This window comes from Lynx canadensis, chromosome D3 (genome assembly GCF_007474595.2).
Source record: "Lynx canadensis isolate LIC74 chromosome D3, mLynCan4.pri.v2, whole genome shotgun sequence".
NCBI classification, from domain to species: Eukaryota; Metazoa; Chordata; class Mammalia; order Carnivora; family Felidae; genus Lynx; species Lynx canadensis.
The window spans coordinates 83,815,677-84,069,698 of record NC_044314.2 but is presented as its reverse complement, the minus strand read 5'-3'; the positions used below and the strand labels follow the sequence as shown (position 1 = coordinate 84,069,698).

The 254,022-nt window shown below is 44.2% G+C and overlaps 2 protein-coding genes and 1 long non-coding RNA gene across 13 annotated transcripts; 2 read left to right on the top strand and 1 right to left on the bottom strand.

Annotated features, from left to right (window-relative positions):
- Window positions 1–23,348: 23,348 nt before the first annotated feature.
- TRAFD1 (TRAF-type zinc finger domain containing 1) lies at window positions 23,349–48,722 on the top strand. Of its 2 annotated transcripts, none has more exons than XM_030336036.2 (12): window positions 23,349–23,455; window positions 25,835–25,900; window positions 32,367–32,502; window positions 32,612–32,665; window positions 33,299–33,704; window positions 34,646–34,852; window positions 42,116–42,192; window positions 43,664–43,894; window positions 45,188–45,308; window positions 46,194–46,533; window positions 46,790–46,862; window positions 47,086–48,722. In XM_030336036.2, exons 2-12 carry the CDS (start codon window positions 25,854–25,856, stop codon window positions 47,143–47,145), a joined length of 1,752 nt encoding a protein of 583 aa, XP_030191896.1. In that variant the 5' UTR covers window positions 23,349–23,455; window positions 25,835–25,853; the 3' UTR covers window positions 47,146–48,722. The 2 variants fall into 2 exon arrangements, with proteins under 2 accessions (XP_030191896.1, XP_030191897.1); XM_030336037.1 differs by lacking the exon at window positions 23,349–23,455 and adding an exon at window positions 23,799–23,968 and having other exon boundaries at window positions 47,086–48,012.
- An 11,143-nt stretch (window positions 48,723–59,865) lies between these two features.
- Window positions 59,866–252,955, bottom strand: HECTD4 (HECT domain E3 ubiquitin protein ligase 4). Of its 10 annotated transcripts, none has more exons than XM_030336783.1 (76): window positions 252,623–252,955; window positions 192,491–193,008; window positions 188,089–188,178; window positions 187,124–187,254; window positions 184,534–184,642; window positions 183,488–183,626; window positions 180,273–180,443; window positions 166,067–166,259; window positions 162,212–162,370; window positions 158,043–158,156; window positions 157,188–157,328; window positions 151,700–151,932; window positions 151,177–151,322; window positions 149,547–149,617; window positions 148,571–148,676; window positions 147,870–147,990; window positions 147,043–147,171; window positions 144,993–145,117; window positions 143,363–143,516; window positions 142,746–142,846; window positions 140,895–141,093; window positions 138,664–138,810; window positions 137,442–137,546; window positions 136,173–136,336; window positions 135,371–135,604; window positions 134,194–134,386; window positions 133,579–133,683; window positions 132,993–133,081; window positions 132,446–132,621; window positions 129,953–130,088; window positions 129,718–129,859; window positions 129,451–129,617; window positions 126,101–126,247; window positions 125,322–125,506; window positions 123,078–123,231; window positions 121,856–122,136; window positions 121,446–121,635; window positions 120,336–120,417; window positions 118,453–118,655; window positions 117,664–117,799; window positions 116,659–116,841; window positions 116,009–116,173; window positions 115,444–115,613; window positions 114,416–114,531; window positions 106,863–106,966; window positions 104,885–105,046; window positions 104,623–104,771; window positions 104,038–104,117; window positions 102,074–102,237; window positions 101,209–101,446; window positions 100,114–100,250; window positions 99,561–99,687; window positions 96,053–96,190; window positions 94,441–94,577; window positions 91,548–91,708; window positions 88,019–88,200; window positions 86,642–86,847; window positions 86,207–86,337; window positions 85,462–85,667; window positions 83,470–83,649; window positions 79,567–80,873; window positions 78,363–78,570; window positions 75,921–76,144; window positions 75,682–75,833; window positions 74,211–74,317; window positions 73,614–73,737; window positions 71,151–71,341; window positions 69,950–70,096; window positions 69,263–69,382; window positions 68,397–68,552; window positions 66,906–67,009; window positions 66,577–66,798; window positions 64,110–64,273; window positions 63,676–63,871; window positions 62,874–63,096; window positions 59,866–62,094 (listed from the first exon to the last, which is right to left on the bottom strand). In XM_030336783.1, the coding sequence occupies exons 1-76, from the start codon at window positions 252,797–252,799 to the stop codon at window positions 61,958–61,960; spliced, it is 13,281 nt and encodes a 4,426-aa protein (XP_030192643.1). In that variant the 5' UTR covers window positions 252,800–252,955; the 3' UTR covers window positions 59,866–61,957. The 10 variants fall into 10 exon arrangements, with proteins under 10 accessions (XP_030192643.1, XP_030192644.1, XP_030192645.1 ...); XM_030336784.1 differs by having other exon boundaries at window positions 74,211–74,314; XM_030336785.1 differs by having other exon boundaries at window positions 120,336–120,414.
- On the top strand, window positions 174,300–178,420 carry LOC115528576. Its single transcript, XR_003973304.1, has 2 exons — window positions 174,300–174,745; window positions 177,744–178,420. It is a non-coding gene; the product is annotated as an uncharacterized LOC115528576 (long non-coding RNA).
- Window positions 252,956–254,022: the final 1,067 nt, after the last annotated feature.

The window sequence follows — 254,022 nt, the reverse complement described above, 5'->3', positions numbered from 1 at the left end:
AATAAATATTTAAAAGCCTTGGAGTGGGGGGCACCTGGGTGGCTCAGTCTGTTAAGTGTCCAACTTCAGCTCAGGTCATGATCTCACCGTCAAGAGTTCCAGCCCCGCGTTGGGCTCTGTGCTGACAGTTCAGAGCCTGGAGCCTGCTTCGGATTCTGTGTCTCTCTCTCTGCCCTACCCCCACTTGTGCTCTCTCTCTCTCTCTCAAAAGTGAATAAACGTTAAAAAAAAATTTTTTTTTAAAGACTTGGAGTGGGTGGGGCGCCTGGGTGGCGCAGTCGGTTAAGCGTCCGACTTCAGCCAGGTCACGATCTCGCGGTCCGTGAGTTCGAGCCCCGCGTCAGGCTCTGGGCTGATGGCTCGGAGCCTGGAGCCTGTTTCCGATTCTGTGTCTCCCTCTCTCTCTGCCCCTCCCCTGTTCATGCTCTGTCTCTCTCTGTCCCAAAAATAAATAAACGTTGAAAAAAAAAATTTAAGGGGCGCCTGGGTGGCGCAGTCGGTTAAGCGTCCGACTTCAGCCAGGTCACCATCTCGCGGTCCGGGAGTTCGAGCCCCGCGTCAGGCTCTGGGCTGATGGCTCGGAGCCTGGAGCCTGTTTCCGATTCTGTGTCTCCCTCTCTCTCTGCCCCTCCCCTGTTCATGCTCTGTCTCTGTCTGTCCCAAAAATAAATAAACGTTGAAAAAAAAAAATTTAAAAAAAAAAAAAAAAAAAAAAAAAATTAAAAAAAAAAAAAAAAAAAAAAAAAAAAAAAAAAATTGGAGTGGGAGAGGGAGGGAGCCACTTAGGTGTGCCAAGCTCATTAGGGTCATAACCTAATGCCACACTAGTCACTATGATTCAAACTCAGGTCTTTCTGAGTAGAGTCAGCCCCTGCACTACAGCTGGGGTTGACCCCTTCTACTGGTGTTCCTTCCCTCTCCCTTTCTGGGCTTTTTAGTGTCCAAGAAAATGATTCTTCAACTTCAGTGCATATCAGAATCCCTTGGGGAACTTGATAAACATTTCCTGGATTCTACTCCCAGAGGTTCTAATTCAATCTGAGGACCACTCTTTGAAAAATACCAATTAAAGGATATAGAACAAAAGTCATTATTTACTTTTTTTTTTGAAAGATTTTATTTTTTTTTTTTAAATTTTTTTTTTGTCAATGTTTATTTATTTTTGGGACAGAGAGAGACAGAGCATGAACGGGGGAGGGGCAGAGAGAGAGGGAGACACAGCATCGGAAACAGGCTCCAGGCTCTGAGCCATCAGCCCAGAGCCCGATGCGGGGCTCGAACTCACAGACCGCGAGATCATGACCTGGCTGAAGTCGGACGCTTAACCGACTGCGCCACCCAGGCGCCCCTGAAAGATTTTATTTTTAAGTAAACTGTATACCCAGTGTGGGGCTCGAACTTAAAACCCTGAGATCCAGGGATGCCTGGGTGGCTCAGTCGGTTAAGCACCAGACTTTGGCTCCGGTCATGATCTCATGGTTCGTGGATTCGAGCCCTGTGTCGGGCTCTGGGCTGACAGCTCAGAGCCTGGAGCCTAATTCGGATTCTTTGTCTCCCTCTCTCTCTTTGCCCCTTCTTGGCTCACTCTGTCTCTCTCTCTCTCTCTCAAAAATAAATAAACACTAAAAATTTTTAAAAAATAAAATAAAATTCAATTAAAAAAAACCCTGAGATCAATAGCCACACACTTTACTGACAACCCACAGGTGCCCCTCAAAAGTCTCTAGAATCCACCATAACAGCAAGTTAACAATTGCTATTAAATTTATTTTTTTTTAATGTTTATTTCTTTTTGAGAGAGTGTAAGCTGGGGTGGGGGGGAGGGGGTGGTTAACAGAGCATCTGAAGCGAGCTCTGCACTGACAGCGACAAGCACCTTGTGGGGCTTGAACTCATGAACCTCGAGTCATGACCTGAGCCGAAGTTGGATGCTGAACCGAATAAACCACCCAGGCACCCCATGACGATTGCTATTAAAATTTAAATATACATGCCTAGAAAAAAAACCTAATGATAATAGTAACAATAATAATAGTGTGAATTTATTGAGCACTTATGTTGCAGAGACTGTGCTAAGCTCTTTCACATGTATCTTCTCATTTCAGTCTTAGAAACTGGTGGAATAGGTATCATTTTGATCTTCATTTTAAAATGAGGGGCGCCTGGGTGGCTCAGTCGGTTAAGCGGCCGACTTCGGCTCAGGTCATGATCTCGCGGTCCGTGAGTTCGAGCCCCGCATCGGGCTCTGTGCGGACAGCTCAGAGCCTGGAGTCTGTTTCAGATTCTGTGTCTCCCTCTCTCTGACCCTCCCCCATTCATGCTCTGTCTCTCTCTGTCTCAAAAAAAAAAAAAAAAAAAAAAAGAAACCTGGTAAAAACTACCTTAACTAAGTGATCAAAGTTAACATTACCAGTAATAATTCATGTTCATATCATATACCTTCAATATGAGATGATGAGAAAGGAACTTCACTTCTGTAGAATTTTTGCAGGAAACCCATAAACCCAGAGTAATCATGAGGAAAACATTAAACAAATCTAATTTGAGTGACATTCTACAAGATATCTGACCAGTACTCTTCAAAACTGTCAAGGTCATGAAAACTAAGGAAACAGAAAAACTCACAGGTCAGAGGAAACTAAGGAGACATGCCAACTAAAGTAATGTGAGATCCTGGGACAGAAAAAGGGCATTAGTGGAAAAACAGTTGAAATTCAAATAAAGTCTAGAGTTGAGTTAATAGTTTGTGCTAATGTCGGCCTCTTGTACACTGGTAATGTAAGATGTTAACATTAATGAAAACTGAAAAAAAAAACTGAGCAAGGAGTATATAAACTTTACCATCTTTTCAACTTTTCTGTAAATCTAAAATTACTACAAAATAAAAGATTTTTTTTAAGCAATCTCTATGCCCAATGTGAGGCTTGCACTCACAACCCTGAGATCAAGTGTCACATGCTCTCCTGACTGAGCCAGTCAGGCACCCCACAAAATATTTTAAATGCACCATTTTTTAATGTTTTATTTATTTGTGTGTGTGTAAGAGAGAGAGAGAGAGCAAGCAGGGAAGGGACAGAGAGCAAGGGGGACAGACGATCCAAAGCAGGCTCTGTGCTGACAGCAGTGAGCCTGATGCAGGGCTCGAACTCATTAACCGTGAGATTATGACTTGAGCCAAAGTCGATCGCTCAACCAGCTGAACCACCCAGGTGCCCCGTAAATGCATCATCTTTAATAATTGAGGAGAGCTATTTATTCAAAACCAAATGTATGAGAAACTCTCGGCCTAACTGTATCCCAAGGCTAGCTAAAAGAGAAGATTCCAGTAGCAAGTGCGTAGAGAAATTCTTACTGAGAATGGGAGGCTCTCAAACAAAGATATAGTCTGTGATCTGTGTGGAAAATCATTCCTAATGCTGAGGAGGCTTTAAAATACTCCAGATAGGGGTGCCTGGCCGGCTCAGTCAGTAGAGTGTGTGAGTCTTGATCTCTGGGTTGTAAGTTTGAACCCCATGTTGGGTGTAGAGATTATTTAAAAATAAAAATCTTTTTTTAATGTTTATTTGTTTTTGAGAGAGAGAGAGAGAGAGAGCAAGGGAGGGGCAGAAAGAGGGAGAGAGAATCCCAAGCAGGCTCCTCACTGTCAGTGCAGAGCCTGACGTGGGGCTCAAACTCACAAACTGCCAGATCATGACCTGAGCTGAATTGAGAGTTCAACGCTTAACCAACTGAGCCACTCAGGTGCCCCCAAAATAAAAATCTTTTAAAAAAATAAATAAATAAAATACTGCAGATAGGTTGGCATTATGGGTATGTGGTTTTTTCCTAGGTCATTGTGGTCCCCCATTAGCAGTATCAGCAGCACCTGGGAACTTGTTAGAAATGCGAATTCTGGGGCATCTGGGTGGCTCAGTCTGTTGAGCGTCCGACTTCAGCTCAGGTCATGATCTTGTGGTGTATGAATTCGAGCCCCATGTCAGGCTCTGAGCTGTCATCACAGTTCAGAGCCTGGAGCCTGCTTCAGATTCTGTGTCTCCCTCTCTGTCTGCCCCTCTCCTGCTCACGCTCTGTTTCTGTCTCTCTAAAAAAATAAATAAATAAACATTAAAAAAAAAAAGGGGGGGCACGTGGGTGGCTCAGTCAGTTGAGCATCTGACTTCGGCTCAGGTCATGATCTCATGGTTTGTGGGTTCGAGCCCCGCATCGGGCTCTGTGCTGACAGCTTGGAGCCTGGAGCCTGCTTCAGATCTGTGTCTCCCTCTTTGTCTGCCCTCCCTTACTCACCTTGTCTCTCTCTCTCTCAAAAATAAATAAACATTTTAAAAAAAGAGAAAGAAATATAAATTCTTAGGCACTGCCCCGGACCTACTGAATCAGAAACTCTATGAGTGGGGCCCAGCCATCTGTGTTGTTATAAATCCTCTAGTGATTCGGATCCAGACAAAAGTTGAATTCTTTGGCTTTAGATCAGAGGTAGGCAGACTATGACCAATAGGCCAAATCTAGCTTTCTACCAGTTTTTGTACAACCTGTAAGCTAAGAATGGTTTTAACTATTATTTTTTTTTAATTTGAGAGAGAGCATGAGCAAGGGGGAGAGGAGGAGGAGGAGGAGAGAGAGAGAGAGAGAGAGAGAGAGAGTCTCAAGCATGTTCCATGCTCTGCGTGGAGCCTGACACTGGGCTCGATCCCATGACTCTGGGATCATGACCTAAGCAGACATCGAGTCAGACACTCAACCGACTGGCCCACCCAGGTGCGTTGGTTTTTACATTTCTTAATGGCTGGGAATAATATCAACAGAAAAATAATACTTCATAATGTGAAAATTATATAAAATCCAAAGGTCAATGTCCATAAAGAAAATTCTGTAGAACACAGACACATCTATTTATGTATTGTCTATAGCTGCTTTGGTGCTACAAAAGCAGAGTTGAGTAGTTGCAACAGAGACCCAACAGTGACCCAACAAGGCTAAAACATTTTCTGTCTGGTCCTTTACAGAATAAGTTTGTTGAACCCTGATCTAGAGTAATGAAACAAATTTAAATACTCCCAGGATAGAATGTCAGGTAAAATAAAATGGAGTATTTGGGAGTATTAATACTAAAATTAGATTCATTGTTTGTCTGAAATTTATGTTTAACCAGATATCCTGTATTTTTATTTGCTAAATCTGGCAACCCTATCCCAAGGAGGAATCCATGCTCCCCAAATCATGCTAACCAGCAAGAGTGGAGGGTGAGAGCCTAGGTAAACTGACTGCAGGATTATTCTGAGATGATTTGGCCAGGTAGGACCAGGCTGAGGTTGGGCTTGGAAAGGAGAGAGGAGGGAGGAGGGCTGGGGTTCATCTTTGGTGTAAATGAAAGAGCTGGTGAGTCACCTGCATTTTAAGAATTTCCCAGAATGGAAAAATACAGCACCTTCAAGTAGGGGCACATAGGAGGCTTCTGGCCAGGACTGTGGTTACTCAGATACATTCTCAGATTACCTTTGTTGGCCTTGCCCCAGAAGAACACTGTCAGGCTCAGTACCCTGTTCCCTGCACTTGGCAAAGCCAGGGCGTTATGGACCTCTCAAACCGAGGCCTCTAGATCCTTGAGTCACTGTTCTGGGTGGAATGTATTTCCCTCCACCCCAAAAGCCTCTTTGGCATCCAAGTAGGATGAATTGGCCTTTCTTATTTCCCATTCCTACCCCATGTCCTCAGCACCTAAGGCTGAAGCAGTGACCTGGCTCTGGGCTTGTCCTTACCTGCTCCTGCCTGAGAGGCAGCCTCCACACCCTTTGACAGACCTAAATCATTTCAGGTAACAAAGGAGATGACCCCCACGGGAGCCAAAAGCCCATCTTTTGTGCTGTACAAGTTGGAACTCAAAATTTTTAGAGCCAACGTTACATTATGAGGAAATGCTTGGCATACAGCAGGTGCTCATTCAATGGTAGTTTCCATTTTCTTGACTTAGAAAAAGGGGGTACGCCCTTCATTCTTGTCATATTTGATGGCAGATTTGCTCTGGTGAGAAACTCTTGTTTAAGGGCATGAGACACATAAGTGCGTTGTGCCTGAAAGCTGGGTGACATGGCATTGGGGGACTGGTTGTACTGGTTGTGGGTGTCTCCACCCAATGACTTTTCTAATTTTTCTTTGTTTTTATTTTCCCATCTGGATGGATATGTTACTTTCCTTTTTTAGGTTTATTTATTTATTTTTTAGTAATCTCTGCACCCACCGTGGGGCTTGAACTCACAACCCAGAAATTAAGAGTCACATGCTGTTCCGACTAAGCCAGCCAGGTGCCCCTTGATGGATATGTTTCAATACCTAATCCTAATCCTTCATGGAATAAAAGTGCTATATTTCAGTTTTCACAGTTGATTCCCTGCACTTTGACAGTAGAATAAAACAGCAATTCTGGCTCTGAAATCAAACAGGCTTGGGTCCAAACACTTACTTAGCATAAAAAAGGCCAAAAGTACAAAGCAGGCACAGAATTAAAGGTAGAGTTCAAGACAAAGAAATACAGAACCTGGAGATAAGAGTTGGGAGAACCAGGGTCATGGTCTTGGTTAGGCCAGTAATTCGCAGTATAACCCTGGGCCTCACTCATTTTCCTCATCAGGAAAAGAAAGGATAGGTCTGAGGCCTCCTAGCTCTTTAATCCATCCCAGCACTTCCAATTCTGTCCACCAGGGGGCACACGAATGCCAAATTGCCCAGCCCAGTTTCCAAATTCGGAAAGAATGGATCTCATTTTGTTTTTTTACATTTATATATTTTTAAGATGGATTTCATTTTAATATTTTTTTAAGGTAAGCTCTATAACCAATTTGAGGCACGAATTCACAACTCTGAGATCAAGAGTCATATGCTCTACCAACTGAGCCAGCCAGGTGCTCATTTTAATTACTTTTTTAATAAAACAAAGCAAATATGAATATATGAATGTGAACTTTTTGTGAGCTATCTCTATCATTTTTATACCAATTTTATTGAAATATGACTTCCATACCATAAAATTCACCTGTTTTAAGTGCACAATTCAATGATTTTTAGTACATTTACAGAGTTGTGGAACCATTCCAATGATCAGATTTTAGAACATTTCCATCACCCTAATAATATCCTTCTATAAACTATATTTTTTAATTTAAAAAAATGTTCAAATGTTTCAAGATCTGTGAGAGTACCTGTGTATACATATTACACAGTTCTAACAAACATTAACATTTTGCAAGCATAGAGATTTGATATTGTACATACGATTCTTTATCTCTCCCCCTCCCTACTTCTCCAGAGATAACCACTATTATGCTATTGGCAGGTATTTTTCCTTCCATGTTTTAATATTTTTATTGCATATGTATATATGCATGAACAATATATGATAGTTTTGCTTTCTTTAAAAATTCCATGTTGGGGCGCCTGGGTGGCGCAGTCGGTTAAGCGTCCGACTTCAGCCAGGTCGCGATCTCGCGGTGCGTGAGTTCGAGCCCCGCGTCGGGCTCTGGGCTGATGGCTCAGAGCCTGGAGCCTGTTTCCGATTCTGTGTCTCCCTCTCTCTCTGCCCCTCCCCCGTTTATGCTCTGTCTCTCTCTGTCCCCAAAATAAATAAACGTTGAAAAAAAAATTAAAAAAAAAAAATTCCATGTTATCATACTATTCATCTGCTTCTGTAAGTTGTTCTTTTCACCTAACATTGGAATCAGTATTCCCTAATAGCACCTCGCAAAGGTTGTACCAGTTTAAATTCCCACAACCAGTATGTAGAAATGCCAATTTCCCTTGCCACACAGTGTGCTCTCAAACTTTTGTATCTTTGACAATCTCACAGTGAAAAATGGTATCTCAGTGTAATTCTAACTCATGTTTCTCAGGTTATGAATGATATTTAGCATATTTTCATCTGTTTAAGACCAATTGGTAATGCATTTTCTTTTATCAACCTGGTCATGTCCTGTTTCCATTTTTTTTCAGATTGTTAGTCTTTTGTTATTAATTTATAGTCACCCTTTATATATTAAGGAAATTAGCCTTATGCCATAAACAGGTGTTTCACATATTTTTTCCAGTGTATTGTTTGCTTTTTCATTTGGGGGACATGGGTTGTTTTATAGTGAAGAAATGTTTTATTTTTTGTAGCATTTCCCCACTCCACTATTATTTTAAAATTCCTTTGTTAGTTCTCCTGGTATTTTTATGGTTTTGTTTTTAAAATTTAAGTCCTTGGTCAATTTGTACTTTATTTCAGTATGAATAATGATGCAGGGTTTCAGTCTTTTTTTTTTTTTTTTTTTTTTTTTTTTTTTAAATTTTTTTTTTTCAACGTTTATTTATTTTGGGGACAGAGAGAGACAGAGCATGAACGGGGGAGGGGCAGAGAGAGAGGGAGACACAGAATCGGAAACAGGCTCCAGGCTCTGAGCCATCAGCCCAGAGCCCGACGCGGGGCTCGAACTCCCGGACCGCGAGATCGTGACCTGGCTGAAGTCGGACGCTTAACCGACTGCGCCACCCAGGCGCCCCTGTTTCAGTCTTATTTTATCTTTTCCAGTTGCTCCAAACCTCATTTATTGAATAATCCATCTTTTTCACAAAGCACACAATGCCATCTTTATCATGTATTGAATTTCCATATGCACTTCTGTCTAGTCATGGAACAGTTTACAGGCTCCCTTCAAGGGCAGGTCAAAGCTGGGGGCCACAAAGAAGGAATTTGCCAAGCTCACTGGATTCTGTGTTCTAAATCTGGACTTGCTCTATTCAGCCTCTGAGTTGCTGAACTCTGGGGAGAGCCTTGTTAGCTGCATTTGGCTGCTTGGATGCCAAAAAGTTGGCCCTTGATTTAAAATGAAGGAGCCTCTGGAAAAAAAAAAAAATTAAGGAGCCTCTAGGAAATAATGCAATTTCCTGCTGTGTGGTCAATTTTCTGGTAAGATAAAGCATAAGAGATAATAGAGTAAAACCAGTCAGGAAATTCACTGACTGATTCTAAATTTTTTTTAACGTTTATTTATTTTTGAGAGAGAAAGAGAGAGACAGTGCAAGCGGGGGAGGGGCAGAGAGAGAGGGAGACACACAGTCCAAAGCAGGCTCCAGGCTCTGAGCTGTCAGCACAGACCCTGATGTGGAGCTCGAACTCATAAACCATGAGATCATGACCTGAGCTGAAGTCGGGCACTTAACCCAATGAGCCACCCAGGCACCCCTAATTCTAAAATTTGTATGCAGATGCAAATGACCTAAAATAGCCAAGATAATCTTGAAAAAGAGGAACACAGGAGGAGGATTTAAAAAAAATTTTTTAATGTTTATTTTTGAGAGAGAGACAGAGACAGAGCAGGAGCAGAGGAAGGGCAGAGAGAGAGGGAGGGACACACAGACTTTGAAGCAGGCTGTAGGCTCTGAGCTGTCAGCACAGAGCCCGACACAGGACTCGAACTCATGAACCATGAGATCATGACCTGAGCTGAAGTTGGACGCTTGACCGACTGAGTCACCCAGGCGCCCCAGGAGGAGGATTTTATATTACCAGATTTCAAGACTTATGTTAAAGCTGTAATCATTAAGATAGTGTGATATTGGCTTAAGATAGACAAACAGATTAGTAGAACAAAGAGTCCAGAAATAGATTCCTACATGGATGGTCACTGGATTTATGACAAAGGCCCAAGTAAAATTTAATAGAAAAAAAATCTTCACCTCAAAACGAACAAAAAAACTCTTTACCCCTACCTCATGGCGTTCACAAATATTAATTCAAGATGGGTCGTAGACCTTATTGTAAAGGGTAAAACAATAGGGCTTCTAGAAGAAAACAGGAAAATACCTTTGTGGTGAGGTAGGCAAGGATTTCTTAAATTGGCATAAAAAGCATTAGTCATAATAGGTAATTCTTGCCTTTATTCAACATTTACTGAGTGCCTACTGTGTGCCCCACCCTATGCTAGGTGCCAGCTATGCCCATGAAAAAAAAACGTCTGCCCAGTCTTCCAGGAACTGGTTCAGTACTGTTACGGAACCAGGCTGGAACACTGGCAGAAAAAACGAGTGACACTCAGAGATCTTGGTGGATTGGAGATTTATTTAACACCGGTGGGCTCAGAGGAGACTGTTTCTCCAAAGATCTGAGCCCCGAATGCAAGTGGGAAGGGTAATTTATAGTTGTCAGCTTCCACATCCATGGTGGGTTTTCGCGCACGTGGCAAACAGGGCAGGAAGAACCCGGAAGAGGGGTCTCTAAGCTAGAGACCAGAGCTTGTTTTAGTCCCATCAGCCATCTTTGGTGCAGGACTTTATTCATTTCTCCAACAGTACAATGGGACAGACAGGTGCCTGCTTGGACAACAATACTGCAGCTTTCCAGGGGTTCTGGGATAATCACAGGAAGCAATAGGAACCAGAGGAGAGGCGCCTTACACAGAGTTCTGGAAAGATTTCTAGGAATATGTGACATTAAAAGTAAGCCTTGAAGGATGAGGGAAATCAGATGGGTTGTAGCAGAAAGAAACAGTATTTGAGAAGTCCTAGTGGGGCAAGGGTGGTAGGTAAAGCTGCAAGATACTCAGTTTGGTGGGAGCAGGTGGATGGGACTAGATATAGTTTCAAGAATATGTCTGTGTTATTGATTTTCCTTTAATTGATCACTTAAGCCAGAGGGTTCTCTAACTTCATTGAGCATAAGAATCACCCACAAACTTCTAAAATGAATATTCAGGGACCCCACCACAGAAATTTGTATCTAATAGGTGGGGAGTGGGCCTGGGCACCTGCATTTTTACAAGCATTTTCCCTGCCCCAAAGGATGCTAATCCTGCCAGCCCTCAAGCAACCCTCTGAAAAATACAATTTAAGCATTAATGTTTTTCCCTCTAGGAAATGAGAAGTACTTTCCTAGGCAGCATCAGGGTGAGAGAACTGAGAGGTTTTCTGGAAAAGCAGACCACGACGCAAGTGATCCTAAAATGTCTCCTCCTCTCAACGCTAGAAGGGCACTGTGCAAGCATCTAAGGGATGAGGACGCCATCAGGCAAAGGGAGCAGCAGCTTCTGGGAATTCTGCCTAGTAAACCAGGCACTCGAAAATTTCCCAGCATGCTCTGAGAACTCAGGTACAATCTCCATTCTTCTTATGAATATGTATGAGTACCCAGTTGTCAGCTGAGTTTCCTAGCCACGCCCTTCCCCCCACCCCACCCCCACTTCAGAATTGACAAAATGATGTAAACATTCTGGGGCCTGGCACCTTGATGAGGAAATTGGTTTTTAGCAGTGATTTCACAAGTATTCCTCTAGCAGTAGATGAATATACTTGTGACCATGTGCAAAGTAGCAAACAAAGTGGATGTTTAAAGCCCTCCCTGAAAGTCCTACCTCCATCAACAGGGTAAATATGTGTGATGAGTGCCCTTCCTGGGGCAGATACTGTGGGTTGCCTCCCTAATAGCTACGTTCCACCCCCTTGCCCACAAGTAGAGGCCCTATTTCCTCTTTCCAGCTTATCAGTTGTCTAAGCCCCTCTTGGTAACCATCAAGTGACAGGCTAATGACATCTCCTGGGGTCACTAAGAAATATAAGAAGATAGAATCCCAAGACTTGCAGGTGGAAAAAAAAATGAAACAAAGTGTAAATACTTGAAAATCAACTCTCAAGAACTGGAAATATTTATAGGCACATACGTGGCTGGAACTTTTTTTTTATGTTTATTTATTTTGAGAGAGAGAGAGAGAGAGAGAGAGACCACGCGAGAGAGTGTGCTGAAGCAGGGGAGGGGCAGAGAGAAACCCAAGAAGCCTCCAGGCTGTCAGCCCAGGCGCAGAGCTCAATGTGTGAGATCACGACCTGAGGCAAAATCAAGAGTTGGATGCTTAACCACCCAGGTGCCCCCAGTGACTGGAACTTTTTTTTTTTTTTAATGTTTGTTTACTTTTGAGAGAGAGAGAGAGAAAGGCAGAGGCAGAGCATGAGCAGGGGAGGGGCAGAGAGAGAGAGAGAGGGAGACAGAATCTGAAGCAGACTCCAGGCTCTGAGCTGTCAGCACAGAGCCAGGTGCAGGGCTCGAACTCATGAGCCGAAAGATCATGATCTGAGCCGAAGTCGGACACTTAACTGACTGAGTCACCCAGGCGTCCCTGGCTAGAACTTTTAATAAGCAAATCTAGGGGTGCCTGGCTGGTTCAGTCAGAGCATGTGACTCTCGATCTTGGGGTTGTGAGTTCGAGCTCCATGTTGGGTATAGAGATTACTTAAAAATAAGGGGTGCCTGGGTGGCTCAATTGGTTGTATGTCTGACTCTTGATTTCTGCTCAGGTCTTGATCTCAATCTTCTTGGATTCAAGCCCTTTGTCCAGCTCTGCACTGATAACACAGAGCCTACTTGAGATTCTCTATCTCCCTCTCTCTCTGCCCCTCCCCCCCCCTCTCAAAATAAACTTTAAAAATAAAAATAAAATAAAATCTTGGGGCACCCGGGTGGCTCAGTCAGTTGAGTGTCTGATTCTTGGTTTTGCCTCGAGTCATGATCTCACAGTTCGTTAGTCTAAGCCCCACATTAGGCTCTGTGCTGCTTCTGCAGAGCCTGCTTGGGATTTCCTTTCTCCCTTACTCTCTGCCCCTCCCTTGCTCTCTCTCAAAATAAATAAACATAAAAAAAAAAAAAACTAAAATAAATAAATAAATAAAATCTTTAATGAGAAAAAGCTAAATAAATGCATATTACACAACTCAGCCTAGCAATTCCATTCTTGGCTGTACACCTAATGGAAATAAGTGGTGAAGCACCTGGCTGGCTCAGTCGGTAGAGCATGCAACTCTTAATCTCAGAGTCGTGAGTTCAAGCCCCGCATCAGGCATGGAGCCTAGTTAAAATTGAAAAAAGAAATGAATGTCGTGTATTTTTTGTAATGTTTATTTATTTTTGAGAGAGAGAGAGAGAGAGAGAGAGAGCCTGAAGGAGAGGGGCAGACAGAGAGGGGGACAGAGGATCCCAAGCAGGCTCTGTTCTGACAGCAAAAAGCCTGGAGCCTGCTTTGATTTCTCTATATCCCTCTCTTTCTGCCCCTCCCCTGCTCATGTTCTGTGTCTCTCTCTCTCTCTCTCTCTCTCTCTCTCTCTCTCTCAAAAATAAACATTTAGGGGCACCTGGGTGGTTCAGTTGGTTGAGCATCCAACTTCAGCTCAGGTCATGATCTCACGGTTTGTGAGTTCGAGCCCCGCGTCGGGCTCTGTGCTGTCAGCTCGGAGCCTGGAACCTGCTTCAGATTCTGTGTCTCCTTCTCTCTCTGCCCCTCCCCCACTTGTGCTCTGTCTCTCTGTCTCTAAAAAATAAATAAATGTTAAAAAAAATAAATAAAAAACATCTAAAAAAAGAGTAGGGGTGCCTGGGTGGCCCAGTCGGTTAAGCGTCTGACTTGAGCTCAGGTCATGATTTTGCGGTTTGTGACTTCGAGCCCGGCGTTGGGCTCTGTGCTGACAGCTCGGAGCCTGGAGCCCGCTTCAGATTGTGTCTCCCTCTCTCTCTCTGCCCCTCCCCTGCTCACGCTCTGTTTCTCTCTCAAAAGTAAATAAACATTTAAAAAAAATTAAAAAGAGTAGAATGAGTTAATAGATTGTAATATATACTATAAATAATATACTATATACTGTCATATACTATAATTAATAAATTATGGAATGCTATACAGCAATGAAAATGAACACTCTAAGGCTACATGTAAGACCATGGGTGAATACAACAATCAAAATATTGCATGAAAGAAGTCAGGCAGAAAAGAGTGTATAGTGGTCATTCTATTTACATGATGTTCAGGAACAGGCAAAAACTATTCATAAATAGTAGAAGTCAGAAGACTGGTTACCCAGTGGATGTGAACAGATAGGCATGCAGTGTAAAGGAACTTTCTGGTGCTAGAAATCTTCTATTTCTTGATCTGGGTGGTAGTAGCATGGGCGTACACATATGTAAAAATCCACTGTGCAAACACCACTCCCAGGTGGAATTTCTCCTAGGAAAATGAAAATCTATGTCCACACAAAAATTTGTATGCAAATATTCACAGCAGCATTATGAATAAAAGACAAAAAGTAGAAACAACCCTTAATTAGTTTGCTAGAGCTACCATAACAAAGTACTACAGACCAGTCAGCCTAAACAACAGAAACTGATGTTCTCACAGTTCTGGAGGGGAAAGTCTGAGATCAAGGTCTCAGCCGAATTGGTATCCTCTGAGGCCTGTCTCATTGGCTTGTAGATGGCTGTCTTCTCCCTGTATCTTGACATGGTCTTCTTTCAGTGTGTCTGTGTCCTAATCTCCTCTTGTTCTGAAGACACATTGACAGCAGTCACATTGGATGACCCTACTGTCATCATTTTACTCAATTACCTCCTTGGAGATGCTATCTTCAAATACAATCTCATTCTGAGGTACTAGGGGATTAGGACTTAAACATAGGAACTTTTCAAGGACACACTGATGAACAGATAAATAAAATCTGGTCATATCCACTACAATGGAATATCATTCAGCTGTAAAAAGAAATGAAGGACTGATCCATGCTACAACATGGGTGAACCTTGAAAACATATCATGCTAAGTGAAAGAAGCCAGACACAAAAGTGTACATATTATATAATTCCATTCATGTGAAATGTCCAGGATAGGCAAATCTGGGAAGACACACAGGAGATTAGTGGTCACCAGGTCAGGAGCCAAGATAAGGGAAAAATAGGGGGTGACTATTCACAATCCCCAAGGGTTGTTTGGGGATGGCAAATATATTCTAGAATGAATGGGCACCTGGCTGGCTCAGTCAGTAGAGCATGAGATTCTTGGTGTCAGGGTTGTAAATTTGAGCCTCACAGTGGGTGTAGAAATTACTTAAAAATAAAATCTTATGAGAGTAGCTGCCTGGCTCAATTGGTAGAGTATGTGATTCTTGATCTCAGGGTTGTGAGTTTAAGCTCCGTGTTGGGCATGGAGCCTACTTTAAAATAAAATCTTTAAAAAAAAATTCTGGTGCGCCTGGGTGGCTGTCATTTGATTGTCCAACTCTTGATTTGAGCTCAAATCATGATCTCTTGATTCGTGAGTTTGAGCCTGTGCTGACAGTGCAGAGCCTGCTTGAGATTCTCTCTTTCTCTGCCCCCCCCCTCAAAAATAAATAAACATTTTTGAAAAAAAAAAACATATTCTAGAATTAGATTTTGGTCATGATTGTACAACTTCGTGAATATGCTAAAAACCACAAAACACTTTAAATGGGTGAATTGTATGATACATGAACTATATCTCAATAAAGCTGTTATAAATCATACATTTCATGGTACGCTTAAGATTTATGCACTTTATTGTGTTTGATGATACCCTAATACACATTAGAACAAGACAATAGTAGTCCCTTCCTCCAGAGGTATTTGAGAAGATGAGTGGAGAGGGAGAAGGTGTTGGGGATGGTGTTTGCTGAGATGCCAGGGAGCCAGGGACTCACTCCCTGCCAAGTTGCCCCTTGCTGCATCCATAACAGTGACAGGAAGATCCAGCAAGGAGGGGGGGTTGGCCAGTGACCTAAAAGACAGATGGAGCTGGAGGACAGCTGAGCAAGGTGCAAAGAAGGCTGGGATGCTCCAAAAGAGAGAAATAGAATTCAATTAAATGAAAACATATTTTGTTTTGGCCCAAACTAACTTTTAATGTTTATCATGAAGCAGCCCACAAAGAAAACCATCAGGACTCCAAACTAGAGATAACTATCAGAAACACCTTGATGTAATTCCACAAGTATGAATTAATTGCCTTCTATGTGTCAGAGACTGTGCTGGGCACCAGGCCAGGAATATGTGACTCCAGGCACTGCTGAGAAGTAAACATGGGAGGAAGGAAAGAGGTTGGCTACTGGAGACACAAGGAAAAGCTGCATTCGGTTAGGGAAAATCCCTAGACAGGGCAGGGGCTGTGGCTGAAGGAGCAGAGGACTGTGGGGAATTAAGGGGGCCCAGGACAGGGGCTGTGGGGAAATGTTGGGGATAGGGTCCCTTCAGGCTTCTCAGACTAGGTAGGTGACAGCTTTGGCCAGAAGAGAGGGATTCCCTGCCCCCATCCTGGCTGGGACCTGAGTTTGGCCGAGCTGGGAAGGATAAGGCAACACCTATCCCCAGGGCTCTATTAAAATTCCGCTACAGCTGGAGAAACAGCACTGAAGGGGAACTGCATCTAATCCTCTTTTCCCAATAGTCTCCTAGTAAAACAGGAGCCAGGTCTTCCTCAGATCTCGTCTAAATCCTTTCTACTGCCGCTGTAATCACCACAATCCTGCCTGCCTCTTTGGGTCAGAAATAAAATGTTGGTAAACTTTTTTTTTTTTTTTTTCCCTGCTGGATATAGGCAAGAAAAAATAAGACACCCCCAGGGAGTTAAGGCAAGTTTCAGCTTGTCATTCTTACTTTATCCTGTCCTGGGTGATGTTGTCTCCCACTGTAAAGCCTGAATTCAGAAGAATGTCTGGATTTCCTAAGCAAGGGAAGAAAGTTTTTCCCAGGAGACAGGACCACTATTCTTCTGTTTATTTATTGAAAATGTACTTATACCAAGTTGGCAAGTATGTGGAACGACTACAGTGCTCATACACTGCTGGTGGGAATGTTAAATGGTATAATCGCTTTGGAAAACAGTCGGGCAGTTTCTTGTAAAATTGAAACATAGACTTACCATGTGATCCAGCAGTTCCACTCCTAAGTATTTATCCAAAAGAAATAAAAACATGCCCTGCCAACAGACTTGTACAGAATGTTCATAGCAGCTTATCCATATTAGCCAAAAGCTGGAATCAACTCTACTGTCCATCAACACAAATTATGGTATATCCATGTGATAGAATGCTTCTAGGCAATAAAAGGAAATGAGTTACTGATGTGATCAACAGTGTGGATGAACCTCAAAAACAGGCTGAGTGAAAGAAACCTAGGGGCACCTGGGTGGCTTAGTTGGTTAGGTGTCTGCCTTTTGTTGATTTCTGCTCAGGACATGATCTCACAGTTTGTGAGATTGAGCCCCATATAGGGCCCCGTGCTGACAGCCTGGAGTCTGTTGGAATTCTCTCCCTCTTTCCTTCTCTTTCGGCCCCTCCCTTCCTTGTGCACGCTCTCTCTCTCTCTCTCTCTCTCTCTCTCTCTCAAAATAAATAAACTTAAAAAAAAAAAAGAGGGGCGCCTGGGTGGCTCAGTCGGTTAAGCGTCCGACTTCGGCTCAGGTCATGATCTCACGGTCTGTGAGTTCGAGCCCCGCGTGGGGATCTGTGCTGACAGCTCAGAGCCTGGAGCCTGTTTCAGATTCTGTGTCTCCCTCTCTCTCTGACCCTCCCCCATTCATGCTCTGTCTCTCTCTGACTCAAAAATAAATAAACGTTAAAAAAAAAAAATTAAAAAAAAAAAAAAGAAAGGGGTACTTGGGTGGCTCAGTCGGTTAAGCGTCCAACTTCGGCTCAGGTCATGATCTCACAGTTCATGAGTTCAAGCCTGGTGTCAGCCTCTGTGCTGACAACTTGGAGCCTGAAGCCTGCTTCAGATTCTGTGTCTCCTTCTCTCTCTGCCCCTCCCCTGCTTACACTCTGTCTCTCTTTCTCTCTCAAAAATAAATAAACATTAAAAAAGAAAAACATGCCATAGATCATTCAATAAGGCATACAAAGCAGTCATCAAGTCTGAAAATCTGGCTTATGTCTCTCCCATCAATACATTGTATGCAAGCCAGGAGCACAGAAAGAGATATGGATTCATTTTTTTCCCCGCTGCTTTCAAAAATAAACCACTTGCAAAATTATTTAATGGAAAGAGGTCAAAGTCCTTGTAAGCCCAACCTTTTAGAGTCCATCACTGGGAATGGATTATTCCTCCAATTTATTTCTAAGCCTATTCTAACATACTACTAGATAGTTTAATTTACTAATATTGTTAATATTGTATTTACAAGTATAGAATCCTACTAATTTGGTTTTCAACTTTCTTTTCATAAAAGAAAATATTTTGCACTATCTTTCCATACTTGATTCTTTTTACTTTTTGTATGGATGGTTCCATTGAAGTATAATTTATTTAATTGGTCTCCTTTTGAGGGACCATTTGTCACTATTTTTCATTCCTGAAAACATTAATAGGCATCCCTGTAATTACATAGCATGAGTATTTCTACATATAAGTTGGCTTCCTATAAGTTTCTTGGTTAAGTTGCTTGGTCAAAAGGATAATAGCGTTGTGTTTTTTTTTTTTAAGTTTATTTATTTATTTATTTTGAGAGAGAGAGAGAACACACACAAGTGGGGAAGGGGCAGAGAGAGAGAGGGAGAGAGGGAGAGAGAGAATCCCAAGCAGGGTCTGTCCCACCAGTGCAGAGCTTGATGTGGGGTTGGAACTCATGAACCTTGAGAAAAGGCCTAATACTTTTAAGGAGGGAAAAAATTACTCCCCTTCTTTTGCTGTGGCCACAGGATCTGTGGATGGGAGAAGGAAATATATTCGCAGAGATTCAGGTTTTTATAATGCTTTTAGACAAGATTATCAATTACAAGACACAAAACTCTGTGATTTATTGAAAATGTTAAATCCTGGGGCGCCTGGGTGGCGCAGTCGGTTAAGCGTCCGACTTCAGCCAGGTCACGATCTCGCGGTCCGGGAGTTCGAGCCCCGCGTCAGGCTCTGGGCTGATGGCTCGGAGCCTGGAGCCTGTTTCCGATTCTGTGTCTGCCTCTCTCTCTGCCCCTCCCCCGTTCATGCTCTGTCTCTCTCTGTCCCAAAAATAAATAAACGTTGAAAAAAAAAAAAATAAAAAAAAAAAAAAAAAAAAAAAAAAAGAAAAAGTTAAATCCTATGTCGTTTACAGGATTGCTGGAAAGTGTTGTTATAAATTTTTTCTAACATTTATTTTTGAAGGCGGGGGCAGAGAGAGAGGGAGACACAGAACCTGAAGGAGGCTCCTGGCTCTGAGCTGTCATCACAGAGCCTGACATAGGGCTTGAACTCATTTGGGGCTGGAACTCACGAACTGTGAGATCATGACCGGCACTGAAGTCAGATGCTTAATCAACTGAGCCACCCAGGCGCCCCTGGAGAGTGTTGTTATAAATTGAGTAACATTTTGTGGGGCAGTTTGAGATAGGAATCACTACTATAACACTCTTTCTATGGAAAAATCTGTTTCAAAGTTCAGAAGAAACCTATTTACAAATAACCTAAGTTCACTGCAGGCAGAGACTGCACCTAATTAGTTGCTGTGACTCAAAGACTCTCTGAACACCCACTGTAGGTTGGGTGGTCTTATACCTAACCGGGCTTCTCTCCTAAAGCATGTGTTCTGTTGTCAGTCTCAGCTGGGTGTACTTATTCAATTCTGATGCTAACCTTCTGGAGTTAGGACCCGGCTACACAGGTTTAAGGGCTCTGTTCCTGTGATATGGTGATATAATAAGAAATAAGTGTTTGGTCTTTGCCCTAGTTCCTGGCCCAAGAGCTTCTAAAAACTTTGAAATTCCCTGAGAAATTTGTCTTTTGTTGTTCAGTATAAGTAAGCTCCTTTCAACCATAGGAGAGTTTATGCTCATGAGGTGACTCTTGGTGAGCCCCTAGGCGATTTCAGGATGGAAGCTAGTTTCCAGGACAACTAACATTGTGAATAGAGAGTTGGAAATTTCAGCCCCACACCACTCCTCCACTCTTGCCTCTGGGGAAAGGAAAAGGGCTGGAGGTTGAGTTAATCACCAATGGCCAATGGTTTAATCCATCATGCCTATGTAATGGAACCTTCATAAAAACCCTAAACTATGGAGTTTGGAGAGCCTCTGGTTTGGTAAATGCATCCATCTGCCAGGAGGGTGGCACACCTTAACTCTACTAACACAGAAGCTCCTATGGTCAGGACCCATCCAGACCTTGCCCTGCTATTATCTATACCTTTTATAATATCCTTTACAACTAACTACTAAATGTAAGTATAGTGTTTCCCTGAGTTCTGTGGGCCATTATAGAACCTGAGGAGAGGGTTGTGGGAACCTCTGATTTATAACAAGTTGGTCAGAAGCACAGGTAACAACATGAACTTGGGACTGGCATCTGAAGTGAGTGTGTGTGTGGGGGGGGTGGGGGGGATCTTGTGGGTCTGAGCCCTTAACTTGTAAGATCTGATGCGAACTCCAGGTATTTAGGGTCAGAATTGAATTAAACTGTAGGATACCCAGCTGAAGTCTGGAGGGTTGAAGGATTGGTTGTTGATGTGAGAAAAAAATCTACACATTTGTTGCCAGAACTTAATTGCTGTGAGTGAAAAACAGATCTTAGTGGTCCCAACAAGACTGCCCTCATTGCAATCGCCAGCCACACTTTAGGGGTCCCGAGGCCAACTGAAGTTCTGACTAACTGGCTGTAAATTCAGGGTTTTTCATGACTCCCTTAGATTTGAAAATTCACTAGAATGACCCACAGAACTCAGAAAACCATTGGCCATTGGTGATTAACTCAACCTCCAGCCCTTTTCCTTTCCCCAGAGGCAAGAGTAGAGGAGTGGTGTGGGGCTGAAATTTTTCCAACTCTCTATTCACAATGTTAGTTGTCCTGGCAACTAGCTCCCATCCTGAAGTCACCTAGGGGCTCACCAAGAGTCACCTCATGAGCATAAACTCTCATATGGTTGAAAGGAGCTTATACTGAACAACAAAAGACAATTTTCTCATGGAATTTCAAAGTTTTAGAAGCTCTTGGGCCAGGATACAAATCAGAAACAGCCAAATGAAGAGACACATCAGGTTCATTCTAGGGGAACAATGCAAAGCTTCTGTGCCTTCTTCCTGTGGAGTAAGGATGTATCTCCTGGTACATCACTATGTTCACCAACCAGGAAGCTCCCTCGAGCCTAGGTGTCCAGAGCTTTTGTTGGGGTTTTATTACCATAGGCAGCATTGATTAAATCATTGGTCAGGTGATTAATTAAACTCAATATCCAGAGCCCTCCCCTCCTCAGAAGTGTAAAGGTCCGATCTTCTGATCAAGTGCCTGGGTCTTTCTGGTGACCAGCCCACCATTCTGAAGCTACATAGGGGCACACCTTGAGTCACTACTACCAAAACAAAGACACTCTTGTCACTCAGGAAATCCCATTCTTTTGAAGCTCTGGGCCAGGAGCCAGTGACAAAAACTACATCCATTCTTTTTAAAACTTAGGGGCATCTGGGTGGCTCAGTCAGTTAAGCATCTGACTTCGGCTCAGGTCATGATCTCGTGGTCCATGAGTTCAAGCCCTACATGGGGGCTCTGTGCTGACAGCTCAGAGCCTAGAGCCTACTTTGGATTCTGTGTCTCCCTCTCTCTCTGCCCCTCCCCACTTGTGCTCTCTCTCCCTCAAAAATAAACAAATATTAAAAAAATTAATTATTTATTCGAATTATTTGTACACACATATATATTGATTTACAAATATATACAATTTGTTGTTGGCAGATACATTCTTTCAGGTGCCGCAGTGTGTATCATACTCTTTGTCATTGCCACTGGGCCTGTCTCCAGGATAAGCTCTGGGAAGGCAGAAGCTCATCCTGTTGTTTGCCACTGAAGCTCTAGAATCTTATTTGGGGCCTGTCACATAGGGTACACTCTATACATTTGCTGAGCAAATCAATGAGGCTGGCACTGAGGTAGTTTTAGACTTCAGATATTGCTTATGCTGTATTAAAAAATGACATTTCACAGCCAAAATGTCTATCAGTAGAGAACTAGTTGAATATATCAGGGTTTGTTCATACAACGGAGTTACCATCAAAAAAGATTGAAGCTGCTCTAGGTAGATGTGCTAATAATGGATAGATCTCTAAGACATATTATGTAGTATTACAAACAAAATTTAAGGTGCAGAACAATATTGAGTGGTATGTTCTCTTTAACATATACTACAAAGTGTTTAAGTCTTAAGCATTCAGCTTAGTGGCTATTTTCCAATACATCTGTATTTACCACTTTGAAGATTGAGATCTAGAACATTTCCAGGACTTGGAAATCTTTCTCAGATTCCCCTGCAGTCCATACCCTTCAGATGGAACCATTATTCTGACTTCTCTCACTTTAGATTAATTTTGCCTGTTTTTGAACTTTATATCTTTGGAATCACACATAACATACTGCCTATTTAAACTAAATATTCTATCCTGTTACAAATAAATAATGCTTTGTAACTTGCTTTTCCTACATAACATGATATCACGAACATTTTGCAATTAAAATTTGCAATAAAGGGCAGCTTAGGTGGCTCAGTTGGTTAAGCATCTGACTTCAGCTCAGGTCATGAACTCGCGATTTGGTGGGTTCCAGCCCTGCATCGGGCTCTGTACTGATAGCTCAGAGCCTGGAGCCTGCTTTGGATTCTGTGTCCCCTTCTCCCTCTCTGTTCCTCCCCTGCTGACTCTCTCTCTCTCTCTCTCTCTCTCAAAAATAAATAAAAATTTAAAACATTTAAAAAATCTGCAATAAAAATCATGTTTTTTTTTTTTTTTAATTTTTTTTTTCCAACGTTTATTTATTTTTGGGACAGAGAGAGACAGAGCATGAACGGGGGAGGGGCAGAGAGAGAGGGAGACACAGAATCGGAAACAGGCTCCAGGCTCTGAGCCATCAGCCCAGAGCCTGACGCGGGGCTCGAACTCACGGACCGCGAGATCGTGACCTGGTTGAAGTCGGACGCCTAACCGACTGCGCCACCCAGGCGCCCCTAAAAATCATGGTTTTAAATTGCATTGTGGATAGTATATTCTTGGTTATATTTAAATATTTATTATTTTTCTTTTCTTTTCTTTTTTTTTTTTTTTATTCATGAGGGAAGAGGACTTCAGAGTATCCATACAGGCAGCAGGTGAGAAACTGGGGAGTCAAACCTGCGACTCAGATGCTCCCTCTTCCACTGCAAAATGCTAAGTGTTCAAATACGTATAGAGCCTTGCAGAGGTCTTGCACAGGGCATTATAATAGCAACAAGAATGACTAATAAGTATTAATGGCTCATGACAAGAGAACAAATGCTATTAATTACCCTAATATTTTAGGCGTATTGGTAATGTTTGTGCAGTATTATTCATGCAAATATTATTAGCCTGTGTCAGGGGCAGTCGTTGGGCCCACAGAACCAGGGTCACAGCCCAGAGCTCAGCTGCTCATCCCAGATGTGCAGGGGCTGGGACTTGCAGGGATTCACCCCGGTGGAGCTCTGAGGCGCCAATGGGCGCGTAGGAGGCGGAGCCCTGGGAGCGACAGCGGTGCCACCCAATGGGCCGACAGCTGGGGCCGTCTGTGGCCAATGGGCGCGCTCCTCCGCGAGGTCGGAAGTGGTGAGGCAGCTCCGGGGGCCGTTGTTCAGTGCGGGGGCCGAGTGAGGCGGCTCTGTGCATCCGTGACTAGCGGGTCCGCTGCAAGTCCTTGCTCTCGTCTCGGGTGAGTGTAGCGGTGGCCCGCGCCTTGGGAGCCCCGTGTGGCCTCCGGTTAGGGAAGAGGCCGGCATCCTGACGGCGGGGTGTGTGGGCGAGGGGACTGTGGGCCCCGGGGGTCGCGGCCGTAAGGAGAAAGACGGCCATGCCGCCGCGTCTCCTCAGGCCAGTGGGGGAGGCCGCGCGCTGTCCTCAGGGAACCGGAGCCTAGACAGCCCCCGGCGGCGCCGCCCCTCGGAGGCCTGGGCCCGGGCGTCTGGGAAGTGGGCGTCGTCCGGAGCGCCACTGTGGGCACCGCGCCCCGGGCGGAGCCGCGAGTGTGTGTGTAGGGCGGGGGGGCGGGGGGTCGCGTTAGCCTAGTTGCCGGCTCTAGTCCCCCCCTCCGACCAACCGTGCGGCGGCTGTCTCCCCTCACTTCTGCTTTCGCGGGCTCCGAAATGGGATAATGACTTTCACCTCCTGGGGCTGTGGTCTGAAAGAGAAGATAACGTGGAGAGCGTTTAGGATTATCAGAGGCACAGTAAATGTTAACCGCTGTTATTTGCGAAGCTGATGCCCTCTCCATGCCCCATCCCCGAACTCCCGGGCCTCCCCGGGTGAAGGGGCGGTTGGAAACCGCCTCCTGGGTCTGGACTCTGAGGGGACAGCTGCCCCCCCCCCCCAATGCCTAAGAAGGGGGCTCCTTCTAAGGTCGAAGACTTGCCGTAGCGGAGCACTTCGTGCATTCGCTCATCTACTCCGTACAACGACCCTTTGAAGTATTGTCAGTTGTCTGCCTGAGGAATTTGAGGCCCAGAAAGGTTAAGTCCCGTGTCTCCTGAAGGTCAGGACCGGAGCTCGACCCTCAGGGGGGCCCCCCCGCTCTGAGCCCTGCACGCCACCCCCATTCTCCTTGCCGACAGAGGGCACTTTCCGCATCCGAGGCTCTGGTCTTGGTTTAGTTTCTAGAGGGCACCTAGAAACAGTCAGACCGCCCTTAGAGAAGTATCTCGTCTTGACGCTTTGGGACCGTGATTTGTTTTCACAGATAGGTGCTTCCTATCCCTCCTTTACATTTCCTATCAGAGCGGTTAGCTTGACTCATGTAACTCCCTAATTTAAAACCCATCAGTGGTTTACCTTTGGGCTTGGAATATAATCCAGTACCCTTTCTGCTCTGTTTGATAAGGCCTTGAATCATTCCCCTTTTTCATTATGCTCTTCCAGATCTACCTTTACTTTCTCTTTCATTGCCTTTGAGGCCCTCTGCCTGATTGGGTTTTTCCCCCACGCCCGTCCTCTTACTTCCTTTTCACACTTCAGGTCTTAGTTTAAATGTCATCTTCTCAGAAAGTTCTCTCATCACCCTTATCTAAAGTAGACTCCCTTCATCTCCATTTGTCTGCTACCTACTTTTCCATAGAAATGCTCAATGTATATCCGTTTATTTTTCTCCATTACTAAGTTGATCTGTTAGATCAGACAGTATATATTTCTTGAATTTGTAAAGTGTTCTTAGTGCCTGGCCCAGTGTGTGGCACACGGTGTCTCAGTATGTTGAATGAGTATGTGCTTTGAAAAGTGAGTTCTTTTAGAACCGTCAGATCCATCAAAGAAAGAGCCCTTTCGGGGCAGTGTTTAAGACCATTTTTGTGTCACTGTAAATCTGAAGTAAATAGTGATAAAAAAAAAAAATTGCCAGCACTTTGCTCTCTGTGCTGACATCTTGTTTAAAAAGAAGGAAAAACTTTACAGTGCACAAACCCAGCAGACATTCTCAGCTAAGGATCGAAGTTAACATCATCTATAATAATAAGATTGTTGACATCATGTGCCTTCTGATATAATGCACTGACAATGAGCGCGACATCAGTTCTGTGGTATTCTTGCTAAAGATGTGTTAGCCATGAGAAAACATCAAACAAACTCAAACTGAAGGGAATTCTACAAAATACCTAGCCAGGACACTTAACAAGGTTCTGAAAGATGAAAAACTAAATATAGTAGATCAAAGGAGATTGAGAAATAACTATATGCCCTATGTGACCCTGGATTGGATCTTGAACAAGAAAAAGGGAATTAGTGGGATGATTCATGAATATGATCTATAGGTTTATTAATATTGTGTTAGTTTCCTGCACTTGATAATTTTACTGTGGTTGTTTAAAATGTATTGGGTGAAGGGTATACAGGAGTTTTTTTGGTGCTGTTTTTGCAAGTCAAATTATTTTACAATGAAAATTAAAAAATAAAAAGGTAAAATCCAAGGGTATGAGCTATTAAATAAAATGCTTTAATGTACTAGTTTTGGTAACATTTTTCTGGGTACTTGTGTTTTGCTTTTGTGTTTTGCATGTCATCCTAAAAGCAGAAACGAAATTGAAAGTTTACACTTCTTCCTTTATAGTTTTCAGGAAGAGCTAAAGATGGCTGAATTTCTAGATGACCAGGACACTCAACTGTGTGACAACTGGTAAGAGATTAAATCTAGGAAATGTTATTGGAATGAGAACAAACTTGCTTCTGTAAAGGGTTGGTTTATTTATTGGCAGGTTAAAATTGAGACCACATATGTTGTGGAAATATATGGGACTAAAGCCTTTTTAACAATTTTATATAACATTGTTTTATTAATTTGAGAAGATGGTGGGTTCAGATAGTGTAGAGAAATGACTATAGAGTGATGTGATGCGTCTGGGAGTCTGGAGCTCTGGTGCCTGCCTTTAGTTAATGACTTGGCACATGACCCCACTGACTGTTTTTGGAGCTTCACTTCTCTGATGTATAAATCAGCAAATTTATTTTTTGTCTTTCTGAAAAACATCAGACTTTTAAATTTTTATTTTTTTAAATTTATTTTTATTTTTTTAGGTAGGCACTGCCCTACTTAACTCACAACCTTTAGACCTGAGATCAAGAGTCCCATGCTCTACCGACTAAGCCAGCCAGGCGCCCCTCATACATTTTTAAAAAGATACTAAAAATATAATGCAATGTCTGGAGTAGATGAGTGTTTTTCAGATGTGTTGCAAAGATTTCCCTGTGTGGCTACAGTGGCTGTCTTGGGGATGATTGGGAAGAGGTTTAGTGAGCTTGACTCTACATCTAACAGTGAGAGCAGTTCAACCAGAGCCACTCAACTTTTTATAAAGGATTTTGCTGAAGGAATGCTCCCCCACTTAAAAAAAAAAAAAAAAAAAAAGTCTGGGTAAAGTCTTCGGCAGTCCAGCTTAATCATTATCACTTCGTGATTCCAGAACTGTTTGTGAAGACTGGGTGTAGTCTTGAATATTATACTTTCTGTTTTGGCGTGTGTAACCCACGTGAGTGACATGAAAGAGCAGCTTTTTCTTCCTGAAATGAAACTTAGAAGTGTAGCTAATAATTTCTTGAGAATTTGGTATTTTAGTGACATATAAGTGCTCTTATGGAATGCTAAAGAAAAAAGCTATGTTTAACTTAACGAAATTAAGGGAAGTGTAGAAGGGGAGAGATGTTGAATAAGTAAAATAGTTTGACTCAGACTGATGGAAGGTTCGAGCCACCTAACAACAATTTTATTTTTTTATTGCCTCTTTCAATTTTTGCTCAGGGCTTTCAGCAAAATTAGGATATAATCAGAGCAACTGCTGATTGCAGTATTCCTTCCCTGAACAGAATTAAGATTCATTTCTAAGAGAGCGCTTGCTTTATGGGGTATTTTTTTCCTACTATGCCATTATCACTTTCTGCCAATTTAAAAACTACTTGAGCTTTGTGTTTCACATATGCCATTACTGTTAATGAAATAATCAGTTATGCAAATAATCACAAGAAAATAATTGTGATTATGTAAGAAAACATACTGGCAGTGTCATCAGTTACGATACTCTTTATAAGTCCACTTCAATTTGAAGGAATCTCAAGGCCAGGACAATATATAAATAACCATGCTAAGGGAGTTTAAAAAAAAAAAGGGTAAGTTAATGGAAAGCTAATGAAAAGAGGGTTATTCAAAGCCAAAGCAATTTATTTAAAGAAAAAAGATTAGCATGGAAGGGTGACTAAACCAGCACAGGCCTCTCATCTAAGTAACCTTATTTGAATTCCAGGTTTAAAATTTTGTTTTTAGAGCCATATTTCTATAGTTCCCTAAGAAAAGTTAAGATAATCTTTAACGTGTGAGCTGCTGGAGTGCCTTGCCTGACTGGCTCAGTTGGTAGAGCATGCAACTCTTGATCTTGGGGCCCTGAGTTTGAGCCCCACATTGGACATAGAATATACTAAAAATAATAAAAAATTTAAAAAGTTAAAAATGTGAGCTGCCCTTAGATCCACTAGACCAGTAAAAAGAGTAGTTTGTTATTGAAGATGTTTTTGCACGTTATCTCCCTTCTCTGATTGTGGGGAGTAGTTCTAGGGAACAGGAACTTCAGTGTTAGAAGGTTTTGACTTTTAGGGGCACCTGGCTGGCTCAGTTGGAAGAGCATGCGACTCTTGATCTCAGGATCATGAGTTCAGGCCTCACATTGGGTGTAGAGATTACTAAAACCAATGAAAAAAAAGGGAGGGAGGCGCCTGGGTGACTCAGTCGGTTAAGCATCTGACCTTGGCTCAGGTCATGATCTCAGTTCGTGAGTTCTAGCCCCTCATCAGGTGAGCTTGAACCCCACTTCGGGTGAGGCCTGCTTTTCTCTCTCTCTCTCTCTCTCTCTCTCTCTCTCTCTCTCTCACTCACTCTCTCTCACTCTCTCTCTCTCTCTCTCTCTCAAAAAGCAAACAAAAAGGCTTAGACTTTTATTTTTGTATGTATTAAAGAATTGATTTCTAGCTTGTGTTTAGCATTTAGAAGGCTGATGGGAATTTTTCTGGAAGCCTTGGCTTGCCTTTCAGTCACTTCTATCTAAAATAAAATTTTAGGGGTGCCTGGGTAGCTCAGTTGGTTGAACATCCGACCTCGGCTCAGGTCATGATCTTGCGGTTCATGAGTTTAAGCCACCATGTTGGGCTTGCTGCTGTCAGTGCAGAGTCAGCTTCGGATCCTCTGACCCCTCTCTCTACCCCTCCCCCATTTGAACGCTCTCTCAAAAATAAACAAACATTTAAAATAAAATGAGGGGCACCTGGGTGGCTCAGTCAGTTAAGCGTCTGACTCTTAATTTCAGCTCAGATCATGATCTCAATTTGTGAGATTGAGCCCCGCGTTGGGCTCTGCGCTGACCACAAGGACCCTTGGGATTCTCTCTCCCTTTGTCTCCATCTCTCCCTCGATTGTTCTCTCTCTCAAAATAAATAAACTTTAAAAAATCAAATAAAATGAAATTTCATTTTTAACTTGCTAGTCCCTCCATCCTTAAGGCTTTTTAGGAGTTTTATTTAGATATGGAATTGTGTTCTCATTTTCTTACTTAAAACATCTTGTTTTTTATCTGTAGATAGGAAGCAACCATATTGGTATTTTGTCTGGTTGGAATGTTTGGTGTGACTATCTTGGCAGTTAAATTAATTTTTTATTTTATTTAAAAAAAATTTTTTTTTTATTATTTTTTTTTTAACATGTATTTATTTTTGAGAGACCGAGAGAGACAGAGTATGAGCAGGGGAGGGGCAGAGAGAGAAGGAAACACAGAATTCGAAGCAGGCTGCAGGCTCCGAGCTATCAGCACAGAGCCCGACATGGGGCTTGAACTCACAGACCACGAGATCATGACCTGAGCTGAAGTCGGACACTTAACTGACTGAGCCACCCAGGCATCCCCAAAAATGTTTATTTTTGAGAGAGAGAAAGAGCATGAGTGGGAGAGAGGCAGAGAGAGAAGGGGACAGAGGATCTGAAGTGGGCTCTGTGCCGATAGCAGTGAGCCTGACATGGGGTCTCAAACTCCAGCCATGAGATGATGACCTGCGTTGAAGTTGGAGGCTTAACTGACTGAGCCATCCAGGTGCCCCAAAAAGAAAATTATTTTAAAAATTATGAATTTCAGCAGTAATTATTAGCTTAATTTTTTGTGGCATTTGTACATGTATGATTTGCAATCATGATATAGCTCTACTTTCATTTTGTTGTACATATTTAACATAGTCATTAACTTACTTAGACATTTTTAGTGTTTTTTTAAAATCATTTTATCACACTAATGAAAATCTTCATAATCCCAAGAGTGAGATTACGTCGTTAAAGACTGTATTATGGTCCTAGAAACACATTTTCAGGCTATTTTTAAGCAGTTTACAGTATCACTGGTAATGTATTAGAATATTAGTTTCACAACATATTTAATGGTGGAATTTACTAGTTTTTAACTTTTGTTAATTTAATAGGTTTAGATGATAACTTTGATTTATAGCTCCTTCTATATATTTTAATATTCTCTAGTTGAAAAAAATAAAACTGAATTAATTAAAACTACTGGTTTCCTTAGAAAGCTAGGAATTTTAGAGAAATAGGGGAAATTAAATCTTTCAAGACATTGGTAGTTTCTTTATCCATTTGAGTTTCCTTCCCATCTCACAGTTGATTACCTTCCAGTTTCTCTATAAGAGCTGCCTTAATAATTCCACCATTCGGTAAAAATGAATTTGCATTTATTTGGTGTCTTGGTCTTTCAGACTACGAGTATGACTGTCGCTGGAGACACATCAGTCATCTTACTTTAAAATGTTTTTTACACTATGGTTGGAGATTAAAACTATGTAAAAGAGAATTAAGCTGTCTATATTTCAGTGTGGAAGAGAATTCCTGTAGTACTTAGCTTTGGAGGTGAAATAGGATATTAAAGATTTCTTGTATAGGGACGCCTGGGTGGCTCAGTTGGTTAAGCGTCCAACTTTGGCTCAGGTCCTGATTTCGCAGTTTGTGAGTTCAAGCCCCGCGGGTTCTATGCTGACAGCTGGAGCCTGCTTCAGATTCTGTCTCCTTTCTCTCTGCCCCTCCCCTGCTCACACTCTGTCTCTGTCTCTCTCAAAAATAAATAAACACTAAAAAAAAACTTCTAAAAAAGATTTATTGTATAATTGTCATTATTTATTGTGTTCAGTATTTTTCTGAAATTTTAATCTAGGTGACATTTTTTTTTCTTTTAAAGTTTGAGAGAGAGAATGCTCGCAAGCACATGCTCACAGAAAGGCAGACTCCCTGCTGTCAGTGCCCCTCGGAGCCCCACTCGGGGCTCAGTCCCACTAACTGTCAGATTATGACCTCAGCCGAAATCAAGATTCAGACTTCTAACTGACTGAGCCACCCAGGCACCCCCATAGACACATTTTCTAAATACAATTTTTAGCTAGACTAAAATTGGGAGTTTTCTGATGGTCACATCCAAATGACAAAGTAAAGACTGTATTTTTAAATATTTTTTTAAGGAAAAAAAATTTGAAGTTTATTTATTTTGAGAGAGAAAGCACAAGTTGGGGAGGAGCAGGGAGAGAGGGGGAGAGAGAGAATCCCAAGCAGGCTCTACACTGTTAGTGCAGAGCCTGATGAGGGGCTCTAACTCACAAACCATGAGATCATGACCTGAGCTGAAGTTGGACACTTAATTGCTTGAGCCACCTGGGCACCCCAAGACTTTTTAAAAATTTATTTCTTTTGAGAGAGAGGCATGGGCACGAGTTAGGGAGGGGCAGAGAGGGAGGGAGAGAGAGGGAATCCCAAGCAGGCCCTGCACTGTCAGTACAGAGCCCAACGCAGGCTCAAACTCATGAACCATGAGATCATGACCTAAGCCAAAATCAAGAGTCAGACGCTCAACTGACTGAGCCACCCAGGCACCCCTAGATAGGATATTTAATTGGATTCCTTAAACTAAAAGAGAATGGCAAAAAGTGAGTGAGGAGACAAGATTGGGGGAAGGGATTCAGGACTTCATTTTTGTACAGTTCTGCAGTGAACTTTATATCAACAAGGACAGAGAGCATGTTCCTGACTAGTATCTAGCCCACTTTGAAAGGCATCTGGGATATAAGGGAGGCAGTTTTTTCTTTCTTTCTTTCTTTCTTTCTTTCTTTCTTTCTTTCTTTCTTTCTTTCTTTCTTTCTTTCAGCTTATTTATTTTGAGAGAGAGAGTGCAAGTAGGGGTAGGGGCAGAGAAGAGAGAGAGTGAAAGAGAATCTCAAGCAGGCTCTGCACTGCCAGCATAGAGCCTGATGAGGGGTTCCAGTTTCTGAACCGTGAGATCACGACCTAAGCTGAACTCAGCTGCCCAACCAACTGAGCCACACAGGTGCCCCAGGGAGGCAGTTTTCTGTTCCCCACTGGCTATCCCAATGCTGGCATCTGCTCTTTTTGGTTTGACTTTTAGTGGAATAAAGTCTAATGAAATTAAACCTACCTCAGACTGAGAGTGAAAATAAATGGTAGGCTGTTTTGTTCTGGTTTTTTTTGTTTTTGTTTTTTTTTTTGAACAGTCCTGGAGTGTATCATTGTGCTTGGGATCATGGATGGTTTTAGAAAAGCCTAGCTTGGGGCACCTTGGTGGCAGTCAGTTGAGTGTCCGACTTTGACTCAGGTCATGATCTCATGGTTCGTGAGTTTGAGCCCCACATTGGACTCGCTGCTGTCCGCGCAGAGTCCACCCCAGATCTTCTGTCTCCCTCTCTCTGCTTCTCCCCTGCTTGTGCTCTCAAAAATAAATAAACATATAAAAAACAATAGAGAAGCGCAGCTCATTTCTTGGTGTCTGACTTCATGTTGCTGGCTTTGATTAGCTCTGGCATGTAGAAAGTGAGGCTGAGCTTGTAAAGGTAGTACATAGTACTGATAACTCATTGTTGTGCAGAAGACTCAAAACTTTCAGGACTTCTTGAAAAGCAGGGGTAGTAACAATCTTAAGAGCTTATAATAGACTAGATTTACTAAAGAGAAGTAATGGAGACTAAAGATCAGACAAGCCAGATTTCTATGTGATACCACTGTGCAGAAGTCAGTAATGCTTGTCTTTCACTTTGATCTGTTTCTGTAGCAAGAAAGAAATTCCTGTGTTTAATTTTACCATCCATGAGATCCACTGTCAAAGGAACATTGGTATGTGTCCTATCTGCAAGGAACCGTTTCCCAAATCTGACATGGAGAGTCACATGGATACAGAACATTGTCAGGTGAACCACCCAAGTACTCAAATGTTCATAAATGTATTATACTTGCTGTTTTGCAGTAGCAAGTGATTATGTTGTCACAAAGCCAATTTATTGTCACTTCTTATCATAGGTGACCTGCAAATGTAATAAGAAGTTGGAGAAGAGGCAATTAAAGAAGCATGAGGTTAGTTTTCCTGCACCATGAAGAGAGTGCGTTATCATAGGGCCAACATTACTGAGATTACTGACCTAAAAGCGTTTTATTTACAATTTCAAAATAAGTATGAAAGTTTTGTCCTTCGTCTGCTGAGTATGTATACTCTTGGGGTCATCTTCATTGGTAATTCCTGGTTTATTCAATCAATTTAAAGCCAGTGCTATATACAAATGTGCAGATTAGAGAAATCAGTGTCTTTCTGAAGAACAGCCTGTTTTCCTCATTACCAGGTATTTAAGAGATTGGAATGGTAAAGGGAAATTAGGCTGGTGTAACTTTGACAAACATATCTGAATTGCTATGCTTTTGCTATTTGCTCCTGGGCGCCTCTGATTTTAGGTTACTTTGTAATGTGTGCACAAAATGATGATAGGGTGGCTGAGTAGATTCCTTTTAAGAATTTCTTTCCCTCTGTAGAACCTGGTGACAGGGACCAAGAGGGAAGCTGTGACTCTTAAATGCATAGAAAAGCATGGCAGGCAAAGCTAGGGCTGGAAGAGAATATTGAAGTAAATATATATTTTTGGCTTTCCTTGCCCTGATTAAAACATAGGCTCTCTTAGATCTGCATATTAACTGCCTCATTACCCTGTGTTGCAGGAAACTGAGTGTCCTTTACGGCTTGCCCTTTGCCAGCACTGTGATTTGGAACTTTCTGTTCTCAAACTGAAGGACCATGAAGATTACTGTGGTGCCCGGACGGAGTTATGTGGCAATTGTGGGCGCAATGTCCTGGTGAAAGATCTGAAGACTCATCCTGAAGTTTGTGGGAGAGACGGAGAGGAAAAAAGAGATGAGGTTGCCATGCCTCCTAATGCATATGATGAGTCTTGGGGTCAAGATGGAATCTGGATTGCATCCCAGCTCCTCAGACAAATTGAGGCTCTGGACCCACCTATGAGGCTACCCCGAAGACCGCTGAGGGCCTTTGACTTGGACCTTTTCCATAGTAGGACTACCAACCAAAGGAACATGACAGCCCATTTTCCAATTCAGAATAATCTATGTGAGTTGTGTTTGGTTTAGAAAACTGGAATGGTGTCAGAATCTCAGGGCAAATGGGAAGAGTGCTTTGGGGGCAAATAGATCTTAATTATAGAAACCTGATTGGGTCGCCTGAATCGCTCAGTCAGTTGGGCATCCAACTCTTGATTTTGCCTCATGGTGATCTCACAGTTCGTGGGATTGAGCCCCATGTTGAGCTTTGCACTGGCAGTGTGGAGCCTGCTTGGGATGCTCTTTCTCTCCCTCTCTGTTTGCCCCTTCCCTGCTTGCGTGCATGCATGCTCTTTCTCCTTCAAAATAAACATTAAACTGCAATCAGGTTTCTATTTATTTAGGTAACATTAAGAAGAATAACTTTCCTATAGATGGGAAACAGTAGAAACTCTTTGCTGTTGGATTACAGCTAGGGTTGATGATAATGATAACAATGACAGTGACGGTGCTGTTAATAGCTAATATTTACTGAGTATACCTGATGTGCTTCAGGCATTTGTAAAGTGCTTTATATGTATTAACTGATTTAGTTGTCATAAGCAGTCTTTTGAGGGTAGGTAAGTGGCAGAGCTGGGACCTGAATTCAAGCAATCTGACGCCATGCTTCAAACCATTCTGCTATAGTGCGAGAATATATAAAATGTTAAGCATGGTGCTTGTTTCATAATTATAGTTCAATAATATTGGGTATTAATAAGAGTTTCATGCTCTACCAACTGAGCTAGCTGGACACCCATTGTATTGGGTATTAATAAAACAAAATAGTGGAGACTTTTATCACAGCAGACTTAATATTTGGAGTCCTATGAGAACAGGAAGGCTAGGCCTCTTTTGTTCCTGCATAGATGCCTGTAAACCTTGAATAGTTGCTCGGCATGGACTTGAGCTGAGGGGTAGCAACATCTCTAATGTATTTTGAGTACTGTTTTATTTTTTTCTCCCATCCAGTGGAAGAACAAGAAAGGCAGGAAAGGAATAGAACCCGGCAGCCCCCAAAAGAGGGTGGTGAAGATAGTGCAAACCTGGACTTCATGTTGGCCCTAAGTTTGCAAAATGAAGGGCAGGCCCACAGCATGGCTGAGCAGGACTTCTGGAGGGCTGTATGTGGTGCAGACCAGTCCCTTGAAGGTCCCAATGCTCTGAATGACATAAAGGGTAGGTTTGTTTATTCTGCACTAGTCTCTGTCTCTACAGGTTTTTTTTTGTCTAACACCATATAATTTATATAAAATTGTAAGTTTTCCATCAGATAAGATTTGCCTTTTTTGTTTTGCTTTCCCCAACTTTTTATTCGTAGAAATTGTCAGAATAGTACAGTTCCTATCTATATACCCCTTGTTTATATTTGCCAGTTTTAGTGTTTTCCATTTATTTTATATATTTTTATTTCTACCCCTGAATCATTTGAGAATAAGTTGCAGACATAACATTTTATCCCTAAATACTTCAGCATGTATCTTAAAAACAAGGGTATTCTATGTAAACACAATACAAATACCACTCTCAGGAAATTTAACAGAGGTTCCCGACTTACACATAATGTTCTTTGGAGCTTTTTTGTTTTCAAAATCCAGGATTATACGTTGTATTCTTTTTAGGTTAATTTAGTTTAGCCCCCTCCACCTGTCTTTTTTTTTTCTTTCTTTCTTTCAGTGCATTGGTACTTTTGAAGAGTCCAGGGCAGTTGTTTTGCAGAATATTTCTTTCCTAATTTAGATTTGTCTGATTGTTTTCCCATGTTTAGATTCAGGTTACACAGTTTTGGCAGAATTGCTATGTTGGTGATGCTGTCCTTCTCAAGATGTCAGTTTATCCTATTATTCATTAAAATGAAGTCTGTCAGGTACCTTCATTATATGGATAGCTTTTATCTTTATAATAGCTACATGCAGATTGTTATTTTGAGATTGTGGGGGAATGAGATATTTATACCATCTTTTATTTAGTAGTTTTTTCTATTCACTAAGGTTTCTTGCTTGAATCAGGTATAACTGACAATTGTGCAATAGTGATTTTGTTTTTATCCTTTGTTCTAAATAGTTATGATTCTATAAAGAACTTTGCTCCCCTCCCTGCCTGCATTTAAAAACAATTCTGGGGGCACTTGGGTGTCTCAGTTGGTTAAGTGCCTGACTCTTGATTTTGAATCAGGTCATGATCTCACAGTTCGTGGAGATCAAGCCCATGATGGGCTCCACACTGGGCACAGAGCCTGCTTAAGATTCTCTTTCACCCTCTCCCTCTCCCCTACTTGCTCGCATATGCTTGCTTACTCTCTCTCAAAACACAGAAACAAACAACTTTTAAAATAAAAATAAAAATTCTGGGACACCTGGCTGGTTCAGTCGGTAGAGCCTACGATTCTTGATCTCTGGGTTGTGAGTTCAAGCCCCATGTTGGATGTAGAGGTTCCTAAAAAAAATAAAACTAAACTTTTAAAAACAAAAGTTGGGGGGCACCTGGGTGGCTCAGTCCGTTGAGCATCTGACTTCGGCTCAGGTCACGATCTCACATTTCGTTAGTTTGAGCCCCACATCAGGTTCTCTGCTGTCAGCATGTAGCTGGCTTCCGATCCCCTCTCACCCTTTCTCTCTGCCCCACCCCCTCTTGCACTGTCTCTCAAAAATAAAAAATAAATAAACATTTAAATAAAAATAGGGGCGCCTGGGTGGCTTAGTTGGTTAAGCATCTGACCAGCTCAGGTCATGATCTCACAGTCCTTGAGTTCAAGCCCCACGTTGGGCTCTGTGCTGACAGCTCACAGCCTGGAGCCTGCTTTGGATTCTTTGTCTCCCTCTGTCTCTGCCCCTCCCCTGCTTGTATTCTGTATCTCTCTCTCTCTGTCTCTCTCTCTCTCTCTCTCTCTCAAGAAAATAAACATTATTTATTTAAACATTTTTTATCCCCCCCCAGATCTTTATTTTTTTAGAATTTTTTTTTAACATTTATTTATTGAGAGAGAGACACTGAGCATGGGCAAGGAAGGGGCAGAGAGAGGGGGAGACACAGAATGCAAAGCAGGCTTCAGGCTCTGAGCTGTCAGCACAGAGCCCGATACGGGGCTCGAACTCACAAACTGCAAGATCATGACCTGAGCTGAAGTCGGACGCTCAACCGACCGAGCCACCCAGGCGCCCACTCCCCCACCCCCAATTTTTTAAATAAAAATAAAAGTTGGATTGTGTTCAGTAAACCATCACTTTGGGTCTCTAGTTTGGAGAACAGTATATTTGAGGGATGCATGTCCTACATATTTAAAACGCTTGAGTTGTAAGAGATTTTGGGGACCTAAAATTACACAGCTGTCAGCCATGAGTTTTCTTCATACCACTGTATGAATAGTGACTCCAAGAATAGTAGGATAATTCTTAACATTTTGTTGATTTGGATAAAATAGGAATTGGTCCTGGTTAAAAGAGGTAAATGGTAGAGTGTCGTATGCCTTGCTTAAAGGAAGTAAATGGTAGTGTTAATAGAAACTTGGATAGGTGTTGATGTATTTTTCCTTTTAAAAAATTTTTGTAGTTTCTAATAAGTTAATTTAAAAAATAGGGGTGCCTGGGTGACTCAGTCGGTTGAGCCTCTGACTTCGGCTGAGGCCATGATATCATGGTTCGTGAGTTCGAGCCCCACGTTGGGCTCTGTGCGGACAGCTCAGAGCTTGGAGCCTGCTTTGGATTCTGTGTTTCCCTCTCCCTCCCTTTCTCTCTCTCTCTCTCTCTCTCTCTCTCTCTCTCTCTCTCTCTGCCTACCCCTCCCCTGCTCACACTTTTTCTCTCTCAAAAATAAGTAAGCATTAAAAAAATTCTTTTTAATAGTAAATATTTTATTTAATAGTAAAATATTTAATAGTAAAATATTTTGTTTTTATGATCTACTCTAGATAGTGACTGGTTAACATGTAAATTCATGTAAATTCAAAGATTGAATAAAGGGATGAGTCTGGCTCCTTAGGGGGTGATGTCCCCACAGATTGGAAAAACACTATTTTAGGCTGTATTTTCTTCCTTAAGAAAATGTTCTTTGTATTATAGAAGGTTTTTTCAATTGAAGTATAGTTGACATTAAGTTAGTTTCAGGTGTACAACCTAGTGATGCAACAATTATATACGTTATGAAATGTTTACTACAGTAAGTGTATTACAAGTTATTTACTATATTCCCTATGTTATACTTTCCATCCCCGTGAGTAGAGAATATTTTAAAACAATTTGCATATGTAATAAAAATGATTGTGTATAAATCAAATAAGTGAATTGCATTATATGTAAATTATATCCCAATCTGTTAAAGAAGAAAGGTAAAAATAATTAAAAAAAATTAACGTTGTAAAAGAGTGTAAGAGGGAGTTTAAGTTTTGTCTTTACCCACTGAAAACAGTCTCCTGGTTCTTCCCCGAGATTACCACTTTCAGCAGGTAATTAGGTGACCTTATAGTCCTTGTGTATAAAAGGATGTGAATGTGTAATATAATGAGATTGTTTAAAAGCTGGTTTCATTAGAGAGGCATCCTGCATTTTGGGGAGCAGTACAAGGCTTCCCATTGTAATGTTTAGCTTTGAATTCTTTTCATTTCAACAACCTTTTATGGTATGCTGATAACCTTTGATTTCTTTTTTTTTTCTTTTTTTTTTTTTACATTTTATTCATTTTCGAGAGAGAGAGAGAGAGAGAGAGAGAGAGAGAGAACAAGTGGGGGAGAGGCAGAGAGAGAGGGAGACACAGAATCCAAAGCAGGCTCCAGGCTCTGAGCTGTCAGCACAGAGCCTGACGCAGGGCTCAAACTCACAAACCATGAGATCATGACCTGAGCCTAAGTTGGATGCTTAACCGACTGAACCACCCAGGGCCCCACGTTTGATTTGTTTTTTACCTAATAGTTGCTGTTTCTTCCCTTAGGAAAATGCCCTAGCCCCAAAGAAAGCCTTTTCCAAACTCTGAGCAGTATCTTTTTTTTAAACTTTATTTATCTTGAGAGAGAGAAAGCGTGCACGTGTGCACACGTGAGCATTGTAGGGGCAGACAGAGAGAGAATCCCAAGCAGGGTCTGTGCTATCAGTGTGGAGCCTGACTTGGGGCTCCATCTCATGAACTGTGAGATCATGACCTGAGCCAAAACCAAGAGTCGCACACTTACCTGGATGCTTAACCAACTAAACCACCCAGGCACACCTAAGCAGCGTCTTTTAATGTGAGTCTCGTCAACTGTTCAGACTTGACTTTCATGGTATGGAAGAAAGTAAGATGCAGTAGCATAGTAGTCACAAGTGAAGACTGGGTTCAGTGTAGTTTCCTTTATTTTCTCCTTTCTTGGTTATTTATTAGATTGTTTTATTGACTTTTGTTTGCTTGTTTCATTCCATTTTTCCTCTCGTATGGAATTTATATTCTCTGTCGCTATTCTTGTCATGGTTGCCCTGGAAATTTCAACATGTTTATTTTAACAAAGACTGAATCTTAGTGATAAAGTTCTCCCAATTAATACAGTGCCCTCAGAATTAGGATTATCCATTTATGACTTAAAAATTACTGGGGTGCCTGGGTGGCTTAGGTTAGGCGTCTGACTTCGGCTCAGGTCATGATCTTACAGTGCATGTGTTTGAGCCCCGTGTCAGGCTCTGTGCTGACAGCTCAGAGCCTGGAGCCTGCTTCCGATTCTGTATCTGCCTCTCTGTCTGTCCTTCCTCCGCTTGCACTCTGTCTCTCTCTCTCTCAAAAATAAATAAATGTTAATTTTTTTTTTTTTTTTTTAAATTACTGATGTGGGGGCACCTGGGTGGCTCCATCAGTTAAGCGTCTGACTTTTGCTCAGGTAATGAGCTTGCAGTGTGTGTTCAAGCCCCATGTTGGGCTCTGTGTAGACAGCTCAGCCTGGAGCCTGCTTCAGATTCTGTATGCCCCTCCCCCAATAAACATTAAAAAAAAAACCAAAAACCGATGTGTTAGTGTTCTCTCTTATTTTCTTTTTGACACCATGATGTAGGCATTTCTTGTTTTATATACTCATTATATTTATTTGTACTTATTACGTGTTTACCTTTTTTTTTTTTTTTTTGCTCACCCATTCTTGCATGTTTCTCAGAACTTCCTTTTAGGATAAATTTCTTCCTAAGGTATATTCTTTGGAAATTCTATTGGAAGTGTCTGTTGAGTGTAAATTCTGTATTTTTGTTTGTCTGAAAATACCTTTATTTTTTTTATGTGATAGTTTCTCTGGTAATAACAATTCTAGCTTGCCAATTATTTTGTCTTCATTCTTGGAAGATATTCTATTTCTTGGCTTCTGTTGTTGGCTATAGAGAGGTCATCTATTAGTGTTATTTCTATAAGCTTTCCTTTTTTTTAATTTCAATAACTTTTTTTAAATTTCTGTAACTTTCTTTTCTGTCTGGCTGATTTTAAGATCTTTTTGGCTTTTAGGTTATGCAGTTTCTCTGGCTTTACATCTCTTGGGTTTTGCTAGCTTTCCTGATTTGTATTTTTCATCTATATGGAAAATTGTTATCTGTTACTTTGTTGATTATTGCTTGTCTTCCATTCCTTGTAGTCTCTTCATTTTCTTTTTTCTTTCTTTTTTATTTTATTTTATTTTTTATATATATATATATTTTTTTTTTTACATTTATTTATTTTTTGGGACAGAGAGAGACAGAGCATGAACAGGGCAGGGGCAGAAAGAGAGGGAGACACAGAATCGGAAACAGGCTCCAGGCTCTGAGCCATCAGCCCAGAGCCCGACGCGGGGCTCAAACTCACAGACCGCGAGATCGTGACCTGGCTGAAGTCGGACGCTTAACCGACTGCGCCACCCAGGCGCCCCTTTCTTTCTTTTTTAAAGTAAGCTTTATGCCCAGTGTGGGGCTTGTACTCATGACCCCAAAATCAAGAGTTGCATGCTCTACCAACTGAGCCAGCCGGGCACCCCGTTTGTAGTCTTCTCTTGAATTCTGTTTAGATGTGTTAGTTTTTGCTCTGTCCTCCCTGTTTCTTACATTTTCTGTTTCTTTGTCCTCTGAAGGGCATTCTGGGCAACTTCTTAACTGTCTGCTTTCTAATCTGTTGTTCAATATGTCCATTGAGGTTTTCACTTCAGTGCTTATATAGTTTTCATTTATTCTATTTGAGTTCCATTTGGTTCTTTTTTCTTCAGTGTGTCTTCTCGTATTTTAAATAATCTCTTATATCTGGGATAGTCCTAATTCCATTTTAAACATAGCTTTAAACATTTTTAAATATACTTATTTTTCTATAGTGTCTGAAAATATATCTGAAGTCTTTTTTTTTTTTTTTTTGCTATTTGTTGTTTCTGCTGTCATGGTGGCTTGCTGCCTCCTGCATGTGTGCACATGTGTTTTAACAGTTTTTCTGCCGTGTTCTCCTAAGAGTATTTATATGTGCTTCTGGCAGGTGCCTAGCGATACTACTGACTGAGATCATTTTAAATTGAATTTTAGGTTGGCTTGGGTTTTTAAGAATTATAAACATGAATTTATATAAAACCAGAAGTGTGGATTCTAGACTCAAACCCATGTAAAGGCCAAACTTAGTTACTGTTTCTTGGTGGAGACTTCTTTCTCCTACCCAGAGTGAAGACCTAGGTCATCCTCTCATTGTTCATCCTCCAGTTCAGCAGTTTTGCCGAAGCTGTTGTGTTTGGGGAATCCTGGGCTTAAACCTCTTATTTATTTGCCCTCTTAAGTTACTTTTATTGAGCATCTTTTTTTTTTTTGGTATTTTGTACTGGGAGAGTTTTGCTTGTTTGTTTTCATTTTATTCTTGAGAGAGAGAAAGAGAGCGTGTGCGCTTGAATGCATGAGAGTGGGGGAGGGGCAGAGAGAGAGGGAGACACAGAATCTGAAGTAGGTTCCAGACTTTGAGCTGTCTGTCAGCACAGAGCCCAAGTTGGGACTCAAACTCATGAATGATGAGATCATGACCTGAGCCGAAGTCCGATGCTTAACTGACTGAGCCACCCAGGTGCCCCTGGGAGAGTTTTTCAGGATATTTGTCTTTCAGTCATAAGCAGGCCTCAACTTACTGATCTGTAAAATGAGAGTAATGTCGGATCTCCGTAAGTTTTCTTGGGGGACAGAAATACTGCACAGAAGCCTTTAGATTAGTGCCTAGAGTTAGTACACATTTGAATTCTTCCTTAATTAGAGTAGTGGGTAAGTAATCACTTTATTCCTACTCAGGAAATGGTGACAAAGAAATCTCTTTTTTCATAGTGGAAGTTTTTTTTGCCTAGCGCCTGTCTCTTAGATGGTTTCCCTTTGAGGATTTATAGCCCCACAAATTGCTATATATAAGAAATGTCAAAGGAAGTTGGACTTTTATACAAAACTTCCCAAGGGAGATAAAAGGTTGAATTGAGTTTGTTTTTGTTCATTGAGTCTGACTGTATGGCCTGATACCTAGGTACGGCTGACCGGACCATGTTGCCTTGTGAATTCTGTGAGGAGCTCTACCCAGAGGAACTGCTGATTGACCATCAGGTGTGTTGTGAATTACTTGAGAAATATGTGCAGGCCATCGTTGGTGTTGTAGACCACATGAGATCTTGAGCAAACTATTTTAATGCACCTGTGGCAGAAGTGGCAACTATATTTCTTAACATGGCATGACTGACCTACAGATTTGAAAACTCTGCCTTGTTCCCTCTTGGAAAAAGTTATGTTCATTCCAGCAGGCCCGCTTGCTCCTCCCATTCTGTGGTCACTAGTGTACATCTCTACTGACCATCTTATAAGCTGGTCTCCTCTCATGCCACATTTTGATGTATTGGAGGCATACTGAAGTCCTTGCAGTTCCCTGGAAGGGTTAAGGGTCTTTTTTGCACTTGACTTTTTCTGCCTGCAAGGTGTGTGGCCATCCATCCTGTCTCCCCAACACACTCAACAGTGCAGACTCCTTGCTCATGGACTTAGTTCTCGCATGACTTTCAGGAAACTATCCTAAGTTCTGAAGGCTAGGTCAGAAGTCCCACTCTTTGAAAGTGCTGTGCCTGCTTCTCTTTTAGCCTGTCACCCTGTGGTATGGGCTCCTGATGCCCTGTTGGTCTGCACCACTAGGCTGAGTTTTTTGAGGAGGTTCTGTGTTTTCCTAGCTACTGAATCTCTCAATATCTGGTATATGAAAGGTGTCATATTCTTTTTGAATGGTTGAAAGTTCTTGAGCCATTTAGGAATGGTTAGAGAATAGCCTTTGTGTTTGAGGATTACCTGGTGGAGGGAACCATTTTTCTTCCCACAGTCTTGCTGTCTCTGATTTGGGATTTCCGTAACTATTAAGTAATCCCTGTGCTCTAGGTGGAACATATTTGCCCCCTCCATAAGTGGAATAGTAACAGTATTTGAATACATCCAGTTTTTGTCTTGGGAGCAGCATAAGAAAACCCGTTAATAGGGATAACAGCCTCTCTTATTCTGTGGTTGTGGGGAGAATCTCCAATCTTTTCAACTTAAAAAGAATAATCAAAAACAACCCGCCCCCCCAAAAATAAAAAATAATCACTGGGGTGCTTGGCTGGCTCAGTTGGTAGAGAGGTGACTGTTGATCTCAGGTTTATAAGTTCAAGCCCCATGTTGGGTGTAGAGATTACTTAAAAATAAAATCTTTTTTTTTTTTTTTGAAATGTATTTAATCTCTATACCCAACATAGGGCTTGAACTCATGACCCCAAGATCAAGAGTCAGATATTCTGACTGAGCCAGCCAGGAACCCCAAAAATGAAATATCTAAAGAAAAAATAACATGAACACAGTAAAAAAAAATACAAAACAGCAGAAATATTAAAAATAAAAGTAGAGTGTTTCATCTGCGTTTGCCCTAACTCACCCTTTTTAGTCTCTCTCCCCAGTATTAAGCATTATTAACATTTTGTGACTTTTAGATAATGATTTAGGAATGTAGTGTTTTCCTTAACTTCTGCTTTTTTTTTTTTTTAATCTATGTTTTTTGAGACAGACAAGCTGTAACCCTTCCTGTGCCTTACCTTCACTCAGTATGGGCAGCACTCCCCCCAAAGAGGTGGAGGACCCTGATGTCATCTTCCAAAAGTTTTTGCAGCAGGCTGCAAGTAACCAGTTAGACTCTTTGATGGGCCTGAGCAATTCACCCCCTGTAGAGGATAGCGTCATCATCCCGTGTGAATTCTGTGGGGTACAGCTGGAGGAGGAGGTGCTGTTCCATCACCAGGTAAGAGTCTCTAGAGGACCTGTCCACTTCATTCCATGCAGATCCTCTGAGTAAACCTGAGACTTTTAGAACTGAGAATGCTTCTTTAGCTTTTAAGTTGCATGTAAACCTGACCTGGCTATTGGCCATGCCCTGTTCTGTGAATTATCAAAGGGGTCTACTACCTCAGGCTTTCAGACATTCTCTACCTCTGTCAACTAAAACCATAATGTCATTAGCTGAGGACCTAGGAGCCAGGACTCCATTTAAGCAAGCATCCTGGACCTGCCAAAAAGATTTTGATGCGAGGTTCCCTGAGATCACTGACCAACATTTTATTTTTGACAAGGCAGTTTCTTCCTTTTGGTGGCATTTGAGTCTCTAATTCCAGGAGACCTGAAGGTCTGGTTCTGGCTTTACCTTTATGTTTGACCTTGGATAGGTTCTGTCCCTTCACTGGGGATGTCTGTAAATGAGGGAATTAGACTAGGCAGTCTAAAGTTCTTTTTCAGGAGCTCCTACGTGGCTTAGTTGGTTAAGCGTTCCACATCGGCTCAGGTCATGATCTTGCGGTTTGTGAGTTCGAGCCCCGCGACGGGCTCTGTGCTGACAGTTCAGAGCCTGGAACCTGTTTCAGATTCTGTGTCTCCCTCTCTCTCTGCCCCTTCCCCACTTGTGCTCTGTGTCTGTCTGTCTGTCTGTCTGTCTCTCTCTCTCTCTCTCTCTCTCAAAAATAAGTAAACATTTGAAAATAAATAAAGTGCTTTTTCAGCTTTGCAGTCTAGGATACCAACCTGTTGGTAAAAAATATATTCTCTGTCTAGTCTTGTTTGTTATGAGAAGCTACTCCTGGAGCTGTGTTCAGCGTCATTTATGTAGTTGATCTGATATAGCTGTTGCTAGAACATGACACGTTTCTATAAGAAAGCATCTGCTTTTGGATCAAGCAGTACATAAGTAACTGCTTGTTGTCTCCAAGGAGATATTATGAAAGAAGTAACCGTGTAGATCCTCTTTGATCAAAGTATTGATGTGCTTTTCTGGGTTCCTGAGATCAACCCTTCCCTTATCCTAGTAGAAATCAGAGTGCTTCTCTTAGTGCCTTAGGTGCTAATGGGAATGATTGAGCCATTCCAGATGTGTTTCCTCTTAGTCCTGGGCCCTTTTTCACGGTGGTTGTCGAAGTTGTATCTGTCTCCTCCCTCCCCCCATAAGGTGTGTTTGCCCAACCTGCCATTCCTTCCTTTCCTCCTGTTGTTCCCTCTCTTAGGGTTAACTCAATTCTGAAGTACAAATTCTGTTTTTTCTTGTCAGGACCAGTGTGACCAACGTCCAGCCACAGCAAACAACCATGTGACGGAGGGGATTCCTAGACAGGATTTCCAGCATCCAGAGACTTCACCAGAGCTGCCCAAGAGGCGTGTCAGACACCAGGGTATTAGCCAGGGCTGAGCCAAGGCCACAGGTCTGCTGCTGGCTCAGGCCTGCTTACCACTTGTCATCTGCTACTCTAACATGGGGGTTACCTGAATTCTGAATTCCCAAGCACAGTAGGATCTCACTGGGGTCTCTCTTGAGGCTAGTTGTGGTCCCATGTTAGACTGAGCTGTCTCAAGTGTATTATAGGGTAATGGCTTTGGGGACAGCCATGAGAAAGGCTCGTCAGTGCTTATTCAGCTGTAGGTCTTCTATCTGTGCAGTTGATAATTTGGAAATAATTTTCAGATCTTACTGTGTCTGCATTGGGTCCCTGTTTCTAGTTTAGGGTACTCAAGTTCATTAGTAATAATATTATTTAGGAACCTCATGTCTGGGGGTCCTTGGATGGCTGTCGGTTAAGTGTCCAACTTTGGCTCAGGTCATGATCTCATGGCTTGTGAGTTCAAGCCCTGCTTCAGGCTCTACTGTCAGCGCAGAACCTGCTTCTGATCCTCTGTCTCTGTCTTTCTCTACCCCTCCCCCATTAGAGCACATGCACACTCTCAAAAATAGACATTAAAAAAAAAACCCAAAACCCGCATGACTAGGCAAGTAAGCTGTTTTTTAAACCTAACCATTACAAAGCCAATTACAAATTATTTTTCGAGGTTTGCTGGCACACCATTGTTGAATAGTCAGGAAGACTGTGTTTGAGGACCCAGGTAATAAGTGTGGACAAAATAAGTCAGGACCCAAACCTGTCCTGAAGATGTGGGTTTCAGCAGTCTTTAGGGCTAAGGCAGTTCTCTTCTACCCAGAATTCTATTATTCCTGCCCCAAATCCAGCACTAATAGCAAGAGTAGGCTTTTCCCTAAAACTGGTGCTTTTTTCTCTTCTCAGGAGATCTGTCTTCTGGTTACATGGATGATATCAAGCAGGAAATGGCTAAAGGGCCCGCCTACCCTCTTCCCCCCAGCAGACCCATTAACAATATGACACCTACCTGTAACCGACTGTCAACATCCACATCAAGCCCCAGACCTGGGTGCCAGCCCAGTCCTCCTCGCATACTGAAGCTCAACAACTTAGACAGCCAAGACAGCCGGGGGCGGAATCGAAACAGCCATAACTCGGCCATGGCCACTGGACATGCTCCAGTGATTCACCCGGTGCGAAATCTCTACCCAGAAAACCTCGTACCCTCCTTCCCCCGTGGGCCTTCCGGGAGATACGGAGCAAGGTAAGAATCAGTAGCCCAGGAGTGGAGCTTGGGAATAGCTCGGGAGAACATAGTGGGAGTGTGTGGACTTTTGTGTGTATTGTGACCTGATTCCAAAATGTTCTTTTGCTATTGGTGGGTTTTCCATTGTTCATTTGTTTGGTCTGCTGGCGGAAAGCTGCTTTTGTCTGGTTCCAGCTGTTTTTGTTCTCTCCCGAGTTTTCTGACTTTTGTTCAGCAACCTCTCAGGTACTAGTTTCCAATCCTTCTCTTTCAGTGGTAGGAGTGAGGGTGGCAGGAACTCGCGGGTCACCTCCACAGCCGCCAACTACCGCAACAGAACTGCAAAGGTAATTGGGGATCCAGCCCATGATGCTCAGCTAGGACTCAGAAATGGGTGGAACTGGTGTGGTTCTTGAAGTCAGAGGTGAGCGGTCAGGCATTCGTGGCCAAAGGGCTGTTCTTTTGGCTTTGGATGAGGAGGTTTCCATAGAAGTTTGACGTTTCCAGGGCTCTAAAGGAGGAGGACTGCTTTTTCACTTCCTGCTTTCTACTTTGTGTTCTGTTGTTCAGGCAAAAACCCCCAAGCAGCAGGGAGCTGGGGATGCAGAGGAGGAAGAAGAGGAGGAGTAATGGCGTCGGCAAAGAACCTGCACGTTGGTTCCATCTTCTCTGCACAGCAGCACTTGCCGCAGTTCAGGCCCCACCTCTTGGGCTCTATGGGCAGGGGAGATTTTACAGGTTTTAACTTTTTCTAGGTTATGGCCATTTTGTGTCTTTTGAGATTGTGCTGTGGGAGTTTGAAGGTTTGGGGGAGGGTTAGCAGGGAGGCTGTTGAGAAATGTTTCAGCTTTAGCTGCTGCCTGCCTTTTGGCCTCACAGAAATACAGTGTATGGCCTCTCAGCCCACCAGGGCTCCATCTTTTGACATACTATTACCACTGCTTCTTGGTGCTGTATGGTCCTGGTGGAAAGAGGAGAGAAAAGGTTCTGGAAACCTGGTACTCACCAGTGGAGTGATTCTCTTCCCTGCTGGGGCCTCGATCTGGGAACTTTTAGGTAACCTCTCCTGTGTACTGGCCCTCCACACTCTAGAATTTGGGCCTCTGGTATGTATGGAGGCACCTGGTAGAGTGTTCAGGCCAGTTGCAATATATGTTAGGAACAAGGCTTTTGGAGATGAGTTGAGCTAGAGGTGAGTGCACTAGAGGCTTTGTTTTAATCTGCTTCTTCGGCATTTGGCATAACTGCCTTCTGTTTCTGGTGGGGAGCACGGCTCCTTTTTCTTTACTGCCTTCGGCTGGAGAAGGCTGGGGGCTCCCTGTTGCCACCAGGGCCATGCTGGGCTCTGCTGGGATCAGGCCTGAGGCCTAAGCTCTGTGGCTTGCTCTGAAAACCAAGTATCAGAGCCCCCTTCCCCTCTTTTTATTTTACTACTACCACTACTACTACTATTATTAACATCCTTGTAATAGAAATAAAGTTTGTACTTGGAGTTCAGTGGAGTCTTGTGGTTCCTTCTCCTTTGCCCTCTGTAGAGACCTGAGGGAAGACAGAGTAGGCGAGAGTCGGCCCAGAGTATGGGGAAAGGTGAGCAGGACTAGGCTTTCTCTGTGCTTCCTGGAGCCCTAGCAGTTCTAGCATAAGCTGCTTCTCAGAGCCAGACATTCATTATATAGTTTTCTATTGGATTTCAAAGAAACTGGCAGTTTCTGCAGCTCTGGTTGTGATTTGGCATGGGGGCGGAGTTGCCTCCAACTGAATCGAGAAAGGCAGATTCCTTAAAAGCCTCTTTTCTCATAGCGGTTGAGTCTTAGTAGAATTATTCATTACCCTTCAGCACCTCACAGTTTGCATAGGACCTCAGGTCATTTTGAGCTCATTTGTTTTTCCCCTCACAACCTAGTGGGGGGTAGGGAAAGAGGGAAAAATTGTCCCTTTTCATAGGTAAAAAGGAGTGACCTGCATAAGGCTATGCAGATAATTCACAGCAGTGCTAGGACTCAAATCCAGGTCTGAGCTATTCTGAGAGAAACAAGCTAGATTAGAAAAAAGAATACATAACTATAGGGATTTTTTTGTATATCATATGTCAGTTAAAATCAGTCCATTAGCTCAGAGACCTTCTTGTGTCAGGTGAAGAAGCTGGAAAGACTGAGAGACTTGTACCATTTCTGGCATGATTGAAAATCCCCCTGGAGGGGGTGGGTGGTACCTGAGTAACTCCGTTGGTTAAGTGTCCAACTTTGGTTCAGGTCATGATCTCACGGTTTGTGAGTTTGAGTCCCGCATCAGGCTCTGTGCTGACATCTCAGAGCCTGGAGCCTCCTTCGGATTCTGTGTCTCCCTCTCTCTGTCTGTCCCTCCCTGGCTTGTAAGTGCTTGCACGTGCACTCTCTCCCTTTCTAAAAAAATAAACATCAAAAAAAAATAGAAAAAAATTCTCTTTCTCCCCCCCCCCGCTGCCCATCTCCTTCTCGTGTTCTCTTTCTCTCTCAAAAAAAAAAAAAAAAAAAAAAAAAAAAAAAGTCACTAACACTCATACCTTCTACTCCCATTCAACATCTCCAGGCTTTCACCTTGTTTCTACTCACTCACTGTCTATGGGCAACCAATCTTACTAGTTTCTGTTTTATTCACTTTACTCCCCCTAAACTGTCTTCTTGTTTCTTTTTGCCAAAATAACCAAACACATGTGTATGTTCTTATTTTTTTCTCTTACACCAGAGGTAGCATATTATACTCTTGAACTTTGATTTTTTCACTTAATAACATATTCTCAAGATTACCTCTTTGTATATATGTCAGTTATGCCTCAATTTAAAAAATCGCTTCATTGTGTGGATGTACTGTGTTTTATTCTATGTATGTTGCTTAGGTTGTTTTCAAAATCTTATTATTAAAAATAATGTTTCAGTGAATAAATTTGTTTCCTTATTTGTGATAAGCAGAATTTTAAGTTGGCCCTGAAGATTCTGGATTCCTGGTGTATATGGTATATATGTAATGTTCATTTACATGATGTACATGTAATTCCTTCCCCTTGGATGTTGGCAGGACTGTGAATATGATTGATATAGTATGACAAAACTATGAAGGTGTAAATAAAGCCTCAAATCAGTTGGCTCTGAATGAATAAAGGATCATTCTGAGTGGGCCTGACCTAATCAGATGAGCCCTTAAAAAGGGACTGTGAGAAATAGACCAATTTCTTAAAAACCGTAAATAAGTATGATACAGTTTATCAGTTTTAACAGATATAGCTATTCAGGTTTTCTGTTTCTTCTTGAGTGAACTTTGGTATTGTCTTTCAAAGAATTTGTCCATTTCAGTAAGTTAATTTATTGGCATAAAGGTGTTCATAATATAACCTTATTTGAAAATATCTGTAAAATCTGTAGTGATGTCACTTCTCTCATTTTTTGATGTTGATCATTTGTTTTCTCTTTTCCCGATCTGTTTGGCTAGAGCAGAGATCCTCAAACTTTTTCTTTCTTAAAAGGCCAAATAGTCAATATTTAGGCCATATAGTCCGAATTGCAATTACTCGGCAATGCTGTTAGAGAGTAAACACAGCTCTATGGGTGAGGCTTCCAGTGAGACTTTATTTACAAAAACAAGCAGCTGGATTATGAGCCATAGCATGGCAACCCTGGGTTAGAGATTTATCAGTTATATTGATCTCAAAAAATCAACTTGGGTTCCATTGATTCCCTTTACTGGTTTTCTGTTTCCATTTCATTGTTTTCCATTCTGATCTTTTGTTTTTTCTTCGATTCTGATCTTTATTTGCTTTCTTCTGCTTACTTTGAGCTTCTTTCTTGTTTAGTTTAAGGTCAAAGCTGAGATCATTCATTTGAGACCTTTCTTTTTTTGTAATATAAGTGTTTGGTGCTATAAATTTCCCTAAGAACTGCTTTACCTGTGTTTCATATACTTTGGTGTCTTTTTGTTTTCATCCAGTTCAGAATACATTGATTTCTTTATCCTCTGGGCTATTAGTTTATACTATTTGGATATTTTCCAGATTTTTTAAAATTTTATTTGAGAGAGAGAGAGTGTAAACACACACGATTGGGTAAGGGGCAGAGAGAGAATCCGAAGCAGGCTCTGCACTGTGAGCATGGAGCCTGATGTGAGGCTTGGGGCTCAAACTCACAAACCCTGATATCATGAGCTGAAATCAAGAGTTAGACACTTATGGCCAACTAAACTTTGACAAAGCAGGAAAGAATATCCAATGGAATAAAGACAGTCTCTTCAGCAAATGGTGTTGGAAAACTGGACAGTGACATGCAGAAAAATGAACCTGGACCACTGTCTTACACCATACACAAAAATAAACTCAAAATGGATGAAAGACCTAAATGTAAGACAGGAAGCCATCAAAATTCTAGAGGAGAAGGCAGGCAAAAACCTCTTTCACCTCAGCCACAGCAACTTCTTAACACGTCTCCAGAGGCAAGGGAAACAAAAGCAAAAATGAACTGCTGGGACCTCATCAACATAAAAAGCTTCCTCACAGTGAAGGAAACAATCAGCAAAACGAAAAGGCAACCAACAGAATGAGAGAAGATATTTGCAAACGACATATCAGGTAAAGGGTTAGTATCCAAAATCTGTAAAGAACTTATCAAACTCAACACCCAAAAAACAAATAATCCAGTGAAGAAATGGGCAAAAGACATGAATAGACAATTCTCCAAAGAAGACATCCAGATGGCTAACAGACACATGAAAAATGCTCAACATAATTCATCGTCAGGGAAATACAAATAAAAAGCACAATGAGATACCACTTTACCTGTTAGAATGGCTAAAATGAACAACATAGGCAATGACAGATGTTGGTGAGAATGCAGAGAAAGAGGATCTCTTTTGCACTGCTGGTGGGAATGCAAAGTGGTGCAGCCACTCTGGAAAACAGTATGGAGTTTTCTCAAAAAATTAAAAATTGATCTAGCCTACAACCTAGAAATTGCACTACTAGGTACTTATCCATACAGGTGTGCTGTTTCAAAAGGGCATGTGCTCCCTAATGTTTATAGCAGTGCTGTCGACAATAGCCAAAGTATGGAAAGAGTCCAAATGTCCATCGACAGATGAATGGATAAAGAAGATGTGGTACACGTGCGTGCACACACATGCACACACACGAGTATTACTTGGCAATCAAAAAGAGTGAAATCTTGCTATCTGCAACAACATAGATGGAACTAGAGTGTATCATGCTAAGTGAAATTAGAGAAAGACAATATATGATTTCACTCATATGTGGAATTTCAGATTCAAAACAGATGGGGTGCCTGGGTGGCTCAGTGGGTTCAGTGGCCAACTTCGGCTCGGGTCGTGATCTCACTGGTTTGTGAGTTTGAGTTTGTCAGGCTCTTTGCTGCTAGCTTGGAGCCTGCAGCCTGCTTCGGATTCTGTGTCTCCCTCTCTCTCTGCCCCTCCCTCACTTACACTCTCTCTCTCTCTCAAAAATAAACATTAAATAATTTTTTAAAGATTCAAAACAGATGAACATAAGAGAAGCAAAAATAATAAAAAACAGGGAGGGGAACAAAACACAAGAGACTCTTAAATATAGAGAACAAACAGGGTTGCTGGAGGGGTTATGGGTGGGGGAATGGGCTAAGTGGGCAAGGGGCATTAAGGAGGAGACTCGGGATAAGCACTGGGTGTTATATGTAGGGGATGAATCATTGGATTTTACTCTTGAAATCATTATTGCGCTATATGCTAACTTGTTTGTAAATTTAAAAATTAAAAAGTTGGACACTTAACTGACTGAGCCACCCAGGCACTCTAGATTTTTTTTCAAGATGTCAAAATTGAGTGTTTTAATTCATAGTGGTAATTATATGTTTACCTTATTATTTTTTAATATTAAATTTATTGTCAAATTGGTTTCCATACAACACCCAATGCTCATACCAAAAGGTGCCCTCCTCAATACCCATCACCCACCTTCCCCTCCCTCCCACCCTTGTTTTTGTTTTTTTAAAGTTTAATCTTTACATCCAATGTGGGGCTTGAACTCACAACCCTGGGGTCAAGAATCACATGCTCTTATGACTGAGCCAGCCAGCTGCCCCCAGGTTTGTTACTGATTACTAATTTTCTAGTGGTCAGAGAACATAATTTGTATGAACTGAATCTCTTCAAATTTATTGAGGTTTGTTTTATCCTTAGAATCTTCTCCAGGCCATAAATGTCCTGTATGTACTTGAAAAGAATGTGCATTGTATTTTGGTTAGATGGAATATTATATAAATGACAGGTAGGTCAAATTGGTTGGTAGTGTTGTTCAGGCTTTTATATTATTGATGTTTTGTTTACTTGTTCTCTTAATTATTGGGGGATGGGGGATAGTTCTTTTTGAAATCTGTATTGTAATTGAAGATTATTTTTCCTTATGATTCTGTAATTGCTTCATTCTTTTGAAGCCTTGTTATTAGATGTATAAATGCCCAAGATAGTTATGTTCTTGTTTGGCTTTTTTATTATTATGAAATGACCTTCTTTGTAATATTTGCTCTGAGATACACTTTGATATTAAGATAGCAATATTAACATTCTTCAGCTTTCTGCTGATTTGTGTTGGCATAGTATATCTTTTTCCATCCTTTTACTTTTATCCTATTTTTGTTCACATATTTACATTGGTTTTCTCAGAGGCAGCATATAGTTGGGGTTTTTGTTTTTGAGCCAGTCTGAGGAGTTTGTCTTTGAATTTGGGTGTGTCAACCATTTACATTTAATGTAATTATTGATATGGTTGGGTTTAGAATACTTTTTTTTTTCTTTTAACTAGTCTCCACACCCAATGTGGCTTGAACTCAAGACCCTGAGATTAAGAGTCACATGCTACCGACTGAGCCAGCCGGATGCCCTGATAGTTGAGTTTAAATAAATCTTCTTGCTATTTATCTTTTGTGTTCTATGTGCCTTTTTTCTCTTTTTTTTTTTGCTTTCTTTTAATACTTCTTATGATTCCATTTATCTCTTTTGTTGGCCTATTAGTTTTAACTTTATTGTATTATTTAAGTAGTTGTTTTAGGGTTTATAGTACATACACCTCTGATTTATCACAGTATCACAGTTTACCTTTAAGTAATATTGTGCTACTTCATGATTGGTATTACAATAACATATTTAATTTATTTCCTCCTAGCCTTTGTGCCATTGTCATATATTTATTTTTTAATTTATTTATTTTGGTGGGGGGGAGGGGCAGAGAGTGAGAGAGAGAGAATCCCAAGCAGGCTCTACAGTGTCAGTGAGGAGACCAACGTAGGGTTCAAACTGGGAGATCATGACCTGAGGTGAAATCAAGTGTCAGATGCTTAACCGACTGAGCCACCTAGGTGCTCCTCCCCTCCATTTCTTTATTCATCATAAATCCCCAATACCTTGTTGTTTTGTTTAAGTACTCAATTATCTATTAGGGGCACCTGGGTGGCTCAGTCGATTGAGCGTCCAACTTTGGTTCAGGTCATGATCTCCTGGTTCGTGAGTTCAAGCCCTGCATCGGGCTCCGTGCTGACAGCTTGGAGCCTGCTTTGGATTCTGTGTCTCCCTCTCTCCCTGCCCCTCCTCGACTCATGCTCATGTGTGCTCACTCGTTCTCTCTCAAAAATAAACATTAAAAATTTTTTTAAGTCAATGATCTTTTAAAGACTTAAACATGTCTTTTATATTTACCCATGTAGTTAATATTTTTGTATTTTTTTTCTTTGTGCAGACCCAGATTCCCACATGGTATCATTTTCCTTTTGTGTGAAGGACTTTGTTGTAGTGCAGGTTAGCCTGTGTTCTTGCAGCTTTTCTATGTCTGAAAAGGTCTTTATTTCTTCTTTACTTTTAAAAAATTGTGGTAAAATACATCTAATGAAATTCAACATTAAAAAAAATGTTTATTTTTGAAGGGGGGTGCAGGGACGGGCAGAGAGAGGACAGATTATCTGAAGCAGGCTCTGCGCCAACAGCATAGCTGTTGGGCTTGAATTTATGAACTGTGAGATCATGACCCCAGCCGAAGTCGGATGTTTAACCGACTAAGCTACATAGGTGCCCCAAAACTTAACATTTTAATTATTTTAAAGTATACAATTAGGTGTCCTTAAATCCATTCACAGTGTTGTGCAGTCATCACCACTACTTGTTCAGGAATTTTAATCTTTAAAGGAAATCCCATACCCATTAAGCACTCCCTCCCTAAGCAGTAACCTGATTTGTCTCTAGGTACTTGCCTATTTTCTCCTTCACTATTTGAAAGGTATAGAATTCTAGGTTGATAGCTTTTCCCGTCCCAATACTTTAGATATGTTACTCTGCTGTCTCCTTGCTTGCATTGGTTCTACTGAGAAATCTACCATCCTTATCTTTGTTCTTCTGTACAGAATGTGTCTTTGTGGGGGTTGTTTTTAAGATTTATCACTGATTTTATACAATTAGATTGTGATGCACCTTTGTATGGTTCTGTGACATCAAGTACATTCATTGTTCTACAACCATCACCACCGCTGTTTCTTGTGCTTTAGGTTCATTAAGCTTCTTACATCTTCGTAGTTTTTAAGTAAATTTGGAAAAAGTTCCAGCTGTTATCTCAAGATTTTTCCCCATTTTTCTTCTCTTTGGGGGATTATTCTATATTATAGGCCAAATGAAGTGCCATATCTTACACTCCTCACTTTTTTGGATTCTTTTGTTTTCAGATGGGTCATTTGTGTGCTTCCAAAGTCACTGAAACCTTCTGCAGTCTAATCTGTTGCTAATCTATCCAGTTTTCATCTCAGATATTGAAGTTTCTATCTCTAGACATTGTGTTGTTTATATTTTCCATGGTTCTACCTAACATGTTCATTGTTTTTTTTCCCCTAGCTTCGTAAACCTTTTGTATACAGTAATAACTGTTTTAATGCTCTTGCCTGCGAATTCTATCATTTGTATAATTTCTGGGTCAGTTGCAGTTGATTTTTCTGGGTGCTATTTTGTTGTTTCTTTGCATGTCTGGTGGTTTTTTTATTGGATGCCAGACATTTTGAATTTTACCTACTTACATGCTGGGTATTTTTGTATTACTTGTTTGTTTCTAAAGTAGGCTCCATGCTAGGCATGGAGCTTGAACTCACAACCCTGAGATCAAGAATTGGACGCCCAACAAACTGAGCCACCCAGGTGTCCCATGTATTTCCTGTATTTTTGAGCTTTGTTTTTATATGTGGTCACTTGGAGACAGCTTGATCCTTCTGGGTCAAACTTTTAAGCTTTATTAGGTGGGACCTGAACAGGAATTAGGGCTAATTTTACTTCACTACTAAGGCAAAACCAAAGTCCCACAAATTACAAAGTTTTCTACATTGGCTAGTGGGAATAGGAACTACTTCCTGTACTTTGCCAGCTCTAATCCTTTTGGCTGGTTCTTTTCCCAGCCTCTGGCAGTTTCCTTATATGCTTGAGCTTATCAGTACTCAGTTGAATACTTGAGGACTCTCAAGAGATCTACAGAGTTCTCTGTCTCTTCCTCTTTAGTACTCTGCCTTGCAAACTAGCTGCCTTTGTTTCCTTTCATGCTTTGTTTTCTGAACTCTAGGAGACTGTTGAGTTCGACTTTGGGTTTCCCCTCCTCTTGCTGCTCTCTGAAAACTATCCAGACCATAAGCTGAGGCAATGGTAGGGCCCACCATATTTATTTTCTCTTCTCAGTTTTTTTTTTTTTTTTTCAACGTTTATTTTTGGGACAGAGAGAGACAGAGCATGAACGGGCGAGGGGCAGAGAGAGAGGGAGACACAGAATCGGAAACAGGCTCCAGGCTCCGAGCCATCAGCCCAGAGCCTGACGCGGGGCTCGAACTCCCGGACCACGAGATCGTGACCTGGCTGAAGTCGGACGCTCAACCGACTGCGCCACCCAGGCGCCCCTCTTCTCAGTTTTTTTATTGCTTGTTTTGAGAACCATACATATGTTAGGTTTTTTATTTTAGTTGTTATAGGGGAATCTGGCTTCTGTTCATTTGTTGTGATTAGAATTAGAAGTGTCTTGAAGGTGTTATCTTTCTAGTTTGTTATAAAGCCTGATGCCATTCTGATTTACATGTAATTTTTCCCCTTGAAGCTTTTTAGGATGTCTGTCCCTGGTATTTTTAAATTTCCCCATGTTGTAAAGTGGTGTGGATTCTTTTTCTATTCAAAGAGCTGGATACTTATCATTTTGTCTGGAACTTGTGACATTCTGTTTTTCAGAATTTTCTTATATTTTGGTTATGTCTCCTGTTTTCTCTTTGCAGAACTCCAGTGATAGTAGGATAGACCGTCTTAGACTCATCCCTTTTTCCTTTAAAAATTTTTTTTAATGTTTATTTTTGAGAAAGAGAGTGCAAGATGGGGAGTGGCAGGGAGAGAGCCAGACACAATCTGAAGCAGGCTCCAGGCTCTGAGCTGTCAACACAGAACCTGAAGCGGGGCTCCAAATCACACGCTGTGAGATCATTACCTGAGCTGAAGTCCTATGCTCAACCGACTGAGCCACCCAGGTGCTCCTTTTTCTTTTCATATTTTTTGCCCTATGGGAGATTTCTTCAACTTTATCCTTTCATCTTTATATTAAATGGATTTGATATTTCCCAAATCTTTTATTCTTTCCCACAGCCTTTTCTCTCCTTAAGGGATGCAGTGATTTTTTTTAAGTTTATTATTTACAAGAGCAAGAGAGAGAATCCCAAGGAGGCTCTGCACTGCTAGCATGGAGCCTGATGCAGGACTCGATCTCATGAAACAGGAGATCATGACCGGAGCTGAAAATCAACAGATGTCTGAGTCATCCAGGCACACCAAGATTTTAAGTAATCTCTGCAGCCAATGTGGGAATTGAACTCACAACCCCGAGATCAAGAGTCACACACTCTACCGAGCCAGCCAGGTGTCCCTGAAGTAACTTTTTCTTTTTTGTAAGATTTTACACCTAACATGGGGCTAAAACTTACAACCCTGAAACCCAGAGTGACTCTTGATCTACCAACTGAGCCAGCCAGGTGCCCCAATGCAGTACATTCGCATACTTTGTGCCATAGTTGTTTCTTGTTCTAGTCTGTATTATCTATTTTTGTTTGGTATTTCATGTTATAGACTCTTCCTCATCTGTTTCTTGCCTGTCTATATTTAAGGCTGGGGCACTAAAGATGAGAAGCTTCTTTAACTGTTCACGTTCACTGTAGGGTAACAAGCTGGTGTTTTCACTGAAGAACCCCCTGCTGTGAGAATCTATAGGTCTTATTTCTCGTTTCCTCCTGAAAGGGGTCTTCCAGTCTGCTGTGTAAACTCAGGGTGGGGCTGGGGTCTTAGCTGCTGGGTTTGATTCTCCCAAATAGGGCTTCTGACTTTCTGCAGAGTGGTGGGCTTGAACAACTGCTTCCTACATGAATTTCCAATCCTTGTTTTTCTCTTGGCAGTGGGGCCTCTAATTCCTTCTTTGCTTTGCAACGTTTTGGTTTTTTCCAAGGGACCTACAAGAAGCTTGCTGCCCATGATGTCCTAAGTCATTTATTCTTTCAGTAGCTGTCCTTTGAGAAATTGTGGACTGAAATGATTTCTTTTGGTTTCATGAGGATGGAATGTGTGCTTTTATTCCCTGATTTCATTTTGTGTGTTTTTTTTGGCACAGAGGCATTGGGATTTTTTTTTTTTTTTTTAAGTAGGTACCACCACCCAACATGGGGCTTAAACAGATCAAGAGTCACATACTCTACCAACTGAGCCAGCCAGACACACTGGTGCGCTTGTATTTTTAAGAAACTATCCATACGGTAGAACATCCCTACAGAAAAGTGCATGGTAGCATAGGGTTCACTCAACACCTGTCACCACCACCCATATCAAAAACATTACCAGGACACCAGAACACCCCTCATACTCTCTATCCTCCTCTCTGGGACCCAGAATAACCACAATCTTGACATCTTAAGATGTTATTTTTTTCTATTTTCAACACTTAAATGAACTCATTATTTAAAAGTACTCATACCATGAAGTATTTTTTTATGCTTGACTCCTCTTGCTGAACACTTGTGTTTCTGACTCACCTATAGGTTGCAGGTAGTTTGCTTTCCTTCCTGTATGGTATTCCATTGTGTGCAGTAACTTTTTCTACTTCAGACCTTCAACTTGTTTCTAGTTTTGGCTACTACTATTATTGCTGCTGTGAGTATTTTTACACGTCTTTTGGTGAATATGGGTGGGTGTTCTGGTGGACGTACACCTAGAGGTGGGATTGTTGGTCTAAGGGTGTGCGTAGTGGAGGGCACCCAGGTTTCCAGAGTAGTTAGTTGTAGGTTACATTCCCCACCTCCAGAGGAGAGTTCTGTTGGTTCCATGTCTTCCCCCAGTCCTGGTACTGTCTTTTCTTTTTGGGGGTGGTTGTATAGATTTTGTGATTTTAATTTGCTTTCCCCTGATGACTAATGAGGATGAATGTCTTCTATTATTGGATAGCGTAATTTTGAACATAGTTTTTTAAAGAAGCAACTCTTAAAGGAGATGGCCTCAGCCATCCTGGAGAGCAAATTCTTGCTGTGCTCAGCTGGGACTCTCCACACAAGGCATCCCCATCCACCCCAGCTTCTCTTAGCTGTGAGTGGTGGCTTTTGCTGTTTCCAGCACCCTGAGGGGAGTTGTTCCTCACCCAAGAGGACCCTTGGTCTTCCTATAATAAAGACATAAGTGGGACACTTTCGCTAAAAGTTGGCATTTATTAAGTGTAAGAAAGGTAGGGTCAAGAGAAAAACTAAATGGGTCTGTGTGAGGACCTCCCCCTCCCATGGAGCAGGACCATGTCTGGGAGACTGGATTCTCCTGCATGAAGACCACAGAGCTCCCTGTGGGGGTGGCAAAGGACAGCTGTGCAAGAGAGCTGAACATCAACCTTAGGAAAGCAGCCCTAAGTCTTTATCTTCTCTGCACTTCCCTTTTGTACAGTTCTAAATCCACTGCTGGCTCCCACCCCCTTCCACTGCAATTATCCGCTTGAGGAAAACCCTCCCACTGGCCTAAGAGTTCAGACTAGCTCCAGTATGAGCAGGGGGGCAGAAGATGCAGGGTGAGGTTCAGCTTTGACCTTGGATTTCCATCCCTTCAGTCATCCTTTCTGTATGACAACCAGGTGCGAGGGGCTGAATGGGGGAGGTGGGGGGGGGGAGGATTAGTTGGTAAGCATGAGGGAGTAAGAATCACATCAAGTGTAGAGACAATAATTAGAAACAAATTCCTAACCTTTGGACCGCACTTAAGGATCAGAGCCGCCCAGTCCAAGCAGGTCAGTCGTATCTTTTCAGTGAGTAGATGACCACACAACTCTTACGGTAAGTCAAAATTAGATGAAGGTTATTTATTGGTGTGACTTTTTTTTTTTCCTGTAGTGAGCTTCCTTTACACAGCAATGGTGTAAATAGCCTCAAACTGAATGAAAACTTTGTTAAATGCAACCATAAATAATTATAATAAATATACATCAAGTAACTTTACAGCACACGTTTTTTTAGGGCCAAGGTTTGGATCAGTCTGGACCTCTCAATGTGCTCTCTGGGAGAAGCGTGTTAGCAGCAGACATCTTACTCACAGCTGTCATCAAATCAAGTGATGGGCCAAAAGCAGCTTCCCAAAACCCCCCTTGGGGAGGTAGCTAACAATTCTGAGTCCATTTAAGGGATGGGAAGGATTGGAGGGGACCAAGAATTTAAAAATACAGAGAGGAAGAACCACTTCTAATAATCCAAAGGCTCTTGTTATGCAGAAATGAAATAGGAGGATCCTTGTCAGGACTACGTCCTGGTCTGACCCCCAGGCAATGGGGCTCTGGCCCCCAGGAGGCAGCAGCCAACCATCTTCCTTCCAAGCAGGGAGCCTGCGTGCAGGCCCTCCTCTCCAGACAGGACTGCTCCTGCATCAAACATAACTGATGCATCCAGTTTTAGCTTTTCCTTAGGTGGGGAATCACTTCAGTAATGGTCCTTAACGCATTTCCTAAGAATAAGAGGGAGGAGATGGCTGCTAATGGCTCTAACTCTAAAATCCATACATCTTCCCAACAGGCCAGGGCCACAGCAGAGAAAGGAAAAGCACAGCTTTCTCTCCCCAGCATGCACACTCCAGAACCTTCTAGTCAGCACTCACTCAGAACCTTCAGTATTCACAATATTATACAATAAATACAGTGATGCAATTCCAGGAGAACTGGCAAGGCCCAAAATGACAGTGTCCAACAAGCTGGCATATGCTGCTCTTGAACAAAGTACCACTGGACAAAGACCTGTTTGGGGCACAAATGCACTGGGGCAGCGGGGGAGCCTGGAGCAGCTCCACCCTGGCACACACGCTCACAAGGGGCGGCGAGGGGACAAGGGGCGGGCCTGGCCAGAGGGGCAGAAGGACCGCATAGTGGTCCTTGGAAGGTCTTGGTCACCGAAGTAGACCCTGAATTGAGCAGAGCACCTCAGTCAGCCGCTCTCTTTAAAATGGGCGTGTGGCCCTTCTGTTCCTCCTGTCACCAACACTGTGGTGAGGAAGGGCCGTTTCTGAGTACAAAAGGGGGGCAGGCTTGAATCATGTGCTTTCCTGTTCAATCAGTCTCAGAAAAAGCCCCCCCCCCCCCCCCCCCGCCCCCAGCACTGTCCGTCCCTCCTCCTCTAGGCGTCCTGAACTCCTGGAGCTGGGACATGCCTGGCTGTGAACTAAGGTCAGAATGAACCCTTAGGTCTCCTGAGGAACATTCAGCAGGAAATGGTCAGGTCAGGGGCCCAGGAGAGACGGAGAGCAGAGGGCTGAGGGGGAAGGGACGGGCAGCCACCGGGGTGCTTTTCCTCTGAAAAACCCAGACCATAAACAAGGTTCGAAAGCTGGAAGATGAACACAGAAAGCTCCCTGTGTGTCTCCCATGTTGGGGCCCAACCCTTTCAAGATGGAAGGAGGCCTGGGGGAGCTGCGTCCAGGATCAACTCCAGCTCAAGGCAGGAGGGGCAGGGCCACAGACCTGTGAAGATGCTGTGAAGAGACAACAGGATGCTCTGTGTGGCCGGCCGCAGGTATCTCACCACCACCTTCCTGCTGGGTGGTTCCATGATGTGGAACTAACTGGGGCCTTATGGCATCAGAATCCGGTGGCCATGAGAGACAATGTCCGGGAAGATCAAATGAGACACAGGCTGCCTGGGAATTAAACTATCCTACAAACATACCACAAACAGGTGTAAAAGAACCAACCCATCACAAAACATACAAATACAAAAGGTTAAGTCTTCCAGGAAGCCCTGGAACGTGGACAAAAGTTCGGAAAAGCAAAACGTCGCCAACTCCTCACGCAGGGCCTGGAGGGAATGTGCCCTCAGTGGCAGGCTTCCCAAGCCGGCGGAGCGGTGCCTCGGTGACGGACTAACTCCGGGGCTCCCTCCCCTCAGCCACTTAGGGGGTCTTCACGGTAGTGAATGGCACAACGAAGTTTCTCCAGCATGATTTCCAGAGAGGAGTACTGGGGAAGTTTGATCATGAACATGCAGGTCTCCACTCGGATGTAGCGAGAGTCTGGGGAACCTGCAAAAATAAAACCCCCACCAGGCCAGTGTCAGAGGCTGGGCTCTGATCCCAGGGAGACCTACTGGCCGCCCTGCTTTCAGGTTTGCTTCTTTGGGTAGCTCGAAGCTAACCAAGGCCCAAGCAGGAGGAGGGGCAGGGGCAGGGGCAGGGCAAGAGAAGATTCTGGAGGAGAAAATGGCACAGGAAGTTGTACGGCACAGGGAGCAGATGGCTGACCTGTGAGGGAATCTGGTGGTAGACAGGTTTGTTCAGTCAGCAAAGGGTTGTTTTCTTATTTTTCTACATTTAGAAGTTGGAAAATTAAAACATTTCTAAAAAGCCCCGTTAGCTTTTTAAAGTTATCAGAATGTAGGGGCACTTGGGTGGCTCAGTTGGTTGACTGTCCGACTTCAGCTCAGGTCATGATCTCACAGTTCGTGAGTTCAAGCCCCACATCGGGCTCATTGCAGTCAGTACAATGTCGCCCCCTCTCCCTCCCCCGCTTGCACCCTCGCTCAAAAATAAATAAAACTTCAAAAAAAGAATGGTGAATCCTTTAAAAAAAAAAAAACAACCCAGAACATAGGCCAACCTTGGGCCTGTACTGACTCTTGGCCGAAGTCAGGTTTGGGAGGCACATGACAACCCCTTCCCCTGCGCAGGCCCGTCCCCCGATTTACATTTGGGCTCAGCTGGCCACTGATGTCCCTCCCTCCTGCAGGGCCCAGCAGCCCCAGCTCCCACTGAGAGAAGGGCCTGTGCGTCCCTCTCGGAACACGACAAGGGAAAGGCGGTACCTGCTGTGCCATCTGGGGGAGCAATCTTCATGGGGTAGGGGGGCACGTGGGCTGTGTCAGGGCCCCCGTCTTTGCAGGGGCAGGTGAAGGGGATGCGTTCCTGGTTGCAGGCAAATTTGATGAACTTGCACAGCTCCTCCTGCGTGAACACCTCCAGCGCCCCCCAGAAGAACTCGATGTGCTGGTCTGTCTCCATCAGCCCCACCTGGTACATGGTGTGGGCCTGGGGAAGAAAGGCCCCCGGATGTGAGCGGTCCCGGCCTCTGCTCACCCCGCACCGCCCCGGGCCGGGTGGCTGCGGCGGGGAAACGGCCACGGGACATAAGTTATGAGACCACGGTAACGACAAAGGCCACGGAGGTGGTCGTGCCCGCGCCCGTCGTGTGCCCGCGCCCCGGAGACCACGCCCAGAGCAGAGGCTCCACGAGCGTTACCCGCCCCCCCCCCCCGTGAACACACCGGGCAGGTCCTGTCACCGTCCCCACCAGATGTGAAGTCACTGTTCAAGGTCTCACCGCCAGCAAGAAGCCAGCCTGGGAGGCCGGGGTGCGGCCTGAGAAATGGACGGGGCTTGGCAAGAACGGTCTTTACCTTGGGATGAGGCTCAAGACCCGGGCCCCGGAGGCCAGCCGTCTGGGGGTGAGACCGACCCCACCGCGTCCGGGCAAGTGACTCAAGCTCCGGCTTCCCCAGCTGTGACGTGGGGCGGTCGCCGGGGGGGGGGGGGGGGGGGCACGTAAGAACAGGGCACTGGGACACGGGGGGGGGGGGGGGGGTCCAGGACAGGCCCCCGCCCACCGACCTTGAGGAACTCGAGGTTGATGTACGGCAGGCCACAGGTGCGCAGCTCCATCTCCAGCGGGCTGAGCGTGGTGAGCAGCTGCAGGGGGATGACGGCGCCCAGGCCCGCCCTCACGGCCGTCACACACTCGGCGTTCTGGAGCTCCCGCAGCCGCAGGCTCCGGATGGCCGCCGCGTAGATGTCCTTGTTCTCCCACCTGCGGGTGGGGGGGGGGGGGCCGGGCGAGGGGAAACGGTTACCGGGCGTCCTGCCTTTCCTGCCTCCGGGCGTCCGTCACCCGCCTCACGGCTGGGGCCTTCTTAATAAAGTCCCGCTGCTGAACGCACGCCACCCTTTCTGGCACCCCGCGTCCTGCCCCACAGCCGTCCCTCTGGTGAGATCCATCACCCGGCCCAGGCCGCCCGCCCCACCGCTCCCCTCGCGCGCACACTCACGCCACGGGGATGTGCCGGCCGCGGCTGCACAGCTCCACTTCCTCGCCCGTCATGGTCAGGTACGTGAACCTGCAGCAGGGCTTGGGACCCTCGGGGCTCTCGGTGGCCAGGTGCTGGGAGGCGATCTCGGCACACAGGGCCTCTAACTCCGTCTCGTCGTTGATCTGGAGGGCGGAGGCAGACGGAGGCTAATTGCCTGTCCTGCTCCCAGGGTCCCTGGGAAGACGGAACCCGAATCTCTAGTCGGGCAGACACCAGGCACTGTTTGCACGGGGACCATCCTTGGCCATTATGAACGTGCACATGGCACGGGCCTGGCCAATCGGTTTGCCGGGAGTTCAGGGTTAGGTATGTGGCCCAGGCCACCTGAGACCTAACGAAACCCAAATTGGAGGGCTTTTCCTGTTACCATTTGGAAGCAGCAACGCACTTTCACTGGTGTGGACACGACTCTAAGATGTACATCTTGTACTACTAGGTGCCATCTTGAAACCAATTACTGAGGACATTGTTCGAGCACCAGGATTCAGCCTTGCCTGAAGTCAAACCTACATCCGTGTTTAGTTTTATTTATTTTTTACGTGTTCGTTTTTGAGAGAGGCAGACACCGAGTGTGAGCAGGGGAGGGGCAGAGAGGGAGACACAGAATCGGAAGCAGGCTCCAGGCTCTGAGCTGTCACCACAGAGCCCGACGCGGGGCTCGAACTCACAAACCGCGAGATCGTGACCTGAGCAGAAGTCAGAAGTTTAACCGACTACGCCATCCAGGCGCCCCGATGCATATTTAGTTTTAAAAGCAAATCATTTAAAAACACCAAAATTAGGGTCCAAAAGACACTGAGGTGCCTGCTGGGCTACCGAGGAGATGCTGGGATCTGGCCCAGAGAAGAACAAACTTGCCCTTCTGGCACGTTGAAGGTGACTGGAACGAGTACCAGAAGTTCAGAATCTCTCTGCCTGGGCTGCGTGCCCCAACCCTGCTGTAGCCTGGTGTCCCAACACGCTCTGTGGCTCTGCCCAGCGCCTTCAGAAAGAAGTCTCGGCTGGACGGTCTTCCCGGACACTGTCTTATATCCCCCCGCGCACCCCAGGCCCTTGCTGCTACCCACAGCCCCAGGAGGACTTCTTGAAGCAGTGCCGGGCAGGGACTCCTAAACCCCTCGCCCAGAGCAGCCGTCCTGCGTTGACCTTTTAGATAATTCCCTGTCAGCCCCATTTCTGCCACTAATCCGAGATCCTGGCTTTGGTGCACCCTCATGCCGGCTGCCCTCAAGTGGCGGCTCAGGGGAGGACAACAGACAGCCTGGCCACGAGGCCCCTCAGGGGGCCCTAGTTCTGTGCCTCCTTCGGCTGGGGTTCCCGTCAAGAGCCGCCTCGGCCCGGCCTCAGTCTGCTCCCCTGTGAACACAGGCAGCGGGGGAGTCAAGGGGGAGGGCCGGGGCAGGGGCACCGCCACACTCTGTCTCTAGCTTGAGGAGGCTTTTCAGCCAGACGGGCCTAGGTTCCCCCGGTGGCTCTGTTCCCAGCCCACCCTCCTCTCCGAGCCTCCCTTCCTCCCGGCCTTGTCACGAGGACTTGTGCACACAGCCCTTCCGAACAGGGCCTCGCGTATCGGGAGAACAACCTGGAAGCTTCCTATGGCTGGGGCGAGAGCCCAGAGCCCGGCCCACGGCAGGCTACCACGACCGCTAACCGGTGGACAGACCTGAAGGGGTCCCACGGGCCCAGCTGGCAGCCTGAGCGCCGACCACACCCCCGCCAGGGGGCCGGTCCGACGTGGCGAGCTCTCACTACCTCTTTGTGTCCCCAGGCACGAAGAGGACAGCTACGGTCCCAACTCTGTCCCTGGCCAATCCCAGGTGACCCCCAAGAGCCGGTCTCCTGTGTTCTGAGGCCCTGAAGCCAAACTCTCTTTTGTTTATTTTTGAGAGAGAGTGTGAGCGGAGGAGGGCCAGAGAGAGAGGGAGACACAGAATCCGAAGCAGCTCCGGCTCTGAGCCCTGATGCGGGCCTTGAACTCACAAACCAGGAGATCATGACTTGAGCGGAAGTCGGACACTTAAACCACCTGAGCCACCCAGGCACCCAAAACCAAGCTCTTAAAAGTGAAAGTGGGTCCACTTGTACGAGTCCCCACCCCGACATCCCTGCCTGCTCAGTCAGCTGCCGGGAACCCCTCACCCCTGTGTCCTTGGGAGGCCCAACAGCAGCAGATGGGCAGTGACCGACGTGCCCCATCAAGCAGGAAGAGAAGCCAGAGGGGCTTCTGTCCCCACAAAGCAAGCCCGGCAGAGACAGCTCACGTTCCCTAACGTTCTCCGGGAGACCCCAATCGGTCCTCGGGGGGAAGCCTGGGCTCCCGGGGTTTGGAGGCCCAGCAAATGGCAGATCACAGAGGCAGCCACGAGCCCCGGGGACACTGCTCTGGAGTTCTGCTGTCCCCAGAATAAATGCCTCACTCACTTACGCTCTCAAATTTCTTGACGTAATTGTAGGTGAGTATGTCTGCTTCCTGCAGGTCTTGGTCAGGGTCCAGAGGCTCACCCACCAGAGTCTTCCAGAAGGAAGGCAGGAGGTCCAGGGGAAGAGGGACATCTGCTCGAATCGCAATCCCCAGCAGCTGGCCCAGGAAGTGCAGGAGCTGCTCTTCCCCGTAGGTGATGGGGCTGGGGGTCAGGATATACTTGCCCTGGACACAGAGGCAGAGATGCAGCGACTGCCGGGCGCCTCTCCTCCTCCCCGGGAACACAGGTCCCGGCCGCTGCCCCGCCATGGCCCGCGCCTCGGCCGTCTTACCTTGTTTTTGTTGACGGCTGAGCTGGGGCACAAGAGCAGGAGGGACAGTGAGGAGCTCTGCAGCTCTTTACACACCTGCCACAGGAAGTGCCGGAAAGAGCCGCCTGCGGGACACATGGAGGCTGATGGGCATCGGGGGCATCGGGGGCATCGGGGGCCCCGCCGGCCCGCCCTGCCCGCCTGGAACGGCAGCTCCTTTGCCGGCCTGAACTCGGCTGCGGCGGAGACAGAGCTCGCCTGAGGGTGGGGAGACCTGGGGTCAAGTCCTGCCGGGCCACTTACTGGCTGGGTGACCCCCAGGTCATCGCTTCTCAGGGACCCAATCCGTCAAAGGGGGACAGTCACCGTACCTACGTCGCAGGCTAGTTTCAAGGAGTCAGAGAGACCGGATGCAGAGCCCTGCGTATCTGGCACCGCCGTGAGCTTACACGGATCCGCGGGCTCGTTTAATCCACCTCCGTCGCTCCGGGTTGCACCAGGAGTGGGGCCGCCCGTGCTACTCCGCGCTCCCCTCCCTCGCCCCAGGCCCAGGTGCCCAGTGTCTGTCTGTTCGGTGAGCAGCGTCCGGCTGAACAGCCTGACGCACGAACGCCCGCAAAGGGCAACCGGCGATCATCAGCATCTCTGCTGCCGTCATTCCAAACGTGCCTGCGGTTTTCTTGCCAACTCCTCTCTGTGGCTGGATCCCCTCTCCCCTGTGCACCCCCTGTCAACGTCCTAAGGTCAGGAAGCTCAGAGGACAGCTGTGCGTGCCCACTGCTTGGTCGGAGCCACGCACAGGACGCGCCTGGGGACAGATGTCCTCACTCAGCTTCCACGGAGAAGCAGGAGACCCCGGCCTGCTGAAGCCGCCAAGGGCTGGGCTTGGGAATCGGACAGACCTGGCTTTGAACCCCAGCTGGCTGCCCGACCTTGGGGACACTACTTGGGTTGGCAGCGTCCCAGTTTCCCCACTGGTCCAATGGGACGAGGCCGGTCTCTTGTGCAGTGTTGGCGCTGTGAGGAGTGGAAGGTGCTGAGCACGCGGTCCTGAGAGCCGGCTGTGCCCGGAGCACGCTACGGTGCCGGTTGGTGGCTCTGGCCAGGCCCCCGAAACCGGCCCCCGGGCCCGTGGTGGGGAACCGGTGCTTGCCAGGGACCTCCGCCCAGTGCCGTCCCAGCTTGGGGACCCCACCTCTGGTGAGCACTAGGGGGGTGCCCTTCGTGCCGAACGGACACAACAGAGACACCCTCGGTTTGGGTCGGCCCTCTCCCCCGGGAAGGGCCGCTGGGCTCAGAGTTCGGATGTGTCCCATGGGAGACGGGGGCACTGGGGAGCCCTTCGGTCGTCCTGGCTTCTGCAGAGCAGGCTAACAAGGACACAGCTTCCTTAGTCTCGCCAGTGGGGGGGATTGTGGGCAGTTTAGACTAAAAATAACTCCAAAAATGTTCTCATTTCAACACAGCCTCCACCCGAACTGGCTGCAGAGCCCGGCGGGGGCCGCCACTTACTGGTGCCGTGGACCTCCTCCCCGGTGAAGCGGATGTTGAAGGCGTAGGTGGGGTCACCGCCACTGGCCAGCTTGACACAAAGCTGGGATGAGGGCACCGAGGCCAGCTGCCTGGCAGCCTGGCAGAAGTAGGAGTTTTCAGAAGCTCTGATCTCCCCTGGGAAGAGAGAGGAACCAGTAACACCCCCCCAACCCCCGCCCCCGCCCCGAAGCACCTTCCTCTCCTTCCTCTGCTCTTCCAGCCCAGGACGGACACCTGGCCGGGCCTTCGCCTGCCTCCTGGCCCTCTCCCTGCCCCTGGTCTGCCACCTTGCCTTCTCTCCACTTTTGGAACATCTTCGTGCCTTGGCCGTGTGGCTCCCAGCCTTCCCTCTGTCCCCGGGGAGGGGGGGTGTCCTCCCCATCTGTGATCCTCTCCCCTCCAGTTCGTGTCATTTGTGGCACGTGTGGGTTCACGTGCTGTGGCAGACTCCTGGCTGCCTCCCCAGCAGCCACTCGCCCCAGTTGCTTCGATGCCAGAACCCCGACTCCAGCAAGCCCACGGCCAACCAGAGTTAAGCGTACACATCCCAGCCTCCCCTGCAGTTAGGTGTGGCCACGTGGCAGGCCTCCCGGGAGATGGGAAGCCAAGGCGAGCCTCCAGGAAGTGGAGAGCTCCTCCCCTCGCTCTTGCTGCCAGGAAGGCAGGCTCACTAGGGGACCCTGAAGGTGGGAGTCACACACTGGGACACTAGAGGACAAAGACGAAGCAGCCAGATGGATATCTGGATTCCCTTCTTCTAGAGGCTTCTTTTCTGTGCAAATCAACTAAATCCTTTGTTCGATCACAGCTATGTTGTATTTTCTGGTCTGTACAGCTAACTTTACCTCCCACGATTTCCAGGGGGTCCAACGTGATCTCTGGAGCTGCATGGTCAGCTGTCCTCTGTGCGGTGGCGTTTAGCACCCGATTCATGACCGTCACCTTCGTGTCGTAAAAGATGAGCCCTGCGGGGAGGAATGTGGGAGAGAGGCTGGGATGGGGCTGCTCGCCTTCCTTCCCTGTGGCCTCTGAGGCCCGGCGGAGGACATGCTGTCCCCTTTGGGTCTGTCTAGTCTCTCCTGGGATGCCCTTCAGGCCCCTGAGGCACTCAGGTGTCATAGTCCTGACCTTCCGGGAGGCAAGTTCATAGTATCTGCTCAAATGGTAACGCACGAACCTTGACTCTGTTGTGCCCAGGAACACCTAGTTGGCAGATAGCGAATCAGAGCCTTATGTATTTCTAAATAACCCGAAAACTTTTTGTTTTTAAGCTTTATTCACTTAAGTAACCTCTACCTTCAGCATAGGGCTTGAACTCACGACCCTGCGATCTGGAGCCGCGAGGTCTTCAAACTGAGCCAGTCAGGAACCCTTGAAAACTTTAGAAAATTTAATTTTTCAGAGCATAGCTGAAGTAACCGCTCTTGGCTGGGAGCGCCGTTCCTGGGGACACACGTAGGTCACACGTAAAGGAGAAGGGTCATCCCGGGCAGTTGCTGGGTCTGGCCGCGGCGGCGGGCGCAGGCACTGACCTTTGGCCTCCTTCAGCAGGGCGGCGATGCTGTGGGCAAACATGGGGGTCTGGCGCAGCTCCACCAGAGGCAGGAAGAAGGTCTCCAGCGTGGTGTTCAGGGACTGGAGCAAGGCAAACCGCAGGCGCAGGCTCTCGACGGGCACGTCTGCAGGGCACGGGGGGCGGTCAGGCCGAGACTCTCGGTCACGAACAGACTCAAGTGGCCCCCATCGATTGAAGCGGCCATCAGGAGTGGGCACTTAGGGGGGACCGGGAGGCTCCCGCAGGGGATCTCATCCCCGACACCCAGAGACGCTCAGCAAGTGGGGCCCTCAATCTGCCCGAGCCTGTGCCCAGCAGAAGCAAAGGCGGGAGGCCCCGTCTGGCCAGAAGGGAGGCTCGGGCGCCCAGGGAATCCGAGGGCGCCCCCTCCCACCTTGGCCTATCTTTGGGGCCCTGCAGAGCTGCTATTTTTAATTTTCAACTTCAAAATAATGAGACTTCTAGGAAGCCACAAAAATAGTAGAGTCCCGGGTACCTTTCATCTGCTTTCCCCCAAAAGCGACACATGTCAAGACCTGGACACGGAGACACTGGCACACTGTCTTACTTGTTCACGCTCACGTCCGTCTCCTCTCCAGCTGGGAGAGATGGACATCGGGACCACGTCTGGCCCACGTTTACCTTGGAAGTATCAGGAAGAGAGCAAAGGCCCAGGCCGTGTGGCTGAGCAAGAGTGGGCAGACTCAAAACCGCCTGGGGCACACACGTGCACAGGCACAGAAACAAGCCCAGCGGTCACCTTCCACGGACGGGTTTATGGAGAACGCCTGTGGGTGCATTCGTGCGTGCACAACGCACTCCCAGCTTTTAGTAGAGACACGCCGCGCGCTCTGCCGCGCGCTCTCCGAATGGATAATGCCTCTAACGCGCGGCCAACTCTGAGCCCCGCCCCCTCGCCACCGACTCCAGCGGGGCATCCACCGTGACCTCTGGGCGGAGGCCTGGGTGCGGTGATGGGGCGTGGTCTCCCAGCAGCACCCGCGGCTTCCTTGCAACGAGCACACAGTGAGGCCTTGTAAACTTTTAGCTCGGCCGCAGTCGCAGCTTCGTGCCTTTCTCTCCCTCTTCTTTGCCCCCGTGGCTCACGGCAGGCGCGCCTACCCCGGCGGCGGCGCAGGGGACGGTCCCCGAAAGCCAGACCCCCGGGACCCACATACTCAGGAGACAGGCCACTCTGGGGTCGGCGGCGTCTGCGGGGTCCAGATACACCTCGTGGGGGTGGAGCCTCGCGGGCGTGATGGCGAGATGGCGGCACAGCCGGTTGATGTACTGCACGAGCGCCACGTCCATCTCCAGCGTCCACTTCCTTGAGGCCTTGTGCGCATGTCGGACATCGATGCAGGCACACCTGGGGCCGGGGGAGAAGGGCGAGGTGGGGCGGGGCCGCCGGGGACACCGGGGACTCCTCCTCGGGAGGCGGTCGCGACCCAGCGGGAGGAGGGAGCAGAGCAGGCCGTAGGGGCCGAGGGGCCGAGGGGCCGGAAGGGCACATCCCTCCTGGGGTTTGGCGACGCGCGCCCCCAGGTGCTCCCTCCTGCGCGGGGCGAGGGCGCCTGGCTAGGGCTGGGGCTCGGGAGCCCTTGGGCTCAAATCTCGGCCACCTGGCGACCCGGGCCACAAAGAAGCCTGCTTTCTGAGCCTCGGCTTCCTCACCTATACGATGGAGCCATAGCGGCGGCGCTGGACTCATGAGAGCTCGCTGAGGGTGCGCACGGCCAGGGCCCCAGAAGCCACCGGCCGCCGGCCTCACTGAAGCCGTTACCCTCAGCCAGCGGTCCTGTCCCAGGGTTGGCGCCGGGAGCTACGCCAACAGGCAAAGGTGTGTTTGTGAGGGCAGCGCTTTAACTGCAGCCACATCACACACGACGCAAGTGCCCACGGCTACGGGACCGCGGAGTCCTCTCCTGCGGTGACACTGAATGACGAGGAAGAACGAAAAAGGCAGACGTCTGGTCTGATCCCACTTCCGTAGCACTGAAAAACTCTACCCCCAGAAAATGTTGGGAGACACGTTTACGGAAGCCCCCTGGGCACCGAATCACAGGCCCTCTCCCCTGTGCCTGCCTACACTGCATGGGCTTTTTATTACGCGCGCATGTCCTTAACCTGCAAACGTTCAGCTGCTCACCCGAGAGAGGCAGGCAGGCTGGTGGGTGGATGGGTGCCTTAGCTCCGGAGCTCGCAGCACCTCAACTGGGCCACGTGCCGCACAGGGTGCATCCTGCCAGGAAGGCCTTCCTCGGGGCAATGGCAGAACCTCTCCGGACAGGCCTCCTCCCTCCTACCCAAGCAGCGCTTAGAGAGCAAGCTTCCTCTGTGGGGATCCCCTCACAGCCCCCCCACACAGGCTGCCCTTGGGCCCGGTGTCGGAAGGGGCTCAGGGCACAGGGTGGCCCTGTGACACGCCGGAACGAGCCCTTTAGCTGCAACAAACACGTCACTTGGAAATCCGTTTGTAGTCCAATTTGCACCCTTCCCACTTCAAATGCACTTTCTAGTCCAAAACAGGTGATTCTACTTTTCAAAAGCCCCAGAGTTCTCTCCCCTACTGGCTTAGTAAGAAACTCATTCCTGCCACCATGATGCAGGCCCATCCAGGGATGGACCCGGAGCCTTCCGTGAAGGAACAAAATGGCGGAACCAAGCAGCAAACGGCTTCTGAATCCTGAAAGTGGCTTTTTAAGAGGCATGCTCGAGGCAGCCATTCTTTCCCTGAGGCCGGGCACACCTTGCTTTGAGCGCCAGGGGTGAGCGCCGGAGTAGGGTAGGCAGGTGTCTTCCAGTTTGCAGATGTCACGCCTGCCTGGGACTCCCTTGCGGCTAGAAAGGGGAAACCATCCTTGTCTGGCCCTGGGGACCTGGCGGGCAGTGACCTTGCTGCGCTCCTGCCTGGGAAGGAGAGAGAGTGGGCAACGGAGACTCGGAGACAACGCGGGACTCTGAGGAACAAAGGGTCTTTGGAAAGAGAAATCATTCCTGTTAGGGGCTGAAGCGTATCTCCCCCCCACCCCTTTCCTAATGAAGTTAAAGGAGGTCATAAGGGCGGGGCCCAGATCAGCAGACTGGTGTCCTCATCAGAAGCGGGCAGGCAGCGGCCTGTGTGCGCGCAGTGAGAAGGTGACCTTCTGTCCATAAGGCAAGGACAGAACTCAGGAAAAACCAACCCTGTTGAGCCCTTGACCTCCAGAACTGTGAGAAAATGAATTTATTGTTTAGAACAGAGTCTGTTTCCAAACAGGTTCTAACACCCACTTTAATAATTATGAAAATTTTGAAAATAACTCAGTAGGCATTAAGAAAGGCAGACAGAATGGTTCCCTGGAAGGATTTTCTTGGGAATACATCCGGTGGCTGAAAACGATTTTTTTTTTTTTTTTTTTAAGAGAGAGATAGCACGAGAGCAGGGTGGGGGGGAGAGAGAGAGGGAGGGAGGGAGAGAGAAGAGCGAGAATCCCAAGCAGGCTTCACACTGAGCGTGGGGGGCTCGAACCCATATCCCTAGGATCATGACCTGGGCCAAAATCAGGAGTTGGACACTGAACTGACAGAGCCATCCAGGTGCTCCCCCCAAAAAATTTTTATACAAGGTATCAACTGGGTTGAGAGACATAACTTCTTACCTCTCAAAGTGAAGGTCATAACCACAGGATAAAATCGCCCTCCAGACGCTACGGATGTCTTGCTTGGCTCGGTCAATGACAAACTTGTGAAATCCTTCCAAGGTCAGATACTTCTCCTCAGGGACTGATGGAGAAGCATTCAGACTGTTAGGAGTTTGGTAGAACCTCCCACTGCAGGCGCCTCACTACATGCCCTCAGACGTCTCTGGCAGGGCCCGATCCACGTAGTGCCCACCTCCCGCCCCTCCAGGGTCCGTCACCGACCTGGCACAACCTGCGACCTCATGAGGTCAGCGAGCCACAGCCTGACTCTTCTCCAGCTCTGCTTGGGCCTTTATGAAGCTCAAGTTCTAATGCCCAGTAAGTGCCTTCTGGAAGCGAATTTCTAAGCAGATCTCCAGATCTTTACTTTCAATCACCATCATCTACTTTTCACCTTGGATACATGATATTTTGGGAGCTGCTATGCTGACCTCCGTAAATTCACAAAGATGGCATTGAGGCCCCGCCTCACCTAAACCCCAAGGGAGCCCAGCCAGTCAGACAAATGCTGGGTCCAGGGGCCTACCAGTCTCCAGGCCCAAGTTACTCATTCACCTTCTTGTTTTTTGGTGGGTGACTTCTCTGGGTCCTTCTCATCTGGCTTGCTCTTTTCTGGGGACTTTGGCTTCACAGTTGGCTTCTTCTCACTTAAGGCAGTCCTGCTATAGACCAAAGCACTGCAATCAGAATTCCTGTGCCTACACCTTGTCCGGACAGAGGACATGCAGAGCCTCACACGCGCATTAGTTCAGACTCCCCTCCCCCCCCCGCACCCCCCACGGCCTGCAGTTCCCACAGGGCTGGGCTCAAGACCAGCTCTGTTCTCACCAAGGGGTTTACTGAGCAAATTAGGACAAAATGATCCCTTAACTATGAAAAACCTGAAAGAGATGCTTTTTGAATGTTCCTTCTACATACTTTTGAGCTGCACAAAGAAGCAGTCACTAGTCAGATGTAGCCAAAGTTTAAATTAAAATAAAATAACTCAATTCCTTGATCATACTGGCCACATTTCAAGCGTTCAGTGGCCATCTGTGGCTAGTGGCTACCGCATTCAACAGCACAGACAGGGAAACAGCACAGATTTCCATCACAGAAAAGTCTATTGTACGGTTCTGGTTTGTAAGCACCACTTATATATAATTAATTAATGAAAGGACAGTTGATTTTTCTGATCCTTTAAACAATTCCTCAAGAGACTCCTGCCAGGTCACACTTTGCTATCGAAGATTCAGTTTTGAGTTCTTGAGAGTCATCTGCCTATGTCTGCAAAAAATTCTGTTAATTATGTGTGCACACCCACACACGAAATACTATGGCGCTATAAAAAAAAAAGGGCACAAAGTTATTTTTGTGTTGATACGGGGTCATCCCCAAGATTAGTAGTAAATGGAAACAGCAAGGGGTAGTCCCTGTGTACAGTATGGAGACATCTGGGAGAACGCTCATGTGCTTGTGTGTACACACAGGAGAGTTCTGGAAGGCTCTGGAAGTAACACTGGCAATCTCACGGAGGGCGGCAGAAAGGCTTAGATGGAGAAGAGGTGTCGCTTTTGACTGCATATGCTGTTGAATTTTGTACTACTTTAAAATTTAAGAAAATAATACATATGCACCAATAAAAGGTTATACACTTAACTGTTAAAAGCGGGTTGCTATATATGAAGTAACGATATGTTTTTAATATGCATTTTACAGTTTTTGTGTATGACCTATGCATTCTTTGTGTGGTTAAAAGAAGTCAGATTTTTTTTTTTTTTTTATAACAATTCTGTACATTTTGGATGTCGTATTACTTCAGACTGGCCTGCTTTCCAGCCTGCATGGTCCAGATTTTACTACACTTATGGGTAAAACGGAACACTGTGTCTCTGAGTCGACAAAGCCAGGGAGCAAGACGGCGCAGCAGCAAAGAGCCAGGGTGTCTGCACCTCTGGGGAGCAAGGAGAGCCTTGCGGGGAAACTGTCAAGGCGGCGGCCCCGTGTCCCCTGGTGGACGCACACGCCGGGCCCCTCGGACGCGCACCTGACACTGTTGAGCACAGCTTTGTCCTTGGCGGGCGGCTTGGTGATGGGCCGCTTGGTGCTCACCACCTTCACGGGGTGCTGTTCCTTCCCGCCCTTGCTGTACTTGCTCTTGTCGAACTTGGGCTTGGGCACGCCGTATTTCCTCAGGATCTGTGGGCACCAGAGGGAGGGAGGGTCCTCGGGCTCAGCCCAAGGTGCACCTGAGGCCTGGCACGCGGGGCGGGGCGGGGCATCTACCTGTGTGAGCTGGTCTTCCAGCACCTTTTTCGGAGGCCGGACGTTGGTGAAGAAGAGGTGGAGGAGGTTGCCTGGGGTCTGGGAGTTGATCTGCTCCTTGCTAAGATAAATGTCCGACACTTTGATGGGCTTTGCCGGTGTCAGGCTCAGCATCTGTTCCGAATGGGCACAGCTCTTAAATATCTCCGTCAGCACCTCCCTGGCACCGGGCACCAGCTTCTCACCTGTTACAAAACGGGGGAGGACGAAACAATTCTGCCGTGAACGTGCTACGTCAGGAGGAGCCTTGCAGCATTTTCTCAGAAACAGCTCATCTTGGAACGTGGGTAATAGACGTTTAGTGGCAGTGAGGAGCAGGCCACTAAAACCTGGTTTCCTCTTCGCGGGCACACACCCCAGCCGCACTCCCGGCCCGCCCTGCTGCTGGGTGTGGTCCTGGGACAGGAGACAGGAGCAATCCTGGGCCAGTCTGCCCTCCTCTGCGCTCATCCCCTCCACCGGCTGCACGGACACGACAACCCCCTGGGACTCGGACCTCAGCACTCACCCTGGATTCTTCCATGTGCAAGAAACACACTTCCACTGGGTTTGAGCCACTGTCCTCTTAGGGCTACTTAGCGCAGCAGTTTAATCTACCTTCCTTAACTTCAACCACACGTTTGTGACGGGCAGTCCCGAAGGAACAAGAGAGTACAGAGTCTGCAAGTGCTTTTAGTGCAAAGCGCAAGCTGTCGAGCACATCTCGCATTATTAGTGTGCTTCAAGACTTGAGCAAGTGGGAAAAGAAAGTTCTCTTAGATATAAGAAGATTGTCCATGAGCACAAGAAAAAAAAGTTGGATGCTTAACCGACTGAGTCACCCAGGCGCCCCTAAAATAAACAAACTTAAAAAAAATTTTTTTAATTTTACCAGTTTGTTCGTTGTGGATATTTTGCATTAACTTTGACTTCTATAAATACAGAACCAAAATATTATTTATCTAGATTACAGAGATTTTTGGAGCCCATTAAATTTTGTGCCCAAGATCTCACTTCCCTCACCCTGGTCCCAGCCCTGAGGGAATATTTCAAAATTTTATGATTGGGGCAACAACAAAGCCCATATTTGGTATCATATTTTTGTACTTGTGGAACATGAAACAAATTCTATAATACTACTATGAAATTTCAAATATTCAAGATTTAGAAAAAAAGGACATGGATGAAAAATGTCGAGCAAGACGAGAGAAAAAAAAAAAAAAAAAAAAAAGACCACACAAAAGACTGTAATCCTAACAAGAAAATAACCACTGTTTCTAAGTGAGGCGAGCCGTCGGCCTCAGACGGGAGTCTGCTGCTAGATTCTGCTCAGCGGGGCCTCGGGGCCCACGTCCTGGATGAACACTCCGTATCACACAAAAGAAGCGGGGAAGCCACAGAGGGTCCACCCCAAAGAGTCGTCAGAATGACAAAGTGGGACTTGGTGAATAAGGGGCTGGAATTGTTTCTTCCCCAAGAATTAGAGCAGAGGTGGAGACATTTACTGTCCTCAAGCAAATGACCAAACGATCACCAGACGTGTGCTTGGTATGTTCTAGCTCCACAGGACGGAACAAAATAAATACATCTGAACTTGAACAGAGGGAAGCCTGGCTAGATAAAAAGCAAAATGGGACTTGAATGCAAGTCCATTCTCAAGCCCGAAGAGAGTCGTGGCACAGCCGCTCCCAGCGGTCTCCTGGCTGGAACGCAGCAGTGCCCCGATGGCCCTCAGAACCCTGACAACTGCCGTGAGCCGGGCAAAGAACCTCTTGTCCCAAATCCATGACACCCTCCACATCATTTCTCAAATCACCAACCCCTAGAGGTGCTCCCCAAGGTTCCTTTCTCAGGTAAGAGGTTAAAAATAGGGGATATTGAGGGGCACCTGGGTGGCTCAGTCAGTTGAGTGTCCGACTTTGGCTCAGGTCATGATCTCACAGTTCGTGAGTTCAAGCTGTGCTGACAGCTCGGAGCCTGGAGCCTGTTTTGGGTTCTGTGTCTCCCTCTCTCTCTGCCCCTCTCCTGCTCCCGTTTTCTTTCAAAAATAAACCAACATTGGGGCGCCTGGGTGGCTCAGTCAGTTGAGTGTCCGACTTCGGCTCAGGTCACGATCTCGCGGTTCGTAAGTTCAAGCCCCATGTTGGGCTCTGTGCTGAGAGCTCAGAGCCTGGAGCCTGCTTCAGATTCTGTGTCCCCCTCTCTCCCCGCCCCACCCCTGCTTGTACTCTGTCTCTTTCAGAAATGAACAAACAAAAAATAAATAAATAAATAAAGCAACATCAAAAAAAATTGGGGATATTAGAAAAAAAACGGGATATTGGGTACAAAGAAGGGAGGAGAGGACTTTTGCTCATTTTTTCCTGTAAATTTAAAACTGCTCAAAAAACAGTCTACTCATTAAGAAAAAAATCCATAACCCACCTTTAATTGATTTATCATTGAAATAATCTTCTAGCCCTGGGCTCCCCTGAGTATCAAACAGACTCTGATTTACTACAGATACAGTGAGAATCTCCTCCGTTGACATCTCCATCAATTCATCTTCACCGTCCAAACTTGACAAACCGATCAAGTCATTGTTGTTAAATAAACTTGCTCGAATTTTCTCAATCTTGGCTCGGGATCTTATCTGTGCGAACAAAGAAAAGGGTCAGCATTGGAGGAGAGGAATGAATGGCCTTGTTTTCCTTCCCGCCTTTCCCTGAAACCCTGTCCTCGTCTTCAGTGCCGTGAGTGCGGTCTGACCCTGCTAGCTGGCCTCCTCCTGGTAAGGTCTCCGCCACATGCCAATAGCACTAACTTGGAAGGGAACATCTCAAGTGGAAATCTCTGTCGCTACTCCCTGGCCAGGTCTGTGGCTTTACTCTGATGCCCAGGGAGCTGAAGTCCATGCTCGGCTCGGAAAAAGCCCCCAGGCAGAGGGTGCATAGATTAAGAGAAGCGATTCCAGGGAAGAAGCCAACCACCAGGTTCTTGAGCTTTCCTGTCAGAGCTCCCTGGAAGAGGAAGGTGAGGCACGTTTCCTTCTGAGGGCCTTCCTCTCCGTGTCCAGGGAGGCGAGGACAGTTTTACTCCGAGCCTGAGTCCCCTTACACAAGGGTGCAGGAAGACACAGGAGGTGGGATTTCTAGACAAGGAGGCCCAAGAAGCAGATGGGATCTTGACGTGTAAACGTGACCTGGAAACTCAGAATCTCTCCAGCAGAACGGCAAGTCTGTTCTCACGCTCATCAGTGAAGATCCCTCCCGCCAATGGCAACATTTACAACGACCCAAGGCCACTCAAAGCTATACCGGCAGGCCTGAGCTGGATCGCGCTTGATGAAGCCCATCCCCTAGGAAAGGCAGACCCCTCAGACCCCTCTGCCTCCCTCCCACACTCAGCAAGAACTGCAGGACTTCATGAGATCAGACTTGACATCACTCGCAGAGATGTGACCTCAAACACAGATAATCAACATAGTAAGTCACTGCGGTTTCCAAGAGCCGCTTCAGGGAGCTCCCTCAGTGCCCCCGGGTCACCTAGCAGTTAATCCCTCGGAAAGGACATTGGAGGGTTTAAAGAGGCTTGTGGGGGTTCAAGCCGCTCATGATTTCAGTGGTTGCCGAAGCGTGAGCGCCGTTACCTCCACGACCGCGAAGCCTTTGATGGGGCGTGCTGCGAGGGGCTGGTTGTCCAGGGACGTGACCGTGTACGCGGAGCCCATGTCCGACACAGAGGCCGTCTCTGCGTTGTCCAGTGGCTCCGCCAGGCTGCCCAGGCTGCCCAGACTGCCAGTGCTGCACAGGGAAATGTCTAGACTCTCCTGGCTGGACACCACGTGGGGCTCCAGTACGCCAGGAGGGATGGGCGGCTCAGGGCCTGAGGGCAGCGGATCCACGGAGAGGTCACTGACTGTCTGCGAGATGCCCTGGGAGCTGCAGGTGGAGGCCTGGCTGGTGGAAGCGGACGCGCTCACGCTCATGGCAGGGGTCAGGCTGCTGGACGTGCTGACCTCCAGGCTGTCTGTGCTGGGGAAGCCGAGGGTCTTCTCCGCCTCGGCTTTTCCATCGCCGCCCTCGGCCTTGTCCTTCGGCTTCCTGGGGTCTTCGTCCTGCAGGGGGATGTAGATCTCGTCTTTGAAGACCCCGCCGTGGGCGTTGCAGGCCTTGCGGATAGCACCTCTGACGATGCCCTCGTCCAGGTGGGTGGGGATCCCAGAGATGACCAGCAGGCGGCTGTGCGCGGTGGGGCCCACCAGCGCCTGGCAGGCGTCGGCGATGGCGTCGCTCGTCACGCCCAGGCCCTGCGGGTCCTTCCTGGTGAGGTGCCGGAGAATGATGAGCAGGGTGAGGGCTCGATGAAACCACAGCATGTCCTCGGGCTTGCTGCCCCCGATGCTGAGCATGGCGGAGTCGGACTCCACCGAGCGCGAGGACTGGCGCTTCCCAGAGGAGGAGGCCTTTTCCCGCTTCATCTTGACTTTTTTCCTCTTAGACAGGAGGCTGGGGCTCTGTGGCGTCTGTCCCGGGGAGGAGGACGAGGAGGACGAGGAGTCGCTGAGATTGGGGGCGGTCGTTGAGGGCACCCCACTGGCCGTGACACTCATGTTCGTGGGCAAGGTCACTTCAGCCACCGCCAGGCAGCCTTCCATGAGCGCGTGAAAGTAGGTGGAGAACCTGCCGTGGTCCGCGGCCGCCACCGCCCCGGAGCCTCCGCAGGTGCCGCCCGAGACCCAGCTCTGGGTCTCCTCGTCATACAGCTTATGGAGCTCCGACTGCAGGGCCATCAGCATGGCCAGACAGGGGTTCAGCTGGAGGGCGATGGACGAGGACAGGCCAGCAGGGTGCTTCCTCTGCTCCAGGGCGTGCACCGTGCGCAGCAGCTCCGCCAGGAGATGGAAAACAAGCTCCTTCACACAGGCCGCCATGTCCGTGGTCCACAGGAAGTTTCCTGAGGCGAATATAAAACAGTAACAGCAGCGGTCACTTGTACGGCACCGATTCTGTACTAGGGACTGTTCCCGGCCACGCGACGCGCTCCGCCCTCCCGGCAACCTCGAGAGAGGCAGGACCTACGCTACTCACCCCCATCTCACCCATGAAGCAGAGGCAGAGGCTCCAAGAGCTGAAGCCTGGCCGGCTGGCCCCAGAGCCTGCGGCCTTAACCCCCGTGCCACACGATCGTGCAGAGCCGGCGTCTATGGCTCACACCAAAAAAAGTCATTTTCTTTCTCATAAGGTTATCAAGCGAGTTAGTGACAAGTCACGAGAACAGGACTTCCCAAACCATGAGACGCTTACTCTGGGGGGCACACAATCCAATTTTATCAGCTAGCACAGAAATCCACACTGACAAGGTATCCTAACTCCTCTTCCAGCCCTGGTTTTTTTCAACAAGAAAGCCTTACTGTGAGCTGGTGTATATGTTATATATATATTATGATATATATGATATATATCATAATACATATATCCTTGACAGACAGTGGGCCACAGACCCAGAGCCTCTGGCAGCAACAGTCAGAATTTCCTAACAGTAACCATTTTTATCTTTAACCTTCTGGTTATAGCAAGAGATACTAATTTTCCACTTAAAGTAGCAACATAAAACTCCCCTTAAAGTTTAAAAAAAAGAGGAAAGAGCTGATTGCCAGAAAATCAATAAACGCTGACAAACATGATTCACAGACATGGTGGAAATCACATAAAGAAGGCATGACAAGGACTGAAGTTCAGGAAATTTGTCTAGGACAAGATGGGTCACAGGTTTCTATCAAGATCCCTTTGTGCCAGATGTGTATCTTAAATTCACACACTCATGCTGTGGGCACGGAGCCCCAAGGGCCAGGTCAGCTGACTTATCAAGAGTCTCCAATCAGGCTCAGCACCTATAAGGGGAGGGGATTAAACTGCCTGATCTCTTAGGGGAGATGCTGTTTTGTAACTATTTTAAGTTTGTTTATATATTTTTGAGAGGGAGGGCACAAGCTGGGGACAGGCAGAGAGAGAGGGAGAGAAAAGAATCTCTGTGCTCACGGTGCAGAGCCCAACGCGGGGTTTGAACTCATGAACTGTGAGATTATGACCTGAGCCAAAATCAGGAGTTGGACCCTTAACCGACTGAGCCACCCAGGCATCCATTTCGTAACTTTAATTGGAAATGAACTCAGGGTTGTCATGCCATGTGGGCACTCATGAAGCCATTCAAGAGAACAAAGGTCACCCTCAGATGCTCATGTGACGTCCTTCCATTGTCCTTCCTCTGCTGTTTGCCATTCATATAAGAGGACAGTGTCGGAGAGAATTCTTCTCCACCAAGACTGCAAATGGCCGGTGAGTGGAGGCTGGTCACAGACATTTCCTTCCTACAGTGGTTCCCCACTCACCTTCCCTGATCCCTCAACCCAGTGTATTTTAAAGAATTTGATTTCATTGCCAACATATAAAAACTGGAAAATTCACATCAACATCTGCATTACTGGTTTTTGAAATAATGCAGCAATGAGTGGCAGGGCTCAGTGATTGTCTGATGGAACATGAGGTGCCCGGGCCCACTTTCCTTCTATTTCCCCCATTTACGTCATCTGTCTGACCCCTGAGGGCATTTAAGTCTGCAATATCATTTCCCGTCCAACATTTTATGATAAAAAAATTTCAAATACATGGGGAGGCTGAACTACTTACACAGTGAATGCCCGTACGCCCACCACCTGGGTTCTCCCATTACCATTTTGCTAAATTTGCTCTTATGTACCTTTCTACCTATCTATTCATCCAGAAACTTATCTTAGGATTTGATTATTTCAAATTAAGTTGCAAACATCAGTCTGTTTTATCCCTGAACACTTAAGCAGCCATATCATTAATGAAGTTCAATATTTATTTAGAATTTGAGGTAAATTTACACATGGTAAAATGTAAAACTCTAAAGTTTACCATTCTATGAGTTTTGCCAAAATGCAACCCCCCCTTTAAAAAAACGTTTTTTCATGTTTATTTATTTTTGAGAGAGAGAGACACAGAGCACAAGCAGGGGAGGGGCAGAGAGAGAGACACACACAGAATCCGAAGCAGACTCCAGGCTCCGAGCTGTCAGCACAGAGCCCCTGATGCGGGGCTCAAACTCATGGACCGTGAGATCATGACCTGAGCCAAAGTCGAATGCTTAAGTGAGCTACCCAGGCGCCCCAAAATGCAACCCCTTTTCAACCTTTCTGGAACTAGGAAGTCATGATGTTTGATTTTGCAATGTCATTCACTTCCATACCACCTTTTACCTCCAAAGTTACAAAAATGGCACACATTTGGGTTTTACAGTGAAGTATGGTAAAATTAATCTTATCTTCACGGTTAGTTGCTGCCCCTCAAAATAATGAAAACACCCCACACGTCACGTGTTTAGAAGACTAGGCTATACCCTACTGTCCACTCTGCAAGCCCTCTTCCAATGACTGCAACCTGACAAGAGGCCACCAGCGTGCAAGCCCCTCCCTTTGGCACTGAGCCAGCTCGCCCAGGCCCGATCCTGGGGGGGAGGGAGGCCTTACCCAGCAGCTCCACCACTTGTAGGAGGACAGATGTTGGGATGGTGTCGGGCTCATCTTCGGATCTCCCTTCGCTATCCTCTAATCTCCAGGACAGCAGCTGCTCCGCGAAGGCCATGGCCAGAGGGAACTCCAGAGGCAAAGAATGCAATACCAGCACGGCTCCGGGCGGTGGAGACACCCCTGGAAGAGGGGCCAAGGAGAAAGACTCATAACTGGCAGCACTGAAGCCAAAATAAACCTAAGAAAAGGACCCACCAGGTGTGCGTGGAAGAACAGGGCCGGAAAGCCCACCTGCTCATCTGTTGGAGGGGAAAAGAAACATAACCCCCTCCCCCCCCCCCATTCCAGACCGTCAGCTGCAGGTGCAGGAGGAGCCAGAGGCCACCCCTCCGAGGAGTCCATTTGTTGGTACAACAACGGGACAAAGGGCAGCAACGAGAACAGGGAAGGAGACACTCCCCAGCTGGTTAGACACCCACCAGCCGAACGACCCAGCATGCAAATACTAAGTCAGACTCTAAAGGTGCTTCATTGGAACATTCCCATCTTGGTAAAGAAATAATCAGCCGTTTGGTGTGGCTGCAATCCTGTGAGACCATTAAGCTTATAATTAAGTTACAGAGAGGACCAGCTAGGGGTGCCCCAGACTAGCACTACCAGGGCCTTGGGCTTTGATATTCTCTTATTACCCTATGTCACTGCCGTGGCCTGAATCTGGCCCGAGACGTAACAGTGAGAGGAAAAAGGCCCTGAGGTCTGATCCCCCCTTGTATCCTGCACCGTACCCCAAGGCCCACTACAAGTCCTGACCAGACAGAAGTTAGGGCGCCAGGGGCCTGGAGATCTCTGGACAAGTTCAGAAGGAACCATAGTGACTGGCCTGCACTTAGGGGTGAATGCTTATATAGTGATCACTGGGGAATGAGAAGATAGAGAACTTCTGTTTTATAATTATAAAGTTTAAAAAACAGCTAGTATAGGCAAAACGCTATGAAAAAAATCGGTTCTAATAAAATGAGATCATAAAGTTGTTTAGCAATAACCAAATCACTTAAGTAGTCTCCTTTTGTTTCATTCCATAGACACACAAGGACAGGGGCTGTGGAAAAGCCGAAGGCCCCGCCCCAACCCCCTGCCTTTTTTTTTTTTTTTTTTGAGAGAGAGAGAGAGTGTGTGAGCAGGGGAGGGAGCAGAGAGAGAGAGAGAGAGAGAGAGAGAGAGAGAGAATCTTCAGCAGGCTCCACTCTCAGCACAGAGCCTGATGTGAGGCCCGATCCTACGACCCTGGTATCATAACCTGAGCCAAAATCAACAGTTGGATGCTCAATCAACTGAGCCAGCTGGGCACCCCTCTAATACATTTCATCGTGTCTAACAAACACACATCCGTCTTTTCTTATCAAACGTGATGAGGAAGTGAGGTGGAAGTCTGTGACCAGGTTGTCCTTTCCTCTGTGTGTCTGCTCCGGACAGTCAGCTGGCCCCAGAGCACAGGTTTAGCCTCACCTCAACCTAAAACCATGCAGGCTTAGCAAAGAATGCTGGGGAGACAACACCAACTAGGCCTCCCACCAGGCAGTTCACCGCTTAGACTGGGGGGCGGGGAGCAGACGCTCACTGTGGCCTGAACCCCAGGGGAGCCACTCGCACCGGAGAGAATTTGGTTTCATGGAGAACTTGAGAAACGCAGCTGGGAGTATTGTAGCTAAATCACAAGGCTGCTCTGTTCCCGTCACTCTAAAGAGCACCCACTGGCGATAAGAAAGGAACTGTCCACTGAAGTCCAGGCAGCAGGTGCAGGTCCTCCCTGGGCAGGAAGGGCGCTCCCTTCACTTCCTGTCCCTACAATACACTATCCCAAGCACTTCTGCTCTTTACGGACTGGGCACTGGAACACAGCAAGGTACAAAATCCTTTCTATCTTCAAAGAGAAAGAGAGCAGAGAGTAACCTCAAGCTGTGCTGATCACCAAGAGCTAATTCAGAGACCTACCCAGTTTGATGTGGACCTTGTCCGTGGACAGGATCACAGAGGGGTACTGGTTGGCGGTAGGCGGTGGCGTGAGGCCAGTGTTGGCCGGAGATGCATCCCTCGGATAACACACGGCCTCGATCAGGTTTAGCTGGCCGTTCCGCTTGACTTTGTGGCCAAGCCCGTAGACGAGCACCCGTGCCCATGGCGCCTTGTACAGGGAGGAGCTGAGGAGTGGAGGAGAGGAAGGGAGGAGAGTCAGCGGGGTCTGGGCGCACGCGCCAGGGATGGGGAGCAGACTCGGCCCCAGAAGGAGGGTTGGGATTGGGCATTTGTGAGTCATTCCCACCATTAAAAATTTTTTTTAATGTTTATTTATTTTTGAGAGAAAGAGAGACAGAGGTGTGAGTGGGGGAGGGGCAGAGAGAGGGAGACACAATCCAAAGAAGGCTCCGGGCTCCGAGCTGTCAGCATAGGGCCCGACGTGGGGCTCAAACCCACAAACCGTGAGGTCATGACCTGAGCCAAAGTCGGATGCTTAACCGACTGAGCCACCCGGGTACCCCCATTCCCACCATATTTTAGAAGGTCGTTCTTTATAAAGACTAATTTCCAAAACACAGAAATATGGAAAGAACTATAGATTATTTTCAAATATAGTATGCATTAAACAATAAAAACAATCTGAGTTTTTCTTCTTTCCATTTCACCAGAACCCATTTTTCTCTTCTCTCCCGTCACCTCTCCTGGAGAAGGGGCAACTTACTCTTTGCGAAATCCAGACTGACTTTCTTTGCATGACACCACGACGAAAGCCGCCCCGGGGAAGTTAACGTCCATGTTGACTTTGGACTCTGAGATGGGGAACTCTTCGGAGGGGAACTGCTCCGGGGCTGTCTGCAAAGACATTTAACCAGGAAAGGCACAGGGTACCCACAGGGGAGCATTTCACCTCCCAACTCCCAGGCAAGGGGCAGGGCCAACAATGCATGCGTGGTCACAGGCTCAGGAGGACCAGAAAGCCACCTGGGGCAAAGGCCAATGCAGATGGGACCAGGCGGGAAAGCCTCAAGGGAAAGGAGACTGGTTCGGAAGCCGGGGGCGGTTGGGGAAGCGAGAGGGTCATTCTCAGCAAACCAATAAGCCTTCCAATGAAAGGTGACAACCCTGGTTCAGGGAGAGTTGAGTGTCAGACCGGTACCTGCAGGAAAGAGCAGAGCTGTTTCGTCAGCTCCAACAGGCTCTCCTCGCCCTGGTGCAGGGTCCGGGTGATGGCCACGCTGAGCCACTCTCTCACTATGTGGGAGCTGCCCTGGTAGAAGAGGTCTGTGGCCGAGCAGTTCTGGGAGCGCACGCAGTGCTGCAGGGACTGTGCCAGGAGGATGGAGCTGGAGCTGATGGTGCCATCTGGGGCCAGGAAAGAAGACCTAAGTTCCCCAGAACCGCAGCGGCCCGTGGCTCCCAGGGAGAGCCTGGGAACCGACCAGCAACCCGTCCAGATAGCCAGGCCGGGACAGCTCGGACCCGGCACCTCGGCTAAGATGTTGCCGATCAGATCCTGCAGGCTGGCGGGCTGGCGGGGGATTTCACGTCAGTGGTCTCTATTTTTGCTTTCTTTTAAGCAACGAAACCGATTCCTAAAATAAAATCTTAAGTGGAGACCCAAGTCTATTAAACACAAGTAGAGCAGTTTCGATGCAGGGGTTCCCACAGCCTGACCTACTGGCGTGCCCTGGCCCGTCCTGGAGGCCCCAAGGAGCTGCTAAGGGAGTCTGTAAGGCGAGCGTTAGGCCATTAGGGCAGAGCTTCTTCCGCATACATTTTAAAGCTTTCTGGGTATGTTTCGGAGCTTCTGAATTATTGGGGTAGGCCAGGGGACCCCAGCACACACACATGGCCGGGACCCCACAGCTGGGAGGTGCCATCAGGCCTCGAGTGCCATCCGCCCTCTCACGCCTTGCTCCTATCTCAGATGCCGGGAGGTCGAGGGGAGCAGGTGGAGGCTGAGGTGCCGGGAAAGATGCAGGGGCTCCTCGGTCTTGGACTGGGCTCAGCGGATCCATCGCTTAGCGTTCACCGGGGGAACCAACACACAGCATCGGGACTGGCCAAGGGCCCTAAGGCCAGCAGATACACGCAACCTGGCCCGTCAAAATGGCTCCACCCGAAGTCACAACAAACCACTCGGGTGTGCCGTGCAGGAGCTCGGTAACAGGAGCATTTTCCTTTTTGAATAATGCCAGAGAGAACGTCTGCGGCAATGGTGCAGTGACGGGATTTCCTAAATAATGCTAAATTTTCCTTGATCCACAGTTTGTTTGGGAAGCTCTATGAATGCTTAATATAGCAAGGACTCAATACATCATGTAGCACACTTGCACTTTTCAGAGTGAGAAAACGCTGCCAAGGTCACTGGGACTCTTCAGGGCTGCTTACCTCCACGAGTCCGAAGGCACCGTGCCACGCGGCGGGCGAGTACCTCACCACCACGGCTCCTGCCTGGGGCCGGGCTCACCCTCGGGGCTGTTTCCCCCCCTGGGCTGACTGCGCCAGTGGCGGCCGCAAAGCCGAGGCTCACCTGGGAGGGGAGGGGCCAGGAGCTGATTGGACAGCAGCTGCAGATGCTCCAGCGTGATGTCCCGGATGGCAGGGATGTGGAAGAGGCGGGTGAACAAGTGTGGCAGCTTGGGGGCGAAGATGTTGAGCAGGGCCATGCGGCAGTACAGCCTGGCCAGCGCGGCCTCGCACCGGAGCAGCTCTCTGGGGGGAAAGCAGGGAGAGGCGCTGAGTGCCGGTGCCCCGGCCCCTGCACGGGCTGGGCCACGGGCCTCTCCTCTGGCCCTGCGTTCTGTAGGCCAGGTCAGTCCCTGGGGTCTTAAATAAAAAGCCACGTTAAAGTACGTTTGGATTTTCTCTACTCAGAAATCACCACGGAAAAAGCAATGAAGATATAGGTCCCCACAGAAACTTATGTCCACGTCAGCATCATTCTTAGCAGCCAAAACGTGGAAACAACCCCACTGTCCATCAGGTGAGGGATGGTAAGTCCACACAGTGGAATACTGCTCAGCAGTAAGTGGGACGCAATACTTCGTGCTTCGACGTGGATGAACCTTGAAGACATTCTGCCAAGAAGAAAAAAGGGCAGACACAAACGGCTGCATATTATGGGATTCCATTTATACAGATTGTCCAGAATCAAGCAAATCCACTGAAATGGAACAGAGCTGAGCTAGAGGAGAGCATGGGTACAGGCCTACTTCCTAGGGTTATGAGAAGGTTCTAAGATCGATGGCACTGGTGGCCGCACACCTGTCTCTATACTAAATACCACTGCCTCGTATACTTTAAACGGGTGAGTTATCTGGAATGTGAACTGCAGCTCACTAAAGCGGTTCAAAAATATCCAGTGCGAACGTTTTTTGTGTCATCAGTTTATGAAGTAATTGCCATTCACCTTGAATAACAGCTGATTAGTGATTAAAGAAGGTCTCATTTAGAATTCCATCTCTTGGCAAATAATCTAATACTAAGCGTAGGGGAGCCTCCCTGTGTTTCTTTAGCTAGTCGCCATTATTAAAAAGTCTCCTGGGGGTGCCTGGGTGGCGCAGTCGGTTGGGCGTCCGACTTCAGCTCAGGTCACGATCTCGCGGTCCGTGAGTTCGAGCCCCGCGTCGGGCTCTGGGCTGATGGCTCGGAGCCTGGAGCCTGTTTCCGATTCTGTGTCTCCCTCTCTCTCTGCCCCTCCCCCATTCATGCTCTGTCTCTCTCTGTGTCAAAAATAAATAAACGTTAAAAAAAAAAAAAAAAGTCTCCTGGTATTAAGCACTAAGCTAAAAAAGCAAGTTAGAAGCAGCCCTACCGTTTCTAGGAAGTGTCGGTTTAAAACCCACTTGGAGGCATCAGGGCTCATTCTGTGTTGCCTACTGAGCTGAACTAAATTTAACACTGGTCTGTCCTAACTCAGATTTGGGCACAACGGCAATGAATGAAGCCACGTAATACCTGATGAGTTCGCACAGCTACGAAGATAAACAAGAAGCAGCCAAGGTGTGGCATCTGGGTGGTTTCTTTCTCATCCCCACCAGTCTGTAATCAGTTCGTGCCAGAGTCTGACACCGACCACTTCCACCCATTTCCACCCTGCTTGCAAGGAGGCCGTGTACTCGCACGCCTCAGAAGGGTCAGGGCAGTAAAACAGAGGTGGTCTGAGCAAGCAAGCTCCAAGTCCTTACTGACTCCCCAACAGCTTTCTCCTCAGATTTCAGAGGCTGCAGTCGGAATGAGATTTTTCTGGGTCGGCCCGGCGGCCCCTGCTTTGACCGTGCAGACGGTTAACGTCTCTGAAGCCACCGCTGAGTCCTCTACCGCTGGTTTTCTAAGTTCTCTCCCTCAAACCCACGCGAGTACTTCACACAGCATACCTGTGATGACAATCCATACTGGGACCAGAAAGCCAGTCACTTTATTTATTTATTTTTTAACATTTATTTATTTCTGAGAGAGAGAGACAGAGACCGAGCATGAGCAGGGGAAGGGGGGCAGAGAGAGAGAGGGAGACACAGAACCCGAAGCGGGCTCCAGGCTTGGAGCTGTCGGCACAGGGCCTGATGTGGAGCTCGAACCCATGAACTGTGAGATCGTGACCTGAGCCAAAGTCGGAAGCTTAACCCACTGAGCCACTCAGGCGCCCCCTTCAGTCACTTTACTGATCAAACGAACCCATACAGCATGGTTCTTATTTCCCCCAATACCAAGATCACAGCTATAATACTGAGAATAAACATCCTACATCCTACATCTGTAGCCTGCCTGAAACTCTACAAAGCACTGTGCCTTTTCACTCAGCTGCTAGTCAAAGGTCATTAACTTACATCTTAATTACATCTATCAGAGACATTTGCTAAAAATACAACTGATTAAATAAAGCTTTAAAAGCTTTTAATAGCATTATACTGATACTCAAGCATATGTTTTGGGCTCCTTTCCTAATTTTTTTTTTTTAACCTTTATTTATTTTTGAGACAGAGAGAGGCAGAGCATGAATGGGGGAGGGTCAGAGAGAGAGGGAGACACAGAATCGGAAGCAGGCTCCAGGCTCTGGGCCATCATCAGCCCAGAGCCCGATGCGGGGCTCGAACTCACGGACCGCGAGATCGTGACCTGAGCTGAAGTCGGACGCTTAACCGACTGAGCCACCCAGGCGTTGGGCTCCTTTTCAATAGATATTTCGAGTTTACAATGTGAGCCAGGGCCCACATTCGGCACCGGGGGCTCTAGCAAAGAATCAGTCTCCGCTATTAAGAACCCCACGTTCTAGGAGGAGGAGACCACCCAAGAAATGAATTTTAAAAACAAGCAAAAACCTCCGGTCCCGGAAGAGAAGTGAAAGGCAGTGCTATGACGACACGTGGCTCTGCGCTTACTTCAGATGGTAAAGCGAACTCTCTCGGCAAGGGGGACGTACTGAGATCTGAATGACAAGAATGAGACAGCCGTGCAAAGTTCTGCGCAAAGCACCCCAGGCCAAGTGACAAGCACACACGAGGCGCTGCCGAGGACGCAAGCGGCTGTGTAGGAGGCACGGGAAGGCCAGCAGCGCTGGCGGAAAGTACGTGGAGAGCGGAGGCTCTGAGGCCCCGGAGGGGTTCGTGAGGCAGGTTAGTGGCAAATTCTCCTCCAAGGGAGGTGGAAAGGCATGGAAGGTCTGAACTGGAGGAGAGAGACGAATGGTCTTTGGGTTTTAACCCACACAGTGCGGGCACATGTTTCCTTGGAGATCTCTGCCCGGTGTGAGGCACAAAGCAGGCGCTCAGGAACGAACACCGAGAAATAAGCTGGCTGTTCACACGGTGTCTGGACTGGCCTTACTCTTTACAGCTTTCCCACATGCGTGCCATCTCCACCCACCCCTCAAGTGCCTGTGGCACAGGCTGGGTGACACGGGATCCCACATTTCTTCCCAACTCCTGCAATTTTGCCGTTATTTTATAGCTTCCCTCTCTCAGCTTTGAAGGAAACCTCGCCAACAATGAATGAATGGTACATGTGGCAAAACACAGTAAGCAAATTTCTGTGATCCCCTAGAAAGAAGGGCTCAATTTTACCTGTGAATTTGAAGGTTGGTATTGTCCAGCGTGACCAGCCCGTTGGTGGCGGTCCTGCGGTAGCCCGCCGGGGGCCTTTCCAGCATGTCAATGGGATACCAGTACCGGACCAGCACACCTTCACTTCGGAGGTATGTTTCTACCTGCACCAATTCGTTTACCTACAATAGTTAAAGGAAATGTCTATTGGACTCTTTGGACACTGAGCTTTCCCCTCCAAGTTTTAAAATACACGCATGTGTATTATATATAAAACCAAAGTTCTGGGGTGCCTGGGTGGTGCAGTCGGTTAAGCGGCCGACTTCAGCCAGGTCACGATCTCGCGGTCCGTGAGTTCGAGCCCCACGTCAGGCTCTGGGCTGATGGCTCGGAGCCTGGAGCCTGTTTCAGATTCTGTGTCTCCCTCTCTCTCTGCCCCTCCCCCGTTCATGCTCTGTCTCTCTCTGTCCCAAAAATAAATAAACGTTGAAAAAAAAATAAATAAATAAATGCCCAACTTCAGCTCAGGTCATGATCTCCTGGTCTGTGAGTTTGAGCCCCACATGGGGCTCTGTGCTGACCGCTCAGAGCCTGGAGCCTGTTTCAGATTCTGTGTCTCCCTCTCTCTCTGCCCCTCTCCTGCTTGCACTCTGTCTCTCTCAATAAAATAAACATTGAAAAAGAATTAAAAAAAAAAAAAAACAACCCAAAGTTTTGTAGTCATAAATGTCAGTTTCATGTCACTGATTGAGTCTAGAAGTTCAAAGATATATGGTTAGTACTGACTGATAGTGTGTTTAGGTTTTTCATACCAGTTTTACAATTTTAACTGGTATGTATTCATGAGTTAGAGATGAATTTAGATTTTTTTTTTTTTTTTTTTTTTTTAGTTTATTTATTTTGAAAGAGAGAATTCCAAGAAAGCTTCACATTATCAGTGCAGAGCCCAGTGTGGGACTCGAACCCACAAACTGTGAGATCATGACCTGAGCCGAAATCAAGACTCGGACCCTTAACTGACTGAGCCACCCCAACACCCCTTTAGCTTTTACTTTTTAAGTAAAAAATCTCCATACCCAATGTGGGGCTCGAACTTACAACCCCAAGATGAAGAGCTGCAGCTCCACCAACTGAGACAGCCAGGCGCCCCATGAGATAGAGATTTAAACACAACAGTGCTATAGTTCAGTAATTAGTCAGTACATATTATTTTACGTTCATTGTTCTTAGGTTAGTAATTTTGTAAAAGCAGGGAACCTGATTACCTTTTATTTTCCTGCAGTAAAAGAGCTAACTCATGCATATACATTTTGGATTCAAATACAAACATTTTTATTTAGGATTACTGAAACAAAAAGAATCAAACTACTGGAGAAATAATTCTTTTTTTTATTTAAAAAAAAATTTTTAATGTTTATTTATTATTGAGAGACAGAGGGAGAGAGAGTGTGAGCAGGGGAGGGGCAGAGAGAGAGGGAGACACAGAATCCGAAGCAGGCTCCAGGCTCTGAGTCGTCAGCACAGAGCCCGACGTGGGGCTCGAACTCACGCACTGTGAGATCGTGACCTGAGCCGAAGTCAGATGCTCAACCGACTGAGCCACCCAGGCGCCCCAATAACAATTATGATTTTAAGGATATTTCTATTTTTCTAAATTTTTACTTGTACACATTTCCAGTTGCTAAAAGCCAGTGTCAGTTATGTACTTTCTGATAACTAGGATCAGAAATGTGTATCAGAAGGCAGTGGGACATTAACAGTATCACCAATGGAATTTCCTACCTTTTTAAAATGTTTATCTTTGAGAGAGAGAGAGCGCGCGCGCGCACAGGCAGGAGAGGGGCAGAGGGGCAGAGAGGGAGAGAGCGAGCGTGAGCAGGGAAGGGGCAGAGAGAAAGGGAGACACAGAATCCAAAGCAGGCTCCAGGCTCTGAGCTGTCAGCACAGAGTCTGATGCGGGGCTCAAACCCACAAACCGTGAGAGCATGACCTGAGCCAAAGTCAGATGCTTAACTGCCTGAGCCACCCAGGCACCCCTGGAAATTTCTGAAGTTCACCCTAGTAAACCACCAGTCAGATAGCCTCTCAAAAATTTAATGATTCAAAATTAAGTTGAAGTACAATGGAGTCAGTAAAAGATGTAAAATTTTCCATTTCAAAGCATTAGTGGTACCTAACATTACCAGTGTCTGTATCTGGTTCTCTATCTAGATAGATTCTAGTTTATGTTCATAGTGACAGATCCTTTTTTTTCATCAGAGACTCTTAGGCTTAAACTACCGGCATTCATCAGTTTTCTCGCATGGGAAACTTCTCCAGTGTCAGCACGTGCATGCAACCTCAGAAACACGGTCATCGCTTTCACACAGGACCTTGTTTTCAAAAGAAAGCTTTGGCTTCGCCCTCAGGCATCTTCTGTTCCTTCTTCCCCACCCGCGTCTCCCCACCCCTGCCCCATGGATTTAATAGATCCATGTTACATATCGGGAAGCTGAGGCTGAGAGGACCAGTGAGAGGACGTGATCAGAATCATAAAACTATTTCTTTGACTTGTGTCTGTAACAGTCACGACAAGGACAGATCACCCATTCCTCAAGGACAACGGGAGAGTTTTCCCTTGGAACTTGGGCAGGTATAATGTAGGGACGGTCTGAACACGGCTGACGGAAAATAATGGCGGAGGCAGTGTGGTCTGAAGCCGCTGACAGTGCTGAGTGTTAAGAGCTTATCATCTATCAGCCCTGATCCCCGGATCCGGGCCCTCGAGAAAACCTCGGGCAAACTGCTGGTGTGAGCACTCGGCTTGCTTTCTTCATCCCTAGTTGGGGAGTAATCCATCTACGTGACCGCTTTTTAAGGCACCTGGAGTCTGGACACGAAAGTCTCCGTGTATTCGAAAGGCTGTTTTACTCACTGAATCGACATCTAACACGACTCCATGAAGCCCAAAGGTTTTCAGCATCCCTCGGATGGCGAACTTGGGCAGAGCAGTTCCCACAGTACTGCTGGCTACGTTGTTGCTGTCTGGAGAGCGGGTCACCACCGTGAGACCTGAGGAGGGCAGAGGAAGAAGTTTCTTCAGAAGCAAATACCATTGTCATCTTGGGATCCTGTATTTCAGGGCCTAAAACAGCGCTACAGCATCCAACAATACCTCGGTTTAGTTGCAACTAAAAAAGGGACAAAGCTCGGTCTGAAAAATTACACAACTAAATGCTGTAAGAGCTCTCATAATAAAAAGCAAAGAAGCCGACCAAAAAATCGGCAAAGGATTTGAATAAACCTTCCTCTAAGGAAAAGTGAAAGATACGCATGGAAAGATTTTCCATTAGAATTAAGGAAACAGAAGTCAGAGCCACAATGAGGTACCACTCCACATCCACTAGGATGGCTGTAATTAAAAAAAAAAAATAGACAATAGTAAGTGTTGGCAAGATGTGAAGAGATTGGAACCCTTATACATTTCTGGTGGGAATGTAAAATGCTGCAATCACTTTGGAAAACCATCCAGAAGGTCCTCAAAAAGTTCAACTTATTCTATGACCCAGCAATCCCACTCCCACATATGTACCCAAGGAAAATGAAAACATAGGTCTGGAAAAAAAACCAAAAAACCAAAAACAAAAAACCTGAACGCCAAGGTTCACAGTAGCATTCATTACTCATAAAAGCCAAAAGTTAGAAACAACCCAGGTGTCCAACATCTGATGAATGATTTTAAAAAATGGGGTATTATCCATACAATGGAATATCATTTTGCCATAAAAAGGAATAAAGTACTAACACATGCTACAACATGGATGAATCTTGAACAACTGTGCTATATGAAAGAGGCCAGATACAAAAGACCACATGCTGTAGGACTCCATTTATAGGAAATGTCCAGAAGAGGTAAATCTAGAGAGACAGAAAGTAAATTAATGGGGTTCAGGGGAAGGAGACGTGGGAAATGGTGGAGGACAGGACTTCTTTCTGGAGGATGAAAATGTGGGATTAGAGGTAATGGTTTGGTGGTTGTACAACTTTGTGAGCATATTAAAAACTGAATACTGTAGAAGGGTGAGCTTTATAGTATGTGAATTATACCTAAAAAAGAGAAAAAAAGAGAAAAAAAGAGAAAAAAAGAAAAGCAAATATACACTTCTGCCCCTGTCCCTGATACTCTGATATTTTTATGAAAGGCTAATAATGAGTGGTTTCAATTTTTGTCTGTGCTTTTCTGGATTTTCATTTCCTCAAAATCTGCAACAGATGTTTAATCAAAGGAACAAACACATTCTGTTAAAATTCTAAAAAGCACAGGGCAACCACACATTCCTGGTTAATTAGCTCAGCAGCCATGATCTAACCAGGCCTACCTGGAACCCTCCACCCACGCCCCATATCCCCCTCTGCATAAGTGCGCCATCTGACTGCACATGCCGGTGAGTTTGGGACATGTACAGGAGGCCAGCTGAGGCCGAGCGAAAACCCAACTTCTCATTCCACACACAGTTTCATAGACGAAGTAAGAGGGAAAGCAAAACCTTTTCGAACTTTATCAATCGTGAACTTGTTTGCTTCGTCTTTAATGTCTTCGATGGTGGGAAGATACAGGTCTCTTGGGATGCCACCGTTCTCCTCGTACAGGAATTCGACCGTCTGCCGGGCAATGTCCACCATGCCTAAAAAATAGTGACCACACTGGAAACTCTCCGAAGAGGACCCGGTTTTCAGATCAACCATGACACTGACTGATACCGAGAGAATCTCCCCAACACCGTCTGTGGGGGTACAGAGCCTTCTGAGGAAGGTGACTGTGCAGGGTCTAGCAAGTTTAAAACACTCACTGCCCTGCCTGTAGGAACCTCTCAAATCTCTCCCACAGAAGCACAAGCATGAGTGCGTAAAGATACAAGAACACCTCCTGCGGCACTGCTGGGAAATCCCAAAGTAGGACTAACAAGATCATTTATCAATACAGAGCGGTTAAAAGTGATCGGACACAAAGGGCATGGCTGCACGATGACCTAAGAACTAAGTACGGGACAAACGGACAGGAAGAAGGAAGTGAGGAAAAGGTTTCTTTCTTACTTTATTCGTTTTTGTACTGTGTGTGATTTTTACTACAGCAAACACGTGTTGCTTACGAAAGAGTTACATCAGCTTCTACTCAGTACCGGAAGTCGCCCTGTTCTTCCTTCCCAGAGGGACAACACATCATTATGTTCAGCACAAACAGCCACTATTAATTAATACACCCAGCCCACAAGTCTCCAAAGCCCTGGTGAGATGGCACCGCGGGGAGCACAGAGAGGCGGGTACAGTATCTCCGTCTGCTGTTGCCGCCGTAGCTCGCACGCGGCTCAGGAAGTGTGGGTACAGATACGGGTGTGGACACATCTGCCTTCGCACAAGGCTTATTTCCATCACACTTGCCTCCTACTCCTTTATTTGCCAGCCTTGCTGTAGGGAAAAGGCACAGCAATTTTCTGAGCACAGTTGAGGAGGCTGCAATTAGAGGATGCTGAGAGAAAGAATTGTCAGAAGAAGCCAGAAATGTGGCCTGATACTGGAAGACTGCGGAAAAATAATCTTGGCAACATTTTCCAAAGGGAAGGGGGAGAGAAGAAAAGAAATCCTCTGCTGTCTACTAAGCAGGAGTCCGGGAACACGGGGAGAATGCCGAGCTCAATCACGCTCGGTGCGGGGGTCGTTCCGCTAACCTTCCTTGGGGACCTGACAACAGGAGGCTGATGCACCGCACAGAGGTGGTCCTTCGGGGACCACGAGCCCCCCTCACCCCTCCTTTTCACTCCTGCCACTGCTACACTGAAGGAGGGTATGTTCAAAACGTAAATCTTTTATGTTTGGATTGATATAGTTCATACGACTAGTCATGGCCACACGGATGGAACCCGAGAGAACACCTTGGCAGGATGCCGCCTCAGGAGCCAGAGGTACTTCTGGGGGAGCCATCAGTCTGCCTCTGGTCCAGGGGCCGCCTTTGGATGATCACATTTTCTGCTGTGCTGTCTAAACTTCCCCCTAACCGAACTGGGAGCGGAGAAGGAGGAGGCACACTCGGCCACAGACACCAGGGATGGCTCCGGCACCAAAGGGCGAAAGAAAAGGTATCCAAGTTGAAGCAGAACCTCGTCAAAATAAAGGCACAGCAACCAATGATCATACATAAGAGCTTTCCATTTGCATACTGTGAATTCTTTCCCCCTTTCTTACTCTCCCAACAGCAGGAAGTACCAGCCCCCCCCCCCCCCCCCCCCCGCCCGGGACAAACGGCGCTTCACGTTTTTCACGGTAAGCCTGCTGGTGGCGAGTTAGCTCCAGATCTCCGCTTAAACACCAGGTAGAGAAGCCACGCTGCATCGGGCTGCCCTACCTACACATGCTGGGGCCTCCTGATCTACCGCCCAGCCCTGACCACATGTCGTCTGCTGCTGCCCCCTGGGATATACGCGGTGAGAGAGGGGACCCTCTCCGTCTTGTTCCCAGAGGCTTTCTTGATTCCCCAGCCAGGGGCCCGATGCCTGGCAGTCGCTTGCTGAATGTGGGGATGGGTAAGTGATGAATTAATGGCTGAATAAAAGCCACCAGAATAAAGCCCTCCCACCTCTGAATGGCTGCACACGAGCTCCAAGGTGGGCAGCGACGAAATCTGGCATCGAGCTGTCTGAGCAGAAGATGTGTTCTGCACTCTGGCAGAACACGAAAGGGCATTTTGCTCAGATGTTGAGAATGAACGGGGAAGAGAAACTCTCTTCTTATCTCTGGGATCTACTACATCGCATTACGTGGCTCCTTTGCTTACCACCTCCCAACAGCTTCTGTCTCACACAGAATAAAATCCACAGTCCTCACACACCCAACGCTTGTCCCTGCCCCTCCCTCGTGCTCTCCTCTTCGGCCACACCTGCTGCCTGGCCTTTTTGCCGGTCCCCCAATCACCCAAGCTCACCCCCACTGAGCGTCTTTCCTAATGTTGCTCCCTCTGCCTGAAACTCTTGACAGAAGAGGAGAATACTATCTGCCCTGGAACTGGGTCGGCAGCAATCCCACCAGGTCACAGGAGGTATGGCTAAGGTTATGTTTAAACAAGATCTTAGCTTTGGGGATAGAAAGCATTAAGGAAATAAGTAAATAAAAACAAAGCCACAGCTGTACACATAACTGATTAGTCCTGGTGCCAATATGGGAAAAAGAAATCACTGGAAATCTGGGACTCAGCATATAAAATGGCCAAAAAATAAAGGTCTTGGTTGGGGTGGGGGGGGTGGGGGGTATCTTTATCGGGTCCTAGTCTCAGAACAAGTTAAAAGAGGAGCAAAGCTGCTCACATAGGACAAAAATGAAACTTCTTACATTCCCCCCGACCCCGCTCCCGGGGCCTCCATGTTGGGGGAAAAAAGCAGGTATTTCACAAGACGAGGAAAACTGAAGAGAAATTAGCTACCTGTACTCAAGACTCACTGTCTGGGGTCAAGCTCTGCATTATTCTTTGCTGGATGAACTGTGCCAGCGGGAGAAAAATGCCCATTGCCACCATCATGGTGGCATCTGGAACCATATGAACCGAATGCTTCCTATGTTCTGGATGCGGCTTTTGGAGGAGCTTTATCTGTATAAGGCAGTTAAGTCTCATACACAGATGAGGTGGTTACCATCACTGGTTCCCTCTCAAAGGTGAGGAAAGCCCAGAAAGGTGAAGTAGCTTTCCTAAGGTCGTAGGGACAGTAAATGGCATAGCTGCGCCTGGAGAGCCCACATCATTTGGCCATCAACTTCCCAGTATGACTATTTCACTTCCATTTCAGTGGCCTATCGACGCCCCCACGTACAGAGTTACGTGGACAAGCAAAGAAAAGCCTGGCAAGGAAAGCCGGCGACCGCAGAGTTCGGTAAAGGCACAGGTAGAGGACCCGGTTAGGTCTGGCCTGACTTCAGGCGAGCCCCCCTTTCCTGATATACATCTACTTTCATCTAAGCACGTCTCTTCAAGTCACGAGTGGCTCCCGAGGAAAGCGCAAAGCACCAGACCTAGTTGCAAGGCACCCTTTATCTGGTCCAGGCCCGACTTCCGCTCCGCCTCGTTGCGGAAGCGTCTTCGGATCGTAGGAAACACCTTGGTCTCCCAGGCTTTCACCAGCAGGGCGTAGTGGTCCTCCTGGAAGGAGAAGGCAAACGCGTCAACAGAAGAGGAGTAGCTCGGGTGGGCGCCAGCCCCCTCCCGGACGCACAGCTCTCACCCCCTCTGAGGCCAGTCGCAGAAACACCCCCTCAGATGCCAGGGGAGAAAACAGCCGGACTGCATGCGGCAAGCCCTTCCCTTCCCTCTGAAGCCTAATGAGCATCACGCGATCCCCGACCTCACTGCGGCATCAAGGTACCTCATTTCTCCCACACCCAGAGGAGTCCTGGGCAAACGAGCCCAAAAGGCTTCGCTACCGATACGTGGTTTGCAAGGTGAATGCTCCAGAGCCACTGCTCAAACACAGGGACGCAGCGGGAAGTGTAACCGCTCCGGCCTTGTACCCTCACATCAAAATCGTTCCCGGCGGCCTGTCCTGGTCAAGGGCCACGGGCCTCGCACCTGTGGGACGTCGTCATCGTCCTCATCATCACTTTCGTCATCCGCAATGGGAGGCGGGTGGGGGTCTGGGCCAGAGGTGATGAAATTCTCATAGCTGAGTTCTACTTTATAATGACAGGAAGTGTCACTATCGTATTCTGTAACAGAGCACAGTGACAGTGAATTCTGAGGAAGCGCAGGCTGGAAAAATCACGAACTTCTGCCACTCACACAAACCACAGTATCTTCATTTGCATGAAGGACTCCCAGCACTGGGGAGGGATTTCGAAACACAAAGCCAGGGAATAACAAATCATGTACCGTTATCCTGAATCCTAAGATCGTTTTTATGGGTATAATTCATTCAATTCGGAGAAGAATTTGGAAAGTTCTTCATCATGAGAAAGAAGTAAACAGTCTTAAAGCAGTTTGCAAACCCGTATCCCAAGGGCCAGATACAGTCTGCAGATACCTTTAGTTCAGGAAGCTCGGTTTTATTTGATTATGAAGTTTTTCAAATAATCAGGAAAGTTTTTTAGTGCACATCTAATATCCACCACATAGATTCCACAATTAGTGTTTTCTTAGTCTTTGATGGCCTCAGTTTTAAAACAAAAGGTGAAAGATTTCAAATACAATTCTGAGGTTTTTTAATGTTTCTTTTTAAGAGAGAGAAAGAGAGAGGAAAGAGAGGAGGAGGGGCAGAGAGAGAGGGGGACAAAGGATCCCAAGTGGGCTTGTACCGACAGCAGAGAGCCAGACGCGGGGATCGAACTCAAACTGTGAGATCATGACCTGAGTCAAAGTCAGACAACTAACCGAGCCACCCAGGCACCCCTAAAATTCTAGGGTTTTTAGCTGTCTTACAAAAAGTGGACAATCTTTCAGGCTTGCGTTTCCAGGTGGCAATATTCTGCCAGCACTGAGTCATGGCAGGCTTCCCGTATGTGGGGATGTGCTTTCTAGTCTCCCATGCTGCTCCTGCTCCCCATTTTATGTCACTGGGCCCATCGCCCCATATCCGACGGGCACCAGAGCTTGCCCAAGTGAGAATTTATGAATTAGCAGCATCTGTACTCCCAGGAAGCAGTGGGGCCCTGGGAGGAGACGGCTTACGTTGCTGAGCAGTGGCCACAGCGGCAATGCGGCACGGCGGCCCATGAGTGCCGGGGTCTGACGCAATACTGGTGCCAGCGTCGTTGTCACTGTCAGATGCCATGGCAAAGGGCAGGGCCTCAAAGTTCGCGCTGATCTCTTCTGCCAGATCGGTGCACAGGTCTGCGGCGTTGCGGTGGGCCTGCCCTTCCGCGTAGGCGAATGGGCGGGAGCCAAAGTTAGCGCGAGTCTTGGTGTTCTGGGAAGGAGGTCAAATAAAGGATTTGAAAGGGGCTAGCGTTGTTGACTTATTTTATTTATTTAACACTCCAAGGTGAAGGTCATCAGAAGAATGGCCCCGGCTCTGGGAGAGCATGTGGGGCGAGGCAGAGGGGCCGGTGTGACCACGTGCACTGGAGCGGAGACCAAGCTCTGCCCAGGCCGGTGCGCCCGCCCTCCCACACCTCACTCTCCCACTCGTTGCTACTCAGACAGCGACCTTTCCTGTTCCCAGCACTCTTCCCTTCCGTCTGATGCCACCGCACAAGCTGCTCCCTTCACTGGGGACATTGTTTCCCTCCAACTTTGCCAAGTTAAGACCAGTTAATAGCCTAGACCTGGCTCAGGCATTGCTTCCTCAGGGTCACATTTGCTCCCTAAGTCTACGATCTGCAATCATACTGTGATGGTTAATTTAATCGTCAGCTTGACCGGCCACGGGGTGCCAGACTCAACATTATTATGGGGGGTGTCTGGGAGGGTGCCTCTGGATGAGATCAGCAACTGAATGGTGGATTCCGTCAAGGAGATTGCCCTCCCCGGTGTGATGGAGCATGGTCCAAATTACTAAGGAGAACTTGTTTTCCTTCCCAGTAAGATAACCTGCCTTCTTCTGAATGTGAACCACAGGCCACATCCCACCAGAGACGTCTTCGAGATACGGGGACAGGCGCTGCCCGCAGTATGTGAAGTACACCCGGCCCTTGGCTGGCTGCCCCGGAGGAGGTGGCGTCCCCTCGGTTCTCTCCCAGCCAATTCCTGCCACATCACCTATGGCAGAGAACAGGAAGGAAACATCTCGTTTTCCCTTTTACTGATAAATAAAGGGTGATCAGGCCACACGATCTCGGACTAGCTTTGTTTATGCCATTAGTTACAACTGAAAAAGGCACGGAGTTACATATTGTACTTAATATAAAGTAACACAACAGAAATAATTTTAAAAGGAGAAATCAAAACTATTCAGAAGAAATACCTAGTGTCTAAATCAATTCCCACAATTACATATTAAATTCAGCTTTTATTTTCCTGGTAGCCAAGACAAAAAGGGAAAGCATTTGGTACGATTTTTTTTTTTTTTTTTTAACAGAGGAATGTAAGTTTTCTTCTACTGACACATAGAGAATTACTTATGGCATAAAGCGAATTTGTGAAAGATTTAGATATGGTCTTAAAAAATATAAACAGACGCTTAACCTACTGAGCCACCCAGGCACCCAGTTGAGATTTTGTTGTAAATAAGTGAATTCTCGATTCCTACCCAGACATATTTCTCTGAGAAGGTAGCATGTTTACATGAGGTCCAAGTCCAAAAGTTCTCAACAACTAAAATGGGACCCAACAAAACAAATGAAAGAGACAAATAAAAATCCTGACTATCTATGGCTCCCATGTTCTCCCCAAACCCTCCTTTGTGCTTAAAACACTTAAATACTCAGTTGAAATGTCAGAGGTCTGCTCCAGAAAGAGACAAGTAACTACCTGGAAGTTATCTCCCAGTCATAACTTGACCATACCCAAAAGTGCTACGCCCCCTGGAAGGTGCAACTTAACAATCAGCTCCCCAAGTTAAGTGATGGCAAAATTACCCCCAGTCAGCTATACGAGGTTATCTGGTGGATGGAGTGACTTACTCTTCCCCATCTGAGCAGCCCAGACCATCGACCACGAACAGTGATTTTGGCTTCATTGATACTAAGACACGCTGTCTGAAACTATGTAGTCAACACATCTGGGGCTTCTTTTTTCCAAGTATTTGTTTATTTTTGAAAGGGGGGGAGGGAAGGAGAGACAGAGCACAAGCAGGGGAAGGGTAGAGAGAGATGGAGACACAGAATCTGAAGCAGGCTCCAACCCATGAACCGTGGGATCATGACTTGAGCCAAAGTCAGACGCTTAACTGACTGGGCCACCTTGATGCTCCTGTTTGGGGGGCTCCTAACGGCAAGAGGACAGTGCCTACATTTTGTTCCTCTGCTGGATCAGGCAGGATTGATCCCAATTCATCCACACAGAGCAAGTGACTTATATGGTGGCTAAAAAGAAGAGGAAAATCTTTTTTTTTTTTTTTTTAATTGAATCGACTACGTAACCGAAACATCCGGGCAGATTTGCCGAAGCGGGACCTGACGTTAGGCTCCCGGGAACAAAGCCTACAGCACGTTATCTACCGATAGTGCATTTTCCAAGTGCCTCAGGGCTAGTGGTAGAGCTCTCTCCTTTTTTATTTTTTTAGCCTATTTATCTGCACATCAATGAAAAGCTGACAAGAGACCAAACTTCAAACAGAAGCAAAACCTCAGGTGGTTCCAACCATGGACAGATGGACACGAATGAAAAGTGGATGTGACTCCTGCCTCACCAGGTGGAGGCTTCTCAATGAAAACGGCCTCACGAAATGAGCAGTTGGGCACACACTAGCAGACAGCAATGACAAGTACTTGGCTTTCACTAACCAACTGCCCACTTCCAGTTGCTAAATTTACTTTCAACCTATTTAGACAAAACCAGGGAATAGCAGAAATACGCAGTGTAAAAAAAAAAAAAAAAAAAGGCTCCTGCTTCACTCACCAGGAGAGAGAGTCACGTCCAAGCGCACGCTCTTCCACTGCAATAAACTGGAGCCATTGTAGTGCACCGCTCGGCCGTTGCTATGAAAGAAAGCAAAGGAAAGTCAAAGACAAGGCTCCCTGGCCAACACAGAGGCAGTTGAGTCACGAACGGGCCCAGGGGCTTCGGTGGCATCAGAGTAATTCGAAGAGAACTCCTAAGAGCTATTCTCTTTCCCTCAATTTGAATATACTTCCAACTGGTATTTTATACACTTTTGGAGATTGAGATTACAAGGATATTATTTCAGTATTAAACACCCATACCCACTACTTTTTTTTAATTTTTTTTTTTTTCTTTCAACGTTTATTTATTTTTGGGACAGAGAGAGACAGAGCATGAACAGGGGAGGGGCAGAGAGAGAGGGAGACACAGAATCGGAAACAGGCTCCAGCCTCTGAGCCATCAGCCCAGAGCCCGACGCGGGGCTCGAACTCACGGACCGCGAGATCGTGACCTGGCTGAAGTCGGACGTTTAACCGACTGCGCCACCCAGGCGCCCCTTTTTTTTTTTTTTTTTTAATAACAGCAATAGTAGCCACTTACTTATGGAAAAGACAAGTCCCCACTGGATTGGTCCAAGCCCCATCTCGTTTCTCTGCTTCTGTGGCAAAGCCAAAGGAAACTATTGGTCCCGTGTCGTCATCAGTATCTCCATAGGAAACAATTTCAATTTCCCAGTAAAAAGATGGGGCCTGAGGAAACACCAGAAGCGGGCAGGCAATCAGAGGGCTCAACTTGGGTTCCTGGAACTTGCTTTTTCTTTCAAATATGAAGGAAAGACGCGAGAGACCGTGTGACTTCTCACCTGCACTGGCAGTGGTGAGGTGGCATAGATAAATGTGCCCCGGGGCAGACCGCCCCCAGCGCTGGGGTCAGCCAGGAAGGTGACAGAAGTCAGGCGTGACGAGAACATGCAGGCTCGGACAGGCGGGAACACTCTCGAGGGGCTCCAAGTGATCTCTTTGGGCTGTGACGGGGGAAGGCGTCTCATTCAATACAACTGCAAACACAAATCTTTGTACCCCCTCAAAGAAGAAAAGTTTTTACCTTAGTGGCATTATAACACAGGTACAACTTTTAAGAACGTAGCTTGTTTTTCCAAAGGAAAACTTCTCTTTATTTAAAAACAAAGGCAGTCTCCATTGCTATGCCCAGCGCTGTTCTCTAGAAACCATCACTCTTATAGCTCTTTAACGGTTCACTCTGAAACTTACCTCTCTTCTCCTTCTATGCTTATAATGCCATTTTTAATTCCCTTCAGGATATCGCTTCTGTGATGAAAAACGAGGTTTTCATTCCTACATCTCTCCTTCTCCTTCCACAGACGCGTGCAGGCCCTCACCCCTGCCCTGTCTTCCTGCTTGTGCGATTACACACCAAGCTGCAGACCCATCAGTGGTCACAATTTTTATCCCTGTGACTTACTATTCAGCTCAAAGCCAAGAAGTAATATTACATTTGCTTTTTTTTGAAAAAATTGTCTTTTTCTTTCATAACTTTTAATATATCTCATCCTAAACTTCATGCTACTCTGTTGACAAAAGCACATTTTTTTAACCTGTGAGTTTTGTTTTTATCCTAAGGAAAGGGCTGAAAGATGCATACAGTGATGAGCTCCAGTGTCATTCATCAAATCACTATGGTGGAAACTAGAGACAATGCAGGGCAACAAGAAAAGCCTGCGTGGGGAAACTGAGGCACAAGTGTATGCTGGACTATGGAGTTACTGAGGGAGAAAAGTTAGATGGTAAGACGGTATGTGCAGCACAGCCCCGTGGTCATGAAAAAGTACAGGTGACCCATCACGTGGCTATGGTGACAATGTTAACCAGATGTTGAGATTTCAGGGGACACTTCGTCTTCTATACGTTTCTAATTTTTTATTTTGAAATAATTTCAAGTCTACAGAAAAATCACAACAGCAATTTTTGTACACTCTTACCTAGACGCACCGATTTTTCGAGATATAAATCACGTAACATACAATTCACCTGTTTAAAGTGTACGTACGATTCAGTGGTTTCTAGTCTACTGGAGTCGAGCAACCATCACCGCCATCAACTTTTTAGTGTTTCTGTCCCCCTAAAGCCCCCAGCCACTAGCAGTCGCTCCTCGTACCCCTTCCCCCACAGCCCCCGGCATCACCCATCTGCTGTCTCTAGATCTGCCTGTTCTGGACACTTCATACACAGGACATCCCGTAGCACGTGGTCTTTTGTGGCTGGCTTCTTTGGCTTGGCATGATTTCAGGTTTCTTCCCATTGTGGCATGTGTTACTACTTCATTACTTTTCAAGGCTGAATAACATTCCCTCGGATACACCCGATATGCATACACGATGAAGGCATTTTCGTTCATCAGGTGATAAACGTTTGGGTTGTCTCCACTTTGGGGCTATTACGAATAAGCTAAGAACATTCACCGAGGTATCAACTCTCAACACTTCACCACTTTTGCTTTTTAATCACCTCTCAGCCTCTCTCTACATACATATGCTTATTCCTCTGTAAGACAGACTATATAACTAAAGTTTTGAAAAAAGCTTTTCTTCTGTTATTGATACCTTAAGAAACTATTTATAAATGGAGTTCTGCTCCTTTGCCACCATCTTTCAATACTCAGGATGTCAAATCAATGTGCTCGGACATTCAAAGATGACAGCACGTCATCACGGAGTGCGTCCCTCCAAAGGGCTTTGTGAACGCTCGTTCTAAAGGTTACTAGCTTGCCGGTCGGCATCCTTTAACGCGGTGCGCTGTGGCCTCGCACGGCACGGGGCTCACCTGTCTCCGGTCGGCCTGCAGTGGAGGCGGTGGGGGCCGAGCGCAGTCCCGGTAGAGCATCCGCAGCCGTTCACACTGTACCTCCACAACTGCCAGTCGCTCTCCTGGAGGGGAATCCACCGCATGCGTGAAAATAAGTCCCACAACCCCCGAGAGAGTGCCAACCCTTCTGGAGTAGGGCTAAGGTCACAAGCGGCTTCCGAGAGCACTCAAAATTCTTACAGAAGAGCAAATATCCTGAGACAGCTCTGTCTACCACACACAGCTCAGCAGCACAGCAATGTGGCCAAGTGCACGTGCTCTGAAGTTGAGCTGCCTGGATCCAGAATCTGGCGTCATCACTCAGATATGTACCATCTCACTTCTGATAATGGGGGTTAACAATGGCACCTGTGCCTCACAAGGTTGTCACGAAGATGAAATGAAGTGACACAAGTGGAGCCTTTAGCCAAGTCCCCGGCACAGGGCGAACACGCGATAAATGGAAGTTCTATTCCCATTATTGAAATTATTTTTTTTTAAAAATCTAGTATCGGGGCACCTGGGTGGCTCAGTCGGTTAAGCGTCCGACTTCGGCTCAGGTCATGATCTCACGGTTTGTGGGTTCGAGGCCCGCGTCGGGCTCGGTGCTCACAGCTCAGAGCCTGGAGCCTGCTTCCGATTCTGTGTCTCCCTCTCTCTCTGCCCCTCCCCCACTTGTGCTCTCTCTCTCTCTCTCTCTCTCTGCCTATCAAAAATAAATAAAAATGTAAAAAAAAATAAAAAATAAAAAAAATAATAAAAAATCTAGTGTCTGAGGCACCCGGGTGGCTCAGGTGGTTAAGCATCCAATGTCAGCTCAGGTCACGAGCTCACGGTTCACAAGTTCAAGCCCTGCATCCGGCTCTGCACTGATGGTGCAGAGGCTGCTTGGGATTCTCTCGCTCTCCCTCCCCCACTAGCACTGTCTCTCAAAATCAATAAACTTAAAAAAATAAAAATAAAAACCTAATGTCTATTTAACATCTATGGGCAAGGCACAGTGCTGATGCTGGAGAATACAAAGATACATGAACCAAAGCTCCCATTCTGGGAGGACAGAGGAGATGTGTGCATGCATTTACACATACAAGAACGAACATGGTCCAAGGCCGCAGTATGTCATATGATCTAAGCACAAACACAGGCAGGGAGGAGGGGGTGATCACTTCATTCCAGGACCCAAGATGGCTTCATAAAGACAGCATTAAGTTCGGTCTTAGAAAAGACAGGGTTTCAATAAGCAGAGAAGGAAGGAAATTCCAGGTGGTCTGGCAATATGGGAAATGGTCTTGGAAAGTCGGGAGTCAGAGGTCTTAGGAGTACCTCGTTCGACACACAAAAATTAACGCGAAAATGGATCAAAGACCTGAAAAAACCTTACAGCTAAAACTGTAAAACTCTTAGAAGAAAATATTGGTGTAAATCTTCAACTTTGGATTAGGCCACGGCTTCTGAGATAGGACACCAAAAGCACAAGCAACAAAAGAAAAATGAGATAAAGTGGACTTCACTGAAATGAAAAACTTGGGTGTTTCAAAGGACACTACCGACGAAGTGAAAAGACAACCCACAGAACGGGAGAAAAGATTGATGTTATTATATCTGATCAGGAACTAACAGAGCTAAAATTGTAAAGAACTCTTACAACTTAACAACAAAATGACAACCCACTTAACATGGGCAAAGGATTCAAACAGACCACACCCACTAGGCGAACTCTAATCAAAAAGACAGGTAACACCAAAGTTGGTGAGGGTGTGGAGTAATTAGGACCCCCATACGATGCTGGTGGCAATGGAAAATGGCACAGCCACTGTGGAAAACAATTCCTCAAAATAGAAAGCAGTTCCTCAAAAGTTAAATGCAGGATTACTGTATCACCCAGCAATTCCACCCCTATATAGGCCCAAGGGAACTAAAAACATACATCCACATAAATTCTTGTATATACGTATTTACAGCAGCATTATTCATAATAGCCAAAAAGTACAAACACAAGTATTCGTAAATTCATCAATGAGGTCTATGCATAATGGAATGGGATTCAGCCATAAAAAATGGAATGGGATTCATGAACCTCTGAGATCTGCTACAACATGGATGAACCCTGAAAACATTATGCTAAGTGAAGGAAATTGGACCAAAAAAGGACAAATATTGTACGATTCCACTGATGTGAAATACCCAGAAGATGTAAATCCATAGAGACAGAAGGTAGATTAGAGATTATCAGGAGCCGGGGGAGGGAAAAAGGGGAGTTACTGTTTCATTGGCAAAGAGTTTGTATGTGGGAGGATGAAAAAGTTCTGGAAATAGATAGTGATGAAGACACAGCTCTGTGAATACACTAACACTTCAAAATGGTAAATCGTATGGTATGTGATTTATACCTCATTAAAAAAAAAAAAAAAAAGAGGTCCTAGGAGAAATAAAAAGTAGTCCAAGGGCACCTGAGTGGCTGTCAGTCAAGCGTCCGACTTTAGCTCAGGTCATGATCTCACTGTTCGTGAGTTTGAGTCCCACATCGGGCTCACTGCTGTCAGCATGTGAGCACAGAGCCCGGTTCCCATCCTCTGTCCCCGCACCCCCCCTTTCTGCCGCTCACCCCCTTGCACTCTTCCCCCCTTAAAAAAAGTAGTCCAATGGAAGTAAAGCACAGACGTTGTTTAGGATATTGGTGAGAAATTTATTGACTTATACCTCACGGACAGACACTTGGCACCTAATGCGACCCAATGATATGGATTAGAAGGCAACAGGAAAGAGGAGACAAAGACCAAACAGATTTAAAGTGGAGGAAGAAGCGAGGCCAGGCCATGGGGTGTGTGGCCCCTGTCCTTTCTTTACACCTGGAGTGGGACACACGTTCAGGCCTATGCTTCCCAGGGGACAAATCAAAGAGGAAACCATTCAGTTACAAGATTCATGAAGCCCGTTACATATGTATACTAGTCATAAAGAGCCCAGCTAACTTTGATAAACACTTTCTGATTATTATTGTTCAAATTAAAAATTTATTCCAAGAAAACTTATATACAAAATACCAGATGATCCAGGGAGTGACGTGGGCAACAATGTCCTTACAATAAAGCAGTAACCAGTGTCGGGCAGATATTTCAAGGATGATGGCTAGAATCCTATCAGGTAAGGGAAAAGCAATTCTTAGGGGGAAGAATGGCAACTACCTGGCGGGGGTGAGGCACATCTACCATAAGATAGGCTTAACACAAGAGGAGTTTTTACGCTATCTACTGTGAGAATAAGAAGTTTCTACACTTCATATTCAGGAAAGGCAAGACCGACTGTACTACAGCCAGAGTAACAAGCAAGAGCCAGAACTGGCTATTCCAATCCGTAAATGACAACTTCACAGAGGTAACTACGCTCAGGAAAGCCAGCCTCTCGGTGACAGCTCCATGCTCTTGAGGGCCACTCAAAGCAGGCCTTCAGGAAGCTAACTGTGACGTGGAAAGGCAAGATGCAAAAGCAGTAAAAGTTGGGAGAATAACACACATGTCTAAACACAAGAGAAAAAGCACCTGGCTTACGAAGCTGGTAATGGAAATGGGGAGGAAAGGGCTAAATCTCAGGAGCATTTCAAAGGGAGAATAGAACATGGCAACTGATTGGATATGGAAGGATAGGAAGGGGGGCTCTGTCATATTTGACTCCATATCTGAGCCTCAAAAATAGCCTGAGTATGACCCAAAACTGGGAAGTCAGAAAGGAGAGCTGACTCTAGAGGAAATAATGACTGGTTTTAAATGTGGGGCATTCATGAGGCTGGGGGTCCCTCCAAGAGAAAGAGCTGAGAGGCCTGGATAGCAAGGGAGGGAATGCCCACAAGCAGAAGCCACAAAATTGAAGGTGGGTCAGGCAAAGCTTAGAGCAGGTCGGGGGCCCCTCCCATCACAACTGCCCAGGGCCACCTTCAACTGATGATTCTGACTTTTGGGTGGAGCTCGGAAAGCATTTTAAACCTGCTTCCCAGGGATTCGTATGAGGTTTCAGAGTCTGAGGGGAACCTCTGGCTCAGGGAATGTGTAGATTTAACAAGGTAGGGAGAAGGAAACACACCTGAACCTGAGAAGTTCTGGCTTCTGCAAGAATAAAAGGTGGGAATTCAGGGGTTTCTATATGCTTTTTCTTCAGTACCAATAGGTTTCCTATGCTATTTCAACCAAGGGATCCAGTTAACTTCACAGAAATATTTCTTCATGGGAAAAATCTCTGTAGCATAGTGCTATCTGAGACCAAATGGAATTAGGTATTCTTTTCCTTGGATTAGAGAAGCTATAAAATTGAGATGGGGTAAGTCAACATGACAATGGCCAAATCTTCTGCTTCATTCCAGATGAAGTAAAATACTGGAAGAAATTCATTGAAAAAAATTTTTTTCATTTGAAAGATTCAGATAGTGTGTATAAATTTCACATGACATTTTCATACACAAAATAAAAAATCTTGATACGTTAAAAAATAAAAATTGAAGAATTCTTTCCCTTCTACCCACCATCTTGAATCATTTATTAAATGGCATTTGTTGTAAGGACAATCTAAGACTCTCTTGTGGGCTAGAAGAATCCACTGTAACCCAGATGTAATCTAAACTACAATCCAAAGTAACCCAGGTGCAGGGTAGGTTTGTTGACTATTCAAGGGTAAAGGACTGAGAAGCCAGCAAACTTTCATATGTACTTTAAACCTCAGAGCTCTTTCTGGTAACCTGATAAATGAATTATTAAGTACAATTGTATTTGACATAAGACACCATTTTCGGATATAAATTGACGTGTATAAGCTCACAGTCTTCTCTTTTGTGGCAATAAGTACTTCCTACCTATTTCTATCCAACTCTTTGTGACAACAGAGTTCTTTTCCATTAGGGAAAATGGGTTAGGTGGGTTATTGTTAAAGCCATTTGAGACCACTGCTCCAAATTACGACAACTCTTAGCTTATACATGAAGTACCGAAGTTAATCTCACAGATCAAAACTCCCTTATTCTATGAAATGTATAAAAGGATACTCAGAGAGTCCTACAGAAAAGTGACTGATTTATTCAGCAAGTATATGCTTGCTAAAAAATCACTAATGTATGTCTTACGATGCAACCTAGGCTAAGAACATTAAAAAGCAGAGGCAGGGAACTAAGGCCCAACCACAAGTACAAAGCCAAGTTACGGGCAAACATTTGGTCACAAGCAATTTCCCCTGAGAAGCCTAGCAAATTCCTTTCCTTCTGTCCTTATTCTTATGCTCGGGGTCTCTCTGAGGTTTATTAACTGGCTCCACAGCACTATCCTTAAAAAAGGAGGAAAATTTGAAGAGTAAAACACATACAGAATAGAGAGAGCAGAGACCAACCCACAGAAATTGGTGCCACGTGAAAAAAGACAAAAATGTAAGGACAGCAAAGAGATTAGGGAGTGTCTGAAAAAGCAACAGAGAAATGAGAAATAGTAAATAATACGGATAATAAAAATGACTCCCCCAACACACATGAAGGATAAAACCAAAGCCATTATGGAAGTTAAAGGTGCTCATTTATTAGTTACAGTTTATGAAAAGGCCAGCTCTAGAGCACTGGAGGACGCTAATCTAACTGGGAACAATTTCATGTAGAGTCCAATTATATCCTTGGGGACAAACCACACGTCTTCCCTTAAAAACACCCAGGCCAAGGTCACGATCTCGCGGTCCGTGAGTTCGAGCCCCGCGTCGGGCTCTGGGCTGATGGCTCGGAGCCTGGGGCCTGTTTCCGATTCTGTGTCTCCCTCTCTCTCTCTGCCCCTCCCCCGTTCATGCTCTGTCTCTCTCTGTCCCAAAAATAAATAAACGTTGAAAAAAAAAAAAATTAAAAAAAAAAAAAACACACCCAGGCCAACTACCCATTTACAAGACCGGTGAAGACAAGAGGACACATTAAATGACACCACACAGATACAATCCACAGAATCCAGAATGTGGGAAACCTTTCAAAAAAATAAACTGCAAGGCAAAAAAGAACATGATGAGGGGAATCTAGATTTTGAAAGGAAATTCAAAGACATAGCGGCAATGAAGTTACAATGTAAGAATTTTATGTGGATCCTGATACAAACAAATACAGAAACAAGTATGACTTTATGAGAAAATTAGAAAGTTGAATGCTGACCAGATAATAATATTAAATAACTACTGTTAATTTTTCAGATGTGATAATGGTATTGTGGTTATTTTTTTAAGGGTCATTTTTTAGGGGTGCCTGGGTGGCTCAGTCGGTTAAGCGTCTGAACCTTGGTTTCGGCTCAGGTGATGATCTCAAGGTTCATGAGACTGAGCCCGGCATCAGGCTCCATGCTAGCATGATGACAGTGTGAAGCCTGCTTGGGATTCTCTCTCGCACTCTCTCTCTGACCCTCCCCCACTTGCACTTGCTTGCTCTCTCAAAATAAATAAACTTTAAAAAAAAAAAAAAAGAGTTGTGTGGCGGGTAGAGGGGGGAGGCAACTAGATGGCTCAAACGGTTAAGCGTCTGACTTGGATCAGGTGATGATCTCATGGTTCGTGGGTTCGAGCCCCAGGTCAGGCTCTGTGCTGACACCTCAGAGCCTGGAGCCTGCTTCCGATTCTGTGTCTCCCTCTCTCTCTGCCCATCCCCAACTCATGCTCGCTCTCTCTCTCTCTCTCAAAAGTAAATAAACATTAAAAAAAAAAAAAGTTGGTCTTTTTTAGAGACACATACTAAAATATTTAAGAGTAAAAGGATATCTAAAAATATAATCCAGGAGGGTATAGCATAAATGAAACAGGACTATGAGTTGTAACTGTTGAACTTGAGGGTTCATTATATTAGTGTACCTATTTTTGTGTTTGTTTAAACTTTTCAACACACACACACACACACACACACACACACACACACACACACACACGGATGTTAGTGCAAACTCCTGACTGAATTCAAACGTAGCCAGTGACAATGGTCAGAAAGTATCTGCAGCCTTATGGGTTCATAGATAGTTCTAGCAAGGAAACAAATGCAATGAAATTAATGGAGGACACTGACATGGTCCTCAAGTTAAATTTAAAAATGCTGGTTTCCAGGGCACCTGGGTGGCTCAGTCGGTTAAGCGTCTGACTTGGGCTCAGGTCATGATCTCACCATCCGGGAGTTTGAGCCCTGTGTCAGGTTCTGTGCCGAGAGCTCAGAGCCTGGAGCCTGCTTTGGATTCTGTGTCCCCCTCTCTCTCTGCCCCTTCCCTGCTAGCACTCTCTGGCTCTCAAAAAGAAAATAAAAACATAAAAAAAAATTTTTTTTTTTAAATACTGATTTCCTACTTTGCATGTAGTAAAAGCTGTTTACATTTCTAGATCTGAGATAAAAGTTGTGATAAGTGCTGTCTGCAGAGCTCAGCAGTTTGATGTGTGTGTGTGCGCGTGTGTAAGTTCATGCACGTATACACAAATGTTAGCATTCCATCATCAAATCGGAAATGTACTGACAAACTCAATAAAGTCGGGTGGAAAGGAAAGCCACAGGTACTTACCCGCACTGCACTCCTGGGCTACTAGGTTGAGCACTTCAACAGCTGCGGGACACTGTTGTATGAATTCTTCACAAAACAAGCTGTCTTCTAAAAGCTGGGCCATGACCAGGCATGCTCTTAATGTTAAAAGATTTACAATATTTCAAGGTCATCAATGTTCATTCTCTAACAAGTTAACTGTGAAAAGCATTTCAATCAATTCTGTCCCGTAATTTACAAAAAGATTCACACTCCCCATTCCTCTTGCTTTTTTTTTTTCCACGCTCCCCCGAGCTGGAGTGGTCTAACTTTCCTTGTGCCCCACAGTAACTGACACTGCCGACAAGCAGAGAGGGGGAAAGCGGTTGCCATCTCTCCTAAATGCAGACACAGAGTGCCACGCGAGAAATCAGCATCATCTCTTAACAATGCTTCCTCATCTGTGCTCCTCGTGCAGTATTAGTGTTCTGGGAACGAGAGGGACCCAAACGCTTGGAAAATCTGTATGCTGATCTGTCACCTACTTCAAAATGCATCTTAGAACCTTCTAAGAAGTCCCATCGCCAAAAGAGAAACTTGTTGCCGTTGTTTTGTGCCAAATAAATGCATTCGCAAGAAAACGCTACTCTTCCTTCTGACACCAACAGTTGAGGGCGTTCCCTAGTTTTCTCATCATGGGTTTGGAAAGCGACAGACCAGATGTACGCTAATGCGGCCCAACCCATTTACACAAGGTAGAGTGGCAGAAGGATTCCCGGGACAGAACAAAGTACTTTTACCAAAGCAGAGCGGTGGAGCCTTAGGCACACTTTCCATAGACCACATCTTGATGGCTTACTTATATTCTTAGGGGAACAGCTAAAGTGTTTCAAAGTGTAGAAATTACACAATGCAACAGAACTTGCAGAAATTGGGGAATGCGACAAAAAGGTAGTCAACAAAGCTCAAGACAATGGTCTCCGTTCTCACGTTGGCATGGACTTCACCTGTGGACCCACTAAGCCGGGAGTGGAGTCCCCCCGCCCCGCCTCTGTGGCCTGGGTGCTCACCTTGTTCTTATTTCAGCCAGGAGCCGAACGACTGCCATCACAGGAGCTGACCCATCTCCTGTTGCAGGAAGTGAGGTATGAATAGAGAGACTTCCCTCCTGAGGAAGCAACATGGACTGGACTGCCTGTACTACCTTCTCAGTAATGGACAGTTTATGAAGAGGCAGTGCCTGATGGTGGTGGGGGGGGGGGGGCATGGCAGAAAGTTAAATTCAAGTAGTTAGTTTATAAGAAATGAGGGCATTATTATCTGGAGTTAATTCTCACAATTTCAGTTAAAAAAATAAAATCACCATACAGAAAATAGCAAACTAGACCAAAACAATTAAAAATATAACACACTGTGGAATATTCCTAACCAAAGAGATGAATCTCGTCACCTAGGTGAAATTTTCACATAAATGTTACTATTAAATAATTATGCCCAATACATAAATATACATCCCAAGTAGCATTTAAGATAACCAGGTATTTGTGCCTCTGCACTATGAATGTGCACATTGCTCATTACGGTATGGTTACCATTTGCAGTGACATGTGATAATGCATTTAAAAATCACCTTACCTCTGATCTTGGAACACAAAGTCTAGACAATGGAATAGTCAATGTGTCTGACGCTTGCGAAGTCTTTCTACAGTCTATGGGTGGGAATCTGACTGTAGCTATACCTTCCTGTTCATTGATAGAAGCCACTACTCCGATGCTTCCTGATATTCCTCTACCTAAAACCTAGAGACAACGATGGATTAGAACTACCGACCAGCAACGATGGTGTTCGTAACGCTCTCATGCGACAGGCGGGGAGGAGCAAATTCGCCACTGTTGTCAGTTGGCATTACAAGAATGCAGGAATTACTGCATGTTTATTACAATGCAGGTACCATGCACTGAATGGGAGTTAAAATAATAGGCCCTAAAATCTGTGTCAAGGTCATCACAAGATGACAGACTCTCAAACTCCCAACTCTAAAATATTAGTGACACCATAGGACACAAGTATTATAGTTAACATTATATAATACTGTACTAATATTTAAGTAATCTGTAGCACGGTGTGGATTAGAATTCGTGAGTTTCTCAGATTCCTTGTTTAGCTCAAAAGAACAAGGATCTTTGTCCATTCGGGTGGATGATGCCATCTTACAGATGATCAATTAATCAATGGATGCAGTGACTTGGGGAGAGCAGTGACTTGGGAAACGCTGGCTGGTTACCTGAACCTCAGACCCTATCTTGATGGTCTCTTTGAATCCTCCGAGAGCACACAGTGCAGCGACAGCCTGGCGGGCGATTCTCTGAAGTTTGGCGAGTTTCCTGCCACTGCTGCTGCCGTTTTCCAGAATGCTCTCTGCGTATTTCCCCAACTGTGGAATGTACATCAGTGCACGAGACAGAACCTACATTGAAAAAGCAGCCATGTAGTAGGAGTTAAAGCTTTAGTCATTTTTGATACTAAGAGTGATGAAGTGTCTGTAACAGTGCCTGGCTCCCGTGTCCCGAAGGAACTTCGGTTATGGGAGGGATGAAGTAACTATGAGGTATGACCATTGACTCATGCCGTATCTGCCTTATAGAATTAGGACTGCACACACACAACCTCAGCATATGGGACAAACACTGTGTTAACAGAACGAAAGCAAAATCTTAACCTGATGGAAAACCATCACAGCATACTGCCTACATCTCAATACCCACTTTCTTTGAGGACGTGCTATAAGGCACTCACTTGAAAAATGACAGTGGGAAAATGGGAATTGATTACAGATCCCCAGATTTTAGGAAACTAGACTTCTGTTTGTAGTGATGAATTACTGATAGAGCAGTCTGGGGGTATAAATCACAGGGACCTCCTCAGGACTTAGTAAATACACGTAACAAATCCAATAAACCAAGGCTGTGTGATTTCCTAGTGTCAGTACCAATCAAACACAAGCAAAGAGAAACAAGGAGTTCCGTTCTTTCCCTGAGAATACAGTCCGGTCTTCTGCAAAGTTAGAACTGGCAGCGACAGGGGACATAGATTAACAGAGGTGAAACCACTAAACCAAAGCAAATATGTGGTGTTGGTGGGGGTGGGAGAACAGCTAACCAGTCTATCTGGCGAATTTGGGAAATCTCTCTTTACTAGAATATGACCCTTGCTAGGCAGGATTCAAATGCTGAAACAGAACACAAACTTCCTCCTCGCTTCCTCGATGAGGCAGTGACACCGTGCTAACCTTTTCTGCTGTTGTGGTCCATATCTGAGCAGCATTTGACTCGGGTGCCATCAGCAAGCTATGAAGCAAGGCAATCACCTCTGCGGCCATGCTGTTTGCCACGTGCCCGCTGATGAAGGGTCGGACGGGGTCAGTCCTGCAAGCGTCAGGAGGGAAAGGGTCAATGCCCAGGGATGGTTAAGAATGCAGATGGGGGGGCTTTTAGGGTTATCATCAGATGGAAAAATTTTCTAATTATACAGGAAAAAGTGGATTCATTGAGAAAAAGAGATGCTAAATTATCATCAGGAAAAGAAAAATCACTTCATTCATATTCCTTCCAGTAGCTGAAGAATCCTCTGAAACAACACACCTCAACCTTGAACCGCGTAAACCATCAGGATTGAGGGAAGACGCCTAATTCCTGGCTTGAAAGAATAGCACACCTTGCAGACTTGTTGGAGGCAACACTCACTCCTCTCTACTCCTTAGAGGTTATTGTATACAGTTGGGCTGGTGGGAAGTATCGTTTGGAAGAAACAGAGGCAGTAAGACCTGAGTTTACTAATGCTCAGAAAAGCCATAGCTGGTGTTCCTGGTGGCGGCCTTTCTCAGAAATACAACCCTCTGGCTACAGCTGCCCACTTGGCCAGCAGCGCCACCCTATTCACCCGCCACAACCTCGGCTGGGTATTTTAAGCCCTCAGTCCTCGTTTTCTGGCAGGTCGAGGGGATGACAGACGATAAAAACCCAAACCACAAGTCCATTACAAAGTAGCTCTGAAAAAAACGTGGACAGGGAAAGACTACCTTGCAAGCTCCGAGTTCCTCTCTCGGCAAATGGAGGTCTGGGCGGTTTTCTTCTTGTCGCCTGTGGACAGTCCGCTCACAGTCTCTGGGGTGATGGACTCTACAGGTGGCCCAATGCTGACGATGAGGCCAGACTGTGCCCACTTGGTTGCCTTCCGAAGAGCGGCTGCGGCCTCTTCTGTAATCACTTCACAGCAGCCGCCCTGGAGGGAGGTTTGAGACAGTCACCACACTCAGCTTCCTTACCTGTTAAAGCCTACTTCCCAGTTACCAAGGCAACCCGGGCTCATTTCTAAAAATTCACATGTCAAAATACTATGTGTAGAAAGTTAATTTCCCATAAACATCCCATGTCCTCACCCAGTCACACAATTGTTAGTCCTCTAGATTTCTTTCCATGCAGTTTTGTGTTGTTTTTTTTTTTAATGTTTATCCATTTTTGAGAGAGGAGAGACAGAGCATGAGTGGTGATGAGGGGCAGAGAGAGAGGGAGACACAGAATCCGAAGCAGGCTCCAGGCCCTGAGTGGTCAGCACAGAGTCCAACGCGGGACTCAAACCCACGAACCATGAGATCATGACCTGAGCTGAAGTCGGACACTTAACCAACTGAGCCAGCCAGGCGCCCCTATTTCCATGCAAATTTTGGCATACATAATCATGGATCTTACTTCACACAGTTTTTCTATTTATTTTTATCAGTTAACAAAAATATCATGTGTTTTGATATCAGTATATACAGATCTACCCAGCTCTTTATATAGTTGTATGGTATTTCATTGTATGCATATAATTTAAATTTTTAAATTAAAAAAAACCTGAGGTATAATTGACACATAGCAATTTGTTTAATCAATCCCGTATTTAGGGGTATACAGATTCTACTTCGTTTTCTTATCAACAGAACATGAAGAGCATGGTTGTATCTAGATACTTGAGAAGGACTATTTACTCTCATCTTGACCGCAACGGGTATTCTCAATCTTAACTTCGTGTGACAGATGAAAAAGGATATATTACTATTTTTAATCCTTTGTTGTGTAATTTGTAAATGTGGGCATATTTTTCTATTTTTTATGAGCTATGTGTCTTTATTTCTTATCTATTACTCTTCTAACCTTTCATATGTGATCCCTTTTAAAGTATTATTAGGCTACAAAACTTCATTTTTTATTTCTTACTCTTAGAGCGAGAGAGAGCATGTGTGCAACGGGTGAGAGGGGCAGAGGGAGAGACAGAATTGTAAGCAGGCTCCACACTCAGCATGGAGCCCAATACGGGGCTCGATCCCATGATTGTGGTATCATGACCCAAGCCGAAATCAAGAGCCAAAATCAAGAGTTGGACGGTCAACTGACTAAGCCACCCAGGTGTCCTGCAGTTTTAGGCTGCAAAACTTTTTTTTTAATGTTTGTTTATTTTTGACAGAGAGAGACAGAGGGCAAGTGGGGGAGGTGTAGAGATAGGGAGACACAGAATCCAAAGCAGGCTCTAGGCTCTGAAACTGTCAGCACAGAGGCTAACGCGGGCTCGAACCCACAGACTGTGAGATCATGACCTGAGCTGAAGTCGGACACTTAGGCAACTGAGCCACCCAGGTGGCCACAGGCTGCACAACTTTCTTAACAGAACTAAGAGAAAACTTCTAGGTCAAAACCAAGAGGTCTCTTTTATATTTTAACATTAATGACAAATTGATTCTAACTAGTTCTCTTGAAAACAGCTTCAGTTAAGCCAGTAACTTCGATTTCTCACCCTGCCTCCTTGTGGTAACTTGAATTTTTTTTTTTTTTTTTTTTTAAGCGTCTCTTGAAAACCGAAAGCATGGTAAGTGCCCTTCAATCGTGGGTCTTGTCAGGGCAAATATTTCCGTATTGGGTTTACCTTCGTCATGTCTCGATCCATTTTCACAACTTTCTCCATGTTGGCGCCAGTGCCAAGTCGGAAGGGCCGTCCTTCGGAGCTACTAGAAGGGAAGGCAGAGAGAGGGGGCCATCTTACGGGCAAGGTCAAGGTGGCACTGCATGCCCGTGGGGCAACCTAGTGCTGGTCGGAGCTGAACAAACTCGAGACTCCGAACCTATGATCCCAAGAAGGCCTGGGAGGCACTCGGGAAGTGATCTAAATCCCAAAGTGAGGGGACTTTAACTGCAGCATGAATTGGATGCCTTGGTGTGAATGACTGGATGTTCCTGACAACTCAGCTTCCTCTGCCTCTCCGAACACTCCTTCACCAAATTTGCACTCTAAAATCCTGCAATGCCCAAGAATGCTTCTTGGTGATTTCCGCATCTAGCAGGACCTGCCTGGCCCTATTGGTTCATACAGTAGCCCAGGAGTGCTTCCAGCTGCCATGATAGCAGACAAGGGACCAATTATGAGGAGGACACCATCATCCAATCATTTATCTGGAGAAAAAAGTCTTCCACCTGAGACATACACAGGCGTCCTCAACTCTCTCGTGTGCTGTGGTAGGCCTTCCCATCGTCCGGGCTCCCACTAACAGGGCCCCGGGGGTCTGTAATCTTTGGACAGTAAGTATATTTGTACTTTCCCATTGAGCAATCATACCATTCACCTTCAGTGAATTAAAGTTTTAAAAAGTTTCTCTTATTTCTCCACCTCACAGTCAATGGTATCCTTAAACTGACCAATGGCTGAAGATGCCAATAACTAAAACCAGCCCGCGTTATTCCTTCTCGAAGTCCAAATCACACCACAGACTCTCCACTGAGCACAAACAATACATTCTCAACAGGGCTTTTGCTCTCTGTTGGGTCTGAAGAAACAGTACCGAGTCATGGATAACAGCTTGTACTCTGCGGTCAGAGGCCTGCGTCTGTGATTCAGCTCTGCCTCAGTTTCTCCACTGTAACAACAGGGATGACAGGAATAGTGGTTGCTTCTTAGGGTTGTCAAGAGGGTGGAGATAGTTGATGTACATAAGGGGCTTACAGAGTCTGAGGACACAGAGCTATTACAATCATCAGTTACCTCAGTAACGGCTGGAGAACCTCATGGGACGACTGGTCTTCCCGCTTGTGGATAAAGATAGACAGCTTGCCATCCACTGCTTCACTCTCTTCTCCAGGATCTTTATCTCCTTTCAAGGAACTCTTGGGACTGGTTTTCGTCAACGTAGTGTCAGGTTCAGAAGCAGTTGGAGAGAGAACTGTCTGACATCCTTTAAAAGCGAACAGAAAAATCACAACGTTATTTGTGCAGCTCCCCGGCACAGGGCAAGCTCAGATTTTGGAGTCTCTCTTCCTCCCTTCTCCCTTCTCCTCCTCTCTCATCATAGGAGGCACAGCGGCAGCTATAGGTGATAGACCGTGGAAAGCTCAGTCTGGCCTGCCCCGGGAAGTGGGTGCCACAGCGCCCTGCTGGGACCAGGAGCTGCTCACCTGGGACCACGTAATCTGCCAGCTTTGCTAAGAGCAATGAGGCTATCTTGGACGCTGGGTCGCTGGGATCCTCCTGCTCACTGTTTAGGGAGGGAACGGAGTAGCTCCACGGTGGGAGCTCCACGTTGCCACAGTCTTCCACGCTCATCAGCGGGAGCGCCGCCCGGCACAGCTGAAGAATGATAAGGACGAGCTTTGGAGATGGGCGCTGGTCAAGCAGCAGGGAGAGGAGTTTGGACACACAAGCTGGCTGGCTCAGGATGGCTTTACCTATGTGACTCCTGGAAAGAGGGAAGAAAAGGCACACGACACTGGGCATGTTGGTCTGTAGAAGTTCAGATGTGAGAGTTCCCTAAACGAGGACGAACAGATTCACGAGGAAGACACACATTCGGCATTGTGTTTTTATAAAGGAGATCTGAATCTGAGCTTTTCTGTAAATATCTAATGAAGGCTCACAAGCGACCACTCAAAACGAAACATTTCTGAGCAGTTGCTGATGCCCAATGTTTACTTAATTGCGATGCTACAGTTCAGCATGATTCACAGGGCACTGCGACTCTGAAATCCAAACTAGGAGACTTTCCGTTTAACCTTTTATTCCTTTTTAAGGAGTGCTTCAAGACCAAAGATACCACACAGTATTGTATAAGCCTCAACAGTCTGCAATCTGTCCCAGCTGAACCTGTGACACCTTTCTTTCTGAGAAGAAAACCAAGTCGAGCAGAAACCAAAGAACAGCAGCCTTATGTAGACAAGCCGCTGTGGACCTCACCACTCACCCAGGATGTTATCAACCAACCACCCCCTCCTCCCCACCCCCCCCCCACCCCCCGCAGATTATCTTCTTTCTGAAGACACAGCATGAGAACATGAGTCAATTACAGGTCCTGACTGATTATTCTTTACCTTGCTATATAATGAGGGTAAGGATTTGGGGTTACTTAATGCAACTGTATCTACTTGAAAGGCTAGCAGCTGTTGCCAGCAAAACATTAAAGCAAATGACATCATCTTATAATGTAGATATTCACCTAAATAACCCTCACACTTTGGAACTACTATTTTTCCAATGCTTTTCTTCTCTATTGTTCTTGAGGCAGGAGCAGGTCAGAATGGCCTCATAATTTAGATGTTTCAAAGACAATCACCACCCAAAGGAACCCCAATCATTCAAGAGGAAAGCCACTTTCTCCCACAGCTCCGGCTGGGCCTTCCATACCTTGAGAGATCATTGAGAAGACTAAGGACATCCTGGAGGGCATCGTTCCCGGCGGCCTGGTTGCCACAGCACTCAGTTGCTCGGGCAAGATGGTTGGTGAGAAGGCTGGACACCTGACGGGCCAGCCCTGAGTGCACGGCCTCTGTGGAGCCACCTACAGAGTTTAAAAAAAAAAAAAAGAAAGAAAAGAAAAAGGAAAAAAAAAAAAGAAAAAAGAAAAAGGTGAGAACCCGAGGAAGCCATGGCGAGCCTGCAGGCATGGTGAATCCTCTCTCTCAGCTTCCCTGCATTAAAGCCCTCCTCTTGCCCAATCTCTTCTCTAACCTACTCAATATTCCATTAGCTACCAAAATAAACCGAACAGAATTCACACAAAACTAAGGAACATATTTTGATTAATAGGGAAGAATCACCATTTTCTTCCTGTGATGAAAACCTGTTGATTTTTATTTTGTTTGGAAAAAAATTTTTAACATTCATTTTTGAGAGACAGAGTGTGAGCAGAGGAGGGGCACAGAGAGAGGGAGACACAGAATCCGAAGCAGGCTCCAGGCTCTGAGCTGCCAGCACAGAACCCAATGTGGGACTTGAACTCACAAACCTTGAGATCATGACCTGAGCTGAAGTTGGACGCTTAACTGCCTGAGCCACCCAGGTGCCCCTAATTTTTTTTTTTTTTTTTAAGTAGGCTCCACACCCAGCATGGAGCCCACCACGGGGCTTGAACTCCCGACCCTGAGATCAAGACCTGAGCTGAGATCAAGAGTCAGACACTTAACTGACTGAACCACCCAGGTGCCCCGAAAACCTGTTGATTTTTAAAACTCCCACCCTACCTCTCCTCAAACACAATTAAAGACCTTTTGGGATCTTTCCATTTTCACTGTAGATCCAGAGGCCCCTCCCCGCACCAAGCAGCTCTTGTAAAAAGCCACACAAATTAGCTGTCATTTCCTCAACTTTCTATGCTGTCTTGGATTCCTGTGCCTACACACACTGTTTCTGTGCTCCCTCTGCACTTCACATGCACCTAAAATATGGCACTGATCACACTGTAATCATTTGTTCATTGGTCTATTTCCCCCACTGCACCCTATTTCTTAAGAGTAAGAGCAGTCAAAGTCTTGTTCATCTTACGCCTGGCTCTCGACAATAAAGTGCACAGTGAATGAATAAATAGAGAAGTCAACAAGCTGTATACGCAGGCCTGGGATATTATGGGATATTCAACTTCACTTTTTCAACTGGATTGGTAAAAACAGAATTTGGAAATGGCACTTGAAAATGCAACTAAACCATTTCATAAGAGTATTTATTTGGAGACTGTTAGCAGTATTGACAAAAAGGAAATGAGGTATCTTTTCAATTTCCTGGCTTACTGTACTCTTTCAGGTGATTATCATTCCCCATCCCCCCACCTCCCCAGCCACAGCTTTACTGAGGTATGACTGACAAATACAAGTCGTATACAATTTAGGTGGTTCAATGTGCATTTTTTAGAAGGTCTACATGATTATAGATATAGATATGTATATATACTCTGAAAGGATTATGGCAATCTAGTTAATATATCCACCAGCTCACTAATTACCTGTGTGTGTGTGTTTGTGTGTGTGTGTGTGTGTGTGTGTGTGTGTGTGTGTGTGTGTGTAGAACTTATTCACTTTGTAACTGGAAGTTTGACCCTCTGACCTACATCTTCCCATTTCCCCCTCCTCCTAAAATTCTTAGCAGCCACCATTCTACTCCTGGTTTCTAGGAGTTTGGCTTTTTTCTTTTTACTTAAAAATTTTTTTTTAATGTTTATTATTTTTGAGAGAGAGAGAGAGAGCAAGTCAGGCAGGTGTAGAGAGAGGGAGACACAGAATCTGAAGCAGTCTCCAGGCTCTGAGCTGTCAGCACAGAGCCCGACATGGGGCTCGAACTCACAGAATGTGAGATCATGACCTGAGCTGAAGTCAGATGCTCAACCGACTGAGCCACCCAGGCGCCCCACAGGAGTTTGGCTTTTTTAGATTTCACATATAAGCAAGATCATTCACTACTTGTCTTTCTGTGTCTGGCTTATTTCATTTAGCACAATGCCCTCTAGGCTATTATTTAACGTCAGTGTAGCCATAAATTCCCAGAGAACCATGCTGACGAAGAGGCTCTCCTGAAATCATTAATTGATTAAATCCATAATTAAATAAACACGTCAACAGAAGAAATCAATGAATTCTAAAACAGGATCCTGCTTCTTACCTTCTTCTTTTTCCCACTCAACGCAGCGGTTGGCAAGCACCTGGAACGCTGCCCAGGCCATGGTGGCTACCTTCTGTTTCTTGGTTTGTTTCTCACTGGAGCCGGACTCTGTCTGACTGCTCAAGCTACACAGTCGGTCCATGAGCTGCACAAGGCCACTGCGAACCAGGCACTTCTCTTCACTCCTGGGCCAGGCAGGAAGGGTACATGAAATAAACATAACTGACCAACCCTCAGGTTGGTTATCAAGGGGCAGAAAACATGCCAGTATCATTCTTTACCGCCACATATAACCAAACACAAAAGTACTTCTTTACGGTGAGGATTTCCTTCATAAATAAGAAACTTCAAGTTCTGGCTTGTTCATATAGAATAGCCAAGTAAAAACAGAAGGTTGCTATAACAGAAAAAAAGTTGTATGTTTTATCACGAGGGGATTCATAAGGGTACTGAGAAAATAAATGTGCATTTGAAAAAAAAATTTTTGCTGAACATATTAAATAATTTCCTAGAGGCCTTTTTCTTTCCTTCAAACCTCTACTTTTTGACCATGTGATATAATCCCTATTGGCCGCTTTTGATCATGTAGGAATTCAATAATATGGAATTTACATAGAAATGCTAGGTGTCTGTCAGGAGGTAAACTCATTTAATCACAGTGATAGTGTCACTGGATAATCAAAGCAAAAAAACCCCAGGGAATTTTTTAATTTAGAAGTATTTTTATTTAAGCAACTACACTGCAATGCAATTCACCCACAGTAAAAAGCCTTGCTTACCTGGTGTAAGGTATGGTACACAAGAGTCCGATGCTATTTGCACATGCGATAGGGTAACGAGCACACAGAGAAACCACAGAGGTCATGGTCTCGCCAAAGGCTTCCTGGACCTGCTCGACCATCCCACCACAGGTTAATTCTTCAATTCTATGAAACAGAACCAAAGTGCAGGCTTCCTGAGCCATGGCAAGTGACCATGAACATAAGAGCAGGCACGTTCTGAGAAATCCAAGAGTGTCTAGATGAATCCCGAACTGAAGGGATGTTAGAGATCACCAGTGTTTCCCAGACTGCAGGACCACAGAAGACTGTTAGGCAGCATTTCTTAAGTTGCCTCAAACACAATGCCCATGCTCTAGAGAAGTCTGGGGAATCCTAGGCTAAGTTAAGTCAAGCAGGGTTCTCTACTGTAGGACTACTCGGAGCCTTACAAGGTTAAGGTCCACAATAACTCTAAGAGCAAGAGAATGGTACCCAACATTTCCCAAACGTATTTAATAATGAAGCCATTTGAAACAGGCCTGCAATATCCTATGCAGCACTGAATTCTGTAAATGTAATTGTACTCATGAGAAAATCAAGGCCCAAATAGATTAGCTAAGTGTCCTTGTCAAGTTCACACTGTGATTATTAGCAGAGTATGAGAATCCAATTGATATGAACTAAGACTTTCCCAGTGTAAAAACACAACCTGGGGGCGATTCTACAGCAATTAAGATTAGTTGAAAACTGGAACTATCCGGATTCATCTACAAAGATAGGCCATAGAATACTGTTTATAATAACAAAAATAAATAAAACCTAAGGTTGAAAAGTAGGGATTGAGCCATAAATAAAGGTTCGGGAATACGATGCAGTGGTTACACAGCCACTAGAGACATTACAGGAGGAATCTATGGTGAGAATAAAGACAGAACAAATACACTAGAGTGTTAACAGGTTTTATCTTGAGATGCTGGATTTACAGGTGATTTTCTACTTTACACTTTGGGATTTTCTGCATTTTTTCAAATGTTTGACCTATGACATTAACAACTGACGGAAAAAGGAATAATGCTGCCAGGGTTGTGGAGAAATTATTCTGGATGGGGCACCAGGGTGGCTCAGTCGGTTAAGCAGCCGACTTCGGCTCAGGTCATGATCTCGCGGTCCGTGGGTTCGAGCCCCGCGTCGGGCTCTGTGCTGACAGCTCAGAGCCTGGAGCCTGTTTCAGATTCTGTGTCTCCCTCTCTGACCCTCCCCCATTCATGCTCTGTCTCTGTCTCAAAAATAAATAAACGTTAAAAAAAAAAATGGATAAGAAAAATTATTCTGGAAGTAAGTTGTGGTAGCCAGTGCTACTCACTGTGCCTTGTGGCTTCCCTTTGGTTGGATGAGCATGTGACCAGCCTGGCCAATAAGCCAGAGCTCTAACAAGGGGACGGACAGCTTTTGAGACAGCGGTCGCCTCCTCTACTGGGCTCCTGGGAGTATCACGGGCTGGGGCGCACCTGCGCTGGACATGAGCAAGCACTGAAGTTTTGTTTTGTAAACACCGAGACTTGGGAGGGTTTTGCTTCCAAAGAATAACTTGGCCTCTCCTGATGGACACAGAAATTTCTCAAGATATTCATGCGAGCTCTTGCTAGTTAACACATTTTGCTCCAGCCACTGACCCCTGCTTATTGGCCAGAACTCCTCAAAGAGCTGTCAGGAGACACAAGCAGCCCCAAGCATCTACTCTAGGACCTGTAGACAAATGCCTTTTCTATTTCTATCTGAAGATCTTTGAAGCCCAGTAGGGAACAGTATAGAAAAACTCCTCACAAATACAAAATGTTCTTCAAAGTTCTTATCTACGACTAGGTTTTTAGAAATTAATTTCGCCAAGGGGCGCCTGGGTGGCTCAGGTCACGATCTCGAGGTTTGTGACATCGAGCCCTGCATCGGGCTCTGTGCGGACAACTCAGAGCCTGGAGCCTGCTTCGGATACTGTGTCTCCCTCTCTCTACCCTTCCCCCATTGGCACGTGCTCTCTCTCTCTCAAAAATAAACATTAAAAAACAAATTTTAAAAGAAATTGATCCAGTAAAATAAGCACAAAAGTACACAAAAATATAGGTGTAAGAATGTTACTACATCACTGCTATTAATGCAAAAATAAAACAAAAAATGAAGGAGAGTAAGAGAAAATGAACCATGTGTCCACCAGAAGGGGATGAGTTAAATAAGACATAGCCATCCATATAACAGAGGTCCATGAAGTTCTTAAAAATGATAAAGCAGGGGTGCCTGGGTGGCTCAGCCAGTTAAGCATCTGACTCTGGATTTTGGCTCAGGTCATGCATCTCACGGTTTGTGGGATCGAGCCCCATGTTGGGCTCTGTGCTGACAGTGCAGTCTTCTTGGGATTCTCTCTCTCTTTCTGCCCCTCCCCACTCATGCAGGTGCTTTCTCTCTCTCAAAACAAACTTTAAAAAAAAGAAACTATAAAGTTGGGCGCCTGGGTGGCTCAGTTGGTTAAGCATCGGACTTTGTCTCAGGTCATGATCTCACAGTTCGTGAGCTCAAGCCCCGTGTCAGGCTCTGTGCTGACGGCTCGGAGCCTGAAGTCTGCTTCGGATTCTGTGCCTCCCATTCTCTGCCCCTCCCCACCCCCCCCCTTAAAAAATAAACATTAGGGGCGCCTGGGTGGCGCAGTCGGTTAAGCGTCCGACTTCGGCCAGGTCACGATCTCGCGGTCCGTGAGTTCGAGCCCCGCGTCGGGCTCTGGGCTGATGGCTCAGAGCCTGGAGCCTGTTTCCGATTCTGTGTCTCCCTCTCTCTCTGCCCCTCCCCCGTTCATGCTCTGTCTCTCTCTGTCCCAAAAATAAATAAACGTTGAAAAAAATTAAAAAAAAAAAATAATAAATAAATAAACATTAAAAAATTTTTTTTTAACTATAAAGCAGATCTTGAAGTAATGACATGAGAAGAGATATATCCAACATATATGAGCAAAACAATTCTCATGGCAGTGTTCTATTGTAGTATAATATAATCTGAATTAAGGGGAAAAAAATCACACACATACATACTTCTGTGTACAAGGAGAAACAGCCATTTATGTGTGTGTAGTTGATACAACAAGCTCTTAGTTAACAGGGTGGAATTCAGAAGAGGAGGAATAAAGGGACTTTTACTTTGTTACACATGCTGCAATTGTTAAAAAAAAAAAATTGTGGAATACTTTTACAAAAATAAAAATAAAGATATTGTTTTAGGGGAAAACGTTAGCAAATACCCGTCTAAAATACGGCCTCATGAATAATCTTTGGAATGCCTCTTGCACACTCCAGACAGGATGGTATGAACTAATAGAAACAACTGACCTGGGTCCTCCCTGAAGGACCATCGTCACTGGACCCACAAGGTGCGTCACACCCCCGACGCGCACAGCAGCCGTCAGCAATTCCCGCATGTGCACTAGGGCCTGCTTGCGAGTATTTCCCCTCCGCCACCTCGTCTGTGCAGCCAAAAGAAAGCTGCTGCTGGACACCTGAAACGCATGAGAAGGAAGTCCACCTGACTCTTGCCGACTGCCACAGGCCCCCATGCCATTAGGTGGTATTCCTCTGTATTCAGCAAAATGGACATACAGCTTGGTCAGGGTTGGTGCCGATGAAAGCAAACAGCTGCCCCAGCAGGACACTGTAGGTGGGCTTGTCCCTGCTGTCCTCGATGGCCAGTGACTGCAGGAGTGTGAAGGAGCTGCTGCGGTGGCTGGTCACATGGCGCCGCCTATGGGAAAGCAAAACCAGAAATTCAGGGAGCGTGTTTTGATGACTGTCTTCAGCTCACGTGGGAATCCAACCTTGGCCATTAGTCATTTACCTCTGATTTGCTCGAGTAAATTCCAAATCTTCATTACCAATCATTTCCAGGTCAGAAGGAGCCGACATGCTGCGAAGAAAAACAGGCTGCCGCACAGCATGAGATATCACCTTTGTTTCTGAAGCTGATTTACAAGCTGAAACAGAAAGCAATAAAAAGGTTGGCGTATCTGCTATCCAATTTGTAAGGACAGCAACAACAGCTACGCTATCAGTCTAAGAAAGATACTCTTTGCTTTCTAGGAGACTTCAGGATTCTCTAGGAGGTTCTAATCCAGCCAGCATTGCACACTGGTGACTTTTAGGCCCATTCTTTAAAATCAAGATATTAGGGTTAAAAAGGCATTTTAGTGTGAAAAACTAGAATCTTTCTTATTAAATTGGGTTTTAAAAAAAGGCTGAAAGATTCATTTAATTTCATAAACTCTCAATGTTCACCTTCATATAAGCGTTCTAAAAAGCCAGAGAGGACAGAGACAGTAATTTCTAGAATAAAAAATTTCTTAACTGAAATAAATCCAAATACTGTTTTTTTTTTTTTTCCAGAGACAGCCTTCGTTCCCCCTTTAATCCCAGATTTATTCAGTTGATTTACTGACATTTGGTAGTACCTTGGCTTTGATCATAGTTGGTGCGAGTAAATATCACACTTGAGCTAGAATCCGACTGGCCCTTCCTCTAAAATATACTCCTTAACGCTATCCAGGAGACTAGTTGTATTATAAAAGAATATTTAATGGAAGATGACAAAACTACATATTAAGATCATCTAAGGAAAAAAAAAAAAAGTCAAGGTTATTTTGAATTGGTCTTACGAATGGTTAGGGGCACCTGGATGGCTCAGTCAGGTAAGTGTCTGATTTCGGCTCAGGTCATGATCTCATGGTTCATGAGTTCGAGCCCCATCTCAGGCTCTGTGCTGACAGTCCAGAGCCTGGAGCCTGATGCAGATTCTGTCTCCCTCTCTCTCTGCCCTTCCCCCACTCATTCTCTCTCCCTCTCCCCCCCCCCACAAATAAATAAAACATTAAAAAATTATTTAAAAAAGAATGGTTAGACAGCTTCAGTCTTAAAAAATAGTTTTTTTTTTTAATTTTTTTTTTTAACATTTATTTATTTTTGAGACAGAGAGAGACAGAGCACGAACGGGGGAGGGGCAGAGAGAGAGGGAGACACAGAATCAGAAGCAGGCTCCAGGCTCTGAGCCATCAGCCCAGAGCCTGACGCGGGGCTCGAACTCAGACCGCGAGATCGTGACCTGAGCTGTAGTTGGACGATTAACCGACTGAGCCACCCAGGCGCCCCTTAAAAAATAGTTTTTGAAGATGTTATTGCTCAGCAAACTATTGGTTCATGATCTCTGATGGAAAGAACCTCTTGGAAAGCATCATCAGCCTTACTGGGTGGTTAAGTCTTTCTATAGGACCTTGAATTAACCAAAGCTCAGTGTGACTACGGACGTGGTCAGCACACCGTCTCAGTATGTGATCACACTGCACACCCTGGTACATGTCCCTGGATGTTCTCAGCCAACAGTACCCTTTCACTAGGGGGTCAGAAACCTGAGTCCCCCTGGACTTCTCTCCCATGCGAGGGGAGCCCTGGGCCCATCAGCTGGGATGAAAACAGTTTGCTTGCTTGGCAGGGTCCATCGGGTTAGATAACACAGAGTCTCCTGTTTATTCATCCTCTCTCTCAAGGTAAGAAATAACACTTGTCGGGGTGCCCGGATGGCTCAGTCGGTTGAGCGTCCGACTGCGGCTCAGGTCATGATCTCACAGCTCATGGGTTCGGGCCCCACATCGGGCTCTGTGCCGACAGCTCGGAGCCTGGCGCCTGCTTCGGATTCTGTGCCTCCCTCTCTCTCTGTCCCTAACCCACTCACATTCTGTCTCTGTCTCTCTCAAAAATAAAGAAACATTAAAAAAAAAAAAAAAAAATTAAAAAAAAAAAAAAAAAAGGAAGTAGTAACACTGGTCATTATAGGCTATGCCCAGTGTTGGGGATCAGGCTTAAGAAAGACGACTCATTGATTTTCCTGAGGAATGTCCTTTCAGGCTAACAATTAAAATGTGACCAGGAAAAAAAAAAATAGTGAAACTGATGTTAGAAGGTTCCACATAATGACTAAATGTGCAATATAAACTCGGCTTTAAGAGGAAAATGTGATGCATTACAAGATTCATAATGTTGACTAATTATGCACATTACTATGAAAGCGACAAGCCCAAAACTAAAAATCCACGTTACTGGGCTCCCAAGATGCTCCCAAGAAACACCGAGTAAGGCAGGTGAGGAGGCACACCTGACGCTCAGACGGACTCACAAGCCACCACATGAATTCGATGAGAAAGTAAAAGGTAGAATAAAAAAATGCTGAAATTTCTTTTTCTCCTTCCTATGAGAGCACAAGAGTGATTTCTCTTTAAGGAGCTGGTGTGTATTTTCTACAAACGGGCTAGTGCAGAGAGCCCGTGCAGGGCTGGCTTTGTACCCGGAGTTTCTGCAGGGGTCCCCGAGATGCTTCTTGTGAGGCCGGACTGGGCCGCAATGGTGACATGTAACAGCAGCTCGGCTCGGTTCATCAAACTCTTGACTAACGTCTTCGTTTTAGCCAGTGGGTGCGACGGTTTCTGAGTAAGAGAATTCACTTCTTGTAGGAACTTCTCCCTGGAAGGAAAGGCTAATGCGCATTTAGTCGTTCTCAGCTTCACCGAAACCCAAGTTTCGTAATTATAAGGATACGAGAAGATAGGGGGAGACCAAGCCAAAGAAAGCTGAGAAACATCGCTCCCCTTCCCCATCAGAAAGGAGCAGCCTTGTCAACGGACCAGTGTCAGCTCCCTTTGCCCAGTTTCAGATGCACCTATGCTGACTTTTGAAGGCTAAACTAAAAATTTCCATGTTTACAAACTGAGTTCCAACTCAAATATTCAGTGAATGCATCAGATTTTTAAAAAGTATCTCCTAAGAGTATACGTCATCACAGTGTAAGCATCACAGTAGTAAATTAGCTTTGTGTAGTTATTAACATCACTAACCTCAGTGATAGGACCATGTTTTCAAGATCATTTCCATCAAAGGAGACTTCCTTCATTGAACACAGAAGTTCTAGTTCTTTCATTTTGTTCTAAAGAAGGAAAAATCAAGAAAAGATGGTAGGCAGGATCTGCAAAAATTGAGTTTTACTATTCACGTTAAGAGGAACAGAGAATTTCAGGGGGGGAAAAACCCACCACCTCTGGTCCATATTTGTACGCCAGAGCACATTTGTAAGTAATTATTTGATATTTTAATGATTACAGATGGCATTGACTACTTTCTGGGGACTTCTCCAGTACCTATAACTGCCTTTTGTTTTTGAAGGCTTAGAAGCAAAATTTGACAATGCTGGTAACTTCCTGATAAAACTATTAATCAGTTAAGAACTGCCTAATGAATAATTTATTATTTGTATCATTGATATGTTGATTTAGTCAATCTTATTTAATCTCTGTCAAGAATGGATACATTTTGGTGTGTGCGACATCTTAACAAGAATGATTAATTGGTCTCTATACATACATGATATATACCTTTGCACTGTAAATACCAAAGCCCCAGTGATCAAGCCTACAACTTGCTCACCTCATTAAAATGGTAATCATAGAAGAAGGGCATGTTGTTCTCCAGCTTCCCCTGCATGGCGTCATCAACCTCACTTTGCCATTTCTGTTCCAATTCTGCAACACTCTAATAGGTACATTAAAAAATAAAACAACGCGAGAATAGGTACAAAACAAAAACCAGTGCTATCTGCAAATTTGGAAATCTTAGTCCTAATGTTTCAAAACTTCAGGTCACTTTTTTTTTTTTTTTTAAAGTAGGCTTTATGCCCAGCATGGAGCCCAATGTGGGGCCTCAACTCACAGCCCTGAGAGGGAGAATAAGAATCAGGTGCTTAACCAACTGAGCCACCCACATGCCCCTCAGGTCCCTTTTAGAACTTCATTACAGGGGCACCTGGGTGGCTCAGTCACTTAAGCATCTGACTTTGGCTCCAGTCACAATCTCATGGCTCCTGAGCTCAAGCTCTGTGTCAGGTTCTGTGTTGACAGCTCCAAGCCTGCTTTGGATTCTCTCTCTCTCTCAAAAATAAACAAACATTTAGAACAATTTTTTTAAAAACTTCATTACATTTCCAGGAAAGAAATTATTTCCAACAGTTGTAGGAGAAATCTAAGTGCTTTCGCCTTCACTTACCTGCAGCTGTCTCTCCATGGCATTGAGTTTCTTGAAGGTCTCTCCCATAATTTTACACAGTAAGTCATATTCCTCCGCATGTTCTTCTTGATACTGGAAATTTATTAGGGACTGCAGTGCATCGACCAAATTCAAGTGCTTAATAACACAGGAGACCACCATTTCCTCCATCACATCGGGCTGAATTACTTCTCTGTGATTACGAAGGAAATGAGTCAAGTATATGCCATGCTCTCAAATTACCAATCCCATATTCAATCGGTTGGAGGGTGTAGGCTTTGATTTAAATATATTAAATACATTAAACCACACCTTCTTTATTACAATAAAGAGGCACGACATTATGATGGCTTTCATATCAAGTTGGCAGTAATTTACTGTTTAACTGACAAAACTGACTTCAGCTGATAAAATGAAAATCAAAATTAAAGAGACTTCATTTTCTATAATTTGTATATTTTGTGTCAGAATCGTATTAAAGCTGGAATAGGTTGAAGGATTAAAAAAAAAAAAAAAAAAAGATCTCTAGCACCATTTATGCACCATTACAGCTTGTGATATTTGGATGCTGGGCTGAAAATGAATGGTACTTCTGTCTCTTTCTTTTTAAATTTCAACTATTCTTAAAATTTTTCTCCCTGAAATGGGCAATCGTGTCTCAGAAGACAGGGCAGAGGCCACCAGACTTGAAGCAAGAATACTACAAAGACGTTTGCAACTGCACAACTTCATGTTCTACATCAAAGACCCCTCACCATCTCTCTGGACTAAGGAAACCCAAGTTGAGGACTAGGAGTAGACGGTCAAACCACCATGGAAAAACCTAGAACTTGTCAAACCTTCTCATGCCTCAGAATCTTATGGAAAACTGGTCAAAACATCGATTACTGGGCCCCATCCTCAGAGGTTCTGATCCACTAGGTATGAGATGGGGCCCCAGAACTAACAAGCGCTCAGACAGTGTTAGCTGGAGGGCCCACACCTTGAGACCTGAGGACCTGGAATACCACCTGGGGGTACTCCCCAGAGTATCTGGTTAGCATTCATAAGTAAATGCACAATTAAAGGCTCACTTGCTAGACTATAAAAAATTTACCACCACCCCCCCCACCTTCCATTGTCTAAACAGTTTTTTTTTTTTCCAATGGGAAAAGCAGAGCACCGTTTACCAACATACTTTATACTTGGTCTGAATTGAGGTCTAGCACGCCCAGAAATTTCCCTGAGCTTTATCATGATTCCTGGAGGCAGCCTGATCCGGGGCAGGTCAAAGTAGTTTCCAACAGGAGGCACGAGGACGTCAGAGGGGTAGGTGAATTCTCTGTCTTCTTCGATGGTCAGTGGCAGTGGAGATGGGCTTGGAGTAAGGGCAGGCGAGATCACGCCATTGGCCTCCACCTGCCACTGGCACCTGAACAGACAGAAGAGAGGATCTTCACTCCTCTTCCATCTGAAAAGAGCTACTTAAAGTTTGCAGATATACCAAACATCTGAAGGATCACATTATATGTTAGGTATTCATCAAGCCTTCCCCAGAAGCTAAGGAAAATGAGCATTATATGAAATCACATCTTTGGGAATCTACCTTCTCCCCAACATTTTATTATGAAAACTTTTAAGTATATATAGCAAAGTTGAAAGCATTCCAAGGTTAACACCCATATACCCGCCGCCTAGATTCTAGAATAAACATTTTGATATGTTTGCTTTATCACTCATCTACTCATCCTTTAGGGGATCCTTTAATTTAATTATGCACTATTTGGGTTGGAGAAAAGCTTCTGCAGTTCAAGGCTGTAATTTCAAATTTAGTAAAGTAAGGACCAAAAGGCACTTTTCATCTTCTTTCTTAACGACAGTGACACCCTCGGGATTGTCAGGCAATATGCACAATGAGCTGGGAAACGGACTCAAAGTAGTTTGCCATATGAAGTTCTTTCGCCTTTGTGAGCAAAACTAGCCCTATCTGAGCCTTTTACCTTTGTAAAAGTTTGGACCGCAATAGTTCCTGACAGGCTTCTTCTTCTTTGGTGATTTCTGGTCCATTGTACAGGATTCTCAACATGGAGCAAGCTAACACGGACAGACCTAGAGCCAGGTCTACCAGAAAGGGCAGGCCTCCGGACACATCCTCCGACGACTCCTGCAACGCAGACAGGGGCAGACCACACTGGTCAGCGTGCACGGCGGAGCACTTCGACCTGTGTGCACCGCGCTGCACGGTCCCCAACCACAGGGGCTCACAGAGCAGCGTCGAGTATTATGGCTATGGGACACAGGCACAGCACCCAACACCATGAGCAGAAAGATGGTGGCACAGAGTGAAGGCTGAACACAATTCTGGAGAGAGAAGAGCTGATAAGACTCCATATTAGAGAGAGCACAAATCACGTGCAAGATTCTTTGGGTCGATTCCTCTCTGCTGTGCCTATCCAGGTATAAATCACTACTTCGCTGGGTCACTTCCATCCTGTGCTCGAACCAAGACGTTGTCAATTCTCATACTGAGTTCATTCAACAAATATTTGAGTACCTACTGTGTACCAGTCATTGTTCTAGGCCCTTGCAATACAGCAGAGAACAAAGATTCCTGCCCTCACGGAGCTTCCATTCTAGCAGGTACTTCCGCTCTAGAGTGTGTTAGCTTGGTGAAACTTAAGCAATCTCCAAGTCTAAAATAGGTTTTACAAATCAAGCAACTCAAGGGGCTAGTAGAACTCCTACCACTCTCTCATTTTTTTCCGGCTGGGAAAAGAATTCACATAGATTCACGGGGAGGGAAGTAACTATTTGGCACTAAAAGGAGTAGACTGAACCTGCATACAGGGTTTCAATGGACCATATACAGAGTATAACATACCCAATTAAGCAGAGACGGAGCCTTTGAGAATAGAATGAAAATCTGATCCTAGCACTCTAAAAACCCGGAATCCCAATGCTTACTTCTATTAGGTGTTCGAGTCTTCTTCACCTATGGAAAGATGCTAGAGGCAGATTACCTCTCCAGGCTTTGAAGATGGAGCCCCTAGCAGTGGGTTCTTTCTGTGCCGCTAAACGGATTTTAGGTCACAGCTAGTTTCAGTTCACAAAACTACTACTTATGAAAGTAGTCTACTACTGCCAAATGGAAGAGATGGATGAAACAGTAGCTCATATTTTGCCCGGTCTCCGGGGCAAATATGACGTCTGTAAGCAAGGCACACAGGAGAAAGTACATTACGCCCACAGCGGTGGTTAGGTTCCAGTACCTGAGCGCGAACTGTGCAAGCAAAGCCCCACATAGCTTTATCGGGAGTGTTGTGTTCACGGCCACTTCTCATTTCAAAGGAGAAGGTGACTGTATCTCCTTCCACCTTAAAATTTAAGGGGGGGGAAAATACACTTTAAAAAAAAAAAGACACATGATTTTCAAGAGAGCAATGAATTTCAGAGATTTACTTTCAAAAGGGCCACAGCAATAATTCACTCCTTTTCTCAATCGCATGTTTGACTCAAACTCCATCCCCTCTCTCCTCTGGACACCAGCCTTCCGGGGGTCTCTCCTGACCAGGTAGTCTGGGGACGAGGCATCTGGGAAATGGGCCACGATCACCCAATAGCAGGATCGGAGTATAGATTAAATCTTGGCCATAATTTCAATCGATTCCTCAGACTTCTATTCTTTCTGCCCTCCCCCCTCCCCACCACCTCACTTGTGCCGGGAAGGCAGGCAAACGGCCTGGATCTTGAAGAACAGAGTGCTGCGAGACCTTGCTCTGTATTGCGGAACCAACACCACGAGTAATGAACAAAACATAGGAAATGAGAGAACGATTAAAAGTGTCGTGCCGATGCAGATTTGGATGCATCCAAACTACACCCCTGGACATAACTTGCTCTCTACCACTGAATTAAAGAGGGTAGGTAACGCACACGAGATACAAGCTTCCAGAACAGACTTTGGAGAGGTTTTCAAGTTTTAGTGGGCATTTCAGTTCATATTCATAGCCTAGGTAGATCTGTTGTAGTTCCAGGGCCCAGATTACAAAGCATGACTGGAATCTCATCCATCTGAGAAGGATCATTACTGTTGCTCCAAAGGCCCAAATTCATTCGAAAACACGGATTCCACACTTTTAACCTAGGGTGCCCATCACGGGAGAGTGCAGACAAGCAAGCTGAAAGAACTAGCAGGCCTTCATCTAATGGACAGGGAAGGAAATGCCGTGGGCACCTCAGTCCCCGGAGTAACCTGGGGAACGGATGCCAGTTCTGGAGCCGACAGGGGTCTGACAATGCCCTACAAGGAGGGGGGTCATTCTGAATGAGGCGGTGAGTTTACAGACCCAGCAAGATGGCTCCAGCTCAACAAAAGCACCGACTTTTTTTTTTTTTTTTTTTTTTTCCTGGAATTAGAGTTAATACTCGGGCCTGGAAGGAACGGGAGTTCAGTTTTCTTTTCGAGGAAGTGAATCTGACTGGATACCATACCTTCACCAAGTCTTTGGGCCAGCCAGTTCCTAAGACACTACGGCTGCCATATCCCAGTGTGTTGCCTCCATACTCAGCAACCTTCCTACTGTTTGTGTTAGGCCCCGCATATATCACCAACTTCAAAACAGAAAATATACTGTTAGACTGTAAAAGAAAAACAAAAACAACATCTACAAATAAAAAGGCTGCAAAAAAATGTTCGTTTAAAAATACATTCATAACCAGGCACTGATGTCATTACAGTAGAATATTCCCTGATTTTTTAAGGTATAACTGATACTAGTTTGGATGCAACAGGTATTACCACAATTTAACTGCCTGGGGACCTCACATTAACATAGGTCTACTCAGCCATTACACATATTGTTAAGTAGTTATTTTAATGCTAAGTAATGACGTATAACTCATTAATAACTGGTACAGTTTGCCCCCTGAAGTCCTCCCCCAAATTAATAAAGTGAGCAAATACAGATGGAAAGACGGTTATATCTAACACAACAAAATAAAGGCAAAAAAAACAAAAAACAACACAAAACCCAAAAACTCAATGAATGAGGATTTTTAAAAACGCAACAAATTGAAAATAAGCCATACATCCTTTGAATGTTGCTTAATGGGGTAAAAAGAAAATGACATAAATTTAGGCCAGAAAAGGTGTTGCTGCTTCTTGGGTCAGTCTTCATGGATCAGTACTTTTCCACAATAAAGGTTACTCATGTATATGCAATTAACCAACTTTCTAATATGCAGGAGAGATATTTAGAGGTCCCTTGGCATTCAAATACTTCCGCGGGAAGAATGAAGCTCTGGTTTCCGTAAACTCCAACTCCTGTCTTCTCATGTGCACTCTGACCACCTCTGACTGCACAGGAGAGCTCGGTTTGGATCTAGAGGCTACATTTTTAGCCCCTGACACTTATCATGTTGTGCTTTCTTACCCTTTTGGACCTTTTGCTGATACCAACCAGGGACCACTGGAAAAGTAAATGTTCCTTTTATCTGTGTAGGAAGTCTCCCTGTGCCTCCACATTTAACGCTAAATGTCTACCGCAGGTGTTGGTTAGCGTAGGTCAGAGGATGCAAATCACTGGTTTTAAAGGAGAAACAAAATGACACCGACTGATATGGCAACCTCTCCATTTCTATTTTCAATAGTCCTATCAGCTGAATCTAGGAAATGGGGGTAGCTGATGTCAGGAGCCATGAAGTGGGGCAGGCTGATGGCAAGACGTTTCTTTTTTGAAAGGCCCATGAAAGACCATTTTCTAAATTCTCCTGCTTCTAGCTAACCTGAGTTTTGGAGACGATTGAATCTTAAGCCCCTCCCGACACCTGACAGTTTTCACTATCCTAAAAGATAAGGGGGAAGGGGACCCTATCATTTGCTCAGTGATGGGTTTCACCACCTCAGAGTACATACAGTTAAGAAGTCCTTTATTATTTAACCTAAAAATCTCCCCTGGAAGGATTTAAGACCTTTCACCCTAACACTCTACAGAGGAGTTAACAATCTACATACAACTACATAAAAATAGTCCTGCGTATGTACAAAGCTAGTAGATAATCCTTCAGTTGTTCTTTTAGGAGGTTACACGTCACAGTCACATTCCTCTTTCCTCAGAAGTTCAACATGATGGTTTGCAACACAACAACATAAACAGGAGAAAACACTTCAACCCCTCAAATGTTTCCTTCCACTTAAAATTATCAAGCCACTACACGTCAGAAACTACTCTTCCTCAAAATCTATGTGGGCCCTGAGGTACTGACAACAAAGAACAAATAATAAAAAGAAAACAGATCCTAGCACATCTGAAACTCTTCTAAAAGGCCATCTTCTCCCAAAGAATACGTGAGAAGCCCCAGAATCGGGCAGTACGATCTTTCTAGACGAATGCAAATCACCTGTCCACAGGAATTCCGAGCACCGGAGGAAGGCAGTAGGTAAGCAATAGGCAAAGGAAAACTTCCTTTGACTCTCAGATCTAAACTCTGAAAAGCTTACGAAAGTGCACTTTCAACATGTTGTGAAAACACTGTTCTTCGAACACAGACATGCTGGTTATTTCCCCAACCACTACCCTTCAAGGCGTATCTTAAAGTTTTCCAAAGAGACATCTGCAGACAGAAATAAGTCGGGAATGGTGACCAGAAGCAAAGAAAAATAAGAAGCATCTAAGAAACCAGCCTATTGGCGGTGGAACCAATACTAAGCCAGTCTTGCTTACTTTGTCATAGTCATACTGTGAAGAACATCTACTATCAAATCTAAGGTACAAGCAGCGAGCTCCTGGGATGTGAACAGTTTCTTTAAATTTATAGTTGTCTCTGACAGGGTGGACGGTTTCCACGGTCTTTCCAGCAGCCCATGGAGCAGGAATCTTTAAACCAGTGAGAAAGCCTGGCTCTTCCTTCTCTTCCAGCATCCTAAAACCAGACACAGAGAAAGTGATTTAGCTTAGCAGCGGGGAGAGGAAAAAGAAGAGGTACACATGGTAAAATACAAAAGGTTAAGAAATGTCGCTTTCCTTTTCCACATCATGCAGTCTGACAACCTCATAGCTTTTAAATGCTAGGTATCAGTGGCGATCAGAAGCACCGTAAAAGCTCCTATGTTTAAGGCTCTTTTGTTGTTGTCGCTAGAGAAGATACTCTCTTTTCAAGGAGGAGAGCCCAGGAGAGGGCCTCACCAACTCTCAAGTTACTAAAAAAAAAAAAAAAAAAAAAAAAAAAAAAAAAAAAAAAAAAAAGATGCTATAAAGGACCCTTAAGATTGGTCACTTTCCAAATCCCACAGGATTAGTATCCTATCAAGGTTCCTTTTGTTGATATCTAAATGTCAATTGTTGACAACTCCATGAGTCTACCTGACTTTTTACTTTAATTTTTGCTAAAGAAGAATGCCTTCAAAGTCCTCTTGTCTACTGTAATTAAACCCTCGAGGGCTTTGCAGCCCAAGGCTGTGGTATACAAACTCCTAAGACCTATACTTGGCTCTTGTGAAATTAACACTCTTCTTTCAGCTCTGCACTAGCAATGTGGTAGCCACGGAGTCAGGTGTGGCCAGGTAAACAGAATCTGAACTGAAAACAATTTAAGATTCAGTTTCTTGATCACATGAGCGACACCACAAGTCATCATGAACAGCGTGTGGCTATGGCTGATGATCCTGGACAGCATGGGGGCAAAGTTGCGTCACTACGCAAAGCTGCATTGGATACCACACTCTTCTAGAGAAACCTGCAAAGTCGCCCCTTTCTGATTGCCATTGTTGAAGACTGCTCTGGATAGATGTAACTGACACGTAATCAACCGCCCATATTTAAAGTGTACAACTTGGTAAGTTTGGACATAGGTATATACTAGTGAAGTTTCCTTCCTTCACTTGGTAATCCAGGCAATCATTTTTTGCTTTCTATCACTAGAAATGAGTTTACATCTTCTATAGTTTCCTATCTAGGGAATCATATAGCATGTTCTTTTTGAGGGGATCTGGCTTCTTTTGCGCAGCATAAGGATTCTGAAAGTCGTTCCTATTGTCGCATGTATCAACCATTCATTCACTTTTATTGCTGGGTAGGATTCCGTCGTAGGAATATTCTAATACTCTGCAACTCATTTATCCCTTCCCCCGTTGATAGACATTAGGGTTGTTTCTTGTGTTGGGCTCCTCCAAGTAAGGCTGTTATGAACCTTCATATACAAGTCTTTGTAAGAAGCTATGCTTTCCTTTTTCTTGTGTAAATACCTAGAGGTGGAATAGCTAGGTCATGTGGCAGGTATACACTTAACTTTTTAAGAAACTGTCAACCTATTTGCCAAAGTCATAGTATTTTACATCGCCATCGCTGGTATAGGAGAGCCTGTCAATCTTTAATCTCTTGATCTGTGGGGAATTTATTCTCACCTGATCCTATAAATCTATAAAGCAATTCTAGAATTATCTGGAAAACGTGACCCTCAAGTCTCTTTTCCCAGTTACAGAATCCTTGCTAGAATTCAGTGTCGTAAAAGGAGAACGAGGCTTTCACCAGAAGAAAACAAGGCAGGGGTTCCAGCAAGGAAGCAGCATCTTTCACCTCTGATCGGGGAACAGCCTGCCCTTCTGGTCTGATGAACCACATGGGGAACAGCCCACCTCGGCAAAAACTGGACACTGGGTTTTAAGCAGCAAAGCCGTCTGAAACACAAAACCATCATCATGTCTTAAAGTGCTTACTGTCAGTTATCTGGATGGTACTACAGCCAAACTTAGAATTCTCACTTAAGTCATCTTTTTACAATCCTAGTCTGTCCTCCTTCACGAAGAAATGCTTTGCGACTTAGACCACTTAACATCATTTTATTTAATGCTGTCATGGCACATATCCTTTCTATCAGTCACCGATAGCCTGCAAGGCCTCAGGAGGCTGAATACAATGGTAGGATCTCCGTAGCATTGCAGATTAGCATTTTCACAGCTGACCAGCGATCAACACTTGCTAGAAGATCGCAGTAAGTAATTTAGTCAAACAAAACGTTTCCCCTTAATATTTCAGTTTCTTTTTTACTATGTTTTCCTTCATTCCACTATTATTTCCCTTGACTTCTGAAAGACATGGCCATGTTTACTCTGCCTTCAGTAAATGCACACAGCCGCAACGTGAGAGGTGGGCGGGCCGAAGAGCAGCTCACTTTGGCACACCAGGGACCGTACCTGACTGGTATAGAGTACCAACTGGACCAGCTGAGGCATCAGGGCATCGGCCATGGTCAGAGTCTGTAAATTTGGATGCATCAGGGAAGTCAGTAACACTGGAAGAAGGTGACCAAGCATAGTAGCCTTAGTAACTTGTTCCAAGCCTTTTAACCTACAAAAAGTTCAAGAAAACAATGGCTTAAGCAATTCCTAATCACGTGAAGAAGCAACCGTCCTCTTTATCTGACAAATTCTCTTAAACTGCATTTCCTTGAACTGCTTAAGCACTTCTAGCTACGGCAGTTCGGTCCACAAGTCTCCCACCTTCTACCACTGAGGGAGAGGGAGAGAACAGAAACCAAGTAAGAGATGTCACTGTCAACCTGAGTTGACACAGTGCGTATCATAGCACCTCGGAAGCACTTTATCAGTGGGTTCTAACATGCAGACGGCTACTCTAGGTAGTTACCACAGGCAGAGTTCCCTTGGCACTGGAACTTTAGATCGCTGTGCTGTATGCAGTCTCCGACAGAGAGGAAGTAACTAGCTACCACGCAGATTTTTCTTTTGTCTTTAAAATCACATCCCCCCATTTTATTGAGACAGAACAGTGTATAAATTTAAGGTGTATGACAATTATTTGATAGATGTATATATTGTAAAATGATTACCTAAAATCACATTCTTAATATCCCAATCCTCTGCCAGAAGAATTAAGGTATGTGACTCACCCAAAGAAAGACGTGGGTTATAGAAATTCTCTGAGGCTACTTAGGGTACTGGGGTTGGAACAAGAAACAGACCTCCCATCTCCCAGGCTCTCAGACTATCTCTCCTCCCTGGCAGGCGGGGGGCAGGTGGGGGGTGGGGAGGCCAAATCTGTACCACAAGCCCCAGCGATGGGCCCCATAGGACTTAACAAGCCCTCGTGCAATGCCTATCTGGGTTATACTGCCCCCAGTTCCAATGTGGCCACCTACTCTCCGGGAATGGGCAGGAAACAAGGGACATGGGGACAGACAGGGTTACCAGAGGAAAAATTACACTGCGGGGTTGTTTTGGATCAGCATCTCTAACATTAAAATCATTATCACACACAGATGCAACGGCAAACCATTAGCAGAAATTTTCATGGGGAGGGCTAAGAAAGAGCTTTATTACTGGGAGAGAGAAGATTACCCTCTACAGAGGTCACTCCTATACTTGAAGAAGTAAAATTACAGTAAAATTTTAAGACATTATGTCAGCGTCATCTTTCGCATGGCAGTTAATCTTCTGTGTCACTAAGTCACCTGCCCGTCTAAAGTACTTATCACGAGGACACCAAGTGCATGTGCTGCTGAGCTAGATGATGGAAGGAAAGGCCAGTTTGGGGGCGATGATGGTGGCAGACCCGAATGTCGGCGGGGAGGCTGTGCACCAGAGCCTCGCCGCCCCCTCAGACTCTGGCTGGCGGCCCAGTCTCACCTAAAAGCACCATTAAAGAGTTCGATTGCACTTGGCATTGAAAATAGTTGCCGTTTCAACCTAGTCTCACAAAAATCCCTCTATATTAAATGAACATTTGATGTTCTAAGAGGTTTTGCTTTCCTAAGCAATTCTGCTTCCTGAAGGGCAGCAGGCCACGGCTCACGACCCATTTCCTCACCTCTGCTCACGGTCAGCTAGGTCACTATTTATGAGGGCAGTTGTGACCTGCTGTAGCATTTCCAACACTTCATCACATCCAGTCAGGATTTGGGTGGCAAGAGCCAAAATACTGACCTTTAGCTCCTAGGTAGAAAATATCACAATATTATTTTTAGGCTTTGGGATGAACACACACTCACAACGACAACACGAAATGATGTATTTAATGATGCATTTCCAAACGAAATAATGAGGTGGCCAGAATCAGCCCAAAGCAGGAAGTTCCGCTAGGATGGCAAGTAGCAATTTGATTTGGGAGGCTAAGGTCTGGAGTGCTGACAGAAATACGCAGTATTTCACGGGGAGCACACCGAGTCCCTGGGAGAAAAGGCATTTCTCCCATCCCCTCCAGCACAAGAGAGCTCCCGGTGGCCAGCCCAGAAACTGTCCAGGTGGAAGATTGCCTTGGGTGGTATGAGGGCAGCTAAAGAGAAAAACAGAACAGTAAAAGGCGCATGTAGAGGCGGTGAATAAAATGAGACAAAAACACAACATTCTGAAACAGTACAAGTGACCTTTTTACTTAATGTTGTAAACCATCACACTTGAAAACAGGCAAGTTAAAAATTCAGTTGAAGTAGCAGGCAGTTACAGCCTATCGAACATTAAAATTAACTATTAGAGAGTTCGTGGGCATACAAATACTAAATTGTGTGTTAAAAAGCACTCGTTAAAATCACACAAGTGTTTAGCTTACAATTATTTTCTGTTAAGAAAAAATACAACCAACCTAACCTTCTAGGTGAAATCTGGGTTTTTAATTTTTCCCAGAGATACTGGATAACTCTGCCTCTTCTGCCTTTACCAAGAGTATTTCTCTCCATGGACTAATTAAACAATTTACAGAATTTAGCCTTTCAAATAGAAAACACTTGCTTCCATTGTTGGGACTTTTCTGGGGCCTTCTTTGCAATTATTAAGATGTTTTTATCATGAAGAGAAAAGGAATTCTGAACTGACAGGCCAAACCATGGTTTAAGTCCCACGGATTCCATCAGCTGCCATGTGCTGACGGCGCCCCCTGTGGCCGCACAGTGCATGCGGTTAGCATGCCTCCTCCTCTGAGCCTCACAGAACCTTGCAAGGGAGACTTAGTGTCCTTTTTCACTGAGAAACTAAGGCAAGAGAAGTTAATCAACAGTATCAGCAATTTAAATGATTAATTCCTGCATTTTTGCCTATTTAAAAACTGATTATACAGTGAGATCAACTCAAGAATTAACAAGTGTATGGGTTTTAGAGTATCAGCGCATAAAGCAGTAAGAAAAGGGCGAAGCATAATGGCTTTTATCTCTATCGCTTCCTCGGTAAATTTCTCAGTGTGTTTCAGTCAACACTTTAAAGAAGAACCAAGTTCTTATTGATTTCTCTAATTCTCTCACAAAGAAGAAATTCTAAACAACAATGCAAGCAACAGCCTCCAGCATCTGTCAAAATTATAACCACCACTGCTATAAAAAAAAAAATCTTTGGATTGCTATAAATTGCCACGTGGGAACAAATTATTGAGTTTACATAGAAGCTAACTTAAAAATAATTACAGAGAATGAAATGAACCGTAGGCTTAGAAATTATTCAATATAAAGGTTGTGAGAAAATTACCACCTTTTTAAGTTATTTGGAGAGAATGTAATAAACCAGCCACAAAGTCAAAATTATTTCAAATGTTAGATTATTTTATCTCTATATACACAGATTTCAGATGTGTATGAGATCACTTGTAAGCGCAATACTTTATAGTCCTTTAAAAAAGGATGAAATAAACAAGGCACAAGAAGAGTGACAGAAGAGTGACACGAGCACATGGAGACACGTTATGAGAGTGTCACAAATATGGTAACCACTGTGCAAGGACATAAGAACCTATGAGATGAGTGACCTAATATTACCTCTCACAACAATATAGCCACATGGTGAAATGTGATATCGTAATACACAGAAGTTAGCCAGCTGAGCTGCACTTTACACACTGGGTAGAAAGCATCGTTAGAAGAAAGCTTGGTGTTTACCTGTACCTTCAATGTCTCTCCCTGCAAGGAGCTGTCACTGTCCTCGTTCTCATCGGGTTTAATCAAAATAGTGTTACTGAGAAGGTGGTTCTGAACTGCCATCAGATAGCGCAGGCAGGAGGATGCAGCCTTTAATACAAATAAGGGCATTTAAATGATCTACACCTTACAGCAAAAAGCCTTCATGTAATCCTCATGTTTATAAGGGTTGGACAAGGGAAGCAGAAGAGAAAGTACAGAAAACAGACCAGGTTAGTTTCTCAGGTGACTTATTTCCACATGACTTTTGATATGTCATTTGACACATTTACCTTTCTGCCTTCTGCTGCCTAATTCGCACTAGTCACTCAGATACTTACTTGAATTTCTCCCACCCTCTCCCCCTCTCATGAATTTCCACTAGAAGAGAGTCCACCAGAACCTTGAAAGAATCTCTAGGTTCTTTCTAGTCTCTGGGGGAACGGTGACATTTTAGAAAACGATACCACATTAACAATTAACAGGGAGGACAATCCTCACTATGTAAACAAAACGAAAACATCCAAATTCAGTCAAACAATTCACTGCATCAAGACATTTAAAAGCAGGAGGAATAAAATCTTAGAGAAAGCGATCCAAGTGGGTTTGTTTGGTTCTGTATTTCCAGGACAAACACAGTCACCCACTGACTCCGTCAATTAAGACTGCCTTGGAGAGTGCATTACATCAGTGTGTGTACACACACACACACACACACACACACACACACACACACACACCTCAATACAGTAACATGAAAACAGGGACACTTGATACCATTTGGCTTCATTAAACACATTTTTACTTACAGGCACAGTCGAAAGGAGTTTTTGAAAATCCTCTTTAGAGACAGTTTGGCACTTGGTGATTAAGATACAGGATTCCCGTACAACAATCTTCAGAATGTAGTGTAAAAGTTCATCATTTAGTCTTTAAAATGCAGGAAAAATGTAACAATAAGATACGTATGGTTTAATAATAAAAGGATAAATTTTACACAATTGGAATGAGATGACAAACAGGAGATACAAAATTCACTGGCTCTGTAAGTATATCATCTTCCTCAGCAACAATGCTAACAACTAGGTGTACTATCTAAATCCAACTTAAGAAACAAAATGGTAACCAAGGACGTAGTCTGAGTACTTTTATAAATGGCAAAGAAAACCAACACCTTCCTCCCCTTCCCAGCTCTCACCCACACCCTCACCCTGGCCCTCTCCCGTAGCCCACTGAGTTGGGCGGCACCCTTCACCAAGATGTTTAAATAAGTTCCATCCATTCTTTCCACTGAGGACTTTGCTGAGAAAACTGAAAAATGCTATCATCGCCTTTTAGGGCAAGTGTGGGATATATGATCTTTTGACTGATCTGTGATTTCAACTTAACATGCTAATTATCATATTAGTTGTTATAGGAGACTTACGTTGCTCAAACACATTTAATGTAAATTAGTTACTGAGAAAAACACAAAGAGAAGGCTATCAGTCAACAGCGCGACTGGGGTCACCTGTAATGCTCATCCTCCTCGCTGCCAAATCGGTTGTTTTGAAGCTGTTCAGCTAAATTGGTTAAGATCACATCCCGCAGCTGGGAGAGGCCGCTGTTTCTCTCTCCTGACACAGAACAGAGCTCCGTGAACGACCCTGGTGATTACACTTAGGAAACTGAGGCTATTAAAACAAGTTTTCAAATGAGCACACTGTTGACGATGTGGGGGCGCCAGGCACACGTACTCTCACAAAGAGCAGCAGCAAAAACAACCTCACAACCAAGCAGACTTCTTTCAACCAGCACATCCTGATCTAGCTGTAGTTTGCCTCTTCATATGTCACACAGTGGGATTTCTAATTCCTTAAATTCACGCTGCTTATAAACACAGTGTCTCTGACAGGGTGAGCTTTGCTGCAGTTGTTCCATCTAACTTTAAAAGTTGGGTTTTAATGTATGGAGGAAACAAACGGACTTGGCAACCCCTAAGAAGTCATTATCTGTAATGCACATTAAACCTCTACTATCAGGCACCTTCTGCTAAGCGGCATGGATAGAAAGAGGTTGATAAAGTTTGAAGATACACAGAACAGGGTTTCTCCTCTCAATCTAGTTGAAGCACTGGTGTACGTGCAGATACATTAAAAAAAAAAAAATTAAGCGAATTAAGCTTAAAAAAAAGCTTAAAAAAAAATTAAGTCGATTAAGCGTCCAACTTTGGCTCAGGTCATGATCTCACAATTTGTGGGTTCGAGTCCCGCATCAGGCTCTGTGCTGACAGCTCAGAGCCCGGAGCCTGCTTCAGATTCTGGGTCTCGCTCTCTCTGCCCCCCGCCCCCGTTCGCATTCTGTCTCTCTCTCAAAAGTGAACTTTGAAAAAAAATACTAACAAATACTAACAAACAAGAAAGGTCTATTATCATAACAATCCAGTTGGTTCCTCGCGGACAAAAAAAGGGATGGCTGTTCCAGGAGAAGTCAGGGATAATTCTCACCTTCCGTTAAGACCAGCTTAAGTAAGTTATTGATTTCGGTTTCACCTGGGTACAAGATATTTAAGCCAGAGCTGAAATGACAGAAAAGTCAAAAAGCTTTTCAACAAATATTCTAGAAAATCCAAACTCTAAATATTTTAATTTGCACTTATATTAAAGATGCCAGTGATTACATGAAACTCTGAGGGAAGTTTCATGACTAACAACGTGGCTGAACCTAAATTCAACGTCATGATACAGTCCATTCACCTCCCTGATCAGCAACCAACAGGCTCCCTCTCCTCCTGCGAGTTTCCAGAATGAGAACTTGTCTGAGGCTCGATATGGAACTGGTAAGAGAGAACTGAGCTGTAAAAAAGTCAGTGTAGCCGGGCCAGGTAGATATTCGCAGACTGTGCCCAAAAGCGCATTTGGGAAGTGGGATTTCTAAATCTCAGCTTTTCCAAATGGGCAAGAGGAGCATCACAAGTGGTGCCAGAATTTTTTTTTTTTTTCTGTGAGGTTTCCACACAATAAAGTGAACATTTTTCAAGTGTACAATATGACAAGTTTTGACATATGGGTATACCCATGAAGCCACCACCATAGTCAGAACACAGCCATCACCTCCAGAAGTTTCCTCATGACACTAGATTTAAATTAGAAAACAGGGGCGTCCGACTTCAGCTCAGGTCATGATCTCGTGGTTTGTGAGTTCAGGCCCCGCGTCAGGCTCTGTGCTGACAGCTCAGAGCCTGGAGCCCACTTTGGATTCTGTGTCTCCCTCTCTCTCTCTGCCCCTTCCCCACTCAAGCACGCGCACGTATGCTCGCTCTCAAAAATAAACATACGTTTAAAAAAAAAAAAAAAAAAACTTAAAAATAAATAAATTAGAAAAGATACCCAAAGCATAATCAACTATGGAAGGAAAAAAATCCCCTCCCTCTCTGCTCACCCCCGTCACACAGTTCTTGCAGACCAAGCATTCAGTTGTCCCTTGGTCACTAAATTATACTTGGTCACATTAAAACTATATTCCTGGATAACAGTTCATTGCACTCGGAAAACAATATTAAATATTAAGCAATATTACTAAATAATAACAAACAGAAAATGGCCCATATATTCTGCCCTCTTCTCTAACAAGGTTTTAGGTTTTAAGCAGAATTTAAAAGGTACTTTGCAGTTTACTAAGCTCTCACAAACTCTCATAGCAGGTGTTATTTTTATGCCCGTTTTATAGCTAAGGAAAAGGAAACCTCAAACCGAGCTAGTAAGTGGCAGAGCAAGGACTAGAACCCAGGTCTGCCGGCTGCCAAAAGCCTGGCTTCTTAGTCACTTTGTGACACTCTCTCCACGAATGACAGGAACCTTCACTCGCAAACCATCAAAACACCCAATTAAAGAGCTAAAAATTGTTTTTCTTTCTTTTAAAATCCAAAAGGTAAGATGAGGACACATAGTTACGTGGCTTGGGGCCTCTGGGAGTGGGGCCACAAGCCCTCTCTGGCCAAATTATCCCCTGCGCACGAGGCCCTGACGATGGGCTGAGGTCAGAGGCCTCCAGGCCACCAGCCAGTAGAGTACAGAGGGTATAGGGCAGCACAGGAGACGCATTTTGCAGAAAGCGTGAAGAAAATAATCTGATTACCTGATGGCAAGACAGACTTCCTTCTGAATTTCAGGGCAAATTTGATCTTTGGGTGCCATCAACAACTGCCAAAGCAGCAATCCAGACCGCCGAATGATGTCTCGGTTTCTTTCAGTTTGTGGGCTGAAGAAAAATTTAAATACCACCTACGGAAACGTAAGGGGTGTATCTAAAAATGCTTATTCTACTAAGGATAAAATTATCCCTACGGAAAAAAGCACATAGTAGATATTCTTATGAACAGACATCCAGGTGGATTTTTACCCACACTCTCTTCTATTGTGTAATAGTGTAATTACAGTAAATATTTTACATCTATTAATTGCAGTGAGCTACATATAGCCATACTCCATTAACTGCAGTGCAACGAATATGATTATCGTTCCTAATTACAGGATTAGCGTGTGGTTAGGATGCAAGACGGGAATGTTATTAAATTTCTCTTTTGGTGGCAATTAGCTGGCTGAAAACAAGTTTTGTACTTCTTTTTCTCTAGTATCTTATGTCGAAACGGTGCATTTACCTGAAAGACAACGAGAATACAGCGTATGATACAAGTATCTCCGTTAACCATGGCCTTCTCCATAATGTCACAAATACTGCTAAGATGGTGGGCTTCGATTGGATGCTGCTTGCCCAAGACACTTGTGATTGGAAGATTGGGGTTGGTGGCAAGAAGATTGAGTTGGTGTATGCACATCGCACCCACATGGTGCAGTAACTGGTTTATAACCTCATTCGTGGTTATAGCCTCTTCTAGAAAATGAAAAAGAAACTCAGTGAGGAAAGGCATCTCCGTGGGTGGCCTCCAAGGAGAACTCTGACTTACAAAAGGAACACACATACTAGGACAGAGGATCTTGGCTCCCATCTCTTCTACTACCTCTGGAGAATCCTTTTCCCTGCCACAGAGTGCTGGGGCGAAAATGAAAATGCTAGGAAATCCCCATTTTTTTAAAAAAAATTAACGTTTATTTATTATTAAAAGACAGAGACAGAGCATGGGAAGGGCAGAGAGAGGGGTAGACACAGAATCTGAAGCAGGCTCCAGGCTCCGAGCGGTCAGCACAGAGCCCGACGCGGGACTTGAGCTCACAAACTGCAAGATCATGGCCTGAGCCGAAGTCAGACGCTTAACGGAGCCACCCAGGCACCCCTAGGAAATCCCCATTTTTAAAGGGCAGAAATGACTAACCACTTAGAGAGCCCTTTCTATATGCCGGACAACAGGCTAAATGTTTTACATGCGTTACCTTACAATACCGTTATAAACTTAGACTATTTTAGCCCTATTTTGTAGGGGAGTCAATCAAGATCAGAGAGGTTAAGTAACTCGCCCTGGGTCACACAGATACTAAGTGTAGAACTGGGATTTGCATTCAGGTCATTTCCGCTCAGAGGCCATGCTGCAACCAATCTAGTAAAAGCTACCTTCTATGACTTCTCTGTGATGGAACACCACCCCCACCGCATCCCCACTCCCAGGTCCACAAATATCTCCTCCCACGGTACCTCAACATTTTTATCTCAGTCACCACAACCTAGAGAGCCATCAGTTCAACTGTGAGCATTCACAAGCATCCTCTTACATAATAATAAACAGCCCATGGACGGTCACAGCCATTCAGGAAACGGATGTGAAAGTAATCTAAACAGGCAGAGTGAAAAACAGAACAAAACAAAAAAAAACCCAACCCTGCTTTTCCCCCTTAAAGCAGCTGAAATTAATTGCCTACCAGGAACAGGAAAGCAGCAATCTGGGAGAGGCAGGCCTGGGTAGGGGGACCTTGGAGTTGCTAAAGGATGGTGGGCACTGGGGACTATGAGGAAGGACTCAAGGAAAACCAAAGAGAAGGTAAACTTGGCCAAAACTAAACTTTTTCAATTGTATATTAACTGGAGGGCCAGTTCTTTTTTATGTCTTTGAGTCCCTTGCTTTTAGGACAATAGAATCCGGGTTAATACTACTCGTCCTCACCAAAGACTTTCAGAAAGCTAGCCTCTGGGACCTACCCAAATAAATAAGGTCTTTGATTTTTATGCTGAGTTAGATGGGAAGCCGGTGGAGGAGTCTGAGCAGAGGAGGGACAGACCTGACTCCTGACACTGAGACTGGTTGCCGGGTGGAAACGAGCCTACAGGGGCGGAGGGCAACCGTGGAGAAAGCAGGAAGACCAGTGAGCGGGCCACTATGAGAATCTGGCAAAGTAAAACCAATGCCTAGGCAAGAGGTAGTGCAGCCTGGGTAGTGCAAAATGGTTGGATTTGGGATACCTCTTGAAGGTAGGACCGGACAGGATTTGCTGATGTCCATTTGGATATGAGGTGTCAAAAAAAGGTCTTAGATGACCCTAAATTTGTGGGCTCAGCGTATGAAGCCACAGTGATCCCTCTACTAGCACACGGGGGATTCAGCAGGTATAGATCTGGAGAAGGGGAAAGCCAGTAAGTCTGTTTTTGACAAGCTGAAGATATCGATATCGATCAGATATGCAAGTGGAGGTGAATATATAGTCCAGAGAGAAATCTCCAAGCAAGAGGCTTGGAGAGAATCATTAGGGAGGCACTGATATATAGTTGACTTTTTTCTTCTTTTTGCTGTTTCTTTATCCCCCAATAGCTTTATCCAGATACAATTTACATACCATAAAATTCTCCCATTTTAAGTGCATAATTCAATGATTTTTAGTAAATTTACACACATACCGGAACCAGGAACATAAGTAGAAAAATTACCACTGACTATGAAAATTAATTCTAAGGAAATAGTATGATCAACTTTATGCCAACAGAAAGAAAACTTAGGGGCACCTGGGGGGCTCAGTCAGTTAAGCATCTTTGGCTCAGGTCATGATCTCACAGTTTGTGGGTTCGAGCTCCGCATCGGGCTCTATGCTGCCAGCTCGGAACCTGGAGCCTGCTTCAGATTCTGTCTCTCTCCCTCTCTCTATGCCCCTCCACCACTCATGCTCTGTCTCTCAAAAATAAAAACATTTAAAAAAAAAAATCAAACCTAGGAGCACCTGGGTGGCTCAGTTGGTTGAGCATCCAACTTCGGCTCAGGTCTGATCTCACTGTTTCTGAGTTCAAGCCCCGCATCGGGTTCTGTGCTGACAACTCAAGCCTGGAGCCCGCCTCAGATTCTGTGTCTCCCTCTCTCTTTGACCATCCCCCACTCACAATCTGTCTCTCTCTCTCTCTCTCTCAAAAATAAACATTAAAAAAAAAAATTAAACCTAGATGAAATGCACAAATTCTAGAAAGACATAAATTACCAAAACTATCTCAAGAATAAAAAATCTGATTAGATAACTGCAGAGCCTCAAAGTATCACCTTCCTCAAAGTATTAATTACTGTGGTAATTAACATAATTAACATATGTCCACAAATTCTGATTTTTTTTAATGTTTATTTATTTGGGGAGAAAGCGGGCCCAAGTCGGGGAGGGGCAGGCAGAGATGCAGAGACAGAATCCCAAGCAGGCTCCTTGCAGAGCCCCACTTGGGGCTTGAACTCATCAACTGTGAGATCATGACCTGAGCTGAAACCAAGAGTCAGACAACCAACCAACTGAGCCACGCAGGTGCCCATCTTTGATGCTTTTCCTTTCAGGAAGTGGAACCTAATTCCTCTTCCCATAAGTGTGGGCTTAATGACCGGCTTCTAACTGGAAAGGGAAAAATAGAAACTTTGCAGTGAAGAAAGCTGGCATTTAAACCAACTGATCAATTTTAACGTGGTTAATAATAATAAATCCTGTTGACATTATGAACCCTGTGATAGGATGTAATGAGAAAAGCACTTCACCTCTGGAATTCCTCTCTAAAACTTCAGTTCCAATGAGAAAATGTCAGGGCACCTGGGTGGCTCAGTCCATTCAGCCTTTGACTCGGGTTTCTGCTCAGTTCATGATCTCGAGGTTCGCTGATCAAGCCCCACCTGGGGCTCTGTACGGACAGCATGGAGCCTGCTTGGTTTTCTCTCTCTCCCCCCCTCCCTCCCCCCCCCCCCCCCCCTCTCTCTCTCTCTCTCTCTGCCCCTTCCCTGCTCACATGCACGTGCTCTCAAAGTAAACTTAAAAAAAAAAAAAATGAGAAAACATCAGATGAGCCCAAACCAAAGGACATTCTATAAAATACCTGACCAGTAGTCCCCAGAAGTGTCCTTTTCCGTTCTTCAAATAGGAAGACTCTATCCAGCTAGGTCCAAGTTGCGGATTTATTTTTCCCACCATCTCAAGCCTGCTGCTGAGCCCTCTTAATGATTTTTTTTTTCTCTTCAGTCACTGAACTTTTCAAATCCAGAATTTCCTACTGGTTCTTTTTTCAAAAATTATTTGTTGACATTCTCTATTCTTAAGTCATCTTTTTCCACAGGGTTTCCTTTAGATCTTTCAGTATATGTATGAAAGGCTACTTTAGTCTTTATCTGCTAAGTCCCACTTCTGAGTTGTGTCTGCAGTGTGTAGCTACTAATTTGTTTGGTTTGGGTTTTTTTTTTTTAACTCTTGTTTCTACGTTTTTACCTTCTTTCACTTGTTTACTCTCATTATTGTTTTTATTTTTAAGCCTGCTTTCCTAGGGGTCACCTAGTCTGAGTCAAAGGTTGTGCTCAAACACCTTGAGCCAGTAAGTCAGCCACCCTGGCTGGGTCTCTCTTTTGGGGGAGCACGTCAAGGCTCATACAACTTTCGGTTCTGCCCTGGATTTCTGTCGGGCCCTCTCACATCGTCACAGGTATATACAGGCTCGTGCTCGGCCAGGCCTGTGTGAACACGCTGGGTCCTCTCCAACTTCTTCTATGCAGATGCGCAGGGAGCTTACCAAGGCCCCGTGGAGCTTTCTCCCGACCCGGATCTCAGGAGCTCATCTCTGGCTAGTCCGCTGGCTCTCTGCTCGCCCTCATCAAAACCACAACCTCAGGCCAGCCAAGCCACTGGTCTTCTCAGCTGGCGTGCCACGCAGACGAGTACTGTTACTGACACCGGGGTTGGGCAGGAGTTTTTTCCACGCTCTGCTCCAAATCGAGTCAGCCTCCTCCGGCAGCAAAGCTGCCGGTTGACATGATCTGCCCCATGCCGGTGGGGTCACTGACATGACCCGCCACACCCTGGGGGGGGGGGGTCACTGCACTGACCGAAATTACAGTGGAGGACGGGAGCTTCCATCCCAGCTGAGAATACCACAGACTTCCGCTTCTCTTACCCAAAGTTCAGTGGTTTTATGAGGATTCACTTCTCAATTTGGTGTATGCCTTTGGTTAGTTTCCAGAGCCTAGAAATAGTTGCTTTTGGTAATTATGTCCCTTTCACCATTACTGTAAGGGGGGAGGATGTGCTCTTCTATACCACTGTAACTGACCTTGAAGCCACTTGCTTTTAAGTTAATATTAACAACACATACTTAATTCCATCTAATTATAAGTTTGTTTATAAATAAGTAATCAGTGTAAAACATTAAAACACCAAATAACCCACGGCAAGTACAAATCATCATTTTTTGCACCACGGTTCTGACAATTTCAGAGTGATGTAACAGTTTGCTCTAAAGAACTCTATGGACTGGGGCGCCCGGGTGGTTCAATCGGTTAAGCATCCATCTTTGGCTCAGGTCATGATCTCGCGGTTTGTGGGTTCGAGCCCCACATTGGGCTTTGTGCTGACAGCTCAGAGCCTGAAGCCCACTTCGGATTCTGTGTCTCCCTCTCTTTCTGCCCCACCCCACTCATGCTCGGTCTCTCTCTCTCTCTCTCTCTCTCTCTCAAAAATAAACAAACATTAAAAAAAAATTTCAAAGTCTATGGGACTAGCTCAAATCCTCTATTTACAGATTTATTTAATCACAAGCCAACCAGGCAGCAAGGATGTCAGGTTTCTAAGTTCAAAGTGGGAAGGCTGTTGACACATTTTGTCGCTTGGCCTATGTTCCCACTTACTAGTACTGCTGTGCTCTCTCCTAATTTATTTCGTGAAGGAAAAGTCTTTTCCTATAAGACCATGAGTGCACTTCACCTTTGGGCTCTGTGATGATGTGGCTGACTCCAAGTCTCTGGCAGACATAATGGAAGGCCTGGTTCCCAGGATTACACCACTGATCAATATAATCGTTTGAGCATGTCCACAGCATGTTGTTCACTGTATCGTAACAGGCACCTGCAAAGAGCACATTGTATTCACCGGTCAAGTCACCATCGGCCTGTATACAGATTTCCCAAAAGCACCGCTACAGAATGCAAAGGCGATTCTCCCCACCGCTGACAATCCATACCCCTAATTCCCATATCTTTGTTTGGCAAAGCATTAGAAGGAATCAGCATGAAGGCAGGACTCCATTTCTACTCTGCTTAACTCCTACGTGAGAATGGAATAAGTCTTGTGAAACAGACAGTTCTTAGTAACGGACTTATATGTGACCGTCTTAATTCCAAAAAGGATTTAAGTGGCTTAAATCAAAACCAGGACTTATGAACATTAACACCCAATAAGAGCCTTAGTAACCAAGCCCAAACTTAGGTATGAGCTTCCTAGGAGCCAAAGCAAAGAGAAAATCCAATATATTACATAATGTTCATTTCCTAACAATAAGGAGCATACTGATTCCTCATGGAAAATAAACTTTTTTACGGCATGAATTTGAGGGGAATTTGTTAAGGGCACCATCATACAACCTAATGGACAGTATCTTCAATAGCAATTTATGTGGAAGAATTTCACCTATGGTAGTTTCTTACATTGATCCTCAAAATTAAACAGTATCAAAAAATTCTTTCTTGCAAGGAAAATAGAAACCACAGGGAAATGACAAGATTTTTCTGCGAGAAACTGCTAAAATTTTGAATTTTCCAGGGAAATACGGACACGTCTTACCCAATCCTGGTACAAGAGCACCACGCCCAAGCGAGCTTCCAGCAGCATCTATGAGATCGGCGCGACTTGTGAACTGACCATCCGAAATGTTATACACCAAGCTAGAGGCAAGGACTTTGGAAACAAACATTAAGCTTGTTTAATAAGCCTTACGGTGATGGCCTACTTTTCAAAGTTTAAACTTTAGGCTCTTAACAAGACTTTCACAAAAATCACACCTTTTGTTGTTGTTGCCTATTGGTGGGAACAATGAGGAGACAGAATACACACGTAAGACCACAAAAAAGAAAACAGTCACATCTTCCTAAATAGCGAGCCATACTTTTCCTCAGTTAGTTAAGTAGCCGACTCTTGGTTTCGGCTCAGATCACGATCTCATGGTTCGTGGCTTCACGCCCTGCATTGGACCCAAGCTGAGAGCACAGAGCCTGCCTGGGATTCTCGCTCTCTCCCCCTCCCTCTCCTTCTGTCCCACCCCACTCATGCACACGCTGTCTCTAAATAAATAAATAAACTCTAGGGAACCTGGGTGGCTCAGTCGGTTGAGCGTCCAACTTCGGCTCAGGTCATGATCTCACAGTTTGTGAGTTCGAGCCCCGCGTCAGGCTCTCTGCTGACAGCTCAGAGCCTGGATGGAGCCTGCTTCACATTCTGTGTCTCCCCATCTCTCAGCCCCTCCCCTGCTCATGCTCTGTCTCTCAATAATAAATAAACGTTTAAAAATTTTTTTAATAAACTTTAAAAAATAGCCATATTTCTCAAAGTGTTTTTCAAATGGCAACTTTTGCATATATTTTTCAATACAGATTATCAAAAGGGTAATTGCAAGAGGAGTTACGCTCACTAACATCACCAGGAAATACCACTAACGAGAAATATCTTATATACAGTTGCTACTCAACAAAGGTTAGCAGACACTCAAACAGAGCTGGGATGCTGTCCCTCCAAGCACTGGCTCTAGAACTTGGAGACACTTTGGCCTTTTCTCTTAACATAGCATAGCATGGTGATGACAGGCACGGCTCTGGGTTTTCTGGGTTTGAATTCCAGTTGTACCAGTTCTGCGAGACCCTGGGAAATTTACCAAACCTCTCCATTTCCTCATGTACAAAGTAGAGATTATAGAAGCACCCACCTAATGTAGTTATCGTGAAAATTAAATGAGATAAAACCTTTCTACAGGCGCTACACCAGCACAGCTGTACTCGCTATGACCATTTCTTTTCCGTTTTCAAACATAAAATTCTAGCCCTGTCTCTTAAGCTCCTCTTTCTTGTTCCCATCCCCCCTGTAACCCAGGTCCTCACTACGCCAGACTCAAGCTATACTCTAACCTGTACTGTATTTTCTACGTGCTGCTGTTCCAACCTGCACTGTAACAAATCATCTGCCCCAAATCTCTTTTTCATTGGGTTTCCCCACATTGGCCACTTACATGAATAATACCTATTTTGCACAACTTAAACCCAAGACCTCAGGACAGATCTCCTTTCTAGTTCACTCCACAATGACCCTTTCTCTCACATCCTACAGCACTTCATCTCCCCACCGCTCAGGCAGTGATACGGCACGGTGTACCATTTTCTCCTTGTTCCACACATGTACAACATTTCTCCCGACCAGACGAGGAGCTCCTCAAAGCAAGCACCAGTTCTTCCACTTATGGTGTAGCCTCCACAGTGACCAATGTGGAACAGGAAACAGAAATTTAAGTATTTACGGATTTGTTGGGACTAGAATAGAATCACTATGTAAGCTATAGCCTCATGAAAAAATGGTGCTGTGAAGTCCTACTTTAATCAAATGGGGCCAATTTTAAGTGAGTGAAAAAGCCATGCCAGAGACTAAAAAAAGACTTTAATAAGACTAATGGTAAATAAATAACCCAATTTAAAAATGGACAAGGGATCTGAATAGATATTTTTCCAAGGGGGACGTGCAAATGGCCAATAAGCACAAGAAAAGATGTTCAACATCATTAGTCATTAGGGAAGTGCAAATCAAAACCACAATGAAATACCACTTCATACCCATTAGGATGGCTAGATTTTTAAAAAAACAGAAAATAAATGTCAGTGAGGATGTGGAGAAATTGGAACCATTTTACGTTACTGATGAGAACGTAAAATGATGCATTTGGAAAACAGTTTGGCAGTCCCTCCAAAGGCTAAACATATAGCTACCATATGACGAACATTCTACTCCTATGTATACACACAAAAGAAATGAAGACATGCCCACACAAAAACTTGTACTAGAATGTTCATAGCAGCATTATGCAAAATAGCAAGAAAGGAGAAACAATCCAAATTTCAACAAAATGGGGTCTATCCATACAATGGAATACAATTTAGCCATAAAAAGGAATGAAGTCATGATTTTGTGCTACCAAATGGATGAACCTTAAAAACAAAAAGCCAGTCACAAAAACATATATATAATTCCATAAATATGAAAAGTCCAGGGATAAACTCATATAGACAGAAAGACTGATGGATGCCAGGGGCTGGGGTGAGGAGAGAAAAGAGTGTGACTGCTAATGGGTATGGAGTGATAAAAACGTTCTAGAATTAGATAGTGGTAATGGTTACACAACTCTGAATATACTAAAAACCAGTGAACAGTATACCTAAAAGGTATGGATTTTATGGTATGTAAGTTAGATCTCAATAAAGCTAGTATTAAAAAAAAAAAAAGACTAATAGTAAATTTACATCATTTATTCAAGAGCTAAAGGGGACATTGTGGTCACATGAACTGCCAGAGATAACAAGCTGTTGAGAAAAAGTCCAACCAACTGGATTCTACAGGCGAAAGAGTTCTGAGCTATTATGAAGATCTAAATCCCCAACACATGCAACTACTTGAAATGGCCCAAAGGTTGATATGAGAAAAATGATTTTGTATCAACTGCTGAGGTCCAATTTATATCTTCAGGCTTAGAGTACAAAATGCCTTTTTTAAAAGTCTACATGTGAAATATAATCCTTTACTGGGATAGCTGTAAGCAAATCATTTTAAGAGCACAGAATATGAAAATATTGGGAAATGAAAACAAACAGATTTTAAAACATTTTATTTTTCTAAACAACTTTCAAAGAAAAACTGTTACCATATATAAAAGAAACATTCGGGTTTTTGTTTTTTGATAAAAACTCTAACATAACTTTCTTGCATATGATCATCAAACAACAGTGTGAGATACTATCCTTTTATTCTTTGTAGGTGGGAAAACTGAGGCTCAGATCGGTCAAATGATGTCCCTTAGAAAGTTAGAAAATGGCCATGTAAAAGAAACATTCTTTTAAGATATTTTTAAGTAATCTCTACACCCCACCTGGAGCTTGAACTCACGACCCCAAGATCGAGTTGGCATGTTCTACCAACTGAAGCAGACAGGCGCCCTGAAATATTTTTTGATTCTTGATTTTGATTCTATGTCTTATTCCATTTAACGATTCGTCTCCTCTGAAGCCAAAATCACAACACTTTATAGAGTATGCCTCCCTCTTTTATAAAAAATACACATACACTTAATTAACAACATTAATTTCCAAATTAAGTTCCAAATTTTTTGCTTAACCTTTTGTTTACGTGCCCTAAAATGGAGGCACTTCACATACTTAAGAGCTTTGGAACTCTATTCATACTGGGTAGAGCTCTTGCTGGGTCATCAGTAAATACTGTGGCAACAGAGTGTTTTCTAAAATTGTCCTGAACTCATTATTTCTAGCAATTTTACAGGATGGTTTTGCAAAGTATATTATTATATCATCTACAAAAATTGTATTTTTAACTCCCCCCTATCCTATGACTGTACTGATAAGTTTTTGTGTTGGTATCAAATAGCTTCTGCAAACAACTTTAACAAAGTTTAACATCATTAATAGAAAAGTCTTAAATTTCATTTATTTATTTATTTGAGAGAGAGAGAGAGAGAGAACACGAACGAGCAGAGGGGCAGAGACAGACAGCGGGACAGAGGATCTGAAGTGAGCTCTGCGCTGACAGCACAGAGCTGATGCGGGCTCCAACTCACGAACCGTCAGATCATGACCTTAGCCAAAGTGGGACTCTTAGCCGACTGAGCCACCCAGGCACCCCGAAAAGCCTTAAATTTCGAAGTTAGAGACAAATTGGGCAAAGTGCCACAGATCAAAGACACTTACTTTTTAAAGACGACAAACCACTTGTCCCACCGAAAAGAGAACGGGTGGCAGAGCTGCCGGCGCCCCCTGGCGGTGGGACCAGCATCACCAAGTACGTGCCGCACGTATAGATGGGTGTCTTCCGCAGCATTTTCAGAGGCAGCCCACAGCTAGTATTTGCTGGTGAAAGGGATGAAAATAGTGGTGTTTAACACACAGATTTGGTTAGAGTATAACGAGGGGGCCCCAAACTCAAACAAGGCTATATCCGGATTCAGCAAACACAGCAAGAAGTGGTAAGCTAAGGAGAAATAATCTTCTGGCTCCATAGCCTGGCCCCAGGCGCACCCCCCCGTTGCATGAGCTGAACATTTTCAAAGGTGTTCCCAATATTCAAAACGCCTTTATGTCTCAAAACTTCTTTCAAAAGAATGAATCCTCACATGGACTAAATCTCAAAATGAAAGAAGAATCCTTCTGTTTGTGTTTCCTCTGGGAAACTGCACTCCAATAGACCTCTTTCCATTTTATACAGAACAAATTCTTCATGGGTTTGGGTTACAAACCGCTCTGAACATGAGGCCAGCCAGAAATTTCGACCTATATCTAGTTAACAAATGCTTTCACAATATCAAATTTTACACCTGCATGATTTAGGATAACCCATTACATATTTTCTATTTTTTAGGGTCGGTGACATAAACTATCATTAAACAAATAATAATTGTTTCTAATCAAGAGGTATAAAATGCACGCTAATCTCTCTTCCTCACTGGCCGATCAAAAATGCAAATTTAAGGATTTCCTAAGTCAGTCAGAATGCTTTACCTAGGGAGCCGTCAGGGCACAAAATAGAACTGCCTAGGCAGATGTCAAATTGTCCTTAGATGGTTTACATGAGAAAAGCAAACCTAATGTGTCTGATCTTTGTTTTGAATGCTTGTTTCTAAACAGCTCCGTTTTTTAAAACTCCAAATCCTCAACAAGTATATTCTTCACTCAGGAAATAAATTCAGGGGCATGAATTTCCACAAGAAACCTAAAAGGGGCAATGACTGGAAAATAAGCAACTCTGTGAGCAGAACATTTTCACCAAGATATTTTAATAGACATCTTATCAACATGGTAATAGGTATCAGTTTATCCCGGAATAAAACATTCTAGACCCTATGAATGCTGGCTTGTCAGAAGTCACTTAGCTTAATAACTGGTGAATTTTTATGCAGCAACATCACGTTAATGAATATGCAGCGACTGTACATAAACATAGGAACTCACAGGTTTTAAATACAAGTAACAGTTTTCACAGAATTCTAAATATAACCTTGCCTTCTGAGTTTTCTTTTTGATTTCTCCCATATTTTCTCATCCAACAAAGATTCCTTTAGCACTTCTACTGTTCACAGGGTAGGATTCAATTTTCTCCCAAGGGATAAACCCAGATCAAGCCTTCAGCTGGTCAGGAAGCTGTTTATTTTAGAAAAAGGACTGTCCTCTACAAAGTATTTCTGCCATTCAAATTATCGGCATACCTAAGTTATAACAACTATTAATAATTTCCCTACTTATATTTGATATAATAGAGACCTGTGAAAATAAAATTCTATCCTTAAATTCTAACACTAACAAGTAATCAGATAGCTTTATAATCACAAATATTCCTTCTTCTTAACATTTCAATATATAGAAGGATTAAAGCATAAAATTGCATTAAATTCATTAAACATATTAATTTAGATGTATTTTTCTACATGTGGCGTATTTTCTAGCTTTATCTTTTACTCCAGTTTAGGATTTGTTATAGAGTCACATGGTTGATATTTAATCTGTAAACTCGTCAAGAATAATGGTTCTTAACTTTTTTGGTCATAGATGACCTTGAAAATCTGGTGAAAATCAAGATGGATACGCTTAAGATGTTATAGAAGAGGTTCATGTATGTTCGTGAATCTCTCAAAGGCTTAGTTCAGTTAAGAACTCTTTTTAAAAGTACACAGCAGTGTGCTTGGTAGGCTACCTTTGATTAAGAAAAAGAGGAAAATAAGAACACATAAATTTGTCTTTAATTGTATTTGCATAAAGAAATTTTGTAAGTCAAAACTAATAAATATAGTTAGCTACAGGAGGCAGTGTGGGAGCAAAATGTATAATATGCCAAGATGATACAGTAAGATTTCTCTGCACATGCCTTTTTATATTGTTTTTACTTTCAAACTCTATAAAGGCATTATCTATTTTAAAATATTAAAGTGCAAACATTAAATGATAAATTCTAGAAAAAGTAATCTTGTGGAAGGTTTGCCTCTTCCTTGCTTGACCAAGACTGTATTTAGTGAGGACGTTGCTAAACATGAGCTTTTTACATTTATGAATCATATGCTAAACATGAAGTCAATTTACATTAACAGTAATGAGGTATCTATAAAGACGGAGTGGTTTTGAATTATTACAGGTTCACACTAATTTACATCCCCACCAACAACATGTATTACTTTGGAATAAGAAAATGGATGACTGGAAGGAGATAAAAGGGTGAACTATGTGAAGCAAAGTGCTTTGTACGGCACACTGGAAGCATTCAAGAAAAAGTACTACCCAAGGGGAGCCTGGGTGGCTCAGTCAGTTAAGCATCCGACTTCAGCTCTGGTCATGATCTCGCGGTTCATGGGTTCAAGCCCCGCGTCGGGCTCTGTGCTGACAGCCAAGAGCCTGGAGCCTGCTTCGGATTCTATGTCTCCCTCTGTCTCTGCCCCTCCCCCACTCACACTCTGTCTCTTAAAAATAAAAAATAAAATAAACATTAAAAAAAAACCCACTTTTTTTTAAGTACTACCCAAATTCAAGAGGCAGCCTCTCACTAATCACAAGCTGAATATATTAAGCCATGGAAAGACATAAAGGAAACTTAAACACATATTACTAACTGAAAGAAGCCAATCTGAAAAGGCTACATACTGTGTGATTCCAACTATAGGACGTTCTGGCAAAGGCAACACTACAAGGACTACAAGGAGTGGTGGCCAGGGACTCGGGGGAGGACGGATAAATAGCTAGAGCACAAAGAACTTCTAGGGCAGTGAAACTACGGTGTATAACCCTGTAATGATGAAGACGTGTCATTATGTACTTGTCCAAACCACCAAGAGTGAACAAGAATAAACTATGGACTTTGGGTGATAATGTTGTTTCAATGTAGGTTCACCAACTGTAACAAAGGTACCACCTCCGGATAATGAGGAAGGCTGTGCGTGTGTGGGGGCGGGAGGTTTATGGGATATTTCTCTACCTTCCTTTCAATTTCACTGTGAACGTAAAACTGCTCTAAAAAAAATTAAGTCTTGGGCGCCTGATTGGCTCAGTCGGTTAAGCATCCGACTTTGACTCAGGTCATGATCTCGTGGTTCGTGAGTTCGAGCCCCGTGTCAGACTCTGTGCTGACAGCTCAGAGCCGGGAGCCTGCTTTGGATTTGGCATTTCCCTCTCTCTCTTGCTTTTCTCCCATTCACACGCATTCTCTCTCAAAAATAAAAAACATTAAAAACAAATAAAAATAAAAATTTTAAAAATTAAGTCTTAGGGGCGCCTGGGTGGCTCAGTCGGTTAAGCGTCCGACTTCAGCCAGGTCACGATCTCGCGGTGCGTGAGTTCGAGCCCCGCGTCGGGCTCTGGGCTGACGGCTCAGAGCCTGGGGCCTGCTTCCGGTTCTGTGTCTCCCTCTCTCTCTGCCCCTCCCCCGTTCATGCTCCGTCTCTCTCTGTCTCAAAAATAAATAAACGTTAAAAAAAATTAAAAAAAAAATCAACTAAGTCTTAAAATATATGTCAACAGCTAAATGGAGCTCCACAAGGCAAGCAGTGTAAGTGAGGGGCAGCATACCTGCTTGGTCCTCTTTCAGAGTGTTGGAGATGGTGGAGCCTGTGAGGGCAGCCAGCGTTGCGGACGGAGAAGCTCTGTAGCGTGAAAGTCTGCTCAGAAGCATCTCGTTAATGCTTTTTGCAGATTCGCCCTCTTTTCTCATTAGAATTGTACGTTCCTGAAGCGGATTGGCTACATATACACCGTTTTCAACCTAGTAGTTAAAGAAAAAGAGGCCCTTAAGAGATATAGTGGTTTCCCCCAAGTCGGCAGATTTCCACTTGAGAATTATCACCGCGATCTGTTTGCTCGAAAACATTTCCAAAGGGGCGCCAGGGTGGCTCGACTGGTTATGCGTACGATTCTGGATTTCAGCTCCGGTCATGATTCTCGAGGTTCGTGAGTTCAAGCCCCACATCTGGCTCTGCACCGACAGTGTCACGTCTGCTTGGGATTCTCTCTCTCCCTCTCTGTGCCCGCCCCCCCCACCCCACCCCCGCTCTGTCTCTCCAAATAAATGTAAAAAAAGAAAAAAAACACATATTTCCAAAGCCTGCACCTGAGTAGATGTACGCCTCAAAACTTAAGTTCTATGGAAACTACTGAGAACAAAAGAAAGGCTGTGCTAAGTTCAAGAGCTTTCCTTTTTCATAACAGCACAGATTCTAAAAGCAGGGAGCCAAGTTTAATAGGATCTGCAAAAGGTTGATTAAAATTCCTTATATTGAATTCCACAGGCAGCTCTCGCTAATTACAAGCTTCTGACAGGTACAAGTAAGAGGAGAGGAAAACAAATCAATCAGTTTTTGATTCGCTATTAAGTATAACCAGGAAGATAATGTCTTCTTGAAATATAATTAGTGGCTAAAATCCAAATTCTGTATGAGCAGCAGTTAACATTAGCCCCAGCTGCTTGGGCACTGCACAGCAATCCTGGAGGAAGGCAGACTTTGTCTGCTAAAAAATACGTGCCAACATCAGCTGGATCCTTGCTGGTGCCCGCCAGTCCTTCCTTCAACACTTGATTGCCCAGCAGAATCTCTGCAGTGAGGATTCCAAAATTCCTGCACCGATCTCGAGCTTGACTTCAAGCAGAGCGCCTACCTGTCTTTCTTGCTAAAAAGATCCAGACCACTTACTAGAAGTTTCTCCCACTCATCTCTCTTCCAACTCCAGTATCTTTGTATCCAGCTTCACTTATCCTTCCTTTCCTCTTAATTCAGAGGCAGAAGTGCACTCACCTCATGCAGTTTAAGGTTAATTCTTCCTCTTCTGTCCCCTAACTGCTCCCTTAATCAAGGCCCTTCTGCGCTGTTATCTGGCTGTCAGTCTCCCTATGGTCTTCCTTCTCCGTGGTTGCAAGCACACACAGACCTTACACAAGACTTGGGTGGCCCACTGAAGTACCATGCCTTTTCTCCACTTCCATTCACTGGCAAATGTCTCAAATTACATCTCCTCCAGTTTCAGCATCTCTCTGCCCCCTTCCAGACCCAGGCTCCTGGATCTGGCTGGAGCCTCAGACACTGGTGCCACCAGCAAAGCTGGGTGGGACTGGCCTGCAGCTGTGAGGTACAGAGACCAGAGGGAATAGGAGTGCAGAGAGGCAAGGCTCACAGAAGCAAACAAAAGGCAAAGAAGTCCAATGTAAAAGGCTGGCAACAGAGAAGAGAAAGCAAGTTCAGAAGCACAGCCAGGAAAGATTCCCAGGGAAGGCTGCACACAGTGGGGGAGACTCTTAGGATACAGTCACAAGTGATATGAGAGAGGAGTTCTTGGAGAGTCCAAAAAAATGCTATTTCTATTTCCTCGCCCCTACTTCCTCCCCCTTTAGAGCGACTTAACTTGGCCCCCTCTAATAAGTGGATGTGCTGAACGGTCCGTGCGTAACCTAAAACCAAAACCACGGACCTCTTGTCTTCCATGTGGGCTGTGCTGTTGCCATTTCTTTTTCCAGAACACGATCCTGTTTTGTGTCTTTTTAATATGAATCCTTACTTGTGTGGAAGGTACTTTGCTGGTGAGCAGAACCAACACGGTCCCCACCCTCCTTACTCTCTTATTTTTTGGTTCCCCATCTCCACTTACTCAAACAGAAGCTTGCCTAGGATTAGACCTAACCTTTGGTGTCTAAGACCTCTGCCTCGAACACTCTGTCCCTACATCGTCTCGTGGCTGGCTCTTTCCAATCACTCAGGTCTCAGGTAGAATGCCACCTCCGCAAAGACCCCTTCCCTGTCTACTGATCTAAAAATAATCTCCTTCCCCCCTCCCCAGGCCAGAGCACGTCACCCTGTTTTGCTATCCACGTGGCACTTACCGCTCTCTAAAGCTATCTTACTTATTAATTCACTCTTTTACCTCCCACCCCGACTGAATGCCAGGTCCCCGAGAACAGGGATCTCGGCCTGGCTTGTTCACCATAACCTCCTCAGCACTCAGACGTACTCAATGCCTTGATGAATAAACAAACCAGCGTCCTCGCTTGAATCCGATCTCACCTCTTCGTGGTAGGACTCCCACGTTCCTATAAAGAGACCCATCCCTGCTACTGAGATTCAGTCCCACCATCTCCGACTGCCTCCCGCTCCCAGGCATTTCCTCTCAAATAGCCTGCTGTCGCCGAAAATTTAACACATCCACGTCGTCCTCCCCCTCCCCCCCGCCATGCTAGAGCAACTTTTACCAAGCATAGCTCTATTTATGTCACACAACTCTGGAAAGAACCCTTCAAAGGCATCCAAGATAAAAATCAGTCACTCTAAGCTTGGCATTCAAAAGCATTACCCAATCTGGCCCCATGAGAAAATCAATGGAGACCTTAAAAAAAAACTATACCATTGTGTTCAAGTACTTTGAAAATACCGAGAAGCAGGGCGCCTGGGTGGCTTAGTCGGGTCACTGTCTGAAAACACGGAGAAACTGATAAAGCACCCGGGGAAGCAAAAAGGAGCGCGGTTTGGCGTACGAATGGTAAATCTGGGAACCTCTGCTTGGCAAAGAAGCTCTTCAGGATTGAAAAGCTACTGACCTAGAAAGGAGGGGAAGAGGCTGAGAGGAGTAAGCTGAGCGAGAGTCAGTGGTGCCAAGAAGCTTCCCTCCTGGCTGCCTCCCAGGCACAGGCCACCATCATCTCAAGCCTGAGGGCTGAACCAGCCTCTCAACTGGCCTCCCGTTTCTACCTCGGCACCCTATGCTCTCCTCTCTACACCCGGCCAATGATCATTCACCAGTGTAAACAAAACCATGTCCTTCCAGTCTCAGAACCCCACAGTGGCTTATTAAACCCAAACTACCACCAAGGCCCACATAGTCCGTCACTCACAGACCTCCCAGTCTTGCCTGCCTCTGCTCACCCTTTCTCACCACACCTTCGACTGCACTGGCCTTCTGTCCTGCCTCTAAAATGCCAAACTTCCTCCTAACTCTAGGCCTTGGGACTTGCTGTTCCCTGTTCCTGGATTGAGCAACTGTTCAGTTGGCCTGGGAATGTCCTAGTTTCAGCACCGACAGTCCCATGACCGGAGAAATCTCAGTCCCAGGCAAACTGGGATGGTTGGTCACCCTACCCGTCAGGATGGATGGTGGCTTATCATTCAGGTCTCAGCTCCAATGTCCTTCCTTAGAAAGGCCGGATCTGCCAGGTAAACCAAAGTGGCTCCCCACCTCCACCCCATTCACTGTCACATCGTCTTATTTTCTCGCCTCCTTTACTTTTCACTAGCTGAAATGGTTTTGTTCTTATTTACTTAATTTACTTTCTTATTGTCGAACTCCCCACACTAATGTGAGCTCCTTGAAAACAAAGGCCTGTTACCCCGCTACCCAGACAAAGCAACAGAGCAGGTGCAGAATTAATACTGATGAATGAAGGGTATCTCAGTCATCCAGATCACAATTTAAAGGAAATAATAAACCCAGGGGAAAAGAGAAGGGACCTAGCATGTCCATTACTATGCTGACCATATCTTTCAGAAGGGACATAAAGAGGACAAAATAGCAGTAAAATGGTCACTGAGTCTATCTAAAGAACAGCCTTTTATAGAGAACACATACATATGGGAGCAGGAAGAACTCAGAACAAAAGATGTAAAAAAATATGTTCTGAAAAGGTAAAAAAAAAAAAAAAAAAAAAAAAAAAGGAGTTTTAGTTACTCCCTAGTTTTAAAGGCCAGAATCTAAGTGTCGGAGAATGTCAAAAGCCCGTGACCCCAAGCGCTAGGCTATCACGTTGGTGGCCCCAGGGGAAAGCTGCAACCTGGAGTCAGGCCCTCGCCTAGTTCCCTCCCACGCAGACTCCAGGCTTGGCCCTCGGAAGCAAGACACAAGCACAGGCTAGAGGAGCACTTGTGCTCTTGAAAAGATGGAGAATGAGAGGCCGACGTGAACATGACAGCCCCAGTCAAGCTCCAAGCTGAACGAGGCTGCAAGTATGACCTCAGCTTCCCCCATGAAGCGAAGAACCACCACCCTACTGAGCCCCATCAACCTGTAAGTTGTTACTGCTGAGAGTCGCTTAGTTTTGAGGTCGCTTGTTGAGCAGAAGATAACTCAAATACCCCCAAAGTCAGAGACTGTTCATATTAATAGCTTCAGTTAGGCAGGGTATCTGCTCCATTCCATTTCTTTCCATCATACTCCAGTATTTCTATAGTCTACCTTATGTAATGGTTACTTACCTATTCCACTCGGAGTTCGTAAGAAATCATTTTGAGACAAGCACAGCCAGTTAGTTAGTCCTGCTAGGATTACCTATTTATCTTAGCCAGGCTTCAATCCTTTAGCTTTCACTCAATCTTAAGTATCAACACGCCTATTTGGCAGATCAAACTCCACTGATTTTTCGTAAAAATTGACAAGGAAGAACGCTGGTGGTAGTCGAGTTTCCAAAAATAGGTTTTTAGTATTTCTTTCCTGATTATAAAACTAATATGTGGTCTCTTCCATAGCTGTTTAATCTCTTAAAGGATCTTTAAAAAATTTAATGTTTATTTATTTTGGCAGAGAGAGAGAGAGACAGACAGACACACACACACACACACACACATCATGAGCAGGGAAGGGGCAGAGAGAGGGAGACACAGAATCCGAAGGAGGCTCCAGACACCAAGCTGTCAGCACAGAGCCCGACGCCAGGCTGGAACTCACAGACCGCGAGATCATGACCTGAGCCGAAGTCGGACGCTCATCTAAGCCACCCAGGTGCCCCAAATCTTTAAATCTTGCTTTATTCTGGACCCAAAAGCTACCATGAACTTTTAAAACCAGATCCTGCTCAGAACTCTCTGAGCTCTCCATTGTCCCCTGGAATAAAATCCAAATACCAGTGGGGCGCCTGGGTGGCTCAGTTGGTTAAGTGTCTGACTTTGGCTCAGGTCACGATCTCACAGTTCCTGAGTTCGAGTCCTACATCAGGCTCTGTCCTGACAGCTCAGAGCCGGGATCCTACTTCAGATTCTGCCTCCCTCTCTCTCTGGCCCTCCCCGACTCGCTCACACACATGCTCTTTCTCTCTCAAAAATAAACATTAAAAAAATTTTTTTAAAAAAATCCAAATACTGGGACACCTGGGTGGCTCAGTTGAGCATCCAACTCTTGATTTGGGCTCAGGTCACAATCTCACGGTTCGTGAGTTTGAACCCCATATTGCACTTCAAGCTTATGTTGCAGTGGATCCTGCTTGAAATTCTTCTTTCCCTCTTCTCTCTCTCTGCTCCTCCCATGTGTGCTCGCTCTCTCAAAATAAAAAAACTTAAAAAAAAAAAAAATTGGGAGTGTGGGTGCCTGGCTGGCTCAGCTGGTAGAGCATGCAACTTTTGATTTCAGGGTCATGAGTTCAAGCCCCACGTTGATCATAAAGCTTAAAAAAAAAAAAAAAGTATAACAAATTACTATTTGTGTAAAAACAGAAAAGGAAGAAATTATACATGTGTAGTTGTACACGTTCATGTTATCTCAGGAAGAATACAGAAGAAAGTGTTAACGTTACTTGCCTGCAGCAAGGGAAACTGAATCAGGAGGCAAGGTGAAGGAGAGACTTTTGTACCATTTGAATTTTATAACTATGTAAATAGATTTAAAATTTTTTAATTTTTTTTTTTACTGTTTTTATTTTTGAGACAGAGACAGAGCATGAGCTGCGGAGGGGCAGAGAGAGAGAGGGAGACACAGAATCCGAAGCAGGCTCCAGGCTCCGAGCTGTCAGCACAGAGCCTGACGAGGGGCTCAAACCCACAAACTGTGAGATCGTGTCCTGAGCCAAAGTCGGACGCTCAACCCACTGAGCCACCCAGTCGCCCCTAGAAATTTTTTTTAACTTTAACATTTGAGAGAGAGAAAGAGAGAGAGAGAGAGAGAGAGAGAGAACGTGCGTGTGCAAGCAGGAGACGGACACAAAGAGGGAAAGAGAGAGAACCCCAAGCAGGCTCCGCGTGGACAGTGCAGGGCTGGATCTCATGACTAGGAGATCATGACCTGAGCTAAAATCAAGAGATGTTTAATCGACTGAGCCACCCAGGTGCCCCATAAATAGATTATTTTTAAAAACAATGTATTCAAAACAATATAAAACTATCACTAAATTTGCAGAGAAATTTACCAGTACTTCCAAGTATCTGGGTGAAATCATAATTCACAGCAAACCTAATCGTTTCTAATGATTATCATCAGCCACATCTAAGTAGCAAATATTTATACTTTAGAAACCAAAAGCTTTTGTGAATCAGAAAATGAATTTCAGCATTCAGCCTTTCAAAAAAGGAAATCCTGCCATTTGTGACAACACGGATGGGCCTTGAGACTATTATACTAAGCGAATAAGGCAGCCCGAGAAAGATAAACATTTTATGATCTCACGCCAGAAGATAAAAAGTCAAACTCACAGAAAGAATGATGGTTGCCAGGGGCTGCAGGGTGGGAGAAATGGGAGATGTGGGTCAAAGGGTACAAACTTTCAGTTAGAAAATGAATACGTCCTGGGGATGTAGTGTACAGCATGGTAACTATAGGTAATCATAAACTTCGAAGTTGCTAAGAGTTATATCTTAATGCTACCGTACACGCAGACACACAAACGTGGTAAACACGTGAGGCAATGGAGGTGTTAACTCGGCGATGGTAACCATTTCACAATATACATATACGCCAAATCTTTACCTTGAAAGTATACCATTTTGTTAGGAATACCCCAATAAAGCTGGAGGGGGTGGGGGAGAATATCAGGGCTAAAAGTTCGAATCGTCTAGTTGAAAGCCCTCATTTTAGGAGTTTTTGTCTGGTTTGGCCAAGGCCATTTATCAGAGGTCTAAGGCTACGCCCTATAACTTGTCAGTCTTGAAGTAGAAGAGTTTATTATCTGTTCATTTAAAATTTTAAAAACAACATTAAAAATACTTCAACGTCCCCACGGTCCACTCCACTACCTCCCTGTCATTTCTCGCTTTTTCATAACAAACCTCTGGAGAGATTTATTCTTGTCGTCTTACCCTCTTCACCATACTTGACCAACTGCACCTGGCTTCACCCCTCCTAACCCCCACAGCCGCTCCTGTTAAGGCTACCACCAAGAACTGCCATATTCTCCACCCAAAGACCTCTTTCAGCCTCAATCTTGACTTCCCCAGCAGAATTCAATGCTATTAGCCAAGTTCTCCTTTTATAAAAGTTTACTTATTTGGGGGCACCTGGGTGGCTCAATTAAGCACCCGACTCTTGAGCTCAGCTCAGGTCATGATCTCACGGTTTGTGAGTCTGAGCCCCTTGTGGGGCTCTGTGTTGACAGCGCGGAGCCTGCTCGGTCGGGATCCTCTCTCCCCCTCTCTGCCCCTTCCCTGTGTGTGCTCTCTCAGAATAAACAAACGTCTAAAGAGGAACAGTAGAGGTCTCTTGCCAGCACTGGAAGGACACTGATGCCATCAATTGAAAAGGGAAAGCCTGCGGGAAGAGCAGCTCTGGGGTAAAACCAGAAGCGTGGCTGGGGGCACATTTAGCTTGCGGTGATGATCAGACTGGAAGAGTCTCATATCCTGCGCACATACAAACAAACACCCACGTCGATATGCAGCCAGCTCTCTGGGGACAGGTTCTGGCTGAGCAGCAGATTTGAGCACCAGCAGTAGATAGAGGTGCTTACAGCTACACGACAGGAGACCAGCCAGTGAGTAAGAGCAGGCAGCGACAGAAGGCATCCGGAAATAGGTCCGGAAGCACGTAATCGTTGAGAAGTAGGGCAGGTGGGGCAGGGCCGGAGCAACCACTGGCAGGAGAAGTCCTATGGGAGGTCCCACAAGGCAAGAGAAAGCCGCTTCAAGAATCAAATACTGCTAAAAGGTCAAGGAAAAAGACACAAAGTAGACCTTGAACTCCATAATGTGCAAGTCCTTGGCAAACGTGGAAGAACTGCTCTGGTGGCATGTGGTGAAGATACGAGACTGACTGGAGCAGGCTCAAGACAGAATGGAAGGAAAGAACATAAAAACAGGAAGAATAAACTCTTTCAAGAGTAGTGCTATAAAGGGAAGCCAAAAACAGGGGACTGGAGGCGGGCACGGGTCAAGGCACTTTTTTGGGTTTTTTCCCCCCAAGACAGGATATCCTCTGATGTATCCGTATGCTGTGAATGATCTGTCGAGAGGAAAGCTGTTAATGTAGGAGGACACTTGCAGAAGGAATCTGCACCCCCACTCCACCTTTTTATAGCAGGTAGGGAATACAGTGTTCTGAACCTAGCTTTATCGTGCTAAACGACAGAACTGGAAATTGATCTGCTTGGTCTATGCAGATCAGCCTCGTTCTTTTTAATGGCTGTACAGTGTTCCATTCCGTGAAAGTACCATAGGCACAGATATCTGTGTTTAGCTTCCCAAATCAGCATTTTAGAAACTGCTAAACTAGAGGCTGGTGATGCTTAATTTTTTATTTGATGGAAAATTTCAAGCATGTAAAAACAGAGAATAGGCCAATGAACCTTCCTCCAGATTCAACTCTTATCCAGATATTGCCACACAGGCTTGACCTATCACTTTTTTGGCTCAAGCGTTTTATTTTTTAAAAATTTGTTTTAACATTATTCATTTTTGAGAGAGAGGGAGAGAGACAAAGCATAAGCGGGGTAGGGGCAGAGAGAGAGGGAGACATAGAATCTGAAGCAGGCTCCGGGCTCTACGCTGTCAGCATGGAGTCTGACGAGGGCCTGAACTCACCAACCTCGAGAGCATGACCTGAGCCAAAGTCAACACTCTAATTCCACTTCCAAATATTTCACTACACATCTCTAAAAAATGTGGACATTCTCATAGAACCACAATGCCATTTGCATACTTTACAAACAAATTAAGAATAATGCCTTGGTTTTATCTAATACTCATTTTATATTCAAATTCCAAACGGTCTCCAAAATGTTCCTTAATGGTTTGATTCAGACTCCAAAAATGATTCAAAGGTTGTTCTTTTAATCTAGATCAAGTTCCTTCAGCCCCAACTTTCTATTTTATGCCACTGACAGGGGCTATTTTAGTTCTATTTCCTCCAGAGCAGGTATGGGCTTTTGATTGTATAACTGCGAGGTCTAAAAATCTCTGTTGTCTCTACACTTGATGGACACTTTGGAGGACTGCTAACTTCTGGGCTGGAAATCACTTTCCCTCAGAATTTTGAGAGTGCTACTCCATTTGTGTATCCAATAATGCTACTAAATAGCATGGTGCTTTCCTTATTCCACATCATTTATACGTGATTTTATCATTGTACATGATTTTCTCTGGAAGCTTCACAACCCTCTCTTTACACCACGATAATCTGAAATTTCAGGATGATATGCCACATGGTGGGCATTTTTCATTCACCATGTCAGACATCTGTTCATCTAGACACCTGTGCCCTCTAGTTTGACATTTTTCCCATATTCTTTGACCATGCCGCCCTCTTGGTTTTCTGTTCTCTTTTTTGGAACTCCTATCAACTAGGACTTTAGAGGGATTGCTCCTCCACATTTATCAACTCTTCTCTCATATTTATTGTTTTTATTTTTGCCCTCTGAGAGATTTCTTACATTTTTTTTAAATGTTGACAGTTTTTTTTTTTTTAACGTTTATTCATTTTTGAGAGAGAGAAACAGAGTATGAGTGGGGAAAGGGCAGGGAAGAGCAAGACACAGAATCTGAAGCAGGCTCCAGGCTCTGAGCTGTCAGCACACAGCCCGACTCAGGGCTTGAACTCAAGGACCGTGAGATCATGACCGGAGCCGAAGTCGGACAGTTAACTAATTGAGCCTCCCAGGCACCCCGACAATCATAGTTTTAATTCCCAGGAGCTCTTGCTCATTTTTTTTTTTTTTTTTTTTTAGGAGCCCCTGTGCTATATTGTATGAATGCAAGATGTTCTCATATCTCATACAGCTAGGAGAATAAAACATTGTAAACCCTATTGGCTGTTCTTCTGATTTCATATTTTCATACTGGAGACTTTCCTAATTGGTCTAGAGATCCTTGGCTATCTGCTTTAATTTTTTAATTTTTTTTTAATGTTTATTTCTGAGACAGAGCATGAGCGGGGGAGGGGCAGAGAAAGAGGGAGACACAGAATCCAAAGCAGGCTCCAGGCTCCAAGCTTTCAGTCAGCACAGAGCCCGACGCAGGGCTTAAACTCACAGACCTCGAGATCATGACCTTAGCCGAAGTCGGACGCTCAACCTACTGAGCCACCCAAGAGCCCCTAAGGAAATTCTTAAATAGGGTGCTTTTTAATTTTTTTTAATTTTTTTTTTAACTTTTATTTTTGAGACAGAGAGAGACAGAGCATGAATGGGGGAGGGTCAGAGAGAGGGAGACACAGAATCTGAAACAGGCTCCAGGCTCTGAGCTGTCAGCACAGAGCCCGACGCAGGGCTCGAACTCACGGACCGCGAGATCATGACCTGAGCTGAAGTCAGACGCTTCACCGACTGAGCCACCCAGGCGCCCCAATAGGGTGCTTTTTTAAATGTACACAAGAGCTCCCCCCACCGCCCCGCCCCATGTACCCAGCACCTAGCTTCAATAATTTAAAAAAAAAAAAAAGGGGGGGGGTGGAGGGATTGGTGCCTAGGTGGCTCAGCCAGTTAAGCCTCTGACTTTGGCTCAGGTCATGATCTCACCACAGTTTGTGAGTTCGAACCCCGCGCTGGGCTCTGTGCTGACAGCTTGGAGCCTGCTTCAGATTCTGCGTGTCTCTCTCTCTCTCTCTCTCTCTCTCTCTCTCTCTCTCTCTGCCCCTCCCCCACTCATGCTCCGTCACTCTTCCAAAAATAAATATTAAAAAAAATTGGCAAAAATACAGATAATCTATTCCTCTTCCCCTCCCCACACACCTCTCCAAAGTTTGGGGTTTTGTGAGGTTGGGTTTTGTTTGTTGTTTTGTTGTTGTTCTGTATGCATCTGCTTTTTAAACAGTTTAGCACTGATCAGGAATGCTGTGCACATGGTTGAGACTTGCTTACTGAAGACATCACTTGTGGGTGATTCACTAGGGCAGCAAGTCCTTTCCTTAAATGAACCCTAATGTCCGTACACTGAGGTCTTTTTTCCAGAGTCACCCAGCTTATTCAGAAAATAAAGTCCAGCCTTCTGCCTGGGCAGCCAGTCTCTAAGCACAAAGGAGTACACCAGGAAAGGGACGGACAGTTCCTTTTATTAACGTTCGGCCTACACCCCTCTCACCATAGCTTTGCACCGCACCTCGTGCCTCCCGCTCCCAAGACTTTCTGAAGTGGGCAGGGGAGACTCCTCTCTTCCCCTGAGCAAACATGCATTTCTAGCCGCGGCTCGCCCCACACTGAAAGACAGGAAGGGCCACTACCACCTCCATCAGCTGAGGAACAAGAAATACAGGCCTCGCCGTCCGTTACCGAGATAACCACAAGAGGAATGAAGATAAGGGAAACACATTATGAGGAAGAAGGAAAGAGGAGGAAGTAGACCAAACCCTTATCGCCTGTGCTACCTCAAGTTCTGGTCCACGTGCACGTATTTCTGATAGGCTTCTGTTAAAGAAAAAACTACCAGAGAAAGGGGAAAGCCTTCAATGTTTTCCCACTCTACTCACAATAAAGACCTAGATCATCCTTTGGCCAGCTGGCAGGTCTGTTCCAGGCAGCAAGTACTAAAACTTTGCTGACAACTCTGAACACGTGTTCAAGGAGTACAATCTCTAGCAGACCAATTCAAAGACACTGCAGCTGGAACATTTAAAAAAGATGGTGATTAAGCGGAGAAACTAGATAGAAGAACAAGAGGATGTACGTTTAAGGACACCAGACTCCTGACTGACAGTCAGCTGGCGGGATGGCTGACTGGTTTCCCGGAACAAGTTTAAAGCCTATTAAAATTCATTCGAAAATTACTTCGGTGGTTTTTTTTTCTTTCCCCCAGGAATGCTAATTTCTTCCAGAAGGGGGCTGTAAATTACATCATTAAAACAGGTTTTGTCACAGATTGACTTGGGGCAATTTTTCTTTTATAAGTCTCTACAAATATTATTGAGACCAGCACTGTCCAGCAGAATGTTCAATGCTGACAAGTTCTAGATCTTGGATGTTCAATACAGAAGCCAGTCACATGTGGCTACTGAGCACTTGAAATGTGGCTAATGTGAGCAAACAATTGAAGCCTTAGTTTTCTTTTTTTTTTTTAATTTTTTTTTTTTAACTTTTATTTATTTTTGAGACAGGGAGAGACAGCATGAACAGGGGAGGGTCAGAGAGAGGGAGACACAGAATCCACAACAGGCTCCAGGCTCTGAGCTGTCAGCACAGAGCCCGATGCGGGGCTCGAACTCATGGACCGCGAGATCATGACCTGAGCCGAAGCAGGCCACTTAACCGACTGAGCCACCCCGGCGCCCCACTTTTTTTTTTTTAATTTTTCTTTTTTAACATTTTATTTAATTCTATTTTAAGTAGCCACATGTGGGGCACCTGGGTGGCTCAGTCGTTTAAGTGTCCGACTCTTGATTTTGGCTCAGGTCATGATCTCACGGTTTCGTGGGCTTGAGCCCTACGTCAGACTCTGTGCACTGACCGTGAGGAGCCTGCTTGGGTTTCTCTCTCTCTCCCTCTCTCTCTGCCCCTCTCCTGCTTGTGCTTTAAGATTAAAAAAAAAAAAAAAAAGTAAAAAATTTTCTAATAGCCACATGTGGCTAAGGGTTCCTGCGCTGGACAGGTGCAGTTCTAGACTACCATGGGTCCTCCTCTTACACCAAGCTCTCCTTCCTTCTCTCTGCATTCCAGCCACAGTAGCCTGCTGTCATTTCCTGAAACACATGCTTGCTCCTGCCAAAGCCTTTGCACCTGTGGTCTCTTCTTCCTAGAATGTTCTACTCAACCCCAGGAAGAAGTTGGAGAATAAGGGTAACTACTACTTTTCCTTCAAAGACGTAAAATTATCTTGTCCACTGATTTGCTCACTTGATTATGGTTAATTTTTTGTCACTCCACCACTACCACCCCAAGCCACCCACCAGGCAGAATCCAAGCTCCATTAGAGCACGGAGCCTGCTCACCCTGCCCATCACTGTATTCCCACCACCTAAACACAATGCTGCCTGACTCACAGTAAGCATTCAGCTACCATCAAACGAATGAACGCCTTCTCACAATTTTAACTATCATCACTCTCAGAGACTCCCAAGATGTACTATAGCCCCAATCTTGCCACTGCGATTTACTTCCAGGTTTCCAACAAGCCCCATGGGCATTTTGGCCTAAAAACCCCACTGTCTAGTGCCTGGGTGGCTCAGTCGGTTGAGCGTCCGACTTCGGCTCAGATCAGGATCTCACGGTTCGGGAGTTTGAGCCCCGCATCGGGCTCTGTGCTGACAGCTCGGAGCCTGGAGCCTGCTTCACATTCTGTGCCTCCCTCTTTCTGCCCCTCCCCTGCTGGTGCCCCCCTCTCCCCAAAGTAAATAAACATTAAAAAAAAAACAAACAAAAAAAACCCCCCACTGTCTACACATTAAGTATTACTATTTCTACCTTGTTGCCAGATTAACCTTCAGAAAGCTTGACTTTATCCGTGTCCTACAATTCTCAACAAAGAAACCTTCAAAGAAATCCAAGAAAAACCCCAAAATTTGAGCTAAGAGTGAACACACTGTGCCTACTCCACCTTTCTTGGGTCCTTTTTAAACCAATACAAAAAGAAACCAAATCGAAATTTCTCTGCAAAGACACAATGAGACAGAAAGGGAATCTTACCCCGAGTTCAAAAATGTCCATGAAGACAGAATGCCCCTTGGGGGTTTTCTCATTCAGACTGGCAGGAGACCAGATCCAGTAGAAGTAAGTACCATCCGAAGAAAGGTGCACAGTGCTCATGGTGCTGCCAACTGGGAGGTGATTGGCTGGCATTGGCACCACCTGGCACACCTGGACATGGAAAAGGAAAACTTCATTAACGGGACACAGAACTTCCTATTAATTCCGTCAGTCCATCACTAATGCCGTTATGTCCAGAATCAGAACTCGGGCTTCTCGGTCCAAATTAAACTGACAGCGGGGCACCTGGGTGCTTCAGTCGGTTAAGCGGCCAACTCTTGGTTTCGGCTCAGGTCACGGTCTCACGGTCGTGACTCTGAGCCCCACACCGGGCTTTGTGTGCTCAGAGCCTGCTTCGGACCCTCCGTGTCTCTCTCTACCCCTCTCCCACTCACACTTGCTCTCTTTTTCAAAAATAAACATTAAAAAGCAATTAAACTGATACCTCTAACATATGAAAATTACATGACAAAAATATAAAATTCATACAACGGCCCATGGGACAGATAACATAGGCCAAAGATATTTACTAAACGCTTTGAATCTGCTAAGCACGTGTGTTTTATCTCACAATTACCAAAAACAAAGCTTTAGAGAAACCGTACTGAGATTTCCTTAGTAAGTGAATTTCAGACTAAAAATTACAGGCACTGTATCTTACTTTTATATCCCAGCAGCTAATTCAGAGTCTAATTCAAAAGTTACTCAATATGGAAGTAAAAAAAGAGGGCAGAAGGAAGAGGGGAGGCAGAGAAGAGAAGAGAAAGGAGAAAGTGAAACAAATGAAGGCAGACCCTAGCCCAGCACATGAGGCTTTAGTGAAATGCATCAAGTGCATCATCAGGAAAGAGACAAACTCCAACTCTCTGTATTAGACACGAAGGCATGTGTTTCTAATACTGAGCATCCTTCAGTTTCAGAATAATGAATGAGCTTTGCATCATTTCACACTAAATGTGTAGTTACATACTAATTTTTACTGCCAGAGAAAAGCCCTTAAAATGAGAGAAACGGAGAACCCCCCCCCCCCCAAAAAAAACTGCTGGCTAGGTTTTTCAAAAATGCCAAGAGCAGGAGAAGTCAAAATCCAAAAATAAAAATAATCAGAGATGGTCAGATGCCTCTGGGAGCCCTAAGAGCAACTTTCTGTTATTCTGTCCCTCGAGGTGAGTCACTAGTTTCCCTAAGGTTACTTCCGACCCTTGAACTCATTTCATATGAACTTTTTTCCAGACTTGTTTTGTCTATTTCAGAAGTTAAGAAGTAATGCAGTTGCTATGACCACACGTTGGAACTTGTAGTGCCAGGCTATCTACAAAGTTGACAGCTACTGATTGGCCTCTGTTACCCCCAAACTGCTCCAGTGCATGTAACCTCGTTAGTGACAACAGGATCTTCTTGGATAGGAATCAGAGTTTTCGCAAGAACACAGACGAAACGGACATTGCTTGAGATAAAAACCATGTTCTAGAACTGAACATCTGTTTAATTCCCAGGCTTATAATTCTATTTCAAATAAATACAGAACATATTCTCACATCTGTCTGCATTAACGATAAAATATGAAGTCAATTGGAGACAGCTGCCTGGCTCAGTCAGTTAAGCATCTGACTTCGGCTCAGGTCATGATCTCACGGTTCATGAGTTCGAGCTGCATTGGGCTCTCTGCCATCAGTGCAGAGCCTGCTTCAGATTCTCATTCTCTCTCTCTCATTCTCTCTCTCTCTCTCCCTCTCTCTCTCTCTGCTCCTGTCCCACTGGAGCGCTCGTCTCCCTCAAAATAAACTTAAAAAAAAAAAATGAAGTCAATTGGGCATCTATTTGTCAATGTGCTTGTTTTACTCATCCAACAATTATCAAGAAGCTACTGTGTGCTTTGGAGATGCAATGGTGAAGAAGACACAGTCCCTGTTTACCAGGAAAGGCACAGTTGAGGGACAGACAAAAGCAGAAGTAACATTCCACTTAACTCCTGGAGGGGACTTCTCCCAGGGAGTTCACTCCACAGATGGCAACTGTAACTATTCTGTTCAACTTCCATTGAAAGGCAGGAAGTTGTAATATAAAAAGCTCAGTCTAGTGCTAAGAACCATGGGTTCACGTTCTTATGCCACCATTAATTACTATGTGACCCTGGACAAGCCCCTTGACCTCTGAGCTACATTCCTTCCTCCAACAATAAACACTTGCCAAGGGGCGCCTGGGTGGCTCAGTGGGTTGAACATCCAACTCTTGATTTTGGCTCAGGTCGTGATCTCACAGTTCATGAGGTTGAGCCCCCGTCAGGCTCTGCGATGACAGTGTGGAGCCTGCTGGGGATTCATGCTCATGCTCATTCTCATTCTCTCTCTCTCTCTCTGCCCCTCCCCCACTTGTGCATATGCACAGTCTCTCAAAATAAATTTAAAAAAGAAGAAAAAAAACCCCACTTGCCGAGCACTTACAAAATGCCTAGACTCAGCTGCCTTGTCTGTAAAGTGAAACTGCCACAGTTTTACCTCATAGGTAGGAGAAGAAGTGTATGTAAATTGCCTAGACCAGGGCTCGGCACAGAGACAGACACGGATAAATGACAGTTACTATTATCATCATCAATCAAATGCTAGGCACTGTGCTCCATTGTAAGCACACAAAGATAGGGAAGATAGGGTCCAGATCTAAAGGGATGCATGGTAGTGGGGAAGAAACACAAAAGCAGGTGATTTCAGCATAATCCAGCAAGTGTGGCGACAGGGTGCTATGTTTGGAAGCAGTCAAGATGAGCTCTGAATCCCTAATCACATGAGGATTTTATCCAAACTCCTTTCAGAAAGGCTGTTTAGAACAAATCAAATAAGGAAATGATACCCTCCCCAAAATAGACCTGGCAAGAGAACAAGATAGCTCGTACGTGTAGCATCTTTGACTCTCTAGAATTTTTTTTTAATCCTAAAAGCTTGGTGATGGCCTTAGAAACTAGAGCACATTCACTTAGATCATGTGGGACAACTCCAAGACACCAGAGAAAACACCAGAATGCCCCAATGGTGACAATTAGAAGGACGCCGCTGCGGCAGGAAACTACCTCAACTGTATGCTTCTTCCCTCTGATGAGGCCAGGAACTTCCCTTACGGTCTCCAAAACATAACAGACAAGGTCTTGGTTTTCTTTTTACCTGAAGGGTATTCTGGTCAATGACTTGGAAAAGGGAGTGAGGTTTGTTATCAAAAGATACAGGCCGGTGGAGAAGACCGCCGCTGCCGAAAGCGACCCATCCTGGTTCCAGCTCCTCGTTCCGGCAGTACACAAAACCTCTGCGGGAGGGGGGGGGAAGAAAGCACACAGGCTGAGTAGCCAGGCGGTTGCTGGAAACCACACAATGCGCTACAGCAAACATCTTCCACCTGATTTTTAAAAAATGACTAAGTATGCAAACCATCTAAAGGAGAGTACGTGTATTACGTTAACTTTGCAACTGACACTACAGCAAATATTCATTTTCCACAACAAATTACAGCAGAAAAAAAGTTGGGGAAAAGATCTAATTAAATATATAGAAGCCTCTCAAACTGTGGTTTCTTGTGGCAGCAATTCACAGATCTGATATCCCCACTGAAAAGTAGGGCTAATCCACGGTCAAATCCAAGTACACAAACACTGAACTAGGGGCACCTGGGTGGCTAAGTCAGTTAAGCATCCGACTTCGGCTCAGGTCACGATCTCACGGTTTGTGGGCTCAAGCCCCGTATCGGGCTCTGTGCTGACAGCTCAGAGCCTGGAGCCTGCTTCAGATTCTGTGTCTCCCTCTCTCTCTGCCTGTCTCTCTCAAAAATGAATAAATGTTAATAAAAAAAATTTAAAAAAAGACTGAACTAGAAAAATGTCCATTCATCAACATGGAGAAGGCACAAATATTGTAACAGTTTGGATCATAGAGGAATTTCTGGCTAGAAACAATGACCTGAGGGCTACCAAGCTGTTTAGAGTCCAAACAAAGCTGAAATGCATTAACAGAACAAGAGTCTACTAATCCAAGAAAAATCAAATTACATGAAATTGTCCAGACTTATTTAGTTACTAGTCAGTCTTTGTTTGGGTGGGTTGGGGGAGGGGGGGGAACAGAAGGGGAAGATCTGCATGCCCAGGTATCTTCCTCACAGAGGTTTATGGAAGAAGGGAAATGTTCCAGCCAAATCATTCAGCAAGTTCCATGCAACTGACCTGAGAGTACCATGTAATCCAGACCCCAATTTGCTTACTCCTCTTCCAACTGAGTTAGTAGTATACAGGTAGAGACCATCCGCCGTGAGACAGCGCCCTAAGTCAGCATCTGAAATCATTTTTTTCACAGGTAAATTATATACACGATTTTTCTAATGAAATTATAAACATGCTTCTAGTGAAAAAGCCTTAGGAGGTTGAGTGAAAGATAATCTCCCACTTCTAAAATAAATGCTTCAGTGTGACTTCCAGGAAAGATGGCTCAAACCCCCAAATCAAGCCTCTAGAATGTATGTGGGATCAGGAACCAACATCAGGTAAAGAAGTCAGATAGATAATAGCAGGGGAATCTGGTTCTACCTGCCAGAAGTTTTCTTCTTGTCTTTTTGAATAGCAGAAATAGAGTCAAAGTTACGCACTCCTAATTCTAATCTGAGAGGACTAAGACTCGAGGACTTTCAGTAATGATCCGGTGGTTAAAAAGCCATGAGCTCTTAAGAGCTCTGGGCACTTATTAGTTGACCTTAGGCCTTTCTGAACCTCAGTTTCTTCATCCAGAAAATGAGACTACTCTGTACCTCAAGAGTCACTGTGATGGTTAAAGGAGATAGCACAGGGGAACACCCACAGGCCCCTGGTTCAAAACCAGTGTTCCATAAATGGCAAATGCTATTATGCTGGCATACTAATGAAACTCGTGGACCTCAAGTCTGCTTCTGTGGATTTCCCATCCAGTGACTCTGTTCCCCCTTAGCTGTATCCACTGCCAGCTAAAAACCGTATTACTCCATAGAATAGTAAACAGTTTATTAATTTACCCTCAAGAATTTGTCCTAAAGAGACAGCTTGTAAAACTTTCAGTATTTTCCTCACCATTTCACCACGGTTAAGTTTGTCTACTACCTGTCCTATTAAAGGAAATCCAACACCACAGCCCTCATATTTAGTAATGAATATGCGGTTATCTTAAGAATTCAGTCTACGAATCCCAGACAACTACAATTTGTAACTATTAGGTTCTTCAAAAGACCGTTAAAGTGAGTAATCGTTTTTAAAATATTTTCTTTCCTTAAGTATCTTAACTTGGAACCTATAAAGATCCATTTATTCGTTCCTCTTTAGATAGAGGCCTAGGGCCTTCTGAGGAGTCTGACAAGGGGTGGGAGTGAAAGTGACAGAGAAGATTGGCCCCGAGTTGACACTTGTTGAAGCCAAGTGAGGAGTGCCAGGGGTTGACTAAAGCATCCTCTCAACTTCTATATCTGTTAGATGTTTCCATATTAAAAATAAGGTTACTTTTTAAATTCTAAGAAAAATATTCTCTAGGTGGAAGCAAAACTAAAAGTACAAGGGAGTGAAAACCAAGCAGACCAGTTTAACACCATCATCCCCCGTAAGAAACTACCCCAAGGTAGATACTAAAAGAAGTAAAGGGAGAAAATAAAGGGGTTTGGTTTCATTTGAAGATGTAAATTTCAGCCTATAATGTTTAAGAACTTCTTGGGTTTTACAGGCTCTTTGCTTCTCCTGTTGACTCTAGTTGCATCAGATCCATTTTACCATTGGTTCCTTTTACCAGCTCACATGACTATTTGGAAGCAACAGTGGACACGAAAAGACACGGGCCCCAGGATGAGAGGTGCAGGGGTGGCCTGCCTCTCAGACTGCATCCCATGCCCTTAAGGCTGTCCAGGAAGTTTCCCCATCAAGGGTGAGAAATGCAAGTAATCTCAAATTTCTTAGAGATTCACTTTGAGTCTTTCCAGAAGAAAGCTGAAGGTCTTAGAAACAATTTCCTGGGGCGTCTTAAATTCCTATTTCCTCAGTTACATAACGTTGTTTAATGACAGAATACCAGCTACAACAACTAACAGGTTTGGGAGCAAGGTAGACTCTTGGTGAGCTGCACCTCCACAGGAGGAAGCTAGCAGCAGCCTGCCTGGGGTGCCAGGGCACCGCTCAGTACTTCTACCACACAAACGGAGAGGCCACCTTCATCCAACAAGTCAGGTAAGTGAAGGTCAATTAAGAGAAGTTCTGCCATTTTCACGGAGATCACAATAAACGGACATGGAAAACTTCTGAAAGTGTAAAAACATTTTAATCCAGCCCATTTTGTTAAAGGAGATACTTAATCCATGCTCCTTGGAACAATCTTGTCTCCCCCCAATCCCGCCCCTTTTAGGACAGAGGGTTCAACCACACACACATAGTAAGTTACTAAAAGAAACAGCATCAGGCTTAGGCAGCAAGATCTGACCTTCTGTTCATGAACATAAAAATTTAACTTAAGGCTCCCAGGCTCAAACTCAAATACCCAGGAGTCCACTGCAGTAATTCATGGCTCCTTGGCTAAAGCGTATGGATGATCTCCCTTTCCCTTGCGATAGTAAAACCTATCCATTTTCTTACCTCCCTGAGCATCAGCTTTTACACTTTTACTGATAAAGCAGACAAAGAACTCACTGTATAGGATCCTAGTGCTTTTAGTTAAGAGAACAGAGTTCTACCCAAATCGTTTGCCACAATGATCCAAGGCCATTCTTTGCACATCTTAATTTCAGTCACGGGAGCAAAACCCCTACGTTACCTTTGTTTTCAGAACTGGAGCCGGTGCTACTATCTGGTGCAGGCAACATGTCTTCATACCCCCACGATACTATGTGTTTGCCACCAAGCAAACAGGAGGGGGAGCCAGGCCCCCCTTCCAAAAGCAACAGCCTAAAAACGGGGAGATGGGAGAATCATGAAGACAAGGAAACTATCCATTTCAGCAAGAAAATGAAAGTCATCTCAAAGAGCAGGTAACTAGTTTTGAACAAATACGTATCTGGAAAAAAGTCATGTTTTCAAATTTAAAAATTACAAATCCATGCTTACAGAAACATAATAAAAGTACAGCTGTGTATAGGGGCGCCTGGGTGATTCAGTCAGTTGGGCAACCGACTTCAGCTCAGATGATGATCTCATCATGGTCTGTGGGTTCGAGTCCCGCGGTGGGCTCTGTGCTGACAGCTCAGAGCCTGGAGCCTGCTTCGGATTCTGCGTCTCCCTCTCTCTCTCCCCCTTCTCCACTCCCACTATCTCTCTCTCACTCTCTCAAAAATAAGCAGTAAATGTTTATTTAAAAAAAATTTTAAGTACAGTTGTGTATAAAATGTATAGGTTTTATATATATGTAGGGGGGGGTAGTTAGGGTAAGGATTGGGAGGCACATACACCAAAACATTAGGAATGGTTATCTTTGGGTAATGAGCTTATAAGTGATTTTCAGTTTCTTCTTTACACTTTCACAGATCTTAAAATCTATAATAAAAATTCACTATAAGCGATTATATTTAAAAAAAACAAAATAGAAACTGAAAAACAACACGCTCTAGGAACACTTTCAAAAAAAGGAAAGAGGAGACAGAACTCTTAAGATGAATAGGATAATATTCTTATTTTAAAATATGAATCACTAATTAAGCAGTTTAGCTCTCTACCTGTTAAAAGAGACTATGTACAAATCTCCCTCATGGAGGAAGAAGATAAGGATCCAAAGTGACAACTTACCTATACAGTACATCGGCTACAGGCAGGGACCCCAGATCAGTCTGTTTCTGTAACAGATGGACCGTATGGACAAAAGTCTTCAATGATCCCCTAAAAATAAAAGGAAGGAAAATCGTCACAACTGCTAAGTCAAATAAGAAGGTTGATTTTATTAGCCACGTGAGAAGGTTCCAGAAGGGGTCTGTTTCCACCAATCAGAAGACATATTGTACAAAATATACTTGATTCGTACAGATTACCACTGACTCATACAAAAAGTTTTATGAGGGGCGCCTGGGTGGCTCTGTCGGTTGAGCGTCCGACTTCGGCTCAGGTCATGATCTCGCGGTCCGTGAGTTCGAGCCCCGCGTCCGGCTCTGTGCTGACCGCTCAGAGCCTGGAGCCTGTTTCAGATTCTGTGTCTCCCTCTCTCTGACCCTCCCCCGTTCATGCTCTGTCTCTCTCTGTCTCAAAAATAAATAAACATAAAAAAAATTTTTTTTTAAAAAGTTTTATGAGCAGCACCAATTATGCCAATTAGGATGTTCTCCTTGCATCTGTAAACAAGTTCCCCCCAACACAAAAGTTCAAAACAGAAGGCTCAAACACAAAGAACATGTGGCGATTATGCTTGGACACCATTTCATCAAGTCCTTCTCTAGCCTAGGAGAGAGATTTTACAGAAGGCAGTTACATTTAATAAATAAAAAACAGTATTTCCAAGCTTAGTTTTTGTTTTATTTTTTAAATTCATTCATTTATTTTGAGAGAGAGAGAGAGAGAGAGAGAGAGAGAGAGAGAGAGAGAGAAACAGGAGCTAGGGAGAGGCAGAGAGAGGGGGAGAGAGAGGATCCCAAGCAGGCTCCACACTGTTAGCCCAAAGCAGGGTTCAATCTCATGAGCCAGGAGACCACGACTAGAGCAGAAACCGAGAGTCAAGCGCTTAACCAACCAAGCCACGCAGACACCTCCAAGCTTAGTTTTTAAATATCTTTAAGTTTATCCACTTTACATAACTCTCCCCAAACCCCATCACATTAAATATGACTGAAGAGGAATACATTCCAATAATTTTTAATTTTTTTATTAAGTAAACTCTGCCTCCAACATGGGGCTCAAACTCATGACCCTGACATCAAGAGTCACAGGCTCTACCAACTGAGCCAGCCAGGCCTCAAACAATTAAGATTTTGTGCTCAGAGGTGTTCCTTCTGCTTCCCTTGCTGTGAAGTATGTGATTGTAATACTCACAGAGCTCATCACTACCCAATTTCCTTTTGGTTCCCAAGACTCAAGACTCTGGGAAATCTAGAATATGGTCAGCAGAATCTAAGAGAAGGTGCTTTTAAGATGCATGGGACTTACCTGGCCAGATCCTAAGTATAAATCACCACAGAACATTTCCTGAACGAAATGATCACCTGTATCAGATAGGCTGACTTCGGATCGCTGCCTTATTCTCTTAGCCAAGGCTTTAATTGCTGGGTAGCCTATACCTCAACCCTAAAAGAAACAGAATACCGGACACTGGACCAAGTAGGCTTAAAGTCCTCCTCTTAAGCATCCCTTTCACTACCTCTGGTGTTCAAAGAATCAAAACCAAAGAGCAATACAATATAAAGAGGGAAGGCAGCAGACAGGGTCTAAATGCTCAAGCTGGGAGTCCAGCCACTCACCAGCTGCCCCATCTCAAACCTGTCACTTAATTCCTATGGACTTTTGCTTCTTCATTTCTCCAACAGGGAGACGTCCCTGGGGTGCAACAAGGTTGAAATAAAGGGGCAAAAGCACACTGGAACATTTAAGGCCATGAAACCAACTGTAAGGTATAGTTACCTGCCACACAGTCACTGGTTCCCTGGTTCCTAAGCCCCTCCAGGATCTGAGCCCTGCCAAGCTCCTCTCCTGTCCCTTTTCTCTCCCACTGCCTTCCAGCTGGTTACCTTGCTGTCCCCTCGACTACACCAAGCACAGAAAGAGCACCCGAGTTGTGCCACTTGTTGCTTTTCTTGACCACGACACTCGGTCACTGGCTGGCTCTTTGTCATCTTTCGGCCTCTGCTCCACTTCAGTAAGGCCTTCCCTGGGCTCTAACGAATGCTGTCCCACCTCCACTTAGTCATTCTGTAGCAAAATATCCTGCTAGGTCTTCCTACAAATGAGCAGCCCTCTCTGAAGTGATCTTATGCATGGCAACTTTGGAATTTTAGGCACCAATGATCTTGCTCACTGCTGGATCCCCACTGCCTAGAAGGGCACCCTGCACACGGAAAGTGAGCAATAATTATTTACAAGGTGAATCGCCCGGAGTCCATTCAACTGCAAGGTATGAAACCATGAGTCACTATGTTCCTAAAACCTAGCAAGGTTCCTGACAAAGGTGTTCAATAAATGTTAGTTGGCTGAACGAATAAACATCTTCAAAATATTGTTTTGAAAATGTTTGGTCTTTCAAAGCATCAATCTCAGAAGTTCAATTAGGTCCCTAATAACTTCATTAAAGTAGATAACCCAACTGAAAAGCTTAGGACTTCTGAGGTAAATACAGTCCAGGACGGAGGGCAATATTGGCAAGACAATGTAGGAACAATCTTTAAAAACAACACAAGGGTGCCTAGCTGCCTTGGTCATGAAGCATCTGACTTCGGCTCAGGTCATGATCACACAGTTTCAGTTTGAACCCCGCTTTGGGTAAAACACGAACCCCCAGTGAGCCCCACTTCTGTCTCTTATGGGATTCTCTCTGCCCCTCACTCACTTGTGCCCTCAAAAAAAAAAAAAAAAAAAAAAACACCAAGAGGAAACTAAAAACACTCATTTCAACATTTCTGAGTGGAATTTGGAAACTCAAGCACATGAAGCAATTCCAGTAACTAGCAGATTGAATGTGGGCACAAAAAGTAAAGTTTATGATCCTATGTTCAATAACTACAAAAAAATGTTTAAAATTCAAGAGCTGATGATTATTCCTAACATTCTAAATCTGCCTTAAGACAGTTCTACCTAAAAGCATATTTTCTCTAAATGAGATTTTTGTATTAATAATAAATCTATTTAGGGTTTGTAAAATACAGATCAATCCAATATAAAGCCTTTCCAGGGGAACTTATTTCGGTACCACCCAGTAATGTCTCCAGAATTAAGCTCATGTCAGGATTTCCACAATCTACAGTCTTCAGGGATCTGAAACCAGGCTAAGACAGTTTGCTCAGGGCAAAGAAACTGACAAATACTGGTGCCATCTTGCCTTAAAAAATAGCTTAATAGTCAACCATCTGAAGGTCAACTCTGAAACCATAAAAACAGGGAAAGAAGTCGTATAGCTAAGAACTTCACAATCCTCCAAGAAGAATTTTCCCACATACACTTTGCTTTTAAAAAAAAAGGAAAAGAAAAGAAAAACCAAAGGGGAGGGGGGTGTTCCTGGGTGACTCACTTAAGTGTTTGACTTCATGAAGCTCAGGTCATGATCTTACAGCTTGTGAATTCGAATCCCACATCGGGCTCCATGCTGACAGCTCAGAGCCTGCAGCCTGCTTCAGATTTTGTGTCTCCCTCTCTGCCCCTTTCCTGCTTGTGCTCGCTCTCAAAAATAGACATTAGAAAAAAAGAAGATAAAAAGAAAAAAGAACTCAAAATTCTGAAGAAGAGGGACAGATTAGCATGACATTAATTAGTGACACTAATCTGTCAGACCATGGTCCCTAACAGGTCTCTAGACAACTAGCTTAGAAGTAAGGGCAGTGGACCTTTTTCTCACAAATATGTGCCAATGAACACACAGTTATCAGGCAGGACAACGTGGAAATCCTCTCCTGGAAAAGTCACTCTGAGCACATTTCCTATTCATACGAAATCAGGAACATCAGCTTACACACAAAGGATGGTATGCTATTAAATCGGACATACACAGAGAGACCTTTCCATTAAACTAACAGAAGCATCAGGGTCCAGAAACAGAACTTGTGACCAAATCTGTGGGACTGAGTCCAGATAATAACCCACTCACTTGCCGACACGCTCCTTAGAGACACCCGTGGAAAAAAAAATTAAAAGCACTACAAGTTTTCTGACCGTCCTCCCAGGAGAGATACAGATATGCCACCCCCACTAACTACTGCTCCGAAAACGCTCATCATCCAAGGGGCGAGTAGATAACCGCAAGGGTTGGCTCTCCATTTTAAGCGGTTTCAGCTTTATCACCGGAGAGCAGACAGCAAAAACTGGAGCTTTAGCCTCCAGCTGGGGTTCCTGGTGCCAAGTTTCGGTGAAGGCATCCTCTGCGCGGTCAAGGCTGGGGAATCCAATGCTGCCAACCAAGAAGGCCTCCTGGACGCGACGACTTCATCAAACGGGCCTGCCCTCTTACTCACGCCCCACCCCCGGCAGCACGTCAGCAGGCGGTACGTCTGACTGCCCTTACCTGGCACATGCTAACGCCACCAGAGCGGCAGCAGCATTTTCCTTTTGCTTATGTGGGACGTGTCGGCCCGTGTCGGGAGCGTCCTCCAGCCAGGAGCACAGCAGAGTTTCGATGCCATTGAGACAGTCGGCAGGCTCCTTGGTCAGGCTCAAAGGCTGGCAGTCGCGAAGGCAGTTCAATAGCACCTCGGCAGTTATGTTACAGAGGGAGGGGTCCGTTCTGCTCTGGGACTGAATGAGGGGGAAGACCAGCAGGAGCCCCATCCGAGACGTGAAGGGCGCCTGCTCGGGTTGCTGCAGCAAGCCCTGGCGTTTGAGCAGGGCCAGGGTCTCTTCGTCACCCGAACTCTCTCTCTCGTGCTGTTCCTCCAAGGCCAGCTGGCGCTGGGCATTCCACAGTCCTCGCAAGGCGTTCAGGCGGTATTCCAGCAGGCGGGCGTAGGCGTTGCTCTGATTGCCACACACAGAGCGCAAACGTTCGGCTAATTCCGTCGGGTTCTTGGTCTCAAACGTTAAAATCTAAGGGAGGAAACAAACAAACAAAGAAGTTCGTGTGCATGGTTTTCACCACCGCTTTCACCTGCGGAAGCAAGTCTAGCCAACGGTGTCTAAAAACAGTCCGCGTAAATCATCGTAACTGCGGCCAAATGTGAAAATATGTGCCATAAAGCCAGGTAGTTGCTGACGGAGATTTTTCGCCTTGTGGCGTTTCTGCTAGTGCTCCAATTAAAAGTAATATCAGACCTAACTCAAAGAGCCCAAATCATAAAAATAGTGAAGTGTGGAATTCAGAAATTACTTTGCTCTAGAAAAATGGAGGTACAAATCTTAATTAAATGCTCGAGTTATCATGTAAGTCTGACTCCGCTTACCAGGTGGATTATATGTGAAAAGAACAAAGTTTTATCTTCAAAATCGAATATACCTAGTCAATAATTGATAGTTTATGGTTCTTTGATTTTGAAGAACACTCCATTTTTACTACTGTTAATCCATTATTTCAATCGGTGACATGGTATAGATTTATTCAGATTTATACGGACAGAGGAATCACTACTAGTTTCTTGCCAAAACCTACAATTACCAGGAGAGCTTCTCTAGATCTTCAGCAACTAGGGAAATAAAACCACTAAATCCTCAATCAAGGAAGGAACCAGCTATCAAGATAGAGAATTATGGGGGGGGGGGAAGGGGCTCAGTCAGTTAAGCGTCGGACTTAGGCTCAGGTCATGATCTCACGGTCCGTGAGTTCGAGCCCCACGTCAGGCTCTGTGCTGACAGCTCAGAGCCTGGAGCCTGCTTCGGATTGTGTCTCCCTCCCTCTGCCCCTCCCCTTGCTCACACTCTGTCTGTCTGTCTCTCTCTCTCTCTCTCTCTCTCTCTCTTGAAAGTAAATACACATTAAAATTTTTTTTAAAAGAATAGAATTAGGGCCTGCTGGGTGGTTCATTTGGTTGAGCAACCAACTCCATTTCAGCTCAGGTCAAGAACTTATGATATCCGAGCACTGATGGTGCTAAGACTGCTTGGGAGTCTCACTCTCGCTTTCTCCCCCACCCTTGCCCCTCTCAGGCTTGCACGCACACATGTGCTCACTTTCAAATAAACTTTTAAAAATAAATGAATTAAACTTCGTGATGCCAAAAGTTTGCGCATATAAATTCAACTAGGTTAAAATGAACAAACTACTGTGGGAATGCAAGCTGGTGCAGCCACTCTGGAAAACAGTATGGAGGTTCCTCAAAAAAATAAAAATAAAACTACCCTATGACACAGCAATTGCACTACTAGGCATTTATCCATGGGATACAGGTGTGCTGTTTCGAAGGGACACATGCACCCCCATGTTTATAGCAGCACTATCAACAATAGCCAACGTATGGAAAGAGCCCAAATGTCCATCAATGGACGAGTGGATCAAGAAGATGTAGTATACATATTATACACACACACACACACACACACACACACACACACACACACGGAATATTACTCAGCAATCAAAAAGAATGAAATCTTGCCATTTGCAACTATGTGGATGGAACTGGAGGGTATTATGCTAAATGAAATTAGTCAGAGAAAGACAAAAGTCATGACTTCACTCAAATGAGGACTTTAAGAGACAAAACAGATGAAAATAAGGGAAGGGAAACAAAAATCATATAAAAACAGGAAGGGGGACAAAACAGAAGAGACTCAAATATGGAGAACAAACTGAGGGTTACTGGGGGGGTTGTGAGAGGGGGGATGGGCTAAGGGTAAGAAATGGGTAAGGGGCATTAAGGAACCTACTCCTGAAATCATTGTTGCACTACATGCTAATTTGGATGTAAATTAAAAATAAAATAAAATAAAATTTTAAAAAGTTTTGAAAAGACAAAAACTAAAAAAAATGAACAAACTACTGTAAGCAACAACAGAGGACACTCTAGGAGCAAACACATTAAAACAATATCAGGGGCCAGAGGAATCTTTCTCAGTAGCCCAAAAAAGGGTGGGAAGAGGTTTGAAATAAAAAAAAAAAAAAAAAAAAAAAAAAAATTTGTCATTGGCACTGACATTTTAAAAGGTTATATAGTTCACTTTATTTCTCTCAGAAACCTGCAAAATAATTTTACTACCTCAAATTTTGCCCTTCAAAATAACCCAATAAAACAACAAGAACTTCCAGAACAATGTAAACCCTGTATCTGCCTTGCTTAGCCATACATGCAAGTCACTGAAGTGAAAAAAAATGTTCAGTTTAAAAAGACATATTCCAGGGTGCCTGGCTGGCTCAGTCAATAGAGCATGTGATTTGATCTCAGGGTTGTGGGTTCAAGCCCCACATTGGGTGTGGAGCCGACTTATAAATAAAAACCAAATTCCAATTCAAAAAATGTATTTCGTGTATCTGAAAACAGTTCATAGTTAAAAAAAAAAAAAAAAGTAAGCAATTTGAACTTCAGTGCCAGCCAATTTCAACCAACAGGAACACCTGGGTAGCTCAGTTGGCAAAGCATCCCACTCTTGGTTTTGGCTCAGGTCATGATTTCACGATGTGTGAGTTCTAACCCCACACTGGGCTCTGTGCTGACAGTGTAGAGCCTGCTTGGGAGTCTGTCTCTCTCTCCTCCCCCCCCCCCCCCGCCCTGCTTTGCTCGCTTGCTCACACTCTCAAACTTAAAAAAAAATATATTAAAAAAAATAAAGTTTCATGGCACAAAAGCAGACACTCAGATCAACGGAACAGCATAAAGAACCCAGAAATGGACCCACAAACATATGGCCAACCCATCTTTGACAAAACGGGAAAGAATATCCAAAGGAATAAAGACCGTCTCTTCAGCAAATGGATCTGGGAAAGCTGGAGAGGAACATGCAGAAAAATGAACCTGGACCATTTTCTTACACCATACACAAAAATAAACTGAAAATGGATGAAAGACCTCAATGTAAAACAGAAAGCCATCAAAATCCTCGAGGAGAAAGCAGGCAAAAACCTCTTTGACCTCGGCCGCAGCAACTTCTTACTCAATATGTGTCTGGAAGCAAGGGAAACAAAAGCAAATGAACTCATCAAAAATAAAAAGCTTCTGCACAGCAAAGTAAACAATCAGCAACCCATGGAATGGGAGAACATATTTGCAAACAACAGGTCAGATACAGGTTTAGTATCCAAAACCTATAAAGAACTTACCAAACTCAACACCCAAAAAACAAATAATCAATCCAGTGAAGAAATGGGCAAAAAACATGAATAGACACTTCTCCGCAGAAGACATCCAGATGGCCAACTGACACATGAAAAAATGTTCCACATCACTCATCATCCGGGAAATACAAATCAAAACCACAATGAGATACCACCTCACACCAGTCAGAATGGCTAACATTAACAACTCAGGCAACAACAGATGTTGGTGAGAATGCAGAGAAAAAGGATCCCTTTTGCACTGCTGGTGGGAATGCAAACTGGTGCAGCCACTCTGGAAAACAGTATGGAGGTTCCTCAAAAAAAATTAAAATAGAACTACCCTATGACCCAGCAATTGCACTACTAGGTATTTATCCAAGGGATACAGTTGTGCTGTTTTGAAGGGACACGTGCATCCCAATGTTTATAGCAGCACTATCGACAATAGCCCAAGTATGGAAAGAGCCCAAATGTCTATTGATGGATGATTGGATAAAGAAGATGTGGGGTGTGTGTGTGTGTGTGTGTGTGTGTGTGTGTATGTGGGGGGTGTGTGTAGTATTACTAGGTAATCAAAAAGAATGAAATCTTGCCATTTGCAACTACATAGATGGAACTAGAGGGTATTATGCTAAGCAAAATTAGAGAAAAACAAATATATGACTTCACTCATAGGAGGACTTTAAGAGACAAAACAGATGAACATAAGGGAAGGGGAACACAAATAACAAAAACAGAGAGGGGGACAAAACAGAAGAGACTCCTATAGGGAGAACAAACAGAGGGTTACTGGAGGGATTGTGGGAGGGGGGAATGGGCTAAATGGGTAAGGGGCATTAAGGAACCTACTCCTGAAATCACTGTTGCACTGTATGCTAACTAAACTTGGATATAAATTTAAAAAGTTAAATAAGTAAACAATAAAATTTCAACCAATGACTTAGCAATAAAAACGGATACACACAACTTCAATGAATCTCGATGGCATTTTGTTGAGTACAAGCAGCCAATTTCAAAAGGTCGCATCGGTTTGATTCCATTTACATGACTTTTCGGAAAAAAAATAGAACTATCATGATGGAGAAGAGCTCAGGGATTGCCAGAGGTTAGGGGGAACAGTCAGATTATGATTATAGAGGAATGGTATGAAGAAGTTTTTTGGAATGAACAAAGGGTTCTGTATCCTGGTGGTGGTTGTGATGTGAATCTATACATGTGTTAAAATTCATACAACAGTATACCTTCTGAAAAGGTCAATTTCACTGTACGATAATTTTTAAACAAAAGGAAAAAAATTCCAACCAGGTTAGATCTGTATTTAACTAGGTTTTACTGGGTAAAGCTATATTGCAGGTCACGTTAAAATTAAGAACTAGGGCCATTTTTAGTTTTTAGTTTAAAAATTTTTTTTACATTTATTTTTGAGAGACAGTGAGACAGAGCGCGAGCGGGGGAAGAGCAGAAAGAGAAGGAAACACAGAATCTGAAGCAGCTTCCAGACTCTGAGCAAGCGGTCAGCACAGAGCCTGATGCAGGGCTCAAACCCACGAGCCGTGAGATCATGACCTGAGCTGAAGTCGGACGCTCAACTGGCTGAGCCACCCAGGAGCCCCCTTAGTTTTTAATACAACAGGATCAAACAAATAATGATTAAAGGTCTTACCATCAAGTCACAAATTGTTTTTCTACCTTTTGTCTGGATTCAAACATAAATCACCCTTTTATTTTTCACACAGCAGAAAGATATCATTTTTTTAAAGGTGCTTGTTATTTCAAGGGCAACCATCTACCTTGAAGCTGTAATCATATCCAAGGAAGGTAGACTGCCCTTTTGTTTTTTTTTTCCTTTAAGGCTATCAACTCAAAAGTCAGTAACCAACCTCCAATATTAAAATCAACAATGAGGGGCACTTAGGTGGCTCAGTTGATTAAGTGCCCTACTCTTGATTTCCGCTCAAGTCATGATCTCATTGTGTGTGAGACTGAGCCACACACGAGTTGGGATCTGTGCCAACAGTGTGGAGCCTGCTGAGGATTCTCTCTCTGCCCCTCCCTGGCTTGCGCACACACGCGCTCTCACAAAAGAAATAAACGTAAAAAGAATAAAATAAAATCAACCACCAAAGACCAAGGTATTTTTCAATGTTGTTAAAAAAAAAAAAAAAAAAGAAAATCACAAAACTTCAAATTTGTCTTTCCAGCTATGAACATCTAAAACAAGTTTTGTTGGGGCACCTGGGTGGCGCAGTCGGTTAAGCGTCCGACTTCAGCTAGGTCATGATCTCGCGGTCCGTGAGTTCGAGCCCCGCGTCAGGCACTGGGCTGATGGCTCGGAGCCTGGAGCCTGTTTCCGATTCTGTGTCTCCCTCTCTCTCTGCCCCTCCCCCATTCATGCTCTGTCTCTCTCTGTCCCAAAAATAAATAAACGTTGAAAAAAAAAAATTAAAAAAAAAATAAATAAATAAATAAAACAAGTTTTGTTGCGTTTTTACAAGCCTTTCCAATATTGTTTTGTAATTTCCGCTGAATACAACTCTTTGATATACAATACATGTCTTCTACATACGTTTTTACTTATGGTACACTGATCATCTCCTTAAGTTATATGAAGTAACTGTTAAAGATTCAATACAGGCTTTTATTACTCAAGAATCAAAGAGCTTAGTAACATTAAATTCAGCTATTTCTTTTTATTATCAATCTTAAACATAAGAGGTTCTAAAATGTGATATTTCATGGTTCATAAAATATGACAGAATCTATACCTAACTCCAAATATTAAGACTAGCTGAAAAAAAAAACTAATATACTTCTGCACTTTTTTGTGATTCTATTTTTATAAGTACTTCGGTTATATTTTGGCATTCCACTTGAAAGACAAATATTCTGAAAGGATCTGAGTTATAATTAACCAAATATTATATAATATACACACTTAAGTGACTTGTGTTTATTGATTTAGCAGTATCTAAAGCACACTATGCTTTCAGAAATCCATTAGACTACTCGGCATTGTCCATTCCAATGGCCCCTTAGAAAAACTAAGAACTGTGCGCTACATGGCTGTTTTTCAGAATTCTAAGTTTGAAGGTCATGGCCAAACATCAGCTCAAAGACCTCATACCTCGGAGTTTTAGTGAGTCCGCTATGAAGGATCTATTCTGGTATTTATGAATATTAAATGATTGGTCTCAGATCCTGCTATAAAACCACTGCTCTCAGTAACTGCTCGAAGTAGACAGAAGACCAGAATGTCCTTAGAAAAGGAATACTTTTTTCTTTAAGAAGGGGGAAAGCTATTTAAGACACAGGGAAGATCCCAGTCATCCTTAATCAGAAGGAAGGGTCACTAACTGTACTTTGGTGATAATGAAGTCACCCAACGAAAGGAAGGACTTTCAAAGCGACTTGTAGCCTTAAAGTACTTTTTAAAAATCATAGGTGACACACACAAGTTTAAGCTAAAACAACAATCATTCTAGAAAGCCCAACAGGGTAGAATTTGCCAGCCAAATCTAGCTTTGAACAAAATTCCAGTATTTGACCTAAGAGCAGTTATAGAGGATCTGCTCACTTCAGCCAATTTCTTTCCATCTTCCACATGGAAAAATACACGAACATACACCTGCCAGCCGTGATGTAAAATATGAAATGCCAACATGCATTTCAAGTAATTGTGGTAGTAAGAAAAGGCACAGAGAGGCTTTTAAAGTATTAGAGCATGTTATATATAAAGAAATTAACTAAACCAATAATCAACAGAAAAGATTAGGGCATGAACTACTGCATTCCCCTGAATGTAAATATCAATATCCATCTACTTCACTGTTTGGAATAGGGATGGAAGTCTCTAAAAGGGTCAAGAAATTAAAAGATCTATTAGAGCCTACCTCTGAAAGAAATAAAGTAATCTCATTTCTAAGAATTTACCCTAAAAAAAAAAAATTCCAGAAATAAAATATACAGAAATGTTCACTACAGTTTTATTTGAGTGGAAAGAACAGAAGCAATCTCAACATCTAAAGGGCAGTGTTCAGGGGTGGCTGGCTGGCTAGCTTAGTCGGTACAGCATGCAACTCGATTTCAGTGTTGGGAGTTCGAGTCCCACATTGGGTGTACAGATTACTTAAGAATAAAATCAAAAAGAAAGAAAGAAAAGAGGAATTCATCTTCGGCAAACCAGCATAGTAAAATAAATTGGGGGCACCTGGCTTGCTCAGTTGGTGGAGCATGCAACTCAACCTCAGAGTTGTGAGTTGAAGCCCCACATTGAGTGCAGATTACTTAAAAATAAATGAAACTAGAAAAATAAAAATTTAATGGGGCGCCTGGGTGGCTCAGTCGGTTAAGCGTCCGACTTCAGCTCAGATCATGATCTCACAGTCCGTGAGTTTGAGCCCTGCATCGGGCTCTGTGCTGACAGCTCAGAGCCTGGAGCCTGCTTTGGGCTCTGTGTCTCCTTCTCTCTCTGCCTCTCTGCCTCTCATGCTCTCTCTCTGTCTCTCTCAAAAATAAACCTTAACAAAAAATTAAAAAATAAAATAAGAATAAGATAAAAATAAAATAAAAATAAAAATTTTAAAAAGTGCTCAATTAAAACATGATATTAGGGGCACCTGGGTGGCTCAGTTGGTTGAGCATCCAACTCTTGATTTCTGCTCAAGTTATGATCTCATAGTTTGTGGTCTTGAGCCCCATGTTAGGCTCTGCGTGGATGGTGAGGAGCCTGCTTGGGATTCTCTGCCTATGTTCTTGCTCTCTTTCGCTCTTGCTCTCGAAGTAAGTAAACTTAAAAAAGATAACATATGACAATGGAATATTATGCAGGAACTAAAAAAAAAGTTGAAACCAAACAAAAAGCGGTATAAGAATTATATATGCCCTGGGGCGCCTGGGTGGCTCAGTCGGTTAAACATCTGACTTCGGCTCGGGTCATGATCTTGCAGTTCGGGAGTTCGAGCCCCACATTGGGCTCTGTGCTGACAGCTTGGAGCCTGGAGCCTACTTCAGAGTCTGTCTCCCTCCTTCTCTCTGCCTCTCCCCCACTCACAATCGGTCTCAAAAATAAACATTAAAAAAACTAATTATATACCCTATAATTAGGACTATGTAAAACATGCTTGTTCAATTTAAAATGTCATTGGTATTTGTGGTAATAGAAACACGGGTTTTCTCTGTTTAAAAAAAAAAAATAGTGGGAAAAAAAAAGAGGAAGAAAAAGAAACAGGGGTGCCTGGGTGGCTCAGTCAGTTAAGTATCCAACTTCAGCTCAGGTCACGATCTCGCAGTCCTTGAGTTTGAGCTGCACACCGGGCTCTGTACCGACAGCTCAGAGCCTGGAGCCTGCTTCAGATTCTGTGTCCTCCTCTCTGCACCTCCCCCCCGCTCACTCTCCATCTCTGTGTCTCTCTTTCTCTCAAAAATAAACATTAAAACAAACAAACAAAAAAAAAAAAACCAGTGATAAGTTCGAGAGTTCATATTTAAGCAATCATAACTACAGGGGTGTTTTTTTTTTTTTCTCAACGTTTATTTATTTTTGGGACAGAGAGAGAGCATGAACGGGGGAGGGGCAGAGAGAGAGGGAGACACAGAATTGGAAACAGGCTCCAGGCTCCGAGCCATCAGCCCAGAGCCCGACGCGGGGCTCGAACCCACAGACCGCGAGATCGTGACCTGGCTGAAGTCGGACGCTTAACCGACTGCGCCACCCAGGCGCCCCTGGGGGTGATTTTTCTAAAGCAAACGCCATTTTTAAATAACTGGTAGTCAAATAGTGACGAGTGATATATTTAAAATTTGGGGGACATCTGACAAAAAAATCATGAAAACCACAGGCTACGTAGTCCTTACATCAGCTGACTAGTTCCATCTGTTGCACTTTGGCAGCAAATAATGTAGGGGCTGGTTAGATTCCTGGTTAGGAGGGAAGATTGAGTCGTGGGACAGGGAAGACACTGCAGATACTGGGAGCTATGAACAAACAATAAAACCTTTCACTCTCCGAAAAGAAAGGATACTTAAAACTCAGGACTATGCCTGCCTTGGCAGCACATACACTGAAACTCAGGATCACTCAAGCTCCAAACAGATGAATTACTATACTCCCTGATCGGCTACATTAACCAATTCATTAGATGTACCTGTCAGCATAAAAAGGACTTTATACCTGGGTTGTTATTTCAAAGCAGATCAACTGGCTGGTCTTGCAAACTCAACACAAAACTTTTCAGGAAAGGCAATAGAATACGGAAACCCTCTCAAATGTTAGGGTGAATTTTTAAGTCCTTCTGTAAGTTTTCCCGTTTTTCACATTATGAAGATGGCAATCATGGCCAAATTGAATTGCATAATTGCATATGGCAATTCACAGAATAGAAGATCTCAAGTGAACCAAGTAAATGAATTGTGAATGGAAGGATGGAATTCTAGCTCTAATACAAAAGCCTAAATCAAAAGTGGATCACTTATCAATTAAATTGGACCCCAAATCTGCATATCCCCATCCAGTCCTAGAAATATACATGTTCAAATTCTTTCAACATCTATTTGTAAAAAGGGTCTTTAACGGATAACATGATTAAGTTGCATGCTTTAATTTAGAAGTTTTAGCCCCTAGCTTGGTGACAAAACTAGAATGGGCCCTGCCTTGTTTCCAGGTTGTTCGGCTTTGGATCAGCCCTGTACAACTTGGTCCAGTGATTTCTCCCACATCTTCACACTCCTGCTGCTGACGGCACGATTATCAGAATTGTGAAGATTCAGGGAGCCTGCCTGGCTCAGTGAGAAGAGCACGCAACTCTTGATCTCAGGGTCATGAGTTTGAGCCCCATGTTGGGGATAGAGAGAACTTAAACAACAACAAAGAATGGTGAGGATGCAGGACCTAAGGAATCATGGTTCCAATTCTTGCATGAAAGTTCTCTCTCGACCTGGCCCTGCCTGATTTTCTCCTCATCTTTTGTCATTTCCCCATGACCAGGGTCCTATTTTTTTTTTTTTTTTCATCTGCCTGCTTTTGTTGCCTGAATATTCACCCCATTGCGCTAAGTCCTACCTTTCAAAATTCAGCTCGGTCACCTGCTTTTGAAAAAATCTGATTTCCTTACTTTCCCCCCCCCCCTTTCCAGAATGAGCTTCCATGTCTGTCCACCAGGTCTAGTACATGCCTCTATCAGAGGATCGGCTATAAGCTAGAAGGAAAAGTGCATCTGCTGTTTCAATAGGAATGGATCAATGATTCGTTTGTTAGGACTAAAGAAAAAGATCTCTGAAGAGATGAACTTTGTTAACTGATTGCATCGCATACTTAAAGACTACCATACTGTGATCTATTCAAACACTCAGCATATATTTTAGTAAGAGGAAAAAAAAAATCACTGTTCTTAAATATAAAAAATGTATCAAATTAAAGGAAATTATGTAACTCCAATATGTGTAACACCACAGGACTATAATGTGGGTTATTTACAGTCTCTCAACGAGCTGAGTACTAAAGGGGAAAAATTTTTTTTTTAAGTTTTTATTATTTTGACAGTGTGTGTACGTGCACACACACACACGCGAGGGAGGGAAAGGAGCAGAGAGAGGAAGAGAGACATGCTCTCAGCACGAAGCCCAATGCAGGGCTCGAACTCACAAACTAAGAGAGAAGGACTTGAGCTGAAACCTAGAGTCGGCCGCTTAACCTACTGAGCCGACCTGGCGCACCAGGGGGAAACCAGATCTTATTCACATTTGTACCACCAGAGCTTAGCACAGTGTCTGGCACGTAAACATTTGCCAAATTAACGAGAAGATACATGAATTCCAAGAATAATTCTTTCAGGAGGTACATCTGATTCCCACTATACATCTGAGTAACCCTTGCTCGATTGGACTGATTATAAGTCTGCCTTCTGGAGAAATGGAAAAGAATTCTTCCTCTTCCACATAAGAGCTTTTTCATCAGATGAAGAAAATACGTGTGATGAGAAGAGGGGACACCAGAATACGAGTTAGGGTCGTTGTTCTCAACCCTGGCCGCACATTAAAATTGCTTTGAGAAATTTTTTTTTTTTTTTTTTGAGAGAGAGAGAGAGAGAAAGAGAGAATCTGAGGCAGGCTCCAGGCTCTGAGCTGTCAGTATAGAGCCCGACATAGGGCTTGAACTCACGAGTCATGCATGAGATCATGACCTGGGCCAAAGTTGGCTGCTCAACTGAGCCACCCAACTGAGCCAACCCATCAAGCCTCCCCATGAGAGCTTTCAAAACAATACTAATGAGTGGGCCCCAATCCAGTCAGATTAATTCAGAATACCTGGGGATGGAACCCATGGGTGTGTGTGTGTGTGTGTGTGTGTGTGTGTGTGTGTGTAACTCCACCAGTGAAAGCAATGGGCAGCCAAGATTTCCTACTGTTAGGGAATCCAGGTTCCAGCCCAGACTCCACAAATGACAATTTCCCCTTAGGGATTTTACTTTAACTCACTCAGTCTGTATTTCTGCATCTCTAAAAATGAGGGCAACGCCTGCCTCCATTTACACAGTTAAGATGGAAACAAATGTTCAAGGAGCACTCTGAAAGGTTGCAACTACTGAACAATTGTTAGGATGTCCTTATTTTAGACCACATCACCACCAAGAAAGGGAATTTTTCCAGATTACCCTGAAAGAAAAAACCAGACCAGATGAAAGCTGGGAGTGTTGGGGGTGGGGTAAGGGAGGTATGGAATGAAACATGTGCTTCCTTTGAGCCAACACCGTTTTTAAAATGCTAATGCAATCTTAAAATGCATTAGTAGAATGCCAGGGTCGGGAGCAAGGGAGGTAATAATCTCATTTATATTCTGCAATGGTCAAACTTTAACTGGAATATCCCGTTCAGTTCAGGGCACCTCATTTTAAGAGGTCATTAACAGACTAGTAGGGGTCCAGAAGAGGGTGATTGGACTACTCTGGCAATCATGTCATGAGAAATGGTTAAGGAAGCAGGGATGCGTGGCCTACAAGGGAGGAGTTGGAATGGGGAGCAGCGTTCATAAAACTGAAGGGCTGTCAGGTGGAAGAGGAAGACTTTAGTGCCCCAGAGGCAGCAGAGAAAGGAAGTTACTGGGATGCACAGCATAACAAAGAACTTGGATAATAATTTGAAGAGCGTGGATCACAATTCCTGGATATACTTAAAACAAAGATTCTTGGGGGTTGGGGGATGGGTGGTGGCACTTGGGTGACTCGGTGAAGCGTTCAACTTCAGCTCAGGTCACGATCTCACGGTCCGTGAGTTTGTGACCCACATCGGGCTCTGTGCTGACTGCTCAGAGCCTGGAGCCTGTTTCGGATTCTGTGTCTCCCTCTTGCTCTCTGCCCCTCCCCAACTTGCACTCAGTCTCTCGCTCTCAAAACGTTAAAAAAATTTATCTTAAAGTTTCTTGGGATCCACCTACAAAGACCATTTCAAGAAGTCTAGGATGTGCCCTGGAACCTACATCTGAAGCAGGCTCTGTGTAATTCTGGGTAATTTTTAAAAATTTTTTATAGAAGGTTTATAATTCACATCATAAAATTCATACACTTAAGGTGCAAAAGTCAATGGCTTTTAGTATATTCAGAGTCATACAGTCATTAGCACAATTTTAGAACCCTTCCAACACCTCCAAAAGAAACTCTGTACCCATTAGCAATCTCTCCCCTTCCCCCAAATCTTACTTAGGCCTCGGCCATCACTAACCTACTGTCTAGATTTACATATTCTTCGCATTAAATGTAAGTGGAATGCTACTACGCGTGGTATTTTGCATAAGTCACTTAGCATTATGTTTGAGATCTGTCTATGTTGTAGCATACATTAGCACTTCATTCTGGTTTACTGAATATTTCATTCTATGGATAGATCACATCGTATTTATCCATTCATTGATTGGACATTGGAGTTCTACTTTTGGGAGGTTATGAATAATGCTGCTATGAACATTCAAGTTTTTGTGCGGACGTAGGTTTTCATCCCTTGGGGTTATTTACCCAACAGAAAAACCACGGAGTCATATGGTAACTCTGTTTTTACCCTATGGAGGAAACGCTCAACTGTTCTCCAAAGTGGCTGCACCTTTTAAATTTCCAGCAGCAATGTATGAAGATTTCAGTCTCTCCACATCATTGCTAACACTTGTTATTATCGGTCTTTTGATTAGAGCCATCCAAGTGGGTGTGAGATGGTAACTCACGTGCTTTTGATTTGCCTTCCCTGACGGTTAACGATGTTAAACATCTCATGGGCTTACTGGTCATTCGCCTATCTTTGGAAAAAGAGTACGTTTTGTGAAACAGCGGTTTTGCTATGTCAAAAACAGTAACTCCAACGGACAAACACATCAAATACATTTAAACCCACAAGCTTATATTATGAAAAAGAAATCACCATTGGAGGATGTTGGTAAACCAGCTCATTTTGAAAAGTGGTTAATACAGGGAAAGATTCAAACATGTGTCCTGCCTTTCTCATATGAACCGTACACCTAGATGAGCAAACCGTTGAGGAAAGGAAACTTCCCTTTACATAAGCGTTACGACTAATCAAAGTATGCAGGTATGACAGACCGGCACCATTTTGCAATCTCGATTTAAAAGATGTAGGCACAGGGCTTTAGTAGCTGCAAACATCACAAAAAAGCAGCAGACATCATATGCCTATTGACAAACACATACACCACCACCTGAGAAGCAGTCTTGCAAAAAAAAAAAAAAAAAAAAAAAAAGACAAAAAAACAAAAACAAAGACAACAATCAGACTTGAATTTGATCAAACCATGCTCTAGAAGAACAAAATTTTGTCAACAAATAAACCAGAAGGCCAGAGGTGGGGAGAAAGGAAACAGTTTAAAAGATATTTCAGTGTGTCTTATTTAGATCCTCAAACAACCTTTAAAAAAATATGAACAATTCTAAGACAATTGGAGGGGTGCCTGGGTGGCTCAGTTGGTTAAAGGTCTGACTTCAGCTGAGATCATGATCTTACAGTTCAGGAGTTTGAGCCCCACATCAGGCTCCGTGCTCACACAGCACAGCCTGCTTGGATCCTGTCCCTCTCTGTCCCCCTCTCTCCCTCTCAAAAACATTTTTAAAAAATGGAAATTTGAACACTGCCTATGTAATTTTAAGGAATGGTTAATTTTTTTTTCATTTTTTTTTTTTTAATTTTTGAGACAGAGAGAAACAGTGCATGAGCAGGGGAGGGGCAGAGAGAGAGGGAGACACGGAATCCAAAGCAGGCTCCAGACTCCGAGCTGTCAGTACAGAGCCTGACGCAGGGCTCAAACTCACAAGCTGTGAGATCATGACCTGATTTGAAGTCGGTTGCTTAACCAACTGAGCCACCCAGGCACCCCAGGAATGGTTAATTTTTAAAGATACTATTATGTTGGGATTTTTTAAAGGAGTCTTTTATATATCAGATATATATTGAATATATATCTTTTAGATGTATATTGAAGTATTTATGAATAAAATGATAGGTCACAGAAAGACATTCCATGCTCATGGATTTGAAGAGCAAGTATTGTTGAAAGGCGTCTACGATGCAAAGCAATCTATACATTTAATTCCTATCAAAATAGCAACATCATTTTTCACAGAACTAGAACAAACAATTCTAAAATTTGTATGGAATGACAAAAGACCCCAAATATCCAAAGCAATCTTGAAAAAGAAAAGCTGGAGGCATCACAATTCCTGACTTTAAGTTATATTACAAAACTGTAGGATTCCGAATCGTATGGTGCTGGCACAAAAACAGACATACATGTCAATGAAACAGAACAGAAAAAGCCCAAATAAACACATCACTATATGGTCAATTCACCTTGACAAAGCAGGAAATATACCAAGGAAAAAGACAGTCTCTTCAACAAATGATGTTGGGAAAACTAGACGGCAACATTCAAAAGAAAGAAACTGGACACTTTCTTATGTCACACACAAAAATAAATTCAGAATGGATGAAAGACCTAAATGTGATGTGAGACCTGATACCATAAAACCCTAGAAGCTAACACAGGCAGTAACTTCTTTGTCATTGACAGTAGCAACTTCTCTATAGCGATTACAAACTATTGGGACTACATCAAAATAAAGCTTCTCTGCACAATGAAGGAAACAATCAACAGAACTAAAAGGCAACCTATGGAATAAGATTTTTGCAAATGACATCCAATAAAGGATTAGTACCTCAAATACACAAATATATACAAAGAGCTTATGAAACACCCCCCCCCAAAACAAAAAACATAAAATGGACAGTAGAGGGGCACCTGGGTGTCTTAGCTGGTTCAGCTTTGGCTCAGATCACAATCTCACGGTTTGTGGGTTCGAGCCCCACGTCAGGCTTTGCACTGAAAGTGCAGAGCCTGCTCTGGATTCTGTCTCCCTCTCTTTCTCTCTGCCTCTACCCCCCCAAAAATAAACATTTAAAAAATTTAAAAACTTAAAAATTTAAAAAAAAATCAAAAGCAGACAGTAGACATGAACAGACATTTCTCCAAAGAAGACATACAGATGGCCAACACACATATGAGAAGATACTTATCATTTAACCATCAGGGAAATGCAAAACAGAACTACAATGAGACATCACCTTACACCTGTCAGAATGCCCAAAAATCAACACAAGCAACAACAGGTGTCAGCAAAGATGTGGAGAAAAAGGAACCCTTGTGCACTGCTAGTAGGAATTCAAACTGGTACAGCCACCGTGGAAGACAGTATGGAGGTCCCTCAAAAAGTTAAAAATAGAACTACCCTATGAGCTAGCAACCACAGTACAGGGTATTTATCCAAAGAATACAAAGATAATTGAAAAGGACACCCCTATGTTTATAGCAGCATTATTTAGCAAGAGCCAAATTATGGAAGCAGCTGAAGGGTCCACTAACTGATTAACGAGAAAAGATATGGTGTGTATACACACACACACACACACACACACACACACACACACACACACACACTGGAGTATTACTCAGCCATAAAAAAAGAATGAAATCCTGCCATTTGGAAGGACATGAATGGAGCCAGAGAGTAGAATGCTAAGTCAAACAAGTCAGAGAAAGACAAATACCATATGATTTCACTCCTGTGGAATTTAAGAAACAAAGCAAATGAGGGCAGGCACCTGGGTGGCTCAGTCTGTTGAGTGGCAGACTTCAACCCAGGTCATGATCTCGCGGTCCGTGGGTTCGAGCCCCGCGTCGGGCTCTGTGCTGACAGCTCGGAGCCCGGAGCCTGCTTCCGATTCTGTGCCTCCCTCTCTCTCTGCCCCTCCCCTGCTCACACTCTGTCTCTCAATAACAAATAAATGTTAAAAAAAATTTTTTTTAAATGAACAAACGTCTTAAAAAAAAGACAAAACTAAAAGGCAACCAACAGAATGGGAGATTTGCAAATGACATATCAGATAAAGGGTTAGTATCCAAAAATCTATAAAGAACTTATCAAACTCCACACCCAAAAAATAATCCAGTGAAGAAACAGGCAAAAGATATGAAGAGACTTTTCCCAAGAAGACATCCAGATGTCCAACCGATACATGAAAAAATGCTCCACATCACTCATCATCAGGGAAATACAGATCAAAACCACAATGAGATACCACCTCACACCTGTCAGAATGGCTAACATTAACAACTCAGGCAACAACAGATGTTGGTGAGGATGCGGAGAAAGAGGATCTCTTTTGCATTGTTGGTGGCAATGCAAGCTGGTGCAGCCACTCTGGAAAACAGTATGGAGGTTCCTCAAAAAAATAAAACTGGAACTACCTACGACCCAGCAATTGCACTACTAGGTATTTATCCAAAGGATACAGGTGTGCTGTTTCGAAGGGACATGTGCACCCCAATGTTTATAGCAGCCCTATCAACAATAGCCAAAGTATGGAAAGAGCCCAAATGATCATCGTTGGATGAATGGTTAAAGAAGATGTGGTGTGTGTGTGTGTATACACATATACATACACACAATGGAGTATTACTCCGCAATCAAAAAGAATGAAATCCTGCCATTTGCAACAATGTGGATGCAACTGGAGGGGATCATGCTAAGTGAAATTAGCCAGAGAAAGACAAAAGTCATATGACTTCACTCAAATGAGGACTTTTTAAGAGACAAAACAGATGAACATAAGGGAAGGGAAACAATAATATAAAAACAGGGAGGGGGACAAAACAGACAAGACTCATAAATATGGAGAACAGACAGAGGGTAACAGAGGGGGGGATGGGCTAAATGGGTAAGAGGCACTAAGGAATCTACTCCTGAAATTATTGTTGCACTATAGGCTAATTTGGATGTAAATTTTTTAAAAAATTAAAGTTAAAGAAAAAAAATTAATAAAAAAAGGAAAGAAAATGAGTAAAGGGAAATCAAGAAACCAGAGAACTGATGGTTACCAGAGGGGAGGTGGGTGGGGGAATGGCTGAACTAGGTGATGGGGATTACGGATTGCACTTGTGATGAACACCAGGTAATGTATGGAATGATTGAATCACTATATTGTACACATGAAACCAATACAACACGATGTTAAAAAGTGATAGGTCATGCATTTCAAAATAATACGGGAAAGAGATAAGCAGGTAGCAGTTATAGCTGAAACAAGATTGGGCAGGAGTCGAAAATCGTTCAAGTTGGTGATGGATCTATAGGGATCCATTATGCAATTCTATTGGTTTTGTTGCAATTTTCCAAATGTTTTATAAGGTTTTTTAATGTTTACTTATTTTGACGGGGGGGGGGGGGGGGGGGAACGGGGAGGTAGAGAGGGAACTCTGCAATGTCAGTGCAGAGCCTGATGCAGGACTCAATCCCACCATCATTAGATCATGACCTGATTGGAAATCAGGAGTGGGACCCTTAACCAAATGAGCCACCCAGATGCCTCTGTTTTGGTTTTTTGTGTGTGTGTGTTCTTTAAAGCTATCAAGATGTGCCTGGCTGGCTCAGTCAGAAGAGAATGGGACTCTTGATCTCGGGGTCATGAGTTTGAGCCCCATGTGGGGCATAGAGATTATTAAAATAAATGAAACAAAAAAATAATAATAAAGGCTGTCAAAACTAAAACAGGGTGTACAGAGGTTGTAAGAGGCCCATCATTAGCCATAATCAGGAAGAAACCAGATGGCCCTTTGTTATCGTCCTTGTAAATGACAAAAATTTCTTCTTCCAATGCTAGGACTCTACTCAAACAAGCAGTCTTTTAAAACAGATCTAGCTAAATCACCTCAATTCACCACTTAATTTTGCTAGTAGAAAGTTTTTCTTCAGACCCTCAAAACTGTTTACAAACAGCTATTAATTCACTTTCCTAACATATCGGCTTATATACTTACCCTTAAGAAAAACAGAAAACAAATCAACCAAATGAGAAAATACTTTTTTTTAAATGTTTATTTTTGAGACAGAGAGAGACAGAGCATGAACAGGGGAGGAGCAGAGAGAGAGGGGGGGACACAGAATCCGAAGCAGGCTCCAGGCTCTGAGCTGTCAGCACAGAGCCTGACGCGGGGCTCGAACTCACGGACCATGAGATCATGACCTGAGCCGAAGTCAGATGCTTAACCGACTGAGCCACCCAGGGGCCCCAGAAAATACATTTTTAAATTCTATTTACAGTGCCAAATGCAATTCACCTCTAAGGTACAATTATTGTTTCTACGAGCAATAGGTTTATCACCAAATAACATACTTCACGAAACAAAGTTGTAATATGTATTCTGGAATTGATGACTAGCATCTGTTCCTTCAAAATATATGCACCGGGGCACCTGGGAGGGCTCAGCCGGCTCAGGGTCCAACTTCAGCTCAAGGCATGATCTTGCACTTGTGAGTTCGAGTCCCTCAGAGCCTGGAGCCTCGTCCATATTCTGTGTCTGCCTGTCTCTGCCCCTCCCCTGCTCGTGCTCTCTCAAAAATAAGCATTTTTTTAAAAAAGCGTTTTAAACAAAACATATGCACAAATATACTAGCTTATCGAGTAGGTAGGTTATGGTTATTGCCCGTCCCCCAAAATACTATTTTACCAATCTATGTTTAGCCAAAAGGATTTTGTAAAATGCAACAGTAAAAATAGAAATAAACTAAACAGAAACTCAAGAGCATGCCAGTTCACGCAAGGAGTGCCGAAGAATCACTGGATTCTTTTCTAGAGAAGGAAGAGTGTGTACAGAAGATCCTTACTGGTTAGGAGAGGAGACAAGAGAAAGAACAGGGGACCACATTATCTACAGCAGATTTAGAAGTTCAACCAAACCCCTCAACTTCATTATCATTTAACATCAACATTTTTACCTTATTAATGCACTCAGTGTTTTTAACTACTGAACTAAATGTTTCAAGATTTCTACTAGGTTTGGGGGAGCGGCGGGAGGGGGAAATTGTCCTAGGTTTTACAGAATTGCTCAGTGAAACCTCCCACCGGTACAGTGCAATAGTACCGAATGCTGACGGGAATGTGAAACAACAGGAATTCTTAGACGCTTCCAGTGGGAATATAAATTAGCACAAGCACCTTCGAGAAAAACTGGCATCATCCAGTTAAACTGAAAACGCATCGTCTTCATTTCCCAAGGCGGTGCTAACAAATCAGTGCAAACCAGTGGCCTAAAACAACAGATATTTATCGGCTCACAGTTCTGAAGGCCAGAGGTCCACACTTACTACCACGAGGCCAAATTCAAGGTGCTGGCAGGGCCACACTCCCACGAGAGGCTCTAGCAGGGCATCTGCCTCTTGGCTCTTCCACCTTCGGACGGCTGCTGGCGCTCCTCGGCTGTGGCCGCATCGCTCCCTCTACGCGCACATGGTCTCCTTTTATTCCCCGGGCAATCTCCCTTGGCCTCTCCTCTCACAAGGATGCTTGTGACTGCACTTAGAGCCCACCTGAAAAGCTAGGAAAATCTACCCAGCTCAAAATCCTTAACATAATGGCATCGCAGAGCACCTCTCCCCATAAGAAGTAACATTTACAGGTGCCAGAGATTAGCCTCCTTTAGAGGCTATCTGTCATCCAGCCTACTATAAGCATATAGCCCACAATCCAGCAATCCACCTCCGAAATTCTTACACATGAATACCAGGTGACAAGAATGAGAATATTCACAGCAACATAACAACAAAACTGGAAAAGACTCAAATATCCATCAACGAGAGAGTTAAATGTCATTTAATTAGGCAGCAGTGAAAATTAAAAGTATAGCTACACACATCAACACAGAAGAATCATCATACATGTGGAGCCAAGAAAAAAGCCACCAAAAAAATACATATGGCAACTGCATTTATAAGGTCTCAAAACACAAGATAACTAAGCTCTATCATGTTTAGGGTTGCATACGTATGATAAAACAATAAAGAAAAGCAAAAGACAGGGGTACCGGGGGGAGGGGGGGCTCAGTTGGCTGAGTGTCCAACTTCAGCTTGTCATGATCTCGCAGTTCGTGAGTTCAAACCCCACATCAGGCTCTGTGCTGACAGCTTGGAGCCTGGAGCCTGCTTCGGATTCTGTGTCTCCCTCTCTCTCCCTCTCTCTCCCTCTCTCTCTCTCTCTCTCTCTCTCTCCCCCCCCCCCACTCATGTTCTGTCTCTCTCTCAAAAAATAAATAACATTAAAAATTAAAAAAAAAAGAAAGAAAGAAAAGCAAAAGACGATGTTCTAGCACTCTCAGAAACGTGGTGAATGGTTCCTAAAACCCACTGGACTTTTTCTGTAAGAGTGTGGTAGGCACCAGCCCCACAAAGTGACAGAGTACAAGAAAGGCAAAGGTTCTCTTCGTGCCCAGGGAAAGCAGCATTACAACAGGGAGCAGAGTGGCTGTGGTGGGCACAGTAAGCCAATTTTCCAGAAAAAGGCTAAAATGGCAAAGAAGCCTGTCCAAGGCTTGGATGTGCTGAGCCTACCTGCAGGTCTAAGAGAATGCTGGCTGTTAAGAGAGGCAAGCCGTCTGAATTGGGAGGAGATAAGAAGATGAAGGCCTGACTCATCCAGGTCTAAGCTTCCTATTTTGTTATATTATGAAGACAATAAAATCTGGAGGTTACCCTGACAAGAGGAGAGGAGAGGAGAGGAGAGGAGAGGAGGGGAGGGGAGGGGAGGGGAGGGGAGGGGAGGGGAGGGGAGGGGAGAGGAGAGGAGAGGAAGAGAGAGAGAGAGAGAGAGAGAAAGAAAGGAAGGAAGAAAAAGAAACACAGAATTCAGGATAGTAGCCTCCTATGTAGGAGAGAGGAAGGGCTGAATTGTAGAGCATGCAGGGGGCTTTAAAGATACCAGTATGGACCCATTTCTTGAGTGGTAAGATTACAGAATAACATACATTTAAATTTTTTTATTTATATATTCAAAAGCTCTACCCAAAATGAACATATTTTAATATATATTTAATAAAAAATGTTGTACTTCCTTATTATTGCAGCCCTGAAAAGCAGACCAAGATCATTATCCCCACTGCTGATAAACACTTATCCGTTTCCCTAGAGATGGCATCATTGCATAACGAGAGTACCGCAGTATAAGGTGTGAGTGGCCCAAGTGCTTCCCATTTTTAGGAACAGTGTGAGCTGATACACAGACTAAGCTTTGGGTGATGCTGGAGTTCTCTCTGCCTCTGGAAGGAGTTGCTGATTGTTTAGGGAAACTAGCTCCTAATGCAGAGACTTAAGGGAGGGGAGAGGAGGGAGCTGGGGAGAGACCGCCTCCCAGGGGACATCTGGCAATGCCTACACACATTTTTGGCTGTTCTAAGTATAGAGGCACTACTGGTATCCGGTGGGGGCTGCTAAATAGCCTACAATACATAGGGAAGGCCCCACACCCGAGAATCACCTGACCTCGATGGAGAAACCCTGTTCTACAGTAACCACTTGATTCGAGCGCCTGCAATAAGCTAACTACTGCCACCTGACATTAAGTGTGACAGTGAACTCTCCCATAAGGGATATAGAAAGTCCCAGTTGGCAAAATCTGCTGATCCTCAGAACTGTGCACAGAAGGGATTCTAATCATATGCTCACTTAAAATACCAGTTTTACAGATGATTATACGTACCAGAAGAATTCTGATAGATTGTACACTTAGATTCATTCATATCTTCTACCCTAAAATCTCAGTACATTTTTAATTGTTTCTCCAGAAATCAGGCACAGAGTACAGCACCTGGCATGCAGTAAGCACTCAATAGCATTAGTTAGTATTATCTGAAATTTAAAAAAAAAAAAAGAACTTTTTCAAATTTATTCAAACTCCATCCATACAACTTTGTCTATTCTGTTCCCCTAATGTGTATCCCATGCACATATTCTGGCACATAATAAGTGCTCAATAAATATTTATTGAATGAGCAAATGACCAACAATGCTACCTAATAGTACACCTACATCTCCCCCCCCCCCCCCCCGCCCCCAACAAACAAAACAACCAAAAGCAGCAGATACAATGAGGCACCACTTCCAAACACACTGCCAGGTCAGCACTGCTATCTGAGACTCCTGACCTCATCTTCCTGTGGTCAACATCAACAAGAAAGCTGAAATCAGTGTTATTCAAACTCTGATGATAAGATCAGAGATTAATTCGAAACCATGGCCTGTAATTGTCCGCTACGTTGGGCTAAAATGTGAATATGCACCAAGTGACTACTCAATAAAAATTACCAATGACCATGGCTGACCACTAAGTGTACGTCTAAGAAACGTGAGAAAGGCTGTGTCTTTTGTGCCACTGCGTCTTGCCCTTCTCGTCGATTCCTGCTCACAGCTGTGCCTGACTAATTAAAACTGCCTGGAAACCTTGTCTATCACTTTACTGGTTATTTCTTGTACTAAATCAAAAGACTCCGCTTTAGGATTCAAATCCATCTGTCTCTCTCAGTCTGCAAAGAACAAATGTTCAGAAAAACTAACCAAATAGCTAAAATTAAATGCACCTTTTCTAGCTAAGACCTAATATGTTGTTGGGGGCAGGGAACAAGGAATATATGTATAAACCATTAGAAAGAAGGTAACACAGAGCTTAACCATATAAATATCTAAGGATATTCATCTCCTATCTTAGCAAATCAGGGGTAAATCCAGAAACTCCTGGTTAAAATGTATTTACATCTAAAAACAAAACTTTCTGACGAAATTAACACATATCAACACATCTCTCATCCAAAATAATTACCTATGACTATCAATCCCAAAGGTTTGTTCATACATTTTCCTCTCATGTGGGACTTTAGAAAGCCTGAATGGATATTTAACCTATGGTTTTACTTTTTGATATCTGAAATACACAAGATTCATCGCCAAGCTACTCGTCCTGTCCCATGATCAGAAAAACAAGGAAAAAAAACATCTGCTTGTTACGGCCTTGATCTGGAACCATGATTTTAAATTCCTAAGAGTTTTGGGGAGCCTGGGTGGCTCAGTTGGTTAAGCGTCTGACTTTGGCTCAGGTCATGATCTCGCGGTTCACGAGTTCGAGCCCCATATCTAGCTGTGCGCTGACAGCTCAGAGCCTGAAGCCTGCTTCAGATTCTGTGTCTCCCTCTCTCCCTCTGTCCCTCTCCCTCTCATGCTCTGTCTCTGTCTCTCTCTCAGAAATAAATAAACTTAAAAAAAAATTTTAAGAGAATAAATTTCTAAGAGTTTTATCAATTACTAAAGCAAAATACATACAATTCCCCATCTTTGTGCTGATTTTACTATCACTTCTGAGTCATAAAGCCCCTGCCTAGAAATGATACAGGATGAACCCATGAAAATATTCTACAACAATGAAAAAGACATAGCACACTATAGATTTCAACAGTCTGAAGTTACTTGAGATTTTTTTTACTATTTTTGCTGCCAAAGCCATATATACCAAATTATACCATGTTATACCTATGTTCTGAAATGTCACAAGATATGTAAAGTTCAATTTCTCTTTCCAATATGATTTTTTTACCCAAGGAATTCATTCTTTCGTAAGCCACGTAACAGACAAACAAAATGAAGCATGAAGCACAATCAAAACACTTTACATCTTAGAAAGTTATTTCAAAACCACTGTAATTCACCACACTGATGCACATTTAACTTACAACACTGTATATTACCCAGCGGTCACTGCTAAAATGAAAGATGAGATTCCTTCTTTTTTTCCAAAATCTGTAACTGTAATTTTATAATTTCATTAAAACTCTTAAAACTACCTCCAAAATATATCCTCCAAAATATATCCTCCAAAATAACCTCCAAAAATATATCAATTTTTTAATTGCACTGGAAATGTGCTGTATTTGTATATAAAACAAAATAAATTCCACCAACTAAGACTTTAAGTTTATTTATTTGAGAGAGAGAGAGAGCGTGCACACGTGAGCAGGAGAGGAGCAGAGAGACAGAGACAGAGAGAGAATCCCAAACAGGCTCCACGCTGTCAGTGCAGAGCCTGATACGGGGCTCAATCTCACAAACCGTAAGATCATAACCTGAACCAAAATCAAGAGTCAGACACTTAATCGACTGAGCCACCCAGGCACCCACCCACCAACTAAAACTTAAAAATATTTTTGTTATATGGATTTGTTTTAAAAGGGTTCAACTCGTATTTTTGATGTCCCAGACCACCACATAGGTAGCTAGTCATACTGACATTCTCTCAAAATTTTTGACAACACTAAAACTTGACAAGTACTACTGAATTCTATTTACAAATAAATAAAATAAAACAGTATTCTCCAAATTCAGTTCAACAAGCTTCATTTATGATGTGGTTTCTGATGTATGAAGTGTTGATAAGTGCTTGTGAAGATTTAGAAACGTTTGGTGTACAAAGATACCGAATACTTCGGGGTGCCTGGGTGGCGCAGTTGGTTAAGCGTCCGACTTCAGCCAGGTCACGATCTCGTGGTCCGTGAGTTCGAGCCCCGCGTCAGACTCTGGGCTGATGGCTCGGAGCCTGGAGCCTGTTTCCGATTCTGTGTCTCCCTCTCTCTCTCTGCCCCTCCCCCGTTCATGCTCTGTCTCTCTCTGTCCCAAAAATAAAATAAACGTTGAAAAAAAAAATTAAAAAAAAAAAAAAAAAGATACCGAATACTGTTTTATTAAAGAAAAATTGAAATCAACCTAAAATGTCTATCAATAGAAGGGCTAAATACAAGAGCGAGACTAAGCAATTCATATAGATATAATATAGGTATGTATAATTCATACTTATATACATACAATTCATGTATATACACACATGAATCAAGCTCTAAGATACGAGTAGGAAAAAACAAGTTGCGGAAACATGCATATAGCATTGATGTTGAAAGATGATTACTACATGTATTCTGTAGTGGCATCTTCAGGCTTTTTGTTACTAAAGGATTCAGAACATGCCTGCAGGGAGCCAACTGTGGCAGGAAGACAGCGGAACCGGATTTGAACAGGCCTGAATGTGAATTCTAGATCTCTCTTCACAAGGACTTCTGAGGCAAGTCTGTAGAATGACTTAACCAATGTTTGTAATAAATTCTGACTCCCATTTACTTAAAATTGTCACTCTTGGGAAAACATAAATTTTTTAACTCTAAAGCATTCCCAACTTTCAATGGATTTAAGGAGGAAAATCAACAACCACCGTGGAAATATCCTACAATGTCGTCTGAAGCTGTAGGCCAAAAACTGCCAGGCTATATTATAACTGGTCCTGTGATTTCTGAAACAGCTTGGATGATGTTAAGCACAAAATTCAGCCAAGTAAACAGCCACACCGTAAGAAACTAAACAAGCCAGCAGTATCTGTGGTTCAGATACAAATTCTAAAACCAACTTAACTAGTTCATAAAAAGCTCAACACAGCAGAGGCCCATAAGTACTAATGGAAAAGAGACTGCAAACAAAAATGACAGTGGTTCCATGGACTATCTCAAGTTTTTCCTATCCAATACAAAATATTTGGATTTAGAAAAAATCAGAAAAAAAGGAAACAATACAAAAACAATAAACAAGACTAAACCTTTGTTAGAGCATGTGACTCTCGATCTCGGGATTGTAAGTTTGAGCCCCATCTTAGGTGTAGAGATTACTTAAAAATAAAACCTTAAAAGGGGGCACCTGCATAGCTCAGTCAGGTAAGCATCTGACTCTCGATTTCAGCTCAGGTCATGATCTCATGGTTCGTGAGTGTGAGCCCCACATCAGGCTCTGCACTGACGATGCAGAGCCTGCTTGGGATTCTCTCTCTCGGCCTCTCTCTCTGCCCCTCCACTGCTCCCTCGCTCTCTCAAAATAAATAAACTTAAAATAAATAAATAAAATCTTTTAAAAAAGACTCTAAACGACATCTATAAAAACGCACAAAAGCTAACCAAGTCAAAAAAAAAATACCTTAATATAAGAGACACAAATGTAAATAGCAAAATAAGCAATTCAAGTACAATTATTTCACAAAAGAAAATTACTAACTATATATTAATCACATTCTAACACCTGTCTACGGAGACTAGAAGTAAATTCATAAAATAATGGAGTACAATTTGTATTTTTCTTCCTTTTGCTCTTTCAAATTTTCTCCGTAGAACGTATATTATTTTGTAAGAAGTTATTTTAGAACAAATAGAAAGCACATAGTCTTTCCTGAAGGCTCTAGAAAGCTGTCGGTCAAGAGCTCACAGGAAGTCTGGTGGTGAGGCAACTACATTTACCAAAGGTTTATGTGCTAGAAACTGGGCTAAAAAGCTCCCATTTACTATACAGTCCCTAAGCATAGCATTCGACAGGTAAATAGTAATACTGTCCCCATTTTACAGATAAGGAAATTGCTGGTGTAGCAGATTAAGCCAGCAGCCAAGGTCTTGGCATCAGAAAATGGTGAACTGGCATTAAAAGGTAGTCTCTAAGCTCAGAGCCCACTTTCTGAACCACACCACCGTGTTTCCCAGACATGCTGAGTCACCCTGAGCGCCAGTTAGAAACCCATACTGCCCCTACACCTTCCATCAGAGGTCCTGGGAACCTGTATATGTAATAGGCATCCCAGTTAATTTTTATCTAGTATGACTTGAAAAACCCTGTCCACCCTCTACTGCCACCCAAACTTTTTGTTTAGGATGAAGCCTAAAATTTGCATAAAATTACTAGGATGAAATGCCAGATACTGTACTCTCCAAAAAAAAAAAAAAAAAGAAAAACAAAAAGAAAATGGTTGAAGGTATTCTTGGGTTTCCAAGAGAGAAAAATGACCAGTTTATAACATGAAACAGGAGATAAAGCTTTTGTGCTGAGGCTGCCAGAGTTCTGAATTTCTAGAGCCCCCACAATGGCTCTGAGAGTCACTGGTGGCTTATTTGCCACCACAAACTCGGTGGCCAGGGGGTGTGGGTAGCCAGTAACAGCCCCACTTGGTCATTCTCTTTTGAAAACAGGAGAAAAGGAGACCAGGGATTCATATTCCTAAATAAGCACTTTCCTAGTAGAAAGAGGTCATCGATCATTCAGATTAGTATTTCACACACAACGAATGGTAAGGTCCACGGCAAACCGGACAGTGCAGATCCCTCCTAAAGACGTTCAAATTAAAGTATTTCTGAAAACTCTACATGCCAAACAAAAACTATCTGTGGATTGAACTTGGCCTCCTGACTATAGTTTATAATCCTTGCATGACAGTTTATAATCCAAATTCCTCATACCTCAGTTTCTTTTTCCATAAATATATCCATTTATTAGATAAAATATGTATTTCTTTTCTCACGGCGGGGGGACAGACATTAAATTTTAAAATCTCTTGTTTGTCAATTGTACTTCAATAAAGCTGCAAAGAATCTCTGAAGATAAATGAGCTGGCATCTGCCAAGATGCCTTGACAACGGAAACTCTAGGACTGGGAACGCCCCAGTGACTGAAGTACAAAGCCAGGTAAATTTGAGGAATTTACTTACACTTCAGTCACCTACCACCAGCCATCAATATGCATACTGATATTAGGAATACTATCGGACTCCTAGTGGATAGGACTTGGGCTACGATCCCCAAGTTTCCTTCGATTCCAACACAGCTGAGAGATAAATCACACTCTCCCCAGTCACAGTGGTTTCCTGAGGCAACGATGCTCAGGGCAGAAGGAGCAGGTGTTAAGAATCGTGGATTTCGAACATATGGACCGTGTGCTGGCCCGAGACTTACGAGCTTGCATGCCAACTGCGTGCCATACGAACTATGAACATATTCCGTTTATATGGATGACGTACAACAGGGCAATACACAGAATTCCCTGCTGGAGCTGTTACAGGCTATCACCTTATTGGCTCTGCCAAGTCCTTGCCCGGGCTTGAGAGCAGAAACAGTTCCTTCTTAGTTTGGACAGAGATAAAATGTTGGAGCACAGTGAACATAAAGGTTGAAAGTTTTAAACACCAAGCATTCTAACTGCAGATGGAAAAGCATTTTTTTTTTAATTTATTCAAAGCACTGTTGCCCAGAGAAAAGTTGATTGCTTTGACATTAAGACATAAACCAGGGGCGCCTGGGTGGCGCAGTCGGTTAAGCGTCCGACTTCAGCCAGGTCACGATCTCGCGGTCCGCGAGTTTGAGCCCCGCGTCAGGCTCTGGGCTGACGGCTCGGAGCCTGGAGCCTGTTTCCGATTCTGTGTCTCCCTCTCTCTCTGCCCCTCCCCCGTTCATGCTCTGTCTCTCTCTGTCCCAAAAATAAATAAACGTTGAAAAAAAAAAAAAAAAAGACATAAACCAGATTGGGGTGCCTGGCTGGCTCAGTTGGAGGAGCATACATCTCTTGATCTCAGGGTTGTGAGTTCAAGCCCCACACTGGGTGTAGAGATTACTTAAGTAAATAAAATTAAAAATTAAAAAAATAGGGGCGCCTGGGTGGCGCAGTCGGTTAAGCGTCTGACTTCAGCCAGGTCACGATCTCGCGGTCCGTGAGTTCGAGCCCCGCGTCAGGCTCTGGGCTGATGGCTCGGAGCCTGGAGCCTGTTTCCGATTCTGTGTCTCCCTCTCTCTCTGCCCCTCCCCCGTTCATGCTCTGTCTCTCTCTGTCCCAAAAATAAATAAACGTTGAAAAAAAAAATTAAAAAAATAAAATAAACTAGATTAACACAATGTTCTACAAGGAGATGCATTAGGAGGACCATATATTTTATCTCAGCGGCCCTGTTACCTGTTTTTGTAAGCAATCTCTAAAGCAACAGTTAAGGAACTGATCAAATTTATGATTGAGAAAAATAAGCTACCAAGCAGATTCTCTATGTCCTTGAAATAGGTAATTTTTTTTTAACGTTTGTTTATTTTTGAGAGACAGAGCACAAGTGGGGGAGGGGCAGAGAGAGAATGAGACACAGAATCCGAATCAGGCTCCAGGCTCTGACCTGTCAGCACAGACGCGGGGCTCCAACTCACGGAGATCATGACCTGAGCTGAAGTCAGACGCCTAACCAACTGAGCCACCCAGGCGCCCCTGAAATAGGTTTCGTGATGCTCCTTGAATGCTGTATCAAACAGAACTATGGATCAAAAACTTAAAACTTGTATGCATTAAAATGTTAGGAAGAGCATGATCCTGGTTTTTAAGTGTGCGCATGTATGTTTTACATATAAATACATGTGTGTATATATACTGTGTATTTATAGAAGGGGGAGAAGAGTGGAACAGGTTCCAAAATCTTAACAGTGGAGGGTTATGGTTGATTTTTAACTTTTTTTTTTTTTTTCCAGGTAGGGTCAACTAAACACAAATTGCCTTTGAATGGGATAGGGGGTATAGAATACCATGGGGAAAAAATATTTAAAATATAACAGGTAAATAAAGGAGGCTACAAAACAAAATAAAATATTTTCAGTACTTTTTAAAAAATTACACATAGAGAGGCCTAGCAGGAAACTCTAAGATCAACATTTTAAAGATTTGCCACGTGATATTTCCATGTCAAGTTATTCACCAGTGAAGAGTCTAATTGGCAAAGATAAGCCATGCTTCTGGGCGTAGAAGTCAGATGAAACATCTAGCTTCGCTTCTCTCTCGTTGTTATATGAATCTCAACTTCTCCACGCTGGGAACAGATGGCAAAAGAAATTGGCCCAGAATTCAGCTGTGGCAGTACAAACATGGTGGTCAGCAGGAAATACATTATTCTTAATTTTAACCTTTTCCTGGAAACAGCGCCTGGAGTGTTATGGAGTAAAAAATGGGCGAGCAAGTGTAGGAGGATTTTATATTTGGTAAGGGCTGAGAGCAAAAGAGAAAAAACAAACTTGATTAAAGGAGCCTACCTAATTCTAGAATGCAATAGAATGATGGGAATACCTCAAACAATTTCCTATTTCTGAAAATATTTATATTTTTTTGGAAAGACCATTGGAAACACGGCACTTTTTCTTTCAGCATCAGATGTCTTATTAGACTCAAAACCCAAGATAAACACATCGTTCTCACTATTAAAAGGAGGAAGGTCATAATCATTTCTGAGGAAACAACATACATTATTAGAAGAAATGCCCTATTTGTGTCACTTTCCTTTTTTTGGTTTTGCTGATTTGGGGAGCAGTACTGTCATATTCCCATAAGCCTCCAAATTCCAGAATTTGCTTCTTGGACGGTTAAAGTACCTATTTTGTTTTTCTCTATTAAGGATATGAAGCCAGTGAGGTAAAAGAAGTACTCCCCAATCTCTCGGTATATTTTTACCTAATAAACTTTATGCTTTAGTGTTCTTGGATGAATTCCTTTTTCTAGGTTTCAAAGGAATCAAACTTCTTTATAGTGTCCCTCAAGTGACTAAGGCTTTATTTTCATCATAATCAAAAATAATTCAATTTAAAAAAGAATTTTTTTTAATGTTTTATTTTTTTTATTTATTTTTGAGACAGAGAGAGACAGAGCATGAGCAGGGGAGGGGCAGAGGGAGAGGGAGACACAGAATCCAAAGCAGGCTCCAGGCTCCGAGCTGTGAGCACAGAGCCCGATGCGGGGCTCGAACTCACAAACCGCGAGATCATGACCTGAGCCGAAGTCGGACGCTCGACCGACTGAGCCCCCCAGGCGCCCCTTCTTTTTCTTTTTTAATAATTCAATTTTAAAAGCTTAAAGCTGCCAGCAAGACACACTCTCCATTTGTATTCTCCACAGACAGTCTGCTCCGATTCCTGATGCCAGTCCTTTTGGCCACACATTACACCACCCTTTGTTCTCCTGGTTATGAGACCTTTCAGTGAGAGGGCTGGGTCAGTTCTTTTGGCTCCCATGGCTAGCTCAGTCGATTAGAACCAAACGCTAAGTTGTGGTTTACCTACATTAAGGGCCTGTTAGTCTCCCTAAGCAGGAGCTCGATTCTGTGTCGGAAATCCAACTGAGTGTGAGTGGCAACATAAATCATCACCTTCATTCATCGGCCACCTCATTTCCTATTCCAGCCACCACTCAGCATGGGTAAGGGTTTGTATTCTCTACCCTGCAGACCTGAGAGATCTGTACCTAGCTTTCTGTGCAGATGCATCAAGAAGCCCGCTGTGCACGCCCCTCCTGCCTCCTTTATTAGTGTTTCCAAAGAATTCAAATCTCTTGCATCCAAAGTAATCCAAGTTTGCTGAAGGTAGGTCCTCCGTCCACGAAGGACAGGCCTCAGCATCAGCTCTGACGCTATCGCTCGCACCAAACACGCCAGGGCGGAGTTTGTTTAGTGTCTGCCGAGACACAGATAAGGGCACACAGCTGGCCCTCCTTCTGCTCTCTCAGAATATTGCTCACAACACCATGGAGATCTTCCCTAGGTAACCAATTTAAACAATCTTTTAATAGTGAAAACCCAGGTGAGTCCTTTGGGAAAGAGAAGCATTTAGACAAATACCCCAACAAAGACAACTATGGAGATTTCCAGATCTGTCTATAAACTATCTGTAGTGGCTGGATAGATACAAATGAATCTCGTTCTTTAATAAACAGACACTTCTAGGCAAGGGGGTAAAAGTAAAAGGTTTAATGTAGTGTATTTAGTTGGGGTTTTTTTCCCTGTTAAAGCTACAGATGAATCATGAAAGCTCATAACAGTATTTATACATAGCTTTTATACTACCCTGCCTGGCTTAAATTGTGCCAATGGGCGAGAAAGATACCATTACCAGGGACATATGCACCTACTTAGTAATGTAGCTTAGCAGATAAAATACCATTCAGTGTGTTTAAGAGGCAGAAATGCTAATCCAAGGCATGCCAGCCACTAATCTTTCTGTTCCTCACTTTTCCTAGTCTTAAAAACACAGAATGACCCATACCTAGTTACCTCGCAGAAATGTGAACGAATAAGGTACATGCCCCGCATGCCCATTCTCTCATACATTATTGCTTTAGTTCGACTTGACAAATATTCAGCACACGTACCACACTGTAGGTAGTAAGAAGACCAAGGAGCCCTCATTTACAAATGTGCATGCAATTATGAAGAAATTGAGAACTTTCCCCATTAAGAAGCTTTTTGGTTTTGACTTTACAGAATGCCTCACTTAAAATATGTCGGGGTCTATGTCATAGTTTCAATATGACTTGGAGACGGGAAATAACATAAGACATAACATCAGTAAACATAAGACATCGGTTTAGTTTGTGTCCCATTACGTCCCTTGAAAGTAAAAACACGGAAAAAAGTAAAAAGAATAATGCAAAATAAGATCACTAGGTATGTACAACCCTTGCTAACCTAGGAGTTGAAATCAACCATTTAAACATATTCTTCTTCATAGCCCTCCTAAGTAATGGAAAAGCTGAGAACAGGAGGCTCGGAACAGAAACATCAAAGAAAAAAAAGATGTCCGACAAATGAATTACTAAATATTAGATGACACACAAAAATGTGCTTTTTGGGTAGACTTTATTGTGAAGCTGCTGGCGGTGTTATTTTTGTTTGTACATGATACAGAGATACAGAGATACAGTTTCTGTCTGCACAGAAACTACATCTTATGGTAAGGCTATATTCAAAGCTACTCTTTTACTTCTCCATTTCTTTCTGCATCCATGCAAATGTGTAAGACAGAGCAAGAGACTCTGAGGAAAGGACGAGAGTAAACGGCCATCAGAAATCTCTGAGCTGCCCAGCTATGATTCAGGGCAAGAATACCTATCTCTTCCCCATTACTTTGAGGTAGGTTTTATAAAATTCACCAAAACAAAATTCATTTAGATGCACTTTAATTATAAAAAATACATTCAGGGGCACCTGGCTGTCTCAGTCAGTGGAGTGTAGGACTCTTGACCTCGGGGTTGCAAGTTTGAGCCCCAAGTTGGGTGTAGAGATTACTTAAAATCTTGAAAAAAATGAAAACATAAAAATATATTCAAAGTTCCACTTTTTGGCCTATGTTGTGAGATTCAAATAGGATGGGTAATGAGCAAAGATAGGGTAGAAAATGGGGCACCTGGGTGGCTCAGTCAGATAAGTGTCCAACTTGGGCTAAGGTCATGCATGAGCTCATGGTTCATGGGTTCAGACCCCACATCAGGCTCTGTGCTGATGGCTCAGAGCCTGGAGCCCGCTTCAGATTCTGTGTTTCCCTCTCTGCCCCTCCCCTGCTCAACTCTCTCTATCTGTCTCTCAAAAATAAACAAACATTTAAAAAAAAAAAAAAGAATGGGAGAAAAACACACACTTTGGGAACATTTAACATTTTGTAATCAAATACTAAGAACCAAAAATCTTTGATGGTTCCTTGCTGCAGAAACTTAACCTACCTGTGAAAGTCTCTCATAAATATCCAAGAACACAATTTGATAAATAAGAATCTAATCAATAGTATGAGAAGCTAGGTAGCTGTGATGTCCCTTCCACCATGCTTTGAGGCCTCCTGTCTTTTCTTTAATCTAGACAGTCTTTTTCTATGCTTTTTTTTCTTCATGAAATGAGGCATCTTTACATAAGAGCTCTGCTTTTCCTTACTGTGGTCTAAAAGCTTTGCTCAGAGTGCCTGGGTGGCTCAGTCGGTTAGCGTCCTACTTCAGGTCATGATCTCACAGTTGATGAGTTTGAGCCCTACATCGGGCTCTGTGCTGTCAGTACAGAGCCTGCTTTGGATCCTCTGTCTCCCCTGCCTCTCTCTGCCCCTCCCCTCCTGCACACATGCACACGTGCTTTCTCTCTCTTGCTCAAAAATTTAAAAAATAAATAAAAAATTTTAAAAAATAAAAGCTTTGCTCAATTTATTTTTTTAAGTAAATTCTATGTCTAACATGGGGTTGAACTCACAACCCGAAGATCAAGAGTCACAGCCTCTACCAACTGAACCAGCCAGGCACCCCAAAAGCTTTGCTCAGTTTTTTTTATAGCCAACCCTTTTTTTTTTTTTAATTTTTTAATGTTTATTTATTTCTGAGACAGAGACAGCATGAGCGGGGGAGGGTCAGAGAGAGGGAGACACAGAATCTGAAGCAGGCTCCAGGCTCTGAGCTGTCAGCACAGAGCCTGATATGGGGCTCGAACTCACAAGCCGTGAGATCATGACCTGAGCCGAAGGCGGTCGCTCAACCGACTGAGCCACCCAGGCGCCCTAGCAAACCCTTTATAAGCAGAGGGTTTTTGAAGGAAGAAAGCTCTATTTGTCTAGTTTACAACACCAAATTGCTTCTACCATAAAACTGGATTTTTCTTCACCTTCTCAGAAGACTGAAACTTCATTTCCCTTTCAGAGTAAAGAAACTGGGCTATACCATGAAAAAGCACATGAAACATTTTCTGGCTAGAACCACATCTTTTATAGATCTAAAAACACATCTAATATTAATGTTAGTTTGAAGGTATATTTTTAGATAAACTGGATTGTGTGTGAATTTATTTTAGAAACTAAGAAGGAAGTGACTATCATTATAATCCTATAAGGACCGGGAAGCTAGAGATTTCTCAGAAAAGGTTTCATGTCTATTTTACTAACATTTCAAATCCTAGACAGGCAAAAAAAAACTAGCTATCATCACTCAGATACAAAGGCAAGTTGGACAAGCTGGCTTTAAAAGTCACTAAAACGTTAGCATCACCTAGCCTCCCTCATGGCTATTAAAAACATTTCTAAGGTGGGGCGCCTGGGTGGCTCAGTCAGTTAAGCAGTCGACTTCGGCTCAGGTCATGATCTCGTGGTTTGTGAGTTCGAGCCCCGCGTCGGGCTCTGTGCTGACAGCTCAGAGCCTGGAGCCTGTTTCGGATTCTGTGTCTCCCTCTCTCTCTCACCCTCCCCCGTTCATGCTCTGTCTCTCTCTGTCTCAAAAATAAATAAACATTTTTAAAAAATTAAAAAAAAAAAAAAACATTTCTAAGGGGGCACCTGGGTGACTCCGCTGGTTAAGAGACCGACTTCGGCTCAGGTCATGATCTTGAGGTTCGTGGGTTCAAGCCCCGCATTGGACTCTGTACTGACAGCTCAGAGCCTGGAGCCTGCTTCGGATTCTGTGTCTCCCTCTCTCTATGCCCCTCACCCACTTGCACTCTGTCTCTCTCTCAGAAAGTGGATAAACATTAAAAAAAATTAAGGGGGGGTGCCTGGGTGGCTCAGTTGGTTAAGTGTCCGACTTTGGCTCAGGTCATGATCTCGTGGTTTGTGAGTTGGAGCCCCACATCAGGCTCTGTGCTGACAGCTCAGAGCCTGCAGCCTGCTTCAGATTCTGTCTCCCTCTCTTTCTACCCCTCCTCTGCTCATGTTATGTCTCTCTCTCTCTCTCTCTCTCTCTCAAAAATAAATAAACATTATTATTATTTTTTTTTTAATTAAGGGGCGCCTGGGTGGCTCAGTCGGCAGAGCATCTGACTTCAGCTCAGGTCATGATCTCACAGTTCAGAGTCCGAGCCTCTCGTCCGGCTCTGTGCTGACAGCTGGGAGCCTGAAGCCTACTTCGGATTTTGTGTCTCCCTCTCTCTCTGCCCCTCCCCCTCTTACACTCTGTCTCTCTCTCTCTCAAATATAAAATAAAACAAAATTAAAAAATTTTGTAATTAAACAAAACAAAAAAAGAAACACATTTCTAAGCTATAAAGAAACAAGTAGGGATGCAGAGGGAAAACAGGCAGTGGGGGCGGGTATGACCCAACCCAGTACAGAGCTGAACTTCATACAGGTCATCTCTACTAAAATACACAGAGCCCCCCAGGGATTTCGCCTTAACACAGCCACGTAACAAAAATTTTCTCTGCTCTATTCAGGCACTTGAAAATACAGGAAGCAGAGGAGAACCTTTCTGTTTCAACTCTCAATCTGAGTTTTAAACACACAGAGCATAATTCTAATTGATCCTCAAAAACTCAACAGCAGAAACATGCAAGGGTCATGATTAAGACCTTATGTGCAAGGAAGAAAACTTCAGAAATCCTACCGGATCTCAAGTCGCCCAAAGGCTGGAAGCATCACTGTTTTCATCTTAACAAACATCCAAAACAAGGACAAAGTCCTTGCCTTAGCCCAGACCAGACTAAGTCTGTCCTTAGCCCAGAAGGACAACCCTATGGAAATAAGCAGAAGGACTTCCTAAGAACTAAGAACCCAACTGGAGAGCTCCCTGACCAGCAGCCACCATTATCAGGTTAAAACTCTGCTGACCTCTCTAGGAATGCTATCTTGACGGTTCTACAGTTCCAAGGCGGCACACATGGCTTCCTTACAGTCAAGGGGCAACTTAAGAACAAGTGAGGGATTCTTACTAGGTACCTAAGTTAATGGATATTTCATCAAACCTGTACTGTTTCCCCAAATTCTAAACATGCTACCTGAGAGAAGAGGCTCTGAGATTATTAACCCACCTACATACTACTTAGTTTTTATCATCTCTCTCAGAAAAAAAAAAAAAAAAACACATCAAAAGAGTGCCAGTTTCTTACTTGTCTTTCTTATTTTCCAAAATGTGCCTCTTCCTTGGGTTTCAACAGTGACTGCCGAACATAGATAAACTGAGTTATTTTAAGAAACTACGACTAGATCCTTTCATGCGTCAAAGCAAAATCCCGAAATAAATTCTAAACTTTGAAAAGTTGGCTAAAAGAATCTTCATTTCCTGTCCCCCTAGGACCCACCTGCTTGCTAACATGATTACAGAAATGTAACTTTTAAAGTGCAAAAGGGTAATTTTAATCTCATCAGCCAGCATTTGCCAAAATGTAATATGCACTCGAAAGGATTAATAATAGCGGTTCTTTTTTCTGAAGTTCTTCAACCTGGCTCCTAAAGGAGACAGAAAGAGGGGGAAACCTGACTGTATAAATTAAGTGGCCCTATTAAAACCAAGGAGCAACACTTTGAATAGCTTATTATTCTCAGTCATCACTGCAAAGCTCCTTACTCTTCAACCATGATATATGCTGGTTATGTCAAATCTTGGTTCCGTTTCAAACTTCTCAGATGTTAAGAATTTAAGCCTTGGGGCGCCTGGCTGACTCAGCTGCTAGAGCGTGCAACCCAGGTCGTGAGCTCCAGCCCCATGATGAGCACAGAGCTTACTTTAAAAAATTATAAAGAGGGGCGCCTGGGTGGCTCAGTCGGTTGAGCGTCCGACTTCAGCTCGGGTCATGATCTCACAAGTCTGTGGGTTCGAGCCCCGCGTCGGTCTCTGTGCTGACAGCTCAGAGCCTGGGGCCTGTTTCAGATTCTGTGTCTCCCTCTCTCTCTGCCCCTCCCCCGTTCATGCTCTGTCTCTCTCTGTCTCAAAAATAAATAAACGTTAAAAAAAATTAAAGAAAAAAATTATAAAGAATTTGAGCCCTGTACAAATAAAAATGAAGCTCAAAACAAAGGAATCCTGCCCTACAGAGAAAATATTTATCCTATATCTAAATAAGCAGATTAGGGATGTTCCAAGTGGATTTTTAAAAAATAAAATGTGTCGTTTCTTTTAATTATAAGGACAAAGATTTATCCCATTACATTATGTGTAATGGTATCACAAAAAGGTAGACAATATCCCCAAGCAAAAAGCAATTCATTCAGGTTCCTTAACATTCAAATAATGTTTTAAACCTGCCAAAATGAAATCTACTAACTCAAAAGGACCTTGTTTCTAAGGATTCTTTGATGATAAACAGAAGTTTTAGGGACACCTGGGTGGTTCGATCGGTTAAGCACCCGACTCTTGATTTTGGCTCAGGTCATGATCTCACAGTTCATGGGATCAAGCCCTGAGTTGGGCTCTGCACTGATTCTCAAAATAAATAAATAAGTAAACTTTATAGACAGAATTTTCAAAGGGGTGGCATTTCAGGAAAGTCACCTGGCTCAGTCAATTACCTTTCTTTTTTTTTTTTTTTTTTTAATGTTCATTTATTTCTTTTGAGAGAGAGAAAGCGCGCTCACTAGTGGGGGAGGAGCAGAGAGAGATAGAGAATCCCAAGAAGGTTCCACACTGTCAGTGCAGAGCAGGACATGGGGCTCAATCTCATGAACCTGAAGATCACAACCTGAGCCAAAACCAAGACTCGGACACTTAATGAACTGAGCCACCCAGGCACCCCAGTCAATGACCTTTATCCTTAAACAAGGAGTGGCAATTTCATGATCTTGAGTAGTATGAAAAACATGTCCCTTAAACCTGTAAACACCACGGTAAGCTAACTGCTTCTGACAGTCTGTATTTATTGTGTCACATATAAGCTCAACTACATTGGATTCAGTTAAAAAAACAGGACATGCTAATCTAGTTCCAAAGAATAGCTACGGACGTTAAAATGGGAATGCCAAGTAATATTACAACCATGTACTTTCCAGATGCTGAGTGACATGAGGAAGCTGACAAAACCTGAGTGCTTTTCAACAGATCTTTCCCTCTTCTTATCCAAGAAGATAACATATAAGCACTGCTATAATATAGTCAAATATTTATGGATATGGCTAGCTACCAGAGTTTAAGTTCCCCTAACCTTGCAGAGCTGAGGGTATGGGTAGCACGTTAAATGTTATAAAGCATCTCCAAGAATCAGTGAAAATATAAATTAGCTTTCTACTATGTATAAATCGCTCTTCAATGTACAGGCTATGTTTAAAAAGGAAAAAAATGCATTACTTGTATTTGAAAAACAGCATTACCAATTTTAATCACCTCATTTCTATAAAATAATATTTCTTTTACCTGCTACTCAGATTTCTAGCATCCTTACCCAAAGTAAATGCACACTTTGAAGACATGAGCAAGCTATTGGTTTTTGAGAGCCTACTATGTGCCAAACACTGTGTTAAATATCCTATATCAGTGCTTCTCAAATTGTCTGAGGTAAGGAACCAGGTTGTTGTTGTTGTTGTTGTTTTCTAATCCACTGCAGAACAAATTTTTTGTAAAATACAATTAAAAAGTTACTACAAAAATAATGCGAAAAAAAAAAAAGACACAAACTACAAGTCCCAAGTTTACTGTGTTCAACAGATACAAAATCAGCCCGCCAAACTGTTATGTTTCTAAATGCTTCACTCTCAATTTCTGTACTTCTCTTGTCATTATGGGCTCATGGTATGCAGACCAAACTGTGAGTAGCACTGCTCTATATGCAACCTATTTATTTTCCAAAGTACTTTTAAAGCCTCCATTATTTAGTACTGACCACAATAGGTTAAAGGACCTCTGAAAAAAAGCTGGATTAAATGATACTAAGATCCTTTCAGCCCCACAAACTGTAAGATTCTGAATGCTGAAGATGTGACGTGACTGGTTGCCTAAGGACAGCCATTTTTGTCACACCCATGGAGTGACTGAAAGACGAAAGGCGATGAAAAAGACAGGAGAGTAAGCTCAGAGGAAAGGAATGAGAATTTAACCGGGAGGCGGACCCCAAGGGTGAGGAGTTGTGGGCGAGCAGGAGGGAGAAAATGCCAACTGCAAGAACATTCACTTGGGAGCATTCAGGGTGGAGGTGCAGTTGTCTTACCAATCAGTTTCTGAAAATCACACATAGTGATAATTAAGTCTAAGTCATGAAAAAGAGCTTAAAATATCTTATAACCAAGAAGTGGAAGTTCTGACAGGTGGCAGAGCTGGGCTAAAAGTTGGCTCGATGTGTCAATGCCAAAGCCAAAAAGATTAACCACTAGGCTCTCTCTGTGTCCACACATCCCCTGAAGGCTCCTGCATTTTGAGGTCCCAGTTTATTCATCTAACACCGCACTCAGTATACTCTCCTTCTTTAAATCCCAAAGGGTACCATATTCTGTATGGCCCCACAGGTTAACATGCAGATATTCTAAAAACAACAGGCAAAGAAAGTGCCATATAATTATAGCATTTTAAAAGCTTTTAAAAACCAGTCCTGGGGCACCTGGGTGGTTCAGTCGGTTAAGCATCCTACTCGGTTTCGGCTCAGGTCACAATCTCATGGTTCAGGAGATGGAGCTCCACATCGGGCTCCATGCTAACAGCACAAAGCCTGCTTGGGATTCTCTTGCTCCTCTCTCTCTGATCCTCCCCTGCTTGTGCCCTCTCTGTCTCTCTCAAGATAAATAAACATTCAAAAACAAAACAAAACAAAACAAAAACAGTCCTGTGCCAGGCACCTGGGTGGCTCAGTTGGTTAAGCATCCAACTCTTGGTTTCAGCTCAGGTCATGAACTCACCGTTCAAGGATCAAGCCCCGCACCAGTCTCCCAGGTGACAGACAGTGCTTGGGATTGATTCTCTCTCTCCCTCTCTCTGCCCCTCCCCCGCTCTGCTGTGTGTGTGTGTGTGTGTGTGTGTGTGTGCACTCACTCTCTCTCTCAAAACAAATAAACCTAAAAAAATAATAATAAAAACCAGTCCTGTGCAAAACATGTATTTGTTTATCGTGTAAGTATCTGTTTAACTCCAGAAGCGGGAAGGGTGACATTTCAGCACCAAATGGAACTACTTAGAGAAAGCTAAATCCGTAGGATCAGAATTTGGGAGAACTGTTCTAGTTATCACTGGATGCCCCCACCCACCCAATTATGTAGAATTACCACACAGTCTTGCAACCAGAGAACCTTTGGACTAAAAGTCCTCTGTTTCCTTAAACATGGTACTCGAAGTATCGATCTGTACTCTGTAGAACTGTGCTAAGCATATAACTATGCATCTAAAAGGATTCATTATTTGAGTCATTTCAAAGCTTTCCCACTGGTCTGCTAACAGAACTAAAGCTGCCGTTGGCAATATGGCTGTTTTTGTTTTCTAATACGTCAAGTTTCTGATTATTTCATACTTTAAAAGTTTCAAAAATACCATCCCCTGTGTGGACTGTTGCCTTATGGAGGCTTATTCTGTCCAGGGAGACAAACATAGGCCCTGAGTCAGGGAACCTTTGGGCCCTGCCAGCCTGATTCATGACAAACACCAGAAGGCCAAGGTGGCTGCAGCGGAATGAAGGGAAGAAGGGGACACAGCAGAAGTCGAGGTCAGAGGCGGATCTGCTGTGCATCTGCTTGGACACCTCTGAGGGACACAGACCGGCTCACTACCCTGGCTGCTGCTGAGGAGACAAAGCTAGGAAGACCTTTCCCTGAATTTATTTTCTTTTTTTTTTTCTTAATTTTTAAAAATTTAAGTGTGTATGTGAGAGAGAGAGAGAGAGAGAGAACACACATGCTAAGTAGGCTCTGTGCTCAGCACACCTGACACAGGGCTTAATCCCATAAACCATGAGATCATGACCTGAGCCAAAATCAAGAGTTGGTCCCTTACCCAGCACTTAGCTGACTGAGCCACCCAGGCACTCCCTGAATCTCCTTTTCAACCTTTGAAATCTTGAACCATGTGTTGCTCTCCTAAAAGTTTTAATTAAATAAAGCACCCCTTGAAGCCACAGACCACACATATAATTTATGCATTCTATTACATGACAGGAAATATGAACTTTATGCATATAAAAATGAACAAACACTGCTATCATTGTATACAGTTAGAGCACAGTTCTGAAGGCTCACATTCTGACTTATGGCAAATAACCCTAGATGGTTATATATGTGTGGCCTACTTGAAAGAGAAGAGTCTCACTATTTATAAAGGCTATTTCTCTAACTTTTAAAACTTTTCAACAGAATTGACTAACTACCCAAAGAGAGGATTGGACAAATAAATCGTGGCACATTCATATAATGAAATGCCATGCAGACTTTAATTCTATGCAGGTATTAACAACTACATTCTCAACCATATTGAGAATGGAGAAATGTCCCCCAAATAACATCAAGGTTAAGTAAAAAGGACAAGGCACGAAATGTATACACAATGAACCTAAATGCCTAGAAGATGTCTGTAAGGGTACATGCATACAAAAATGTCTGGAGGAAAATATGAACTATACTTATCTGTAGGTGGTAGTAATACAAGTGATTTTATTTTCTTCTTCATGTTCTTATGTCTCGCAAATTTTCTAAAATCCTTTGTTAAAAGATTTCATTTTTAAGTAATCTCTACATCCAATGTGGGGCTTGAACTCACAACCCTGAGATCAAGTGGCATGCTCTACCAAATGAGTCAGGCAGATGTCCTGAAATTTTCTAAAATTCTAACATTTTAAAGTACTTTATAATTTTTTTAAAGTTGATTTATTTATTTTGAGAGAAAGAGAGAGAGAACCAGCAGGGAAGGGGCAGAGAGAAAGGGGGACAGAGGATCTGAATGGGCTCTGTGCTGCTAGGGTAGAGCCTGATGCAGGGCTCAAACTCAAGAACTGTGAGATCATGACCTGTGTCAAAGTCAACGCTCAACCAACTGACCATCCAGGCACCCCTATAGATTGCTTTATAATGTTTTAAATAAATTATGCCTAACAGCCTTATTATGCTAATCAGTAACTAGATTTTACTAAATTACATAAAATAACTTTGTAACAGTTCCAGTCTTCAAGCACTGTCATTCAATAAAAGCTGGTAAATGGACAAAGTTCACTGGAATCCCTGGAGAAAAAAATCTCTACATGGAAATGTTCAAAATAAATATAATAATGCTCAAGTTCAGGGCACCCGGCTGGCTTGGTGGGTAGAGTATGCAACTCTTGATCTCGGGGTTGTGAGTTCAAGCCCCATGTTGGGTTGCAGAGGTTACTTAAAAATAAGATCTTAAAAACAAATAGTGCTCAAGTTCACTACCTAACCATAAAACAACTAAGTTAAACAAATACTCATCCAAATTCATAAGATTTTTAGAATGATGATCAAAACAAGGTATTTTCAATTAACTCCATCTAATGTAGCTGTTTTCAAAAATCCCTCAGGAATTCATTATTCTGTATGTAAAATTTGTTAGGCTGTATACAAATTCAAAGGTTTTAACTCCATGTTGCTTATCCATATTCCAGCATTAACAACATTCTTCGTATCTCAAGTGCAAAGCATAAAAAACAAATAAACAAAAAACACATTGCAAAGCATAACTGCAATTAAAATTCCTAAAGTCTTACCTACACTATTTTAGTTCATCAAAAACAATTACCTATTCTTATTCTCCATTAACCTGTATCCTCAACACATGGTATTATTAAATCTCACCCTTTCAAATTTGTTCTAAATACCCTTTCTAGCATTCAGTTCAATCCACATCTAATGTTTGAACAATATTAGTAGGTACACCATGATGTATACTATGAAGTAGCTGCCCTCCGAGAGATTATAATGTAGTAAGGGAGATCAAGCAAACAAATACATGACTTTATAAGGCAGTGCTACAGAAATACAGAGAGAGGGTGACAGCTTCTAACTGTAGGCACCATGAAAGTTTCGTGGAGGAGTGGCATTTGATCTGCATCTTGAAGAATAGAGTAGGGTTCTAAAAGTTGGAGTTGGGGTTTCCCAGAGCGACGGAACCTCATAAGCCAAGACTGTGTAGCAGAGAATATAGAAAGTGAGCTTGTGAAATATATGGTTCCTGGGGAGATAGAGAGTAATGAGATAAAAGGTTGGAAAGGTAGAATGGAACCAAATCATAGCTACCTTGAATTACTACTTTAGTTGCAGGAAATTAGAAGCCACAGACGGTCTGGGCAAAAAGTCAATGTAACAGTGCTTTAGGAAGATTACTCTGGCAGCCTGTAGACCTGGCTGTGTAGCTCTTATTTAAAATAATAGCCATTAACTACTGTCTCAGAGATAACACGTTATCAAACTCAAGTGCTACCTAAATAGCAGAGGTAGAGTAGAAAATCACTCAGAACTAGATTCCTAACCCTAGCACTACCTAATTGCATGACCTTGGACAAATGACTTGGCTTCTCAAAGCCTTTTTTTCCTAAAATAATATCTCCTCTACTGCTTCACAGAACCACTGAAAGGATGAAATGAAAAGCGTATAAATGAAAATCCCCAGAAGGCTTGCTGGTCATAAGGTCTCTGTCACAACCATTCAACTCTGCACGGTGGCATGAAGACAGACCATATGTAAACTAATGAACTGGTTTTGTCTCAATAAAGCTTTATTTATAAAAACAGACTACTGGAGTACTTGGGTGGTTCCGTCGGTTGAGTGTCTGACTCTTGATTTTGGCTCAGGTCACCATCTCACGATTGGTAGGACTGAGCCCTTCATTGGGCTCTGCACTGACAGTGAAGAGCCTGCTTAGAATTCTCTCTCTCCTTCTCTCTCTGCCCCTCCCCTGCTCACGCTCTCTCTCAAAATAAATAAATATTTTTTAAAAATGAAACAAAAAAAGAGACCGCTGGATGTGACCCTAAGTATGGCCATAGTTTGCTGACCTCTGTATATAAAGAAGTACTGTCCGATACCTATATTTAAAAACATAAAAAGAGGGGCACCTGGGTGGCTCAGTCGGTTAAGCATCCAACTCTTGATCTCAGCTCAGGTCACGATCTCAGGATCCGATTTGTGAGTGGGAGCACAGAGCCTGCTTGGGATTCTCTCTCTCTCTCTCTCTCTCTCTCTCTCTGCCCCCTCCCTCTCCCTACCCCTCCCCACCCCAAATAGATAAATACACTTTTCAAAAAATAGTTCTTTACTAGCAGTGTAAGATCCTGATATAAGACATATTAATGAGTTTTATTTAATGAATTTTTATTCACATAACTTCAGCCGACAAACGTTCTCCCCAGACGAGGGGGGAAAACCCAAAATATCTGGTGGGAAAAAAACCTGTTCTATTTCAAAAGAATTTCTTGTCGTTTTTTTAGCAGATATGTTATTTTCTTAAAAAACAGCTTCCTTAATGACACGTGTTGGGCAAATGGACAAAAATCAGATTAGCCAAGAGAACTACTACTAGTTAATAGCTTGCAGACAGTAAGTAATAGAAAAATTTGTAGGATAACATTTTCTACCAAAAAAATACTAAAGAGCATCAAAAATGTGGCCACTTTTATTTCAGAAAGTTGCAAAACTATGCTCGTCTTCAGCAAACTTGAACTACAACAGGAGAGATGCTGGGAGCAAGAGAGGCTATCTCAGGGCCCTTCACCACTTGCTTTCAGTGAAGCCTGTGGACCCGTCTCAGATAACATTTGCAAGTATGTAAAATAAAATACATAGCATTAGAAGTGCCAGTTACAGCATACTGAAATACAGTTACCAAAAGGCTTTATTTGTGCTATCAGTACAGGAACTTCATTCTTAGTACACTGAATACCAAAATCTAATATGAGCATAATTTTTTAAATTTTTATTTATTTATTTATTCTGAGAGAGAGAGAGAGAGAGAGAGAGAGAATGCACAGGTGAGCAGGAGAGAGGCAGAGGGAGGGAAGGAGGGAGGGGGAGAGAGAGAGAGAGAGAGAGAGAGAGAGAGAGAGAATTTTAAGCAGACTCCAGGCCCAGCGCAGAGCCCGACGTGGGGCTCAAACTCACGAACAGTGAGATCCTGACCTGAGCTGAAATCAACAGTCCGATGTTTAACCGAATGAGCCACCCAGGCGCCCCAATTTACCATAATTTCTTTTTTTTAAATTTTTTTTTCAACGTTTTTATTTATTTTTGGGACAGAGAGAGACAGAGCATGAACGGGGGAGGGGCAGAGAGAGAGGGAGACACAGAATCGGAAACAGGCTCCAGGCTCCGAGCCATCAGCCCAGAGCCTGATGCGGGGCTCGAACTCACGGACCGCGAGATCGTGACCTGGCTGAAGTCGGCCGCTTAACCGACTGCGCCACCCAGGCGCCCCAATTTACCATAATTTCTAAGTGATGGTGAGCATAAACAATATTTCAAGATATGTTCAACATCTATAATATGATATGTAAATAGCTATGATTTGTGTTCGTTGTACAAAGTTACAGGTTCTATCAGTACCACTGGGGTTCGTTGACTACGTTCATATTTGAAGAGAATGCTGAATTTCACCTTAGGTATGAGTAAATAAAGATACAGTTTTCCCCATCCTACTTAACAGACCCCCTGCACTCTTATAGATGGTGCCCGGATTCTATTTTCAGGTTCAGAACCCCTGAGGGAAAGGAAAACTTTTTTTTTTTTTATTATAAGCTCATCCAAAAATGCTTCCTCCAAAGTCCCCCATATGTGTTTTTACTTTTCATCATTTGCTCCTTTCTCCATTAAATAAACCAGTAGTTGTTGTTGAGCTACACCACAACTAGATAATCACAAAGGAATCAGAATCAAGAATACTTCATTTCTTCTATTATCTACCACTGTTTCGATGAAAATATGTTGACACAGCTTTTCCTTTAACATTCTTAATTATTTTATTTCAACAGTAAGAAAAGCAACCATGTCAGAGATAGGACGTCCAGATTTTCTATTCTGTCCTGTAAATGGTTACATCTATTATATTAGTCTTTGCTCTTTTGAAATCAGTAATGCAAACTACAAAGCACAAAGCCAACATAGTAAACACAGGAAAGATCCATTACAAATACACGCTAAACGTTAATATTTTGTTGGTGTAAAACCACTACTTGAATGATGCATCTGTAGTTATCAGCATTACTAAACCTACAATTTGCATAAAATGGTTTGCAAATTACGCATCTCCTTGTTGTTAATCTAAAATTGCTACAAACAGTGCTATGACCTAGTAATTCAGCCAACCGCAGGTTTCAGTAGAAACACGAGGGATTCAAGCGTGTCCACCCCAAGTGTCCCATCATGGAACATTAATTATTCTACAATTATTCTTAATAGCACTTTATAAACTCAAAGCTCCACAGAAACATTCAACATTATCGGGAGAGGAATCATACAGCACTATAAAAATCCCCTTAAATTATAAACTGCCTGTAGTCATGGATCGCAGAAACACACTAATAATTACTACAAATGTATAATTTACCAAACTTTACCAAACAGATAACAATAAACACTAAAACATTTTTGGCCTCCTATAAGCTGGAATTATCCAAGGTGAGGCTCCATCTCACAAACCATGAAACCATGAACTGAGCTGAAATGAAGAGTCAGACACTTAGCCAACTGAGCCAGTCTAGTGCCCCTGGAATTATCTTTAAAATAACAGATGTGGCTGGGGCTCCTGGGTGGCTCAGTTGATTAAGCCTCCGACTTTGGCTCTGGTCATGATCTCGCAGTTCGTGGGTGCAAGTCCCGCACTGGGCTCTGTGCTGACAGCTTAGAGCCTACGGCCTACTTCCAATTCTGTGTCTCCCTCTCTCTGTCCCTTCCCCACTCGTGCTCTGTCTGTCTGTCTGTCTCTCTCTCTCAAAAATAAATAAACATTAGGGGCACCTGGGTGGCTCAGTCGGTTAAGCGTCCAACTTTGGCTCAGGTCATGATCTCGTGGTTCACAGGTTCAAGCCCCACGTTGGGCTCTGTGGTAACAGTTCAGAACCTGGAGCCTACTTCATGGGATGTCTCCCTTTCTCTCTGCCTCTCCCCCGCTCATATTCTGTCTCTCTCTCTCTCTCTCTCTGTCTCTCAGAAATAAATAAAACATTTTAAAAATTTAAAAATACATAAAATAAAAATAAACGTTAAAAAAAAAATTTTTTTTTAACGTTTATTTATTTTTGAGACAGAGAGAGGCAGAGCATGAACGGGGGAGGGACAGAGAGAGAGGGAGACACAGAATCGGAAGCAGGCTCCAGGCTCTGAGCCATCAGCCCAGAGCCCGACGCGGGGCTGGAACTCACGGACCGCGAGATCGTGACCTGAGCTGAAGTCGGACGCTTAACCTACTGAGCCACCCAGGAGCCCCCAAAAAAATTTTTTTTAATAACAGATGTGGGGAGCCTGGCTGGCTCAGCTGGAAGAACATGTGATTCTTGATCACTCTTGATCAGGGTCGTGAGTTCAAGCCCCACAATAGGTGTAGAGATTAAATAAATAAATAAATAAATAAATAAATAAATAAATAAATAAACTTAAAAAAAAAATAGCAGATGTGAGGAGAAAGCAGTAAGGTACAACTATAGTACATCAATAAATTACTATGTAGCCATTAAAAATTATGTCTTTAGGCAGCACCGGGCTAGCTCAGTTGGTAGAACATTCAATTCTTGATCTCAGGATCATGTGTTCAAGCCCCACGTTGGGTGTAGAGATTACTTTAAAAAATAACAATAATAAATAAATAAATAAAGTTTTTATTTTTAAGTTTATTTATTTATTTTGAGAGAGAGAGGGAGAGAATGAGAGTCCCAGTCAGGTTCCGCGATGCAAGGCTTGAACTCATAAACCATGAGATCATGACCTGAGCTGAAGTTGGACACTTAACCAACTGAGCCACCCAGGTGCCCCTAAAAAAAATTATGTTTTTAAATTTTTTTTTTAATGTTTTATTTATTCTTGAGGGAGAGAGAGACAGAGTATGAGCGGGGACGGGGCACAGAGAGAGGGAGACACAGAATCCGAAGCAGGCTCCAGGCTCTGAGCTGTCAGCACAGAGCCCGACACTCGAACCCACGAACCGTGAGATCATGACCTGAGCCGAAGTCGGATGCTCAACCAACTGAGCCACACAGGCGCCCCCCAAAAATTATGTTTTTATTTTGAAATTATAAAAATGTACATGAATCAAGTTTTAATATACTATATGATGGGTGGGTGAGGCTGTCCATGTATCATTTCTTTCTCTAAATTCTCAGCCACAGTTTGGGAGTGCAAGAACTCTGTAACATTAACAAATTCAGTAAAAAGTAAATACACAGAAAAAATTTATGTTTTTAAGTCTAATTTGACAAAACTGCTCCCAATAAGTGATTAAAGGATACAAAACTGTGTATAGTATATAATCTCAATTTTGTTTATATATAAAAATGTGAACTGAAGGAAATAGTAAAAAATTAATTAATATGACTATTTCTGGATGGTACAATCAAAGGATACTTCTTTTCTCTTTTACACATATGGGTCTTTCTCTGTTTACAACACTTATTTTTTACTTCTTTACAAGCAAAAAAGTTTTGCATAACATAAAAATACAATCAATTAATGAAATTAAATTAAAAGTTAATATCAAGTATTTTTCATAGTTTATTTGTTTTTAAAATTTTTAACATTTATTTATTTTTGAGAGAGAGAGAGACAGACAGACAATCCAAGCAGGGGAAGGGCAGAGAGAGAGGGAGACACAGAATCCAAAGCAGGCTCCAGGCTCTGAGCTGTCAGCACAGAGCCCGATATGGGGCTCGAACCCACAAACCGTGAGATCATGACCTGAGCCGAAGTCGGACACAACCGACTGAGCCACCCAGGAGCCCCTTTTCATACAGTTTAAAAAAAAGAAAAGGAGAGAGAAGTAGCTGCACATAAAAGAAAAGTTTAAGACAATCTGAGTCGAAACAGTCTACCTAACAACTACCATGCACTAAGAACACACTTCAGGGGCCAGGGTGTCTCTTCCCAGAGCGGGCAGCTCCCTGGCAATGCTGGCCTCTGGCAGCATCCCCAGATCATCAAAATAAGAAGTTGCTCTGTCCTGCCTAAATATGCACATGGTCTGATTAACTGGATTACTGACCAAAACGAGTGGATGTCAGAAGACAAGGAAGATCAAGCCACAAGAGAGGTCCTCTGAAGCGAAGGGATAACAGCGAGGCAGCACTAACAGAACACTCTGGCTTCTTTCAGCTGACCATGGTTCACCATGCATTCCCAGGTACCCAATTACATCTACTGGCTTCCTCTTACAGAGCAAAAGCCATTGGCTGAAGCAAATAATAAAATCAAGCAAATCCATGAGTTCTAAAATAATCTCTATGAGGGTGTAAGGAAAAGGGGTCCTAACAAACACTGTCACTCAGGAGTATAAACTAAAACAGTCACTTTGGAAAGCAATTTGGCAATATCGATTAAAACTTAAAAAAGGGGCGCCTGGGTGGCTCAGTCGGTTAAGCGGCCGACTTCGGCTCAGGTCACAATCTCACGGTCCGTGAGTTTGAGCCCCGCGTCAGGCTATGTGCTGACAGCTCAGAGCCTAGAGCCTGGAGCCTGTTTCAGATTCTGTGTCTCCCTCTCTCTCAGACCCTCCCCCGTTCATGCTGTCTCTCCCTGTCTCAAAAATAAATAAACGTTAAAAAAAAATTAAAAAGATAAATAAATAAAACTTAAAATGGTCACCTATGACCCAGCAATTCTACTTTTCAGGAGCCACTCGAGAGAAATATTCCAACATGTGCACAACAGACATGCAAGGTAGGTACTGAAGGACCAATTTTCATAGTGAAAAACTGAAAACAACCAAAATACCCATTGTGGTAACCTGAATAATGCTCCCTAACTGAGATATTTAAGTCCTAATCCCCAGAACCCGTAAACGTGATGTTGGACGGCAAAAGGGATTCTGCAAATGTGATTAAATTAAGGATCTTGAGATGGAGAGATTACCCTGGATTATCTGGGGGGGAAGGGGACTCCAAAGGTCCTTACAAAAGGGATGCTGGAGGAGCCCATTAAACAAGACCTGTGATGACAGGCCAGAGACCAGACTGACACACTCTGAAGACGGAGGAAGGAGCCACTAGAAGTTGTGGTCAAGGCCAGGGAACAGATTCTCCCCCTAGAACCCGCAGAAGGAACTAGACGTACCAACAGCGGACTTGAACCCGGTGAGACTCATTTTGGACTTCCGGTTTCCAGAAACGTAAGAGTAAATGTAAGAATAAATTTGTGTTGTTTTAAGCCACTAAGTTTGCGATGATTTGTTAGTATAGCAACAGGAAGCTAATACACCCATCAATCGGGGAACGGCTAAATAAACCAGTATTTCGGGAGTCCCAAACAGCACTTAAAAAAAAGAAAAACACGGTAAAAAAAAAATGTGGTAGATCTATATAGAGAGATATAGGAAGGTTAAAACATACCATTTAGTTTAAAAAGTTACAAAACGAGGGGCACATGGGTGGCTTAGTGAGGTAAGTGACTGACTTCACCTCAGGTCATGACCTCACGGTTCGTGGGTTCGATCCCCACGTGAGGCTCTGTGCTGACAGCTCAGAGCCTGGGGCCTGCTTCGGATTCTGCGTCTCCCCCTCTCTCTGCCCCTCCCATGCTCTGTCTCTCTCTGTCTCTTAATTATAAATAAACATTTAAAAAATGGTAATAATAAATAAATGTTACAAAAATTTTTTAAAAAGTTGAATGCTTAACTGACTGAGCCACCAGGCACCCCTGTTTTTCTACTTTTTATGAGGATGTATTCATGTATTCATTTAAAAAATTTTGGGGAGGGGGCGTCTGAGTGGCTCAGTCGGTTAAGCGTCCGACTTCAGCTCAGGTCGTGATCTCACGGTGTGTGAGTTCGAGCCCTGCGTTGGGCTCTGTGCTGACAGCTCAGAGCCTGGGGCCTGCTTCGGATTCTGTGTCTCCCTCTCTCTCTGCCCCTCCCCCGCTCATGCTCTGTCTCTGTCAAAAATAAATAAACATTAAATTTTTTTTAATAAACAAATAATAATAATAAATTTTTAATGTTTATTTATTTTGAGAGAGGGCAGAGAGAGAGAGGAGAGAGAGAATCCCAAGCAGGGTCCACACTCAGTGCAGAGCCCAACTCAGGGCTCAATCTCAAGACCATGAGATCATGACCTGAGCTGAAATCAAGAGTCAGATGCTTGGAGTGCCTGGGTGGTTCAGTTGGTTAAGCTTCTGACTTCGGCTCAGGTCATGATCTCGTGGTTCATGAGTTCGAGCCCCGCGTCCGGCTCTGTGCTGACAGCTCAGAGCCTGGAGCCTGCTTCAGATTCTGTGTCTCCATCTCTCTCTACCCCTCCCCCACTGATACTCTGTCTCTCTCTCTCTCAAAAATAAATAAACATTAAAAAAAAAAAAAGATAGGGCACCTGGGCACCTCAGTCCGTTAAGCATCTGACTTCGGCTAAGGTCATGATCTCATGGTTTGTGAGTTCGAGCCCCGGGTGGGGCTCTGGGCTGACAACTCGGAGCCTGGAGCCTGCTTCAGACTCTGTGTCTCCCTCTCACTCTCTCTGCCCCTCCCCCACTTGTGCTCTGTCTCTCTTTCTCCAAAATAAATAAAATGTAAAAAAAAAATTTTTTTGGCGGGGGGAGGGGGCGCCTGGGTGGTTCAGTCGGTTAAGCATCCGACTTCGGCTCAGGTCATGATCTCACAGTTCGTGGGTTCGAGCCCTGCGCCGGGCTCTGTGCTGACAGCTCAGAGCCTGGAGCCTGTTTCAGATTCTGTGTCTCCCTCTCTCTCTGCCCCTCCCCCACTTGCACTCTGTCTCTCTCTGTCCCCAAAATAAATAAACATTAAAAAAAAAAAAAGAAACTACCACTTTCTGAGAAAAAAAAAAATTTTTTTTTTTTTAAACAAAAAAAGAGTCAGATGCTTAACTGACTGAGCCACCCAGGCACCTCCGTTTTAAATTTTTTTAATTGAAAAAATTTCTTAATTTAAATTTAAATTAAAAAGATTGTTTGATGGATACATAAATTGTGTTAAAAAATTCAAGATCAAAGTAGTAGTTATATAATATCTGCAGTCTTCTCTCCTTTTGAAGTAACTATGCATTTGTCCCATAGTTGATCACCTGCTGTTATTTACATTTGTCTAGAACTATTGACTAAACATCTTAGGAAGCAGACCTCACTCCTTGTGTTCATCCCACAAGTACCGTTGTAAAACAAGATGGAAACAGGGGAGGGAGGAGAAAGCACGGGGCCCTTTCGGGACTTGACATGCCTTTCATAATTATCACCACAGGTAACTTATTACTTGGGAAAGAACAGGTGCATGACAATCCACCCAGTAGCCCTGGCCAACAGGTGGCATTTTGTGACAGTCAATATGGAAGCCAAGAAGACAGATAATAATCAAAACTGATTTATTTAGCAAGAGCTTAGACATACAATTGGAGGAAAACTGAAATGTTATCTCATCTGTCTAGCCATACTGCAAACAATTGGGAAGGAAGAAAATTCCAGAGGCATCATACACACACAAAAACCCTACCGTCTCCACTATCCACTACAAGAAAATAAAATCCTGTTGAAGGCACAGTTTTGCTTTCATATACAATGCTCAGCTGACTGAAAATGCAATAACTTCCCAACAATGTAGCACCTTATAAAGGCAGTTCATACACTGTAACTATATAAGTAAGCACATCCCTCCTTATCTGGTCCTTACTTTAACCCTGTTATTGCTCTCCTCTTACAGATGATGAGACAGTTAAACATGATTTTAAAGCCTGGACCCTGGGCTAGAGTCAGACCAGCTTTGCTACTCACTGTATGACCTTTGTCAAGCTACTTCATTTCTGTGCCACTGTCTCCTCATTTGTAAAGTAAGGGTAACAATAGTAACAACCTTAGAAGGTTTTTGTGAGTGCTGAATGAGATCATGGGTGTCAAGTGCTTGGCACAGAGCCTGGCACACAACATGCTGACACTGTGGTCAGGGTGGTAAGTAGAGGTGGGGACAATGATGACAGAGAATTTGCAGTGGAAGAAGAAACCAGGGATTACTAAAGGCGTGGCATTTGCCCAAAGTCACACAGCCGGTAAGGGGCAGAGCTGGAACTTCAGTCCCAGTCTGACTCTTCAAACCTGACTTTGACCTCTAGGTAATTCTGCCTCCCACTGTCCTCAGGTACCTCATTCTAACTTTATAGTTAACCAGCCAAACCTGAGAGCTGCTTGAGCCATTTGTCCAAGCTCACCAAGCTCTTCTTCCAGTGCTTCTTTCTTTCTTTCTTTCTTTCTTTCTTTCTTTCTTTCTTTCTTTCTTTCTTTCTTTCTTTTTTAAGTTTATTTATTTGGGGGCAGGGAGGGGCATAGAGAGAAGCAGAGAGAGGATCTGAAGCAGGCTCTGTGCAGGGCTTCAACTCACAAGCCGTGAGATCATGACCTGAGCTGAAGTCGGACACTTAACCGACTGGGCGCCCCTCCTCTTTCAGTGCTCATTAATTACATGGTAATTAATTCTACTGGTGAGCAAAGGTAGTTTTATTCACTTATTCATTAACTCTTCCCAATTGAGAATTTGGAATTCTATAAAAGTACATAAGCCCCTTCCAAAGGATTCTGACCAAAAGATAAAAAGGCTGGTGGTATCTTCCTAGGAGAAGACATCAACATTTATAAATCTAAATTATCATCTCAAAGGTTTCATGTGAGTGTATCCTAAGCATTCAGAGCCTTAACTTATTCCAGGGCATCTGGGTGGCTCAGTCAGTTGAGTGTCTTGACTTTGGCTCAGGTCATAATCTCATGGTTTGTGGGTTCGAGCCCCATGTCAGGATCTGTGCTGACAGCTGAGACTAGAACCTGCTTCTGATTCTGTGTCTCCCTCTCTCTCTGCTCCTCCCCTGCTCACTCTCTCTCTCTCTCTCAAAAATAAACAAACATTAAAAAAAAAAAAGCCTTAACTTATTCCAGATGATCAACTCCTCCCTTACTTAGTAAAACAACAAACAAAAAATCCTCCTGAGCCTTGGTTCATTTCCTAGATAGTATCAGTAAAGCATACTGGGCTTGTGTGGAGTTTGTTTGTTTGTTTGTTTGTTTGTTTTAGTGAGATCAAACAGGCATACAGTAAACTGCATACAATTAAAACGTACACTTTGATGAGTTTTGACCTATGTATATATACAACCATAAATCCATCACCATAATCAAAACAGGGAGCACATCCATCACCCCAAAGTTTCCTCGTGCTCTTTTATAACCCCTTTTCCCATCCCTTCCAACCCACCTTCATCCCCAGGCAACCACTGACCTGCTTCCTGTCACTATAAATGAGTCTGCATTTTCTAGAATTTCATATAAGTGGAATCTTACAAGATGAATTCCTGTTCGTCTAGCTTCTTCCACTCAGTATAAATCGCACTTGTTTATCCATTCACCTTTTGGTGGATGTTTAGATTGTTTTTTCCAGTTTTGGGCAAGCACAAATAAAGTTGCCCTGAACATTCATGTTCAAGTCTTCTGAATTGGTGTGAGTATGCAGATATGGGGTGGGTCCTTATAAACAGAATGAAAAATCCAGAACACTAACCAAAATGCCTGAGTTCAAAATGAATCTCCACTGTAGAGTATAAAATATCTTGGCCAATTTGGGAAAGTCAATTAGCTTCCCTGTCAACATCCATATATGCAATGCCTGCCCCCGCTGGAGTTTATAAGGAAAATGAGATAGGAAGCGGAAATCTTTTGGAACTTCCACAAATAAGCTGTTGCTTTTTTTCTTGTAAATGCCCTTAAAAAACAAAAAGACTAACGTTCTATGAAACGTAATGCAAAATGCAATATTTGAGTTGTCATTTTTAAGTTCTTAAGAATTTCTTCAATTTATATTTATTTCACACTTAAAAAAATTATTTCCTACATGCTTTCACTTTCTGCCAACAACATAAAATTAAAATAAACACAGGTAGCTATTTTAAACACCCCAAAGAAACCTCACTCTGCATTTCGAATACACGGCAGTGGATTCAAAGTCCTCATCTACCAGCCCTACTCGATCTGCATCCCAAGCTCTCCATCTCCTATCACTCTCCTCTTCCCCTTGGCTTCCTGGGCTCAGAGCACCAAACTAAGGATGCTGAGGATGCTTCCCTCTGAGGGACTTGGCTCCTGCTGTCCTCTGTCTAGGATGTACTTTCCCCAGGAGCCATATGGTACACTCACTCTCTCCTCCTTCAGGTCTCTGCTCAAATGCCATCTTGTGCTTTCCTGTCCTGCCCATCCTACATGAAACGGAGCCCTTCCCCCCATTCCTCCCTATTCCTCCCCATTCCTCCTACCCACCTATACTTGTCTCCACAGCACTCATCATTTGACATATTACATATACATAATATGTGTTTGATTACTGGTTATTGTCTATATCCTCCCACTAAAATAAAAGTTTTTTAAAGACAAAGATTTTATTTTATCCTCTGCTGTGTCCTCAACACCCAGGACAGTGGGTCCCACCCACTGCTGAATTCTACAAATACTTCAAGAAGAAATTTGTTGATTACACCCCATTTATTGATTTCAAAAATAAACGCTGGGGGGCCTGGCTGGCTCAGTTGGAAGAGCATTGATCTCAGGGTCATGAGTTCAAACCTGCCCTTGGGTGTATAGATTACCAAAAAAAAAAACTTAAAAAAAAAATTCTAAACTTCTGTTTAGAATTAACTAGGAAGAAATTTTAATTCAAATGTTGTGCTCTTGCTTAAATTAAAATGCTAAGTCAATGTCGATCTACTTCCTAGCATGGGTTCTTTTTTGAAATTGACATTTAACTTTGAGCAGCACTTACACAGTGAAAAGAACAGGGGAATTCAAAGGCAGGAAAGCCAAGATCTACACGTCTGCCCTGCCATAACTAGCTTCACTACCAAGTCATAGCCTCTCCTGATCTCAGATAACTTCTCTCTAAAACGAGGGAAGCACTTATCTCCAAGGTCCCTTCTTGTTGCAAGGTTCTGACACTCTACTGTAGTTACTGCACACGTGTGCGTTGAGTTTGCCAATCACAAATTTGTTGGCTTAAATGTCTGTTTTTTTAATTATTTCTGAGAAGAAAGGTGGTGGGGCGCGGGGGGAACCAGAGAATCCCAAGCAGGCTCAGTGATGTCCACACAGAGCCCAACAAGGGGCTTGACCTCACAAACTGGGAGATCACGACCTGCACCAAAATCCAAAGTCAGATGCTCAACTGACTGAGCCACCCGGGCTCCCCATAAATTTGTCAGCTTAATCCAAATTTGTCATGATCCGAAACCGTCACCTGAAGGACTCTATGTCACTAGAAAACCCTGTGGAAATATGGCCACTGGTTAGCCAGGTGTCCACTGCAAGGAGAGGCTTGGAAGACTTCTCAGGGGTGGCAGCATTGCAAAAGTCAGTTTTTAAAAAGGTGATGAACTTCTAAGCTTCCTCAAATATGAAAAAGAACACATTACTAGAAAGGGAATAAAGATACCTGTTCACTACTCTATCTTTAGCCAGTGACGAAATTTTAAATAATTACAAATATGAGTATCCTACTGTATGGATAAACAGCAGAACATTACCATAAGAAGCAGATGTGTTGGAGACCAACAGACCTGGGTTAATGTCCTGGCTCCGCGTGGGGGATGTTGAGCAAGTCACATACACACTCTGCGTTTACTTGCCTCATCTGTACGGTGGGTGTAACATGTATAGTTGTTACAACGGGTAACAGTATTTAACTACCAGGATCCTTTGGGGAACTTAATAAGATGATGTTTGACACACAGGATACGCTTAGGATTGTCATTAAATAACTAAATGCGAATACGCCCACACAAACACAAATCTAATAGCCACAAAAACATTCTTAGCTATCCATTTCTACTGATACTATGTAGCCCGTATAACGTGGAAAGAAATGAAAAAAGTTCTTCACCACTGACAGTCATAAATATTTATCACCCATACACATACTGGTTTCTGAGAGGTCAGAACCTACATTTTCTTTAAGAGTGTTTTAAAATTCACCAAGCCAGAGAGGTTCTTTCTTGAAGATCATTCTTCTGTGGAAACAGCTGACAAATACTCAATACATTTATGCAGCAAACATCTTAGGAAAGCCAACTTAATAGCTCAGGTATTTTTTAACTACTCCTACCTTCTTAATACTGAAAATAAATAAACTACATTACGTATAAAATTGTGGGATCTGTGAACTTAGTCTCTAAGGAACAAAGAGCATCCACTTCCCACATTTCAGATACAACAAAGTCAATTAAATAAAAAGATTCCACCATCATAGCATAATGCCCTTTGAGTTTTCAAGCCCGTAAGACACTCAGACGCTTCCTTTTTCTAGAACAGGCCCAAATGAGACATAATAAAACTACGATTCCATGTTAGGAATTCCCTACCAACTTGTTATCTTCCCTTTTCGGTGGCCAGGAAGTCAATTAAGAGTTCACAATGGGAATGCTGCAGGCTCCAGCTCAAATCCAGACACAAAACACAGGGGAACGCACTCGCATCTCAAGCACGCCCAAGCGTCTTGGCCAACGCGATCTGATCGCTACCGTTTCCAGAAACACACAGTAATGGGTTTTAATCCATTTCTATAAACGTTCCTTGTGCTGCAAGCCAAAGTGCATGCAAAACCGCAAAACACAAAAGATTCCTCACATTCCGTTTTTAGCCAGAAGACAAGGCCATCCTCCCCGCGCCCTACGCGCCCTACGCCAGAAAGTCCTCCTTGCGACACTAAGAATTTCACGAACCCCCCGGTGCTACCTACACATCAAAATATCATCCCACAAAGTGGAGGGGGTGCAGCGTCAGCATCGGCTGGCCTCGATGAAACGATACAGCCAGTATTCTCACCTCTGGGCAAACACGAAACCAAGTGAAGTCGGTGGAAAGTTCTCATCAACCGAGCATATTTGGTTTCCTTCTGCCCCCAAACCCGACATCACAATTGCGGAGATTTGCACCTGCCACGGCCCGTAAGCCTCGGCTTCTCGGCGACCCTCGAGCTCACAAAAAAAACAAAAAACAAAAAAAGGCCTTGAGGCCTAAAGCGCCCGTGACCCTTTGCGGAGAGCGCAGCGTAGGGCCCCTGAAGCATCACCCTCGCTGTCCACACCGCCCGCTTCCCTGACAAAGGCCCCGTGTCAATCCGAGGCACGGCACAGACAAGTTGCTGGATTGCCCATCACGGACCGACAGCTGCCACCAACCTCCCCCGGGAGAAAAAAAATCCACACAGAACTGGGAATGAAAAAGGGCGAGGTGTACAGCGTTAAAATTAAAATGTCCCCAGAGCTAAGCAACCTGGGTGTGCCCTGGAAGTGAGTCCGGGGGGTCCGTGGGGGAGGGGAGCGGGCGAGCCGGGGAGGCGCCGGTGGCTCCTCCAGAGCGTGAAGGCCGTGCCGGGTGACAGTCTAATAAAATGCCGGGTGTCGGAACGTTCCGAATGAAACCACAAACGCCGTCCCCGGCGGGCTTGAGGCCCCGAGGCGGCAGGGAGGCGGGCGGGCTGCGGACCTGCGGCCGCGGCCCCCCACCTGTCCGCCCCGCGCCCACACACCTGCCGGGGGCAGCCTTCGGGGGACCTCGGGGTCGGGTGAGGCAGAGGTGTGACGACGGCCCCGATCCCGGGGATGCGGGGCGGGTGGGCTAATCTGCTGGCCGAGGCCGGGGAGCAGCCTCGCTCACCTCCAGGTCGGTGTCGGCGGCCTCCGGGGCCCCGAGGATCTCGCTGGGCAGCTCGGCCAGGTCGGTGACCCGGATCAGCCCGTCGTGCAGGAAGATGGTCTCCTCCTTCACCGAGAGCCACTGCGCCGAGTCCGCGGCCGCCGCCGCCGCAGCCGCCGCGGCCGCCGATGAGCCCATGGCCCCGGGTGAGGGCTTGGCGGTGAGGAGCAGCCGCCCGGCCCGGGAGAGATGCGAGCAGGAGCCGCCGAGATCACCAGTCCATAGCAGCAGCAGCCGCCGCGCCCGCCTGCAGCGCCCCGCTCGCCGCCTCGCCTGTGCAGCTCCGCCCTAGGCGGTCCGATCCGCCATCCCCCCCCACCCCCGGCCCCGGAGACCCCAGCCCCGCCGCCACCGCCGCCGCCGCCCTGAGGAGCAGGACCCGCCTCTGCCGCTCGGCAGCCAACTGTCAGTGAGACGCCATGTTGGGGGCGGGGCTCCCGGCATGCCCTGCGGAGCGGACAATACAGGCTCCGCCCACCCGCCTGGTCCCGCCCACTCCGGGCCGCCAGGGGCTCGCAGGTCTGCACGGCCGGTGCTTCGCCTCTGGCTCGGTCTTGCCCTCCGACTGACCTTCCCCGCCTCCTCTACCCCTAGCCGTTTGGGGGCGCCCTGGGTCTGCTGTCCACCGGGAGAAGCCGCCGCCTCTCCTCTCCCTACTCAGGTGTGCACCCCTTGCAGTGGCCAGAGCCCCCAGCCTGGGCAGAACATAGCGGTTCACTCCCTGCTGCTTTCACATTTCAATGAGATACGTGCACAAATCCGGCACGGTGCACGCTTGTTCACAAGCACTTGGGAGAGCCTCACAGTAGGTACTTCATAGTTACTAAAATGTCTAGGAAACAATAAGCACTCAAAACCTGATGAAAATAGAGGTGCCTAACTGGCTCAGTCGGTTAAGCCGCCAACTTTGGCTCTGATCATGATCTCCCGGTTGGCGGGTCCGATCCCAGCCTCGAACTCTGTGCTGACTCCTTGGAGCCTGTTTCAGATTCTGTGTCTCCTTCTATCTCTCTGCTCCTCCCCGGCCTGCGCTCTCTCTCTCCCTCTCTTTCTCTCTCTCAAAATAAATAAACATTAAAAAAAAAAAAAAAAGCTAATGTAAATAAAGCACTGGTCACAATGCTTGGTGCCCCAAGTCTGGCACTGCGTAAGTGTTCCCTAGTGGGAGTTGAAACTGTTGTTATATTCCATCGGTATTTAACACTGATTGACATGCACCTTAAAAATAAGCACACAGGCCCATTTTAGGAAAGAACTATGTGTGTAGAGAAAAATGTATGGAAGAACACATACCAAATTGTTAACATGAGTTGCCATGCAGAGAGTAATGGTTGAGGTGAATATCATCTTTGTATTTTTTT

Excerpts from the sequence above, each read along its gene's own strand:
- TRAFD1 (XM_030336036.2), top strand. The coding sequence starts at position 25,854 with ATGGCTGAATTTCTAGATGACCAGGACACTCAACTGTGTGACAACTG. Across the intron at positions 32,666-33,298 it reads GGCAATTAAAGAAGCATGAG|GAAACTGAGTGTCCTTTACG; the intron begins GTTAGTTTTCCT and ends CCTGTGTTGCAG. Across the intron at positions 46,534-46,789 it reads TCCGGGAGATACGGAGCAAG|TGGTAGGAGTGAGGGTGGCA; the intron begins GTAAGAATCAGT and ends CTTCTCTTTCAG.
- HECTD4 (XM_030336783.1), bottom strand. The coding sequence starts at position 252,799 with ATGGGCTCATCGGCGGCCGCGGCGGCTGCGGCGGCGGCGGCCGCGGAC. Across the intron at positions 188,179-192,490 it reads GTGGCGTTAGCATGTGCCAG|GGGATCATTGAAGACTTTTG; the intron begins GTAAGGGCAGTC and ends TTTTATTTTTAG. Across the intron at positions 151,323-151,699 it reads GTATTCTCGTTGTCTTTCAG|GTGGTATTTAAATTTTTCTT; the intron begins GTAAATGCACCG and ends ACGTTTCCGTAG.